General features: G+C 47.6%; 1 long non-coding RNA gene across 1 annotated transcript; it reads left to right on the top strand.

The window, feature by feature from the left end:
* Positions 1–140,556: 140,556 nt before the first annotated feature.
* Positions 140,557–263,577, top strand: LOC146863785 (uncharacterized). The gene is made up of 6 exons (XR_014969239.1): positions 140,557–140,612; positions 185,559–185,693; positions 256,567–258,522; positions 258,568–259,007; positions 259,712–261,112; positions 261,815–263,577. It is a non-coding gene; the product is annotated as an uncharacterized LOC146863785 (long non-coding RNA).
* The last annotated feature ends 24,781 nt before the right edge of the window (positions 263,578–288,358 follow it).

The raw sequence follows: 288,358 nt of genomic DNA, 5'->3' as shown, positions 1-288,358 counted from the left end.
ACACTGCAACATTCAAGAGGGAAACGAAGATCTTCCTAATGAGCAAGTTCCTTCCTTAGGCAAGACTGTTCATCATTAGCATCGTGAGTAATAGCCAATCGTCGCATAGTCCGGTCAGATATGGATACATCCTGCACAGATTAACCACAAAGACACCAAAACTAATCAAAGACTGTTGCCAGCCTGAGCCGATATAGGTGTCACCTATACAGACCAACACTGAATGTAAAGATAAAATCACCAGTTAAGCGGAGAAAACTTCTTTAACTGTACAGTACTACTCGGAAATTGTTTTGATGTAGAACTTATGGAAATGACACATTGGAACCATTTGTATAGGAATACTGTTACACCTGGTACACTAAACAGTTCATAAATTTGTTATTGTTGAAACTGCTATGAAAGACATGTACCTGAATCTTATATATATTAATGCTACTATACCCACTGTACTCTAAACTGTACATCATGTAACTGTGAAGCGCTCTGATACCCATGGGTCATGTCCGCGGTATATAAAGCTCTATAAATAAATAACTAAATAATAAATAAAAAGCAGATCACTCCCAATTCCTATTTCAGGTGGATCCCACTCCCTCATCCTACGAAATGCTTCAAAACACCATGATATTTATTGCCCGCTGGATGGCAACTAAGCAATTGAAGTTCAAAGCAGACAAGACTGAAATAGTCCTGCTGAACAACAGAACCAACATTTGGAACAACCTTTATTGGCCAAGTGAACTCGGCCCAGCACCAACTCCTACAATATGTGCAAAGAGTCTAGGGGTTGTGGTTGGTGGAAACCTTACATTACATTCCCAGGTGGGGTCCAGAGTGCTGAAGTGCTACTTCCTATTAACAAGCATTGGCATAGCCAATAGGTCTCGCTTTTGGGACCTTATAAGTATTTTGTTATGCAACTGTTGCATGGCTAAACACTTATAAGGTCCCAAAGGCAAGATCTATTGGCTATGCCAATGCTTGTTAGAGTAGCAAGGCGCGAGCTGCTGCCCCGGGCAAGAGGGGGAAGGCGGGGCCGACTCCTCCTGGCATGCACCGAAACACAAGCCAGTCCCCTCCAAACCACAGCGTTAACACCGGAGCCAGAATATTTCTAGGCACATGGGGTGATGATAACAGGCGATACATCGAAATGAACGAACACTGCAGACGCACAATTTTAGCCTCATTCTTTCACCCTCTGCGCATCTAAGCAGGATTAGATCGCACAGTGTTGGCATCGCCATGCAAATCTGGCGAGAAGTAGGAGGTGGCAATGCACTACAGTAGGTCACCTAATCTGTGAATCATACGCGTCTAGAGCCAACGAATCCTGAAGGGCCGCGGGAGTTGGGCAGTTAGTGCGAAGTTTACGGTTATCTGGGTTTCTAGGTGCTGCTGGAGGTGGGGTGGGTTGACTCCCCTGCCTCCACTGTTTTGGACCTTCTTAGGGGGCTCCAGGTGAATCGAAGATAAACGAAACCATGCTAATGTCAATGTGCGTGGCAAAACTGAAGCAATCCTCTGATCCATACAAACAACACCAAGTTTTCCATGTAGGTCACACGCCAACCATTCACTGTATCACTGTGTGCTCTAGCTTGCAGCAAAAGAGACAAGTCACGAAAGCGAGCGCACACGAACCATGTTCAGAAAAGGGGGAGGGAGATGTGAGCAGAGCATATGGTGAGCACTTTCGCGGCCGCTTTGATGTTCAGTGGCCGCGCGGCTCACTGAGAACATCAATGCGGCAGCGAAAGTGATCACGCAGGCGGACAAATGGTGCGCGCGCCCGGCGGCGCACATGCACTGTAGCTAGAGGCCTGCAAAAGCCACTAGTTTGCACTTCAAAATCCCGCTTACTAAAGCTCTCGCCAGGGCAGCGCTAAAGCGCTGTCTCAGGCGAGACCTAAAAATGCTGAGAACAATTGCACCTTTGCTATCTGCTGAGGTGAGGAAATTGAAAATCATGCCAAGAGTTGATTATTCTATTCTGTTTATGCAGGACTTCCAAAAGTCACCTGACATAAACATCATGTCATACAAAACGAGGCCACAAGTCTATTTTTTCTTTTCCATCCATTTCCTTGTAAGGAAAACTGCACTGGTTGCCAATAAAGGCATACATTCATTTAAGGTGTGTGTCATGGTGTTGCGTAAAAAGAACGGTCCCTACGTTTGTGGTGGAAAGAATTAAGAAATATACACCCTTGAGAAATTTGCAATCAACAAAGGGGAATGTTGTTCCAAAATGTTGTAAATATAGATCAGGGCCAGACCTACTAATTGGTGGCTGTGGCCACTTGGAATGCCCTGCCAGATAAAATCCAGCAAGAAATGGACTTCGGACATTGTTGCAAATTCTCGCAAAAACCTGGATTTTTAAACAGGGCTCTGACAGCAAGTAATACCCTTCTTTGTGCCTATTCAAAGAAGTGTTGCTGTGCGCCAAGAAACCATTGATGAACGTGTGCTCTATAAATAGCAGTAACATGACCCCTGAAGACTATGGCAGCCCACAGACATTGAGTATAGATTCATTATACAAGAAAAAAAACAACACACCCATTACTATGTATACCAATCCAAAAAAGTGTTGGACAAATACTAATCACAGTCTGAATCAGTATATTTCTAAGCACATCAGGATAATGCAATGAGATAAATGGTATGCAGAGCATTAAGATAGTCCACGAGCGCCATCAGTTGATATTTCTTTTTATTAGTTTCTTAAAGATTACCAGCACACGATTTAGCCGACAAGTGTTTCGTCTGCACTCAGACTTTTTCAAGGCTGCAAGAATACATTTTACACAATCAATGTGCTAAATATATACAAAAATGATTTTTTGATTAAAAACACCTAGTACAAAATGATAAAATACCTCACAACAATCAATGTTATCGAAACCATTTTAATTAGATAGAGAAAGAAAGGACCATACACTACATCACAAAATTAATTTGAATCAGTTACAAAACAGTAAGAATTCTACTGATATGAATCATCGGAAGAAGAGATCAAAAGACAACCAGTGTTTGAATCCTTGAAAGAAAGAGGAAAGAAAAGTGCGACTAGGATCATAGTCTCTAGAAGAAAGAAGAAAGAAAAGTACAACTAGGACCATACTCTTGTGTACATGCAAAACTTAGAAAAGATGGTAACATAATTGAGTGATGTGTCTTTGAAAAAAGAGAGGTTAAACTAAATTGTGTACCCAAACACCATGGACCCAAGTGAAAAAATAAAATAAAACTCCAAAGGAAACCCACCAACATGGGAATAAAGAAGCAGTAACGTCCAATTTGGATCTGTCCAAGTAGCACGTCCGATTGCGTGTTCAAAAGCCCAAAATGTTCATATGATGTACCCGATGGTCTAGTTGCACAAGATAAAAAGATTCAATATATCTTTCCTGGAGACAAACATTTAAAATTAGAGTCAACTGCACTAGGAATAACATATTAGTATTGCCTGGCATATAATGGCAAAAAGGCTTATATATGTGTGCCAAAAATGTCTAAAAGACACATATAAATGGCCTAATAACTAAAAATTGGAGCATGAATATATGCATCCAACCAAAGAAGAATATTAGGGATAGCGCGATAAAGTCTACAGGGCTATTTGGCAATTCTCTAAGTTAGTTAACTAGTAAAGAACAATGTGGGTTGGTCCCTAAGCTCTCTTACTTTGTGAACCTACATGATGACCATTTCGAAAAACCAAGTATGAATAGCTGAGTGATCTAAAAACTACCCAGTGTATACCAGCGTGAACATCCTGTAAATGCTACGAAAGGACCATAGGAAAAATAAGTTGTGAATAATAAAATCCCTATAGTCTCGTGTGCATGTGATAATACTTGGAAAAGATGTCAACACGATGTGAGTAATCATGTTGTCCCTTACAAAAATAGTGGAGGCCAAAGGTACATATGTAGGATAATGAATTGATCCATGTAGTAATAAATGCCTATGCCGGAGATGGAACAGTTTAAGATTGCCACCATTAGATATAAAATCTGTACTGTTATAAACGAGAGGTATCTAGTATTTAAAATGGAGACACTCACCCGAAAGGAACAACTGCAGTGAAGTACACAAAGCAATAATAAGTCCCAAATTCCAAATCATAAGCTGTGCACTGCTATAGTCTCATCCTAAATCCATGAACAAATAAGTATTAGGGATAACTTCACGTGCACCAGGAGAAATAATCCTGAAAGACAAGTAATCACTCACCCATGAGTGTTGTCGTATATGCTTCAAAACAATGAAATTTTAGTTGTGTACACCATGTGAAGCCGTTCATACAGTGCACTGCATCCTTATGGTAAATGGCAAATGCGGGGCACGACCATGGTAAGTATGCAACCTGATAATAGAGTGATAACCCAATGAGTATGGGTACAAAGCGTAAAATTTAACATCAACGCGTAGCTACAAGGCACCTAAATGGACTCACCCTATATACGGAAGTATCTCCACAGCAGTACCACGTGTGTCCGCTCGTAGTGTAAGTAAGAAAATGCTTGTGGCCATCTTGTATTTAGTCCATCTTGCTCGAATGTCACATGACCCAAGAGCACGTCACTAGCGCGTAAACTAAGACTGATCATGTAAATATCACTACGCATATTTGGCTGCCATCTTAAAATGTGCAAGATAATGAAATACAGAATCAAATGAGTATAGGGACAGAATACAAGACCTCACAAAAACGTGTAACAGAGAAGTACTAATAAGGACTCCCCCTGCGATCAGGTGCATCAACGTCAAAGAGATGCATTGAACCACTCACGGTATATGTAAAAGAGTATCCGTGGCAATCTAGTATTTGCCGCTGTGTCTCATCGGTCACATGAACCAAAAACGTTTATCATTGACATCATATGTAGTAGATGTAGACAAGATCATTTAGTAAATGAGGCCTCCTTCTCTAAGTAGGAGTCGGTATACCGTCAAGAAACATGTCAATAGGTACTTTGTGTAAACAAAAATATGATTTTAAGATTATGGGGCATATCATCAAGGACCGGCGATAATTATCGCTAAGCGCACTTAGCGCTAGGATAATTATCGCCGGCTAACGTGGATTTATATCGCTGAGATAGCGCGCTATTAGCAACGCTTATCTCAAAAGCGATAAAAATCCTAGCGCTAACTGCCAAACGTGAGATTATCGCTGGAAACTCAGCGATAATCTCACGAAGTTTGGCGTTAGCTTGATGATAGGGCAAGGCAAACTTAGCCATGATATCCACCTTCCATAGGATATCATGGCTAAGTCATTCCTGAAGCAGGCGTAAGGAAAGGAGCGATAACAGGGGTTATCGCTACTTTTCTTGCCTCTATGCTTCATAGCGTGGGGCTTGATGATAAGAGAAATGTCAGGGCAGGAACGCCCACTTTGCATCTCATTAGGGATGCAAAGCTGGGCATTCAGAATTCAGGCGCTAATGCAAGGTTTCATGCGATAGCGTGACCTTGCTGATTAGGCGATAAAATTATCGCCGCTTTTCGCCCGAAAACGGACGCAAAAGCGACGATAATTTTTTATCGCCTCGTTGCTGATATGCCCCTATGTTCTTTTGCCATGTATTGATAAATGATATATCAACAAAAATATAATTGTAGAGCCAATATATCGATACCTAAAGTGCTAATGCGCACAATATTAAGCTACATTTTAATAAAATTACAATGTAACTTAAACACAAACAAATAATAATATGTAAATCAAAACATCCCTCGATCTCAAGATGGAGAGAGATTGATGTCTTCTGATAATAAGTGGGAAAGGACAAGGTGTAAACCCGGTGGTGCAGGATGTATCCAGATAAAAACTTGTAGAAATATGTCATAAAGGCTACAAGAGTGAAATATTCTATTGATTTAGCCGGTAGGCTATTGATGTCTACTAATCTTCGTTCACAACATTATAAGACTATGTTTAACCTCTATTATACTCCAGCTAGGTTGTTAAAATGGGGAGGGGCAAATGATGGAAGATGTTTTCAATGCGGAACGGAGAACGCAGACATTGTGCACATTTTGTTTACATGTAGGCACCTAAGTAATTTTCTGGAACACCTAGAGAAACTCTTAGCGGAAATCATGGTGGGTCCAGTAAGATTGTCTGCTTCTCATGTGTTGTTGGGTGTGGCTGAGAGAGACAGGTGTGACCAGCTGGTTTATAAATTCCGATATTTGATTTTTTAGCTACAGCCAGAGCCGGATTATGCATTGCTTCTATGTGGCTTCAGAAAGTTGCTCCGACTTTTGAATTATGGAGGGCAAGATTTCTTACCATCTTTAATTTAGAACATAGTCTATACCCTCTAAAAGGCCCTCGAAAAAGGAAATTGGTTATGGAGCTATGGGGACCGGTGATGGCATATATGGAAGAATAATGTTTTTCATCTGGGTGAAACCTCAAAGTATCTAGCATTTGCACTTTGTTATGGATTTTAGATCGGTAATGATGAAGTATGTACTGTATGTGATTGATCAGCTAACCACTGCCTAACCGTTTTTCTTGTTTTTAGGACTGTGTTTTTTTAAAGCTATAGATTGTATATGTGTAATATAATGTAACTATCATGGATTAAAAAATAAATAAAATAAAAATAAATAAAGGCTACAAGAATACGCCTATGGGGAATCACATCAGTAATAATATAAAATGAAGAAAAAAGTGCATGTGTGAAGGTATACATGGGTGGTCTTATGAACTACCCATTACGCAAATGAACACCAAGGTGCCGATTACGATCCGGTAGAAAAAATCCCTGTGCGACTCGTATCCGGTCTTTTTACCGTACGAATCGTACAAGTTCCGTACGAACTGGCAATCACGATTCGCATGGTAAAAAGTCCATACGAACCGCATTTGGAATCATTCCCCACACGTCCTTGGGTCGGAAAATGTGTCCGACACGTCCTCGGACGATTTACCGTACAAACGTGAAAAGTCAAGTCCGACCGAGGAATCACGATCCCACCCGTGCGTTCGAACTCACAACCGTATGGTAAAAACACCGTCCGCACCGAACTCCCATTGCAACCATGGAGATATGTGCCCGCATACGTGCCAAACACTCCCCCCAGCACCCATACGTTCGAGTCGTACTCCCCGTTAATGTACACCCCCCCTGTATGTACACCCGTGTACGTGTCGAACCCCCACCCGTGTATGTACACCTCAGTACGTTCGAGTCGTACCCCCACCCCTGTACGTGTCATACCCCCGTGTACCTACACCCCAGTACGTTCGAGTCGTACCCCCACCCCTGTACGTGTCATACCCCCGTGTACCTACACCCCAGTACGTTCGAGTCGTACCCCCACCCCTGTACGTGTCATACCCCCGTGTACCCACACCCCAGTACGTTCAAGTCGTACCCCCACCCCTGTACGTGTCATACCCCCGTGTACCCACACCCCAGTACGTTCGACTCGTACCCCCACCCCTGTACGTGTCGTACCACTGTGTACCCACACCCCAGTACGTTCGAGTCGTACCCCCACCCCTGTACGTGTCGTACCACCGTGTACCCACACCCCAGTACGTTCGAGTCGTACCCCCACCCCTGTACGTGTCATACCCCCGTGTACCTACACCCCAGTACGTACGAGTGGTACCCCCACCCCTGTACGTGTCATACCACCGTGTACCCACACCCCAGTACGTTCGAGTCACACCCCCACCCCTGTATGTGTCGTACCACCGTGTACCCACACCCCAGTACGTTCGAGTCGTACCCCCACCCCTGTACGTGTCGTACCACCGTGTACCCACACCCCAGTACGTTCGAGTCGTACTCCCACCCCTGTACGTGTCGTACCACCATGTACCCACACCCCAGTACGTTCGAGTCGTACCCCCACCTCTGTACGTGTCACACCCCCGTGTACCTACACCCCAGTACGTTCGAGTCGCACCCCCACCCCTGTACGTGTCGTACCACCGTGTACCCACACCCCAGTACGTTCGAGTCGTACCCCCACCCCTGTACGTGTCACACCCCCGTGTACCTACACCCCAGTACATTCGAGTCGTACCCCCACCCCTGTACGTGTCGTACCACCGTCTAAGTGCACCCCAGTACGTTCGAGTCCTACCCCCACCTCTGTACGTGTCGTACCACCGTCTAAGTACACCCCAGTACGTTCGAGTCGCACCCCCACCCCTGTACGTGTCATACCACCGTGTACCCACACCCCAGTACGTTCGAGTCGTACCCCCACCCCTGTATGTGTCACACCCCCATGTACCTACACCCCAGTACGTTCGAGTCGTACCCCCACCCCTGTACGTGTCGTACCACCGTCTAAGTACACCCCAGTACGTTCGAGTCCTACCCCCACCTATGTATGTGTCGTACCACCGTCTAAGTACACCTCAGTACGTTCGAGTCGCACCCCCACCCCTGTACGTGTCGTACCACCGTGTACCCACACCCCAGTATGTTCGAGTCGTACCCCCACCCCTGTACGTGTCACACCCCCGTGTACCTACACCCCAGTACGTTCGAGTCGTACCCCCACCCCTGTACGTGTCGTACCACCGTCTAAGTACACCCCAGTACGTTCGAGTCCTACCCCCACCTCTGTACGTGTCGTACCACCGTCTAAGTACACCCCAGTACGTTCGAGTCGCACCCCCACCCCTGTACGTGTCGTACCACCGTGTACCCACACCCCAGTACGTTCGAGTCGTACCCCCACCCCTGTACGTGTCACACCCCGTGTACCTACACCCCAGTACGTTCGAGTCGTACCCCCACCCCTGTACGTGTCGTACCACCGTCTAAGTACACCCCAGTACGTTCGAGTCCTACCCCCACCTCTGTACGTGTCGTACCACCATCTAAGTACACCCCAGTACGTTCGAGTCGTACCCCCACCCCTGTACGTGTCGTACCACGTCTAAGTACACCCCAGTACGTTCGAGTCGTACCCCCACCCCTGTACGTGTCGTACCCCCGTGTACCTACACCCCAGTACGTTCCAGTCGCACCCCCACCACAACCTCCTAAGTACGGAGCGCACCCCATGCCCCAACATCACAACCGCATGTACGAGTCGTGCCAAGCCACACACAAGGACAGCACCGTACAACCAAATGGCCCACCTACACACCGTACACACGCTCAAAACGCACGTACACAACCAGGACAAAACAAAACAACACAAGAATACACTATTCGAATGGCACAAAGCCACTAAACATGGCCAACAAACACTCAAAAACACACATTCACTGACCTGCAACTGCCAAAAACAAACAGAGGCCCTAAACACCACCACTCCTTATAACACACCCACCCAAACTTCAAACACAGCCACACCCACCAATGGACCAATAAAAAGGGCCCACACACACAAACCATGAGCCTTTGCAACAGACTCACTGCTGCCAGACACCACAGACAACTTACAGCACCTTACTACAAGCTTCACCACACCTTACACTTGCACATCTCCACACAACCACCTTCACAAACACACCCTCATCACATTCACACACACACCTGCACAACCACACCCACACACCCACAACCATCCACACACCCCCCCACCATCCACACCCCCCCCACCATCCACACCCACACCCCTCACCATGCCCACTACCAAGAATCCAAAGTTCAGTAACCGAGAGTTGGAGGTTCTTGTCGATGAAATCCTCAGAGTCGAGCCACAGCTCTTTGGAACATTGGTCAGAAACACCAGCATGGCAGCTAAAACAGCCATGTGGCAGACCATCGTCGATGCTGTGAATGCTGTTGCGGACACCAGAAGGACCAGGCAGGAATGCCAGAACAGGTGGTACGATCTGCGGAGGAGGGTCCGAGCCAAGAGGCAGGAGGAACACAACCAGGCCAACGCCACAGGAGGAGGGCCCTCCCGCAGACCCGTACACTACCAGCCCTGGGAGGAGAGGGTGATGGCCATACTGCCGGTGGAGGCAGTCGAAGGATTAGAAGGACTCCGAGACCCGGGTGAGTGCACAAACAACGCACCTCACATGGGGGGAACGGCATCCACAACCAAAATCACTAACAGGCACGCAACCACCCCAAGCCATCGCATGACTCAACCACACTCCATGAGCACGCACATGCCACTGCTGCCACCATGCCCCATGCACCCAGCTGGACAATGTCAAGTCACAGGCCACAGAAGACACCAACACATGACACGGTAACCCGGATGGCGGGAGGCTAGGCCCCAAAAATCACATAGTGCAACTCCGAAGCAGACAACAATGCCCTCTGCCCATATGGCCTAGGTCCCAGCCAGACAAACAGTGTGTCCCAACACAGGAATGACTTGCCAGCAAATGGCGGACGCCTTGCATCAACACATGGGGGTGAAGGCACTGTTTTGCACATGACAGCAGCTAATGAACAGCCAACATTGTGAAAGAGTGGCAGCACACACCACCACAGCAGCAGCGCACAGACACACAACACACCCAATGGGTGCCTGGAGATCAGAAACAAACTCACATCAACAAGCCAAGGGCCACTCAAAGATCTGCTAACAGTGTGTGCCCAGGAAGCTGGGCTGAGGTGACAGAGGGTGACACACAGAGGGAGGGAGAGGGGGACAGAGAGGGAGGGAGACGGACAGAGGGAGGAGGCTGACACACAGATGGAGGGAGAGGGGGACAGAGAGGGAGGGAGACACAGAGAGACGGACAGAGGGAGGAGGCTGACACACAGATGGAGGGAGAGGGGGACACAGAGGGAGGGAGACACAGGGAGACGGACAGAGGGAGGAGGCTGACACACGGAGGGAGGGAAAGGGGGACAGAGAGGGAGGGAGACGGACAGAGGGAGGAGGCTGACACACGGAGGGAGGGAGAGGGGGACAGAGAGGGAGGGAGAGGGGGACAGAGAGGGAGGGAGAGGGGGACAGAGAGGGAGGGAGACACAGGGAGACGGACAGAGGGAGGAGGCTGACACACAGATGGAGGGAGAGGGGGACACAGAGGGAGGGAGACACAGGGAGACGGACAGAGGGAGGAGGCTGACGCACGGAGGGAGGGAAAGGGGGACAGAGAGGGAGGGAGACGGACAGAGGGAGGAGGCTGACACACGGAGGGAGGGAGAGGGGGACAGAGAGGGAGGGAGAGGGGGACAGAGAGGGAGGGAGACGGACAGAGGGAGGAGGCTGACACACGGAGGGAGGGAGAGGGGGACAGAGAGGGAGGGAGAGGGGGACAGAGAGGGAGGGAGACACAGGGAGACGGACAGAGGGAGGAGGCTGACACACAGATGGAGGGAGAGGGGGACACAGAGGGAGTGAGACACAGGGAGACGGACAGAGGGTGGAGGCTGACACACGGAGGGAGGGAAAGGGGGACAGAGAGGGAGGGAGACGGACAGAGGGAGGAGGCTGACACACAGATGGAGGGAGAGGGGGACACAGAGGGAGGGAGACACAGGGAGACGGACAGAGGGAGGAGGCTGACACACGGAGGGAGGGAAAGGGGGACAGAGAGGGAGCGAGACACAGGGAGAGCAAATCAGCCGTGTGGCGTGTGCTCATGTCTGCTCGTCAGCAGGTAGACTGCGTGCATGTAGACAAGGGTGGCCAGTCCCAGAACCCCCCCTCTTCCCCATGGCAAAACACAGGGCCATGTCACAACCTGTTCACGAGCACAACGACAGCTACCTGGATCATATAAGTGTGTGGATCCACTCCATGTGCACATGTACAGTGCTACACGGAAGGTGCCAATGCATGGCTCGCCACACCTGCCCACTCCACTGCTGACTGCAGTCACACTTGACGCAGCAAGTAAGACCGTGCCACACATAGTTAAAGGGGCAAAAGTGGTGCCCAAGGGACACACCCATGCACAAGTGCACTGTGAGTGGAATGCAAGACAGATCCCAATTCCAAGAGGAAATGTCCCAACTTTGAAACAGATGAAACATGGATGTTGCATGGACCAAAATTAACATTGTCTCTCTCACACACAGGTCAACGTCGTGGTTCACCCCCCAACACTGGGGGGGAAGACTCACAGGACCCGGATCTGCGGGAGCCCGATCCCACCGGCAGCGACCACTCTCACCACTCTGTGGACGACCCCGACCGACCTGGCCCCTCTGGTGTCCAACCACCTGCAGCACCTGCGTCAGGTACAACTGTGCCAACCACCACCCCCACTCCTGCCCCATCCCAGGAGACACCCAGGATCCCTGCCCCAACACCACAATGCAGCCAGGCTGGCCAGGAGGGACACGGTGTCCCGGGCACCCAGGAGGAGGCAGGCGACAACGCCAATGCCACCCCTCAGGGGTCCCGGAGACCCGATGTACCCACAAGGGCAGGCCAGGTGCAAGTGGGCAGGGGTGGTGGGAGTGGAGGATGGCGGAGGCGCGAGCCTGACCAGTTGGCTGGGGAACCGGTATTTGCCCATGTCCGAAACATCATGGACACATACCGGCAGGACACCACGGGCATGGCCCAGGTTGTGTCCACCCTCAATGAGATCAAGGGGACCCTCGATGAGATAAAGACCCAGCAGGCCCAGCAACATGCGGAGCAACATGCCTGTCTACTGCGACACCAACGGAGGATGGAGGACAGACAGGCTGAGCAAGTGACGGCGTTCCAGGGGATTCACGATACACTCCGTCGGATGGCCGACAACATGGCCGACCCTCCCTGTGCCAGAAGGCGGAGAACATCACCACCCACAGGGAGGGATCAGGAGGAGGAGGAGGAAACATCCGATGGAGCATCCCAGACGTCGTCACGGCCTGCTGCTGAGGGTCCCCGCAGGAGGCCGGGTCGTCCACGGAAAGGACCGTGAGGGTTGGCGCTACATCACCATCTCCCAGGACACCTGGCCTGGCACCTGGCCCACTGGAGCAACAGCATCACAGCATCAAGAGACATTCTCTGCCACATGGCCCTGCTGGTCACTGGCTGACCAATGTTGACAAAGACTGTGGCATGGACTCTGAGGATTTCAAATGGCAAGGACACCAACTCCCCTACTGAACTTTGGATTCCAAAATCCCGGAAAGCCCCTCACTTTGTCCCCCCCCCCCCCCCCAATAATAAATCACACTATGAAGAGTAGATGCCTGCTGGTTGCATTATTACCTAACATGTGTCTTGTAAAGTCTAAACATGCCTGAGTCATCTTTTGTCTTCAACCATCCACACCCTGGGGCCTGAGTCTGGCACAGGACACATGGGTCACAGTGTATTAGGCAAGACAGACATGGAGCACCATACACACCCGTGATGGGCCCAACCAGCTGAGGGGGTGGCCGAACAACCGTGCTGACAGACACATTGAGTACAGCAACAGTCATGCGCAGAGGTCAGGGATCCAGTCCAGTGTCCTGGGGGGCACCCAGGTATGTGTAGACAGGTGGCAGAACCATGTCCTGCAAGCTTGAGTCCGGTGGATGCAGAGAATGGGGTCCTGGACAACGTTGGATGCATGGGGATGGCACATGTCACAATACCCACACAGTCATGGACATCATGCCCAATACACAGTCTCAGCCCACACACACAGCTTGCATCTTGCTACTCGACACATTGACACATAGCCACAATCAGGGAATACCATGCCAGACATGCTGGATGCACCGTGGCAACACACCAGCATTGACTGAGAAGAGGCACCTTGGAGGCATAGGGACACCTTTATTAGTCATGTTTTCGGGATTGCAGAGGCAACTTGAAGTACACATGAACACATCATGTGGAGTAACATGTGGGTCCAACACTGGCACCCCCCTTCTGCAGCACAAATGCGTGTTCGCCATGGAACTGGCACACAAGCGTCGGCTAACAGCTAAACACCCACAGATGCTCACGGAGAGCCTGCCATACACCATAGATCCGCTGATGTGGAAGTCCCACACCATGTCAAGCCAATGCTAACCGTATGTGTCCGAGGGCAGTGTCACACACATTTATGCCATCATCACAATCCCCTATCCCATCACTGATGACTGTCAACCAGGCAGACCATCTATTCAGGTGTACACAGCTGCATGTCGTGTCCCATGGTGATGCTACATGGCTGCAGAGGAACCAAACATCGACAGGGGCAGTGTGCATACATCGTGAACAACTGCCACACCCAATACACCCCAGATGCATCCCTTACCCTATGGAGACTTCCAAACGTGTCCGTGCCTGTAACGCTGAGTCAGCCCACGATGTCATGTCCATGAGGAATAGCAGTGCCACAACAATGCATGCAGCAGATGGCATGCGCAAGTACCTGGGGAAGAGAGACACACAAGAAGTCAGCCACAAAAAGCACAGCCACTTGCATGTGCATTTACTCGACACATGTATGGATGACAACATGATAGGTCACAATTATGACTAGGGAAATACAACCATCACTGGCACCATCACTCCAGTGACACACCCACACACACCTCTGACTCACGTGCCATACATGCAGGTGGAGACACACATCACAACACATGCCACATGGGGACCAATGCGTGCACACTCAGACACTGGTACTCACCACTAAGCAAAGAAGTCGCGTATGAGCCGAGTCCGGATGTCCTCTTGCGGCTCCACATCCTCCACATCACTAGCCCCATTGCCAAGCCCTTCGTCCTCCACGGGTGGATGGTCCTCGTCATGTTGATCCAGGATGAGTGGCACAGCTCTTTCAACTGCCATGTTGTGCAGCATGCAGCAGACCATGAAGATCTTGCAGACCTTCGCCGGGGCATATGGGAGTGCGCCGCCGGTCTTGTGTAGGCACCTGAATCGGCTCTTCAGCAGGCCAAACGTCCTCTCTATCACTCGCCTTGTCCGGCCATGGGCGGTGTTGTAGCGGAGCTGGGCCGGCGTGATGGGGTTGCGGAGAGGTGTGAGCAGCCAAGGCATGTTGGGATAGCCAGCGTCCCCTACATGGGAAGCACATGGACATCGTTAGAAGTGGTGAAGCGGTCGTGCTGGTAGGCTATGCAAAATACAGGACAGACAGACTGTACCCACCAACAACACATGCCCGTTCGTTGCGCAGCTGCATCATCATTTCAGGCATCCTGCTACGCCTCATGATGTAGGCATCGTGTGCTGATCCTGGAAAACGAGCACAGACATGTGAAATCACCATGTTGGACTGACACACCACAAGGGCATTGATGGAGTGGTAGTGCTTTCGGATTGCGGTACGCCATCTCCCGTGCGTGTGGTGGTACCAAAGCTACATGTGTCCCATCTATGGACCCAATGACATGGGGCATCCCTCCCAGGGCATAGAATCCACGCTTGACCGCAGTCATCTGTTCAGGGGTTGGGAACTTGATGAAGTCATCCAGGTGAATCAACATGGCCTCTAAGAAATCATGCAGCACACGGCAGAACATGCTCTGGGACATGCCACCAACATGAGCTATGGTATATTGAAAGGTACCCGTGGCAAGAAAATGTAGGGCAGCCATTACCTTCAGCTGGGGTGTCAGTGCCGTAGGATACCTGTGCTGCGGTTGCAGGTGTGGTGCCAGTCTCGCCGTCAACTCCAGAATCAACGGTTGGGTGAAGCGGTAGAGCCGGATGCTGTCATTCTCCTGCATGGCAGCCAAGTCCGGAATTGGTCGGGCAAGAGGCGGCGCTCTGCAGTAATTTGGAAGTGACAAGGAAGAGTGAGTGCACTACGACAACAAATCATGTGTACTGAGCACATGTTAATCTGTCAATACACATATGCTACATAGGGAGTCAGGTATGTGCTACATGCCCAGGACACGTATGGATGCAAGGTGACACTCCTACCAAGACCCAGCTACACACGGAGATTGAGAACCTCCCCATGCCACGCCATGGGAATAGCTGTGTCCCAGTGCAAGTGAACAGCCAGACGCAAGACAGGAGTGACATACGCCCACACATCAGCAGCAGTAGGATGCCGATTGCAGAGACTGGTAGCGGAACACTGGAGCTACAGGTCACATGCCATTACACTAGGACAGCCCACACACCTTGCCATGAAGGTGCACATGTCATGACTCACCACACATTCCTTGTGAGGATGCTGACATGTCCTTGTCACGCTACTCCGTGTCCCATGCATACATGTGCACCTCACATCCGATACCACATGTGGCATGGTGTGCGGAACAGTGTGCAATGACAATCTACACACAGACACATGTTGGTTGCTGCAACGGCTGCAGCTTTTGAGGGTGCTCCAACATCAACCTGATGGGAAGCCCCCACACATACATGACATAGTCACATTGTGCACCGTGGGTAGTGACAAGTCAGGTGTGATAACCCCTGTACCGGGCATCAGGGGACACTTCCGTGTGTTGGTGTCCATGCCATGCCAGTGACGCTCACCCCAAGTGTGCAGTACGACATGCACACATGTCAAAGGAGTCAAGGGCATGCCTGGCACACATTGCACCATCACACAGTACATCTGTACACATCTCATCATACATCTGGTGCCTTCTCGACTCAGGAGTAATGTTCCACATCACAGGCCGTCACACCTGTGCCCCACACATGTAGTAATGCACAGACGATGCCTTGATGTCAATTAATGGACAAGTATGTCCATTCATGGACAAGTATGTCCATCCATGGACAAGTATGTCCATCCATGGACAAGTATGTCCGCCCTATCCCTACCTGTGTGCCGCCTGTCACCACTGTGATGTGTGAAAACCGCTGTACTGCTGCGAAGAGGGCCTGTGTACGTTCCCATATCACTATGGGAGTGCTGCCGTATGTGTACCCATCGTGATGGCGAGCGTACAGGCATGTGTACGGCCCGTACCACTACGAGTAGGCATACGCAAGAACACCCATAGTGGTACGGGCCGTACACACGCCTGTACGCTCCCTATCACTATGTGTACGCATACGCGAGGCCACCCATAGTGATAGGGAGCGTACAGGCGTGTGTACGGCCCGTACCACTACGTGTACGCATACGCAAGAACACCCATAGTGATAGGGAGCGTACAGGCGTGTGTACGGCCCGTACCACTACGAGTACGCATACGCGAGGCCACCCATAGTGATAGGGAGCGTACAGGCGTGTGTACGGCCCGTACCACTACGAGTACGCATACGCGAGGACACCCATAGTGATAGTGAACGTAGGCACGCGTGTACGGTCCGTTGCAATGCATTTGGGGTGCCCTAGGGCCCCGGAACGCACCGTACCTGTGTGTGGAGCTCCAAATTACATAGGGGACACATGAGGGACAAGTATTAAGGCCTACATGCATGCTGGTTGTCATGGAGACCAAATTCAAAATTTGAATGTGTTCTGGAAGGTGCACAGCAGTAGTCAGTTGGAATTCTTCTACTTTGTTGCAATGTGTTTGTGGGGCTGACATCATGCAGGAGAATGAAACCGATAGAGAACCCACAGACTGCTAGGTTTGAAGGGATTGGAGGAAACATAGGATGCTAATGTGAGTGACCAATCACTCTGTACTCCTGTGCATGAGATGGGCCAGCAAGGCAGATATAAGGCAGCCAGGTCCCATGAGGGAGCACTTGCCTGCACATCTCTGTATTCCACGACCCAGCTGCTGCTACTGATTCCCTGGAACCATGTCAAGGGCTGTGAAGAGGTCACAGCCATTCACCCTGGAGGAGAACATGGCTTTGGTGGATGTGATCCTCCCACGGTACCCCATGCTGTATGGGCGACCAGGTTATCAGGTGAGTTCAGTGTCCACTGGCACAGACTGTGTCCCTTTTTAGTGACTGTGACTTCTGCTATTGTGTCCAGGTGTGACACACATGCTTTGTACTGCAGGGGGGGTGCCAGGGGGGGGGGAATGCCTGATGTCTCCCAGCAGTGTCCTGAGACAGGAGGGGTGGGGGCCTATCACTCCCAGCAGTGCCCTGAGACAGGAGGGGTGGGTGCAGAGTCCTCCCAGCAGTGCCCTGAGACAGGAGGGGTGTGTGCAGAGTCCTCCCAGCAGTGCCCTGAGACAGGAGGGGTGGGTGCAGAGTCCTCCCAGCAGTGCCCTGAGACAGGAGGGGTGTGTGCAGAGTCCTCCCAGCAGTGCCCTGAGACAGGAGGGGTGGGTGCAGAGTCCTCCCAGCAGTGCCCTGAGACAGGAGGGGTGTGTGCAGAGTCCTCCCAGCAGTGCCCTGAGACAGGAGGGGTGGGTGCAGAGTCCTCCCAGCAGTGCCCTGAGACAGGAGGGGTGGGTGTGATACACAGTGTGAGCTAGGATCATTGATTGTGTAGTTGCCCTCATTCCACCTGTGTCCTTCCAATGGCACGTACTGCTTTTGGCCTTCCCCCACAGGATCATGTCCCTATGACAAAGTTGCAATGCGTTGGATGCATACTATGCCTTGTTGTAAACTGCAAATGTGTTCTAATCTGTGTCCCCGTGACATGTGCAAGGTGTATTGATGTAGTGTCACTTGTTCATCCTCACAGGTAGACGCCTCTGCCAAGGAGCAGATATGGCTGGACGCCGTCAGCGCCGTGAGGAGTGCGGATGGTCGGAGGCGGCACCTGTCCCAGGTGAGGAAACGCTGGCAGGATATCCGGTGCTGGACGCGGAGGATCGCACGGCTCCTGCTGGGGGACTCACCTGAGAGCCACAAGAACCGCGGGCGCCGCCGTCTCTCCCACATCCAGAAACGTGTGCTGGCGGTGGTCTTTCCTGACTTGGACAGGCGTCTACAGGACATGCAGCAGCCGGAAGGGGGTAGGTACATGTGTGTTTGTTGTGTTTCACCAGCATTTGTAAGTGCACTGTTCCATGGATACACTTCCAGGGTTTATGGTGTTGTGACGATCCTGTTACCCACAGTGTTGCAGGCCTCACCTGCCTCCCTTCCCAACCTTGCAATGTGTTCCCCGGTCTCTGTGTAGTCACTCCATCACAAAGTAATGTAGCCTGACACCTTCTCCAAGTGTACAATGCCTGCAGCGTCATGTGTGGGGGTGGTGTGTAAGAGGTTTAGTGACCTTGCCTGTGCCCTGTCCAGTTCTGGACTTGTGGGTTCCATGTCAGTTGGCACTAATGCTGATTTCAGACATGGGAGTTAATCTCTTGAGTGCGAGGCCTTCCAGCAGGCATGTCCCATGTGGTGGCCTGTGACATGATGTGCATGAGTGTGCGTTACGCATAGTGCAGGGATGTTAGCGTGTGTTGCAGTCATTTCCATTCAGGAGCATGGAGTTGTGTGGCCACTACTGTCCCCAGGGGCATCTTTTCCTAGGTATCATGTGTGTAATCCGAGAATGTCGACAATCTCTGTGTCTACAGCATCGCTTGTGCTCTGTGCCATTGTCCCCTGGCACCATGTTTATTGACGTGAGATGTATTACAAGTGTCCACTGTCCAGCCTGACATGATTTTCCAAGTTCATACTCACGGTGGCCATTGCCTGTGTGTCTTGTAGCAATCATCTGATGATGGCCATTTGTACATGATTCTTTGGACAGCCGCACCTTGGGTATTTGGTGTGCAATCTTGAATTATTGCATCCCATGTGTATTTCACCCAGACTAAGAGATGTAAGTGCTTCCTGTGTCTCCACAGATGTGTCTCATGTAGGGGGTGGGTGGGGCGGCCATGGCCTACATGTCAAGACCTGTCATCTCCTTGCTCGGACTGGCCAGTGTGTGATGTTTGTCTGGACATACACTCAAGGTGCAGCGTGCCAGTCAGGGTGGGCATGTTCTCAGTATTACCTATGCTGCATGTGCCTCTAGTTCCTGGATTTGGTCCCTGCTCATCCCAATTTCCTGCCACGCTGTGTGGTGCAGATGCAGTGCTGTATTGTCCCCAGGGCCTTGCTCCTCAGTCAGAATGCCATGTCATCTCATTTGCTATTGTGTCATGCTCTCCATAGTTTTTCCATGCCATGGTGGGTCACACAACTGTGTCTTGCAGGGCCTACGTATGTACCTTGTTTTGTAGTTGTAACTCATCCTTTGTTTCAGGCTGTGCACTGTAACCTACGTAGATTGTACTCATGTGACATATGTATACAGGTGTATGATTACTTTCTGTCTCTTCACCCTGCCCACAGCATCGTCGGGGGACACGGTGGGAGACATGGACACAGACGGCGCGGAGGGACCGAGCACCAGTGCCAGCGGTGACATCGGGGCTGGCACTTCGAGTGGGACAGAGGCGGTGGAGAGTGACCCCGGGGACCTGTCGACTGGCACAACAGACTATGAAGCGGACGGGTCCGAGGATGATCACTCCGAGTGGGCGGTGGCTGCACCACCATCTGACAGCAGCCCTACATCTGGCACCGCCCCCTCCATTGGCATCAGCCGCCTCCCACGTGCTCGTGTCCCTTCCCAACGTGCCCGGTCACCACATGTCTCCTTCCTGCCAGGCACCGCACCCCCTGCCCCTGTCTCCACTGCTGCCGCCAATGCTGAGTCTGTGGACATCCAGCGGCAGTTGCAGATTGGTCAGACTGCGATCCTTAATGTCCCCCATGGCCACAGCCAGGTCCTCAACAACATGGAGGCATACTTGGAGGGCATTAATTCATCGCAGGCTGACCAACGCAACTTGCTGAGGTCCATAGACTCCACACTGACTGCAGCAGTGGGTCTCCTGCAGCGCTACGTCCCACCCCCTACCCCTGCTCCTTCCACACTTCCCACTCCCATGCCTGTCCAACATACACCCAGACGTAAGCATGCAACCACCACAACAGACACAGGCACCACACCTGCAGGGAAGGTCCGCCGCACACCTCCTGACACGCACACACAGGGTGCAGTAGGCACACCCACTGGGTCGGGGGGCAAACGTGTGACACGCAGCCAGAGTGGGAGTCCGCATTCCACCCAATCCACTCCCTCCAAATCCCCTCCCCTCAGCTCTCCTGGCCACATCTCCCCCAAAGACTCCTTCATGGCCGCTCTGTCCCTGAGCCCCACAGTGACACCACCCCGCAAGCGGTCAAGGAGGTCCCCGGTCATGGTGCTTGATTCCCCCCCCCTGTCCACACCCTCCCACAGTGGCGCTGCGACCCATCCCTCTGACCCCCCCCTCCTTGGGGCCTGTGGTTCCTTCGGGTGCAGGGGAGTCCCTGGAGGACCTTGCTAAGGTGTGCAGCGAGATCCTGGCCTCCGCCTTTGGCCCTGCCCCACCCCCTGTGGTGGAGTCCTCCATCCCTGCACCCACAACACCTACCCTTCACCCTCCTGTCCCTGCGGTGCCTGTTTCTTCCCCCCCACATGATGCCCTGACCCCTGTGGAAGACGACGGATTGTAACTGTGCAGGCAAGCTAGAGGACACGCATCCCACTGTGTCCCCCATCCAGTTGGGACTCCTGGACTGCCCGATGGCCTTTGTTGAAATTGGACTCACGTCATACTAGTTTTTTTCTCATGCTGAATAAAGCTATTTATTTTTGCCCTTGGAACACTCCTGCATTGCTGGCCTTGCTGTTGGTGGGGCTGCTACATGGTTGTGGGTGTTGGTCATGTGTTGGGTGTGTGGGAAATGTAGTATTGTGCTGCTCATAGGGGGGACCCTGGGATCTGTGTGCCATCACACGGTGTTAGCTACCTTTCTCCATTCATGTATGCAGTTGCTGCATGTTGCAATTGTCCCAAGGTGTATTCCTTCCTCTGTGTACCCTGGCTTCTTCCCTGCAGGGTGTCCCTTGACTTTGGCACAGAGCTGTGGGTCCATTAGCTGGGTGTGTGACGTAGTCCTTCACCTTTGCACATGCATGCTGAGCGATGTCTCCACCTGCGTCATTCGTGGCATCCTTGGTAGTCATTGTACTTGTGTATGTGGCCTATTGACATGACTTCATGTGTACATGTTTTCTTTTCTGCGCTATGCATGCGTATGCTCCCAGCCTCGAACACATGTGGTACATGTACTGCAGGGTCTTTGTGCACCTGACTGACATTTGTGGGCATGGTATCTGTGACTACTCCACCCTTTGCGTTCCATGGGCACTGTTGGGAGTGATAGGCACCCACCCCTCCTGTGTCTGGGCACTGCTGGGAGGACTTTGCACCCACCCCTCCTGTCTCAGGGCACTGCTGGGAGGACTCTGCACACACCCCTCCTGTCTCAGGGCACTGCTGAGAGGACTCTGCACACACCCCTCCTGTGTCTGGGCTCTGCTGGGAGGACTCTGCACCCACCCCTCATGTCTCAGGGCACTGCTGGGAGTGATAGGCACCCACCCCTCCTGTCTCAGGGCACTGCTGGGAGGACTCTGCACCCACCCCTCCTGTCTCAGGGCACTGCTGGGAGGACTCTGCACCCACCCCTCCTGTGTCAGGGCACTGCTGGGAGGACTCTGCACACACCCCTCCTGTCTCAGGGCACTGCTGGGAGGACTCTGCACACACCCCTCCTGTGTCTGGGCACTGCTGGGAGGACTCTGGACCCACCCCTCCTGTCTCAGGGCACTGCTGGGAGTGATAGGCACCCACCCCTCCTTTCTCAGGGCACTGCTGGGAGGACTCTGCACCCACCCCTCCTGTCTCAGGGCACTGCTGGGAGGACTCTGCACCCACCCCTCCTGTGTCAGGGCACTGCTGGGAGGACTCTGCACACACCCCTCCTGTCTCAGGGCACTGCTGGGAGGACTCTGCACACACCCCTCCTGTGTCTGGGCACTGCTGGGAGGACTCTGCACACACCCCTCCTGTCTCAGGGCACTGCTGGGAGGACTCTGCACCCACCCCTCCTATGTCTGGGCACTGCTGGGAGGACTCTGCACCCACCCCTCCTGTCTCAGGGCACTGCTGGGAGGACTCTGCACCCACCCCTCCTGTCTCAGGGCACTGCTGGGAGTGATAGGCACCCACCCCTCCTGTCTCAGGGCACTGCTGGGAGGACTCTGCACACACCCCTCCTGTCTCAGGGCACTGCTGGGAGGACTCTGCACCCACCCCTCCTGTCTCAGGGCACTGCTGGGAGTGATAGGCACCCACCCCTCCTGTCTCAGGGCACTGCTGGGAGGACTCTGCACACACCCCTCCTGTCTCAGGGCACTGCTGGGAGGACTCTGCACCCACCCCTCCTGTGTCTGGGCACTGCTGGGAGTGATAGGCACACACCCCTCCTGTCTCAGGGCACTGCTGGGAGGACTCTGCACACACCCCTCCTGTCTCAGGGCACTGCTGGGAGGACTCTGCACCCACCTCTCCAATTTCACAATATGTACGCTCATGACATACACGGATGTGGGTACGCTCCATGCATTCGAGGTGGGGGTACGTGTCGTACTTACACTGTTGTGGTGGGGCTACGCTCCATGCATTCGAGGTGAGGGTACGTGTCTTACTTACACTGTTGGGGTGGGGCTACGCTCCATGCATTCGAGGTGGGGGTACGTGTCGTACTTACACTGTTGGGGTGGGGCTACGCTCCATGCATTCGAGGTGAGGGTACGTGTCTTACTTACACTGTTGGGGTGGGGCTACGCTCCATGCATTCGAGGTGAGGGTACGTGTCTTACTTACACTGTTGGGGTGGGGGTACGCTCCATACGTACGCGGGTGGGTACGGGTCGTACTTACACTGTTGGGGTGGGAGTACGCTCCATACGTACGCGGGTGTGGGTACGGGTCGTACTTACACTGTTGGGGTGGGGGTACGCTCCATACGTACGCGGGTGTGGGTACGGGTCGTACTTACACTGTTGGGGTGGGGGTACGCTCCATGCATATGGGTGGGGGTAGGGTCCGTACATATCCGTCCCCACGCTATGTGATGCTTGTGCGGGCCGTACCCAGGCCTTTGCCACGTGGGTACGAGCCGTCCCGCCATTGTTGGGGTGACGTGGGTGTGGGCGTGGTTCGACTCGTACCCACGCTCTTCAGGCGTGGGTACGGGACGTACCTGTCTGGTTGTGTTGCCTGTTCGCGTCGTGACTGACTTCCGTTGTGGCGGTCGCTGGCTTATCTGGACACGCCCCCACCCCCTCGTAGTGACCAGGGCATGGGAGTCAGGTATGTCCAGGGCATGTGTGCTGTGTGACTTTGGTGGGGGGTTTGTGGCCTGCCCTGGTCCTGCCACCCCCACCCCACCCCACTTTCCCCCCTCCCTTAGTTGTTCTGACCTTCTGCGGCGTCTGCGTCGGAACCTGTAGAGGAGGTCGACTGCTATGAGGGCCGGGATGACTCGTAGGTTCGGGTCCATGTCTGTCCGTCGCGTACTGGTCCTCCTTGTTCGCGTCATCCTGTCGCGTACTGGTCCTCCTTGTTCGCGTCGTCCTGTCTGTCCGTCGCGTACTGGTACTCCTTGTTCGCGTCGTCCTGTCGCGTACTGGTCCTCCTTGTTCGCGTCGTCCTGTCTGTCCGTCGCGTACTGGTCCTCCTTGTTCGCGTCGTCCTGTCTGTCCGTCGCGTACTGGTAGTCCTTGTTCGCGTCGTCCTGATTTCCCGGCAGTTTTTGGCAGCCGAAAAATATTCACCGTGCGGGATGACGTCGGTGCGAATCGTAATTCCTGGTTCGTGAATGGCAGGCTGCGTGCGTCCCGACGTCAGGTCGGCGCTTTCCCGGTTCGCATTTGTATGTTTATTTTTTTCGGTTGGGGTTTTTTACGATTCGTACGGAAATGGTGTTCCCGTGCGAATCGTAATTCCATGTTTGTATTTTTGTACGACCGGGTACGCGTCGGACGGAGAATATGCTCCGTCCGACGGTTCGTACCCGGTTTTTACAGGATCGTAATCGGCACCCAAAAGTATGTGGATATGTTCTAGCAATAGGAGGGTAAAGTTTGTATAATATCCCATCACCATTGTGTGTTGTTCATAATTTGAATTATGCCACAGGGAAGGAAAAACAGTCAATCACAGTCTAAACAAAGCAATAACAGCCCAATGAATTAGAGCAATAAATGCGTTTTTCAACTTTCCATGCAAAATCTGCAGAAATGAAAAAATCAAAAAATTCAAATAATTTTCCCAGTTGTGCATTTAAAACAAAACACAATTTCATTACTCAATATATACAGTATTAGATTGGTTAAGACAGTATTGGGTCACCACATTACATTGGATATCACAGAATATGGTCTGATGTGTGAAGGAATATTTCTTGATAACAATGCAGTAGTATCATACCTCTAATATTGCAATGTTAGAGAAACCCTGTACAATGCGGAACACCATGATAATATTGATATACAAAATTGTTGTCAGTCTCGTAAAAAAACATGCAATTCTCTATCAGTATTCAGCCCTTGATCAACAGATCTCAATTTGATTAGCCACTTTGATTCCAGTTTTCTGAGTGTAGAGGTTTTATCTCCTCCGCGGGGATCATCTTCCACTATGGCAATACCATGAAATCTGATTCACAGTACTTCTGAAGTTGTATGTGAAGTATTGTAATGTACTGCCAGTGGATAATTGATGTTGCCATTACGAATGGCTCTAATGTGTTCCTGGATCTGCTCTTTCAGCGGTCTGATGGTACTACCAACATTGATTAAGTAACATTGACAGATAATGCAGTACACTATGGTGCCGATCACGATCCGGTAAAAAATTCCCCCGTGCGACTCGTATCGGGTCTTTTTACCGTACGAATCGTACAAGTGCCGTACGAACTGGCAATCACGATTCGCATGGTAAAAAGTCCATACGAACCGCACCGGGAATCATTCCCCACACGTCCTCGGGTCGGAAAACGTGTCCGACACGTCCTCGGACGATTTACTTTACAAACGTAAAAATCCAAGTCCGACCGAGGAATCACGATCCATCCCGTGCGTCCGAGCCTACAACCGTATGGAAAAAACACCGTCCGCACCGAACACCAATAGCAACCATGGAGACATGTGCCCGCATACGCGCCCAACACTCCCCCCAGCCCCCGTACGTCCGACACGTACCCCCGTATATGTATACCCCCACCCGTCTATGTACACCCCAGTACGTTCCAGTCGCACCCCCACCCCAGTACGTGTCGTACCACCGTCAATGTACACCCCCCCACCCCTGTACGTGTCGTACCACCGTCTATGTACACCCCAGTACGTTCCAGTCGCACCCCCACCCCAGTACGTGTCGTACCCCCCGTGTACCTACACCCCAGTACGTTCGAGCCACACCCCCACCCCAGTACGTGTCACAGCCCCGTCTACCTACACCCCAGTACGTTCCAGTCGTACCCCCACCCCAGTACGTGTCGTACCACCGTCAATGTACACCCCCCCACCCCTGTACGTGTCGTACCCCCGTGTACCCCCACCCCTGTACGTGTCGTACCACCGTCAATGTACACCCCCCCACCCCTGTACGTGTCGTACCACCGTCAATGTACACCCCCCCACCCCTGTACGTGTCGTACCACCGTCAATGTACACCCCCCCCTGTACGTGTCGTACCCCCGTGTACCCCCACCCCTGTACGTGTCGTACCACCGTCAATGTACACCCCCCCACCCCTGTACGTGTCGTACCACCGTCAATGTACACCCCCCCACCCCTGTACGTGTCGTACCACCGTCTATGTACACCCCAGTACGTTCCAGTCGCACCCCCACCCCAGTACGTGTCGTACCCCCCGTGTACCTACACCCCAGTACGTTCGAGCCACACCCCCACCCCAGTACGTGTCACAGCCCCGTCTACCTACACCCCAGTACGTTCCAGTCGTACCCCCACCCCAGTACGTGTCGTACCACCGTCAATGTACACCCCCCCACCCCTGTACGTGTCGTACCACCGTCAATGTACACCCCCCCCTGTACGTGTCGTACCCCCGTGTACCCCCACCCCTGTACGTGTCGTACCACCGTCAATGTACACCCCCCCACCCCTGTACGTGTCGTACCACCGTCAATGTACACCCCCCCACCCCTGTACGTGTCGTACCACCGTCTATGTACACCCCAGTACGTTCCAGTCGTACCCCCACCCCAGTACGTTCCTGGCGCACCCCCAACACAACCTCCTAAGTACGGAGCGCACCCCATGCCCCAACATCACAACCGCATGTACGAGTCGTACAAAGCCACACACAAGGACCAAATCGTACAACCAAATGGCCCATGTACACACCGTACACACGCACAAAACGCACGTACACAACAAGGACAAAACAAAACAACTCAACAATACACCATTCGAAAGGCACACAGCCACTAAACATGGCCAACAACCACTAAAATAACACAATCACTGACCTGCAACTGTCAAAAACAAACAGAGGCCCAATACACCACCACTCCTTATAACACACCCACCCAAAATTCAAACACTGCCACACCCACCCATGGACCAATAAAAAGGGCCCACACACACAAACCATGAGCCTTTGCAACAGACCCACTGCTGCCAGAAACCACAGAACCAGACTACAAGCGACACCACATCTTACACTTGCACACCTTCACACGACCACCCTCACAAACACCCTCTCATCACATTCACACACACACACAACCATCCACACCCCCCCCAACATCCACACACCCCCCACACCCACACCATCCCCACCCACACCCCTCACCATGCCCACTACCAAGAATCCAAAGTTCAGTCACCGAGAGTTGGAGGTCCTTGTTGATCAAATCCTCAGAGTCGAGCCACAGATCTTTGGAACATTGGTCAGAAGCACCAGCCAGGCAGCCAAAACAGCCATGTGGCAGACCATCGTCGATGCTGTGAATGCTGTTGCGGACACCAGGAGGACCAAGCAGGATTGCCAGAACAGGTGGTACGATCTGCGGAGGAGGGTCAGAGCCAAGAGACAGGAGGAACACGACCAGGCCAACGCCACCGGAGGAGGGCCCTCCCGCAGACCCGTACAGTACCATCCCTGGGAGGAGAGGGTGATGGCCATACTGCCGGTGGAGGCAGTTGAAGGAGTAGAAGGACTCCGAGACCCGGGTGAGTACACAAACAACGCACCTCACATGGGGGGAACTGCAACCACAACCAAAATTAATAACAGGCACGCAACCACCACAAGCCATCGCATTACTCAACCACACTCCATGAGCAGGCACATGCCACTGCTGCCACCATGCCCCATGCACCCAGCTGGACAATGTCAAGTCACAGGCCACAGAAGACAACAACACATGACACGGTAACCCGGATGGCGGGAGGCTGGGCACCAAAAATCACATAGTGCGACTCCAAAGCAGACAACAATGCCCTCTGCCCATATGGCCTAGGTCACAGCCAGACAAACACTGTGTCCCAACACAGGAATGACTTGCCAGCAAATGGCGGATGCCTTGCATCAACACATGGGGGTGAAGGCACTGTTTTGCACATGCCAGCAGCTAATGAACAGCCAACAGTGTGAAAGAGTGGCAGCACAGACCACCACAGCAGCAGCGCACAGACACACAGCAGACAAAATGGGTGCCTGGAGATCAGAAACAAACTCACATCAACAGGCCAAGGGCCACTCAAAGATCTGCTAACAGTGTGTGCCCAGGAAGCTGGGCCAAGGTGACAGAGGGTGACACACGGAGGGAGGGAGAGGGGGACACAGAGGGAGGGAGACACAGGAAGATGGACAGAGGGAGGAGGCTGACACACAGAGGGAGGGAGAGGGGGACACAGAGGGAGGGAGAGGGGGACACAGAGGGAGGGAGAGGGGGACACAGAGGGAGGGAGAGGGGGACACAGAGGGAGGGAGAGGGGGACAGAGAGGGAGGGAGAGGGGGACAGAGAAGGAGGGAGACACAGGGAGAGCAAATCAGTCCTGTGGTGTGTGGGAATGTCTGCTCGTCAGCAGGTGGACTGCGTGCATGTAGACAAGGGTTGCCAGTGCCAGAACCCCCCCTCTTCATCATGGCAAAACGCAGGGCCATGTCACAACCTGTACACGAGCACAAGGACAGCCACCTGCATCATATGAGTGTGTGGATCCACTCCATGTGCACATGTACAGTGCTACAAGGAAGGCGCAAATGCATAGCTCGGCACACATGCACACTCCACTGCTGACTGCAGTCACACTTGACGCAGCAAGTAAGACTGTGCCACACATAGTTAAAGGGGCCAAATTGGTGCCCAAGGGACACACACATGCACAAGTGCACTGTGAGTGGAATGCAAGACAGATCCTAATTCCAAGAGGAAATGTGCCAACTTTGTAACGGATGAAACATGGATGTTGCATGGATCCAAATTAACATTTTCTCTCTCACACACAGGTCAACGTCGTGCTGCACCCCCCAACACTGGGGGGGAACACTCACAGGACCCGGATCTGCAGGAGACCGATCCCACCGGCAGCGACCACTCTCACCACTCTGCGGACGACCCCGACCGACCTGGCCCCTCTGGTGTCCAACCACCTGCAGCACCTGCGTCAGGTACAACCGTGCCAACCACCACCCCCACTCCTGCCACTTCCCAGGAGACACCCAGGATCCCTGCCCCAACACCACAATGCAGCCAGGCTCGCCAGGAGGGACACGGTGTCCCGGGCACCCAGGAGGAGGCAGGCGACAACGCCAATGCCACCCCTCAGGGGTCCCGGAGACCCGATGTGCCCACAAGTGCAGGCCAGACGCAAGTGGGCAGGGGTGGTGGGAGTGGAGGACGGCGGAGGCGCGAGCCTGACCAGTTGGCTGGGGATCCGGTATTTTCACATGTCCGTAACATCCTGGACTCATACCGGCAGGACACCACGGGCATGGCCCAGGTTGTGTCCGTCCTCGAGGGGATCAAGGTCCAGCAGGCCCAGCAACATGCGGAGCTAATAGCCTGTCTACAGCTACACCAACGGAGGATGGAGGACAGACAGGCTGAGCAAGTGACGGCGTCCCAGGGGATTCACGCTGAACTCCGTCGGATGGCCGACACCATGGCCGACCCTCCCTGTGCCAGAAGGCGGAGAACATCACCACCCACAGGGAGGGATCATGAGGAGGAGGAAGAAACATCCGACGGAGCATCCCAGACGTCGTCACGGCCTGCTGCTGAGGTTCCCCGCAGGAAGCCGGGTCGTCCACGGAAAGGACCGTGAGGGTGGCTGCTACATCACCATCGCCCAGGACACCTGGCCTGGCACCTGGCCCACTGGAGCAACAGCATCACAGCATCAAGAGACATTCTCTGCCACATGGCCCTGCTGGTCACTGGCTGACCAATGTTGACAAAGACTGTGGCATGGACTCTGAGGATTTCCAATGGCAAGGACACCAACTCCCCTACTGAACTTTGGATTCCCTAATCCCGGAAAGCCCCCCACTTTGTCCCCCCCCCCCCCCCTAATAAATCACACTATTAAGAGTAGATGCCTGCTGGTAGCATTATTACCTAACATGTGTCTTGTACAGTCTAAACATGCCTGAGTCATCTGTTCACTTCAACCATCCACACCCTGGGGCCTGAGTCTGGCACAGGACACATGGGTCACAGTTTATTAGGCAAGACAGACATGGAGCACCATACACACCCGTGATGTGCAGAACCAGCTGAGGGGGTGGCCGAACAACCGTGCTGACAGACACATTGAGTACAGCAACAGTCATGCGCAGAGGTCAGGGAACCTGGCCCGTGTCCTGGGGGCACCCAGGTACGTGTAGACAGGTGGCAGAACCATGTCCTGCAAGCTTGAGTCCGGTGGATGCAGAGAATGGGGGCCTGGACAACGTTGGATGCATGGGGATGGCACATGTCACACTACCCACACAGTCATGGACATCATGCCCAATACACAGTCTCAGCACACACACACAGCTTGCATCTTGCCACTCGACACATTGACACATAGCCACAATCTGGGAATACCATGCCAGACATGCAGGATGCACCGTGCCAACACACCAGCATTGACTGAGCAGAGGCACCTTGGAGGCATAGGGACACCTTTAATAGTCATGTTTTTGGGATTGCAGAGGCAACTTGAAGTACACATGAACACATCATGTGGAGTAACATGTGGCTCAAACACTGGCACCCCCCTTCTGCAGCACAAATGCGTGATAGCCATGGTACTGGCACACAAGCGTCGGCTAACAGCTAAATACCCACAGCTGCACACGGAGAGCCTGCCATACACCATAGATCCGCTGATGTGGAAGTCCCACGCCATGTCAAGCCAATGTCAACCGTATGTGTCCGAGGGCAGTGTCACACACATTGATGCCATCATCACAATCCACCATCCCATCACTGATGACTGACAACCAGGCAGCCCATCTATTCTGGTGTACCCAGCTGCATGTCGTGTCCCATGGGGATGCCACATGACTGCAGAGGAACCAAACCCCGACCTGGGCAGTGTGCACACATCGTGAACAACTGCCACACCCAATACACCCCAGATGCATCCCTTACCCCATGGAGACTTCCAAACGTGTCCGTGCCTGTAACGCTGAGTCAGCCCACGATGCCATGTCCATGAGGAATAGCAGTGCCACAACAATGCAACCAGCAGATGGCATGCGCAGGTACCTGGGGAAGAGAGACACACAAGAAGTCAGCCACAAAAAGCACAGCCACTTGCATGTGCATTGACTCGACACATGTATGGATGACAACATGCTAGGTCACAATTATGACTGGGGAAATACTACCATCACTGCCACCATCACTCCAGTGACACACCCACACACACCTCTGACTCACGTGCCATACATGCAGGTGGACACACACATCACAACACATGCCACACAGGGACCAAGGCGTGCACACTCAGACACTGGTACTCACCACTAAGCAAAGAAGTCGCGTATGAGCCGAGTCCGGATGTCCTCTTGCGGCTCCACATCCTCCACATCACTAGCCCCATTGCCAAGCCCTTCGTCCTCCACGGGTGGATGGTCCTCGTCATGTTGATTCAGGATGAGTGGCACAGATCTTTCAACTGCCATGTTGTGCAGCATGCAGCAGACCATGAAGATCTTGCAAACCTTTGCCGGGGCATATGGGAGTGCGCCGCCGGTCTTGTGGAGGCACCGGAATCGGCTCTTCAGCATGCCAAACGTCCTCTCTATCACTCGCCTTGTCCGGCCATGGGCGGTGTTGTAGCGGAGCTGGGCCGGCGTGATGGGGTTGCGGAGAGGTGTCAGCAGCCAAGGCATGTTGGGATAGCCAGCGTCCCCTAAATGGAAAGCACATGGATATCGTTAGAACTGCCGAAGCGGTAGTGCTGCTCGGCCAAACAGAATACAGGACAGACAGACTGTACCCACCAACAACACATGCTCGTTCGTTGCGCAGCTGCATCATCATATCAGGCATCCCGCTACGCCTCATGATGTAGGCATCGTGTGCTGATCCTGGGAAACGAGCACAGACATGTGAAATCACCATGTTGGACAGACACACCACAAGGGCATTGATGGAGTGGTAGTGCTTCCGATTGCGGTACGCCACCTCCCGTGCGTGTGGTGGTACCAAACCTACATGTGTCCCATCTATGGACCCAATGACATGGGGCATCCCTCCCAGGGCATAGAAACCACGCTTGACCTCAGTCATCTGTTCAGGGGTTGGGAACTTGATGAAGTCATCCAGGTGAATCAACATGGCCTCTAAGAAATCATGCAGCACACCGCTGAACATGCTCTGGGACATGCCACCAACATGAGCTATGGTATATTGAAAGGTACCCGTGGCAAGGAAATGTAGGGCAGACATTACCTTCAGCTGGGGTGTCAGTGCCGTGGGATACCTGTGCAGCGGTTGCAGGTGTGGTGCCAGTCTCGCCGTCAGCTCCAGAATCAACGGTTGGGTGAAGCGGTAGAGCCGGATACTGTCATTCTCCTGCATGGTGGCCAAGTCTGGAATTCTTCGGGCAACAGGAGGCGCTCTGCAGTAATTTGGAAGTGACAAGGAAGAGTGAGTGCACTACGATAACAACTCATGTTTACTGAGCACATGTAAATCTGGCAATACACACATGCCACATAGGGAGTCAGGCATGTGCTACATGCCCAGGACACGTATGGATGCAAGGTGACACTCCTTCCAAGACCCAGCTACACACGGTGATTGAGAACCTCCCCATGCCACGCCATGGAAATAGCTGTGTCCCAGTGCAAGTGCACTGCCCGACGCAAGACAGGAGTGACATACACCCACAAATCAGCAGAAGTGTGATGCCGATTGCAGAGACTGGCAGCGGAACACTTGAGCCACAGGTCACATGACATTACACTAGTCCAGCCCACACACCGTGCCATGAAGGTGCACATGTCATGACTCACCACACATTCCTTGTGAGTTTGCTGACATGGCCTTGTCACGCTACTCCGTGTCCCTTGCATACATGTGCACCTCACATCCGAGAACACATGTGGCATGGTGTTGGGAACAGTGTGCAATGACAATCTACACACAGCCACATGTTGGTTGCTGCAACGGCTGCAGCTTTTGAGGGTGCTACAACATCAACCTGATGTAAATCCCGGACACATATATGGCATAGTCACATTGTGCACTGTGGGTAGTGATGAGTCATGTGTCATGACCCCTGTACCTGGCATCATGGGACACTTCCGTGTGTTGGTGTCGGTGCCATGCCAGTGACGCTCACCCCAAGTGCGCAGTCCCACATGCACACATGTCAAAGGAGTCAAGGGCATGCCTGGCACACATTGCACCCTCACACAGTACACATGTACACATCTCATCATACATCTGGTGCCTTCTCCACTCAGGAGGCATGTTCCACATCACAGCCTGTGACACCTGTGCCCCACACATGTGGTAATGCACAGACGATGCCTTGATGTCCATTCCTGGACAAGTATGTCCATCCATGGACAAGTATGTCCGCCCTATTCCTACATGTGTGTCGCCTATCACCACAGTGATGTGTAAAATCCGCCGTACTGCTGCTGAGAGGGCCTGTGCATGTTCCCAAATCACTGTGGGAGTGCTGCCGTATGTGTACCCATCGTGATGGCGAGCGTAGATGCGAGTGTACGGTCCGTGTCACTACGGGTACGCATACGCCTGCACACCCATAGTGATAGTGAGCGTAGATGCGAGTGTACGGTCCGTACCACTACGGGTACGCATACGCGTGCAGACCCATAGTGATAGGGCCGTACACTCGCATCTACGCTCTCTATCACTATGGGTCTGCACGCGTATGCGTACCCGTAGTGGTACGGACCGTACACTCACATCTACGCTCTCTATCACTATGGGTCTGCACGCGTATGCGTACCCGTAGTGGTACGGACCGTACACTCGCATCTACGCTCACTATCACTATGGGTCTGCACGCGTATGCGTACCCGTAGTGGTACGGACCGTACACTCGCATCTACGCTCACTATCACTATGGGTCTGCACGCGTATGCGTACCCGTAGTGACACGGACCGTACACTCGCATCTACGCTCTCTATCACTATGGGTCTGCACGCGTATGCGTACCCGTAGTGGTACGGACCGTACACTCGCATCTACGCTCACTATCACTATGGGTGTGCAGGCGTATGCGTACTCGTAGTGGTACGGACCGTACACTTGCATCTACGTTCACTGTCACTACGAGTACGCATACGCGTGCAGACCCATATTGATGGAGAGCGTAGATGCGAGTGTACGGTCCGTACCACTACGGGTACGCATACGCGTGCAGACCCATAGTGATAGAGAGCGTAGATGCGAGTGTACGGTCCGTACCACTACGGGTACGCATACGCGTGCAGACCCATAGTGATAGAGAGCGTAGATGCGAGTGTACGGTCCGTACCACTACGGGTACGCATACGCGTGCAGACCCATAGTGATGGAGAGGGTAGGCATGCATGTACGGGCCGTTGCCATGCATTTGGGGTGCCCTAGGGCCCCCACACGCACCGTACCTGTGTGTGATGCTCCAAATTACATAGGGGACAAGTATTAAGGCCTACATGCATGCTGGTTGTCATGGAGACCAAGTTCAAAATTCGAAATTGTTCTGGAAGGTGCACAGCAGAAGTCAGTTGGAATTTGTCTACTTTGTTGCAATGTGTTTGTGGGGCTGACATCATGCAGGAGAATGAAACCGATAGAGAACACACAGACTGCTAGGTTTGTAGGGATTGGTGGAAACATAGGATGCAAATGTGAGTGACCAATCTCTCTGTACTCCTGTGCATGAGACTGGGCAGAAGGGCACATATAAGGCAGCCTGGTCCCATGAGGGAGCACTTGCCTGCACATCTTTGCATTCGTCGACCCAGCTGCTGCTACTGATTCCCTGGAACCATGTCAAGGGCTGTGGAGAGGACACAGCCATTCACCCTGGAGGAGAACATGGCTCTGCTGGATGTGATCCTCCCACAGTACCCCATGCTGTATGGGCGACCAGGGTATCAGGTGAGTGCATAGGCCACTGCCACAGACTGTCCCTATGTTGTGACTGTGACTTCGGCCATTGCGTCCAGGTGTAACACACATGCCATGTACTGTCGGGGGGGTCCCAGGGGGGGGGGGGCCTGATGTCTCCCAGCACGGCCCTGAGACAGGAGGGGTGGGGGACTATCACTCACAGCAGTGCCCTGAGACAGGAGGGGTGTGTGCAGAGTCCTCCCAGCAGTGCCCTGAGACAGGAGGGGTGTGTGCCTATCACTCCCAGCAGTTCCCTGAGACAGGAGGGGTGTGTGCCTATCACTCCCAGCAGTGCCCTGAGACAGGAGGGGTGGGTACAGTGTGCTCCCAGCAGTGCCCTGAGACAGGAGGGGTGTGTGCCTATCACTCCCAGCAGTTCCCTGAGACAGGAGGGGTGTGTGCCTATCACTCCCAGCAGTGCCCTGAGACAGGAGGGGTGGGTGTGATGCACAGTGTGAGCCTTGATCACTGATTGTGACATTGCCATCATTCCACCTGTGTACCCACTATGGCACATACAGCTTTTTCCCTCACCAGGGGATGATGTCCCAATGACAAAGGTGCAATGCGTTGGCTGCATGACATGCCTTGTTGTAACCAGCTAATTTGTACCCATATGTCTCTCTGTGACATGTGGCTGGTGTATTGATGTGGTGTCACTTGTTCTACCTCACAGGTGGGCGCCACTGCCAAGGAGCAGATCTGGCTGACCGCCGTCAGTGCCGTGAGGCGTGTGGATGGTCGGAGGCGGCGCCTGGCCCAGGTGAGGAAACGCTGGCAGGATATCCGGTGCTGGACGCGGAGGATTGCACGGCTCCTGCTGGGGGACTCACCTGAGAGCCACAAGAACCGCAACCGCCGCCGTCTGAGCCACCTCCACAGGCGTGTGCTGCCGGTGGTCTTTCCAGACCTGGAGAGGCGCTTACAGGCGATGCAGCAGCCGGAAGGGGGTAGGTACATGTGTGTTTGTTGTGTGTCACCGGCATTTGTAAGGGCACAGTAGCATGAATTCACTGGCAGGGTTTGAAGGTGCTGTGCAGATCCTGTTTGCCCCAGTATAGCGCTGTGCCCCTGCCACCCTTCCCCTCCTTGCAATGTGTTCCCTGGTCTGTGTGTAGTCACTCCTCCACAGGGTAATGTAGGCTGGCGCTTTGTCCACGGGAACAATGTCTGTAGCATCATGTGTGGGGGTGGTGTGTAACAGGTTGTGGGACATTGCCTGTGCACTGTCAAGTTCACTGCATGTGGGTTCCATATCAGTTGGCACTGATGCTGACTCCAGACATGGGAGTTTGTCTCTCATGTGTCATGCCTTACAGCGCGCATGTCCCATGTAGTGGCCTGTGACATGATGTGCATGAGTGTGCGATACACATAGTGCAGGGATGGTGACGTGTGTTGCAGTCATTACCATTCAGTAGCATGTAGTTGCGTGCCCACTACTGTCCCCTGGGGCACCTTTTCCTGAGTGGTGTATGTGTCATCATACACGTGGCCACTGTCAGTGTCTACAGCGTAAGTTGTTCTCTCTGCCATTGTCCCCTGTCACCATGTATATAGACGTGCTATTTTGTACAGGTGTCCACTGTGCAGCCTGACCTGATTGTCCTTCTTCATACTCACAGTTGCCAGTGCCTGTGTGTCTTGCTATACTCATCTGAGGATGGGCACTGGTACCACATTATTTGTACAGGCGCACCTTGGCTGTTTGGCGTTCAATCTCGCTTTTTGCCTGCCCCTGTGTGTATCACCCAGACTATGAGATGTTGGTGCCACCTGTGTCTCAACAATTTGCCTCGTGTAGGGTCTTGTTGGGGCGGGCAATGCCTATGTGTAAAATCCTGATTACCACTTGCTGGGTCTGGGCAGTGTGTGATGTGTCTGGACACACACGCAATGTGCAGTGACAGAGTCATGTTGTGCATGTTTTCAGCATTACCTATGCAGCATGTGTCTCAAGTTCATGGATATGGTCCCTGGTCATCGGTATTTTCGCCAACGCTGTGTGGTGCAGATGCAGTGCTGGATTGTCCCCAGGGCCTGGGTGCTATGTCAGACTCCTTTTCCTGTGTTTAGCTATTGTCTCATGCTCTCCATGGTATTTCAGTGGCATGGTGGCTCAACCAACTGTGTGTTTCATGCCCTACATCGGTACCCTGTTCAGTAGATGTTAGGGATCTTCTTTTTCAGGCCATGCAATGTTACCTATGTGGATTGGACTCATGTGACAGATGTGTACAGATGTCTGATTATTTCTGTCTCTCCACCCTGCCCACAGCATCGTCGGGGGACACAGAGGGAGACATGGACACAGACCAGGCGGAGGGACCGAGCACCAGTGCCAGCCGTGACATCGGGTCTGGCACATCGAGTGGTACAGAGGCGGAGGAGAGTGTGGCCGAGGACCTGTCGACTGGCACATCAGACTACGAAGCTGACAGGTCCGGGGACGATGTCTCCGAGTGGGCGGAGGCTGCACCAGCAGCTGACAGCGGAACAACACCTCGCACCGCCCCCTCAGTTTCCACCAGCCGCCTCCCACTTGCTCGTGTCCCTTCCCAGCGTGCCCGGTCACAGCATGTCTCCTTCCTGCCAGGCACCGCACCCCCTGCCCCTGTCTCCACTGCTGCCGCCAATGCAGAGTCTGTGGACATCCAGCGGCAACTGCAGGTTGGTCAGGCTGCGATCCTTAATGTCCTCCATGCCCACGGCAAAACCCTCACCAACATCGAGGCTTTCTTGGAGGGCATTCATTCATCGCAGGCTGACCAACGCAACTTGCTGAGGTCCATCGACTCCACACTGACTGCAGCAGTGGGTCTCCTGCAGCGCGACCTCCCCCCACCTACCCCTGCCCCATCCACACTTCCCACTCCCATGCCTGTCACACGTACACCCAGACGTCGGCATGCACCCACATCAACAGACACGGGCACCACACCAGCAGGGAAGGTCCACCGCACTCCTCCTGACACGCACACACAGGGTGAGGTAGGCACACCCACTGGGTCGGGGGGCAAACGTGTGACACGCAGCCATAGTGGGAGTCCGCATTCCACCCAGTCCACTCCCTCCAAATCCACTCCCCTCAGCTCTCCTGGCCACATCTCCCCCAAGGACACCTTCATGGCCGCTCTGTCCCTGAGCCCCACAGTTACACCACCACGCAAGCGGTCAAGGAGGTCCCCGGTCAGGGTGGTTGAGTCTCCCCCCCTGTCTCCACCCTCCCCCGGTGGCGCTGCGACCCATCCCTCTGATCCCCCCCCCTCCTTGGGGCCTGAGGTCCCTTCGGGTGCAGGGGACTCCCTGGAGGACCTTGCAAAGGTGTGTAGTGCCATCCTGGCCTCCGCCTTTGGCACTGACCCACCTCCTGTGGTGGAGTCCTCCATCCCTGCACCCACAACGCCTCCCCTTTGCCCTGATGTCCCTGCGGTGCCTGTTGCTTCCCCCCCCCCTGATGCCCTCACCAGTGTGGAAGACGATGCCATTTGACTGTGCAGGCAATGTAGGGGACACGCATCCCACTGTGTCCCCCATCCAGCTGAGAATCATTGACTGCCCTATGGGCTTTGTGTAGATTGAACTGCCTGCGATCCACGGACATTGTGCTCATGCTGAATAAAGCTTAATTTTGTTTTCATTATCACACTACTGCTATGCTGGTATTGGTGTTGGTGGGGCTGCTACATGGTTTTTGGTGGTGTGTAAGGGTTTGGGTGTGTGGGATGTGTAGTAGTGTACTGCTCATTGGTGGGACCCTGTGATCTGTGTGCCATCACAAGGTGTTGGCTAACTTTCTTTGTTCATGTAAGCAGTTACTGCATGGTGCACTTGTCCCAGGGTGTATTCCTTCCTCTGTGTACCCAGCTTTCTTCCCTGCAGGGTGTTCCCAATGTTTAGCGCAGAGCTGTGTCTACATGAGCTGTGTGTGTGACGGAGCCCTTCTACTTTGTCCATGCATGCAGGGCCATGTCTCCACCGGCGACAATCGTGGCATCCTTGGTGATCACTGTACTTGTGTGTGGAGTCTGTTGACATGAGTTCATGGGGACATGTTCCCTTGTAGCCAGTATGCATGTGGATGATTCTGGCCTCACACACATGTGTTACACCCCTCCTGTCTCAGGGCACTGCTGGGAGGACTCCACACCCACCCCTCCTGTCTCAGGGCACTGCTGGGAGGACTCTGCACCCACCCCTCCTGTCTCAGGGCACTGCTGGGAGGACTCCACACCCACCCCTCCTGTCTCTGGGCACTGCTGGGAGGACTCTGCACACACCCCTCCTGGGTCTGGACACTGCTGGGGGGACTCTGCACACACCCCTCCTGGGTCTGGACACTGCTGGGAGGACTCTGCACCCACCCCTCCTGTGTCAGGGCACTGCTGGGAGGACTCTGCACACACCCTCCTGTCTCTGGGCACTGCTGGGAGGACTCTGCACACACCCTCCTGTCTCTGGGCACTGCTGGGAGGACTCTGCACACACCCTCCTGTCTCTGGGCACTGCTGGGAGGACTCTGCACACACACCTCCAATTTCTGGATATGTACGCTTGGGACATACACGGTGTGGGTGCGCTCCATGCATTCGAGGTGAGGGTACGGGTCGTACTTACACTGTTGGGGTGGGGGGTACGCTCCATGCATACGCGGGTGGGGGTACGGGTCGTACTTACACTGGTGGGGGTGGGGGTACGGTCCGTACGTCCGCGGGTGAGGGTTCGAGTCGTACTTACACTGTTGGGGTGGGGGGTACGCTCCATGCATACGCGGGTGGGGGTACGGGTCGTACTTACACTGTTGGGGTGGGGGGTACGCTCCATGCATACGCGGGTGGGGGTACGGGTCGTACTTACACTGTTGGGGTGGGGGGTACGCTCCATGCATACGCGGGTGGGGGTACGGGTCGTACTTACACTGTTGGCATGGGGGTTAAGCTCCATGCATACGCGGGTGGGGGTACGGGTCGTACTTACACTGTTGGGGTGGGGGGGACGCTCCATGCATACGCGGGTGGGGGTACGGGTCGTACTTACACTGTTGGCATGGGGGGGACGCTCCATGCATACGCGGGTGGGGGTACGGGTCGTACTTACACTGTTGGCATGGGGGGGACGCTCCATGCATACGCGGGTGGGGGTACGGGTCGTACTTACACTGTTGGCATGGGGGGTACGCTCCATGCATACGCGGGTGGGGGTAGGGTCCGTACATATCCGTCCCCACGCTATGTGATGCTTGTGCGGGCTGTACCCAGGCCTTTGCCACGTGGGTACGATCCGTCCCGCCATTGTTGGGGTGACGTGTGTGTGGGCGTGGTACGACTCGTACCCACACTCTTGAGGCGTGGGTACGGGACGTACCTGTCTGGTTGTGTTGCCGGTTCGCGTGGTGACGGACTTCCGTTGTGGCGGTCGCTGGCTTATCAGGACACACCCCCACCCCCTCGTGGTGACCAGGGCATGGGAGTCAGGTATGTCCAGGCCATGTGTGACTTATGTGGTTGTTTTGTGGTCTGCCCTGGTCGTGCCACCCCCACCCCACCCCACTTTCCCCCCTCCCTTAGTTATTCTGACCTTCTGCGGCGTCTGCGTCGGTGCCTGTAGAGCAGGTGGACTGCTATGAGGGCAGGGATGACTCGTAGGTTCGGGTCCATGTCTGTCCGTCGCGTACTGGTACTCCAATCGCGTCGTCCTGTCGCGTACGGGTCCTCCTTGGTGGCGTCGTCCTGTGTGTCCGTCACGTACTGGTCCTCCTTGTTCGCGTCGTCGTCTGTCCGTCGCGTACTGGTGGTCCTTGTTCGCGTCGTCCTGATTTCCCGGCAGTTTTTGGCTGCCGCAAAATATTCACCGTGCGGGGTGACGTCGGTGCGAATCGTGATTCCTGGGTCGTGAATGGCTGGCTGCGAGCGTCCCGACGTCAGGTCGGCGCTTTCCCGGATCGCATTGGTAGGTGTTTTTTTGTTCGGTCGGACTTTTTTACGAATCGTACGGTCATGGTGTACCCGTGCGAATCGTAATTCCTTGTTTGTAGAAATTGACGACCGGGTACGCGTCGGACGGAGAATATGCTCCGTCCGACGGTTCGTACCCGGTTTTTACCGGATCGTGATCGGCACCTATGTATTTGGTATTGCAATTCATGAAATGGTGTATCTTATGTGTCTTATGTGTCTGACCGGTGTTGTAGCAAAAACTAGTAATCTTATTGTCAGCAAATTGGCATACACTGCACATTGAGTGGTTCAATGCATCTCTTTGACGTTGATGCACCTGATCTTAGGGGGAGTCCTTACTAGTTATTCTCTGCTACACGTTTTTGTGAGGTCTTGAATTCTGTCCCTATACTCATTTGATTCTCTATTTAATTATCTTGCACATTTTGAGATGACGGCCAAATTCGCTTAGTGACATTTCCATGATCAGTCACGTGCTCTTGGGTCATGTGCCATTCAAGCGAGGTCGACTAAATACAAGATGGCCACTAGCATTTTCTTACTTACACTACAAGCAGACACACGTGCTACTGCTGTGGAGATACTTACGTATATAGGGTGAGTCCATTTAGGTGCCTTGTGGCTACACGTTGATGTTAAATTTTACGCTTTGTACCCATAGTCATTGGGTTATCACTCTATTATCAGGTTGCATACTTACCATGGTCGTGCCCCACGTTTGCCATTTACCATAAGGATGCAGTGGACTGTAAGAATGACTTCACATGGTGTACACAACTAAAATTTCAATGTTTTGAAGCATATACGACAACACTCATGGGTGAGTGATTACTTGTCTTTCAGGATTATTTCTACTGGTGCTCTTGAAGTTATCCCTAATACTTATTTGTTCATGGATTTAGGATGAGACTATAGCAGTGCACAGCTTATGATTTGGAATTTGGGACTTATTATTGCTTCGTGTACATCACTGCAGTTGTTCCTTTCGGGTGAGTGTCTCCATTTTAAATACTGGATACCTCTCGATCTCCTCGTTTATAACAGTACAGATTTTATATCTAATGGTGGCAATCTTAAACTGTTCCATCTTCGGCATAGGCATTTATTACTACATGGATCTTTTCATTATACTACATATGTACCTTTGGCCTCCACTATTTTTGTAAGGGACAACATGATTACTCATATCGTGTTGACATCTTTTCCAAGTATTATCACATGCACATGAGACTATAGGGATTTTAATATTCACAACTTATTTTTCCAATAGTCCTTTCGTAACATTGACAGGATGTTCATGCTGGGATACATTGGGTAGTTTATAGATCACTCAGCTGTTCATACCCAGTTTTTCGAGATGGTCATCATGTACGTTCACGAAGTAAGTGAGCTTAGAGACCAACCACATTATTCTTTACTAGTTAACTAACTTACAGAATTGCCAAATAGCCCTGCAGACTTTATCGTGCTATCCCTAATATTCTTCTTTGTTTGGATGCATATATTCATGCTCCAATGTTTCGTTATTAGGCCATTTTTAATTGTCTTTTAGACATGTTTGGCACACATCTATAAGCCTTTTTGCCATTATATGCCAGGCCCTTCTAATATGTTATTCCTTGTGCAGTTGACTCTAATTTTAAATGTTTGTCTCGAGGAAAGATATATTGAATCTTTTTATCTTGTGCAACTAGACCATCGGGTACATCATATGAACATTTTGGGTTTTTGAACATGCAATCGGACGTGCTACTTGGACAGATCCATATTGGACTTTACTGCTTCATTATTCCCATATTGGTGGGTTTTGGACTTTTTCACTTGGGTCCATGGTGTTTGGGTACACAACTCAGTTTAACCTCTCTTTTTTCAAAGACACATCACTCAATTCTGTTACCATCTTTTCTAAGTTTTGCATGTACACAAGAGTATGGTCCTAGTTGTACTTTTCTTTCTTCTTTCTTCTAGAGACTATAATCCTAGTCACACTTTTCTTTCCTCTTTATTCTAAGGATTCAAACACTGGTTGTCTTTTGATCTCTTCTTCCTATGTATCATATCAGTAGAATTCTTACTGTTTTGTAACTGATTCAAATTTCAAATAGATTTTGTGATGTAGTGTAAGGTCCTTTCTTTCTCTATTTAATTATAATGTTTCAGATAACATTGAATGTTGTGAGGTATTTTATCATTTTGTACTAGGTGTTTTGAATCAAAAAATCATTTTGTATATATTTAGCACATTGATTGTGTAAAATTTATTCTTCCAACCTTGAAAAAGTCTGAGTACAGACGAAACACGTGTCGGCTAAATCGTGTGCTGGGAACCTTTTAGAAACTAATAAAAAGATATATCAACTGATAACACTCGTGGACAATCTTAATGCTCTGCATACCATTTATCTTATTGCATTATCCTCATGTGCTTAGAAATATACTGATTCAGACTGTGATTAGTATTTGTCCAACACTTTTTTGGATTGGTATACATAGTAATGGGTGTGCTGTAATAGCTCTTTTTCTTGTATATTGATATGCAAGTTACCATATAACGTGCTGACAGCACCTCTAGTTAGTAGGTGTTCGAAGCTACTTGAGCACCCCGCTGTAACTATAGCAACAAAATTATTTATGCTCATTATTGTCAGGTATAGACACGTTGTCCTTATTGATGCGCGGTTCTTTCCCTCCTAGAAAACACAACTACCTATCAGTCTTTTTTTGATAATTAGGAGTATAGATTCATGTTGCTACCCCATGGGACAATCTCCCGCATTTACTATTTTCTGACTTTGGCCTGTCCGCTGAGCAAAATAGTGGACATTGTTATTGTACCGAACGGGATGTGACATGATGTGACAACGATCCCGTTGAACCTCTGCCTTGTGGCACCCTCACTGGGCCAGTGGCGATTTAATATGTCCCACTACAACCACTCTTGGATAAACATAAACTTGTGTCCATGTCTCAGATATACCTGCCAGAAAATGAGAACACAGTGCGGTTGGTGCAATTAGTGTGGGAAGCAGAAAAGGCTTCCATATGAGGAGAAATCATGAGAAACCTCACAATATATAAAAAGAAAGTGAAGGGTGCTCTGACCCAACTGGAAGCTCAGGTCAAACTGGCAGACAAGTTTCACACAACCCATCATCTGCCTATGTTACATGAGTTTATTCTGCCGAAACAAAAACTAAACCAATTGTTTACCTCCCAAGCAGAGAAAGCCATGTTCTGCCTCAAGCAACAACACTACCAGAGAGGGAAAAAAGTCAGGAGGCTCCTGGCATTTCAGCACAGAAAGCAAGATGCCCATAGGACCATACCTGTGATACAAAATGGGACAGGACAAATGTCAATCCATCCTGTCCACATTGTAAACATTTTCAGGGATTACTCATCCCATCTCTACATGTCCAGAGACACAGAATTTTTGTCAGATGAGGTAGCTTTAATTTTTCACCTCCCTATACCTAACCACACATAACACCAATGACATGTTAGACCAGGACATCACTAAGGATGAAATGGTTGTATGACATAATTTCGACAGACAGAAAATTGACCTACAAATATATCGCAACAAAAATATCGATGCCAAGAATATCGACATCCTATCTACAACATGGTAAGTACAAAAATATCGAAAATTAAATATCGATGTCAAAAATATCGTTATTATAAATATCGTTTTTTTTTACTTTAAAAATATATGTAAAATAAACCAAATAATACTTAGAAATTAAATAAACATAATTAAATATATTGTATAATATTTAAAATGTATAATTAATATATATAATTTAATAAAACTTTAATTAAACATATACATATAATATATAATATATATACTTACTTAATAATTAATTTTAATAATAATTTCTGTAACGTATAAATTATTAAATGTTTTTAAAAATTACCAATACATCTATACACATAAAACAATAACATTAATAAATATTTAATAATTACATATAGCAAATAATAATCAATATTTTTAATGTGAATAATTTTTATTATTAATGATATATTACAATAGCTAAAATAATACAAAACATATTAAATATCAGACACAATAAAACTACTAGTCCAACTCCAACTAAAACAACAGTAAGGTAAATGTTGGATAGCGTAGGGGTAAAAATTACTATTCCAACTCCAAAGAGTGCAACAGTAGGGAAAGCGTTGGATAGCGTAGGGTTAAAATTACTATTCCAAATCCAGAGAGTGCAATAGTAGGGAAAGTGTTGGATAGCTTAAGGGTAAAAATTACTATTCCCACTCCAGAGAGTGCAACAGTAGGGAAAACATTGGATAGCGTAGGGGTAAAAATTACTATTCCAACTCCAAAGAGTGCAACAGTAGGGAAAGCGTTGGATAGCTTAGGGGTAAAAATTACTATTCCAACTCCATAGAGTGCAATAGTAGGGAAAGCGTTGGATAGCGTAAGGGTAAAAATTACTATTCCCACTCCAGAGACTGCAACAGTAGAGAAAGTGTTGGATAGCGTAGGGAAAAAAATTACTATTCCAACTACAGAGAATGCAACAGTAGGGAAACCACTGGATAGCATAGGGGTAAAAATTAATATTCCCACTCCAGTGAGTCCAACAGTAGGGAAAGCGTTGGATAGTGTAGGGGTAAAAATTACTATTCCCACTCCAGAGAGTGCAACAGTAGTGAAAACGCTGGATAGCTTAGGAGTAAAAATTACTATTCCCACTCCAATGAGTGCAACAGTAGGGAAAACATTGCATAGCGTAGGGGTAAAAATTACTATTCCCACCCCAGAGAGTGCAACAGCAGTGAAATCGCTGGATAGCGTAGGGGTACAAATTACTATTCCCACTCCAGTAAGTGAAACAGTAGGAAAAACGCTGGATAGCGTAGGGGTAAAAATTACTATTCCAACTCCAGAGAGTGCAACAGTAGTGAAAACGCTGGATAGCGTAGGGGTACAAATGACTATTCCCACTCCAGTAAGTGAAACAGTAGGGAAAGCGCTGGATAGCGTAGGGGTAAAAATTACTATTCCAACTCCAAAGAGTGCAACAGTAGGGAAAGCGTTGGATAGCGTAGGGGTAAAAATTACTATTCCAACTCCAGAGAGTGCAATAGTAGGGAAAGCGTTGGATAGCGTAAGGGTAAAAATTACTATTCCCACTCCAGAGAGTGCAACAGTAGGGAAAGTGTTGGATAGGGTAAGAAAAAAAATTACTATTCCAACTACAGAGAATGCAACAGTAGGGAAACCACTGGATAGCATAGGAGTAAAAATTACTATTCCCACTCCAGTGAGTCCAACAGTAGGGAAAGCGTTGGATAGCGTAGGGGTAAAAATTACTATTCCCACTCCAGAGAGTGCAACAGTAGTGAAAACGCTGGATAGCGTAGGGGTACAAATTACTATTCCCACTCCAGTAAGTGAAACAGTAGGGAAAGCGCTGGATAGCGTAGGGGTAAAAATTACTATTCCCACTCCAGAGAGTGCAACAGTAGTGAAAACGCTGGATAGCGTAGGGGTACAAATTACTATTCCCACTCCAGTAAGTGAAACAGTAGGGAAAGCGCTGGATTGCGTAGGGGTAAAAATTACTATTCCAACTCCAGAGAGTGCAACAGTAGGGAAAACGCTGGATAGCGTAGGGGTACAAATTACTATTCCCACTCCAGTAAGTGAAACAGCATGGAAAGCGCTGGATAGCGTAGGGGTAAAAATTACTATTCCAACTCCAGAGAGTGCAACAGTAGGGAAAGCGCTGGATAGGGTAGGGGTAAAAATTACTATTTCCACTCCAGATAGTAAAACAGTTGGGAAAGCACTGGATAGCATAAGGATTCTATAAACATAATAACCAATTAAATAATTAGTTATAAAAAAATAGCATGTTAATAATTAATTTACAAAATAATTATTATTAAATACCTATTATTTAAAATAAATATTTAAATAAATAACTTTAAATGACATCCCACACTATTCCCCCTTTAACACACAACACACTACACATACAAAATACACAATACATTTAAATATCAATTAATCTATTATTTACAATTAATAATACATTCTTTATAATTAATATACTTATTATTCACTAATTTATACATATTAACTACCCAATTACCATTATTCACAAATTAATTATTAATTAACAATACATTAATTAGCAATAACAACAAATAACATGAAATAATAATTTATTTATATTTACTATATTTAACGTACTAATAAAAATTAATTACCAATTAATAATTAATTAACAATTAATTATTATTAATTACAAATAAATAAAAATTGTCATTAATTATTTTAATTTAATTACATCCCACCCTATTCCCCTATAAACCCACAACCCACTACACATACAAATTCACATATTTAATTTAATCATCAATTAATCACTTAATAAAATTAAATCACCAATTAATTAGTAATTAACAATTAATTAATTAACAATACCCCTAAATAAATATTAATATTAAACTAATTATAACTTATATAATTAACCAATTAATAAAATTAATTTACAATTAATAAGTAATTAACAATTAATTAATCAATTAATATATTTAATTTACAATTAATAATTAATTAACAATTAATTAATCATAAATACCAATTAAACAATTCATATTAATTCATTAATTATAATTAAATTACTTCCCACCCTATTTCCCTATAAACCCACAACCCGCTCTGATACTAAAACGCTAAATTAAATTTTGAATAATTATTAATCTCTAAACATTTATTTTTAAATGTATTAAAATAAATTACAATAATCTTTAACATACAAATAAAATACATATTAAAATACATTACACTAATAAAATATCGATATTATTGACATCGAAATTTTTGCTTACGATATTACTTACATCTATATTAATGACTTCGATATTATTAACTTCGTTAATACTTACCTTGGGGTCGATATTCTGTCCATCGATATTCTTGACTTCGATATTCTTTACCTACGATATTAACAACTCGATATACTTGTACGTCGAAATTTAAAACTCGATATTTTGACTAACCACCGGATGAAATACACGAGGTCATTAAGGACCTCCTGTATAACAAAACGGTGGGTCTGGATGGCTATCCAGAGGAATACTACAGAATGAGTCAGCATCGACTAGCCCCATTTCTCCAGACGCTAACAGGGCCAAGATTGTCTCGATACCGAAACCTACAAAGGTCCCCTTGATTGGTCAAACTACAAAACTATCCCTCTGTTAATTTAATGTAATGTAAGGTCTTTGCCTAAGCACTACCTGGAAACCCAACTGCTAATAGAAACGCATGAACTGGATGTGTTGTTCATGACTGAAACTTGAATTTGGAACTGGGCCTGTCCTGTCCACCTGGATGCAAGGCCTTCCATAAGCCTCGTTTAAGTGGCAGAGGAGGTGGGGTGGGGGTCATATACAAAGAAATTTGGGACTTTGCCCCTTTCAACATTGATGAGCCAGGGGGCATTGAACTGTTGGGATTCCGAGTGAAAGAACCCAAAGGACAAATACTTACTAGTATAGTCAGTTATAGACCCCCGAGAACAGCTAGTCCTCTCTTGCAGCAAGGGTTTTATTGAAGTCCTGAGCAATCTGCCATTGACCCATTCCAGACTGCTCGATGTAGGGGATTTTAATCTGTGGCCTAATGGAATTCTGGATCCAGGCTATTATAATATCATTCAAACCTGCGAAACCCAAAACTTGCAACAATGGATCATGGAGTCCACACATAAGGGGGGACATATACTGGACCTAGTGTTTTCTAAAGAACAGATACTAGGACCAGTTGAGACCCTACCGGTGTGTTGGTCGGACCACCACCTGATCATTTTTCAGTTATATAATTTTAGGCTGAATAAACCAAACCCTAAGAATGTCAGGTATTTTCAAAGCAGGGACTGGAAGGGCATTTTGAAAAAGGCAGCGGTTTCTGCGGTGTTTTTAGCTACCAAACGTTGCGATGCAAATAAACTGGTGGAAGAAAATTACGCAACATACTGCGAAGAAATATCCTCCAGACTAGATAGAATTGCCCCAGTCAAAAACCACAAGAAACTAGGCAGACCGTCAGCCCCGTGGTTCAATGAGAAGCTCAGGAATCTAAAGCTGGGCTGCAAGCAGGCGGAAAGGAAATGGCGTAGGGATTATGCAGATGGGGAAACAATTTCCTGGAGGACAGCCATTGAAGAGTACAAGAAACAAGTTTTGCGGGCAAAGACAGAGTTCTTTGTAAATTCTATGCTAAAGGCACAAAACAATACTCGGAATGTGTTCAGGATAGTAGATAATCTGGTCAATCCCAACTACTCAAAGAATGAGATTGTACCCAGTCAGGAACTATGCGATAGATTGGAAAACTATTTTGGGAATAAGATCAGCAATATTATCGATGGGTTCAACTTAGGTTTAACATCTAAGGAGTCACCGTCTGTGAGACGCGCAGGGATGGAAAAATCCTTCTCTTTAGATCACTTCAATGAACGTTCTATGGAAGAATTTAGTACTATGGCCATGGGAGTATCCTCAGGTTCCCCTTTGGATCCATTGCCACACAAAATCTGGAAGGAGCTGGCCCCTGAACTCTTTCAGGCTCTACGACACATCTGTAATCAATCATTGAGGAGTGGGTCAGTACCAACTAGCTGGAAGCAGGCGGTGGTGACGCCTCTCCTGAAGAAAGCGTCACTTGATTCGGCCTGTTTAGAGAATTACAGACCCATCTCTCTTCTGCCATATCCAGTTAAAATCCTGGAATGAGTCGTTAGTAAAACACTATCTCAGTTCTTAGAGATAAACAATATTCTGGATAAGGTGCAGTTTGGTTTTTGTCCAGGACATGGAACGGAGACTGCCTTGGTGACCGTCATGGATGACTTACGGATGCGTGCAGACAGGGGACAGTCTGCCATATTGGTTCTCCTCGACCTGTCTGCTGCATTCAATACGGTAAACCACGGGACTCTCCTGTCCAGGCTTGAAGAGGTGGGGGTGGCGGGCACTGCCTTAAAGTGGTTTCAATCGTATTTAGCCACTCGTCAACAGGCAGTAGCCCTCCCCACCTTTCGATCCTAGTTCTTAAACATCCTGCATGGTGTCCCGCAAGAATCGGCGATTAGCCCTATTTTATTCAACATCTATATGAGCCCCCTATTTGCCATCATACGGTCCTATGGCGTTAATTTAGTGAATTACACAGATGATAACCAGCTCATCCTATCTCTATAGGGTGAGCAATCAGTATCCCTAGAAGCCTTTCATGCCTGTTTGCAGGATATAGAAACTTTGCTTAGGGAGAACTCGCTTCAATTTGATTCCGATAAGATGGAGATCTTCCATTATACAGCAGGAAGAATACCTCTTACCCTTCCGTCCAATTTTTGGCCTACGTCCACTACTAGCTCAGTGGGTCCCAGTGATATGGTACGCAATTTGGGAGTCATGTTCGACAATAAATTGACACTAGAAAAACATGTTATACAACAGTTGGTAGTTGCTTTTCCCTGATTAGAGCGTTTCGGAAAATGTTCCTGATGTTCTCCAAACAGGCAGAATATTAATAGTCCAAAGTACCATTCTTAGTAGATTCGACTATTGTAATGCTCTGTTATTGGAATCACCACAATATCTGATCGAAAGATTGCAGAGAATTCAGACCATGGCGGCCAAACTGGCACTACGGAAACCTCGCCGTTTCTCCGCCTCACAGGCACTCTCTGAGCATCACTGGCTTCCGGTTTCGCAGAGGATACAATTTAAGGCGCTGTGTATAGTGATTAGGGCCTTGCATGGACAAGGCCCCAAAGCCTTGCAGGAATAGTTCCCCGAGTGTTGCGCTCTTCGTCGGCCAATCTGGTGAAGGTGGCTAGAATAAGGAAAGTCAAATCTGGAGGCAGGGCATTTGGTACGGCAGCCTCTCGCCTCTGGAATCAAATTCCATCTGACATTAGACAAATAGATAATATCCTGCAGTTTAGAAAAAGGATAAGAAGCTGGCTCTATCCCCGAGCATGCACCTCCTAATTCCTCTGCAGGCAGTGACACCGTTTACACAATCAGCGAGACACTAATATCATAGCGCCTGTTACCCGTAGGTTGTCAGATGCACTCTGCAAGCATTATTATTAATAATAATAATAATAATAATAAATACAGATGTAAAAATCGTGGTGAAAGTGCTGTCTAATTGCCCCAGACTTTATCTACCCACACTGATACACAGAGATCAAGTGAGTTTTATACCCCACCACTCTTTCACTTTCCACCACAGAACACTGGCCCAAATCCTCTGGTTAGTTTGGGGATGATCGGGACAAGAAGGTAGCCTTTTCCCAAGAGGCAGCTCATTTGGGGTAACAGTAAGATTTGCATAGGAAATCAAGAATCCATCAGCACCCATTTCATATCCAGAAACATCCATATTATCAACCAACGTCTTGTACTTGCCACAGTAAAGGCCTTCGGGGAGGCTCAGGATGAATTCCACCTCCCGGGAAGGCTCACTTGTCCCCGCTCACTAAGCCCATCACTGCTCGGGACTCTACGCTCCTGTCCTTTCCAGGTGGGGAACTTATAGGGGAATGGTGTCAGCCTCTACGAACCGTTCACCGATAAGAGTTTCTCCAGTCCCACATCATATGGATATAAGAATTGGTGAGATGACCGCCTGCATCATAACTACTAGGTCAATGGCTGGATTGACTTAAAGGCCATCCATGATAAAGCCTTGAAGGAGGCGTGCTTTAAATTCAGCCACTTTCACATTTTTAACAGGTGGCACTGGCCCCCAAATGGTTACATGACATGGGGCTCTTACCTGGGACAAAGTGCTGGAGGCAACCAGTCAGGGTGCGATATCGTCCACATTCTTTGTGAATGCTCGGCATTGACATCCATTTGGGGAGCATTCTGTGGGCACATGGCACGTGTCCTGGGACTTCAGGGCCTGTTTACTGATTAGACAATCCTAATATATGATATGGTAGACTTCCCAGAGATTGCACATCACATGACTAGAAGGTTTGCCACTGCCCTGACAACAGATAAGTTCTGCATAATCAGGCCCTGGAGAACTCCACACGACCGGACATACAAACATGGGTCCAAGTGATTTACTAGGTGGACTCATACGAACCGATCATCTATAGGCTGAACGACCTACTCAAGAAATTCGCCTGCAGCTGGGGACACTTTTTGATTGCACGCCTGCTATGGGGGAGCAGCACGGTTACGGGGGACAGCACAGGTACACTGGTTTCACTTTCTCTACCGACTCCCACTAGTACCGCAGGTTTCTCAGGAGAGACTCACTTATATTCAGGAAGGATGAACACAAACAGTGAGTCTGTCAACTGGAGGATGGTGGGTGTTCCTTTCTTACCTCTGTCTTTCCTCTTGTTGAGCAGTAACTGGATAGGGGTGATGTCTTACCATACATTACCTCAGCCTACCCGCTCTCTAATTTGCTCACCCTCCAGTAGTGTGGGTATTCCTTGGAAGGGTACGAGGCTGTTGAAAGTTTCTTTGCACTTTCTGGTTGAGGGTGTGTGTATATGGTATTCTCTGCACCAAGGCAGATGCCATAGGGTAGACACGTTTTGGATTCAGGTGTGCATATGATGGACATATACTTGGATATGCCTGATCATACAGGATACGCCTACTTCCATTTCTTGATACAGCATGTTTCATGTATCATGTTCTTGCGTTATGCACTGAAAATCAATAAAGAATGGGTAACCAGACAAAATAACTTAACTGTTGAATTAAACCAAGGGACTACAATTGTTTCTTGTCTAGATTTTTGTGCCTGGAGTTTTGAGATGAGAAGAGCACTAAAGAGACCCAGAAATCTGGAATAAAGCTCTTTACAAGGCCCATTATGGTTTGACAGCTTCCTCTGCAAATGCCTACAAGCTTTTTCTGGACTGAAGGATTATTACCCTGTGATTGCTTTCCACTTTAGTAGTCCCTATCTCTCAACTCCCACCCACAACCCTAGCCCTTCCACTCCTCCTTGACCCTCTCTACAGTACACCTATGCCTCTGCTGCTGTATCGCTGCTCTCTTCCTTCTCTTGACTGCCCATGGTAGACCCTGATTGTGCAGAACACGCCATTGTTGTGCTGGTAGGTTAGCAGATAGATGTCGCATTAGTTCTGTGATTGTGGGTGAGGATGGTGGCAGGTATAGTGTGTGAGAAAGAGTATTATTTGTTGGGGTGGGTGGTAGACTACCAAAAGCATTAATGGCACATTCCTTGTTAGGTCCAGTAGAGATTTAAACTTGAGCTCAACTCCTGCTAGCTATGGCATAGAGTAGACAGGCTTAACTTATGAAAATGTGTAAAGCATTTAGAAGGACCAAAAAAAAGTCAAAAACACAAAACTAATCAAATCCCACTCCAGTTTATAAAAATAGAGACATTTTACATGAATAGAATTACACAAAAACAACATATATCCACTAAGGGGAACCTTAGATATGAGTTTTTAAAGTTGTAAATAAAAATAATGCCAAAAAGTGCAAAGTGCCAGCTGCAGACAACGGGTCGTTTAAGACTAAGACATAGATAAGGTTTATGGCCAACCTTAATGAAGCACGGGTCAGATACTATGCCCAGGTTGGTCCCAGTCAAATAGTTACCTTCTGACTGAGAAGGTAGAGTCTTCAGCAGTGCAAGACAGCAGGCTGGATCAGAAGATGGTGTTGTTGACGACGTGTTGCCAAAAGATGAGATCTCAGTGGAGCCGTTGATGAAGATAGCAAAAGCTCAGAGCGGGAAATGTTGGGGAATAGCACCCAGGAAGTCTTCGACATGCATCTGATGCTGCTTCGTGTCAGGTCTGGTGAAGATTTCTACCTTCAGACTTGGACTCTTTTGTGCAAGTCTGATTCCTTAAGTGGGGCCAGGCAATTGCCAAAGAGGGTTTGACATCGTCGGATGTGAGTCGGGTCTGCTGTATCAGATTTGCAGCTGTGGAGAAGAGCGTAACAGGGGCTGTGGTGAAGTCAGTCCCACCGGAGATGGACCCTCAGTGGATGGGCTTGACAAGTTGGTCCCAGTCTTCTGTCAGTTCTCTAGACAAAAGTCCTTGAAAAAGTTTCAAAGTCCCAGGTTTTAGGGTTAGGGAGGAGGAGGGCGCTCTTACATCAGCCAAGGGTTCCAGGACCACAAGAACAGCAATTGGGGTCAGTACTCACTCCACAGAAATCATCAGCAGGGTCCAGGGTAGGTGCCGTTGTAACTGGTAATCTAGGCTCTTTCAGGAAAGTGGGCTTCGTGCAACTTTTCTGTCCCTGTGGTTTTTAACAGGCCATCAGCCAACTGACCCTTGGAGTCCACTTCTTTGTCCTGGGGACACGTGGGAGCAGGTGCAGCCCCTACGTTTCCCCTAATAAGTCACAACAGTGGGTGCAGTCTGTATTGTGTCTTCCACAGATCCAGTAGTGTTCTGAAGAGCATGCCCAGGGGTGCCGCATTTATGCCTGGCACTAGCCTGGGGGTAAGGGATGACTATTGGCCTCTCCCAGACCAATAGGGAAAACTTTCCCAGGGGTAACCCTACGCATCTTTGCACCAGTTACGATGTGCCCTACTGCAAACGACCCCACAGTGCCCCTATCAACCAAAAACCCAGATAGCAGAACCTCTCCTCCCTTGTACAGGGTTCCAGTACCCACCCTAGAGGTGTCATGTGTCCCAGTTAGGCCTAGACTCTCACACAATGTCTTTTGCCACACATTTGCAACTGTGACAGGGCAGATTAGTTTCTAGGAGATTATACTTGTTTACAAACTAACGGTGGGCGGTAAACTTCGCTCCTACTCCGCACTCTGCTAGGAGTGCAAAGTTTGGCCAAAACTCCGCCTACCTCCTGAGGAGCTGAATTTACTGCCACGATCGGTGCTCACCCCTAGTGATGCAGGCCCGCCGAGGAGTAACTAGACTTGAGTGCGGGATTGCAGGATCAAAAGGTACAAAAATACTGATTATATGGGTGTTTCAAGTACAAAATGTCAGGGTCCTAAGAGAACCAGAGCGTAGGTCGGATAGGTTTGTAGCGGCCCAAGTTAGAAGCGGAAGTAGAAAGAAGGGCGAGCTCATGCTTCTTGTGCTCGGCATTTAGCTCTGCCTCTCCTTGCAGCCTGCTCTCTCTCTGGCTTCTCCTAAGATCAAAGTTTCCTGCAATACAGACTTTTCTTCCAAACAAAATGTATCCTGGCTGCTTTGTCGGCCCTCCGTGTTGCTGCTCGCAGCAGGGCAGGAGTGTGTCGGATTGCAGCAGGTTTTTTGGATGCTGCAGCGCTTTGTAATTCTGCTCGGATAGAGCAGCAGTTGTTTTCTCGCTGAGCACTGGCAGGTAAAGCAGAGTTTGCCAATGTTATAGACTGGTATCTGCTGTTCCTTATTTGGGAGAGTAGACTAGAGCCCGGGATTGCCCGACTGGAGCTCGGTTTTGGAAACGTTCTTTAAGCTGCATGAACACCTTCTATAAACTTCGGAAACCTAATATATGAGTTAGGGATAACTCTTCGATGTTGATTTCATCCTAAACAATTATTCTAAAGTGCTCATTTGCACAAACCATAGAGTATGTCTGCAAAGACAGTTAGGTGCCGATCACGATCCGGTAAAAAATTCCCCCGTGCGACTCGTATCGGGTCTTTTTACCGTACGAATCGTACAAGTGCCGTACGAACTGGCAATCACGATTCGCATGGTAAAAAGTCCATACGACCCGCACCGGGAATCATTCCCCACACGTCCTCGGGTCGGAAAATGTGTCCGACACGTCCTCGGACGATTTACCTTACAAACGTAAAAATCCAAGTCCGACCGAGGAATCACGATCCATCCCGTGCGTCCGAGCCTACAACCGTATGGAAAAAACACCGTCCGCACCGAACACCAATAGCAACCATGGAGACATGTGCCCGCATACGCGCCCAACACTCCCCCCAGCCCCCGTACGTCCGACACGTACCCCCCGGATATGTATACCCCCACCCGTCTATGTACACCCCAGTACGTTCCAGTCGTACCCCCACCCCAGTACGTGTCGTACCACCGTCAATGTTAACCCCCCCACCCCTGTACGTGTCGTACCACCGTCAATGTACACCCCCCCACCCCTGTACGTGTCGTACCACCGTCTATGTACACCCCAGTACGTTCCAGTCGTACCCCCACCCCAGTACGTGTCGTACCACCGTCAATGTAAACCCCCCCACCCCTGTACGTGTCGTACCACCGTCTATGTACACCCCAGTACGTTCCAGTCGCACCCCCACCCCAGTACGTGTCGTACCCCCCGTGTACCTACACCCCAGTACGTTCGAGCCACACCCCCACCCCAGTACGTGTCACAGCCCCGTCTACCTACACCCCAGTACGTTCCAGTCGTACCCCCACCCCAGTACGTGTCGTACCACCGTCAATGTAAACCCCCCCACCCCTGTACGTGTCGTACCACCGTCTATGTACACCCCAGTACGTTCCAGTCGCACCCCCACCCCAGTACGTGTCGTACCCCCCGTGTACCTACACCCCAGTACGTTCGAGCCACCCCCCCACCCCAGTACGTGTCACAGCCCCGTCTACCTACACCCCAGTACGTTCCAGTCGTACCCCCACCCCAGTACGTGTCGTACCACCGTCAATGTACACCCCCCCACCCCTGTACGTGTCGTACCACCGTCAATGTACACCCCCCCACACCTGTACGTGTCGTACCACCGTCAATGTACACCCCCCCACCCCTGTACGTGTCGTACCACCGTCTATGTACACCCCAGTACGTTCCAGTCATACCCCCACCCCAGTACGTGTCGTACCACCGTCAATGTACACCCCCCCACCCCAGTACGTGTCGTACCACCGTCAATGTACACCCCCCACCCCTGTACGTGTCGTACCACCGTCTATGTACACCCCCCCACCCCTGTACGTGTCGTACCACCGTCTATGTACACCCCAGTACGTTCCAGTGGTACCCCCACCCCAGTACGTGTCGTACCACCGTCAATGTACACCCCCCCACCCCTGTACGTGTCGTACCACCGTCTATGTACACCCCAGTACGTTCCAGTCGTACCCCCACCCCAGTACGTGTCGTACCACCGTCAATGTACACCCCCCCACCCCTGTACGTGTCGTACCACCGTCCATGTACACCCCAGTACGTTCCAGTCGTACCCCCACCCCAGTACGTGTCGTACCACCGTCAATGTACACCCCCCCACCCCTGTACGTGTCGTACCACCGTCTATGTACACCCCAGTACGTTCCAGTCGCACCCCCACCCCAGTACGTGTCGTACCCCCCGTGTACCTACACCCCAGTACGTTCGAGCCACACCCCCACCCCAGTACGTGTCACAGCCCCGTCTACCTACACCCCAGTACGTTCCAGTCGTACCCCCACCCCAGTACGTGTCGTACCACCGTCAATGTACACCCCCCCACCCCTGTACGTGTCGTACCACCGTCTATGTACACCCCAGTACGTTCCAGTCGTACCCCCACCCCAGTACGTTCCTGGCGCACCCCCAACACAACCTCCTAAGTACGGAGCGCACCCCATGCCCCAACATCACAACCGCATGTACGAGTCGTACAAAGCCACACACAAGGACCAAATCGTACAACCAAATGGCCCATGTACACACCGCACACACGCTCAAAACGCACGTACACAACAAGGACAAAACAAAACAACTCAACAATACACCATTCGAAAGGCACACAGCCACTAAACATGGCCAACAACCACTAAAATAACACAATCACTGACCTGCAACTGTCAAAAACAAACAGAGGCCCAATACACCACCACTCCTTATAACACACCCACCCAAAATTCAAACACTGCCACACCCACCCATGGACCAATAAAAAGGGCCCACACACACAAACCATGAGCCTTTGCAACAGACCCACTGCTGCCAGACACCACAGAACCAGACTACAAGCGACACCACATCTTACACTTGCACACCTTCACACGACCACCCTCACAAACACCCTCTCATCACATTCACACACACACACAACCATCCACACCCCCCCCCAACATCCACACACCCCCCACACCCACACCATCCCCACCCACACCCCTCACCATGCCCACTACCAAGAATCCAAAGTTCAGTCACCGAGAGTTGGAGGTCCTTGTTGATCAAATCCTCAGAGTCGAGCCACAGATCTTTGGAACATTGGTCAGAAGCACCAGCCAGGCAGCCAAAACAGCCATGTGGCAGACCATCGTCGATGCTGTGAATGCTGTTGCGGACACCAGGAGGACCAAGCAGGATTGCCAGAACAGGTGGTACGATCTGCGGAGGAGGGTCAGAGCCAAGAGACAGGAGGAACACGACCAGGCCAACGCCACCGGAGGAGGGCCCTCCCGCAGACCCGTACAGTACCATCCCTGGGAGGAGAGGGTGATGGCCATACTGCCGGTGGAGGCAGTTGAAGGAGTAGAAGGACTCCGAGACCCGGGTGAGTACACAAACAACGCACCTCACATGGGGGGAACTGCAACCACAACCAAAATTAATAACAGGCACGCAAACACCACAAGCCATCGCATTACTCAACCACACTCCATGAGCAGGCACATGCCACTGCTGCCACCATGCCCCATGCACCCAGCTGGACAATGTCAAGTCACAGGCCACAGAAGACAACAACACATGACACGGTAACCCGGATGGCGGGAGGGTGGGCACCAAGAATCACATAGTGCGACTCCAAAGCAGACAACAATGCCCTCTGCCCATATGGCCTAGGTCACAGCCAGACAAACACTGTGTCCCAACACAGGAATGACTTGCCAGCAAATGGCGGATGCCTTGCATCAACACATGGGGGTGAAGGCACTGTTTTGCACATGTCAGCAGCTAATGAACAGCCAACAGTGTGAAAGAGTGGCAGCACACACCACCACAGCAGCAGCGCACAGACACACAGCAGACAAAATGGGTGCCTGGAGATCAGAAACAAACTCACATCAACAGGCCAAGGGCCACTCAAAGATCTGCTAACAGTGTGTGCCCAGGAAGCTGGGCCAAGGTGACAGAGGGTGACACACGGAGGGAGGGAGAGGGGGACACAGAGGGAGGGAGAGGGGGACTGAGAGGGAGGGAGACACAGGAAGATGGACAGAGGGAGGAGGCTGACACACAGAGGGAGGGAGAGGGGGACAGAGAGGGAGGGAGAGGGGGACAGAGAGGGAGGGGGACACAGGAAGATGGACAGAGGGAGGAGGCTGACACACAGAGGGAGGGAGAGGGGGACAGAGAGGGAGGGAGAGGGGGACAGAGAGGGAGGGAGAGGGGGACAGAGAAGGAGGGAGACACAGGGAGAGCAAATCAGTCCTTTGGTGTGTGGGAATGTCTGCTCGTCAGCAGGTGGACTGCGTGCATGTAGACAAGGGTGCCCAGTGCCAGAACCCCCCCTCTTCATCATGGCAAAACGCAGGGCCATGTTACAACCTGTACACGAGCACAAGGACAGCCACCTGCATCATATGAGTGTGTGGATCCACTCCATGTGCACATGTACAGTGCTACAAGGAAGGCGCAAACGCATAGCTCGGCACACATGCACACTCCACTGCTGACTGCAGTCACACTTGACGCAGCAAGTAAGACTGTGCCACACATAGTTAAAGGGGCCAAATTGGTGCCCAAGGGACACACACATGCACAAGTGCACTGTGAGTGGAATGCAAGACAGATCCTAATTCCAAGAGGAAATGTGCCAACTTTGTAACGGATGAAACATGGATGTTGCATGGATCAAAAGTAACATTGTCTCTCTCACACACAGGTCAACGTCGTGCTGCACCCCCCAACACTGGGGGGGAACACTCACAGGACCCGGATCTGCAGGAGACCGATCCCACCGGCAGCGACCACTCTCACCACTCTGCGGACGACCCCGACCGACCTGGCCCCTCTGGTGTCCAACCACCTGCAGCACCTGCGTCAGGTACAACCGTGCCAACCACCACCCCCACTCCTGCCACATCCCAGGAGACACCCAGGATCCCTGCCCCAACACCACAATGCAGCCAGGCTCGCCAGGAGGGACACGGTGTCCCGGGCACCCAGGAGGAGGCAGGCGACAACGCCAATGCCACCCCTCAGGGGTCCCGGAGACCCCATGTGCCCACAAGTGCAGGCCAGACGCAAGTGGGCAGGGGTGGTGGGAGTGGAGAGCGGCGGAGGCACGAGCCTGACCAGTTGGCTGGGGATCCGGTATTTTCCCATGTCCGTAACATCCTGGACTCATACCGGCAGGACACCACGGGCATGGCCCAGGTTGTGTCCGTCCTCGAGGGGATCAAGGTCCAGCAGGCCCAGCAACATGCGGAGCTAATAGCCTGTCTACAGCTACACCAACGGAGGATGGAGGACAGACAGGCTGAGCAAGTGACGGCGTCCCAGGGGATTCACGCTGAACTCCGTCGGATGGCCGACACCATGGCCGACCCTCCCTGTGCCAGAAGGCGGAGAACATCACCACCCACAGGGAGGGATCATGAGGAGGAGGAGGAAACATCCGACGGAGCATCCCAGACGTCGTCACGGCCTGCTGCTGAGGTTCCCCGCAGGAAGCCGGGTCGTCCACGGAAAGGACCGTGAGGGTGGCTGCTACATCACCATCTCCCAGGACACCTGGCCTGGCACCTGGCCCACTGGAGCAACAGCATCACAGCATCAAGAGACATTCTCTGCCACATGGCCCTGCTGGTCACTGGCTGACCAATGTTGACAAAGACTGTGGCATGGACTCTGAGGATTTCCAATGGCAAGGACACCAACTCCCCTACTGAACTTTGGATTCCCTAATCCCGGAAAGGCCCTCACTTGGCCCCCCCCCCAATAATAAATCACACTATTAAGAGTAGATGCCTGCTGGTAGCATTATTACCTAACATGTGTCTTGTACAGTCTAAACATGCCTGAGTCATCTGTTCACTTCAACCATCCACACCCTGGGGCCTGAGTCTGGCACAGGACACATGGGTCACAGTTTTCTAGGCAAGACAGACATGGAGCACCATACACACCCGTGATGGTCAGAACCAGCTGAGGGGGTGGCCGAACAACCGTGCTGACAGACACATTGAGTACAGCAACAGTCATGCGCAGAGGTCAGGGATCCTGGCCCGTGTCCTGGGGGGCACCCAGGTACGTGTAGACAGGTGGCAGAACCATGTCCTGCAAGCTTGAGTCCGGTGGATGCAGAGAATGGGGTCATGGACAACGTTGGATGCATGGGGATGGCACATGTCACAATACCCACACAGTCATGGACATCATGCCCATTACACAGTCTCAGCACACACACACAGCTTGCATCTTGCCACTCGACACATTGACACATAGCCACAATCAGGGAATACCATGCCAGACATGCAGGATGCACCGTGCCAACACACCAGCATTGACTGAGAAGAGGCACCTTGGAGGCATAGGGACACCTTTAATAGTCATGTGTTTGGGATTGCAGAGGCAACTTGAAGTACACATGAACACATCATGTGGAGTAACATGTGGCTCCAACACTGGCACCCCCCTTCTGCAGCACAAATGCGTGATAGCCATGGAACTGGCACACAAGTGTCGGATAATAGCTAAATACCCACAGCTGCTCACGGAGAGCCTGCCATACACCATACATCCGCTGATGTGGAAGTCCCACGCCATGTCAAGACAATGTTAACCGTATGTGTCCGAGGGCAGTGTCACACACATTGATGCCTTCATCACAATCCACCATCCCATCACTGATGACTGACAACCAGGCAGCCCATCTATTCAGGTGTACCCAGCTGCATGTCGTGTCCCATGGGGATGCCACATGTCTGCAGAGGACCCAAACCCCGACCGGGGCAGTGTGCACACATCGTGAACAACTGCCACACCCAATACACCCCAGATGCATCCCTTACCCCATGGAGACTTCCAAACGTGTCCGTGCCTGTAACGCTGAGTCAGCCCACGATGCCATGTCCATGAGGAATAGCAGTGCCACAACAATGCAACCAGCAAACGGCATGCGCAGGTACCTGGGGAAGAGAGACACACAAGAAGTCAGCCACAAGAAGCACAGCCACTTGCATGTGCATTTACTCGACACATGTATGTATGACAACATGCTAGGTCACAATTATGCCTGGGGAAATACTACCATCACTGCCACCATCACTCCAGTGACACACCCACACACACCTCTGACCCACGTGCCATACATGCAGGTGGAGACACACATCACAACGCATGCCACACGGGGACCAATGCGTGCACACTCAGACCCTGGTACTCACCACTAAGCAAAGAAGTCGCGTATGAGCCGAGTCCGGATGTCCTCTTGCGGCTCCACATCCTCCACATCACTAGCCCCATTGCCAAGCCCTTCGTCCTCCACGGGTGGATGGTCCTCGTCATCTTGATCCAGGATGAGGGGCACAGCTCTTTCAACTGCCATGTTGTGCAGCATGCAGCAGACCATGAAGATCTTGCAGACCTTCGCCGGGGCATATGGGAGTGCGACGCCGGTCTTGTGGAGGCACCGGAATCGGCTCTTCAGCATGCCAAACGTCCTCTCTATCACTCGCCTTGTCCGGCCATGGGCGGTGTTGTAGCGGAGCTGGGCCGGCGTGATGGGGTTGCGGAGAGGTGTCAGCAGCCAAGGCATGTTGGGATAGCCAGCGTCCCCTAAATGGAAAGCACATGGATATCGTTAGAACTGGCGAAGCGGTAGTGCTGCTCGGCCAAACAGAATACAGGACAGACAGACTGTACCCACCAACAACACATGCACGTTCGTTGCGCAGCTGCATCATCATATCAGGCATCCCGCTACGCCTCATGATGTAGGCATCGTGTGCTGATCCTGGAAAACGAGCACAGACATGTGAAATCACCATGTTGGACAGACACACCACAAGGGCATTGATGGAGTGGTAGTGCTTCCGATTGCGGTACGCCACCTCCCGTGCGTGTGGTGGTACCAAACCTACATGTGTCCCATCTATGGACCCAATGACATGGGGCATCCCTCCCAGGGCATAGAAACCACGTTTGACCTCAGTCATCTGTTCAGGGGTTGGGAACTTGATGAAGTCATCCAGGTGAATCAACATGGCCTCCAAGAAATCATGCAGCACACCGCTGAACATGCTCTGGGACATGCCACCAACATGAGCTATGGTATATTGGAAGGTACCCGTGGCAAGGAAATGTAGGGCAGCCATTACCTTCAGCTGGGGTGTCAGTGCCGTAGGATACCTGTGCTGCGGTTGCAGGTGTGGTGCCAGTCTCGCCGTCAGCTCCAGAATCAACGGTTGGGTGAAGCGGTAGAGCCGGATCCTGTCATTCTCCTGCATGGTGGCCAAGTCTGGAATTCTTCGGGCAACAGGAGGCGCTCTGCAGTAATTTGGAAGTGACAAGGAAGAGTGAGTGCACTACGAGAACAACTCATGTCTACTGAGCACATGTAAATCTGCCAATACACACATGCCACATAGGGAGTCAGGCATGTGCTACATGCCCAGGACACGTATGGATGCAAGGTGACACACCTTCCAAGACCCAGCTACACACGGTGATTGAGAACCTCCCCATGCCACGCCATGGGAATAGCTGTGTCCCAGTGCAAGTGCACTGCCCGACGCAAGACAGGAGTGACATACACCCACACATCAGCAGAAGTGTGATGCTGATTGCAGAGACTGGCAGCGGAACACTTGAGCCACAGGTCACATGACATTACACTAGTCCAGCCCACACACCTTGCCATGAAGGTGCACATGTCATGACTCCCCACACATTCCTTGTGAGTTTGCTGACATGGCCTTGTCACGCTACTCCGTGTCCCTTGCATACATGTGCACCTCACATCCGGTAACACATGTGGCATGGTGTTGGGAACAGTGTGCAATGACAATCTACACACAGCCACATGTCGGTTGCTGCAACGGCTGCAGCTTTTGAGGGTGCAACAACATCAACCCGATGTAAATCCCGGACACATATATGGCATAGTCACATTGTGCACTGTGGGTAGTGATGAGTCATGTGTCATGACCCCTGTACCGGGCATCATGGGACACTTCCGTGTGTTGGTGTCCGTGCCATGCCAGTGACGCTCACCCCAAGTGCGCAGTCCCACATGCACACATGTCAAAGGAGTCAAGGGCATGCCTGGCACACATTGCACCCTCACACAGTACACATGTACACATCTCATCATACATCTGGTGCCTTCTCCACTCAGGAGGCATGTTCCACATCACAGCCTGTGACACCTGTGCCCAACACATGTGGTAATGCACAGACGATGCCTTGGTGTCCATTCCTGGACAAGTATGTCCATCCATGGACAAGTATGTCCGCCCTATTCCGACATGTGTGTCGCCTATCACCACAGTGATGTGTAAAATCCGCCATACTGCTGCTGAGAGGGCCTGTGCATGTTCCCAAATCACTGTGGGAGTGCTGCCGTATGTGTACCCATCGTGATGGCGAGCGTAGATGCGAGTGTACGGTTCGTACCACTACGGGTACGCATACGCGTGCAGACCCATAGTGATAGTGAGCGTAGATGCGAGTGTACGGTCCGTACCACTACGGGTACGCATACGCGTGCAGACCCATAGTGATAGTGAGCGTAGATGCGAGTGTACGGTCCGTACCACTACGGGTACGCATACGCGTGCAGACCCATAGTGATAGTGAGCGTAGATGCGAGTGTACGGTTCGTACCACTACGGGTACGCATACGCGTGCAGACCCATAGTGATAGTGAGCGTAGATGCGAGTGTACGGTCCGTACCACTACGGGTACGCATACGCGTGCAGACCCATAGTGATAGTGAGCGTAGATGCGAGTGTACGGTCCGTACCACTACGGGTACGCATACGCGTGCAGACCCATAGTGATAGTGAGCGTAGATGCGAGTGTACGGTCCGTACCACTATGGGTCTGCACGCGTATGCGTACCCGTAGTGGTACGGACCGTACACTCGCATCTACGCTCACTATCACTATGGGTCTGCACGCGTATGCGTACCCGTAGTGGTACGGACCGTACACTCGCATCTACGCTCACTATCACTATGGGTCTGCACGCGTATGCGTACCCGTAGTGGTACGGACCGTACACTCGCATCTACGCTCACTATCACTATGGGTCTGCACGCGTATGCGTACCCGTAGTGGTACGGACCGTACACTCGCATCTACGCTCTCCATCACTTTTGGTCTGCACGCGTATGCGTACCCGTAGTGGTACGGACCGTACACTCGCATCTACGCTCACTATCACTATGGGTCTGCACGCGTATGCGTACCCGTAGTGGTACGGACCGTACACTCGCATCTACGCTCACTATCACTATGGGTCTGCACGCGTATGCGTACCCGTAGTGGTACGGACCGTACACTCGCATCTACGCTCACTATCACTATGGGTCTGCACGCGTATGCGTACCCGTAGTGGTACGGACCGTACACTCGCATCTACGCTCACTATCACTATGGGTCTGCACGCGTATGCGTACCCGTAGTGGTACGGACCGTACACTCGCATCTACGCTCACTATCACTATGGGTCTGCACGCGTATGCGTACCCGTAGTGGTACGAACCGTACACTCGCATCTACGCTCACTATCACTATGGGTCTGCACGCGTATGCGTACCCGTAGTGATAGTGAGCGTAGATGCGAGTGTTCGGTCCGTACCACTACGAGTACGCATACGCGTGCAGACCAAAAGTGATGGAGAGCGTAGGCATGCATGTACGGGCCGTTGCCATGCATTTGGGGTGCCCTAGGGCCCCCACACGCACCGTACCTGTGTGTTATGCTCCAAATTACATGGGGGACAAGTATTAAGGCCTACATGCATGCTGGTTGTCATGGAGACCAAGTTCAAAATTGGAAATTGTTCTGGAAGGTGCACAGCAGAAGTCAGTTGGGATTTGTCTACTTTGTTGCAATGTGTTTGTGGGGCTGACATCATGCAGGAGAATGAAACCGATAGAGAACCCACAGACTGCTAGGTTTGAAGGGATTGGTGGAAACATAGGATGCAAATGTGAGTGACCAATCTCTCTGTACTCCTGTGCATGAGACTGGGCAGAAGGGCACATATAAGGCAGCCAGGTCCCATGAGGGAGCACTTGCCTGCACATCTTTGCATTCGTCGACCCAGCTGCTGCTACTGATTCCCTGGAACCATGTCAAGGGCTGTGGAGAGGACACAGCCATTCACCCTGGAGGAGAACATGGCTCTGCTGGATGTGATCCTCCCACAGTACTCCATGCTGTATGGGCGACCAGGTTATCAGGTGAGTGCATAGGCCACTGCCACAGACTGTCCCTATGTGGTGACTGTGACTTCTGCCATTGCGTCCAGGTGTAACACACATGCCATGTACTGTCGGGGGGGTCCCAGGGGGGGGGGGTGCCTGATGTCTCCCAGCAGTGCCCTGAGACAGGAGGGGTGGGGGACTATCACTCACAGCAGTGCCCTGAGACAGGAGGGGTGTGTGCAGAGTCCTCCCAGCAGTGCCCTGAGACAGGAGGGGTGGGTGCAGAGTCCTCCCAGCAGTGCCCTGAGACAGGAGGGGTGGGTGTGGAGTCCTCACAGCAGTGCCCTGAGACAGGAGGGGTGGGGGCCTATCACTCCCAGCAGTGCCCTGAGACAGGAGGGGTGGGTGCAGAGTCCTCCCAGCAGTGCCCTGAGACAGGAGGGGTGGGTGCAGAGTCCTCCCAGCAGTGCCCTGAGACAGGAGGGGTGGGTGTGGAGTCCTCACAGCAGTGCCCTGAGCCAGGAGGGGTGGGTGTGATGCACAGTGTGAGCCTAGATCATTGATTGTGACATTGCCATCATTCCACCTGTGTACCCACTGTGGCACGTACTGCTTTTTCCCTCACCAGGGGATGATGTCCCTATGACAAAGCTGCAATGCGTTGGCTGCATGACATGCCTTGTTGTTACCAGCTAATTTGTACCCATATGTCTCTCTGTGACATGTGGCTGGTGTATTGATGTGGTGTCACTTGTTCCTCCTCACAGGTAGGCGCCACTGCCAAGGAGCAGATCTGGCTGACCGCCGTCAGTGCCGTGAGGGGTGTGGATGGTCGGAGGCGGCGCCTGGCCCAGGTGAGGAAACGCTGGCAGGATATCCGGTGCTGGACGCGGAGGATTGCACGGCTCCTGCTGGGGGACTCACCTGAGAGCCACAAGAACCGCGGCCGCCGCCGTCTGAGCCACCTCCACAGGCGTGTGCTGCCGGTGGTCTTTCCAGACCTGGAGAGGCGCTTACAGGCGATGCAGCAGCCGGAAGGGGGTAGGTACATGTGTGTTTGTTGTGTGTCACCGGCATTTGTAAGGGCACAGTAGCATGAATCCACTGGCAGGGTTTAAAGGTGCTGTGCAGATCCTGTTTGGCCCAGTATAGCGCTGTGCCCCTGCCACCCTTCCCCTCCTTGCAATGTGTTCCCTGGTCTGTGTGTAGTCACTCCTTCCCAGGGTAATGTCGGCTGGCGCTTTGTCCACGGGAACAATGTCTGTAGCATCATGTGTGGGGGTGGTGTGTAACAGGTTGTGGGACCTTGCCTGTGCACTGTCAAGTTCACTGCATGTGGGTTCCATGTCAGTTGGCACTGATGCTGACTCCAGACATGGGAGTTGGTCTCTCATGTGTCATGCCTTACAGCGCGCATGTCCTATGTAGTGGCCTGTGACATGATGTGCATGACTGTGCGATACACATAGTGCAGGGATGGTGACGTGTGTTGCTGTCATTACCATTCAGTAGCATGTAGTTGCGTGCCCACTACTGTCCCCTGGGGCACCTTTTCCTCAGTGGTGTATGTGTCATCATGAACGTGGCCACTGTCAGTGTCTACAGCGTAGGTTGTGCTCTGTGCCATTGTCCCCTGTCACCATGTATATAGACGTGCTAATTTGTACAGGTGTCCACTGTGCAGCCTGACCTGATTGTCCTTCTTCATACTCACAGTTGCCAGTGCCTGTGTGTCTTGTTATACTCATCTGAGGATGGGCACTGGTACCTCATTATTTGTACAGGCGCACCTTGGCTGTTTGGCGTCAAATCTTGCTTTTTGCCTGCCCCTGTGTGTATCACCCAGACCATGAGATGTTGGTGCCACCTGTGTCTCCACAATTTGCCTCGTGTAGGGTCTTGTTGGGGCGGGCAATGCCTATGTGTTAAATCCTGATTACCACTTGCTGGGTCTGGGCAGTGTGTGATGTGCCTGGACACACACGCAATGTGCAGTGACCGAGTCATGTTGTGCATGTTTTCAGCATTACCTATGCAGCATGTGTCTCAAGTTCATGGATATGGTCCCTGGTCATCGGTATTTTCGCAAACGCTGTGTGGTGCAGATGCAGTGCTGGATTGTCCCCAGGACCTGGGTGCTATGTCAGACTCCTTTTCCTGTGTTTAGCTATTGTCTCATGCTCTCCATGGTATTTCAGTGGCATGGTGGCTCAACCAACTGTGTGTTGCATGCCCTACATCGGTACCCTGTTCAGTAGATGTTAGGGATCTTCCTTTTCAGGCCATGCAATGTTACCTATGTAGATTGGACTCATGTGACAGATGTGTACAGGTGTCTGACTAATTTCTGTCTCTCCACCCTGCCCACAGCATCGTCGGGGGACACAGAGGGAGACATGGACACAGACCAGGCGGAGGGACCGAGCACCAGTGCCAGCCGTGACATCGGGGCTGGCACATCGAGTGGGACAGAGGCGGAGGAGAGTGTGGCCGAGGACCTGTCGACTGGCACATCAGACTACGAAGCTGACAGGTCCGGGGACGATGTCTCCGAGTGGGCGGAGGCTGCACCAGCAGCTGACAGCGGAACAACACCTCGCACCGCCCCCTCAGTTTCCACCAGCCGCCTCCCACTTGCTCGTGTCCCTTCCCAGCGTGCCCGGTCACAGCATGTCTCCTTCCTGCCAGGCACCGCGCCCCCTGCCCCTGTCTCCACTGCTGCCGCCAATGCAGAGTCTGTGGACATCCAGCGGCAACTGCAGGTTGGTCAGGCTGCGATCCTTAATGTCCTCCATGCCCACGGCAAAACCCTCACCAACATCGAGGCTTTCTTGGAGGGCATTCATTCATCGCAGGCTGACCAACGCAACTTGCTGAGGTCCATCGACTCCACACTGACTGCAGCAGTGGGTCTCCTGCAGCGCGACCTCCCCCCACCTACCCCTGCCCCATCCACACTTCCCACTCCCATGCCTGTCACACGTACACCCAGACGTCGGCATGCACCCACATCAACGGACACGGGCACCACACCAGCAGGGAAGGTCCACCGCACTCCTCCTGACACGCACACACAGGGTGAGGTAGGCACACCCACTGGGTCGGGGGCAAACGTGTGACACGCAGCCATAGTGGGAGTCCGCATTCCACCCAGTCCACTCCCTCCAAATCCCCTCCCCTCAGCTCTCCTGGCCACATCTCCCCCAAGGACTCCTTCATGGCCGCTCTGTCCCTGAGCCCCACAGTTACACCACCACGCAAGCGGTCACGGAGGTCCCCGGTCAGGGTGGTTGAGTCTCCCCCCCTGTCTCCACCCTCCCCCGGTGGCGCTGCGACCCATCCCTCTGACCCCCCCCCCTCCTTGGGGCCTGAGGTCCCTTCGGGTGCAGGGGACTCCCTGGATGACCTTGCAAAGGTGTGTAGTGCCATCCTGGCCTCCGCCTTTGGCACTGACCCACCCCCTGTGGTGGACTCCTCCATCCCTGCACCCACAACGCCGCCCCTTTGCCCTGATGTCCCTGCGGTGCCTGTTGCTCCCCCCCCCCCTGATGCCCTCACCAGTGTGGAAGACGATGCCATTTGACTGTGCAGGCAAGGTAGGGGACACGCATCCCACTGTGTCCCCCATCCATCTGAGAATCATTGACTGCCCTATGGGCTTTGTGAAGATTGAACTGCCTGCGATCCACGGACATTGTGCTCCTGCAGAATAAAGCTTAATTTTGTTTTCATTATCACACTACTGCTATGCTGGTATTGGTGTTGGTGGGGCTGCTACATGGTTTTGGGTGGTGTGTAAGGGTTTGGGTGTGTGGGATATGTAGTAGTGTACTGCTCATTGGTGGGACCCTGTGATCTGTGTGCCATCACAAGGTGTTGGCTAACTTTCTTTGTTCATGTAGGCAGTTACTGCATGGTGCACTTGTCCAAGGGTGTATTCCTTCCTCTGTGTACCCAGCTTTCTTCCCTGCAGGGTGTTCCCAATGTTTAGCGCAGAGCTGTGTCTACATGAGCTGTGTGTGTGACGGAGCCCTTCTACTTTGGCCATGCATGCAGGGCCATGTCTCCACCTGCGACAATCGTGGCATCCTTGGTGATCACTGTACTTGTGTGTGGAGTCTGTTGACATGAGTTCATGGGGACATGTTCCCTTGTAGCCAGTATGCATGTGGATAATTCTGGCCTCACACACATGTGTTACACCCCTCCAGTCTCAGGGCACTGCTGGGAGGACTCTGCACCCACCCCTCCTGTGTCTGGGCACTGCTGGGAGGACTCTGCACCCACCCCTCCTGTGTCAGGGCACTGCTGGGAGGACTCTGCACCCACCCCTCCTGTGTCTGGGCACTGCTGGGAGGACTCTGCACCCACCCCTCCTGTGTCAGGGCACTGCTGGGAGGACTCCACACCCACCCCTCCTGTCTCAGGGCACTGCTGGGAGGACTCCACACCCACCCCTCCTGTGTCTGGGCACTGCTGGGAGGACTCTGCACCCACCCCTCCTGTGTCAGGGCACTGCTGGGAGGACTCCACACCCACCCCTCCTGTCTCAGGGCACTGCTGGGAGGACTCCACACCCACCCCTCCTGTGTCTGGGCACTGCTGGGAGGACTCTGCACCCACCCCTCCTGTGTCAGGGCACTGCTGGGAGGACTCTGCACCCACCCCTCCTGTGTCAGGGCACTGCTGGGAGTGATGGGCACCCACCCCTCCTGTCTCAGGGCACTGCTGGGAGGACTCCACACCCACCACTCCTGTCTCAGGGCACTGCTGGGTGGACTCTGCACACACACCTCCGATTTCTGGATATGTGCGCTTGGCACATACACGGTGGGGTTACGCACACTGCATTAGAGGTGAGGGTACGAGTCTACTGACACTGGTGTGGTGGGGGTACGCTCCGTACGTCCGCGGGTGTGGGTACGGGTCGTACTTACACTGTTGGGCAGGGGGGTACGCTCCTTGCATTCGTGGGTGGGGGTTCGAGTCGTACTTACACTGTTGGCATGGGGGGTACGCTCCATGCATACGCGGGTGGGGGTACGGGTCGTACTTACACTGTTGGGCAGGGGGGTACGCTCCTTGCATTCGCGGGTGGGGGTACGGGTCGTACTTACACTGTTGGGCTGGGGGTACGCTCCGTACGTCCGCGGGTGGGGGTACGGGTCGTACTTACACTGTTGGGCTGGGGGTACGCTCCGTACGTCCGCGGGTGTGGGTACGGGTCGTACTTACACTGTTGGGCAGGGGGGTACGCTCCTTGCATTCGTGGGTGGGGGTTCGAGTCGTACTTACACTGTTGGCATGGGGGGTACGCTCCATGCATACGCGGGTGGGGGTACGGGTCGTACTTACACTGTTGGGCTGGGGGTACGCTCCGTGCGTCCGCGGGTGGGGGTACGGGTCGTACTTACACTGTTGGGCTGGGGGTACGCTCCGTACGTCCGCGGGTGGGGGTACGGGTCGTACTTACACTGTTGGGCTGGGGGTACGCTCCGTACGTCCGCGGGTGGGGGTACGGGTCGTACTTACACTGTTGGGCTGGGGGTACGCTCCGTACGTCCGCGGGTGGGGGTACGGGTCGTACTTACACTGTTGGGCTGGGGGTACGCTCCGTACGTCCGCGGGTGGGGGTACGGGTCGTACTTGCACTGTTGGGCTGGGGGGTACGCTCCTTGCATACGGGGTGGGGGTAGGGTCCGTACATATCCGTCCCCACGCTATGTGATGTTTGTGCGGCCCGTACCCAGGCCTTTGCCACGTGGGTGCGATCCGTCCCGCCATTGTTGGGGTGACGTGTGTGGGCGTGGTCCGACTCGTACCCACGCTCTTCAGGCGTGGGTACGGGACGTACCTGTCTGGTTGTGTTGCCGGTTCGCGTGGTGACGGACTTCCGTTGTGGCGGTCGCTGGATTATCAGGACACGCCCCCACCCCCTCGTGGTGACCAGGGCATGGGAGTCAGGTATGTCCAGGCCATGTGTAGTGTGTCACTCATGTGGTTGTTTTGTTGCCTGCCCTGGTCGTGCCACCCCCACCCCACCCCACTTTCCCCCCTCCCTTAGTTATTCTGACCTTCTGCGGCGTCTGCGTCGTAACCTGTAGAGGAGGTGTACTGCTATGAGGGCAGGGATGACTCGTAGGTTCGGGTCCATGTCTGTCCGTCGCGTACTGGTACTCCTTGCTCGCGTCGTCCTGTCGCGTACGGGTCCTCCTTGATCGCGTCGTCCTGTCGCGTACGGGTCCTCCTTGGTGGCGTCGTCCTGTGTGTCCGTCACGTACTGGTCCTCCTTGTTCGCGTCGCCGTCTGTCCGTCGCGTACTGGTGGTCCTTGTTCGCGTCGTCCTGATTTCCCGGCAGTTTTTGGCTGCCGCAAAATATTCACCGTGCGGGGTGACGTCGGTGCGAATCGTGATTCCTGGGTCGTGAATGGCTGGCTGCGTGCGTCCCGACGTCAGGTCGGCGCTTTCCCGGATCGCATTGGTAGGTTTATTTTGTTCGGTCGGGCTTTTTTACGAATCGTACGGAAATGGTGTTCCCGTGCGATTCGTAATTCCTTGTTTGTAAATTTTGACGACCGGGTACGCGTCGGACGGAGAATATGCTCCGTCCGACGGTTAGTACCCGGTTTTTACCGGATCGTGATCGGCACCTTACTCTATTTTGATGCTAGATATCCTAAGTACACTAGAGTATGTCAGTCTCTCCAACCAAAGGCTGCGTTATTTAACTCGTATCAGGGATGTTAAATATTGTACTAAACAAAATCAGATTGTGCAGTTTTTTAATTGGAAATGAGAGTCAGGCATTTCTAATTTCAATAACTCAGAGATATTGTGAACTCACGGGCGATCCGGGCATTCAAGGCTGTTACATTTAAGGAGCTGACACCAACGGTAGAAGTGCATTTAAAAAGTACTGTAGAGACACAATGCGATCAAGGAAAGTTTGCATCACACTGAGCCCTTCACAGCTGTATGGTCAGTGCCACTTTTCAGCAGAGGCACAGGGTCACGGTGGAGGCCGTGCCTCTCGGATCTCTGTCTATCACAGTCCTCTTTCAGGTGAGTGTTTAAGTGGCTGAGCACACTCTGCCCGGTCACGGAACTCGGGGGAATTCGGTGGAGTTTTCTGGCAACTCCACGGAATTCCACGGAGTGGAACTCCGCAAGCTGTTGCAAACCAACTTCGCAAGAACACTATCACGATACCTTGACACATCATATACAAGCTTAATACATACATTATGAAAATGTGATTATTTGTTTCCTACATATGACGACAGAGCTATCTATAACACATAAACAATGGCCGCCTGACCAAGATCTTTGCCCAAGGCAAGGACGTCTTTTGTTATAAATAAACATCCATTTCGAGGGTGTTGGCAGAGGAGCCCTTTGCTGTCATTTGCGAGGTCTCTACATGCTCATGCTTTGGCCCAGCAGCCTGCTGATATCTCTATGAAGGGTGTCCAGCTCGCGACCACAACGGAGACCTACATTCTTTCCCCTCAGATAATGTGGGTTGAATCATCCAGTACATGGGTTCTTGCCAGAACACACATGCCCTGGACACATACATTAGGGGACGCACAGTAGGAGTACGCCAGATTTCTATATTGTTTTATATGCTTGCATATTTACATTGTTTAGCACGATGATGGAACTTTTAACTCTGTTCACTGTACTATTACTTCTAATAACTTTTATTTGCATAAGCCAATTGATCATTGCAGCGCTTATATTCTCTACAAGAATTGTGCTAGTTCAATAAATATTGAAAATGCCTGAGTGTGTATTCCTTGTAATTTTCTCTGAGAGAAAGAGAGCATGAGTGACTGAGCAAAAGTATTCTAGATCTGTTACCATGATTCCTGGGGGATCATGGTTGTCATGTTTAGTGGTTTCCAGAACCATTTGCTACCTGCATAGGGTTTAGGGGGCTTATGTGGGCACATATCCTAAAGGGGGTGCATTGAATCAGTCTAGCACCATCCCAACGGTTATGCTGTCCACAAACATGCAGTTCCACTGGAGAGTGGGAACTACAGGACAGAGGTGTGGGTGAGGGAATTGAGAAAACCCTCCACTCTGGTCACTCAAAACAGGTTCTGGTGGCAGCTCGACTCCCACTGGGACTGGTCCCTGGTTGGCTAAGAGGACAACAGATGGCAAGTCCAACTGTGAGCTACATCTCCCAGGACCGGACTCTTCTTAGATAATTAAGTCTCTGGGCAGTGCCCAGATGGTCATCCTGTCAGAGAAACAGAATACCTTACCCCACCCAAGCCTTTTGTCTCAACTGTGGGAGACATTTTATACCTAATCAAGTCAGCTCCTGGGTGACACTTGGAAACTCAGGAGAAAAGGCTTCTTGAGGCTTTAGAGAGACTAAAAGTAACTTTCAAAAAGCACCTTTTGTAAACTATTTCTGACAAATCAGACTTGGCCAATGAATTGGATTTGTAAAAAGTATATCTGGTTCTTAGGCGGAGATAACTTTATTACCTTTCGTGAAGCATGCCAATGCTTTCCTATGGAACGGCTAACCCAGCTACAGTGAATATAGTTTTTAACCCTGGGCGTAGTTCGCGAAGTAGCGCTACGCGTAGCTACGCAAAGTGCACTAACTGCAAGGACATGTTTACATTAAATGTTTGAATGTTCTACATTTAAATATCATGCACCCTCTCTTATGGAATTTAAGGCCTGCTTAGGGGTGACTTCATAATATTCAAAAAGAGGGCTCAGGCATGGCCTTAAAGGGGTTATTGTGACAGGTCGAATTTGCAGTTCAAACATGCAAAGCCAAGTTACTGGTGGCAGGCCTCCAGTCACAATTTGCACTGTCACTTAAGCGGAGGCACAATATGTGCTGCAGTTCACCAGTGACATTTACCCTAGTGTCCCTGGATGCACTTTGTGCCATATATTATGGATTTATGGGTAAGTTAAATATCCCAATTAGAAGTACAGCCAATTTTGACACGTTTTGAGGATCAGAGCACATGCATTGGGCACTGAAAACTGTGTCCCAGTGTGCAAAGTCAAAACCAAAGCAACAAAATTTAGCTAAATAATTGTGCCCACACATTAAGGGACATTTTCCTACAATATATATCATCATGGACTGTTAAATGGTAGCGGCAGTTTCAGTCGATAACCTTTCAAGTATTTGCCCGGCGGTAATCGCCTCTCATACCACTCGATAATTTACCAATGAAAGAGGCAGGCGCCGGAGACTGGAAGGCAGGAAACAAAGTTTTATTCCGTCGGAGCAGAACACATCAGATCAGACAGCAAGGTATCGTCACGAGGTGCTCTAACTGCATCTCTGAGACCTGGTCTCTTATACACTGGTTTATTGCTTTATTACACATAGTACATTCTTGAGGTTCCCTTGATGTATGGGAGAATATCCCCTGAAGCCCCGGTTCAGATCCGATCCCACACATAGATACAGTAGAAGTTCCCACCCCACCCACAGTAGGAGATGGCTATTGCGCAGCAGGGTATTCCGCCAATTCCTGGGGGTGTGTGTGACCGGTCGGGTCTCAGGGGGTAGGGGCTTTGATCTACTGTAATCCCTTTGATGTGGGGTGTTTCCCTTACAGTAGGGGCAATAAACTGCATCCGCAGGGCTAGGTGATGGCCTGGGACCAGTTCAGACAATGGGGCGCAGAGGAAGGGGGTTATCAAAGGAGAGGCATGACCATGTATGGGATGTCGGTCGGATGTGGTTCCGTAGCAGGGTCGCGCAGAAAGAGAGGGTTTATGGCCTGTATGAGAGAGCAGGGGTGGCCAGCGCGCGGGGGATGCTCGCAGCGCCAAGGGGAACGCGCTGGCGATTGACAATGAGCGGGGAGAGAGTGGGGTGCCAAAATGGCGGCCGTGCATTCGCTGTGCGTGGCGCTGGGGAGAGGCAAGATGGCGCAGATAATGTTCAGTTTGCAAGCTAAATTTCCACAGTCCTCCCTTTTAACATATCTCGCCAGCTTGCCTGGCCGTCATTTATCTTCGTTAACCTTCAGCCATAATATCGTTAATGTCTTTCGTACATTCCTTAAAGATACAGAGTTTTTAGGGCATGCAGGAGTAATCTGACACATTTGTTTATAGTTACTTACAGGTGATAAAGTAGGCGAGGAGGTAGTACATACAGAGTTACAGTATAGTCGTGTACATGGCTGGTGTTGTATGGATGTTACTATACAAAGTTACATTTTCTTAACTTCTCAGTGTACTGTCGGAAGTGATTGATGCAACATCATGAAAACTTGATAAGAAGATAGTTAGTATAAAAAGGGTGGTTGGGAGAGGATTTTTGACTTTGACATGGGTTCTTCTTTCCAGTGTCCTTTTTATAAAGAGCTATCACTGGTAAGCTCTCATTGTCGTTCTTCTTTCGTTGGCACTGTTGAGCACCGGCGGTGGAGCTAAGGTCCAGCTCAAATCCAATTTCTCACGTTGCAGGGTGTGATCATTCATTGTTCTCCGATCACAGCCCTGTTCCTTAACACAGTTCACCATAGGTACTTTGAGACAGGGTACCTGCCTTTTGTTCTTCTGTGGGTAGGTCAGATTCATAATCCATATAAAAGATGGTGAGAGAGAGAAGGGTGTGACGTGCTTCGGGACGCCGAGGGAAGAGGGGGTGGAGTGGGATCAGATCAAAAATGTGGACCAAGGGGAGCAGAATCTTCCAGCACTGGGCCCATCAATCGGGCCCGACGGGTTGAGACTTCAGGCACGCTGGTCGGTGAGCAGGGGGCCTCGATGTAGCCCTTCGCGCTTATCATCCTGAAAATGGTGTCTCGTCCCACGCCCTTTTTGCTTCGTAGCCTCCCCCTTGGTCGATGTCATAGATGTTCCATGGTCTGCAGCCAGGCTGTACGTCACGTCCGACCCCTCCCTTCCGATGGCAGCACGTTATCTTTAAATGGGTACAAGAAACAAAAGTCTTAGAGAGTTGGCAGGAAAGACATTTACATACTTCATCCTCTCTCCCAACCACCGAGTAGTTGCGGACATGTTCTTATCGGTTGCTGCATGATTGGTGTCTTTTAACTCTGATGTTAGTGTGTGCGTTACTAATCTATTAATTATTGTTGTGGTGCAAGTTTCTGTGGGTGTCCCTGTCCATCGTCTGGCCCCCTAGGTGCCGATTCCTGTGCCCGATACTGGCTGCAGGAAGCCTGACATCTGTCAACCTTCTAGTCTATTAAAAATTCGAACCGGCTTCTCCGGCAGAGGCTCGTTCATCTCAACACAAGTTTTGTTATTACATATTTCCTTCCGAGGACTGCTAAGTTTATAAAAAGAAAGTGCGAGGTGCTACTGTCACGTGTTCACGAGTATCCATTTCGGGGAGGAACATAAGCCAAGCATTATTTTTGCGGGCGACAATAGATAACCCTTTATCAGTTTATGCGATGCATTATTAGTGAATGAGGTCATCTGCTGTTTCGTTCAAAATACTCTGAGGCGGCTAGTATAGGGCTGGGGTTGTCTTGGGAGAACGGGGTGTTTTAGACATTCTATTCCGGGGTAATTGGGCGGGGGTAATTCTGGGCGGTGGAGGTGGTGTTGTTAAAGCTCTGAAAGACGGAAACCACTGACATATAGTCCCCGTGTTGAGGGTCAGATTGGGAAACATCAGCCGTCTTACCTGTCCTTTCTTTCTCAGCCGATTAGGCTCAACATTTGCAAAAAGGAGAGGTAGTAACGTGGTAAAGTATGGTCGTTTTGTTTCTGTCAATTTGTTCGAACACCACCGTGTTCAGGCCAATTATACACTTACCGAAGAGGTAGGTGTCGTTAATTTATTCAAGAAGAAAGAGGGCAAGAAAGAGCCCTTTTGTGAGGGAGGGGGAGAGAGAGAGAGAGAGAGAGAGAGAGAGAGAGAGAGAGAGAGAGAGAGAGAGAGAGAGAGAGAGACGTGTGCATCAAGTAGGCTATTTGGCATACATACGACACAAAACGAGAGAGAGAGAGACATGGGTTGGATAATAGGCCACTTGGTGCACACACAACATGGAGTAACATGGGTTTGTTCCATGTAGGAAAACACAGGCGGGGAAAAGACATAAATTCGGTGATCACGTATACACAAGTGCCGGATAGGGTGTGACAGTACATGCATCAAGACGGAGACTTAAGACGGAGACTCAGGGCTGCGTTGAGCATGGGGACCTCTCCTTTCCTGTCCTCTATTCCTATGCATGCTGCGTACTTTTAGTATTTTGTAGTTTATCTTAGGGGGTGTCTGACCCTTTATTCTCCTCCCTTTGATCGGTGGACGAGCACTTCAATCATACAGTGACGCTCTCTTCAAGTGACCCAAACATGAAATGCATACACATTCATGCCGTATAATCGTAGTACACACGCACAATCATATCATACAGTTTTTCATGTTCCCAATGGTGGTCTGTAATTTTACGCACTATCTCACAACGCTTGTCTATGTTTTCCCTGATATTGAACTCGGTGCGGTCCATGTCCACTCCACTCTTCAGTCGGAACTTCGTCGTGACCTATAGAGGGGAAAAAGAGGGGAGGGGAGGTGCAGTATTCAAAATACCCTAGCGCGTTGTAGACACGAAAAGGTTCTACCTACCATGTACCAGGCTAGCCGCAGGAGTGGGTAATACCACAGACCTATTATTCTTTTTGTTCGAGGCAAAGATGCTCTAGTTCATTCATCTCCTAAATTCGGGTTCCCTGGTCGTACATGTATTTCTCAATCGGTCGTGTATTATGGTGCAAGATACCACACCTTGCATGCGGCATATACCTTAAGCTATGGTTGACCATTGTTTAACAACTCTTAGAAAAGTTAGATGTGGTGGGTACAAATTCCGTTAATCAAAAAGATTCAGGCAAGTGGGGACTGCATTATCTGTTTTCTATTGCTTGGGAGTAACAATCGTTTATTCAAATGAAGAAATCTTTATCAACCTATGTGATTAGTCATGGCACTGATTCCGTAATTTTTTTCAAGAGACCCTTTATTTAAAACAATGTCAGCATACAAGATACGGGCCTACAACCGTTCAGGCCGGCCACGTGGTGGGAGGCGTCGAGTGTCATGAGCAACGCTACTATGGCATAAATTCGGTTCCCTTCCTGCCCCTCCCCGACCATCATGTGTGGAAGCATCGCATATATATATATATATCTTTTTAACACAAATGTTACGTGACTGGGACGCCACAAGGGTGTGTAGGCCTCTCCTACATCGGCGCCATCTTGGGGCGAGGTCGGGCCAGAGTACAGTCTAAGTCTTTCCATGAATTAGCTGTTGGACCAGAATCCCTTTCAGTAGTTTGAGAACTTTCGTTAGCGTCAGTTTTGCGTCAGCATGGCGTCACTGCGACCCCGTAGAAATGCCATGGTTCGTTCTTGGGGCGGGGCAGGAGGCGGGTTCTTCCGCCGACGCTTCGAACCAGTCTTTCTCACTGCACCAAGCGGAGGCAAGGTGGCTGCCGTCCGGGGCAAAGAGCAATGGCGGCGGTTTTGTCCTTACCGGAAGTCCGCGGGAGTCGAGTGTCAAATGACTCCAGCCGATTCTGCAAGGCTGAGGGGAGCATTTTGTCAAGGGTGGGGCCCACGCCCAAGCAGACAAGCTTTCGAGTCCAGAATTGTCTCACGGTGGGCTTTAGGCCTGGATCCGGAGAAGTCGACCGCCGGAGTTCAAGGGCAGCAGTAGCAGCAGCTCTTCGGTACAGTCACCGGAGAGGAGCCAGCAGCAGTAACAGCGGCAGTTCGGATGGTACTGCCACCGGGGTGATTCCAGTAGCAGTGACGACAGCAGTTTGGATGGTATCACCACCGGGGTGGGTCCCCGATTACCTTGCTGCGGGGGCCCACTCCTCACGTCGGGTGCTAGCGGCAGTCCTGGTGAACCCGGTGCTTGGGTGGTTGCCTGGCGGCCGCGTGCAGGGGCGCCGGCTCAGCCGAACGGCGAATGAAGTGGCAGGGCGCAACTCAGCTGACTGACGTGTGAAAGATGCGGTTGGGGTGCCCTCATCTGCTGGCGAGCCTCCACCTGGGGAGGTGGGGGAGGCCCGTCCGCGTCGCTTCCCCCCGCCAGGGCATCAGCCCTTATTGAAGAAAGAAGAGAAAAAGCGGGAAGATCCGCACAGCGTGCCAGGGTGAAATTCAGCAGGCCGATGAAAAAGATGGCTGGGGCGTCCTCATCTGCTGGTGAGCCTCCACCTGGGGAGGTGGGGGAGGCCCGTCTGCGTCGTCTCCCCCCCGCCAGGGCATCAGCCCTCATTAAAGAAAGAAGAAGAGAAAGCGGAAAGGCCCGCACAGCGTGGCGGGCTCCGCCTTGGGGTTGCCAGAACTTCGGCGCTTCGTATAGCCTCCGGCCTATTCGCACAGTCGTCCGCCACTGATGTCAATGGATTTTTGCATGGCTTTTATAGCCCAAAGCCGACTAAAAGAACCGCCCAAAAACAGGCCAATGTTGCAACTTCGAGGAAGGAGAGGCGAGGACGGTGTCACGTGGACGTGAATGCTTCGGGATGCAGATCGCAGCAGACTGTCATGTAAATAGTTGTTTAAAACATGTTCTAACCTGTTCATTTTGCCGGAATGTTGTTATACTTATAAGTTATTAAAAATGTTTGACCATACTATTTTGTTGAAGCGTTGTACGTATCAGTGATCTGGTCAGTGTATTTGAAAAAAAATGGCGTTGTTCGATTGCATGTGATCCTAATCAAGTTTGGTGACGTTGATGGTGGGTATCAACAAACTTCCGGTTGTGTCTATTGGGGTCCCTATTTTTGTTCAGTTCCAAAAGGACCGGGCACTGGGATTTCCAGTGTCCGAACCCTCTACAGAACGCACATTGATTCCCATCTAAGTCTCTCCGTCCGTTGTAGGGTGTAGGGGTATGATCTCTAGGGGGTAGCTTTCTAGGGGCTGTTGGTTGGTAATTCTCTTTCGGGGGTTCCCTTCCTATTGTCACCCCTTGCAACTGTGCTATCATCACCCTCTCCTTTAATTCCTTTTTCTTCTTCTCTGACGCCCTATCGTTTTCGTTCTTCTGGTTTTCGTAGTATTGGGCCATCTGGAGAATTGCTGCGGGTTTGGAGGCTGCCCAACTACTCTCGCTGGTCTGTAGCTTCTGGGAAACTTCTTGTGACAGACCCTTTACGTAATTCTGGACAAAGAGGTGGTGTCCGGTTGCGGTGGTCATGTCTTGGCCACTGTAATCGGAAAACACAGTCTCGAATCGGGAGAAGTATTCAGACACATCTTTCTGGGGTTTCTGGCGGCAAGCCGTCACTATCGACCAGTCTACCTTTCTTTCTGGGATTAGAGTCTTCAGCTTTTGTACAATCTTGTCTGGGAGCTCTAAAATGGCTTTCGGGGGTTTCTGTCCTGGTTCTCGCTGTTTATCTATGGTATCGAGTTGTACCCAGGTATATCCGAACGGCTCAGCGTGGTCAACTTTCCGGATTTGTTTCCACACATCAGCCGGCAGGCAGAGCCCAAAGAACAAGTCGATATCTGCTAACGTCATTATCGTTGAGCCTAAGGCTGTACCCAATTCTGTGTAGAAGGCAGTCGGGTTCTTTCTCAAGTCGGGTAGAGTCTTTCTAAAAGTCAAAATATCTTGCCGGTCCCACGGCTGATAGACCCAGTTATATACAACCCTTCCCTTCGCATCTTGGTGGTTGATGTCGTCGTGTGTTCCCTGACCCCGTGGGGGGACCCAGTAGGGGGCAGCTTCTTTAATGGGCATCATGGCATCAGCCCTTCCTCCCTGGGGTTTAGTTGCTATGGGGGTTTCTGTTTTGGTGGTCTGTCCATGTTCTTTAAGGTGTCGGTAGACCTCGAGTGTACGAGTGAAGAGGTTCGTTACATCGCCCTCTCTTTCTTCCCCAATGTCTACCTTCCTATATAGGGCCGCTAAGCCCTCGGGACCTTTATCGTGGTATCTGTCCTCATATGCATTCAGGGCGTGATAACAGAGCCGTACGACGAAGTGTCGTCTGCGGCTGTCGGCATACGAGTTATACACGTCTGTTATATACTCCTCACTTTCTTTTCGCTCCACCAGCGTCCCTACTATCTTATCAATTCCTGCTCGTTCATCCTTAGTTAATCGATTCATTCTGGTGGAATCTTTCTTTCTCATCTCATGGTCATCTAGCGTTATAGCCGACGTTGGGTTTGGCACAAGAGGCTCAGCCGGCGCGGAGGCCGTGAGGGCCGAGGCCCCGGTACTGCTTTCGCTCGTGTTCGGGGGTTGTGGGTGTTGTACTACTGATTGGGAGGGTGCATACGGAGGGGGCATGTAAATGATCGGGGGACCTAACAGTAATTCGTCATTCGTTCGCTGCTTGGAGGACAACTCAGGGTAGAGAAAAGAAGGGGTCCTAACAGCGTACTGGCCTGAGGTTTCGGGCTCCTGTCTTAGTTTAGTTTCCCTTCTCTCCTTTATGTCTTCTTCTAACCTTCTAGCGGCAAGGTGAGCTGCCTTTCGTAATTCCTTTTCTGCTTTTACTTCTTCCCTCTTTTTCCGTTGCGTTGCTTCTTTGCGCCACATGCCGATACTGTCAAGCATAGTAGGCGTCGTTTTATTGCTACGCAGAGCTATTTCTAGCGCTTCTATCTTATGGTCGTCGAAGGATCCCATCAGTGGCCACTGACTCTCGGGGTCCTTCTTTGTATATTTATGCCATAGCTTGGTATAAGCTACGGCGACTAGTCCATATTTAGTGAACATGTCCTTATTAGGGGTGCCCTCCAGTGGAGCCGGATGGTTCACCTCTAATAAGCGGTCCGGGCAGAACCAACTACCAATCAGTGGGGAGAAGATAGGCATGACGGGTTTCAACGGGGACAAAAGTCAGCACTACCTATCTTTTCACTGCTTGCAAAGACTAGATAGAATATCTCTATTCTTCGTTATTTGTAAGCAGAGAATACCTCCAAAGAACCAATATCGAACAACTAGTGTTCGGACAATCAATCAATCAATCAATCAATGGGAGATAAAGATAGGCACGACGGGTTTCAACGGGGACAAAAGTCTGCGTTACCTACCCTTCACTATTTGCAAAGACTAGACAGAATATTCCTATTCTACATTATTTGCAAACAGAGAATATCTCAAAAAGCACTATTCTCCAAAACAATCAATGTTCGGACAATCAATCAATGGGGAGATAAAGATAGGCACGACGGGTTTCAACGGGGACAAAAGTCTGCGTTACCTACCCTTCACTATCTGCAAAGGGAGAGAGAGAGAGTATTTCTACTCCTCCCCGTTTGTAGACAGCGAATATCTCAAAAAGAACAATCAATGAGCAATACTAGTATTTCCAAAGCTTTAAACAATCAATCAATTATTTTGCAATTTGTCGTGTATCACGACCTTACCCGGACCGCGTGGACAGTTTCTCGTCTTCCGCCTCCAGCGCCCGATCGTCCTCTACTCTCCGTATTTGCCGCGGCACTCCTGATGGTTCCCAGTCAGGACCGTAGATCACTCGAGAGAGGTCTGCTCGGAACCAGTGAAGTTCGGATGATCGGCTGCCAGACGAGGGTCTATTGGGCAGGAGCTCTCCCGATCGTTGCAGTCGTTCACTCTGTCGTCGGGACCTCTCCCACTGGATCCACGTGTCGCTGATGGGCCCCACGTTTGGGACGCCAATTGTTAAATGGTAGCGGCAGTTTCAGTCGATAACCTTTCAAGTATTTGCCCGGCGGTAATCGCCTCTCATACCACTCGATAATTTACCAATGAAAGAGGCAGGCGCCGGAGACTGGAAGGCAGGAAACAAAGTTTTATTCCGTCGGAGCAGAACACATCAGATCAGACAGCAAGGTATCGTCACGAGGTGCTCTAACTGCATCTCTGAGACCTGGTCTCTTATACACTGGTTTATTGCTTTATTACACATAGTACATTCTTGAGGTTCCCTTGATGTATGGGAGAATATCCCCTGAATCCCCGGTTCAGATCCGATCCCACACATAGATACAGTAGAAGTTCCCACCCCACCCACAGTAGGAGATGGCTATTGCGCAGCAGGGTATTCCGCCAATTCCTGGGGGTGTGTGTGACCGGTCGGGTCTCAGGGGGTAGGGGCTTTGATCTACTGTAATCCCTTTGATGTGGGGTGTTTCCCTTACAGTAGGGGCAATAAACTGCATCCGCAGGGCTAGGTGATGGCCTGGGACCAGTTCAGACAATGGGGCGCAGAGGAAGGGGGTTATCAAAGGAGAGGCATGACCATGTATGGGATGTCGGTCGGATGTGGTTCCGTAGCAGGGTCGCGCAGAAAGAGAGGGTTTATGGCCTGTATGAGAGAGCGGGGGTGGCCAGCGCGCGGGGGATGCTCGCAGCGCCAAGGGGAACGCGCTGGCGATTGACAATGAGCGGGGAGAGAGTGGGGTGCCTAAAATGGCGGCCGTGCATTCGCTGTGCGTGGCGCTGGGGAGAGGCAAGATGGCGCAGATAATGTTCAGTTTGCAAGCTAAATTTCCACATGGACAATGAGAGGATCCCATTCACTAACAGCATCTGCAGGGAAACATGCTTTTCATGTGTTACGGCTAGAGTAGCAAGTCCTTCTTTTTCTTACCATAACATGTTATACATTTTATATATGTTGACATGGGCCTAGCTGCTATTGGTGCAGTACGGGTAGCAGCGCTGGCTACTCCATCCCTTTCATGGCTACCTTTTGCCCAATGTCAGGAAAGGAGCCCAGGGTATGACCCAGAGATTATAGATGGGTCAGTCTTTCCATCACATGGGTTATGACAATCCATGTTTATAGACCACATGCTATGAAACAGATTACTCTGCATTTGTAGTTGTATTTGTAGAAAGGCCTAACATTGTTCTAAATGAAGACGGAGGCACAGAAGAGTGTTCAAGAGACTATAGGATTGGAACCCTATGCTGCCCTGTTTTGCAAGCCAGGTATATGAAGATATGTGTTTTTCTGCATAATGTCCAACTAAAGTAAGCTGTAGAACACATAAATGCAAAACATTGACACAAAATCCAAATTGTTGATACTCGTCCTGTGTAATCATACCTGCGGTTCACCACGACCAGCGAAATGATTTTTCCGTGCTTCCGCACGCATTTCAATAAACGCACGTGGTAGATTGGGATCATCATCACTGTTTGTAGATGACGAGCCTCCCCCCATATTTGCTTCTGTGATTTACTGTAGGAAAACATTGTCTTGTTAGCACAGATATTAGGAGAAAGCAAACATTTCATCATTTTTTAAATCATTGAAAATGTTGTCAACAATGCACCATTTAGCAAAACATTAGAAAAAGATACAGTCAAAGTTTTATATATATAATCTTTATTGCTTAATTAATTAAAATCATTGCAATCACAACATCTTATGTCTCCAAGAAAAACACATTTACATTACAAGCAAAACATCATCTCATCACATAATACAAAAAACTGTCCCATAAATACAATTTAAAAACTAATCGATAAGCCCAAATCTAGCCACCTTGCATCGTTAATCACAGAATATTATTGCACATTATCCATTTTAAAGTGACGGTGTGCATTACATACTATTTCCATGGATATAGCCGAGAAATATTCTGACCAATTATCATTCATTTCCCCTTCCTTTCAAAGTGCTACTGTGCAAAAAATGCATCAGTTTGCTGCGATGATAACCCAGCTGTTGTTACGTTTCGAATTATTACCGTCGCAACAAAAATGATTAAGTAATAAAATGTATAAGCCGTTAAAACTAATAGCACCAAGGCCATAAAATTATAGGGGATCTGCCCTATATTAAACATTTTTCAACTGCCATTGAAAATTGTACCAGTTGACATAGTAATGGAACCGATTCACCAGACAATGACATGATTAATGCCTGTCGGGCAGATCTCACACCACTCATTAGAAAATAAGGTCTCAAAACTAAACGTATAAGATTAATCAGCTTCGGGCATACACATATTATATGTACAAGAGTTTCCTGTGGCCATCCGCAAAATCTACAATTAGAATCCGGCCACTGTTTGATCCAAGATCGAGTGCCCTCCTTTGTTGGGTTTATACCCTTACGTAGCCTTAAAAACATTTTTTTAAACTTTACGGAAAAGAAAACATTTAAATACGGCTAAACACGCGGGGATTGGTATGAATTGATCACGTACCATGCATAGTTTTTCTCAGCTAATGCAATTTTATCAAATTTAAACGATTCAACTTTAATATGCTTTTTTAAAATTAATTTATAGTTGGGCATTTTCAAAGCTGGCAGTTCAATTTGCAGGCCAATATCTCGAAAGGCAGTTAAAATATAAGCTCTCCATTTAACCGTGTAAGCAGATTTTTCAATTTCTTCGATACAGTCAAAGTCAAATTAATTTCAATTCGTTTTATACCTAAGAAAAAGTAAAACATTAAAGAAATCAGAAACACCAGAGCTTAAACCATCATATACAAGTCGAATGATAAAAAGGACTCAGACAAAATAGACATAAGAGATAAGAGGAAAAGAGGGAATTTTGATGAAAAGGAATCTTAGAAACAGAGTTATCAACCTACTGAGCCCAGTCAAACCTGAAGAACCACCCAAAATTAAACGCAAACTATATTAAAAGTTCCTTTCTATTCCATCTCGAATACATAAAACAAGCATCACTTTATTAAATAATGCTTCTGTAGTTTTACATACAAATATTTACTACAAAAACAAATTGAGCTGCTGCGGTGGCAATAGTGAGGACAGGGGAATGTGTTCTAGTGTGGTTAAGAGGCCACCTAATGATCTTTGACAACTAGATACAAATATTTATGACTTCAATATTAACCCCTTGTGTGCCCTTGACGGAACCACGCCGTCATGAGCCACGGGCGCCGTGTGCTCATGACGGCGTGGTTCCGTCATGGAGCGGCCGTTGGCTCTAATTCCCCGCCTGTGCGGGCGAATTAGAGAGTGGGCGGAGTCGTGACAGAACCACGCCGTCATGAGTACAGCTCGCCCGTGACTCATGACGGCGTGGTTCCTTCATGAGCACCGCGCCACCGTGCTGCCCCCAAACCCTCCCCAGCGCTGCGGCGGAATTCGCGCCGCAGCGAAGGGGTTAATATAGGTTTGCTGATATCTTCTCATTATTTAGACAACATAGGTCTTAAGGATAATATGTAAATCCTTTCATCACCCTCTCCACTCTCTAAATATATGACAATTCAATGTTTCTCTCGTACTTTAAACAATTCACAATTTACACTGAATGCTCTTGATTTAGAATGCACAAGTACAAAGTCATTTCTCGACCATGTGTGCATTTCTGAGCAATAACTGGGGCATCTCCCTGTGCTTCAGATGTTATATTTTAGCTTTCACAAATTTTCATTTGACTGAAACCTAAATTTACCCATTCTAGAATGACCTAAGAAACACTGGTTACCTTTCGATAATAAAAAAAAAATGATTTTGGAATACAAAATTTCAGATGCATCACATCAAGCATGCATAATCTAGTATAATACTTTTGCGATATTAAAAGATTTTAAAGCATTGGCAATCAGACCCGAAATATGCAAGAACAAAATGGTACCACTATGTGAATTGTTAAAGACTTTCATCAGAAGGTGAAATAGTTTCTGTTCCATAGCACAAGTATATCAAATTTGATTATAGGGACAAGCCTCAGCCAGCGCGCAAGCGCTGCTCTCGGGATCTGTTGCAGGTAGAGTACGGAGGAGAAGCCCCACCCATATTTTTCATTGGCTTGTGTCTTTGTCCTTTATAAATGCTGGCGTTTGATTCCTTAATAGGCTTGCTAGCCCCTCCTTAGTACTGCCATGTCGTCATTTGTATCCTCCCATGGTGACTGGCCCCTTTACTTGGTTGTTACACGGTAGTATACTTTTTCTTTATTGACCCGGGACAATGACGGCTGCTTGTTTGCAATGCCATAGGTCTCGCATTTAAATGCTAGACCTATGGCATTGCAAATATTGTTTTGTTTTTAAACCAGCACAGCACGCCTTATGTCCCGCGCCTTTCTTTATGCCTTACTCATTATATTTAAAAAACCACAATGTCAGTTTTAACTTTAAATATTTTCGGTGTGCTATTTGGCTCGCCTAGATGAACTTTTAAAAAACCTTTTTCTTTTTCCAACAGCGGTAAAATGCAGCGCTTTTGTAGTGAGGTTTGTGGATTGACTGCAGTCATTGCTAAGTTAGCACAATCTTGGCTGCCATGCTGCTGCTTATGCGCATGTTACAACACAACTTTGTTTTCACTAAGACTCTGCTTGTCCCTGTTCACATGAGAACCGTCTGCCTTTCGCGTTCCTTGCTGTTTTCTGTGGTTTTCGTCTGTACATGATGTGCAAGGTCGAAAAACAATGTCCCTTGTTATTCTGCTCTGGACAGTCCCCCCCCCCCCCCGCACCTAGACATAACACGAAGCACAGCTGTACTTCTGAAAATCGAGTGCTTTTAATATTGCAGGCATGCATGTTCGAGGCACTTGGAGAAAAACCTTTCCAGAGAGAAGAGCTGTGCTTGTCCGGAGATGTAAACCTTTGCATCTAGACTTGGAGGTATGGGGTCCCCCTGACAAAGCCCAGAAGTCTTCGATTTTTATAATAAACTAGTTCCTAGCACGGGGAGGGTGGCAAGGCACAGTAGGCCGTTTTCCACCAGCTTTATAAAATGATATCCCCGTTCATATTCTATGGAATTGTAACAATGCTCACTATATTGTGTTTATGCATTCTGATGTTACTAATAGCACGTGTACTGCATTGTAGAGCACGTTAGTTAAAATAAACTTTTTAAACTATACAGTGTATCTGATTACTCATGTTATGGACAAGTATGAGTGAGTGAGCGAAAGAGTGTTCTTGCTCCCGCGATTCCTGAGAGAGTCGGAGTGACATGTTCTGGGTTGTCTAATCATTGGTAGCTTCTCTGTAGTACGGAGAACGAATTAGACACTATAGCTAGTCGGATTGGGATTTTGGGTACTAATATTGTAGTTGGTACACCACTATACACCGAGGTCCTGTTTTCCTGCGCATAGTTCTGTATATGTGCAAAATCCCTGCAACACTTTAACTTTTACAATGATGCCAATGCACTTTAGCAGAGGCCGCCCACGAAGGGGGCCTAATGACTGGGTGCCATAATGACTGCCAGGGACCCATAAAAAATGGTTTGGGCTGCTGCAGTGCACCCATCAAAGAGGGAGGCTACCACTCTCCGTAAAGAACGCGAACCAGAGGTGGCGTGGAAATACCTGGCCAATGGGTGGCCATGGTGATGTTTTTGAACCCTTCCCTCCCCCCCCGGGGGGGATGCAGCCCCAGGCCAGGAGGGGACAATGTGGGGCTGTAAGCGCACCGCCATACCAGCACAAGTTACTGTTGAAAGCTGGGGGTGGTGCACTGAACAACTTTTCGTGACCCACCCACCCACATCGAGCAACTGCATTGTCGCAGTGCTGGATGGCAGGCGAGGCGGCTAAGAAGGGGTACATTTGTGGGTAAGGAGGCACACCGGCAAGGCGGTGTGCAGAAGGAAGGCTACCCAACTAGGAATGCTTCACGGCAGGGTGAGAAGGCCGAAAGGGGGGAGCAAAAGGAAACGGCACTCGTAGACCAGACCCGCCGAATGGCAGAGCACAAAAATGGACAAACAAGGAAGGAAAAACAAGGTAGCGAGTTGGGGCCTAACTCCATGGAGAGGCTATCCCCCCATGCAATCAGCGGGAAAACCAACATGGAACTTTATGACCCCATAAAACGGCATGTATGATGGCCTGAACAAACTATGAGGTGTCACAAGTATGGTAAACAGATAACATAATGTGAATGTGATATGTCAGAATGATGTATGACCTATCAGTCTTTGTGATTTATGACCTGTCACATGATTTACGAGCCTGTAAAAATGATTTATGGCTGCTAAATGGATTGATTAATGAAATGTCATGTCTATGATTTATGAGCTTGTCAAAATGATTTATGACACCATGCGACGTGGGTTCATGGCCTGGTCATAGCTGGTTATGACCATGGTACTGTAACGCAAAAAGTAATTCGTACATGGTATGCAAAATAAACTGTGGCCAACATATACCACAAGAAAAAAGACACACATGTGTTGGCAAACTTTATTGGAAAATATGTGTGAAGAATGTCATGCATGAATTGCAGTTTGGGAGTGGGCCCAGTGCGGAGGTTATTGTCAGCAGTTCGGCAGTTTCTAACATTTTCGCCGCTTTCCCTACGCTGTTGTGTTGACTCGTCGTAGCTCCAAGACTTCTCCCTTCATGTGAACCTTCGCTGAAAGCTTGCACCACGCTCTTTTGGGTGAGTAAAGTCACCGAACTGATAAGTAAAGATCATAAGTAAGGTAAAGCAGGTTGGCTCAGATTTGTAGCTCAGCATGCTTGTAATAAAGCGGTGGTGTTTTTCGGCTCTTCCTTGCCGAGCCTCACGGGGGGCTTGGCTTGGTATTAGCACAGCAGTTCCAGTCTTTCCTCAGATGTGAGCCCCTTCCTGTAACAAACTCCCCGGTGCTCTGCATATCCTTCCCTTTCATGCATGCCTGACTGACTGACTGAGGATATTTATAGAGCGCACTATTGCCGAGGCGTCTTGACGCTGGGTAGTGTGATACCGGGACAACCTTAAAGATTAAATTTGCGTGAAGAGCCAGGTTTTTATACTTTTCCTAACAAGAGTGAGGCAAGACTGGAGTCGCAATTGGACGGAGAGGGAGTTCCATAATTTGGCTGCTTGAAATGAAAAACGTTTCCTCCCCATCTTACTCTTTTTATCTTTGGAAGAAGTACTAATCAAGTGTCAGTGGATCTCAGGCAACGCAGTGGGACGTAACGGGGAAATAAAGATTGTAAGTCTATCGCCCCTCCTCCATAGAGGGCTTTATGCCAGTGAAGTTGTTTTATACTGACTGAAGTGGAATGATGCTTGGGCAAGCCAAGCAGTGCTCGCGCTGCTGCATTTTGCAGTGACTGAAGCTTAGTGAGCTGTTTGACTCCAGCGCCTAAATAGAGGGCATTACAATAGTCTATTCTTGATAGAACTAAGGCTCCTACCACCGTTTTCCTCAAAGAAAACAGAATGAATGGAAGAATCTTACGTAATACCTTCAACTTAAAAAAGCAGGCTGAGGCAACTTGGTTTATTTGGGGGGCAATTGTTAGATCTTTGTCGAGCAAAAAGCCGAGATTTCTAACCTTAGACACCGGAACAGGGCAGGTTACGGCTTCGATGGGCCACCATAGTTGGCTCCAAATGTAAGATTTCTTAACCAAATTCTAAGATCTCGTTTTTTTCAGTGTTGAGTTTCAGGAAATTTGTATTCATCCACGACATCAGTGAGGAAGACAGTTGCAAAACCGTTCAGCTGACATGTCCCCATTTTGTGTGACGGACACCACTAGCTGCGTGTCATCAGCGTAAGACACGAGTACTAGACCATGACTTTTGATTAGTCTGGCTAGCGGGGCCACGTATATGTTGAACATAGTCGGGGACAGGGCCGATCCCTGGGGAACTCCACCCGGGAGAGTGAACCGTTCCAACCTAAGTCCCTCCCAGTGTATTATTCGGTCCCTGGAGGACAAAAATTATGCCTTGCCACTGACCCCGATGGCAAGCAGCCTATTTACTAATACTGCATTATTTACGGTATCAAAGGCTGCCGTGAGGTCTAACAGTATAAAGGCTGCCCTAGCACCCCCGTCCATCACCTTACGAATCCCCTCTGGAGCCATGATCAGAGCTGATTCTGTGGAATGCCGAGCTCTAAAACCATGCTGGGTGCAGTCAAGAATATTATTACAATCTAGATAGGCCATCAACTCCAAGTTTCTGGCTTTCTCCAGGATTTGGGAGGGTAAAGGTAGAGAGGAGATCGGGCAGTAGTTTTTAGCCTTCAGGGGCTCCAACATGTTTTTTTTTAGGATAGGTCGAATACAGGCCAATTTCCAGCCCAAAGGGAAAATCCCTGATCTGATGACTAGATTTAGTAGAGGGGTCAGTGATGTACAGACCTCCTCCGATGCCAGATGTAAAATGTGTGGAGGACAAGGGTCAAGTGGAGACCCTGACTTAGTCTGCAGCAGTAAATCTACCAGTTGCTCTTCGCTTAAGGCGGAGAACTGAGTTAGGCTACACTGGAGGGTCTGCTCATCCTGTACTTCTAGATGGTTCATTCTATTGACTTTGGATGAATTCTAAAGTTCCTCATAGACCGACTGGACGTTGTTGTGGAAAAAGATCGCAAGTTTGTCAACAAAAGTTTGGTCTGGGACAAAGATGGTGTCTCGAGGGCAACGTGACAGGGCGGTTACTGTTTTAAACAGTTCTTTTGAGGAATTTGAGACTCCTGGATTTTGAAAGTGAAATAAGCTGTCTTTGCCAGTGCTATTGCCCCCTTATATTCTTTCACTGCTGAGCAGTAGTCGATCTTATGCGCCAAGCTATAAGTGGATCGCCAAATGCGTTTCTTATGTCTGCATTTGATTTTAATTTGTTTAAGCTCCACTGAGTACCAAGGAGATGATACAAGCCTTCTCCTAGCCTTCTTGGTCACTTCCGGTGCCAGCAGATTTACTGCCTGGTTGATCCAGTTATTGAAGTCAGTTGCTGCCTCATTAGGATCTGAGCTTATTGTAGGTTTCTCGTTCAAGGCAGTAGTCAGTTCTTGTTGACATATTTTCTTTCAAGGACGTAGTTTAACCAGAGGGAGTCTGTTCCTACGACACATGTTGGTGTAAGACCTATTAATTATAAAATGGACAGCATGGTGGTCTGCACACGCATGCTTGAAAGGCTCTTTTTGCCTTGCTGAAGGCACCGTTCACATCCCAGGAAATGCACTTTAATTGTTCCCAGGCATATGCACAAAGAACCGCACTCTTCTCTAAAATCTCGCCCATTTGAACATGTTTATTCAAATGAGGCGCTCGTCTCTCAAGCCTTGCCAATTTGATTATGTTATGTAAATTACGTACTAGTAGATAAAACAGTGAGCTCCTCTAATGAAATCATAAATGTCTCTTGTGGGCGGGGCTGTTCTCATAGGTGTACCTGTCCTTTCCGAAAAATATGTGCCGGTGCCCAAACATGAGTGCGGGTGGCCCCCACCGGCTCAAATTAAGCACTGGCTCCTAGTAAAGTAAGCAAAGAAAAGGACTGGGTTACAAGACAATTGTAATCATCAACATTTCATGTGTTGAGTACATTACTGACCTCTGCCCTGGTCACCCATTGCACTGTACAAAATGCATAGTTTTGATGCATTTCTTTCAGGTGACATTTAGGTGCGGAAGGTGCAGCCATCGAAAGGAGTAAATGAGAGAGAGGGGAGTCGTGTGAACACGTTAGGTGGATAGCATTCATTGCATTAGGTTACTTACATTTAAATGTAGCAAAACATACATATGGGCAGATTCATAAAAATACTAAAATGTACGTATCCGTTAGATGTTTTTTTAACTTGCCCATCACTGCAGTCTTAAAACCAAAGGGAAGCTAAAAAGAGTACCACGTCCTGAAGTGGACAGCTAGTTGCAGAGCTGGCAAGACCCCTGGGTACACCAGCAGTGTTGCTGATCTGCCTCAGAACCACCTTCACTTGAAGTAGCAGAAGCAATAAGCAAGGATGATCACCCTGATGGCTAGGCTGTTCTTTTGGAGCATGCTGGATCCCCTTAGCCACAGGCAGGCTTGGCTAAATCGGTCTGTAGCTCTACAAGGGATTAACCTGTGGTAAGAGGTCTCCCTCAATTGGCTATCTCAAAAAAGACAGCCATGCACTTCCTGAATAAAACAAGTGAGCTGCCAGGACCCTGGATGCACACTAGATACAAAATCCTCGTCTAGCCAGTTGCAAACAAGTGAGAAAAGTCAAAAGGCTTTGACGGAATTAAGGGCCATATGCATGAACACATTTTCCCATAGACACAGAATGGGTAAATCCATTTGATACATCTGGCCCTAAATGAGATGTGCAGGTATTCACAGTTCAGTCTCACTGCACACACGCACATTTCTACTTGGAAGAACGCGACTACTCAGCTTCAGGCAGACAAATCTGAAATCCTCACGAGTAACACATTGTTTAAATATTTGCGACAGCAAAAAAGAAACTACAGGAACGAGGCATTCAATATGCCTTGCTCATTCCAGTGAGACTGTGATTCACACTCTAGGGTAAGGTGCACAGTTTTGCTGATTCTATTCAGGCACACGCTTTTCTAAACAAACATTCAGCACAAGGAGGGGCCCTCCTGTGTCTGGCGAACCGATGGTGGAAGACTCTCACAATGAGGTAGACTAGAGAGAGCCAGCTGTGGATCAGTAACTCTTGGCAAAACTGTAAACATGACAAACACTGACAGGATACCTTGCATCCATTGAGCCTCTTCACTGAGAGTCCCAGAACGTAAACCAGATGTAAGATGTCGCTGTGGCCCATAAGTCATGTGACGCCCCCATGCATCAGTACAATGTAAACTTTCCACCTTCAAATCATGCTTTTAGGTCGATCCTGGGCAGTGCATGTGCTGCTCTGCGAGACATGCTATAACGGAGTATGGACTTGAAGCCCTGCCCACTTTCTGTCCACATTTGTCATTGGCTTGCATCGTCCTTCGTAAATGCTGGCTTCTGATTCATTATTAGGCTTGCTAGTCCCTCCTTAGTACCGCCTAGTCTTCATTTGTAACCTCCTATGAGGACTGGCCCTTTTACTTTGGTTGTTACACGGTATGTCTTATTTCGTCTGAAAGCACTATTTTCTTTAATGAGTTTCACCTACTGCAGTGCACAAGAATTGGTACAGAGTTCCTCTAAAGTCAAAAAGAAGATAAGAAAGATTACTGTCAAGTATGTAGGATTCCATGCGGACCCCACTGGTCGTGCTGTAGAAGGGGAATTCTCTTGTCGGAACTAGGGCTCCCACACACCCAGCAAGCTAGGTGTCATGCTTCATCATTTGAGCCTGCCCCTCATCAGGTCGTCACTGCAATACCTGACGGGCCTCTAAAACGGGGCTCTTTAGCGGGGATCTTTTGTTCCTGCCAGTGGGTGCAGTGGATGTGAGTGTAGGTGAAGTGAATATAAACTAGGTCAGTTAGTGCAGAAATTTACTTTTTATTATGGTGGTAAACAGCCTAATTAAAACAAAGGTGGCTGAGGTGGGTACTGAAGCTAGAAATGATGCATCTAGTTGTGTATACCCTACTCTCAAAAGGATCTACATGTTTCGTGCCATATTAGCCATAGCGGTCAAAGCACTTCCTCAGAATCAGTGATGATACTATCTACAGTAGGTGGATATGCGAAAATTCTACATACCACTCAGGCTGGTTAGGTGACCTAAACTACTAGCAAGGCAAGCTTGCAACAGTTTCAGGAGGGTATAAGGACTCCAATTTGGGTCCAGCGTATACAAACGCTAAAGGTCAAAGACCTACCCTGCCGCCGGAACCGGGATGGTCCACCTAGTGTAGATAGTATCATCATTGATCCTGAGGAAGTGCTTTGACCGCTATGGCTAATATGGCACGAAACATGTAGATCCTTTTGAGAGTAGGGTATACACAACTAGATGCATCATTTCTAGCTCAACCACCTTTGTTTTAATTAGGCTGTTTACCACCATAATAAAAAATAAATTTCTGGACTAACTGACCTATTTTATATTCACTTCACCTACACTCACATCTACACACGCTAGGACCCTTACCCCCCCTGCACCCACTGGCAGGAACAAAAGATCCCCGCTAAAGAGCCCTGTTTTGGGTGCCCATCAGGTATTGCAGCGCCGACCTGACGAGGGGCAGGCTCAAATGATGAAGCATGACACCTAGCTTGCTGGGTCTGTGAGAGCCCTAGTTCCGACAAGGGATGTCCCCTTCTACAGCACGACCAGTGGGGTCCGCATGGAACCCCACACACTTGACAGTCATCTTTCTTATTTTCTTTTTGACTTTAGAGGAACTCTGTACCAATTCTTGTGCACAGCCTTGACGGGCTATGTACATTGGACCTCATTAAACTTACCTCTCTGTCCCCACGTTGTTTGATTTCACCTACTGCAGGCACAACATGTTTTCCTACAACGCGCTTTCACTTTACAAGCAGGCCGGGACAGTGACTTCTTTGAAATGCAATAGGTCTGGCATTTACAAGAGTTTGAGCTATTGACATTGTAAATGACAATGCCTTTTATTTATGTTAATTATCAAAACAGATAAATAAAAGGCATTGTCATTTACAATGCCAATAGCTTAAACTCTCGCAAATGCGAGACCTATTGCATTGCAAATGTTTGTTTTATCTACCAGCTAATAGAGTCTCACAAAACAATATCTGTATTATAGTGTTAGTATAATAGTAATACTAAAGTATTTCAAAGACATGGTTCTATGAGAAAAATGTACTTGATGGAGGTCTTATATCAAAACATCCGTATTTTTCTGCATCTAACATGTAGCTATATCTTGAGCTAAATCGTAAATGAGAGATTCTCCTCTGACTACACAGTTTCTAGTGACCTTGGTGCATAAACAAACACATTATTAGCATGTATTGTAATATCTCACTCATGTGTCATGTGTAAAGAAGGCGAATAAGTGTAGATGATTTCGTTTTCCATTTTGAGAATAATGGACAATAGTTTGGTGGAATACTATTATGAAATACCTGTGTTTTTGTTGTAACAAAAAGAAAGTTAATCACTCACAAAAACCAAGGGGGTAATCCATTCCAAGGCTCACAAATATAAACCTGACTCAAATACATTAGAGATATTGATGAGTTAGTATGAAATGTCTTCTTCTGAGCAGGAATGAAACCCTGTTATGTGAGCTTAACAATATTAGACAGCAGTCTTTGGGAAACATTTTGTATGTATTTGTGTATGTAGTGGTGTTTATATAGGGCAGACCCAGCTGGGAAGTAATGGAGTGCTGAATAAGGGGAAGGACCTAAGCAATACTTGCTGACAGAGAGAGACAGCTGATAATTCTACTGTGTTTCTGGACTAGTGGGCCTCAACAAAATGAGTTTCCAGTTTCTTCCTGAAATGCAGGATGGTTGGAGCCATTTTGATGCCAGTCTGTATATTTTTCCAGATACATGGGGCAAAGATGGAAAAGATTTTTCTTTCTTCTTTGCACGTTCCGGTCTCCAGTCTGGCAGTTTCCTGGATCCTGGCATTGCACTCTCCACCAGGGACTGTAAGTTTGATGGCAAAGTATGTCAAGCTGAAGTCCTTGTAGGTGATGCAGCCAGTCTTGAAGATGAAGCTGACCTAGAGGAGGACCTGATGTAGTTCATCTGGCATTGGAGTGATCTGGTCAAACTTCTTGACACCCTTGCTGCGCTAAATTGATACATTTTAGGGGTGACAAAAAGGTGTCCAGAAAGCCAAAGAGAATTGCTTTGCCTGTATCTAGATAGGAAAGGAATAAGGATTGCACTGTGGATCTTAAATATGTGCCTGGAAAGAAATGTATAACTGCTTCAGGAAGCAGAGCTGGTACCATGCGGTCTTTGGTTTCCTGGTCATGTGTCCTTTAAATGTGAAGTCAATGTCAAAGGTGAATACAAAGAATTTAGCATCAGCTGTGTAAGACATTGGGGTACTAGTCAAAGGGGGTGATGACCCATCTTAAGCAATAACCTCAACCCTTGTTAAGGTGAATCACTGAGGTCACTAAATTAACCTGAGCTCACCCCACTGGTAGTTATGGCATAGAACAGACAGGCCAAACTTAGAGGCAACGTATAAAGTATTAATGCAGTACCATAACAGTAACAAAGTTGAAATGCAAAACAATAATAATTTAGACAAATTGAGTAACATTTAATAAACAAAATTTAAAAAATCCATCAAGGGGAAATGGGTTTGTGAATTTTTCGAGTATTAGGTAGGAATACCATTAAGAAGCATAAAGTGTCATTGATAGTCAATGGTCTCAGTAGATGAACTTAGACGCAATTTGGCGCTGACCATGTTGGAGGACGGGTCGGCTAGACCAACCAGGTTCGTCCCAACGCAGGGACATTAAACTAACCTTGATGAGTTGAGTCTTCATATTCTAAGTGGAAAAATCTGGAGAGTCCATCTGTATTGGCATGGTTACTCCCATGTCTATGTTCCACTGTATAGTCCATCCCCTGTAGGGAAATGGACCACCTGAGCAATTTGGGATTTTCACCCTTCATCTGTTTTAGCCATAAGAGGGGCTTATGGTCTGTCTGAACAATGAAGTGAGTACCAAACAAGTATGGCCTCAACTTCTTCAGAGACCAAAACACAGTAAAGGTCTCCCTCTCAATGGCTGACCAACGTTTCTCTCTGGGGGTCAACCTTCTGCTTATGAAAGCTACTGGTTGATCCAGCCCCTACCCCCAACTCAGATGCATCTGTTTGGACAATTAATTTTTTGGAGTCGTCAGGACTTTGCAGAATGGGAGCAGTGCACATGGCCTGTTTCAGGTCATCAAATGGCTTTTGACAGCTAACTGTCCACTGAACCTTTTTGGGCATTTTCTTAGAGGTTAAGTCACTCAGGGGTGTCACCATTGATCCATACCCTTGGACAAATCTTCTATAGTACCCAGTCAGGCCTAAGAAGGCTCTCACCTGAGTCTGGTTAGTTGGAACAACCCAGTCAATTGTGGTCTGGATTTTGCTCCCACCCACAAGGTGGCCCAGGTATACAACCTTACTCTGCCCTATCTGGCACTTAGTAGCCTTGATAGTTAGGCCTGCTTTTTGCAGGGCCTCCAAAACATTCCTCAGGTGGACCAGGTGATCCTCCCAGGTGGAGTTAAAGACAGCAATATCAGCTAGACATGCTGCACTATAGTCTTTAAGGCCTGTAAGGACTTGATTCACCAACCTTTGGAAAGTGGCAGGTGCATTCTTCAAACCAAAGGGCATTACCACAAATTGATAGTGCTCACTAGGGGTAGAAAATGCTGTCTTTGGCTTTGCATTATCAGCTAGTCTGATCTGCCAGTAGCCAGCTGTCAAGTCATATGTGCTTAGAATCTTGGCTGAGGCCAAAGTATCTATTAGCTCATCTGCCCTGGGGATGGGATGGGCATCAGTCCTAGTGACTGCATTGAGACCCTTGTAATCCACACAAAACCTCATCTCTCTCTTGCCATCTTTGGTGTGAGGTTTAGGTACCAGGACTACTGGACTATACCAAGGGCTATCAGAGGGTTCAATAAATTCCAAATCCAAATCTTCTGGACTTCTGTCCTTATAAAGTCCCTGACATGGTCAGGTTGCCTGTAGATCTTATTCTTCACAGGCAGACTGTCCCCAGTGTCCACTTCATGAGTGCACCGGGGGCTCTGACTTGGAGTCAGAGAAAACATATGTCTGTACTGACTGAGAAGTTTTCTGCAATCAGTTTGCTGCTGGTCAGTGAGGCTGCCTGCCAAGGCTACACCATCAACTGACCCATCATCAGGGTTCTGAGAAAGCAGCTCAGGGAGTGGGTCACTCTCTTCCTCCTGTCCTTCATCAATAGCCATGAGCAAGCCCATGTCTGCCCTGTCAACATATGGTTTTAGTCAGTTGACATGAAGTACCCTGTGGGGACTCCTAGGGGTGCCAAGGTCTACCAAGAAGGTGACCACCCCTTTCTGTTCAACAATTGTATGGGGGCCACTCCATTTGTCCTGGAGGGCTGCTGGGGCAACGGCTGCCAACACCCACACTTTCTGTCCTGGCTGGTAAACAGTCAGTACAGCCTTTTGGCCATGCCAGGCTTTTTGTAATTCCTGGCTAGCCTCAAAGTTTTTAGTAGCCTTTTTCATGTACTCAGCCATCCTGGAGCGGAGACCAAGTACATAGTTCACTATGTCCTGTTTAGTGGGTTTGAGAGGTAACTCCCATCCCTCCTTCATCAGACACAAAGGACCCCTGACAGGATGGCCAAATACAAGTTCAAAAGGGCTGTAACCAACCCCCTTTTGTGGCACCTCCCTGTAGGCAAACAAAAGGCAGGGCAAAAGAATGTCCCATCTCTGCCTAAGCTTCTCTGGGAGACCTTTGATCATGCCCTTTAAGGTTTTGTTGAATCTTTCAACTAAACCATTGCATTGTGGGTGATAGGGTGTGGTGAACTTGTAGTTCACTCCACTCTCCTCCCACATAGCAGTTAAGTAACTTGACATAATTTTTGCATCTCTGTCAAATACTAACTCCTTAGGAAAGCCTTCTCTTGAGAATACACCCAAGAGAGCTCTTGCCACCACAGGTGCTGTAGTGGTCCTTAGGGGAATTGCTTCCGGGTACCTGGTGGCATGGTCCGCCACCACCAGTATAAACCTGTGCCCAGATGCTGTCTGAGGATCCATGGGACCAACAATGTCAATCCCAACCCTCTCAAAGGGAACCCCCACCACTGGTAGTGGTATCAGGGGGGCCTTTGTGGTTCCACCTGCCTTGCCACTGGCTTGGCAGGCCACACAGGAGCGACAAAACTCCTTAGTGTCTTAAGACATGTGGGGCCAATGAAAGTGAGGGACAATTCTGTCCCAAGTCTTGTTCTGGCCCAAGTGTCCTGCTAGGGGAATATCACGGGCTAGTGTCAATAGAAAGCCCCTAAACTTAAGAGGTATAACCAACCTCCTGGATGCACCAGGCTTGGGGTCTCTACTCTCTGAGTAATGGAGTCCATGATACCAATAAATCTTATGGGTGCCACGAGCATTCCCAGCAGCCTCATCAGCAGCTTGCTTTCTGAGGGGTTCAAGAGAGGGGCGGGTTTTCTGCTCCTGGCTCAGATCAGACCTGGAAGGGCCCCCTGTCCCCAATAACTCAACCTGGTCAGGTTCAAGCTCCTCTGGGACAGTTCCTTCTTCAGGCTCAAGATCATCTCCCTGAGGAGACTGATCTGCATTCTGAGTCATGTGGGAAGACACTGCCTTAACCCTACTGCTCCTCCTCTTGTGAGGCACCTGGTCCATTATTCCAAAATCCAGGGCCTGTCCAGTGTTAAACATTTTGGCCTGTGACCTAGTCACAGCAAAGACATGAGCAGGGATCCCTAACATTTCTGCATGAGTCCTGAGCTCCACTTCAGCCCAGGCTGAAGTTTCTAGATCACTGCCAAGCAAGCACTGTACTGGTAGGTCTGCACTTACAACAGCCTTCTTAAGGCAAGTTACCCCTTCCCAGGAGAAGTTAACAACTGCCAGAGAAAGGTCTGTTCGGACATTGCTAGCATTGGTCACTTGGTACATTTCACCAAGTATAACCTGCCCAGGATCCACAAGATCTTTTGTCACCATTGTGACACTTGCTCCCGTGTCCCTGAATGCCAAAGCCTCTATTCCATTTATTAAAGGCTGTTGTCTGTATTTGCCCAAATTACTGGGATTCACAAAGGAGGATATATCCATGCCTCCATCACAGACTAGAACAGCCTGAGTTGCAACTCTGACAAGGCCAGAGTCCATCTCAGAACCCAGGGTCAACCCTACTACACCCTTATTCTGGACATTACCACCACCAATTGTAGCTGTACTGGGGGAACAGTTGCCTTAGGGGCAATGGTGGCTGGAGTAGATTTTTTGGACTTGGTGCAGTCACTGGTCCAGCGAGTTTTCTGCTTACAGATTTTGCACCATGGTTTCTTTTGGCCTTTTCCCTTGTTAGACTGTGAATCCCCACATGAAGAAGACTTTTGGGGGCCTTGTGAAGACGTCTGGTCTTTACCTTTTTCCCCATCCCTTGTCAGAGTTTTTAGGATCTTGCTTCTTGGGTTCACCACCTTGGTTCTGTACCTTCTGCCTCACCCTGGTTCTGACCCACTTGTCTGCCTTCTTTTCCCAATTCTTGGGGAGAGGTCAGATGTGAGTCTACCAGGTACTGGTGCAACAGCTGATTCTGACAATTATTAAGGATCTGCTCCCTCATAATCAAATTGTACAATCCTTGAACGTCATGCACTTTGCTGCCAAGTAACCAACCTTCCAGAGCCTTATTAGCACAATCTACAAAGTCTACCCAGTCTTGATGCTGTACCAAACAGCAAGGCAGTCTATTCTTAATTTCACCTCAATCCTCTTTCATCCACCGTCAGACACTCCCCACTCCTTCATTTAACTCCTGCAGGTCCTTTTCATCCCTGATTTATAACTTGCCGATTGGTTGTTTTCTGTCTTTCTCTTCCCCCTTTGATCCCCCTTTCTGACTTTCTCTCCTGAGCTGGTTCAAAGTATAATGATGAAAAAGTAAGCCCTGTCCCAAAAATGAGTGTGTGGGCTCGACCTGCTGAAATTAAGCACTGCAATCCAGCACATTCCCAGAGGCCGCATGGAACCAATGTCCAACGGAGTATCATGTGCCGCAATTGGGTTCCCTCACCAGGGTACAAAGCGCCCTAGTTTTGAAAATTGTCCCATTTATCTGTGTAAAATCCCTCATCAACTTACCCACCCACATAAATGAAGGGCATGAAGTAGGGCTGCCACCTGGCCAGTATTTTACCAGCCTGGTTTTTATTTTCATTACAAGACAGATGGCACAAATTAGGAAAATCATTAAAAACCTTGGGGCAGATTTATGAGGTTTTGCCGTAGGGAAGTGCAGCAGGCCTTCCTGCTGCGCTTCCCTACGGCAAAAGAAAAGGGCAGGGATGCGCCGTATCTATAAAATGCGGCGCATTCCTGTCCTTTTCCCCTGCGCCGGCGCACAATGGGCTGCCTGCGCCAACGCAGGCACCTCTGCACCATGGTGCAAGGGTGCCTGCGTTGCGGAGATGAATATTTTTGTTCAGGACGGGAAACCTTTCTGTACAAACATAATCACAAGAGGTTTTTCCTCTTTGTATGGGTGCTGCCGAATGAAGCACACATAGAAAAAGGAAAAACGAGGAGAAATAAAGATATTTCTCCCCGTTGCGCCTCCCTTACGCCTCCCCTGGGGAGGTGGAAGCTTTTGGCACTGCCTCAGATTTACGATTTCTCGTAAATCTGGGGCAGTGTCAAAAGGCCATGGATGTTGCTGGGAACGCCCCCAGCAACACCCATTGCACGCCCCTTTAACGCAGAACACTGCGTTAAAGGGACTGATATTTATGAGACAGCATTAAGCCAAAAAAAGTGGCTCAGTGCTGCCTGATAAATATCACGCAGGCTTCAGCGCCACGATGGCGCAACGGGCCTCATAAATCTGCCCCCTTGTATTTTCTCTCCTGTGAGATCTACACACATAATAAAACAAAAAAAATATTTTAAAGCTTCCTAGAATATTTCTAAATAAATTGTATAGGAATAGAGGCAGAATTGCTGTGTTGAAAGGAATACAGAGTTTACAGAAACTGTTATTAAAGTAGTAATTCCTGTCCCTTCCAGAACCCCAAACACTCAGAAATGTCCAGAATGTGTCCCTATGCAGGACAGCAACCCCAGCAAGAAGCCAGTCCAGGTTGCACTTTGCTTGCTCCGACCCCTCCTGAAGCCTAACCCTTCATGTATCTTAAAAGATGCCAGAGGCTCAGTACGTAATGTAATCCGGCCAGGGAGTGATCCTACAGCCCGGGAGTCCTGAAGCAGTGCCTTGTGTTTGGCAGCAGCCCTAGTGCCAGTGCCAAGTCCACTAAGAAGGCTAAAACCTAAAACCTAAGAAATGAAGCTGAGGCAGTCCCACACTGACCCCTGCAGGGGAATCTGTGAATTGTATAGAATCTGAAAAATGATTCAGAGCTGCTTGCTAAATGTCTTGAACTCATTACTACCTACAACACAGGGTGATGTTGATGTTTTTGGGGGTTTCTGTGTAGGTCATTCCCTGCATTAAAAATGTGTCACTTTTAGATACTATTGAATTTATTGACAATTACTCATCACGAGTGTAGGGAGGAATGAGGGAAAGGAGTGAGAAATGAGGAGGGCAGGATGAGGATCAAGGAGTAAGAGATGCAGAGTGATGTATGAGGAGGGGGATGGAAATGCCCTAAACAGGGATGGTGCAGATATTAGGACTTCTGTGTCCATCTCACTCATCACTTGATGTGAGAAAGGGGGTGAGGTATAAGGGATGAGGACGGAGAGAGGAGGAGTGAGGGATAAAGAGTATGAGACATGAGGAGTGAAGGATGAAAAGTGAGGGATGAGGAGTGATGGTTCGTCCATGTGGGATCACAAGATCAGGATAAGGTATGTGGGTGTGGAGAGGGAGTATGTGGGAGGATGAGGAGTAATGAGTGCGGGATCAGCAGAGCAGGCTGAGGAATCTGGACTGTAAGGGGGCATGAGGAGGGAGGATGGAATAGTAAGTGATGTAGAATGACTGATGACAATTGATCGATGAAAACTGATGGATGAGGAGTGAGGGAGGAATACTCTGGAGTGAGGGTGAGTGAAAGATCAGGACTGATGTGTGGGTAGTAAGAGATGAGAGAAAATGTCTGTGGAACGAGGACTGTGGAGGGTGGAGGGCTGTATGAGGCATGAGGAGTATGGAGTGTGGAATGAGGATGAGGGGCGAAGGCCCTGGACACATGGAGTGCACTTTACTAGGGACATATAAGTAAATTAATATATGCCAATTGGGTATGAACCAATGTTACATGTTTATGGTTTAAATCTTTTATTTACATTTCAAAACACACAGAGAAACTCCAACGTAGGAAATTATCAACACCTTGCGTGTCCAAAAAAAGAGTGGGCGGGCCCCTTATCCCTATGCTTAAGATCCAAGCTAGACTTTGCCCACCCCGGAAGTGCCATAAGGAATTCCAATAAGGTGCCATTGAACAAAAAAAGGATCTAAACCCCCCTCCCTCATTCCCCACCCACCCCCCTCCCCACGTTCCACGTCCATCTGTCTCTCCCCACCCGCCACCCATGCAGATCTTGAGCCTGACTCTTCCTTCTGCTCTTCGGATAAACGCAGCAAGCGTACATAGCGAGGACAAGTGACCTCCCAAAATTCGGAGGACAACAGCGCCAAAAAGGGTTTCCACAGCTCCCCATATATGGAGCCCTCCCCCGCCAGCGTTAGTGTGAGCTTTTCCATGCCTAGGACATGTCACAATCGATATAACCAACCCGTGAAAGTTGGAGTGTTAGGAGTGCGCCAGTGAATAAGTATGTTCTGTGTCGCTGAGCCCAGCGCTATGGCTATCTGCCGCCCCCTACACGATTTAAGCGGGTAGGTCAGGGAATTTGGGAGGCCCAACAATGTGTATGCCGGGAAGCGTGGTATCGCAGTGTTAAAGTGCTTATCCACCTCATCAAGCACCTGAGACCAGTATGGCTGGACAAACTCACACTCCCAGAGTAAATGGGTCAAGGTGCCTATCTGCCCACAGCCCCTCCAACAATTTACATCCCTCGTCCGGTCCATAGCGTTTAAGCGCTCCGGAGTGTAGTACCAATAGGTCGCAAACTTTGTGAAAGTGTCGGTGAGTCCCATGTGATGCGCTGAGTGTCAGGCCCTGTAATATATTCCCTCCCACTCCTTGTGAGTCAGAGACCTACCCAACTCCCTCTCCCATCGCGTCCTACCCGAGTTGTAAGTGTGCGCGAATCAAACTTGCAGCATTCTATACAGATCGGAGATTAGCTGTTTGTCTGATGTGCGTGTTACTAACCATCGCTCATACTGTGAAAGCCTTCGATCTGCAAATGGGTGAACCCGCCCGTCGAGCGCCCAGTGCCGAACCTGGAAATACCGGAGCCGTTCCGTTTCCGACAACCCATATTCCTGCCTGAATTGCTGAAACGGACGCACGCCATCTGTGCCATATATATGATAGAGGAAACGGCAGCCAGCCGGCTTCCACCCACTAAAGGCTACCGAATCCATCCCGGGGCCAAACTCCGGATTGGCGAATAGGGGAGTAAGCGGAGAGGGAAAGGAAGTAAAGTCATGAGAGACGTTAGTGCGATCCCATATCTCTAGAGGGATGCGGGTAATGTAGGAGGCATAGAGATTAGGAGGCCTATGCTGTTTACGCAGAAAGGGGATTTCCTGCAGAGGCCGGGCTGCTACTGCTTGGTCCTGAAACAGCCAGTGTTTCTCCGACTCCCAGCGACTCCACTCCACCAGGTGGCGTAGCTGTGTGGCCTGGAAGTAGAACTGAAAGTCAGGAATCCCGAGCCCCCCGTTTTCAGGTGAGAGAGTGGACAACAACTTCTTCATTCGCGGCTTCCGCCCGTTCCAAATAAACTGGACCAGTTCTGATTGTGTCTGTTGTATTCATCCGGTAGGCGGATGTAGGGGAATGGTGCGGAATAGATATAGAATCTGCGGCAGTATGGTCACCTTAACCGCCGCAATCTTGCTCAGCCACAAAAGAGGATAATACTTCCACTGCCCTAGCTCCTTGCGGATCTTCTGACGCAAGGCTGCATAGCTGAGGGCCACCACCCGTGGAAGTGTAGGGGCCAACTGAATCCCCAGGTATGGAATCGAATCCTCAGCCCACTGGAAGGGGAGTGAGCGCTGCAAGTACTCCCGGGTGGGTGTAGACAGGGAGAGGCTAAGGGCTAACGACTTATCGGCATTCACCTTGAACCCCGCCACCTATGCGAAGGTGTCCAGGACCACCATGCAGGCCGGCAGTGCCTCCCGCGGGTTAAATAAAGATAGCAGCACATCGTCCGCGTAGAGGCTGATGGTGTGAACATATCCCCCGAACTTGATTCCTGAGACCTCTGGATTTTGCCTAATCTTCTGGGCAAGGGGTTTCATATAGGCTGCAAAAAGCAGAGGCGATAACGGACTCCCCTGCCTCGTGCCCCGCATTATAGGGAAGCTAGAGGACGTGTGGCCATTTATCCGAACCGACGCCGACAGAAATTTATAGCAGTTAAAAATATGGGTGCAAAATTTCTCTCCCAGACCCATCCTTAGCAACACCTGCTCCAGATAGGGCCAATGGACGCGGTCAAACGCTTTTTCAGCGTTGATCGTGAGCAGTATGTATTCTATGTCGTACGGGAGGCTTTTTCAACTAGATGCAGGACACGTTTCGTGTTGTCAGGGGCTTGACGCTCTGGGATGAACCCCGCCTGATCCGGGTCAATAAGACATAGCATATGGGGTGCTAGCCGACTGGTCAATATTCCCGAATACAGCTTAAGATCGACGTTCAACAGCGAAATGGGACGGTACGCCCCACAGCGGGTCCGATCTTTCCCCGGCTTGGGGATAACTGCTATGAGAGCCCCCAAAAGGTCCAGGGGGATCGCTCCCGCAGCTGAGAAGTAATTAAATAGCTGGGTGAGAAGAGGCGCCAGCAGGGTACAGAACTTCTTATAAAAGATGGCGGTGAAGCCATCCGGTCCAGGGGCTTTCGCCAATTTCAACCGGGAAATAGCAGCAATTACCTCTTCTGGATGAATGTCTCTATCCAGCTGATCCGCCTGAAGCTTGGACAAAGTTGAGAGCGTGACCGAGTCTAGAAAAGCCGCCCCATTGTCGGCGGTCAGTTGGGAGCTGGCATACAGGTTAGCGTAATAATCACTGAATGCCTCTGCTATGTCCCTGTCTTCCATAACTCTCGTGCCATCCTCCTTACAGATCTCGCGGACCCCCTGACGTTTCCGGACCTCCCGGTGTATATGGGCGAGAAGGCGCCCGCACCTATCCCCCCAGTGTAATAGGCATACTTTAATCGCAAGGCAGCGTACTCTGCTCTATCTTGATCGAGAGCCACCAATTGCTGTCGTACTGCTTTGAGTTGGCGCCACACTCTGGGGGCGCCCGTCCTCTGATGTATTTGCTCCAATTCCCTAGTTTTTTGTGTAAGCTCCTCTCGTTTACGTCCACGTTCTAAATTGTCGGCAGCCGAGATAGCAATAAACTCTCCCCTAAGGACTGCCTTCAGAGCTGCCCACTGTGTCGCCAAGGTTGTGTCAGTGTTGGCGTTGTGCAAAAGAAAATCAGCGATAGAACTTCGAATCTGCACTATCACATCTTCCCGGTGTAACAGAGTGTCCCTGAGGGGCCATACCCTGTCCGGCTGCACCACCGGCGGCAGAGTCAAAGTAGTAAACACCGTAGCATGGTCAGAAAGGGAAGCTACTCCTATCTCAGCCTCTGATGCCATTGCCCTGACCGAGGTAGAGGCCAAGAGGTAATCCAGCCGAGCATATGTCTTATGTGCATGAGAATAATAAGAGAATTCCCTGCTCTGAGGATGGAAGCTACGCCACAAGTCACACAACCCCAGGTCCTGTAGGCGGTCAAGTCCTGCTGCAGAGAGCACGCCAGTCTGATGAGTGCGCTGGCAAGATCTGTCTCGTATGTTGTCAAAAACAAGATTGAAATCCCCCCCCAGGAGAATATTGCGATTGCTTGTGGCCATAATGTCCGTGAGGGCGGACTGCAGAAAATGCGCTTGACCCTCGTTAGGGGCATAGAGAGAGCCAATGGTGAAGGTCAGGGCACCCAGAGCAAACCTGTAAACTAATAGCCGACCCCTAATTTCCGCCTCTTTCTGCAGAACTTCCCCCCTGAACCGCTGGGCCACCAAGATCGCCACCCCCGCAGGCTTGGTGGGGCCAGAAGAAAAGAGCTGTGTCGGGAACTTTCGGGATCTGAGCCGGTGACAGTCCTGAGTCAGGAGGTGGGTCTCTTGGAGGAGACAGATATCGGCCTCCGTGTTCTCTAAGCAGGACAGTATGGCTCTGCACTTAACTGGATTGTTAAGACCCCGGACATTAAGAGTTAATACTTGTGTGCGGGGCCATTCACGTGATCCAGAAAACCCAGGGAACGCAAGGTAAGCAGCGCATCACATGCAAGGTGAACATGTCATGGATGAGCGGTGTGTACTCCCCGCGCCGGCGTGTCTGTCGCAGCCCCACCCCTTGATGGACGTGGAACTCCATGCCCCCCCAACCAGTTCCCCCCAACCCCTACCCAAACATCCCAACATGTGAACAAAAAAGTCCAGAACCAGTGTCCTTCACTTTCCGGTGAATGGTAAGTCAGCAACGTGGAATAAGTTACCACAATGGAAAGGCCCCCCTCCCGACGATGGCTTGCACATAAACTAAGAAATCAGGCCAGCTACAAACGTCTCTTAATTCAGCCGAGTGAGGAGTTATTCAGTCCCGCGGAGACAGTTTCTAAAGCTGCTTGCTGGCCCCTGAGGATCTCCGCCGCTGAAGGTTTCTTAGCGCGCCGACGACGGCCCTGTTGGCGCCACCCAGGCCTGGCATCCCTTGTGCCCACAGGGGCCCCATCATCTCCGCTGTCCTCCGTCGGTAGCTCCACCCCCAACAGCTTAGCTGCCTCTCACAAAGAGCGCAATTGGTATAGCGTGTTATCAATATGGAACACCAGGCGAAAGGGATGCCACCAGCTATACGGAATGTTGCGCTGCTGAAGATGTGTTGTGATTGGCTTGAAAAGTCTACGTTTATGGAGGATGAGGGCCGAGAGATCCTGGTAAAGGACCGGCGCATGGTCACGAAACGCCACTGGATGTTTTTGACGAGCTTTACGAAGTATGTCTTCTTTAGTGCGATAATCTTGTACGCACACTAAAATGTCGGACGGGGTGGTGGACGAGGGCCTCGGAGGACCTACTCTATGCGCCCGGCTGATCCACAATTCCGACTCCGGTGGTCGATCCAAGATATGATTAAAGAGTTCTCTTGTGAAGCTAAACAGGTCCCTCGAGTCCTCGGCCATCTGCACTCCGCGGATTCGTATGTTATGGCGCCGAGACCGATTTTCCAGGTCTTCCACGTGCGTCTGGAGGTCAACATGCTGATCATGGATCCGATTGATCTCTTGTTGTAACGCCGCCAGCTCCGTGTCACGCCCATCACTTTTGTCCTTTAGCGCGGCGACTCTTTCCCCAATGCCGTCCACGTCCCTACGAACTTCTTTAAGCTCCGCCGTGAATTCCTTTTGAAGGTTTTGAATGTCTGCTCTCAGGCCAGTGAACATGGATTCTAGAAAGGACTTGGTGATCTGTACAGCTCCATCTGTCTGCGCGAGTTGGGGACAGGGCATCCGGCGTGGGCCCAACCTGTGTTTTTGTGAACAGTTCCCTCAATGTCTTGTCCTTGCGGCCCTTAGGGGGGACCATAACTCACCCCCTGCCCCCGCCACCGGCTCGTCTGATGAGAGACGGGACCCTGCCTGGCGGCTGGCCCGTCGGTCTCAATCAGCACCACCCCCCCCGTCTTCCGGCGCCTCTGATGGCCTGTGATGGCCTGGCGCCGGAACAACCACGGGGACCCAGGCTCATCAATGAGTTCCAGCCCGTTTGACCCAGTAGCCCACTGCCAGCCCCCCTCGGGCCTCCAGTTCCCTCCAAAGGTCAGAAAGTCCCTTCCTCCGGCAGCTCCAGCCCGCTAGCCAGTCTCTGAGATGGCGGCCAGTCCCTTCCACGCTGGAGGCGTCAGCCACCGCCACCTCTGCAGTCACTTCTCCCCACCGAACTGAGGGCGACAGGCAGACCCTCAGGGAAGTCCCAGGTGGCACCCACTAACCTGGTCAGCAGGCCTCCTCCGGCATGCCAAATGCCCGTCTCTGCCGCTCTGACGTCGCGGCCGCCCTCGCTGCTCCGTGGCCTGATCTCTGCCGGTGGGAGGCGTCCGACTTGCCCCCTGGTCTGCCGGCTGGGCTGCTCACCTCGATGAAAGGCGGGGGATCCAGGCCCGCTGCAGACTATCTCGCCCGGTCCACAGCACCGTCGGGCGGCACCAGGCTTCTTCTCCTGTGACTGAGGGACTCAGTCGTCGCCACTCTGACTTCAGGCTCTCCAATGGCAGCACACCATCCCTCTGCAGGCCCCCAGCCCTCCAATCGCCGAGGTTGGGCCCCCTCAGGTGAGGCGCAGCAAGGGTCTCCACAGCTCAGGGCACCCACCTCGCTCTGGGCCCCTCCTCCGCAGCCACGAGGACCACACAGCGTCCGTCAGCCTTCTAGCTCCTGCCCCTGCTCCTGGTTCTGCTCGGCTCCTCCGTTCCCAGGCCTCCGGGCCCCCGCCAGGCACCGCCGAGCCTCCGGGGCCGCTAATCTCGCCTGTGGCCGCCGCTCCCGATAGGCCTCTGCTGCCGCTGCCACCACTCCAGGCCCCTACTGACTAGGCCTAGCTGGGCGCCGGCGCCGCGCACCAGGGCCGCTCCTCCAAGCCGGGCGGGCGGAGGCTCCCCCCGGTCTCACCGCCACTCCGGACTGCCTCCTGTATGTTACGGCACTCCCACGGCCCCCCAGCGGGGGTCGGTGTTCGCTGATACGGCTCGGGCCGATGCTATAGAAGGGCCGCCGGCGGGAGTTCCGAGGCTGCACGTCCGTTCAGACCGCCATCTTGTGCACGCCCCCAATGTTACATGTTTAGAGGAGAAAGCACATGCACTGTGGCAATGATTAGCAGTGGTTAAAGTGCTCAGAGTCCTAAAGCCAACACAAATGAGCAGTTGTGGCTCCTCCGCTAGGGTGGAGTAGTGTCGCATCACTGCTATGCAGCAGTGAAATAAAGGAAAAAGAAAATGATAATAACAATGTTATTATCAATTTATTTTTTCCTGCTGCTGCAGCTTTGCGGGCGGCGCGGGCTGAGTTGCTCACACAGGAGCAGGGGAGGAGTGGTGGGCACACTGTAAGTGCGCATGAATGTTTGGCCAGCCGCCTTGGGCCGGCCAAACATTATTGCGCAATTTACATGTTCTCCACCCAGGCTGCATTATATTCTGGTAGTAGAACATGCCCAGGCTCCCAGCCCCCATATGAGTGCCGACCAATCACGATGCTGCATTGCAGCATTGTGATTGGCTTAGGGAAACCTAGGTGCTTCTTGTTCCGGTCCGAGTACAACGCGGAAGAGAGAAGCGGCGATATGGTATGGTTTTTGCTGCATTTTACACCCCCTTAATCCCACCTCACCACCTCAATCTGTGCCAGCCACCACTGAAATCAAGGTCAGAGAAAGAGCAGGAGGAAGGCAAAAAGTTGGGGTTGACCCTTTAGAGAGGGCCATTTTCAAACAAGAAGGATAAAGAGGGGGACTACACAGTGAGGAATAAGGAGTGACTGATGACAAGGAAGCAAAGAAAACTGAAGGATCAGGTGAGGGATGCAAAATAAGGGATGAACATTGTGGAGTGAGGACTGGCGAGGGAAGGATGAGGTGTAAAGTATGTAGAGTAAGAGATGTGAGAAAGGAGTGTAGTGAAAGAATATTTGTGAAGGAGGAAGAGTAGAGTGGGGAGTGACAGATAAGTGGGGACAAGAAGTGAAGAAACTGAAGACTGGGGGTGAGGGATGCAGAATGAGGGGTGTATCCTTTGCAGTAAGTAGTGAGGGACAATGTAAGAGGAGAAAGAAACTGAGTGTGAGAAGAGGGAGGAATGAGGGCTGAGGAGTGAGGAATGAAGACCGATGGATGACTAGCAAGATTATTAGGAGGCAAAGAGGTGACGTGTTTCACCAAGGTAAACACAAGGGCTGTAGTCCGCTTGGTAGTGGGTGTGTCTGGGGAATGTACTGCAGTCACTCAGTGTCGCAGTGAAGGCGGTATTTATGAAGGACGGTGCAGGCTTTAAGTGGGCCGGGTCCATCCAGGTCTCAGACCCGGTAGTAATTGATCGGTTTCTGAAGAATGAATGTAAATACCGTTCAGGTAATCCATGCCAGATAGTGTGATCAACCGTCTGTAAATTTCACGGACTGTCCATGAGGATCCCTTTTACAGACGCCTTTTGTCCATAATTTTGGGCCTTGCAGGGAACAGCAGTGTTCCCTCAAGAAGCCTCAGCTCCCTGGTGGGGCCGCCTTGCACTCTCCCTCGGAGCACAAGAGCAGCCCCACTCTCCCCTTTGTCATTCTGGCTGATGATTGCCACATACAGAAGGACAATGGGCCAGTCTGGGCTACAAAGCATGTTTTGGGCCACCCTCAGCCTCGGAATAGGGCAGGGAATTCTTTCAGATGGAAGAAATGTGCAAACACGCCAGTGCTGCTACGGAATCCAGTTCATGAAAAGAAGCTGGTGAAAGAAGTTAAAAAGAAGGGGCAAGAGTTCTTTCACAATCTCATCATTTTAGAACTGATGCATTTTCAAAATTATATTCAACGAAGCCACGGTTGCTGTTTTTTATTGTATGCAACTAACAACCATTGACAAAGCCAATAGTTCTGGCTTGTTGTTGGTGTAATGATACTTGCTGTATTATATATCTGGATGCAATGACAGAAACAACATAATACCAGTCGGGCGGAACACTATGCTAAGCACAGGTTTTTAACTTAGGTGTTTTAAGCCACGCCCTTAATTACATCGAACACCCCCTTTGAAGAGACCCCCCAGTTTCTTAAAGCCCTGGAAACAACACCATGTCACAGTCACCTCATGTCCTGGCACTGTGCATCATGCATGACTCATGACTTTCACTGTTTCAGGTTGCCTATGTGCAGGGGCATCGTGAACGCTCCCCCAGTTCACCCCTTGCTTTACGAACTACAGCAAGTGTGAAGTTCTTGATGGGTCTCGTCTGTCTGCATCGCTGCAGACAAACCATTAAAGATAATGGGGTAACCCAGTAACCCTCAGAACCTGGGTAAATACGTAAAACTAAAACAGTGGTTCTGTTGGGAACAACAGAACCACTGTTTTAGTTTTACGTATTCTCTGCAGACAAAGGCTCAGCTGATAATTAATATGAAAAGGTGGACGAGTGAGTAAGTGAAGGAATGGGTGGATGGCTGGATGGATTAGTGAAAGGGTGAATGGATGAAAGAAAGGGTGAATGGATGGATAATGAGAGAAAGGACGGATGGATGCATGAGTGAGTGGAAGAATGGAGAGAAAAGGTAAATAGATAGATGTATGTGTGGAAGGGTAGAAGGATGGGTAAAACGGTAGATAGATGAGTGAAATGGATGGATTAAGGGATTGGTAAGTGAAAGGTTAAATGGATGGATGGATGAGTGAAAGGGTGGATGTAAGGATGGATGAGTGAGTGAGTGAAAGACAGGGTAGATGGACAAATGGATGGATAGATGAGTGAAGGAGTGCAAGAATGAGAGAAGGGATGGATGAGTGGTAGGGAAAATGGATGGATTCATGAGTGGATGAGTAGATGGATGGGTGGGTGGATGATGGAAGGAAGGCTAGCTAAGCGAAAGGGTCGATGGAGAGAGAAAGGGAGGATGGATGGATGACTGAAAGGGTGAATGGGTGGAAGGATGAGTGACTTTGGTGGATGGATGAGTAAGTGAAAGTATGGCTGGATGGGTGAAAAGGTAAACGGCTGGATGTATGAGTGAATGGATGGGTGGCAGAGTGGATGGATAGGGTGAAAGGATGGATGGATAATGGACAGATGAGTGTAAGGGTGGATGGAGCTGCTCCGGCCCATTTTAGTATCTGACAATTATCTACTAGAACCCACTCAGGTCGGATGGAACTTTTTACTTGCCCAATAGCGTGGAGGGAATAAACACAATTAACAGAAAATGCAGTCCGCAATTTGTCATAATCAAGGACTCGAGACTTAATCTCTTGGCTCTCTGGCTTTTATTATCAGCATAAAAATTTGAAGATACAAAGTCCTCAATACGAGGCACAACAAGTACATAGGCACTAACACAAATGCTACTCTACGGAGAATCCGCATACGACTAAAAATAATTAAAAGCAAAATTTCTAAAAGCATGAGGTAGAAAACCACCAAGCCAATGTCGATATTAGGGACACTGGACCATACCATTTCTGTCCCTACTCTGTACTAGATGACATCCCTACTTAGCAATCCCTTGAGACCTTCCTAAGAAGTCTTCACTTAGAGAGCTTGATCTAAGTTGCCCCCTCTAGCTCTTCGCCTAACCTTCCTCTGCTCTGGGCTGCTCTGATCTGCCTCCACCCTCGGGGCGCTTTCCCTAATACAGAACCCCAAGTCCCAGAACACGCCCTCTTGCACCTCCTCTTCTGCGGGGTCGTCTTTCAGTAAATTTCCACAGAGCGCTGTCCAGTTCCATCGTCCATCGCTTGGCCTTGAGTCCCAGACGCCATCCGCACTAGGAGTTACGATTGGCACATTCCAATGCACTCCCATGTCTGGCTTTTACTACATAAGTCAATTTGTGAACAAAGAGCTTCTCTACTAACGAGCAACTGTCCTTGCACCTGGGGTGAGATCATGCAAGGCAGACATACTTCGCATCTTTTAACTTTGCAATTTACTACAGCCTAAAACCTCTACTGGAATAAATCCTTTTTGGCCTATTGCCCTCGGTCAACATAAGAAAATACCAGGCCTTTCGCCTCAACGATATATGCGAATTCTGGCCACTACTTCGGTTACACAAGCATGTCTAAATCACAGTATTGACATTTACGTCTTTCTTTCATGTGTGGTCAAACTAAACAGTCTACAGACACGCATTCTAAGTTACACATTTCTAACACCACATTATTTTCATGTAAGCTAAACTCTATGCATTTCTCTAATACGTTCACAATATGCTTGTACATAGCTAACACTTCTATTGAAATCAATATAGGTTATACGATTCTTAATACATTGCACACAAAATACCTGAGTACACATTTGATTATATGCGGGTGCCAACTTACAGTGAATATAACGCACCCCTACGATTTTCAAACTTTTAAGCGCTACATCAGTTCCCCCCTTTGATGACATCTGTCATCACACCATTACAATCTTCTTCTTTAGAACTGATTTAAACCGCACTGGTCATGACTCTGCCATGTCGAACTCCCTCCATTCTCTTAAGACTCTCATATTGCTGCTACTGAAACTTCGCCATCCTTTTCTCGTTTGCTCTAAGAGCTCTTTCAACTTTGCCTCCTTGATACCACTTCCACGCTTTCACACATCCCCACAAACAAATCACACAAACCGCAGCAATGATAATTGGCTTCAACACTGATCCAAGAAATCCTCTTCCCAAATTCGCAAACCAAGTTCCCACTCTTCCAAATCCTTGTCCAATCTTTTCCCACACATTCTCCTCCGTTAAGTCCATAATCTCCTTGTGAATAGTTGTGATGTTATCTATGTACTTCCCTAACTCCTTCGTGTTGTCTGGAATAGAACCTTCAGTAATTTGCAGACTCCGCCTTCCTTGGCTAATAACACGTCTAACGCAAGGCGATTCTGCATAACCATATTCCGTATCGACAACATCTCTCCAGCCACCAACAATAAAGACCTCGCTGTATTCATAGACAGCTCGTCAACTACAGTCGCCAACCTCCTGATCTTCACATCATTCAACACCACACCCATACTAGGTATCATTGCTCCATATATATCAACAATCACTGCACCTGTATTTACAGCCCTACGTCTTCTAGAATGTTGTCTCGTCTCTAGCAACTCCAAGTCCTCTGTGTGATAAATCTTCGGGAATATGATAGCCAAATAGCATATGCCATACCAATTTGCAGGTAGTCTGACATAAGCATTCTTCCCACATACATAATACACCGTCGGAATTACTTGTACCGGACCTTGCATAAAGTCCTTAACCGAAGCCTCCAGGGTGAAGGTTTGAGAACAGGTGCTATGTCCTACTGCGACCTTCTCCGTAGTGGATTGAGGCCGTCCAATACATAAATTCCCTTTCTGTACTTCATCTAGCGCTATTGGTCCATAGCTTCCCTTGGACTTGTGAACTTTCTCCTCCTCAGTCCAATCTACTGGACTATCTCCGGTGTCTCGTGTCTGGGTCAACTTTCTATACCTGTCTTCTACTTGATCAATGAATTTCTTCTCCGTCTCAGACAACGCACATGTCAGGTTATACCTGTGAGCATGCGCAGTATCCAACTTCACAGTCGGTCTAAAATACTTCAGGAGTCTGTCCTCTTTCTTATAATAGTCGTATTTATTCAAATGCTTAATTGCTGGCACTTCAGGAAGTACCGTGTCAAAATTTGAAAAGAAATACTCGAACTGTCTCCTGTCATAAAATAAACTGAGCAATAAACTACAAGAAATTCCATATGTCAATGGGAGATGATGATACTTGATACCTTCATCCACTGAAGCAGGCAACTGCATACACACATAACAATCCTTCACATCCATCGCATCAACATATTCATACAACAACTTTGCATAAGCATTAAGCTTAAAATCACCCCTCGACAAATCCATGTGGAGTCTGCGATCCTCCCTCAACTTCGATGTTCCCTGTTCTCTGATACTGACACCTCTCTGTCCTGGGGTACGAGGTGTGGGTGCTCCCTGAACCTTTCCCTCCTGCCTGTGAGCCACCATGTACGAACTTATCACTACAGCAAATCAGACCCTCCAGGATTTCGCGATTTCGCGATTTGCAAAAAAATCGCGAAATCGGCAGTTTTGTAAAAATGCCGCGATTTTTACAAAACTGCCCGCGAAATTTCGGAAATGTGGTGAAACGTTTGCCCTGACAGAACTAATTAGGGTTAAAATGTGAAATAATACTGTCACAGAATGTGCTGGATTATGCCACATAATTTGTCTTAAATTTTTTGCATACCTTGACTAAGTAGGTGTGGAAAAACCGCGCTCTGTGGCACTGTAATATCCAGTCAGTGGCGGCAGTCCACCTTCGAAAAGATGTAATGCCTCAGGTGTGCAGAACAATCTTTGCAAAAGTGGCAGAGCTTGTGTTTGTTTACTCATGTGGCTGTCAATCACAGCGGACGCTTTCTGCAAGATGTTGTTAGTGAATCATTGCTGAGCTTCAGACATTTCCTTTCATTCTTTAGTATGTATAAATATATATGGGGGGCTAAATCTTCCATCAATTGGCAGAGTGGATATGCAGGGGCTCTAACAAAGGGTGAAAAACAACAAAGCTTTGTTAACATTTAAATGGTCTTTTAAAGACCTGTGAAGCACTCGGGTGCGGCTGCAATAATACAGACACTTGCCTACAGCAGCTCTAAAACTGTCTGTGTGTTTGCTGGGGAAGCTGTCTTGGCCCGGGCTGCACACACGATGGTGGGGGAAGGGGGGTGGGAGGGACTTTGAGCCCCACATGCTTTTTAACCCTGGAAGGTGCGAATACACGTTGCATAATATGCCTCCCCTTTTAAAATGTGTAATTGCATTATGTTGCCAGGGCATGACAGGGCTCTCTGTGTCTCAATTTCGCCCCCTCCCACACATGGTGAATCTCTGGTAGATGCCGGTAAAGGATTTCGGACAGCCTGTGCATCCTGTGGGGGGAGCAGGTGAAGGAGGTGTGGGGGGAGGGGGGCTGATGTGACCAGCGGCAACTGCGGGCATTTGAATGAAGAACAAACTGCGAGGGACGGAAAGATGTGCAGCGTGGAGAGGCGGGAGCTGCCAATGAGACGTGAGGATGAGGATTGAAAGGGGAGAGAAGTGTGAGATGTGAAGTTAGAGTTAAGGAGCTAGAAAGGGGAAGGTTGGAAAGAAATGGAAGGTGTGAGTTGGAGAGGGTGGGAAGGAAGATAGAGATGGCAAAAGAGAGCTGGGATAGAAGAATTAGGTGTGCGAAAGGAGGCTAAAGAGGGGAGGAAAGGGGCAGAACGAGGTTGAGATGGGGAAAAGAGGAGCGGAAGAGATGGGAGAAGAAGGGAGAAAGAGTACAAGATGTAGAGAGCGGTGGGACAGGAGAACAGAGATGCGAGGAGAATGAAATAGAGGGGGTGGTGAGAGCTTGAGAGCTGAAGTGGGGGAGGGGGGCAAAGAGAAGGAGAAGTGGGGAGATGGAATATAAACCAGAGACAAAGATAGAAGAGATGGGAAGACAAAGGAGAAGTGCGGGAAGTGAATGTGTCAGAGAGGCAGGAAGGACAAACTGAAAGCAGGAGGGAAAGGCATGAAAGGAAGAGCCGTGCACTGAAAAGAACCGAGGCAGAAAATTGGAGTGAAAAAGAGAGAAAAAACAACGAAGAAGAGAACAGAGCAAGTAAGGAGGAAAGAGCATTTGAAAGAGAATGATAAGAAGCACTGGAGTGGGAATTACAGGGATGAGAAGTGATGGAAGCAAGAACAAAACTGAAAACGAGAAAAGAGAAAGGGGAGGTAGGAAATAAAGAGAAGAGAAAGGGAAGGGGCAATGAAAACAGAGTCAAGGAAGAGGAGCGACAAGGATTGAGAAAAATAACAGAACAGCAAGAAAACGAAGAGAGGGAAGGAATGAGTCAACGATTGAAATGGAAATAACAGAATTATTTTAGGTCTGTTGACAGTACAGCTGTCTGCAATGTAGTACGTGTGCCTTATTGGATAGGCCTTTGCAAGCACCAGGGTGTCAATACTCATGCTCACAAAATTCCAAGGAAAGGGAAGACGGGCGGTGGCCATTGAACCTTGTTGCTGCATGACGAAAGGTTTCCTGTCTGTGCAGAATGCACTGTTCAACGTAACCAACAAGAAAACTACAATTATCAGGCAACATGAACTATCAATTTCTTTGGAGATGGCAACCAGTGCTGAAAAGTAGGGGAAACCCACCTGATCTCACTTCCGCCAGCTAATTTCCCTGAGAAAAATGCTGAATTTATCCTGGTGTCTGATAATACAGCAGTGCCTGCAAGCTGTTTGTATTCGGCTGGGTGCAGCAACGTGCAGGCAGTAGGAGGGCTTTCTTATTTCAACATTAAGCTGGGAGCAAAAGTTATCTTATCTTAAAATCCCCTCAAAATTGCAGGGCACACAATAGTCTCTCCAACAGGTATCTTAACCCTGTAAGATATTTTAAAATGCAACCTCTATGTAACCAATTGAGTAACCTAGAAGGGATTTACTGTCACATTTGTCATCTGTTACCAATATCTTTGCAGCAAATAATTAAAAAAAATATTATGTTGCTACCAATGTTGCGGGCATCAGTGGCACCCACAATTGGCAAAAGAGGGTGCCTGAGGAAGAGGTGTCCTGCCTCTCGGATCCGTAGGCAGCGATGCCCGACAGGGGTGCATACATGGGCACTAGAACATCCCAGGGAGAACTACAACACACTCCCACAAGGTTAGGGCTGGAGCTGTGCTTCCGTAGAGCTGCAGACACTTTAAACATGCCTATTTCAAAGTGGAATACTCTGCTAAAACAGCTTCCATTGATTTCAGGCTGAAAATGAATGATTATGAGTAAAATAAAGTGCCGCAAAAATGCCGCTAAATTTCCATATTTGTGCCGCTAAATTTCCATATTTGTGCCGCTAAATTTGCTAATCCATGCCGCTATATCCTGGGGGGTCTGGCAAATATAGTGACTAACACAACTCCTATCAATGTGCCTAATATCAATTTAGCCCTACGATGTGTGTTTGCAGGATCTGCCATCTTCGGAATATACTCAATGTCCAATACAGTCTCTGAAATGGTAAGTCTCTTTCTCATTAATGTCTATTTCGTGAACTTAGGCAAACCCTCCCTAACTTTTCTTCGTTCTATCACGGAAAACTCCCTAATTTTGTTCTTCTTCCGCTCGGATCTAGGTTATCTTCTTCCCTGCTTGCAACCCTCTCAAATCAGTCCAACATAACTGCTGGTCCCAACAGTTCCAGGACCCCCTACAATATCTCGAGCTTAAGGATGATCAGTTCTTGTGGATCTGGCACAGCTGTGAACGTCGGGAACTCTAAATTGTCCAAGATCATACCTCGAATGACACTCAGGAATGGTGGACTCAGAATGCGGATAGTCAGAATTCCTTCGATCTCCAGTCCCGGAACTTTCAGCAACACTTCCACCCTCTGGAGCGGGACACTGTTGACCAATGTCATCGACCTCAATCTTCCCGTGCTCGGTAACCCTGGCATCAGTCACTGGATATGCCCACTCTGGTGAAGCGTACTTCCGACTTGGCACTCTAGTTCTCTTTGACCTTCTCAGAGTACCTTGAGGATGCTCCTCGTCGCCTGATTCTTCTTCTGGCTCCTCCGAAACTGGTGCAAGATCTGTGTCCGGTACCAACCTCAGGTTTACCCGTTTCTGTCTTGCGGGCCAAACCCTTTCTGCTTCTGTGGCACCTCCGGTCTTCCCTTCGATACCCTGTGCACTGGCCTTGTCCTCCTCGGCAGAACTCGATTCCGTACTGACCACTGCACCTCTTGCTCCTTCGCCTGTTTCTGGGTCAGTACTTCTTTCACATCCTTCCTCAGCTCGATTCAGTGCACCATCAGCTGCTTCAGCAACCCTTACAGCTTGACTGGCCCTCTCAGGTGGTTCTGTCGGCTCTGCTGGATTTTCGTTCTCGAGAGGGGCTGTATCTTCTAAGGGTGCTGGAACTCTACGGGTATGGGAAGCATGCACCCAGTTCGGTAAACCTCCACACTTGACGGCTGTGTTCGTAACGAGGATCACTTGAAATGGGCCGCGCCACCTAGCATCCAAGCAACTCTTCCTCACGTGCTTGCGGACTAGGACCCAATCTCCTGGGCATAAGTCGTGGCACAGGTCACTCGCAGCTGGAACCGTTGCTGTCTGCACCTGCTGAGACACAGAACGGACCACGTCAGCAAGGCCTTTACAATAGTCCAGGATCATATCATCAGTGATATTTATCAGGGCAGTAGCAGGTATTGCAGGCAAACGCATCGCTCTTCCCATGAGAATTTCATGGGGTGACAACCCAGTCCTTCTATCAGGCACACTTCGAAGGCTCATAAGGACCAAAGGTAATGCGTCAGGCCATTTCAGAGATGTAGACGAACACACTTTCGCCATCCGAGCCTTCAGAGTTCCATTCACCTGCTCCACTATCCCTGAAGCTTCTGGTCTATAGCTACAGTGTAACCTCTGATCTATATTTAAAGCAGCACAAAGCAACTTCATAACTTCGCTGTGGAAATGAGTTCCTCTGTCCGATTCAAAGGACGTCAGGAACCCGTACCTTGGAATGAGTTCTCTCAATAATAGTTTTGCTACCGTGAGTGTGTCACATCTGCGTGTAGGGTATGCCTCCACCCACCTGGAGAAGACACATACTATCACTAATATGTACCTCAACCCATTACACTTTGGCATTTCAACAAAATCCAGCTGCATCCTATTGAAAGGTCCACCTGACCTCCCTATGTGACTCAACGTCACGGCTGTCCTCCTTCCTACATTCATTTGTTGACAAGTGACACACCTCTGGCACACGGTTTCAGCACGAGTCAAAGCAATGAGTTCAGCCACCTGCGCGGAGTGTACTCCTTCTAAACAAGCGGCTTCAACCACCCCCGTGACGGTACATACAGCAAACGCTGCTCTCAATCGACCGACACTGTCTCTTAAACATGAACCGTCCACAAAGAAAATCTCATCTGACACTGGGAGCGGTTCATCGACAATGTCAGGTCTCGGTTTGGTGCATAGTTCAGTAACGTCGAGACAATCATGGTCCTCACAATCTTCATTATCATCTATATTTGGAATAGGTAACAATGTGGCAGGATTTAAAACAGCACACCTCTTCAATATCACATTATCGGCTGCAAGGATAACTTGCTCATAACGAGTCAGCCTATTATTCGTGAGGTGCTGTGTTTTAGTCCTAGTCATCAACAATTCAACAGAATGTGGCACATGTACAGTAAGAGAATGACCCATCACAATGCTCTCACATCTCTCGATGCTGACACCTGTTGCCGCAACGGATCTGAGACATCCAGGCAACGCAGAAGCTACTGGATCTAAAGTAGCTGAGAAATAGGCAACTGGTCTACGGACACCTCCATGATTCTGAGTTAACACTGCTAATGCGCAACCTTCTCTTTCGCAGCAGAACAATGCAAATGCCTTGTTGTAATCCGGCATTCCCAACGTAGGAGCGCTACATAAGGCTTCTCTCAGCCTCAGAAATGATTTCAAACAGTCGTCGTCCCATGGTACCGGATCACTTACATCCTTTCGCGTCAGCCGCTGTAAAGGCTTCGCTTCAAAGGAAAAGTTTGGGATCCACTGGCGGCAATAACCCACCATTCCCAAAAACATTCTAACTTCCCTCTGTGTCGAGGGAACTGGCATTCTCAGAATCGCATCAATGCGATCTGGAGACACCTTCCTTTTACCCTTCTCAATTCTGTGCCCCAAATACTGTACCTCAGGTAAACAGTATTGCAGCTTGTTTGGGGACACCTTGTGACCATTCTCTCCCAAGAAGTTCAGCAGCGCAATTGAATCAGTCCTGCAAGCGTCTTCTGTTTCGGACGCAACAAGCAGATCATCAATGTATTGCACCAAAACAGAGTTTTGTGGCAACACAAGGCTTTCTAGGTTTTTCTTCAAGAGTTGATTAAAAATCGATGGGCTCTCAGTATACCCCTGTGGGATACGACACCACGTTAATACACGATTTTCTAGCCTAAATGCAAAAAGAAACCTGCTCTCTTCGTGTAGGGGAATCGAAAAGAATGCTTGACACAAGTCAATCACTGTGAACCATTCAGCTTCGCATGGGATCTGAAACAATATCACAGATGGATTCGTTACCACTGGACAACATGGACCAACTATGTCGTTTATTTTCCGCAGATCCTGCACTATCCTGAACTTCCCACTTGGTTTCTGCAGTCCCATAATGGGCGAATTACATGGACTACCCATGATCTCCACCAGTATTCCCTGCCTAATCATAGACTCAATCACAGGTTTAATCCCTGCAATTGTTTCAGGCGACAGTTTATACTGAGGTGTTCTCGGGAATTCCGCGTTTGGCTTAACCTGTATCTTCACCGGTTCCACTCCCCTGACTAAGCCAATCTCCTCTCCGCTTAGGTCCCACACGTCAGTCGATACTGACTCCCTCAAATCCTGTGGAAGCTCCTCCACTGTCAAAGCTGGGTACATTTCCACACACACCCTCTGATTTGCAACCTTAAAGGTCGCGTCATCATCCCTTGTCTGCACTTCTACTCCTTTCGGGGTACAGTAGATTGTGCAATTGAGCTTGCACAATAAGTCTCTTCCCAACAAACAAACAGGACTAGAATCGCACACCACGAACTGATGTTGATCCCTAAAGTTTCCTATCCTGACTGGAATCGGTTCTGTCAAGGGGCTAACTAGCCTCTTGTTTGCCACTCCAACCACTTGTATGCTTTCTCCAGAAAGGGCTACACCCGGAACCACTGCTGATCTTATAGTTGACCTGGTAGCCCCCGTATCTACCAAAAAGGTAGTAGGGTGTCCATCGAGTTCTGCTTCCACAAAGGGTCCTCTCTGATCTACCTCTAAGATGGCCCTAAGTATGCAATCATCATCCTGGCCTAAGCTCAACCGGGCCAACAAGTCTGTATCCCTCTCCTCGCTCACTTCAAACATGGGTATCTGCAAATAAGTTCGAGCTCCCTGTTGTATGTTCTGTATCCTGGGTGGCTGGGGAATCTGCACTTGCGGGATGCCGGTCCCTCCTTGCATCATTCTCGGTGTAGTCACCGTCTGTACCTGTTCCGCCCCAGGGACCTGAACCATTCCTCCCTCCATCTGTTGCTGATTATAGGGGTTCAGGGGACACTCGCGCCTCCAGTGTCCCACATGGTGACACTGGTGACAAGCGGTCGTCTTTTTCAAGATCGCTACATCTATGCCTGTCCTAGGGTCTACGGGCCTCGGCCTTCCTTGACCCTGCACGTTCTGATTCCCTGTCTGATAATTTCCCTGTCTCCTTACCACTGGACCCCCATTCGGCGGTCCCTGAGCAGCCTGCATCTGAATGAGCAATAGGTTATCTTTCATCTTCTTGTGCTTTGACTCAATCTCATCCGTGCAGTACCTGGCGTACCGCAAGATCTCATCCACGGGCTTATTCTGCCAACAGATCAAGTGCTGCTGTATCATGAGACTGACCTCGGGCTTCAAACCCAGCACGAACTTAGACACAAACTGTCCCATATCTTTAGTTTCCAGCTCATCTAGGCCACTGTACTGCTTAAAAGCCTTCAAAAGTCTCTCATAAAACTCATGTACTGTCTCCTTTGGCTCCTGCACCGTCCTGTCTATTTTCACCCAATCAATTTCTTGGGGTGAAACCTTCGATTTCAACCAGGTAATCACTTTCTCATACAGCCTCATCACCGCTGGCGACGGACCATTGGTAATCATATTCCTCTCAGGCTCATAGTCCGGCCAATCAACAGCAATTTTACATGCGTTCCACAGATCCCCCGGAACCACAATATCGAATAAGGTATTTAGGTCTATCCACAACACCTTCGAAATCTTGACAAAACGCTCAACTTGCTTGTACCACTCTGCAGGCTTCTCCCTGAGCCTGGGAAAATCATTCGTAAATGATGCCAAATCCCCCCTGCTCCATGGTACATGCACATATCCTCCATTTGCCACCTCCCTCAGGGGAAATGTCTTTGCTAGTAACAACCCTTCACCCAGAGTTCCTCCTTCCGCTCCCTTAGAGGTCTTTTTCTTAGACCAGTTCTCTTCCCACTTATCAAGCGTCAACCATGGCCGCATGGCTAGAACCAGTTCTCTGGCATGTGACCTCAATCCAACAACCCTCTTCTCCTCCAACTCTCGCTCGGTATAATGCATCCTATGACTTCCTTGCAACACCCTAGTCTTGGTTAAATCTACCTCGTATTCCTTCGCCAATCCCCTCAATTTCTCGTGTGCCATACGTGCTTTCCGAGTCACATCTTTCGCTACAAAAAACAGCTCATCCGGATTGTAGGACACTATTCTCTCAAGAGGTAGACTTCCATATATAATTTCATCTACCTCTGCCTTGAGCCTTACTATATCTATCGTCCCTGCCTTCAAGGCTCCCTTCAACACCTGACAACTTGCTCCATGCCTCTCATAATATTCACATTCTGGTTCCTTCTCTCTCCTCTCTTCTGGTGCTTCTATAGGAGCAGAATAACTCCTAAAGTTATCCCGAGCTCTCTCCGATTGGACCACATTCGGGTTCCGATGCCTCTCTGACGGTACCCATGACCTTAAATCTGACCTTGATTCCATCAGATTTCTCGGCCTTACCGGTCTCTGTTCCTCCTCGCCCCTAGATGTATCTGACACCGCTACCAATGGTGTACTCCATTGTACAGGGCTTGGAGGTCGGGCCATCGCCCCTTCCAACCCACTTTCCTCGCTTTCTCTCCTCGTTCTTTCTGCCACCTGTTCGGACCTCTCTCTTTCCTCCGATTCCGGACTGTATATCGACACAATCGGTCCAATGGTGACCGGTACCCTCAATGCATCCGGTAACCTCATCTCCCTCTCAATCCTCCCACTAACTTCAGACTGACTCCGTGAACTCTCTGTTTCAAACTAAACCAACCCTTCCACTCGAGTCTCGGGTTGAATGGTTACTCTTCTAGTTTCCTCTCTCTCACCCCACCTATCGTCTGCTTCATCTGGATTATAAGGAGGTGGTCTCTCGTCTAACAATCTTTGCAATACTCCGTCATCAGAGTCACTCTCTTCATCCTGTGCTTTCACATGCCTTATCCCCGTCAAGTCTATCAATAAGGGATACAGTTTCTCTTCCTCAATTGTCTGCACTCTCCATCTTTTCTCCGCTGCATCCCACTTGGCATCCTGGAATGCCCTGATCGACTTTCTCATCCTTTCCTGACTTCTTCCCTTTTCCTTATCATGCACTGCTCTAATCCACGCATGTAATGCTTCGAACTGTGCCGGTCTTGGCAAGGGTTTTAAGGACCCCATCACCGACTTCAGCTGGTACAGCACCGCTAGTCTAAATGAGCCATACCTCGGGAAAGCTAGTTCCCCTTCACCTTGAGTAATCTTGTGCCAATTCTCAATCCAAACTATAGTATGTAACCCCACATTCTTTGCCATGTAATGTGCTGGGGTGTCCTCGGGAGGGGCTTCTTCTCCCTCTCGCACAACCACATGCTTATCGCCTCTACACAATTCTCGCAAAACCCTAAGACACTTCATGATGAGCGAATTCGATCTCGCGCTCTGTTTACTTCTTGTTCTTAAATCCTCCAATAACAGCGCGACTCACACCAACCGGCCTATCACAGCGCGACACTCTCTGACGTCACCTTCCTTCGTTCGCAGCAGTTCCCTTCTCCAAACACGCCTCACGCCTACTCTCGTCCCATTTATACACTGAAATAACCGATTAAGTTACTTCTCTGGCTGTCCGTCCACAGCCTCTGACTGTTCGTCCACAGTCTCTCGACCTTGTTGACCTCGATTGGCGCCCGTCTGCCCCCGTCCGGCCAGACAGATCGCCACTGATAGGTTACTAACACTCCGATCCACACACAACAACCCACGACCAGCGTTAAGTTGCCATACACACACACGTTCGCTCCCCCTATCTCGGTCCAGGTGATCAATGGTACCTCACGATCTCCTTTGGGTGGTCAACAAAATCTATCTCAGGTGTCTTCTACACCACAACTCCCGGGCTGCGTGTGCTCACAGCCTGATCTCACAATCACACAACATACACATCAACTCCGCAAGACATCACACAACAAATCAACACCGCAATCTACAACATCTCATTATGTTCATACTCACTCCTGGAACTGCTGCTTTCTGCCGCACTGCTACTCGCCGTCGATGCTTATCTGCTGCCGCCTGCTGCTCGCCATCTGATGATTCACCATCACTTATCGTCTCTGGGCCTCAAGGATCACTTATCCTTATCTAATCTAATCGTCCCTCGCTATCGGAAGTAACCATCCTCTGCTACCAACTGCTCCGGCCCATTTTAGTATCTGACAATTATCTACTAGAACCCACTCAGGTCGGATGGAACTTTTTACTTGCCCAATAGCGTGGAGGGAATAAACACAATTAACAGAAAATGCAGTCCGCAATTTGTCATAATCAAGGACTCGAGACTTAATCTCTTGGCTCTCTGGCTTTTATTATCAGCATAAAAATTTGAAAATACAAAGTCCTCAATACGAGGCACAACAAGTACATAGGCACTAACACAAATGCTACTCTACGGAGAATCCGCATACGACTAAAAATAATTAAAAGCACAATTTCTAAAAGTATGAGGTAGAAAACCACCAAGCCAATGTCGATATTAGGGACACTGGACCATACCATTTCTGTCCCTACTCTGTACTAGATGACATCCCTACTTAGCAATCCCTTGAGACCCTCAATCGAGTAAAAGGTGTCAGAGTGAAACTTCCTAAGAAGTCTTCACTTAGAGAGCTTGATCTAAGTTGCCCCCTCTAGCTCTTCGCCTAGCCTTCCTCTGCTCTGGGCTGCTCTGATCTGCCTCCACCCTCGGGGCGCTTTCCCTAATACAGAACCCCAAGTCCCAGAACACGCCCTCTTGCACCTCCTCTTCTGCGGGGTCGTCTTTCAGTAAATTTCCACAGAGCGCTGTCCAGTTCCATCGTCCATCGCTTGGCCTTGAGTCCCAGACGCCATCCGCACTAGGAGTTACGATTGGCACATTCCAATGCACTCCCATGTCTGGCTTTTACTACATAAGTCAATTTGTGAACAAAGAGCTTCTCTACTAACGAGCAACTGTCCTTGCACCTGGGGTGAGATCATGCAAGGCAGACATACTTCGCATCTTTTAACTTTGCAATTTACTACAGCCTAAAACCTCTACTGGAATAAATCCTTTTTGGCCTATTGCCCTCGGTCAACATAAGAAAATACCAGGCCTTTCGCCTCAACGATATATGCGAATTCTGGCCACTACTTCGGTTACACAAGCATGTCTAAATCACAGTATTGACATTTACGTCTTTCTTTCACGTGTGGTCAAACTAAACAGTCTACAGACACGCATTCTAAGTTACACATTTCTAACACCACATTATTTTCATGTAAGCTAAACTCTATGCATTTCTCTAATACGTTCACAATATGCTTGTACATAGCTAACACTTCTATTGAAATCAATATAGGTTATACGATTCTTAATACATTGCACACAAAATACCTGAGTACACATTTGATTATATGCGGGTGCCAACTAACAGTGAATATAACGCACCCCTACGATTTTCAAACTTTTAAGAGCTACACCAGAGCGATGGATGAGTGCAATGATGGATAGAAAGACACATGATGGATGGAAGGATACATGTTGGATAGGTTTGCAAATGGATGAATATGTGTGGATATGGATGGGCTAACTTATATACTATTGCGCGAGCTCCTCTGATGTGTCTGTAAAACTTACCTTTTGTCCCAAAGTTTTTTCCTGAATTTTGCCCCCCAGTCCTGAATGTTTGTCCTGAATTTTGACCCTTTGTCCTGGATTTTTACACTCACCACCCTGAATATGCACCCATGCCAGTTGGTCACCCTAATGCCAGCGGTTTAGTTCCTGTTTACATTTCACACGTTTTGCTGAATTTTGCATTCCAGAAGAGAGCTAGCTATTTCCAGGAAGTTCTTTTTTTTGTTTTTTTCATGCACTACTCTTGAATAGCGCTTAATCTTAAACATCTAACGATTATTGACAACGTCCTGGCTGGTGTGTGGTGTATCACACTTATTGTGCTATATATCTGGATGGGATGACAGAAAGCACAAAGAGGGGCCGAATACTGGTGGGTACAGACTATGGGAATCACAGAAATGTAGTTGAAGTGACGTCCTTAAATACATAGGCCAAGCCCCTTTCACCCCCCCCCCCCCCACCATAGGCACATGTTTTCATCCCGGTGGACGCGCTGGTGGTAACTCTGTTATCAGGTACAGCAGGGTATCTCACTGCTGCGCGTAGCGCTAGATCGCTACTGCCATGAATGGCGCTACAAACGGCGCTACATGCTGGGAGAAGCATGTTTTAATCCAAGCCCCGTACTCCACCGATCAACCACAGCAGACAGCCCCTTCTTGCGCCCTACTCTGCGCCCTGAAACATTTTATTTAGGTGGGGGTCAACTTATTCTTTTCACAGCACCATTTCCAAAAGGTGCTGTGAAGTCACCCGTACTCTTCAGGGGATGGCGCAATGTCAGAGAGCAATATTCCTCTGCAGCAGCAAATACAGCACGTGGGTGCTGTTGGGGTGAACGGGCACAGTGCCTTCCAGCCCACCCGGCGATTACCCGGTGCCCCCGGGTCCAGTCCAGTCCTGCCGCCCCTCAGTACAGCACTCTGTGCCATGGAATCCCTGCATCACTCCTGTACCAGCTGAGCAGGACACAGCAATAAACCGAATACTTCCAGCACCAGGAAGACGGTCTGCAACTTGTGAGTTCTTAGACACATGTGAAACGGCAATGTGTGCTTTACGGCCCTTTATAAAAACTCCAAATAAGGTAAATACAATTGTTCTTTAAATCTATAAAATACTTTTTTGCATGTTGGCAGAACTCACCGATCCTTGCATCTTGTCAGCAGCGCTTCTCCAGAGCCCAGCTGGGTTATTTATTCTTTACATATATAAAATAAATAAGTATCTTTGTATGATGACAGTACTCACAGATCAGTTCCTGCTTCTCGTCGGCAGCTCGTCCCCTCAGCCCAGCTGCGTTATGTAACGACTGCGGTCTAGTTGTTGTAGCCCCACTGAACACACACCCCTACATCCGCAGGCCAGGCGTGGCCTGCGGGGAACCAATAAAGGGAGGCGGCCCGCTCGGGGGCAGGACTTCCGACTAAAGCACTGCGTGAAGGTAGTTTCTCTTTCCCCCGTCCCATGTGCCCTGGATCCATAGGTCGCGTTAGCCCTATTGCCCCCAGCGATACGGCGATCGGAACACTGGCGACGAGGGTGGGATCCGGTCATATGCCCATCCACCCGACCACGGCAAACTGAGGAGCCCGGGGTGGTATTGGTGATCACCACGACGTTCAACACTGGCGAGAAGCGACCGAGGCCGAAGACCACACGGCCTGACCCCGGTAAGCAGCGGAGGGACCAGAGGCTGCAGGCAAGGCGGGGGGAAGAAGTAACGAAGCGGGAGAGAGCAGAGCCACCGCGTGGAGCAAGGCCCACACGCAAAGGAGCCCTGCGCGCATGCGCAGTAAGAGACGGCCTACCCGTACACGCGCGAGCAGCACGAGCAGGAAGACCAGCCATCACGAGGCAGGGGAAGGCGCAAAAAGAGGAAGAAGTAGCGCGCGACAACGGGGAAACAACCCAGGGCTGCAAGGAGCCAGCAAGCGCCCCAGAGAGTCCACTAACAAGCATTGGCCAACACAAACTGCTGCCACCTCCTGATTTTGCTCAATCACCCCGAACGCAAGAGACACCACATGCAAACACGAGCCGGTGAAAAAGGGGGCCACCCACGCCCCACCCAGAAGGGGCAAAACAACCCTAACCTCGGGCCCCAGAGGAGCAGGGAGCCAAGTGGAAGGAGTACTACAACAATAACCCCAAGAGACTCAGGAGGAAGTCACCGGAGTAATTCAGGGGTAGTCAAGCCATGGCCGACGACGAACCGGCAGCACCTGCCCGCACCCCATACCAGCATGCTGCATCTGGAGTTCTACCACCTTTTAGCGAGGTCGAAGATCCATCAACTGCGTACCCCAGGTGGAAGATCTGGCTGGAGCGCCTAGAAAACTACTTTGTGGCGTCCAGAGAAATGGATGGGGCGATGAAGAGATCCTTGCTACTCCACTATGCAGGGGATGAAATCTTCAAACTATTCAAGCACTTACCCAACACTGGCATGGTGGACGACTATGATGCGGCTGTCCGGGCCATCAATGGTTATTTTGATCCACAGTTGAACTTGGATTTCGAGGTATTCAAGCTGGGGCAGGCACGGCAGCGGGAAGGAGAATCCATGGACCGCTTCTACGCCCGGGTGAGGGAACTCGCAAGTACATGCACCAACGAAGACCAACCCAAAGCTATACGAAGACAGATCATTCAAGGATGTAGGGACAAGACGCTAAGGGGTTTGATCTTGAGAAAGCCAAGCATCTCGCTTGAAGATATACTAATTTTAGCCCGGTCGCATGACCTGTCAGCGGTGAGGGCCACCGTCATGGATCAAGCCCTGAACAAACATTCAGGGAAAGGCGACAACATCAAGGTGGAAAAAGTGGATGCGGTGAAGACGACGCAAAAGAACAGATACCACAAGGACACCAGGAAGGAAGGTTCACGGACCAAATGCGGATATTGTGGATATGAACCGCATGCAGCCAAGGATTGCCCTGCACAAGGGAAAATGTGCACGAATTGTGGGATCCCGAACCTTTTCGCGTCTGTCTGTCGACGGCGAAATCACACAAAAGGGCAGAAGAAATTCCAGTCGTTGCCGAAAGCAGTGCGGCAACTATCTCTAGACGACCCGACGCCCTCGGAAGGGACCAAGGCCGCCCAAGGAAGATACTTACCAACCATGGACGAGTACTCCGACTCCGAGGACGAAGAAGTACATATCATCTCCTTCGCACAGGAACTGAAGCGTAAGAGGCGGCCACAACCTATGTGCACTGTCCAACTGGGAGGAAATGAGGTAAAAGCCATAATTGACACCGAGGCCACAGTGAACGTAATGGGACTACAGCAATTCAATCGACTACGACCCAGGCCACAGATAGTACCATCTAGGACAAGGATTTTTGCGTATGGGGCCCACACCCCCCTCCCACTGAAAGGAAAGATGATTGTGCCTATCAAAGCTGATGAAGTTGAGGTAATAGCAACAGTCCACATCATCGACAGGGAGGCAGAAACACTACTGAGTAGTCACACGGCAGAGGATCTGAAGCTAATAGCCTTTGCACATCGGGTCCGAACACACCAAGTGGATGAACTATTGGCTCAGTTCCCGGAACTCTTCAAGGGCCTGGGGTGCATCAAATGTGACCCGATACGATTGCACATTGACAAGACGATCAAGCCAACTGCGTTGAGGCATCGCAGGATCCCATTCCATTTGAGGCCTCTGGTGGAAAAAGAACTGGAGAACCTGGAAAGCCTGGGGGTCATCGAAAAAGTCTCGGGGCCCACCCCTTGGGTATCCCCCATGGTGATTGTAGAAAAACCGCGCCAACCCGGAGCCATTCGGTTGTGTATCGACATGAGGTTGCCAAATCGAGCCATCAAGAGGGAACGTCACCTGACCCCAACGATGGACGACATCATTGCCGATGTAAACGGATCACGGTGGTTTTCAAAGATTGACTTGAACGCCGGCTATCACCAGCTGCCCCTGGCCGAGGACAGCAGATTCATAACCACATTTAGCACCCACCTAGGGCTCCGGCGGTACAAAAGACTTAACTTTGGGATCTCCTCGGCGGCCGAGGTGTTTCAAAATACCATCAGGGAGCTGTTGTCCGGGTTGCCGGGAGTCATCAATGTCAGCGATGACATCCTCATTCACTCGGCAACGGCGGCCGTTGCCGAACATCACAAACACCTGCGAGACACCCTCGGGAGACTGAGTGCTCATGGTGTGACGTTACACAAAGACAAGTGCCAATTCTTTCAGCCAAAGATCGAGTTCTTCGGCTATGTATTCAGTCAGGAAGGGATTCAGGTGGACCCCCGAAAATCCAAAGCCATCAAGGACGCTCTTGCCCCGACGTTACCCACGGAGGTCAGGAGTTTTCTTGGCACGGCCACCTATTGTGGCCGGTTAATCCCGGGTTTGGCCACGTGGAGCGAACCGCTCCGCGCCCTGACGAGAACAGACACCCCGTGGAAGTGGGGATCGGAAGAGGAAGAAGCGTTCCAGGGGATCAAGACGGCACTACTGGAGAAGGCCACGCTGGCCTACTTCGACCCTAAAAAGCGGACAGAAGTACTAGTCGACGCAAGCCCCGTAGGGCTGGGTGCGGTACTGACCCAAGAACAAGGGCCGGGCCAATGGACTACATTAAGTTTTGCCAGCAAGGCCCTCACCCCAACGAGGCGAGGTACGCCCAAATTGAACGGGAGGCGCTTGACATTAAATGGGTGTGCAGCCATTTCCATTTATACCTACGAGGGCATCCCTTTGTAATGGTCACCGACCACCAGCCACTGGTGCCCCTGTTCAAGGGAACCTCACCCCATCCGCCCCCGCGGATAGAGAGATGGGCAGTCCAGCTGCAGCCGTACGAGATGGAAGTAGTGTATCGCCTGGGGGCCAAGAACCCAGCGGACTTTCTATCCCGTCACCCACCGGTCCCAGATCAGACGGGGACAGATGAAGATTGCGATGAGTTCACTCAGTGGGTTGCCCTCACTGCATGCCCACAAAACATGACGCTGGATGACATTAAAGAGGGGGCGGAGACGGATTCAGTATACGTACAGACCTTGAAAGCGGTTCAAGAAGGATCGTGGACTGGATACCTACACCAAGCAAACTCATGGGCGCAAGGAGACAAAGAAGCACTCACTCAGATGTGGCACATCCGGCACGCATTAAGTGCCACAGAAGATGGCATACTACTACGGGGCCAGCGGTTAGTCCTCCCGTTGACCCTGTGACAGCGGGCGATCCAACTTGCCCACGGGGGACACCAAGGGACCACCAAAATGAAGGCCAGAATCCGAGAGAAAATGTGGTTCCCGGGGCTGGAACAGATGGTGGAGGAACATGCCTGAGGCTGTTTGGCCTGCCAACTCACTGGCGAGCCGGACAGACCCCAGCCCGTCATTACGGAGGATGCCTGCCTAGTACCCTGGGAAAGAGTTAGCGTGGACTTTGGGAGTTTACCCGGCGGGGGACACACTCTAGTAGTGGTAGATGTGTACTCCAAGTACCCCGTGGCAGAGAAAGTGACATCCACGGCTTTTGGACAGGTGGGGCCCGCCCTTGAGAAAATATTCTCCATGTTTGGCTATCCCAAGGAACTCCGCAGCGATAATGGTCCACCGTTTCAGGGCGCTGAATTTGCCACCTACCTCAGCCAAAGAGGGATTCGACACAGGCACATCACACCCCAATGGCCCCAAGCCAACGGAGACGTAGAACGGTTTATGCGTACACTAAACAAGACATTCCGCATAGCCCCGTGCCTGCTGAGACCTAACCACCGACATCATGGGAAAACGCAAGTACCCAAAGACTGTGTAAAATGATTGTTATGCATATTAGGCTGTTATACTTGTTCTAGAATGTTGTTGCTGGAGGAAGAAAAGAAACCCCGGGGTTTTGGAAGGGATGTAACGACTGCGGTCTAGTTGTTGTAGCCCCACTGAACACACACCCCTACATCCGCAGACCAGGCGTGGCCTGCGGGGAACCAATAAAGGGAGGCGGCCCGCTCAGGGGCAGGACTTCCGACTAAAGCACTGCGTGAAGGTGGTTTCTCTTTCCCCCGTCCCATGTGCCCTGGATCCCTAGGTCGCGTTAGCCCTATTGCCCCCAGCGATACGGCGATCGGAACACGTTACTTACTTGCAGCAGATTGTTTATGTGCACTCCAGGGATCGGTGCACACACCCGGGCAGCCAATCACAGGCCGCCGTTCTGCTGCCTCCGGGATGGGTCTGACTTCCTGCGAGCCGGCTGACTTCTTGTAAATCAGACCCGTGCTCCATCGTGTACGGCTGGCTGGCTGTGTGTGGGGGAGGCGGGGGCACGCACAGAGTGCAGGCCTGCACCCCACCCACCCTTTCTATCGTTGTCTATCAATAAACACCAACTAGGCACATCTACAGATCACATACATAGCTCTCCTGCTGCCACAATGTCGTGTGACACACCCATAGCAGACCCGCGCTCATTACATTCTGGGTAGTTTTATTTATTTCTTTTTTGCAGTTTTGTAGCCTGAACTTGACCCAAAGGCGTTGGAGCACTTTATATGAGCACCAGTTGCGTTACAGAAGGACATGTGTAATGTGTTCAGCATGGCTAGAAGCAACTGGTGTGGCGTGGAGTGGAGTGCTGTGAAGGGGAGTGTTACTGAGTGGCACAGTGTAGAGTTGAGTGGAGTGGACTGGAGTGTCATGGAGTGGAGTGGAGTGAAGGGGAGTGTAGAGTTGAGTGGACTGGACTGGAGTGTCATGGAGTGGCGTGGAGTGGAGTGCTGAGAAGTGGAGTGTTATTGAGTGGCGCAGTGTAGAGTTGAGTGGAGTGAACTGGAGTGTCATGGAGTGGAGTGGAGTGCTGTGAAGGGGAGTGTTATTGAGTGGCGTAGTGTAGAGTTGAGTGGAGTGAACTAGAGTGTCCTGGAGTGGCGTGGAGTGGAGTGGAGTGAAGGGGAGTGTTATTGAGCGGCGCAGTGTAGTGTTGAGTGGAGTGAATTGGTGAGTCATGGAGTGGCGTGGAGTGGAGTGCTGTGAAGGGGAGTGTTATTGAGCGGCGCAGTGTAGTGTTGAGTGGAGTGAACTGGAGTGTCATGGAGTGGCGTGGAGTGGAGTGCTGTGAAGGGGAGTGTTATTGAGTGGCGCAGTGTAGAGTTGAGTGGAGTGAACTGGAGTGTCATGGAGTGGCGTGGACTGGAGTGCTGTGAAGGGGAGTGTTACTGAGTGGCGTAGTGTAGAGTTGAGTGGAGTGAACTGGAGTGTCATGGAGTGGCGTGGAGTGGAGTGGAGTGAAGGGGAGTGTTAGTGAGTGGCGCAGTGTAGAGTTTTGTGGAGTGAACTGGAGTGTCATGGAGTAGCGTGGAGTGGAGTGAAGGGGAGTGTTAGTGAGTGGCGCAGTGTAGAGTTGAGTGGAGTGAACTGGAGTGTCATGGAGTGGCGTGGAGTGGAGTGCTGTGGAGTGGAGTGTTATTGAGCGGCGTAGTGTAGAGTTGAGTGGAGTGAACTGGAGTGTCATGGAGTGGCGTGGAGTGGAGTGGAGTGAAGGGGAGTGTTAGTGAGTGGCGCAGTGTAGAGTTGAGTGGAGTGAACTGGAGTGTCCTGGAGTGGCGTGGAGTGGAGTGAAGGGGAGTGTTAGTGAGTGGCGCAGTGTAGAGTTGAGTGGAGTGAACTGGAGTGTCCTGGAGTGGCGTGGAGTGGAGTGGAGTGAAGGGGAGTGTTATTGAGTGGCGCAGTGTAGAGTTGAGTGGAGTGAACTGGAGTGTCATGGATTGGCGTGTAGTGGAGTGCTGTGAAGGGGAGTGTTATTGAGTGGCGCAGTGTAGAGTTGAGTGGAGTGAACTGGAGTGTCATGGAGTGGCGTGGAGTGGAGTGCTGTGAAGGGGAGTGTTAACGAGTGGCGCAGTGTAGAGTGGAGTGAACTGGAGTGGCATGGAGTGGCATGGAGTGGAGTGCTGTGAAGGGGAGTGTTATTGAGTGGCGCAGTGTAGAGTTGAGTGGAGTGAAGTGGAGTGTCATGGAGTGGCGTGGAGTGGAGTGCTGTGAAGGGGAGTGTTATTGAGTGGCGCAGTGTAGAGTTGAGTGGAGTGAACTGGAGTATCATGGAGTGGTGTGGAGTGGAGTGCTGTGAAGGGGAGTGTTATTGAGTGGCGCAGTGTAGAGTTGTGTAGAGTGAACTGCAGTGTCATGGAGTGGCGTGGAGTGGAGTGCTGTGAAGTGGAGTGTTGTTGAGTGACGCAGTGTAGAGTTGAGTGGAGTGAACTGGAGTGTCCTGGAGTGGCATGGAGTGGAGTGCTGTGAAGGGGAGTGTTAGTGAGTGGCGCAGTGTAGAGTTGAGTGGAGTGAACTGGCGTGTCATGGAGTGGCGTGGAGTGGTGTAAATTGTTTTGGAGTGTTGGGGAGGGAGAAGAGGGTCAGAGTTGAGTAGAGTGTCGTAGACTGGAGTGGCATAGAGTGTTGTGGAGTGGTGTAGAGCAAAGTGGAGTGGCATAGAGGGTGTTGCTTTGAGTGGAGTAGAGTGTTGTAGAGTAGAGTGGCGTAGAGCGGAGTAGATTGTCATAGAGTGGAGTAGTGGGGGAGAGTTGATTGGCATACAGTGGAGTGGAGTGCTGCACAGTTGAGTAGCATAGAGCAAAGTGGAGTGGCATAGAAGGGAGTGGCGTAGAGTGGAGTAGTGGAGTGGAATAGAGTGGAGTAGTGTGTGGTAAAATATAGTGGAGTAAAGTGGCATAGAGGGAGGTGCATAGAGCTTTGTACAGTGCAGTGGTGTTATAGTGTGGCATAGAGTATTGTAGAGTTGAGTGGCACAGAGTGGACTTTGACTGTCATAGAGTGGAGTAGAGTTTAATGGAGTAGAGCATCTCAGAGTGGAGTATCGTAGAGTGTAGTGTTGTAGAGTGTAGTGCCATAGAGTGGCCTAGAATGAAGTGGCGCAAAGCACAGTGGTGCAGAGTAGATTGGCAAAGAGTGCAGTGGTATAGAGTTCATTGGTTTTGAGTAAAATGGTGTAGAATGCATTAGCATAAAGTGCAGTGACATAGAGTGCAGTGGCGCAGAGAAGAGTGGTCCAGAGTAGATTGCAGTGGCATAGAGTGCAGTGACATAGAGCGCAGTGGCGCAGAGAAGAGTGGTCCAGAGTAGATTGCAGTGGCATAGAGTGCAGTGACATAAAGCGTAGTGGCGCAGAGAAGAGTGGTCCAGAGTAGATTGCAGTGGCGTAGAGTGCAATGACATAGAGTGCAGTGGCACAGAGATGAGTGGTCCAGAGTAGATTGCAGTGGCGTAGAGTGCAATGACATAGAGTGCAGTGGCGCAGAGAAGAGTGGTCCAGAGTAGATTGCAGTGGCATAGAGTGCAGTGACATAGAGTGCAGTGGCGCAGAGAAGAGTGGTCCAGAGTAGAGTGCAGTGGCATATAGTGCAGTGACATAGAGTGCAGTGGCGCAGAGAAGAGTGGTCCAGAGTAGATTGCAGTGGCATAGAGTGCAGTGACATAGAGCACAGTGGCGCAGAGAAGAGTGGTCCACAGTAGATTGCAGTGGCATAGAGTGCAGTGACATAGAGTGCAGTGGCACAGAGAAGAGTGGTCCAGAGTAGATTGCAGTGGCGTAGAGTGCAGTGACATAGAGTGCAGTGGCGCAGAGAAGAGTGGTCCAGAGTAGATTGCAGTGGCGTAGAGTGCAATGACATAGAGTGCAGTGGCGCAGAGAAGAGTGGTCCAGAGTAGATTGCAGTGGCATAGAGTGCAGGGACATAGAGCGCAGTGGCGCAGAGAAGAGTGGTCCAGAGTAGATTGCAGTGGCATAGAGTGCAGGGACATAGAGCGCAGTGGCGCAGAGAAGAGTGGTCCAGAGTAGATTGCAGTGGCATAGAGTGCAGTGACATAGAGCGCAGTGGCGCAGAGAAGAGTGGTCCAGGGTAGATTGCAGTGGCGTAGAGTACAATGACATAGAGTGCAGTGGCGCAGAGAAGAGTGGTCCAGAGTAGATTGCAGTGGAATAGAGTGCAGTGTCATAGAGTGCAGTGGCGCAGAGAAGAGTGGTCCAGAGTAGATTGCAGTGGCGTAGAGTGCAATGACATAGAGTGCAGTGGCGCAGAGAAGAGTGGTCCAGAGTAGATTGCAGTGGCATAGAGTGCAGTGTCATAGAGTGCAGTGAAGCAGAGAAGAGTGGTCCAGAGTAGATTGCAGTGGCGTAGAGTGCAATGACATAGAGTGCAGTGGCGCAGAGAAGAGTGGTCCAGAGTAGATTGCAGTGGCATAGAGTGCAGTGACATAGAGTGCAGTGGCGCAGAGAAGAGTGGTCCAGAGTAGATTGCAGTGGCATAGAGTGCTGTGACATAGAGTGCAGTGGCACAGAGAAGAGTGGTCCAGAGTAGATTGCAGTGGCATAGAGTGCTGTGACATAGAGTGCAGTGGCACAGAGAAGAGTGGTCCAGAGTAGATTGCAGTGGCATAGAGTGTTGTGACATAGAGTGCAGTGGCACAGAGAAGAGTGGTCCAGAGTAGATTGCAGTGGCGTAGAGTGCAATGACATAGAGTAGATTGCTTCAGAGTAGTGAAGTGGCGTAGAGTGGAGAGCACTGGCATAGAGTAGTGCTGTAGTTGGTGTTTATTGATAGACAACGATAGAAAGGGCGGGTGGGGTGCAGGCCTGCACCCTGTGCGCCCCCGCCTCCCCCACACACAGCCAGCCAGCCGTGCACGATGGAGCACGGGTCTGATTTACAAGAAGTCAGCCGGCTCGCGGGAAGTCAGACCCTTCTCGGTTCCTGGCTCGTGGCCACCGGCACCAGAGGAGGCAGCAGAACGGCGGCCTGTGATTGGCTGCCCGGGTGTGTGCACCGATGACTGGAGTGCACATATACAACCTGCTGCAAGTAAGTAAAGCAGCTGGGCTGAGGGGACGAGCTGCCGACGAGAAGCAGGAACTGATCTGTGAGTACTGTCACCATGCAAAGATACTTATTTATTTTATATATGTAAAGAATAAATAACCCAGCTGGGCTCTGGAGAAGCGCTGCTGACAAGAAGCAAGGATCGGTGAGTTCTGCCAACATGTAAAAAAAGTATTTTATAGATTTAAAGAACAATTGTATTTACTTTATTTGGAGTTTTTATAAAGGGCCGTAAAGCACACATTGCCGTTTCACATGTGTCTAAGAACACACAAGTTGCAGACCGTCTTCCCGTTGCCGGAAGTAGTCGGTGTATTGCTGTGTCCTGCTCAGCTGGTACAGGAGTGATGCAGGGATTCCATGCCACAGAGTGCTGTCCTGAGGGGCGGCAGGACTGGACTGGACCCGGGGGCACCGGGTAATCGCCGGGTGGGCTGGAAGGCACTGTGCCCGTTCACCCCAACAGCACCCACGTGCTGTATTTGCGGCTGCAGAGGAATATTGCTCTCTGACATTGCGCCCTCCCCTGAAGAGCACGGGTGACTCCTGAGGTTCTCTTTAGCGCGACTGTTTCGCCTCTGGATTCATTTCAGCCATTACCTTTTGGGAATGGTGCTGTGAAAAGAATAAGTTGACCCCCACCTAAATAAAATGTTTCAGGGCGCAGAGTAGGGTCAAGAAGGGGCTGTCTGCTGTGGTTGATCGGTGGAGTACGGGGCTTGGATTAAAACATGCTGCTCCCAGCATGTAGCGCCGTTTGTAGCGCCATTCGTGGCAGTAGCGATCTAGCGCTACGCGCAGCAGTGAGATACCCTGCTGTACCTGATAACAGAGTTACCACCAGCGCGTCCACCGGGATGAAAACATGTGCCTATGTGGGGGAGGGGGGGGAGGGGGGTGAAAGGGGCTTAACCTATGCATTTAAGGACGTGACTTCAACTACATTTCTGTGATTCCCATAGTCTGTACCCACCAGTATTCGGTCCCCCTTCGTGCTGTCTGTTATCCCATCCAGATATGTAGCGCAATAACTGTGATACACCACACACCAGCCAGGGCGTTGTCAATAATCGTTGGATGTTTAAGATTAAGCGCTATTCAAGAGTAGTGCATGAGAAAAACAAAAAAAAGAACTTCCTGGAAATAGCTAGCTCTCTTCTGGAATGCAAAATTCAGCAAAACGTGTGAAATGCAAACAGGAACTAAACCGCTGGCATTAGGGTGACCAACTGGCATGGGTGCATATTCAGGGTGGTGAGTGTAAAAATCAAGGACAAAGGGTCAAAATTCAGGACAAACATTCAGGACTGGGGGGCAAAATTCAGGAAAAAACTTTGGGACAAAAGGTAAGTTTTACAGACACATCAGAGGAGCTCGCGCAATAGTATATAAGTTAGCCCATCCATATCCACACATTCATCCATTTGCAAACCTATCCAACATGTGTCCTTCCATCCATCATGTATCTTTCTATCTATCATTGCACTCATCCATCCCTCCATCCACCCTTTCACTCATCTGTCCATTATCCATCCATCCATCCATCCTTTCACCCTATTCATCCACTCTTCCACCCATTCATTCACTCATCCATCCAGCCATTTACCTTTTCACCCATCCAGCCATACTTTCACTTACTCATCCATCCACCAAAGTCACTCATCCTTCCACCCATTCACCCTTTCAGTCATCCATCCATCCTCCCTTTCTCTCTCCATCGACCCTTTCGTTTAGCTAGCCTTCCTTCCATCATCCACCCACCCATCCATCTACTCATCCACTCATGAATCCATCCATTGACCCTATCGCTCATCCATCCCATCTCTCATCCTTTCACTCCTTCACTCATCTTTCCATCCATTTGTCCATCTACCCTCCCTTTCACTCACTCACTCATCCATCCTTACATCCACCCTTTCACTAATCCATCCATCCATTTAACCTTTCACTTATCAATTCATCAATCCATCCATTTCACTCATCTATCCTCACATTCACTTAATCATCATCCAGCCTTTCACTCATCCATCCACCGTTTTACCCATCCTTCTACCCTTCCTCACATACATCCATCTATTTACCTTTTCTCTCCATTCTTCCACTCACTCATGCATCCATCCATCCTTTCTCTCATTATCCATCCATTCACCCTTTCATTCATCCATTCACCCTTTCACTAATCCATCCAGCCATCCACCCATTCCTTCACTTACTCACTCGTCTACCTTTTCATATTAATTATCAGCTGAGCCTTTATCTGCAGAGATGCAGACAGACGAGACCCATCAAGAACTTCACACTTGCTGTAGTTCCTAAAGCAAGGAGTGAACTGGGGGAGGGTTCACGATGCCCCTGCACATAGGCAATCTGAAACAGTGAAAGTCATGAGTCACACCAACAACAAGCCAGAACTATTGGCTTTGTCAATGGGTGTTAGTTGCATAAAATAAAAAACAGCAACCGTGGCTTCGTTGAATATAATTTTGAAAATGCATCAGTTCTAAAATGATGAGATTGTGAAAGAACTCTTGCCCCTTCTTTTTAACTTCTCTCACCAGCTTCTTTTCATGAACTGGATTCTGTAGCAGCACTGGCGTGTTTGCACATTTCTTCCATCTGAAAGAATTCCCTGCCCTGAGGGAGGCCCAAAACATGCTTTGTAGCCCAGACTGGCCCATTGTCCTTCTGTATGTGGCAATCATCAGCCAGAATGACAAAGGGGAGAGTGGGGCTGCTCTTGTGCTCCGAGGGAGAGTGCAAGGCGGCCCCACCAGGGAGCTGAGGCTTCTTGAGGGAACGCTGCTGTTCCCTGCAAGGCCCAAAATTATGGACAAAAGGCATCTGTAAAAGGGATCCTCATGGACAGTCCGTGAAATTTACAGACGGTTGATCACACTATCTGGCATGGATTACCTGAACGGTTTTTACATTCATTCTTCAGAAACCGATCAATTACTACCGGGTCTGAGACCTGGATGGACCCGGCCCACTTAAAGCCTGCACCGTCCTTCATAAATACCGCCTTCACTGCGACACTGAGTGACTGCAGTACATTCCCCAGACACACCCACTACCAAGCGGACTACAGCCCTTGTGTTTACCTTGGTGAAACACGTCACCTCTTTGCCTCCTAATAATCTTGCTAGTCATCCATCGGTCTTCATTCCTCACTCCTCAGCCCTCATTCCTCCCTCTTATCACACTCATTTTCTTTCTCCTCTTACATTGTCCCTCACTCCTTACTGCAAAGGATACACCCCTCATTCTGCATCCCTCACCCCCAGTCTTCAGTTTCTTCACTTCTTGTCCCCACTTATCTGTCACTCCCCACTCTACTCTTCCTCCTTCACAAATATTCTTTCACTACACTCCTTTCTCACATCTCTTACTCTACATACTTTACACCTCATCCTTCCCTCGCCAGCCCTCACTCCACAATGTTCTTCCCTTATTTTGCATCCCTCACCTGATCCTTCAGTTTTCTTTGCTTCCTTGTCATCAGTCACTCCTTATTCCTCACTGTGTAGTCCCTCTCTTTATCCTTCTTGTTTGAAAATGGCACTCTCCAAAGGTTCAACTCAAACTTTTTACCTTCCTCCTGCTCTTTCTCTGACCTCGATTTCAGTGGTGGCTGGCACAGATTGAGGTGGTGAGGTGGGGTTAAGGGGGTGTAAAATGAAGCAAAAACCATACCATATCGCCGCTTCTCTCTTCCGCGTTGTACTCGGGCCGGAACAAGAAGCACCTAGGTTTCCCTAAGCCAGTCACAATGCTGCAATGCAGCATCGTGATTGGTCGGCGCTCATATAGGGGCTGGGAGCCTGGGCATGTTCTACTACCAGAATATAATGCAGCCTGGGTGGAGAACATGTAAATTGCGCATGAATGTTTGGCGGGCCCAAGGCGGCTGGCCAAACATTCATGCGCACTTAAAGTGTGCCCACCACTCCTCCCCTGCTCCTGTGTGAGCAACTAAGCACGCCCCGCCCGCAAAGCTGCAGCAGCAGGAAAAAATAAATTGATAATAACATTGTTAGCATAGCAGTGATGCGACGCTACTCCACCCTAGCAGAGGAGCCACAACTGCTCATTTGTGTTAGCTTTAGGACTCTGAGCACTTTAACCACTGCTAATCATTGCCACAGTGTAACATTGGTTCATACCCAATTGGCATATATTAATTTACTTATAAGTCTCTAGTAAAGTGCACTCCATGTGTCCAGGGCCTTCGCCCCTCCTCCTCATTCCACACTCCATACTCCTCATGCCTCATACAGCCCTCCACCCTCCACAGTCCTCGTTCCTTACTCGATTCACAGTCATTTTATCTCATCTCCTACTCCCCACACATCAGTCCTGATCTTTCACTTACCCTCACTCCAGGGTATTTATCCCTCACTCCTCATCCATCAGTTTTCTTTGATCATTTGTCATCAGTCACTCTACATCACTTACTATTCCATCCTCCCTCCTCATGCCCCCTTACAGTCCAGATTCCTCAGCCTGCTCTGCTGATCCCGCACTCATTACTCCTCATCCTCCCACATACTCCCTCTCCACACCCACATACCTTATCCTGATCTTGTGATCCCACATGGCCGAACCATCACCCCTCATCCCTCACTTTTCATCCTTCACTCCTCATGTCTCATACTCTTTATCCCTCACTCCTCCACTCTCCGTCCTCAACCCTTATACCTCACCCCCCTTCTCACATCAAGTGATGAGTGAGATGGACACAGAAGTCCTAATATCTGCACCATCCCTGTTTAGGGTATTTCCATGCTCACTACGCCACTGGAGTCAAGCTATCCTGGCTGATGACGGCTGATAGCCAGAAACCGGTCCTAGGATGCCTGATTCCGGTCCAGGGAAGACATGGCTTGGCAGTTCGGGCTGGACTGTTCCCATGAGGCACAGGGTCAAGACTGATTTGCATATGGCCATGTCTGAACTGGGGTGGCGTAGTGGGCAAAAGAACGATGGATTTAACCCAGATCTCTTGACTGGGGGAGAATGTCTGCATTGTCAGCATTCCGTCCATCATTTGTTTGTTGTAACGCTTTTCGCCCTAAGTGGGATGGGTATTCCCAGACGTGGGACCCGTGCTCACTACGCCACTGGAGTCAAGCTATCCTGGCTGATGACGGCTGATAGCCAGAAACCGGTCCTAGGATGCTTGATTCCGGTCCAGGGAAGACATGGCTTGGCAGTTCGGGCTGGACTGTTCCCATGAGGCACAGGGTCAAGACTGATTTGCATATGGCCATGTCTGAACTGGGGTGGCGTAGTGGGCAAAAGAACGATGGATTTAACCCAGATCTCTTGACTGGGGGAGAATGTCTGCATTGTCAGCATTCCGTCCATCATTTGTTTGTTGTAACGCTTTTCGCCCTAAGTGGGATGGGTATTCCCAGACGTGGGACCCGTGCTCACTACGCCACTGGAGTCAAGCTATCCTGGCTGATGACGACTGATAGCCAGAAACCGGTCCTAGGATGCTTGATTCCGGTCCAGGGAAGACATGGCTTGGCAGTTCGGGCTGGACTGTTCCCATGAGGCACAGGGTCAAGACTGATTTGCATATGGCCATGTCTGAACTGGGGTGGCGTAGTGGGCAAAAGAACGATGGATTTAACCCAGATCTCTTGACTGGGGGAGAATGTCTGCATTGTCAGCATTCCGTCCATCATTTGTTTGTTGTAACGCTTTTCGCCCTAAGTGGGATGGGTATTCCCAGACGTGGGACCCGTGCTCACTACGCCACTGGAGTCAAGCTATCCTGGCTGATGACGGCTGATAGCCAGAAACCGGTCCTAGGATGCTTGATTCCGGTCCAGGGAAGACATGGCTTGGCAGTTCGGGCTGGACTGTTCCCATGAGGCACAGGGTCAAGACTGATTTGCATATGGCCATGTCTGAACTGGGGTGGCGTAGTGGGCAAAAGAACGATGGATTTAACCCAGATCTCTTGACTGGGGGAGAATGTCTGCATTGTCAGCATTCCGTCCATCATTTGTTTGTTGTAACGCTTTTCGCCCTAAGTGGGATGGGTATTCCCAGACGTGGGACCCGTGCTCACTACGCCACTGGAGTCAAGCTATCCTGGCTGATGACGGCTGATAGCCAGAAACCGGTCCTAGGATGCTTGATTCCGGTCCAGGGAAGACATGGCTTGGCAGTTCGGGCTGGACTGTTCCCATGAGGCACAGGGTCAAGACTGATTTGCATATGGCCATGTCTGAACTGGGGTGGCGTAGTGGGCAAATGAACGATGGATTTAACCCAGATCTCTTGACTGGGGGAGAATGTCTGCATTGTCAGCATTCCGTCCATCATTTGTTTGTTGTAACGCTTTTCGCCCTAAGTGGGATGGGTATTCCCAGACGTGGGACCCGTGCTCACTACGCCACTGGAGTCAAGCTATCCTGGCTGATGACGGCTGATAGCCAGAAACCGGTCCTAGGATGCTTGATTCCGGTCCAGGGAAGACATGGCTTGGCAGTTCGGGCTGGACTGTTCCCATGAGGCACAGGGTCAAGACTGATTTGCATATGGCCATGTCTGAACTGGGGTGGCGTAGTGGGCAAAAGAACGATGGATTTAACCCAGATCTCTTGACTGGGGGAGAATGTCTGCATTGTCAGCATTCCGTCCATCATTTGTTTGTTGTAACGCTTTTCGCCCTAAGTGGGATGGGTATTCCCAGACGTGGGACCCGTGCTCACTACGCCACCGGAGTCAAGCTATCCTGGCTGATGACGGCTGATAGCCAGAAACCGGTCCTAGGATGCTTGATTCCGGTCCAGGGAAGACATGGCTTGGCAGTTCGGGCTGGACTGTTCCCATGAGGCACAGGGTCAAGACTGATTTGCATATGGCCATGTCTGAACTGGGGTGGCGTAGTGGGCAAAAGAACGATGGATTTAACCCAGATCTCTTGACTGGGGGAGAATGTCTGCATTGTCAGCATTCCGTCCATCATTTGTTTGTTGTAACGCTTTTCGCCCTAAGTGGGATGGGTATTCCCAGACGTGGGACCCGTGCTCACTACGCCACTGGAGTCAAGCTATCCTGGCTGATGACGGCTGATAGCCAGAAACCGGTCCTAGGATGCTTGATTCCGGTCCAGGGAAGACATGGCTTGGCAGTTCGGGCTGGACTGTTCCCATGAGGCACAGGGTCAAGACTGATTTGCATATGGCCATGTCTGAACTGGGGTGGCGTAGTGGGCAAAAGAACGATGGATTTAACCCAGATCTCTTGACTGGGGGAGAATGTCTGCATTGTCAGCATTCCGTCCAACATTTGTTTGTTGTAACGCTTTTCGCCCTAAGTGGGATGGGTATTCCCAGACGTGGGACCCGTGCTCACTACGCCACTGGAGTCAAGCTATCCTGGCTGATGACGGCTGATAGCCAGAAACCGGTCCTAGGATGCTTGATTCCGGTCCAGGGAAGACATGGCTTGGCAGTTCGGGCTGGACTGTTCCCATGAGGCACAGGGTCAAGACTGATTTGCATATGGCCATGTCTGAACTGGGGTGGCGTAGTGGGCAAAAGAACGATGGATTTAACCCAGATCTCTTGACTGGGGGAGAATGTCTGCATTGTCAGCATTCCGTCCATCATTTGTTTGTTGTAACGCTTTTCGCCCTAAGTGGGATGGGTATTCCCAGACGTGGGACCCGTGCTCACTACGCCACTGGAGTCAAGCTATCCTGGCTGATGACGGCTGATAGCCAGAAACCGGTCCTAGGATGCTTGATTCCGGTCCAGGGAAGACATGGCTTGGCAGTTCGGGCTGGACTGTTCCCATGAGGCACAGGGTCAAGACTGATTTGCATATGGCCATGTCTGAACTGGGGTGGCGTAGTGGGCAAAAGAACGATGGAATTTACCCAGATCTCTTGACTGGGGGAGAATGTCTGCATTGTCAGCATTCCGTCCATCATTTGTTTGTTGTAACGCTTTTCGCCCTAAGTGGGATGGGTATTCCCAGACGTGGGACCCGTGCTCACTCCGCCACTGGAGTCAAGCTATCCTGGCTGATGACGGCTGATAGCCAGAAACCGGTCCTAGGATGCTTGATTCCGGTCCAGGGAAGACATGGCTTGGCAGTTCGGGCTGGACTGTTCCCATGAGGCACAGGGTCAAGACTGATTTGCATATGGCCATGTCTGAACTGGGGTGGCGTAGTGGGCAAAAGAACGATGGATTTAACCCAGATCTCTTGACTGGGGGAGAATGTCTGCATTGTCAGCATTCCGTCCATCATTTGTTTGTTGTAACGCTTTTCGCCCTAAGTGGGATGGGTATTCCCAGACGTGGGACCCGTGCTCACTACGCCACTGGAGTCAAGCTATCCTGGCTGATGACGGCTGATAGCCAGAAACCGGTCCTAGGATGCTTGATTCCGGTCCAGGGAAGACATGGCTTGGCAGTTCGGGCTGGACTGTTCCCATGAGGCACAGGGTCAAGACTGATTTGCATATGGCCATGTCTGAACTGGGGTGGCGTAGTGGGCAAAAGAACGATGGATTTAACCCAGATCTCTTGACTGGGGGAGAATGTCTGCATTGTCAGCATTCCGTCCATCATTTGTTTGTTGTAACGCTTTTCGCCCTAAGTGGGATGGGTATTCCCAGACGTGGGACCCGTGCTCACTACGCCACTGGAGTCAAGCTATCCTGGCTGATGACGGCTGATAGCCAGAAACCGGTCCTAGGATGCTTGATTCCGGTCCAGGGAAGACATGGCTTGGCAGTTCGGGCTGGACTGTTCCCATGAGGCACAGGGTCAAGACTGATTTGCATATGGCCATGTCTGAACTGGGGTGGCGTAGTGGGCAAAAGAACGATGGATTTAACCCAGATCTCTTGACTGGGGGAGAATGTCTGCATTGTCAGCATTCCGTCCATCATTTGTTTGTTGTAACGCTTTTCGCCCTAAGTGGGATGGGTATTCCCAGACGTGGGACCCGTGCTCACTACGCCACTGGAGTCAAGCTATCCTGGCTGATGGCGGCTGATAGCCAGAAACCGGTCCTAGGATGCTTGATTCCGGTCCAGGGAAGACATGGCTTGGCAGTTCGGGCTGGACTGTTCCCATGAGGCACAGGGTCAAGACTGATTTGCATATGGCCATGTCTGAACTGGGCTGGCGTAGTGGGCAAAAGAACGATGGATTTAACCCAGATCTCTTGACTGGGGGAGAATGTCTGCATTGTCAGCATTCCGTCCATCATTTGTTTGTTGTAACGCTTTTCGCCCTAAGTGGGATGGGTATTCCCAGACGTGGGACCCGAGCTCACTACGCCACTGGAGTCAAGCTATCCTGGCTGATGACGGCTGATAGCCAGAAACCGGTCCTAGGATGCTTGATTCCGGTCCAGGGAAGACATGGCTTGGCAGTTCGGGCTGGACTGTTCCCATGAGGCACAGGGTCAACACTGATTTGCATATGGCCATGTCTGAACTGGGGTGGCGTAGTGGGCAAAAGAACGATGGATTTAACCCAGATCTCTTGACTGGGGGAGAATGTCTGCATTGTCAGCACTCCGTCCATCATTTGTTTGTTGTAACGCTTTTCGCCCTAAGTGGGATGGGTATTCCCAGACGTGGGACCCGTGCTCACTACGCCACTGGAGTCAAGCTATCCTGGCTGATGACGGCTGATAGCCAGAAACCGGTCCTAGGATGCTTGATTCCGGTCCAGGGAAGACATGGCTTGGCAGTTCGGGCTGGACTGTTCCCATGAGGCACAGGGTCAAGACTGATTTGCATATGGCCATGTCTGAACTGGGGTGGCGTAGTGGGCAAAAGAACGATGGATTTAACCCAGATCTCTTGACTGGGGGAGAATGTCTGCATTGTCAGCATTCCGTTCATCATTTGTTTGTTGTAACGCTTTTCGCCCTAAGTGGGATGGGTATTCCCAGACGTGGGACCCGTGCTCACTACGCCACTGGAGTCAAGCTATCCTGGCTGATGACGGCTGATAGCCAGAAACCGGTCCTAGGATGCTTGATTCCGGTCCAGGGAAGACATGGCTTGGCAGTTCGGGCTGGACTGTTCCCATGAGGCACAGGGTCAAGACTGATTTGCATATGGCCATGTCTGAACTGGGGTGGCGTAGTGGGCAAAAGAACGATGGATTTAACCCAGATCTCTTGACTGGGGGAGAATGTCTGCATTGTCAGCATTCCGTCCATCATTTGTTTGTTGTAACGCTGCCAAACACAAGGCACTGCTTCAGGACTCCCGGGCTGTAGGATCACTCCCTGGCCGGATTACATTACGTACTGAGCCTCTGGCATCTTTTAAGATACATGAAGGGTTAGGCTTCAGGAGGGGTCGGAGCAAGCAAAGTGCAACCTGGACTGGCTTCTTGCTGGGGTTGCTGTCCTTCATAGGGACACATTCTGGCCATTTCTGAGTGTTTGGGGTTCTGGAAGGGACAGGAATTACTACTTTAATAACAGTTTCTGTAAACTCTGTATTCTTTTCAACACAGCAATTCTGCCTCTATTCCTATACAATTTATTTAGAAATATTCTAGGCAGCTTTAAAATAATTTTTTTGTTTTATTATGTGTGTAGATATCACAGGAGAAAAAATACAAGGTTTTTAATGATTTTCCTAATTTGTGCCATCTGTCTTGTAATGAAAATAAAAACCAGGCTGGTAAAATACTGGCCAGGTGGCAGCCCTACTTCATGCCCTTCATTTATGTCTGGTCATCTGGGTGGGTAAGTTGATGAGGGATTTTCCACAGATAAATGGGACAATTTTCAAAACTAGGGTGCTTTGTACCCCGGTGAGGGAACCCAATTGTGGCACATGATACTCCGTTGGACATTGGTTCCATGCGGCCTCTGGGAATGTGCTGGATTGCAGTGCTTAATTTCAGCAGATCGAGCCCACACACTCATTTTTGGGACAGGGCTTACTTTTTCATCATTATACTTTGAACCAGCTCAAGAGAGAAAGTCAGAAAGGGGGATCAAAGGGGGAAGAGAAAGACAGAAAACAACCAATCAGCAAGTTATAAATCAGGGATGAAAAGGACCTGCAGGAGTTAAATGAAGGAGTGGGGAGTGTCTGACGGTGGATGAAAGAGGATTGAGGTGAAATTAAGAATAGACTGCCTTGCTGTTTGGTACAGAATCAAGACTGGGTAGACTTTGTAGATTGTGCTACTAAGGCTCTGGAGCGTTGGTTACTTGGCAGCAAAGTGCATGACTTTCAAGGATTGTACAATTTAATTATGAGGGAGCAGATCCTTAATAATTGTCAGAATCAGCTGTTGCACCAGTACCTGGTAGACTCACATCTGACCTCTCCCCAAGAATTGGGAAAAGAAGCAGACAAGTGGGTCAGAACCAGGGTGAGGCAGAAGGTACAGAACCAAGGTGGTGAACCCAAGAAGCAAGATCCTAAAAACTCTGACAAGGGATGGGGAAAAAGGTAAAGACCAGAAGTCTTAAAAAAGGGCCCCAAAAATCATCTTCAGGTGGGGATTCACAGTCTAACAAGGGAAAAGGCCAAAAGAAACCATGGTGCACAATCTGTAAGCAGAAAACTCACTGGACCAGTGACTGCACCAAGTCCAAAGAATCTACTCCAGCCATCATTGCCCCTAAGGCAACTGTTCCCCCTAGTACAGCTACAATTGGTGGTGGTAATTGTCCAGAATAAGGGTGTTGTAGGGTTGACCCTGGGTTCTGAGATGGACTCTGGCCTAGTCAGAGTTCCAACTCAGGCTGTTCTAATCTGTGATGGAGGCATGGATATGTCCTCCTTTGTAAGTCCCAGTAATTTGGACAAATACAGACAACAGCCTTTAATAAATGGAATAGAGGCTTTGGCATTCAGGGACCAGGAGCAAGTGTCACAATGGTGACAAAAGATCTTGTGGATCCTGGTCAGATTATACTTGGTGAAATGTACTAAGGGACCAATGCTAGCAATGTCCGAACAGACCATTCTCTGGCAGTTGTTAAATTCTCCTGGGGAGGGGTAACTGGCCTTAAGAAGGCTGTTGTAAGTGCAGACCTACCAGTACAGTGCTTGCTTGGCAATGATCTAGAAACTTCAGCCTGGGCTGAAGTGTAGCTCAGGACTCATGCAGAAATGTTAGGGATCACTGCTCATGTCTTTGCTGTGACTAGGTCACAGGCCAAAATGTCTAACACTGGACAGGCCCTGGAGTTTGGAATAATGGATCAGGTGCCTCACAAGACGAGGAGCAGTAGGGTTAAGGCAGTGCCTTCCCACCAGACTCAGAATGCAGATCAGTCTCCTCAGGGAGATGATCTTGAGCCTGAAGAAGGAACTGTCCCAGAGAAGCTTGAACCTGACCAGGTTGAGTTATTGGGAACAGGGGGCCCTTCCAGGTCTGATCTGAGCCAGGAGCAGAAAATCTGCCCCTCTCTTGAACCCCTCAGAAAGCAAGCTGCTGATGAGGCTGCTGGGAATGCTAGTGGCACCCATACCATTGGTATCATGGACTCTTTTACTCAGAGAGTAGAGACCCCAAGCCTGGTGCATCCAGGAGGTTGGTTATACCTCTTAAGTTTAAGGGCTTCCTATTGACACTAGCCCATGATATTCCCCTAGCAGGACACCTGGGCCAGAACAAGACTTGGGAAAGAATTATCCCTCACTTTCATTGGCCCCACATGTCTTAAGACACTAAGGAGTTTTGTCGCTCCTGTGTGACCTGCCAAGACAGTGGCAAGGCAGGTGGAACCACAAAGTCCCCCCTGATACCACTACCTGTGGTGGGGGTTCCCTTTGAGAGGGTTGTGATTGACATTGTTGGTCCCATGGATCCTCAGAGAGCATCTGAGCACAGGTTTATACTGGTGGTGGCGGACCATGCCACCAGGTTCCCGGAAGCAATTCCCCTAAGGACCACTACAGTACCTGTGGTGGCAAGAGCTCTCTTGGGTGTATTCTCAAGTGTAGGCTTTCCTAAGGAGGTAGTATCTGACAGAGATGCAAACTTCATGTCAAGTTACTTAACTGCTATGTGGAAGGAGTGTGGAGTGAACTACAAGTTCACCACACCCTATCACCCACAATGCAATGGTTTAGTTGAAAGATTCAACAAAACTTAAAGGGCATGATCAAAGGTCTCCCAGAGAAGCTTAGGCGGAGATGGGACATTCTTTTGCCCTGCTTTTTGTTTGCCTACAGGGAGGTGCCACAAAAGAGGGTTGGTTACAGCCCTTTTGAACTTTTGTTTGGCCATCCTGTCAGGGGTTCTTTGTGTCTGGTGAAGGAGGGATGGGAGTTACCTCTCAAACCCCCTTAACAGGACATAGTGGACTATGTGCTTGGTCTCCGCTCCAGGATGGCTGAGTACATGAAAAAGGCTACTAAAAACTTTGAGGCTAGCCAGGAATTACAAACAGCCTGGCATGACCAAAAGGCTGTACTGACTGTTTACCAGCCAGGACAGAAGTGTGGGTGCTGGCGCCCGTGGCCCCAGCAGTCCTTTAGGACCAATGGAGTGGCCGCCATGCAACTGTTGAACAGAAAGGGGAGGTCACCTTCTTGGTAGACCTTGGAACCCCTAGGAGTCCCCACAGGGTACTTCATGTTAACTGACTAAAACCATATGTTGACAGGGCAGACATGGGCGTGCTCATGGCTACTGATGAAGGACAGGAGGAAGAGAGTGACCCACTCCCTGACCTGCTTTCTCAGAACCCTGATGATGGGTCAGTTGATGGTGTAGCCTTGGCAGGCAGCCTCACTGACCAGCAGCAAACTGATTGCAGAAAACTTCTCAGTCAGTACAGACATATGTTTTCTCTGACTCCAAGTCAGAGCCCCCGGTGCACCCATGAAGTGGACACTGGGGACAGTCTGCCTGTGAAGAATAAGATTTACAGGCAACCTGACCATGTAAGGGACTGTATAAGGACAGAAGTCCAGAAGATTTGGATTTGGGATTTATTGAACCCTCAGATAGCCCTTGGGCTAATCCAGTAGTCCTGGTACCTAAACCTCACACCAAAGCTGGCAAGAGAGAGATGAGGTTTTGTGTGGATTACAGGGGTCTCAATGCAGTCACTAGGACTGATGCCCATCCCATCCCCAGGGCAGATGAGCTAATAGATACTTTGGCCTCAGCCAAGATTCTAAGCACATTTGACTTCACAGCTGGCTACTGGCAGATCAGACTAGCTGATAATGCAAAGCCAAAGACAGAATTTTCTACCCCTAGTGAGCACTAACAATTTGTGGTAATGCTCTTTGGTTTGAAGAATGCACCTGCCACTTTCCAAAGGTTGGTGTATCAAGTCCTTACAGGCCTTGAAGACTATAGTGCAGCATATCTAGCTGATATTGCTGTCTTTAGCTCCACCTGGGAGGATCACCTGGTCCACCTGGGGAATGTTTTGGAGGCCCTGCAAAAAGCAGGCCTAACTATCAGTGCCAGATAGGGCAGAGTCAGGTTGTATACCTGGGCCACCTTGTGGGTGGAGGCCAGGTTCAAGCATTGCAGAGCAAAATCCAGACCATAATTGACTGGGTTGCTCCCACTACCCAGACTCAGGTGAGAGCCTTCTTAGGCCTGACTGGGTACTAATAGAAGATTTGTCCAGGGGTATGGATCAATAGTGACACCCCTGAATGACTTAACCTCTAAGAAAATGCCTAAAAAGCTTCAGTGGACAGTTAGCTGTCAAAAGGCATTTGATGACCTGAAACAGGCCATGTGCACTGCTCCCATTCTCCAAAGTCCTGACTACTCCAAAAAGTTCATTGTCCAAACAGATGCATCTGAGTTGGGGGTAGGGGCTGTACTGTCACAGTTGAATGATGACGGTCAGGATTAACCAGTAGCTTTCATAAGCAGAAGGTTGACCCCCAGAGAGAAACGTTGGTCAGCCATTGAGAGGGAGACCTTTACTGTGGTTTGGGCACTGAAGAAGTTGAGGCCATACTTGTTTGGTACTCACTTCATTGTTCAGACAGACCATAAGCCCCTCTTATGGCTAAAACAGATGAAGGGTGAAAATCCCAAATTGCTCATGTGATCCATTTCCCTACAGGGGATGGACTATACAGTGTCACATAGACCTGGGAGTAACCATGCCAATGCAGATGGACTCTTCAGATTTTTCCACTTAGAATATGAAGACTCAACTGGTCAAGGTTAGTTTAATGTCCCTGCATTGGGGGGGGAGGGAGTTGTGTAGGAGAGTAGGATCTGCTTCATATGTATTCCCCCACTTTTTGCTGGTGTTTCACTGTTTTTCGACTTTAGTCTGGCTGGTACCCTGCTATTCGGGGACCCAGCCTAGCTGCGTCCTCTCTAAATTGATTGCATGTACTTTGGGTACACCATAGATTGGACCCTGAGGTACCCTTGTGAGTCCCTAGTATATGGTACACTATGTACCCAGGGCATAGGTACCCCAGAGGCCTACCAGGGGCTGAAGCATGTATTATGCCACCCCTGGAAAGCCATCCAAAATGACATCACAGGTCTGCTACTGCAGCCTGGGTACGGTGGTGCATGCACACTTTACTGTGATATAGGTTACCTATATCACTATATATATATATACACACATATAAACCTATAAGTCACTCCTATGGCAGGCCTTATCAATCCTGAAGGCAGAGTGCTTGGTTCTTATGTGAGAGGGTGCCCCTGCATGAGCAGAGCCCCCTGCATGTTTCAGAGACCCTTCTCTGATGCTGTTTGTAATGCAGCCTGACCATATACTCTTAAGTGCATTATAACCTCGCGGTAAATGCCTACTTTGGGATGGCTGCACAGAAACATGTTGTGTTTGGTGTCAAACGCTTTGGAATACTACCCCCCTAGAGGGAAAAACATGGTAGTACTGGGTTACCCGGTAGAAACTTAACAGAGCCCAGGCATCACAAAATGGATGCTGCAGCCACAGACGGGGGTCTGTCCTCTGGCAATTTGCCAGTCTGCATTATCAAAGCTCCTGCCGGACTCCGAAGTATTTGCAGCCCAGGAAGAGGATTTCCAGACATCTCAGAGGCCGACACAAGTCCCCAGCAAAGCTGAGACCCACAGCCCTCGTGAGTAGCGTGGAACCGGAACTCCAGGTCACCGTGCATTTCTGCAAGTGCATTGACTTCTCGACGTCTCTTGAAGTCATGCTTGGGTTGACTTGTAGCCCCCACCTCAAGCACTGAATCTACCGAAGAGTGTCGGCCTAGTCACCCCGAGTGACCCGTGGGCCGCCATTTTGTGTTTCGTGTCGAGGTCCCTTCGCGATCCCTGGCCCGTTGACTGGTGGGTCCCTGAGGGGGTAACTTTGAATTTCCGTTGGCTTCGCTGGTTGCTCCAGACGTGCCCTGACTCCCTATTAAGTGGTGAGTCCCACAGACGTTGCTGGTCTGCACCGAAGCATCTTTCTCATTTCTGCGTGGGTTGCTGTTGCCAAGGCTTGGTGAGTCCAATCCGGACCCCGACACCGCAGCAATCGACATCCTTCGTGGGACAGCTCGTATCCAGCTCCTGGTTGTCCTCAATGCCTCCTGGTCCTCGTGGCTGAAGAGTCAAGCTTCACCTTCTTCACCTGACCCCGACACCGCAGCACTCGACATCCTTTGTGGGACAGCTCAAATCCATCTCCTGGTCGTCCTCAACGCCTCCTGGTCCTCGTGGCTGAAGATTCAAGCTTCACCTTCTTCACCTGAAATTACCTGACATCGGTGGGCATCTGCCTATCGCCTTCCTGGTCTCTGGCTAGTGACCGAGACTCTGTCCCCTCTGCTTTCAGCTTCTTCTCATCTTCGATCCAGGCTTGGATCTCTTCGGACACGTCGCAACTTCCCGGCAGCAGCACTTCTTCGCCAGCTCCCACTAAAATCGACGACGCTACCCGACACCAAAAGTCACCTATGCACCCGGCTTCCCTGGGTGAGGTAACACGAGTACTCTGGTGCTCCCGTGGGTGCTAGCCCTAGAACTTCCTAAGTCCAAAAGGGTTTGGTCCTGACTCAATTCTAAGTGTCCCTAATCTTTAAAAATCTAACCGCGACTTTCCCCATAGAAGCTAACGGGAGCTCGCGGCTGTGTTCACACACTGCACACGGCCCCCGTGGGTCCCCTGTGTCACTACCTTGGGTGGTTCCTTGGGGTCCCAGCAATTCTACAGGCTCTAGGCCTTGTGTCTAGTTAAGTTGTGGTTCTTATACCACCATTTTAGTATATGGTTTGGCTCACCCCAGGGCCTGACGTGTATTTGTGCTATTTTACTGTAATATTTGAAGTGTAACTTATGTGTTTTGACCTCTAGTCTCATAAAGAGACTAGGAGGGTGTGTTTAGTAATAAATACATATATTGTATATATATACCTGGTGTGGAAATCTTTCATTTAGGAACTCAAGAGAATATAGACTGGGAAAGCAATCTGCTTTACATTTCTTCAAGACTTAGCCTGAAGGCTGCTCTCCATAGCTACCACTAGGATAGCTTTCAATAAAGGTTGTCTTTAACCTGTAACCAATAGGGGTTGTTTTGACTGGTACAGAGTGCCCACTATAACTAGTGGACAGCATATACCAGGCCAACTTCTCACAATGTTATTCAGAAATCTTTAAGCATCATTATGATTCTTCTACAAACCAGTCTGAATGAATCTCCTTGCACCCTTATCTCTCAGCTTCCCTACACATGCTCCTTTACTCCTCTTACACACTAGCTCCATGTTACTATTCACTTATTGCTCCTGAACCTCCTCCTGCTTCACTCCTGACCTACTGAAGGTACACCAACTCTGTGAGAAGTCCTACTTAAGTATGCAGAAATATTTACACAGTGAAAATATACATTTTTGTGACATCTACTTTGTCTTAAAAATTTTAAAAACTTTTTTAGCTAACATTAATGCCTCTCCTAACTCCTCCCTATAACTCTGTTCAGACGTAACTCCTTCATTAAACAAGTATTGGCAACGCCGATTGGTCTTACTTTGCTAATGCATGTTTTGGTTCTGCCAGAGCTTGTTTGTGGATGCCTAACATGGGACAGAGGCCATACCTGCCAATGATAACAGGCACAGGTAATAGCCTAGATGTATATTGTATCCTTAGAACTGCATTAAAAAGTGCACAAATTCTTCACTTTTGCAGTAACTGGCGACCTCAAATGCAAACCAAATCAGTGATGTAGGTGTGCTGCCAATGAGCTCCACCTGAGTTAGATGTAGGGAAGTGCGGACTGTGTGTATGGGCCACATTGCTGAGGAGGAGAAACCTCTTAAGAGACAGCTCTCTTGTATCTTACTTAAAAACCATCATCATCTTTAAGTGACTATTCCTTCCAACACCTCACTACTGTCCACTTCCATCCTTAGCTGTCAGGTGAATAAAGCCACATAGATTCATGTATCCATCATGAGCCAGCACAGATTTCATGCCCTCTTATACAAGCTAATGCAGTAAGATGTTGGGGAGGATTTTTACACAGGTGAGACTCGGGTGTTCATCCACCTGGGATTTTTGACATTTCAGGTCACTTTTTACGATACTGTTCATTGGAGCTTTTCTTGTGTCAGAGATGGTTGGTTTCAGGAACCCCTAATCTTGAAGTCCGGATCCAACGGGAGTGATGGATGCTTCTATACTTTTCTGAATCCTCATATGAAAGAGGAATGTGTTGGTTAGCTGTAGAACAGGAGAAAGGGGAATGGGATGAGAGAGAAATCAAAAATACTGGCTATCACTCTGACTCACCACTCAGCTGGGCATTGGCATCTGCTGGGCCATAACTGATACCTAAATATAAAGTTAAGATCTTTAGTATCTTAGCAGAGATTTGTAGTAGTTTCTAGTAGAAACAATATACCTTCAGAATATCTCTATTTTCGAGGGATATTTAATTTTCCAGAGATCGCTATCTTCCAGAACATTGCATATCTTCTCTATTGTGGTATCACTCTGACTCACCACTCAGCTGGGCATTGGCATCTGCTGGGCCATAACTGATACCTAAATATAAAGTTAGGATCTTTAGTATCTTAGCAGAGATTTGTAGTAGTTTCTAGTAGAAACAATATACCTTCAGAATATCTCTATTTTCGAGGGATATTTAATTTTCCAGAGATCGCTATCTTCCAGAACATTGCATATCTTCTCTATTGTGGTAGACATCTGGAATATCTGAAAACTGAAACATAAATTGCAGCTATGGAGCTAGGGTCATAAGGGATTGGCATTTTCTCACTCCTTTCACTGATAAGAAAACTATCTCTTGTTTCAAGAAAACACACTTTCTGGATTAAATATATGTTGTTATAAATGGGATTTCTGGTTGGCTAAGGCTTGCGCCAAAGCCAGGCAGAAAGCACCACTCTAGTCAGGGCAAGGGCGCTACACGCCAAAGATAACCCCTGCTCACCCCCTTGGTAGCTTGGCATGAGCAGTCAGGCTTATCCCGGTGGCGATGTGTAAAGCATTTGCACAACACACACAGCAACAACATACTAGGCACACCACAAAAGGAACTCCACACAAGGTTATATCAAAAATAGCCTTTGTATTATCATAAAACACATTAGATGGTAATCACACAATATACACTGTGCCAACTGGCACTGGGCAATATTTATAGGGGATTATATACACATGACAGGGCTACATGGGCCACTGTCAAAATCATCACTTAGTAAAGATAATAAATATAGACATATAATCAACGTAGAACACAACCAGTAATTACTGGCACACTTACTCCGCATCATCCTGTAACATAAATAATATCATGTAAAGTATCATATCAGGCGAGAATTATATTCTGCGCCAACCTCACCATCATAAACACATTATGCAATCATCTCACAAGTCTAAACACATTAGACCCAATAACTCACCTTAGGGGCGTAAATCACACAGTGAAACATAATCTCCTTAGCATAAACCATGATATGCAAAAATAACCTCATAATCATAAACCACATTCAGAGGTATAGCACAGGGTGCGTACTCATACTACATACATCACATTTCCTAGCACCACATCTCATTAGGGCCTGGTGCCCTATAAATCTAACAATCCCCCTGGTCAACTTGCCATCTCAAAAAGGGGCTCAAATGCCCTGTGTCCCAAAAGTCAGTGCGCGCTGCCAAAGCGGCGAAAGTCAAGGGTGCGCCATTGCTTAAGCCTAAATGTAGCAGCTGCCCACTACTTGCTGGGCAGCTTGGAAAATATGGGGCAAAGGAATGCATCTCACTCCTTACTTAAAACATGCCCCCAAAGAACTGTGCGCCTAAACTGTGCAGCTGCCCACTACTTGCTGGGCAGCTGCAAATAATAAAATGAGGCATGGGCTCTCAGTGGCCCTTAAAACACATTATGCCCCCTTTGTTAGAGCCACGCACGGACTCTGAGAATTATCATGTCCCCAACGTTGGAGCCACACGGGGCTCTGTACACAATATGCAAAACGGTGGAGCCATTCAGGCTCTGGAATTAAATATGCGGAGCATTGGAGCCATCTAGGCTCTAAGAATAAACTTGTCCCATGGAGCACACTGGCTCCTGAAATAATTATGCCACAATATGGGATAGTACGGCCCCTCAAGGCCGTCCGTGGGGCCCTTTAAACAAATATGGCCAGGGTAGAGCCACACGGGCTCTTTAAACAAAGAATGCCGCCAAGGGTTGGAGCGGCCCGCTGTCGTTCTGGGCCGCTCTGGGAATGATGCTGCCATGCCCCCTGCCCAGCCCTCACTTACCGGGCTCCTGCGCAGGGGGACTTCTCTTTGTGCCAGTACTCTGCTCATCCTCAATGCGACAGCCCAGCTCTTCACACGCGGTGGGGGCAGGCACCGGCAATGTGCCTCGAGCCCCCTCCACCTTTAATCGGCACTCATTGGCACCTGCGGGGCTCTCCCTCGGCCATGGGAGCCCGCCTCACTTCTACACCAGGCTTCACCCAGTCCCCTGTCCTCGGGACTGGGACTTGTAGATGGAGCCTGCGAGGCTTTGGGTGGATCTCGGGCGGCGAGCGGGACTTCCTTTCCTCAATTGGAAGTCCTGCCCCGCTCCAGGTGTCTGGCCACCTGACTTCCGGTTTTGCCGCGGGCAGCGGCGGTGCCTTCTTTGTCTCCGGGCATGATGAGGAATAGGCTCCCTCTATTAAAAATAGCAAGCGGAGTGGGCAACCGCTTAATTAATAGCCCAAAACGGGATGGGCACCCGTAATTAAAGAAAGATAAGTAGGGTGGCACCAGCAATTCGGGCATGACAGGGGAATCCCTCCCGAGGGGGGCTGCAGCACAGCGCTGCTCAGCCCACGCTTTTCCCTTTCAGGGGAAGTTAGAATAAAGCGCTCCCCAGGCGCTGGAAGGCTCCATCAAGTCTTTACAAAGTAAAAGAAGAAGCCAAAGGTCCAAGAAGTCCTGGGGGAATCAGGGGGGCAATGTGGGGCCCAGGGGCCAGCACACAGGGCCCTCTAACAGGGAGGCAGCCCCCATGGGGGTCCCTCCTGGGCCCCACCAGCAGCAAGCCCCCCTCTGTCAGGATCCAAAAGAGAACATTTTCATGGGGTCACAGCCCCTTCTTTTATACAGCATTTTCCTTTGTCTCAAAGTGTAGGGCATGGGGGAACCAGATACAACTGGTTCAGGGGAGCTGTTGAGCACTTTGTTTTGCTCAGCTCCTCTCTCCCTTTCACAGGACAGGCCAGGGACATTACACGCACCACAGGAGGTGGACCCAGCATTGTGGAGGGAAGGCACAGCCCTATTCAGGTCCCAGGTGCAACTCCTCCCTCCCATCTACATGCAGATCTCCCTATTCACCACCGGGCAGACCCATCCTGGCTCCTGGAATTCCCCTGCCCTCTCAGCTCCTGTCAATCAAAAGCCAGACATGCACTCCACATCAGGCAGGCAGGCACACAGAAATGCCAACTTCTAAAAGTGGCACTTCTCCACCAGTCACCATGAATCTGCGCACACCATTGTGCCGCATTTATTCTCACGAGTCCGCACATACTAAACTCGACCCTGCACTCCTTTCATACCAGGAATTACCATGGTCACACATATCCTCCGTGCATTCCTATGGGAGGGCAGTCCAATCTCACCACACGAACTCAGAGAGCGCACGCACTTTACACTGGTCCACAGTGCTAAAGTGCGCAGAGGCCAAAAATCACTACCACTATGTCAGATGTCAAGGCAAACAGTTCAGGGGTGAACCTGCCAAAAGGGCCAAGTCCAACATATGTTTAATATTGATTTTATACTGTGAAATACAACAAACATTCATCACAATTATAAAGATCAAATGGATAACAAATAATCACTTCCATGATCTCATATTGCTACATTAATCTAATACAGACATCGCGATAAAAATATCAAAGTCTTTAAAAGTGATGAGGATTCTTTCCATTCCTTAAGCTATACAAGCAAAGATGTGCAAAGTACATTTTAATTCACACTCTTTTAAGGATATATCTGTGATACTTTATTACTAGAGTTCATCTTCACAAACCAGTAGCTTCTTAGGAAATGTAATTTTCTAGATTATACTGAGGCACCTCGCATAGTGCAGCCTTTGAAGACATGACACTTCTCTCCATGGAGCCCAGTTCTCCACAAGCACTACCTGTCTTTCCTTCATCTGAATGGTTGCACTTCTTGCCAGTTTGGGGTACTGCTCTCTTGCGCCTCCTGAGCATGAAGAGCTAACCGCAGGCTGCAGATCATAACAGTGGTGTCTTCAAGCTACAATAGTCTGCACCTAGAGGATGTTTCTATAGAAAGAGATAGACTCCATATAGAGTTACAGGAGAGCAAGAAGAACCAAAGGGCAATATATGCAGGCTAGAGGGAAGAAGGGGAGCAAATGGTTTAATAATGAATGTGGAAGAAAAGTTACAGACAGGCAAGTGCTGGGAATGCTGAGGAGGTGTTTGAAGGATGGGGGCTCGCAGGCTAGTCAATTTGGCACACATTCATTCACATTGGTGCAGCAACAGCAGTGTTTGAGGGGGAGTTGAAGTTGAGGAGGATTGAGCGGTGAGTGTTGAGGAATATATGGGGTTACGTTTGTCCTGCGAACTGAGGTGTCTCTCGCATGGTTACTGTTTTTTTTTTTTGGCAGGGTTGCAGCTATTCACTTGTGAGGTGGACTGGCAATTACATGGGGAGGTATGGTTATCTACAGCAACCGCAGCTGGATGAGGGGATGGGAGCTGCATATTTGTATGGTAGAGCTGGCGTGATATAGGGCCAGTTTTAACCCAAGTTGTGGGATTTTGGAGATACCAGACCAAGGCCTGCTCCATTTATCCATTTGGGTGAAAATAATCTAGTGCCGGTTTCTGGCTTGGAATTAAATTGATTAAAAGAGTTTTGAAAGCAGTTCAGGAAAAGTGGGAACGAATGGAACTATAGGATATAGCCGCGTCACAGGAGAGTTTGGTGTGGTGCCAGGATATCAGTGGTGATTCACAGGCACCCAAGGTGGTGAAGAGGGAGATTTTGAGTTCCTAAAAATCCTAGGACAGTGGGGTGTTTAGGCCTGTAGATACAGTGATTAAGCTATTGGTTTTATTGTGGCATGATTGGGTATACCAGTCTCTGTTGGGTAACAGCATGTAGTTAGTGAAAGAGAAATGGGGAACAGAAAGAATTATTAAGCAGAGGAAGTTGTTGTTGGTGGACAGAGAGAGCTCAGATTTGCGAGAGAGTAGTAGGGAAGATCTTCAAACCAGGATAATCAGGGATGAATCTTCTCAAAAGGGGAATGACAGGCAATCCTGGATCTAATGTGGACAGGTTGGATACAAATGTGGGGGGTGTTTTAAGACAATGGATAGAAAAAGAACTAGAAAGGATAGGAAGCTAACATTAGGGAAAGTAAGGTTGAAGTTAAAGGGTAGGGGGGCTTGAGAATGCATTAGTAGGTGGGAGGTGGGTTCGATGGCAATGATAGCGTAATGTCAGAGATGGTTTATATTGTGCTGCAAAAGCCAAAGGATGGTCATTTTATAGGTGAGCTCTGCAGCCTTTTCACCCAAGCACACATGTCAGTCGTCTTTGCTCGACTCCAAATGCAGGCCTTCTCTGGGTCACAGGTCCTCTGCCTTACATTCAAATGCATTACTGGCTCAGCACCCTCTTGCCTGAGCTGCTAAATTGCCCTCTGGCCCCTCAACAGTTCACTGTACTCTGCTCCCCACAGTCTTGTGATCTTCCATTGCAAATGCATCAAGTGTGAAGCCAGTCTTTTCTCCATGCACCCAGAGGTGGGATCAATATCTGTCAAAATGGCCACTCCCCTTAATTTCCCTACTTCAGAAAGGCCTTGAAGACCTTATTGACAACCTTGAAATGTCAATCTCTCACTCTGCATCCTCATTCTTGGCCTGCATTCACACTGGTAGCTACTCAAAGATACAAATAAGTTGTTAATGTGGCTGATGCAAATGCACAGAATACATAGATAGGTATAAATATTCTGACTCCTTTGCTCACCCTTCTTTTTTAAAAGTTTTTTTTCATTCAATGAATGAGCCTGACAACATACATGCGTAGGGTGGAAGCAGAATGCATCAATAAGCTTCTGAAAGAACACGCCCCCTCACAGATAAATCGATAAGTAAATTGTATGTGAGGGTGAAGGTGACCAGATGTTGAATGAACTGAGAAGCACAAGTGATACATAGAGAAAAAGCGAGTACGCTGGGAGAGCAGTGGACCCACTACTTCAAGCAACACAAAGCGTTAGATGAATCAATAAATGGGATTTATATAAATTAATATTTAATTTATGCTGTACACTGTATAGATAAGGATCAAACATTCATTTTTGATATATTTTGTGATTACTGTAGTAAAGTAAATGGTTCAGATTCTTTTCCCAGGTTGATGTGAAATATGCTGAATTGTTTAGCTCTTAAGCCAGATCAGAGCATCCAACAACCAGATAGAAGTGCTAGGACCATTGATTCAGATTCTAGACCCTACATAAGTCATTAATAATGTGTTCTGATGCTATCCCATCTAAAAAGTATAAAACACCTTAACTTGAGGTATATCTTCTTTTCTTACAACCTGTTCACACTGTTTTCTCAAAGAGTAACCTTTGGCAATATGGTCCAACTGTGACTGCAATCCTCAGAAAAGTGAAGCAGATGTGACGTTTAATCAAGTACGTTGATTTCATTATTAAACACTAATTGCAACACATTTGCTAAAGCAGTCATGCCATCAAAGACTGGTAAAAGCCAATCACAGGCCTCTCTGCAGCTCTCTCACCCCAGACGTCACTGCACCAGGGCTGTGATCGGAGTCCAGAACACCCCAGTCATTAGTGCGTCTCAGTCCAACTCCACCTCTTGAAGGCCTCAATGTCAATCCAATGCTGCTCGGCATCGGTCTTTGTGAAGGCCTCTACGTTCAGACTTTGAAACTCTCCCGGACATCAGATCTCCTTACATGAGGCAGGCTGTCGACTTGAGGCTGACCGATGATTCGATGTTGACAGCTATGGCTTTGACAGACACCCAACTTTCTGTTGGTTATCCAGTCAGAAAGTTGGTGAAACGTTTCTAAGCCCCACTTCTTGCAGTTTGGGGACAGGAGTAGTACAGTCTCAGTGCAACCAATGGTCCAGGAACTGGGGGAGCACCACTTGGGAGTTTGAACACTTTCCAAAAGAGGCCGACAGCATGGTCTAGGAGAGGCTCAGTTGGGACTGGTCAGCTGGGTTCTTGCAGGGACAGAGGCCTTTGGAAGCTTGTTGTTTCACTGTGTCAAGGCTGGCTCTCCCATAGGTTAACATTGGTTTAGGCTATCAGATTTAATAAGTGCTAAATTCAGTTTTCTAATACCTAGATAAATACTTCAACCACTAATTCAGAAAAGATAAAACACCCTGGCTAATAATGCTGCTCACTCCAACTCCACCTCTTGAAAACCACCTCTCACAGTGCATCTCTTTGCCCGGCATCATCGACTAAGCGCGCTCTTTGGGCTTTTTGGGCTTTTTGGGGCCTGGGGTTAGAACCTCTGCCTCTCAGGTGAGCCAACAGTCATCTCCATCTCACAGCATCACCCTACTGACCCTTACTCGCAACCTGACCCCTCAAACACAGACACTATTCTTCACATCTCACACCAAAGACATCATAGATATACCATTCAACACAAGACCAATATATCACCAATAGGATAAACACTCCAATGTATGCTTGAAAACTCACTTTCTACAGTTGTACACACATAGACTCACACTTATCGCTGATTTAGCTGGGACACACACACCGCTGATATAGCTGACATTCTCTCTCTACTTAATCTTGAGGCATTCTTCATCACTACAACTTTGTTCTCTCCCAATTCCACACACATCCTAGTAGAACTGATCCCTCCAAGATAGAGCATCTAGACTGCACTCACTGATCATATGGGATGAAACTTGCAGTCCTTCGCAAGTCTGCCTGGCCAGCCACTCAGTAACACAGCAACACCAAACTCATTTGTGCTTCTCAATTGCTGATTCCCTCTCTCAGTATCTCAGACAGCCATTTGGCTCCTGATATACAGAACCCCGGAATCAACAAAAGCATTGTTGAAGAATTGTTCCTGACTGCAACGTTACCATGCTTCCTTCACCATGCAAGTCCTTACGATGACTTGCTTTAGGGCGTACGTTGTTGGAGTGGTGTTGGATTTTAAATCCAACACGTTCCCTAATGTTGCATAGACTGGAGATTGAATAGTAGGTTATAATATAACTTGTAACAACTTGCCTGGTAAAGAAACGTGTGGTAACGTCTCAGTTGGGGTAGAGACTGCGTTGTAAAGGTATGCGGGGTTCCGTCATACATCCCGTCTGCCTCCATTGAGCACACCCACTTTATATTTCTTGGTGACCTCAGCAATAAACAGTGATGTCAGCACACAAATTATGACAGAATCCTTCTATGCCCACCTCAGCAATCTCAAAATCAATTATTACAGCACCAAGCTAACTCACATCAAAGGCTAAAAACTATCACTGCAAGGCCCCATTACCTGTGGACTGGACAGAACATTTTCCCATCCACTTCTCGATCCTGCTCACCACAACCCTACAATGAGGTCAGCTGAAAAATAGAAAAAGTAACTTTCCACTCCAATGAAAACCTCTCAGGCATGCCCTCTACGAAGAAAGCATCAGCCAGCCCAATGTTTGACAGGTTACATCAGATGATCAACAGATTCCTTGACTTCTGCAGTACAACTCAGCCTGAAGAGTTACTGAAACATGGTTGTAGGAAGGTGGATATCTGACTATGGTTACCCCCAATTTTTTGCCTAGTGTCTAGCTGGTTTTTCGACTTAGTTGGCCTGAGATCCTGCCATTCAGGGTCTCAGGCTGTCTGCTCTCTCCTTAAAATAGACTCCATGTACCCTAGGTACATACACAATTGGTAAGGATCACCTTATTGGACCCTGTACCGTGTACCCTAGGTACCCAGGGCATAGGTGTACCCTAGGCCTCCCAGGGGCTGCAGCATGTATTATGCCACCCCTGGTCTGGCCTTTCAATCAGACACAACTGGCTGATCACTCAGCTGGGGCAAGGTCGTGTAATCACCCCTTGCTTAGATATAGTATATCTATATCTACCTTACATATAGACACATGTGTACCTATCAGCCACTCCTATGGCAGGCCTTAACAATCCTGGAGGCAGAGTGCTTGGTAACATGTGAGATGGTGCTCTAGCATGAGCTGAGCCTGTCTGCAGCTTTCGGAACCATGTCCTTATAGCTGTTCTATGATATAGCCTACCATATACTCTTAAAGTGCCTTATAATCTTAAACGGCTATGGTAACTATGGTTTGGCTTTATCAAAACATGTCGTGTAAGGTGTCTAACACTTTGGAATAATACCCCCATACCATTTCTGGTGATGAGGATATTATTCCTCCCTTCTAGAGGGAGAGACATGTTAAAATCCTACTTTGCTGTTTAACTCTAACCAAAGCCTCAGCATCACAAAATGGATGCTGCTGCCACAGACACGAGTCTGACCTCCTGCTGCTGGGAGTGATCCCGGCAAGGGAGGCTTGGACAATAGGTTTCCTGCTTGGGGAGGTGCTAGCACCTCCCCAGACAGACTTTAGTGTATTGGGGCAGGGAGGGCTGAAAGGAATGAGACATGCCTGGGGCACACAAGGTGTCCCATGCATAGTCCAGTTCAAACCGGTGCTGGGGCACTCCAGCCCCAGTCCTGGCGCGAAACTGGACAAAGGGAAGGGGGTGTAACCACCCCCCTCCCAGGTCCCACCCATAAGGCGTGACCTAGCAGGTAACCCAGCCCCCCAGATTAGTATAAGAGTGGTAGCTGGGCCCCAGGAGATTAGATTATCCTGAACCTGCAACTTGAACAGAAACTCTGGACCTTCGACATTCGACGAAAGAAGAAGACTGAAGAATCTCCCTTGTGGCCAAGGAGTAGCTACCCTGTGCAAACAGGCACCATCAAGAGACTACCCTTTGCTTTGCTGAAGTTCTACGAGGGACCGACTGCAGAGCCCGACCAGAGCCTTGACTTCCAGACTTCTCCGACCCTGATCCACATCCACAGCCGAGCTGAGATCCATGGAGGCGACGAGAGACGTGGGACCGGCTACCTGGGAAAAGTGGCGAGTATCTTCCAGCGCAGCTTCTGAGGTACCCTCGAAGTTGTGCACCGGGGATTGAGAAGCCCCAACCCCAAGCACCATCTGCACCGAAGATCAGCCCCCCACACTCCACGAGTCCTGCGTGGGGCCCTTCTGCATTTTCCTGCTTGCCGCGCCTGTCCGGTTGCTTGCCCGTTGGCTAGTGGCCTTGGTGACGACGCATCCAGAAATCTTCACTGCTGGTTTGGCTCCTCCAGACTGGCTCCCGCTTCCTTGCAAAAGAGAAGCACCCCAGACCTTCCTGGTCTGCACCAGAAGCAAGTCCTCCGTTCTTCGTGGGTTCCGCCTGCCAAGGCTTGGTGAGTCCTAGTTCGACTTCGACGCCGCCGACAGCAAGAGCCTTCGTGGGACAGCTCGCCTCCTGGTCCTGGTCATCCTCGACGTTCCCTGGTCCTCGTGGCTGCAGCGACAAGCTTCACCTTCACCTGCAATCTTCACCACATCGCCTGGTTCCTTCCTGGTTCCACGTGGTCACTGGCTAGTGACCTTGACTCTGTCCCTTCTGCTTACAGGTCTCCTCTCTTCTTGATCCCAGCCTTGGGATCCACCGGACACTCTTCACTGACTGCCTGTCAGCAACTTTCCTTCAGGCATCCATAGAAGTCCACGACGAAACACGACGCAAGTTCACACCTATGCACCCGCAGTCCGTGGGCTAGGTAACTTGGGTACTTCGGTGCTCACAAGGGTAGTGACTATCCTAGGGTCTAGTTTCCGAGTCTCGACTCTCTAGCTGCTTCAGAAGTGTCCTTAAACTGTTAATTGCTAACAACTACTATTTCTATCGACTTTTACGCATTAAGCGTGAGTGTTTCCACTCTGCACCTGAATCCCGTGGGCCTCCCACTTCCTAACTGTTGCTAGTGCAGTGTAGCCCCAGCGATTCCCTAAGCCTAGGCCTATCCTATTTCCGTGACAGTGGTCCTTATACCACTTACTTAGTATATGGTTTGCAAGGCCCCTAGGGCCTAACTGTATTACTTACCTGTGTGACTTAATGTATGCTTAAATAAGACTGTGTTGTACTTACCTCTAATCTCATAAAGAGTGCTGAGGGTTTGACTAGAATAAATACACTTTATTTTATATATATATCTGTTGTGGTGTCCTTTCATTTGGTATTCAAAGGATTATATATGGTATCACAGCTGGCTTCACATGCCATTCAGAGTTTAGCCTAAGACTGCTCTTGTCCATGCTACCACTAGGATAGCTGGTCTATAAGGTTGACTTTACAACCAATCACCATAAGGGTTGTTTGGACTGATATAAGGTGTACACTAGAACTAGTGACATCATACATCAGGCCAACTTCTCACAATGGTCCTTCAAAACAAAACCTTATGGGCCTGATTACAAGTAAAGGAGCTATTTATTGCACCAGGTAAATTACGATACCCTAGGGTTTGTTATTTATCGGGCGTGATAAATAGCACCTATTATGAGTTATTGGGGAGTAACATGACGTTTTTTGAGTTTAACACTCCAAAAGCTGCATGGTGCGGTATATACCATACACATTTCTCTTGTTAAATTTTGTAAGGGTTGACCTGCCGAAATGTAATGAGGCATGAGGGATTTCACGCATCAGATAATTATCGGATGCGTTAAATCCTTTATGTTTCCTAATTTTGACCCGTGCATCAAGAGGGATTAACGCAGGGGTTGGACTATAATGAGCAATTGATAATAAGGCCCTATAAGTATACAAGTGCACCATACACATTCAAGAAAAGATATGGTGAATGGCCCAAAACAATCCTATAGACGCCTTAACTTAACGCAAACTACTCTGCTCACATGAAGATCAAGGAAACAACGAACAAGCGTAGCACAGTTTAAATCCATCAAGGGCACCAACAATGCACTAACAGGCCCACCAATCCCTCCATAAGTCGACAAATGCAAAAACAGAAATCACTTTTTTACCAAGAAGTTCAACAGAATTAGCTTTCCTGTTGACACAAATATATATATATATATATATATATATTCACTGAAAAAACCATAGGTTTCACACATGTTATAGTTAGCGGAAATTTTACTGATAAAAAACCAATGAAATTGCCCCGTTATAGTTAGTGCTGGCAACTATAACTCACGCGACCGCAATCCTCTGCTGATGCTAATACTGTATTTAGACACTTATTTGCCCATGTCTTCTTCCATACATTTTTAGCTGTACATATATTACAAATATTTTTTTTTATAAAGACACATATGTCATCAGCAGAAGATTGCGGTCGCGTGAGTTATAGTTGCCAGCACTAACTATAACGGGGCAATTTCATTGGTTTTTTTATCAGTAAAATTTCCGCTAACTATAACATGTGTGAAACCTATGGTTTTTTCAGTGAATTTGCAAGGTTTTTTAAATGCTAATTCCTAACTATAACGTGTGTGAAACCTATGGTTTTTTCAGTGAATTTGTACGGTTTTTTAAATGCTAAGTTACTTTACGCCATTCGAGGCGTGCGCGCCTACTTAACGCAGTGCATTCCGTGCACGGTTTTTATCAACTTTAATAAGCCCTGTACATTTGGTGGCCTATATATATATATATACACTGCCAGCCACCCTCATCCCTTTAGCTTCCAAGTGGACTTCCTACCTTCTCTAATGCAGAACTCCCCAGCATTTTGAACTCACTGAAAGCCACGCCTGATGAAGAGAACACCTATCCCTCAACAATCATCAAACCTCTTAGATCTCTTATAAAGACACCCCAGAAGAGAATTAGAAAATGTCACATGTGGAGACAGTGAAGGATAAAGCAATAGAAACTACAATCAGGGAGGACAGAGGCTTCCTGGGTTGGGTCTAAGACACGTTGCCCAAGTCACTACAGGGTCAGTATTTGACATCCAGGTCATATTAGGGATAGCCCTATAAAGATCCATTTGACCCGTATCTTGAATCATCAGTTCTTTTGCCTTCCTCACTTTTTATAGCAGTTGCACCCATATTTGGTCCCTAATGTCTGTTGTTTTTTGCCCTTGTTGGCTCCAGTTGGTTCACCTGTGCCCCTCTTGTTTAACCAGTATTTGATCTTTTGCTTGGACACCCTTCTGTGTGTATAGCACAGTTCTGCTTCCAGGTGAAGTGGAGTACTTCTCTCCTTCTGTTCTCAGACAATGTTTCAAGTTTGTCCGGGGGTAGTAACACTGCAGCTCCTACCTGCAGTGACCCTTCAGCGATTACTGCTAATCTCTGTATCTAATCTAATCTCTATGTCTTGTGAGATCTTTGTGTGTCATCATTTATTTACTGGGTGGTGTCCTTCCACGTGATAGATATGTTATGATCCTTAGTTCACTTCTGTGACGCTGTGCCATCTTGTAACTTGGAGTGTTCCACCGCCCAGCCTGCTGGAAAGAGTTTCTGTCTGTCTGTCTGTCTCTCTCTATCTCTTTCTCTCTCTCACACGCACACTCCATATCCCCTTTATGTTTTTCAAATAGGTTTTCTCTACAGGAAGTGGGCTAACCTACAGAGAGAGAAGTTGGGATTGACCTCGCTGTCCAACAGCAATAGATCCAAGGGTTGTGATGACAAAGCCTCTCAAAATAGATGCCTTCACATCCCCCTTCATCATCATCAAGGCCCCTTACTTTAAAGGAACCTTCCCTGATGCCTTCAAGAGATGGCAGATTCTCTTCCTGCTGAAGAAACCAACACTGGGCACAGATGATCTCACCAACTTCCATACCAACACCCATTTACTATTCGAAGGAAAGTGCATCCTAAAAGAAGTGTCATTCCTGCCACAGGAGCAGATCAGCATGAACAATTGTCTGCAAGGTAAAAATCCGGTTTCAGACCTTACTGCAGCATGCTGTCTATGGTGCCCTCCTTATCGATAACAGAAATTACCCATGCCTACTGATCATTCTTGACTTCTATGAATCCTACGACACAGCTCTGATCCAAAGCCAAGAAACATGCATGGGCTTCCCTGACACCGTTTTGCAATGGTTCACCTCCTACATTGCCAATTGTCACCAATACATACAGATCGGTACAAGATGCCGAGAACTCCCCACCTCCTGTGGAGTACACAGAGTTCTATTCTCTCCACCATCATCTTCAACCACAACATCGAACTCTTGAGATCGTGACCTCCCAACAATACTATAAAGAGCCATTATTATATTATAAAGAGCCATTCTCAACTCTACATTAAACTCTCCTCAATCAGTGGCATTCAGTAACTCAAATTCTGCCTGAAACTCATGCAGAGCCTTTTGTCAAGCTCAGCCTAATGCTTAACCCGATAGAGACTGAATTCCTCTCCTTCGCCAGCACAGCAAGGCAAAACAACAGCAGATTTAAGCCTGGTTGTCCAAGAAGAACCTTAACAGCTTTACCCTCAGTTGACAGATTGTTGGAAATTACCATCTTTCACGTGGTATACTTCCAGAGTTTTGCCTTAACTGTTTTGCTGGCTGTGGAACTCTGTGCACATTACTATTGCCAATGGTAAAGTGCCTGTGCTCCGCCTTTCAACATGATGAAATTGGTGTCTCTCTAAATGGCATGTTTAACTTACCTATGAGTACCTAGTTTACGGTACAGTGTGAAACCAGGGCCTGTGAGTCAAATGCCTAAAGTGAACTGCAGCACCCGTTGTGCCACCCACTGCCGTGACTATGTAGACATGACTGCAGACCTAGCATTTGTAGCCTGGCTGTTGCAATTTTAAACCGTACATTTGACCTGTCAAAATAACACATTTGAAAGGCCTAGACCTTTCTTTTAAATATTAAAAAAGTCATCCGTAATAGATGGTACTGCCCATATAGCACAGGCATGGACTTTAAAAGTAGGACATGTAAACATTTCATGATATACGTCCTTACAGTGAAAAAGACCCACATGTTGTTTTTGCTGTAGCAAGGCTGGCTGGTCCATAGAAACACACTGTGTTACGTTATTACAATTAATAATGCTAATGTCAGTTGGAAACATTTAGAAATATAATTCACAAACATTTTAAATAGTTATTAAATATCCAATTTAATTGTAACATTGTTTTTTAAATAACTATTAACGAAAAGGTACTTATAAAACGTTACCTTTTCCTGTGGAAAGCCTCTGGAGGCCAATTTGCATGAGCTCCAACTGCCACCTAACAGCTAAATAGACTCTTTGATGAAGAGTGGGAACTGCTCCCAGACCAGGACAAAGGTCTTGGGTGTGGCACGGTGTTCTGTTCCTCTGGCAGGATGACCATTTGGGCTGTGTCCAGTAACTTGATTACCTTCAAAGAGGCCTGCCCTATCGCAGGCAAATATATTTTCTAAAACTTCTTTTTATTAAGCTGTTGATTAACACACAGGTCCTCAAGAGCATAATGATGTACCAATGCAGGGCCGCTCGCGGGGGGCCTTTCGTTGTTGTACATCGCATTGTGCACCCTCCCCCTCTTGGATTAGTCCCTGAAGCACTGGCATTGGTTTAAGGCACTGTCTCCCAATTTGTTATGCAGTGGTGGCCTCTCCTTCTGCATCCCCTATTATGTCAGTCGTGCCCCGATATCGTTTTCATGGGCTCCATATCCTTTCAAATTTGCGTGGACAGCCCCGGGAGCGGTATACTGTCTGTTCGGCTAGCTGGCCCTAGTCTAGGTCTTCCTTCCATTCTTTGGTTTCTGGGGTCCTGCTCGCCCCCCACAGCCTGGCTAGATTGCGTCTGGCCACCCCACCGCCATTTTCAGCCAGATCTCTGTATGTCTGGGCCACTTCTTTTCCATCGACTCTCCCAGCAGTGGACACTTATCCTCAAACGACACAGGAGCACTTTATACCTCCCCCATTATTTCAGATTTCAGTTATTTCGGTCCAACAGCTCTGAACATGAGGGCAGGTCCAGAGTGTATGGGAAAACGTGCCCACCTCACCGCAACCTCTGGGGCACTCGGCCAAATCTGCGTGAACCATTTTAAACACCCTTGACCTTGAGAGGTAGGACCTATGCAGTATTCGCAACTGCACCAGGTGGAATCAAGCCCTTATAGCTATCCCCCTAGGGCTCTGCAACGCCTCACTCCACTCTTCATCATTTAGAGGTCCCACATCGACCATCCAAGCCTCTCTATGTGGGACAAGGCAATCCTGCATATTATTCATAATTTTCCAGTAAGTCAGGTAAACTGCCTTCAAATCAAAGCAAATCAGGAATATTTGTTTAGCGCAAACATATCACCCGAAAGTCTCATGGTGCTTTGTAGAGGTTCAAAAGTATGGTTTAGGTAGAAGCTAGTTAGGCGTCAAATAACCAGGTTCTTAATTACTTATGGAAACTATGATGGTCTGAGATGACACGCAAGTATAAGGGTAGTTTATTCCAGAGGGCAGGTTCAAGAAAAGAGAAAGATCTCCCTCCCATTCTCGTGGCCCGAATTTTGATGGATGTTGGAAGGAATTTGCTGCTAGATCTTAGAGTCCTGCTTGGGAGGTACCAGGTAAGTTTCTTTTTCCAATATCTGGGGCCCTTGCCATGTAAATTCTTATGAGTTAGGCAGAGAATTTTAAAATGGGTCAGTTTCCTGACGGGAAGCTAGGGAAGAAGTCACAAACTGGGGGCTGAAGGGGCCCTTGGAGGTAAATTCAACACCAGTCTGGCGGCAGTATTCTGCAAAACCTGAAGTCGGGTGAGAAGGTCTTTGTTTATTGAAGACAGCAAAGCATTACCATAGTCCATGCGGTTAATAATTAGGCCTTGGACTAGTGGCTTCCTGGCTTCCAATGGAAGCCATTTAAAAACTTTGCTTACATTTCGCATAATGCTAAAACAGGAACCAATTAGGTGGTTAACCTGGTCTTTCATAGACAATTGATTATCTATTAGGATGCCTAGATTGAGAAATGATAGTTTTTGCACTGGACAAAGTCCTAGGGACTGAGGCCACCAGTCATCTGACCAGTTTCATGGGCTTTGCCAAAAAGGACTATTTCGGATTTTCCTCCGTTTAATTGTAGATGATTTAGATTCATCCACCTATCAATGTGGGTCATACAATTCTGGAAGCGTAGCTTGGTGTCTGCTGGATCTGGGCCTAAGGTGATCAAGATCTGAGTATCATCGGCGTATGACACTACATCAAAGCCGTAGGATCTGATCACCTTGGCCAGCGGAATTACGTAAAGATTAAAGAGCGTCGGGCTCAAAATAAAGCCTTGCGGCACTCCCATCTTTACCGACCTGTTTTTTGAGACAGTGTCTTCGATCAGTTAGATAGCTCCTCAGCCATTTAAGGGCGTTCCCTCGGACACCAATCTCCCAAAGTCATCGATCTAAAATACTGTGGGAGACGGTGTAGAAAGCAGCGGATAGGTCTAACAGGACGAGAATAGATGCTAGACCCTATGCCTTGAAGGGAATAGGGTGTAGCATCAGTCTGTCTTCCATAGGGGAGTAGTCTGGAAGGAGTTTCCCCTCCTGCAGGTGGCATTTCAAAGCATGTTGTAGTTTCTACGGAATATTTCACCCTGTGTCAATTTGTATTCCGCTTTCAACACATTGAACGCTACAAGAGTGCCTGCTCTCCAGATGCCACCCAGTCTCCCTATTCCTATTGTGTGCCATTTTGTGTATTCTAGCATTTTTTTTTTTTACCTCACCCTGGCAGTCACTATCCCATAATGGGGTTTCTGCTGTTGGTTTCCATTCCCTGCCCAGGCACCTATTGGATGCTTTCCATGCTCGCACCACCTCCAGTGTGTGGGGTGGGAGTGAGTTCCCCCTGACAGTGCTGTACAGGAGCACCGGGTAGCCCCTGCTTCCCATGGCCAGACCATCCACCCTGTATGCTGGCTCCTTTTGGTCCCGAAATACCCAATCGTTCACCACCGTCAATTATGAAGCCCAGTAATAGGCACGGAAGTCTGGGACTGCCGGCACCCCGTCATAGACACCCCTCTGCAGCTCTGCCAGGGAAATTCGGGCTGCCCCGTCCCACAATAGGGACCTCATGATGACGTTAATTCTGCAGAAATAGGATTCAGGAATCTTGAACGGTGTGTTCTGGAAAATGTAAAGCATAAGTGGGAGAGTCATCATTTTAAAAAGGCCTACCCGCACCATCAAGAAAAGGGGCAGCATGCACCAGTGGCTCACATCTGCCTGAAAACGGTCAGCCTGGGGGAGAACATTACGAGCAAGAAATAGTTTCTCCTCCCTGGTGATATGGATCCCTAGGTACGTGAACCTATCTGCTGATATTGGGGCTGGGCATCGAGATGGTAAAGACAGGAGGCCTGAGGAAAGCGGAAAAATCAACAACTTGTCCCAGTTAATTTGGTAGCCCATATAGCTCCCAAAGAGTTCAAAGATATGCAGACTTTTTAGAATTGAGAAGCGGGGCTTTGTCACATAAAGTAAGATATCATCCGCATAGGGATATCTTTTTCTCCTAGTTGTCTTCCACTTTAATTCCCCAGATTAACGGGTCACCTCAACCCCAGGCCGCCAGGGCAAAGATCATGGGATACAGTGGACAACCCTGCCGCGTGCCACTCCATAGTTCAAACACGCAGGAGGTGCAGTCGTTCACTCGCACCCTGGCCCGTGGTGCTTCATAGAGGAGACGCGCCCAGAAGCTAAGGTCAAATCCCACCGGAGGTAGCACTGCAAAAATATAATTCCACTCCATACTATCGAAGACCATTTGCGCATCGATAGATACAACCACTACCTCAAGTAAAGGTGGTTCTGGGGCCGATCAGCAACACTGCTGGTGTACCCAGGGGTCTAGACAGCTCTGCAACTAGCTGTCCACATCAGGACGTGGTACTCTTTTTAGCTTCCCTTTGGTTTTAAGACTGCAATGATGGGCAAGTTAAAAAAACATCTAACGGATACGTACATTTTAGTATTTTTATGAATCTGCCCATATGTATGTTTTGCTACATTTAAATGTAAGTAACCTAATGCAATGAATGCTATCCACCTAACGTGTTCACACGACTCCCCTCTCTCTCATTTACTCCTTTCGATGGCTGCACCTTCCGCACCTAAATGTCACCTGAAAGAAATGCATCAAAACTATGCATTTTGTACAGTGCAATGGGTGACCAGGACAGAGTACAGTAATGTACTCAACACATGAAATGTTGATGATTACAATTGTCTTGTAGCCTAGTCCTTTTCTTTGCTTACTTTAGTAGGAGTCAGTGCTTAATTTGAGCCGGCGGGGCCACCCGCACTCATGTTTGGGGACCGGCACATATTTTTCGGAAAGAACAGGTACACCTATGAGAACAGCCCCGCCCACAAGAGACATTTATGATTTCATTAGAGGAGCCCACTGTTTTTTCTACTAGTGTGTAATTTACATAACATAATCAAATTGGCAAGGCTTGAGAGACGAGCGCCTCATTTACACAGATGTTGCACAACATAGAAAATAAAATGAGCGCCTCACTTACAGGCATGCTGAAGTCAGCAAGGCTTTAGAGACGAGTGCCTCATTTACACAGATGTTGCACAACATAGAAAATAAAATGAGCGCCTCACTTACAGACATGCTGAAGTCAGCAAGGCTTTATAGACGAGTGCCTCATTTACACAGATGTTGCACAACATAGAAAATAAAATGAGCGCCATGAGCGCCTCACTTACAGACATGCTGAAGTCAGCAAGGCTTTAGAGACGAGTGCCTCATTTACACAGATGTTGCACAACATAGAAAATAAAATGAGCGCCTCACTTACAGGCATGCTGAAGTCAGCAAGGCTTTAGAGACGAGTGCCTCATTTACACAGATGTTGCACAACATAGAAAAATAAAATGAGCGCCTCACTTACAGACATGCTGAAGTCAGCAAGGCTTTATAGACGAGTGCCTCATTTACACAGGTGTTGCACAACATAGAAAATAAAATGAGCGCCATGAGCGCCTCACTTACAGACATGCTGAAGTCAGCAAGGCTTTAGAGACGAGTGCCTCATTTACACAGATGTTGCACAACATATAAAATAAAATGAGCGCCTCACTTACAGACATGCTGAAGTTAGCAAGGCTTGAGAGACGAGTGCCTCATTTACACAGATGTTGCACAACATAGAAAATAAAATGAGCGCCTCACTTACAGGCATGCTGAAGTCAGCAAGGCTTTAGAGACGAGTGCCTCATTTACACAGATGTTGCACAATATAGAAAATAAAATGAGCGCCTCACTTACAGACATGCGGAAGTCAGCAAGGCTTTAGAGACGAGTGCTTCATTTACACAGATGTTGCACAATATAGAAAAATAAAATGAGCGCCTCACTTACAGACATGCTGAAGTCAGCAAGGCTTTAGAGATGAGTGCCTCATTTACACAGATGTTGCACAACATAGAAAATAAAATGAGCGCCATGAGCGCCTCACTTACAGACATGCTGAAGTCAGCAAGGCTTTAGAGACGAGTGCCTCATTTACACAGATGTTGCACAATATAGAAAATAAAATGAGCGCCTCACTTACAGACATGCTGAAGTCAGCAAGGCTTGAGAGACGAGTGCCTCATTTACACAGATGTTGCACAACATAGAAAATAAAATGAGCGCCTCACTTACAGACATGCTGAAGTCAGCAAGGCTTGAGAGACGAGTGCTTCATTTACACAGATGTTGCACAATATAGAAAATAAAATGAGCGCCTCACTTGCAGACATGCTGAAGTCAGCAAGGCTTTAGAGACGAGTGCCTCATTTACACAGATGTTGCACAATATAGAAAAATAAAATGAGCGCCTCACTTACAGGCATGCTGAAGTCAGCAAGGCTTTAGAGATGAGTGCCTCATTTACACAAATGTTGCACAACATAGAAAAATAAAATGAGCGCCTCACTTACAGACATGCTGAAGTCAGCAAGGCTTTATAGACGAGTGCCTCATTTACACAGATGTTGCACAACATAGAAAATAAAATGAGCGCCTCACTTGCAGACATGCTGAAGTCAGCAAGGCTTTAGAGACGAGTGCCTCATTTACACAGATGTTGCACAATATAGAAAAATAAAATGAGCGCCTCACTTACAGACATGCTGAAGTCAGCAAGGCTTTAGAGATGAGTGCCTCATTTACACAGATGTTGCACAACATAGAAAATAAAATGAGCGCCTCACTTACAGACATGCTGAAGTCAGCAAGGCTTGAGAGACGAGTGCCTCATTTAAATAAACATGTTCAAATCGGCGAGATTTTAGAGAAGAGTGCGGTTCTTTGTGCATATGACTGGGAACAATTAAAGTGCATTTCCTGGGATGTCAACGATGCCTTCAGCAAGGCAAAAAGAGCCTTTCAAACATGCATGCATGAAAGGGAAGGATATGCAGACCGCCATGGAGTTTGTTACAGGAAGACTGGAACTGCTGTGCTAATACCAAGCCAAGCCCCCCGTGAGGCTCGGCAATGAAGAGCAGAAAAACACCACCGCTTTATTACAAGCATGCTGAGCTACAAATCTGAGCCAACCTGCGTTACCTTACCAATGATCTTTACTTATCAGTTTGGTGACTTTATTCACCCAAAAGAGCGTGGTGCAAGCTTTCAGCGAGAGGTTCACAGGAAAGGAGAAGTCTTGGAGCTACGACGAGGCAACACAACACCGTAGGGAAAGCTGCAAAAATGTTAGAAACTGCCGAACTGCTGACAATAACCTCCACATTGGGCCCACTCCCAAACTGCCATGCATGACATTCTGCACACATATTTTCCAATAAAGTTTGCCAACACATGTGTGTCTTGTTTCTTGTGGTATATGTTGGCCACAGTTTATTTTGCATAACATGTACGAATTACTTTTTGCGTTAAAGTACCATAGTCATAGCCCGCTATGACCAGGCCATGAACCCACGTCACATGGTGTCATAAATCATTTTGACAAGCTCCTAAATCATAGACATGGCATTTCATTAATCAATCCATTTAGCAGTCATAAATCATTTTCACAGGCTCGTAAATCACGTGACAGGTCATAAATCACAAATACTAACAGGTCATAAATCATTCTGACATATCACAATCACATTCTGTTATCTGTTTACCATACTTGTGACACTTCATAGTTTGTTGAGGCCATCATACATGCCGTTTTATGGGGTCATAAAGTTCCATGTTGGTTTTCACGCTGATTGCGTAGGGGGATAGCCTCTCCGTGGAGTTAGGCCCCAACTCACTACCTTGTTTGTCCTTCCTTGTTTGTCCATTTTTGTGCCCTGCCTTTCGGCGGGTCTGGTCTATGAGTGCCGTCTCCGTTTGCTCCCCCTGTTCGGCCTTCTCACCCTGCCGTGAAGCATTCCGAGATGAGTAGCCTTCCTCCTGCACACCGAAAAGTGTCACGAAAAAGTTGTTCAGCGCACCGCCCCCAGCTTCCAACAGTAACTTGTTCTGGGATGGCGGTGCGCTTAGAGCCCCACTTTGTCCCCTCCTGGCCGGGGGCGGCATCCCCCCCCCCCCGGGGGGGTCAAAATCATCACCCCGGCCACCCATTGGCCAGGTATTTCCATGCCACCTCTGGCACGTGCTCTTTCTGGGGAGGGGTAGCCTCCCTTTTTGATGGGTGCACTGCGGCAGCCCAAACCATTTTATCCGGATCTCTAGCAGCCATTGTGGTGCCCGCCCATTAGGCCCCCTTCGGGGACGGCCTCTGCTAAAGCGCATTGGCACCATTGTAAAAGTGAAAGTGTTGCCGGGATGCTGCACATATACAGGACTATGTGCAGGAAACCAGGCCCTCTGTGTATAGTGGTGTACCAACTACCCACCTTGGTGCCCAAAATCCCAATCCGACTAGCTATAGTGTCTCATTCGTTCTCCGTACTACAGCGAAGCTACCAATGATTTGACAACCCAGAACATGTCACTCCGACTCTCTCAGGAATCGCGGGAGCAAGAACACTCTTTCGCTTACTCACTCATACTTGTCCACAACATGAGTAATCAGAGACACTGTATAGTTTAAAATGTTTATTTTAACTAACGTGCTCTACAATGCAGTACACGTGCTATTACTAACAGCAGAATGCATAAACACAATATAGTGAGCATTGTTCCAATTCATAGAATATGAATGGGGATATCATTTTATAAAGTTGGTGGTTTACGGCCTACTGTGCCTTGCCACCCTCCCCGTGCTAGGAACTAGTTTATTATAAAAATAGAAGACCTCTGGGCTTTGTCGGGGGACCCCATACCTCCGAGTCTAGATGCAAAGGTTTACATCTCCGGACAAGCACAGCTCTTCTCTCTGGAAAGGTTTTTCTCCAAGTGCCTCAAAAATGCATGCATGCAATATTAAAAGCACTCGATTTTCAGCAGTGCAACTGTGCTTCATGTTATGTCTAGGTGCGGGGGACTGACCAGAGCAGAATAACAAGGGACATTATTTTTCGACCTTGCACATCATGTACAGAAGAAAAATACAAAGAACAGCAAGAACCGCGAAAGGCAGACGGTTCTCATGTGAACAGGCACAAGCAGATTCTTAGTAAAAACAAAGTCGTGTAGTAATGTGCGCAAAAGCAGCAGCATGGCAGCCAAGCTTGTGCTAACTTAGCAATATCTGCAGTCAATCCACCAACCTCACTACAAAAGCGCTGCATTTTACCGCTGTTGGAAAAAGAAAAAGGTTTTTTAAAAGTTCATCTAGGCGAGCCGCATAGCACACCGAAAATATTTAAAGTTAAAGCTGACATTGTGGTGCTTTAAATATAATGAGTAAGGCATAAAGAAAGGCGCGGGACATAAGGCGTGCTGTGCTGGTTTAAAAAAAAAATATTTGCAATGCCATAGGTCTCGCATTTAAATGCAAGACCCATGGCATTGCAAGCAAGCAGCCGTGATTGTCCCGGCTCAATAAAGAAAAAGTACACAACCATGGAACAACCAAGTAAAGGGGCCAGTAGCCTTTGAAGGATTCAAATAACGACATGGCAGTACTACGGAGGGGCTAACATGGCTATTAAGGAATCAAACGCCAGCATTTACAAAGGACAAAGACACAAGTCAATAAAAAATATGGGTGGGGCTTCTCCTCCGTACTCTACCTGCAACAGATCGCCAGAGCAGCGCTTGCGCGCTGGCTGAGGCTCGGCCTAATAATCAAATATGATACACTTATACTATGGAACAGAATCTATTTCACTTTCTGATGAAAGTCTTTAACAATTCACATAGTGGTACCATTTTGTTCTTGCATATTTCGGGTATGATTGCCAATGCTTTAAAATCTTTAAATATCACAAATGGATTATACTAGATTATGCTTGCTTGATGTGATGCATCTGAAAGTTCTTATTCCAAAATCTAATTTTTCTTATTATCTGCTTATGGGGAAAGGTAACCAGTGTTTCATAGGTCATTCTAGAATGGGTGAATTTAGGTTTCAGTCAACTGAAAATTTGTGAAAGCTAAAATATAACATCTAAAGCACAGGGAGATGCCCCAGTTATTGCTCAGAAATGCACACATGGTCGAGAAATGACTTTGTACTCGTGCATTCTAAATCAAGAGCATTCAGTGTAAATTGTGAATTGTTTAAAGTATGAGAGAAACATTGAATTGTCATATATTTAGAGAGTGGAGAGGGTGATGAAAGGATTTACATATTATCCTTAAGACCTATGTTGTCTAAATAATGAGAAGATATCAGTAAACCTATATTAATATTGAAGTCATAAATATTTGTATCAAGTTGTCAAAGATCATTAGGTGGCCTCTTAACCACACTAGAACACATTCCCCTGTCCTCACTATTGCCACCGCAGCGGCTCAATTTGTTTTTGTAGTAAATATTTGTATGTAAAACTACAGAAGCATTATTTAATAAAGTGATGCTTGTTTTATGTATTCGAGATGGAAAAGAAAGGAACTTTTAATATAGTTTGCGTTTAATTTTGGGTGGTTCTTCAGGTATGACTGGGCTCAGTAGGTTGATAACTCTGTTTCTAAGATTCCTTTTCATCAAAATCCCCTCTTTTCCTCTTATCTCTTATGTCTATTTTGTCTGAGTCCTTTTTATCATTCGACTTGTATATGATGGTTTAAGCTCTGGTGTTTCTGATTTCTTTAATGTTTTACTTTTTCTTAGGTATAAAACTGATTGAAATTAACTTGACATTGACTGTATCAAAGATATTTATAAATCTGCTTACACGGTTAAATGGAGAGCTTGTATTTGAACTGCCTTTCGAGATATCGGCCTGCAAATTGAACTGCCAGCTTTGAAAATACCCAACTATAAATTAATTTTAAAAAAGCATATTAAAGTTGAATCGTTTAAATTGGATAAAATTGCATTAGCTGAGAAAAACTATGCATGGTACGTGATCAATTCATACCAATCCCGGCGTGTTCAGCCGTATTTAAATGTTTTCTTTTCCGTAAAGTTTAAAAAAATGTTTTTAAGGCTACGTATGGGTATAAACCCAACAAAGGAGGGCACTCGATCTTGGATCAAACAGTGGCCGGATTCTAATTGTAGATTTTGCGGATGGCCACAGGAAACTCTTGTACATATAATATGTGTATGCCCGAAGCTGATTAAATTGAGACGTTTAGTTTTGAGACCTTATTTTCTGATGAGTGGCGTGAGAGCTGCCCGACAGGCATTAATCATGTCATTGTCTGGTGAATCGGTTCCATTACTATGTCAATTGGTAACATTTTTAATGGCAGTTGAAAAATGTTTAATATAGGGCAGATCCCCTCTAATTTTATGGCCTTGGTGCTATTCGTTTTTAACGGCTTATACATTTTATTACTTAATAATTTTTGTTGCGACGGTATTAATTCGAAATGTAACAATATCTGGGTTATCATCGCAGCAAACGGATGCATTTTTTGCACATTAGCACTTTGAAAGGAAGGGGAAATTAATGTTAATTGGTCAGAATATTTCTCTGCTATATCCATGGAAATAGTATGTAATGCACACCGTCACTTTAAAATGGATAATGTGCATAAATATTCTGTGATTAACGATGCAAGGTGGCTAGATTTGGGCTTATCGATTAGTTTTTAAATTGTATTTATGGGACAGTTTTTTGTATTATGTGATGAGATGATGTTTTGTTTGTAATGTAAATGTGTTTTTCTTGGAGACTTAAGATGTTGTGATTGCAATGATTTTAATTAATCAAGCAATAATGATTATATATATAAAACTTTGACTGTATCTTTTTCTAATGTTTTGCCAAATGGTGCATTGTTGACATCATTTTCAATGATTTAAAAAATGATGAAATGTTTGCTTTCTCCTAATATCTGTGCTAACAAGACAATGTTTTTCTACAGTAAATCACAGAAGCAAATATGGGGGGAGGCTCGTCATCTACAAACAGTGATGATGATCCCAGTCTACCACGTCCGTTTATTGAAATGCGTGCGGAGGCACGGAAAAATCATTTCGCTGGTCGTGGTGTACCGCAGGTATGATTACACAGGACGAGTATCACCAATTTGGATTTTATGTCAATGTTTTGCATTTATGTGTTCTACAGTTTATTTTAGTTGGACATTATGCAGAAAAACACATATCTTCATATACCTGGCTTGCAAAACAGGGCAGCATAGGGTTCCAATCCTATAGTCTCTTGAACACTCTTCTGTGTCCCTGATGCCTCCGTCTTCATTTAGAACATTGGTAGGCCTTTCTACAAAAACAACTACAAATGCAGAGGAATCTGTTCCATAGCATGTGGTCTATAAACATGGATTGTCATAACCCATGTGATGGAAAGACTGACCCATCTATAATCTCTGGGACATACCCTGGGCTCCCTTCCTGACATTGGGCAAAAGACAGCCATGAAAGGGATGGAGTAGCCAGCGCTGCTACCCGTACTGCACCAATAGCAGCTAGGCCCATGTCAACATATATAAAATGTATAAGATGTTATGGGAAGAAAAAGAAAGACTTGCTACTCTAGCCGTAACACTTGCAAAGCATGTTTCCCTGCAGATGCTGTTCAGTGAATGGGATCCTCTCATTGTCCATGATGATATATATTGTAGGAAAATACCCCTTAATGTGTGGGCACATTTATTTTGCTAAATTGTGTTGCTGGGGTTTTGACTTTGCACACTGGGACACAGTTTTCAGTGCCCAATGCATGTGCTCTGATCCTCAAAACGTGTCAAAATTGGCTGTACCTCTAATTGGGATATTTAACTTCCCCATAAATCCATAGTATATGGCACAAAGTGCATCCAGGGACACTAGGGTAAATGTCACTGGTGAACTGCAGCACATATTGTGCCTCGGCTTAAGTGACAGTGCAAATCGAGACTGTAGGCCTGCCACCAGTAACTTGGCTTTGCATGTTTGAACTGCAAATTCGACCTGTCAAAATAACCCCTTTAAGGCCATGCCTAAACCCTCTTTTTGAAGATTATGAAGTCACCCCTAAGCAGGCCTTAAATTCCATAAGAGAGGGTGCATGATATTTAAATGTAGAACATTCAAACATTTAATGTAAACATGTCCTTGCAGTTAGTGCACTTTGCGTAGCTACGCGTAGCGCTACTTCGCGAACTACGCCCAGGGTTAAAAACTATATTCACTGTAGCTGGGTTAGCCGTTCCATAGGAAAGCATTGGCATGCTTCACGAAAGTTAATAAAGTTATCTCCGCCTAAGAACCAGATATACTTTTTACAAATCCAATTCATTGGCCAAGTCTGATTTGTCAGTAATAGTTTACAAAAGGTGCTTTTTGAAAGTTACTTTTAGTCTCTCTAAAGCCTCAAGAAGCCTTTTCTCCTGAGTTTCCAAGTGTCACCCAGGAGCTGACTTGATTAGGTATAAAATGTCTCCCACAGTTGAGACAAAAGGCTTGGGTGGGGTAAGGTATTCTGTTTCTCTGACAGGATGACCATCTGGGCACTGCCCAGAGACTTAATTATCTAAGAAGAGTCCGGTCCTGGGAGATGTAGCTCACAGTTGGACTTGCCATCTGTTGTCCTCTTAGCCAACCAGGGACCAGTCCCAGTGGGAGTCGAGCTGCCACCAGAACCCGTTTTGAGTGACCAGAGTGGAGGGTTTTCTCAATTCCCTCACCCACACCTCTGTCCTGTAGTTCCCACTCTCCAGTGGAACTGCATGTTTGTGGACAGCATAACCGTTGGGATGGTGCTAGACTGATTCCATGCACCCCCTTTAGGATATGTGCCCACATAAGCCCCCTAAACCCTATGCAGGTAGCAAATGGTTCTGGAAACCACTAAACATGACAACCATGATCCCCCAGGAATCATGGTAACAGATCTAGAATACTTTTGCTCAGTCACTCATGCTCTCTTTCTCTCAGAGAAAATTACAAGGAATACACACTCAGGCATTTTCAATATTTATTGAACTAGCACAATTCTTGTAGAGAATATAAGCGCTGCAATGATCAATTGGCTTATGCAAATAAAAGTTATTAGAAGTAATAGTACAGTGAACAGAGTTAAAAGTTCCATCATCGTGCTAAACAATGTAAATATGCAAGCATATAAAACAATATAGAAATCTGGCGTACTCCTACTGTGCGTCCCCTAATGTATGTGTCCAGGGCATGTGTGTTCTGGCAAGAACCCATGTACTGGATGATTCAACCCACATTATCTGAGGGGTAAGAATGTAGGTCCCCATCGTGGTCGCGAGCTGGACACCCTTCATAGAGATATCAGCAGGCTGCTGGGCCAAAGCATGAGCATGTAGAGACCTCGCAAATGACAGCAAAGGGCTCCTCTGCCAACACCCTCGAAATGGATGTTTATTTATAACAAAAGACGTCCTTGCCTTGGGCAAAGATCTTGGTCAGGCGGCCATTGTTTATGTGTTATAGATAGCTCTGTCGTCATATGTAGCAAACAAATAATCACATTTTCATAATGTATGTATTAAGCTTGTATATGATGTGTCAAGGTATCGTGATAGTGTTCTTGCGAATTTGGTTTGCAACAGGGATGGGTGGAGCTTGCGGAGTTTCACTCCGTGGAATTCCGTGGAGTTTCCAGAAAACGCCACCGAATTCCACGGAGTTCCGTGACCGGGCAGAGTGTGCTCAGCCACGTAAACACTCACCTGAAAGAGGACTGTGATAGACGGAGATCCGAGAGGCACGGCCTCCACCGTGACCCTGTGCCTCTGCTGAAAAGTGGCACTGACCATGCAGCTGTGAAGGGATCAGTGTGATGCAAACTTTCCTTGATCGCATTGCGTCTCTACAGTACTTTTTAAATGCACTTCTACCGTTGGTGTCAGCTACTTAAATGTAACAGCGTTGAATGCCCGGATCGGCCGTGAGTTCACAATATCTCTGAGTCATTGAAATTAGAAATGCCTAACACTCATTTCCAATCAAAAAACTGCACAATCTGATTTTGTTTAGTACAATAATTAACATCCCTGATACGAGTCAAATAACGCAGCCTTTGGTTGAAGAGACTGACATACTCTAGTGTACTTAGGATATCTAGCATCAAAATAGAGTAACTGTCTTTGCAGACATACTCTATGGTTTGTGCACATGAGCACTTTAGAATAATTGTTTAGGATGAAATCAACATCAAAGAGTTATCCCTAACTCATATATTAGGTTTCCGAAGTTTATAGAATGTGTTCATGCAGCTTAAAGAACGTTTCCAAAACCGAGCTCCAGTCGGGCAATCCCGGGCTCTAGTCTACTCTCCCAAATAAGGAACAGCAGACACCAGTCCATAATGTTGGCAAAGTCTGCTTTACCTGCCAGTGCTCAGCGAGAAAACAACTGCTGCCCTATCCGAGCAGAATTACAAAGCGCCGCAGCATCCAAGAAACCTGCTGCAATCCGACACACTCCTGCCCTGCTGCGAGCAGCAACACGGAGGGCCGACAAAGCAGCCAGGATACATTTTGTTTGGAAGAAAAGCCTGTATTGCAGGAAGCTTTGATCTTAGGAGAAGCCAGAGAGAGAGCAGGCTGCAAGGAGAGGCAGAGCTAAATGCCGAGCACAAGAAGCATGAGCTCGCCTTTCTTTCTACTTCCGCTTCTAACTTGGGCCGCTACAAACCTATCCGACCTACGCTCTGGTTCTCTTAGGACCCTGACATTTTGTACTTTGAACACCCATGTAATCAGTATTTTTGTACCTTTTGAACCTGCAATCCCGCACTCAAGTCTAGTTACTCCTCGGCGGGCCTGCATCACTAGGGGTGAGCACCGATCGCGCCAGTAAATTCAGCTCCGCAGGAGGTAGGCGGAGTTTTGGCCAAACTTTGCACTCCTAGCAGAGTGCGGAGTAGGAGCGAAGTTTACCGCCCACCGTAAGTTTGTAAACAAGTATAATTTCCTAGAAACTAATCTGCCCTGTCACAGTTGCAAATGTGTGGCAAAAGACATTGTGAGAGTCTAGGCCTAATTGGGACACATGACACCTCTAGGGTGGGTACTGGAACTCTGTACAAGGGAGGAGAGGTTCTGCTATCTGGGTTTTGGGTAGGTAGGGGCACTGTGGGGTCGCTTGCAGTAGGGCACATCGTAACTGGTGCAAAGATACGTAGGGTTACCCCTGGGAAAGTTTTCCCTATTGATCAGGGAGAGGCCAATAGTCATCCCTTACCCCAGGCTAGTGCCAGGCATAAATGCGGCACCCCTGGGCACGCTCTCCAGAACACTAATGGATCTGTGGAAGACACAATAAAGACTGCACCCACTGTTGTGACTTATTAGGGGAAACGTAAGGGCTGCACCTGCTCCCACGTGTCCCCAGGACAAAGAAGTGGACTCCAAGGGTCAGTTTGCTGATCTCCTGTTAAAAACCACAGGGACAGAAAAGCTTCAAGAAGCCCACTTTCCTGAAAGAGCCTAGATTACCAGTTACAACGGCACCTACCCTGGACCCTGCTGGGGATTTCTGTGGAGTGAGTACTGACCCCAATTGCTGTTCCTGTGGTCCTGGAACCCTTGGCTGATGTAGGAGTGCCCTCCTCCTCCCTAACCCTAAAACCTGGGACTTTGAAACTTGTTCAAGGACTTTTGTCTAGAGAACTGACAGAAGACTGGGACCAACTTGTCAAGCCCATCCACTGAGGGTCCATCTCCGGTGGGACTGACTTCACCACAGCTCCTGATACGCTCTTCTCCACAGCTGCAAATCTGATACAGCAGACCCGACTCACATCCGATGATGTCAAACCCTCTTTGGCAATTGCCTTGCCCCACTTAAGGAATCAGACTTGCACAAAAGAGTCCAAGTCTGAAGGTAGAAATCTTCACCAGACCTGACACGAAGCAGCATCAGATGCATGTCGAAGACTTCCTGGGTGCTATTCCCCAACTTTTCCCGCTCTGAGCTTTTGCTATCTTCATCAACGGCTCCACTGAGATCTCATCTTTTGGCAACCCGTCGTCAACAACACCATCTTCCGATCCAGCCTGCTGTCTTGCACTGCTGAAGACTCTAACTTCTCAGAAAAATTCTCAGTCAGAAGGTAACTATTTGACTGGGACCAACCTGGGCATAGTATCTGACCCGTGCTTCATTACGGTTGTACTTCCTGAGGCGGAAGCCGGGAAGCGTTCCTTTCAACACTTACTGAAACTGCATTGCGCGATATTCTATCCTTACTGCATGTGATTTGTGCATTTTATTCTGTTTTTTAAAAAATAACACTTGTGTTGTTCTCAGCTACTGCCCTTACCTGCATTTTGTGCCCGCCCCGCATCCATCGCTCGTTGCCTCCCCATACCCGTCGTGCTTTCGCCGGCGGCTGGGCTTGCACCTACCAGCGGGGCCGCCATCTTGTGTGAGGGGGCCAACTCGCGCTCTAGTCGTTTGAGCCTGCTGAGCATAAAACTCCAATGTTAGCGCAAGCGCGCAGCATAGGTTGTACTTCCTGAGGCGGAAGCCGGGAAGCGTTCCTTTCAACACTTACTGAAACTGCATTGCGCGATATTCTATCCTTACTGCATGTGATTTGTGCATTTTATTCTGTTTTTTTAAAAAAATAACACTTGTGTTGTTCTCAGCTACTGCCCTTACCTGCATTTTGTGCCCGCCCCGCATCCATCGCTCGTTGCCTCCCCATACCCGTCGTGCTTTCGCCGGCGGCTGGGCTTGCACCTACCAGCGGGGCCGCCATCTTGTGTGAGGGGCCAACTCGCGCTCTAGTCGTTTGAGCCTGCTGAGCATAAAACTCCAATGTTAGCGCAAGCGCGCAGCATAGGTTGTACTTCCTGAGGCGGAAGCCGGGAAGCGTTCCTTTCAACACTTACTGAAACTGCATTGCGCGATATTCTATCCTTACTGCATGTGATTTGTGCATTTTATTCTGTTTTTTTTTAAAAATAACACTTGTGTTGTTCTCAGCTACTGCCCTTACCTGCATTTTGTGCCCGCCCCGCATCCATCGCTCGTTGCCTCCCCATACCCGTCGTGCTTTCGCCGGCGGCTGGGCTTGCACCTACCAGCGGGGCCGCCATCTTGTGTGAGGGGGCCAACTCGCGCTCTAGTCGTTTGAGCCTGCTGAGCATAAAACTCCAATGTTAGCGCAAGCGCGCAGCGGACGCGCGCAGCGGGCGCGCCAAAGGTGCGCTAAAGGCAAGCCCGTCTGCGCCCGTCCGCGACCGACCGGGACAAGGGCCACGACCCGCTGTTCAGCATTTTAAATACTCCCCAAGTGAATTACGCACTTTCCGCTTCCCTTGGCCCATTAAGCCACGACTAAAGCAAGAGCTTCTTTCTTGCGGAATCCTGTCCCCCGGTTCCTTCTTACCTCTTCCATTGCCTAGCACAGACCCCTCTGTTCTCCTCCCTACCACCCTTAACCCCCCCCACCCTAACAAACAGTTGTTGAATTTTTATTACCTAAACACGCGATCCCTCCCTAAACACCAATCAGAAATTTTCTATCTGCTTGACACTTTAAAACCTGACGTACTCCTTCTTTCCGAAACATGGCTTACGGATGATTCCCTCCCAGATATCTTGGCAGCCAACCCCACAGGCTACTACATACTGCAGACCAACAGACCTGCCGGACGCCACGGCGGTGGTGTGGCTGCAATCATCCACCATCAGCTACAGTTTACCACCTTAAATACCACTGCTATTCCTTCCGTTGAGGCACTCATTATTAAACTTGATTCCTCTTCAGTTTCTTTGACCTGTGCCTTATTCTACCGGCCTCCCCTCTCCATGCCCTCTTTTCCTCAGTTAGCTGGAGACCTCATTTCTCACCTCATAATAAATAATCCCAATCTTCTGATAATAGGCGACTTCAACTACTGGCCCTCTGACCCTAATGAGACCTCCCTCTCCCGAGAATTCACTGACCTCCTCGGGGGCCTCAACTGTACTCAGCACATCCACACTGCTACTCATATCAAAGGACACCACCTCGACCAGTTATGGACAGTCAATATATCCATTTTTTCCCTAGCTATTTCCCCCTGTCCCTGGTCGGACCATTATTCCATCCAATTCTCCTTAGATTTGCCTAGTTTAGCAAAATCCTCCACCCCGGATAAAATTCTAACCAGGAACTGGAGTCGTGCCAACAAAGAGAAGTTCTGTTCCTTACTTTCTACCTCCCTGCCTACGGTGACTGACTGTCTCAAGGACCAAGAAACTGCTATTCACAACTGGCTTTGCGCTGCCAGCAATATCGTCGCCCCTTGCAAGTTCTCCATAGTTAAGCGTCCTCACGACGCCCAGCGGTGGTTTACAGAAGATCTTAAAACTAAGAAACTTTCTCTTAGACAGGCAGAACGCAGGTGGAGACGTAACTATTCTTCTACCACCAAAGATACTTTCATCAAGCTGCTAGCTGACTATAAAAAAGCCATCTTTGCAGCTAAATCTGCCTACTTCTCATATAAAATCACTAATTCATCAACTAAAACCAAAGACATTTTCTCCATTGTCAACGAACTATCCTTACCTGACAGGGTGACCCTCAAACCAGCTCCTACCCAGGCCCTTTGCGATGCCCTTAATAATTTCTTTACTCAGAAAATTATCACTATTAAGCAAAGCATTCCTCTGACCCCCGTTCGTTCGGCTTTGGGGATCTCACCCAAAAACACTCAGTTTCTCGATCTAATCCCCCCGATCTCCAAGGATAATTTCTTCTCACTGTTAAAAAAGGTCAGCTCAGGCTCCCCCCTGGACCCCTGCCCCCCTCCATTTCTCCGAGAAGCTTTTCTCTCATGCCCTGACCTTCCGCTTGCATTTCTCAATAATTCTTTAGAAACAGGGGTTGTCCCTCCCTCGTTTAAAGTAGCAGAGGTCTTACCCATTTTGAAGAAACCTCAGGCAGATCCTACTAACCTAAGTAATTATCGTCCCATTTCTCTCCTCCCTTACCTGAGTAAGATTTTGGAGGCTCATGTCACACAATGCCTCAGTTCTTTCATTGAACGCTCTTTCTTTCTCGATCCCCATCAGGCCGGATTCAGGCCTGCACACTCCACCGAGCAGGTCATACTTGCCGTGATGAACGAGCTCCGTAGGGGTGCGGACCATAATCTCTCCCAAGCCCTTGTTCTTTTAGATCTATCGGCCGCCTTTGACACGGTCGATCATAACCTTCTGATCGACCGTGTCCGTGATGCTGGCATTCAGGGCACGGCCTTAAAATGGATTTCCTCCTTTTTGGGAGACCGTTCGCAGGCTGTTCGTTTGGCCACCTTTTCTGCCATAAAGACCCCTCTAACCTGTGGTGTTCCACAGGGCTCGTCTCTCTCACCCTTACTTTTTAACCTATACATGGTCCCTCTTATCCACTCGCTCCGCAATTTCGAAGTGGTTTGCTTCAACTACGCAGACGACCTTCAACTGGTCTTCAATATTAACTCCTCTACTGCGTCCATTTCCAGCTGTCAAGCTACTCTATGCTTTATCAGGGATTGGATGAATATCAGCCAACTCAAGCTCAACCCTGATAAGACCGAGCTTGTATTGACCGGCCCCTCAAATCCCTGGAACAACAATTTTTGGCACCCCACGCTAGGAAATCCTCCTGTACCTTCTAAATCGGTCAAAAGCCTTGGAGTAATCATCAGCAGCGATCTGTCCATGAAGCCCCAGATTGGAGCAGTTACATCTTCATGCTTCTTTCACTTACGTAGAATTCGTAAGATTGCCAGATTTCTTACCACTGAAGCCCTTACCGTAGTTCTCTTGGCCCTGGTCATTTCACGGATAGACTATGCCAATTCCCTTTATGTTGGCATCCCCCTCTATCAACTTCACCGACTCCAGCTGGTCCAGAATCAGGCTGCCCGCCTCATCACTCACCAATCACGTACCCAACACGTCCGTCCTCTGTTGAAACTTCTTCATTGGCTCCCGGTTGACAAACGTTGTCTGTTTAAACTGGGCTGCACTATCTACAAAACCCTTACCTGCAAGGCGCCTGCTTTCATTTCTTCTCTAATCTCTCGCTATTCTCCCACCCGTGCACTCCGATCGTCACACTCCAACTTTCTCACCCCCTCTCGTTTCAATCGGAAAAAAACACGGCGGACTATCTTTTTCTTTTCTGGCACCGCAGATGTGGAACTCCCTTCCTTTGGATCTCAGACTTGAAACCTCCCTGCCGCACTTCAGATCTCTTCTCAAAACCTTTCTTTTTATCCAAGCTTACCAGTAACCTCCTGATCTAGTGCACCATTGCCATAGCGCCATGAAACCTTTGGGTGTACGTGCGCTTTAGAAATAATTTTAACATAACATAACAAACCTTATCTATGTCTTAGTCTTAAACGACCCGTTGCCTCCAGCTGGCAATTTGCACTTTTTGGCATTATTTTTATTTAAAACTTTAAAAACTCATATCTAAGGTTCCCCTTAGTGGATATATGTTGTTTTGTGTAATTCTGTTCATGTAAAATGTCTCTATTTTTATAAATTTGAGTGGGATTTGATTAGTGTTGTGTTTTTGACTTTTTTGTGGTACTTCTAAATGCTTTACACATTTTCATAAGTTAACCCTGTCTACTCTATGCCATAGCTAGCAGGAGTTGAGCTGAAGTTTAAATCTCTACTGGACCTAACAAGGAATGTGCCATTAATGCTTTTGGTAGTCTACCACCCACCCCAACAAATAATACTCTTTCTCACACACTATACCTGCCACCATCCTCACCCACAATCACAGAACTAATGCGACATCTATCTGCTAACCTACCAGCACAACAGTGGCGTGTTCTGCACAATCAGGGTCTAACATGGGCAGTCAATAGAAGGGAGAGAGCAGCGATACAGCAGCAGAGGCATAGGTGTACTGTAGAGAGGGTCAAGGAAGAGTGGAAGGGCTAGGGTTGTGGGTGGGAGTTGAGAGATAGGGACTACTAAAGTGGAAAGCAATCACAGGGTAATAATCCTTCAGTCCAGAAAAAGCTTGTAGGCATTTGCAGAGGAAGCTCTCAAACCATAATGGGCCTTGTAAAGAGCTTTATTCCAGATTTCTGGGTCTCTTTAGTGCTCTTCTCATCTCAAAACTCCAGGCACAAAAACTAGACAAGAAACAATTGTAGTCCCTTGGTTTAATTCAACAGTTAAGTTATTTTGTCTGGTTACCCATTCTTTATTGATTATCAGTGCATAACACAAGAACATGATACATGAAACATGATGTATCAAGAAATGGAAGTTTGCGTATCCTGTATGATCAGGCATATCCAAGTATATGTCCATCATATGCACACCTGAATCCAAAACGTGTCTACCCTATGGCATCTGCCTTGGTGCAGAGAATACCATATACACACACCCTCAACCAGAAAGTGCAAAGAAACTTTCAACAGCCTCGTACCCTTCCAAGGAATACCCACACTACTGGAGGGTGAGCAAATTAGAGAGCGGGTAGGTTGAGGTAATGTATGGTAAGACATCACCCCTATCCAGTTACTGCTCAACAAGAGGAAAGACAGAGGTAAGAAAGGAACACCCACCATCCTCCAGTTGACAGACTCACTGTTTGTGTTCATCCTTCCTGAATGTAAGTGAGTCCCTCCTGAGAAACCTGCGGTACTAGTGGGAGTGGGTAGAGAAAGTGAAACCAGTGTACCTGTGCTGTCCCCCGTAACCGTGCTGCTCCCCCATAGCAGGCGTGCAATCAAAAAGTGTCCCCAGCTGCAGGCGAATTTCTTGAGATGGTCGTTCAGCCTATAGATGATCGGTTCGTATGAGTCCACCTAGTAAATCACTTGGACCCATGTTTGTATGTCCGGTCGTGTGGAGTTCTTATTTATTTATTTATTTATTTAAAACATTTATATAGCGCAACTGTCACCTGGCAGGTATCCTGGCGCTGAGAGATTACTCCTAAAATGAAAAGAGACGGGAGACTGGGGAGGGGTTGTGAGGGATTTAGGGGAAGAGCCAAGTTTTAATCCACTTTCTGAATGGAAGGAGTTGTGAAATTTGGCGGATGTCGACCGGCAAACTATTCCAGAGTTTAGCGGCGGCCACTCTGAAGGATCTTCCCCCAGTCCTTACCTTGTTGAATCTGGGTACCCTCACAAGGCAGGCTGAGGTGGATCGGAGAGTTCTGGTGGGGGTGTACCAGGAAAACATTTTTTGTAGGGATCTGGGGCCAGTTCCGTGTAGTGCTTTGAAGACAAGGCAGAGTGCTTTAAAGGCTATTCGCTGCTTCAAAGGGAGCCAGTGTAGCTCGGCTAAGGCTGCTGTGGCCGAGGATCTCCTGGTCCATCCGAGGGCTAGTTTGGCTGCGGCCGACTGGACTCTTTGGAGTCTGTCCAGTAGCACAGCTGGGGACTCGAGCAGAAGTGCATTGCAATAGTCAAGGCGACTAAGGATAGTGCACCTGACTATTAGTGCCCGAGCCTGTGCGGGGAGTAGTGGCATGATTTTGCGTAAAGAACGCAGTAGGGCCGAGCAGGTGGCGACTGTTTTGGTTACCTGCGTTTCCATGCTGAGTTTGTTGTTTAGCATAACACCCAGATTGCGGACACTAGTGACCGGCTGTGGTTTTTCTGGGGTTTCCGGGGGCCAGAATTCCGTGGGGAATAGGCGAGGAATCCGGCTCCCAGTGCAGAACAGTACCTCGGTCTTGGAGGAATTGAATTGCAGGGAATTATTGTGCAGCCAGCCGGCTGTGTCTCTTAAGCAGTCGTGGAACGATTCCATAGGAATTGGGTCTTCCCCCTCCCAGGAGAGGATAATCTGGGTGTCGTCCGCGTAGTTTATAGTTTTCAGTCTGTGGGATTTAATCAGGGTGATTAGTGGTTTCAGATAAACGTTAAAAAGGATCGGGCTGATGGACGAACCCTGGGGCACCCCGTGAGGTACTGGGGAAAAGGCGGATTGAAAAGGGGGGAGGGACACCGCCTGTTTCCTATCTCGCAGGTATGAGTGGAACCAGAGCAAGGCGGTGCCGTCGACCCCTGCCTCTCTGAGCCTCTTTAGCAGAATTACATGGTTGACCGTATCGAATGCGGCAGACAGGTCCAATAAGATCAAGGCCACTGCGTGGCCCCTGTCTGCACGCATACGAAGTTCTTCCATGGCTGTAAGCACAGCCGTTTCGGTACCATGGGCTGGGCGAAATCCGAATTGGAAGTCGTCCAGAATGTGATTCTGCTCTAGATGTGTCGATAGACAGGAGCTAACCCAGCGTTCCACAACTTTCGCCGGAAAGGGTAGGAGCGATATAGGCCGAAAGTTAGATAGACACTCGGGGTTCAATGAGGGTTTCTTTAGCAGCGGGGTGATGAGTGCTTGCTTCCAGGGGGTAGGGACAAATCCACAACACAGGGATTGGTTGCAGATCCTATGGAGGGTGCGGAAGAGTTCAGTTCCACACGCTTTCCATGTTTTTGGTGGCAACGGGTCGAGGGGGGACCCAGAGGTGATTCCGTGTGCCATTCTCTCGAAGTCTGCTTCCGAGATAGGGGGGAGAGTCTGCAGACATTCCCTGGGTAGGAGTCCTGGGCTCAACGGATCGAGGTAAGTCGTGGCTGCCCCGGGGGAGTTGAGATTATCTTGCGAAGGGGGAATGGCAAGATTGTGGATGATGGTCTCAATTTTGTCCTTAAAGAACTGTGCGAGATTATCACAGAGGGTCTGTGTGGGGGGGATGTTTTTTTTGGCACAGTCGGGGTGGATAAGGTTGTCGAGGATCTGGAAGATGCTTTTGGAGCTATTTGCGGCATTGACTATGGTGGAGCAGTAGTAGGTGGATTTGCTGTCAGCGATGGCAGATTTATATTCCAGGAGCTTGTTTTTCCAGATAATTTTGTTTGTGTCGCAATAGCCTTGTCTCCACTTCCTCTCAGCCTGTTTACAGGCTAATTTGAGGGTTTTCAGGGAATCATTATACCATGGGGCAGATGCTCTGCCTTTAGGTTTGCATCTTTTTAATGGAGCTATGGAGTCCGTGGTGGATAATATCCTCGTGCAGAAAGCTCTGTAGTTGTCTTCAACCGAGTTGATAGGGGAGAAGCTGTCTTCCACGTTAAAAACGGCGGTGGTAGAACTCAGTTTTTCCAGAGCTTTCCAGTCTCTGTACATAAATTCTGGTAGGGCGCTATGATTCGGCGTTCTAGTTTTTGTGCTGGTAATGTAGAATTTAATAAGAGCGTGATCTGTCCAGCTCATGGGCAGAATGTCGTTCAGATGTATTAGTTCAGAACTGGAAAAGATGAGGTCAAGTCGATGACCTGCTGAGTGGGTAGGTTGCTTAACCAGTTGGTAGAGTCCCACGCTTTCGCAAGAGAGCAGGAGGTTTTCTAGACCAGTGTCTAGACTACCGTTTGGCCAGAGGTTGAAGTCCCCTAGGATGATTAGTTTATTGTGAGAGGATGCCATGTTCGTAAAGGTGGTGAGTAGCGCTTGCTGTTGTTGGGAGGTGAAAGTCCCTGGAGGACGGTAGCAGATAATTGCCGTAAAAATACCTCCGGAGTGGCAGTTTATGGAGAGGCCGAGGATCTCGGTCTCGGGGACTGAGTCCATGTCTATGGTGTTAATGTGCCAGGAGGCTCTGTAGATAATACCTACTCCACCCCCACGGCCTTTGGGTCTGGGAAGGTGCAAAATTTTAAAGTCCTGAGGGCATGCCCATGCTAATTCAATGTCACAATCTGCGTGAGTCCACGTTTCGGTTAAGAAGAGGACATCCAGGTGATGAGATTCGATGAGGGGATGAATTTCGTTAGCATGCTTTGGCAGTGATCTGACATTCAGAAGGCCTCCCAGGAGCAGACCCTTATATGCGAAGTCATGCAGTGGAAAGGCGGAGTCAGCAAAGATGGGCTGACCTTCGTGTGCGAATTCTCGCAGGTTGAGCAGGGTTTCACGGGTATAGCGTGGGGTTTGCGAGCAAATTTGAGCAGAGTTGTCTGCGCTAGTCGCGTCCTCGTCGCGGACGAGCGCAGACGAGCTTGCCTTAAGCGCGCCTTCGGCGCGCCATCGTCGCGCCCGCTGCGCTCGTCCGGTGCGCTTCCGGCATGGATTCATGCTTTATAGTGGGTGCTCTGGGCGTCGGAGGGGGGGGGGGTGGCCAACAGAGGTGGGCGTGGCTCGTGGCTCCCTCGAGCAGGCAATGGCGGCAGAAGCGAGCGTTTTGGCCGGAAAACAGCGATTGGATCTGCTGCTCGGCGTGGTTTGAGGTAGGTGCCAGGGGTTGGTGCAATAGTGCAGCAGTTATTAAAATCACAATATACAGTGTTAAAACAAAGATTTTCTATAGCGCGGCTCCCGGCTTTTCGCCTCAGGAGTGTCTCAGTAAATAGTGCAGCGCTAGCAATCAGCGCGCTCTATTTGTACCTGTGAGGGGGGGCGTGGCCAACAGAGGTGGGCGTGGCTCGTGGCTCCCTCGAGCAGGCAATGGCGGCAGAAGCGAGCGTTTTGGCCGGAAAACAGCGATTAGATCTGCTGCTCGGCGTGGTTTGAGGTAGGTGCCAGGGGTTGGTGCAATAGTGCAGCAGTTATTAAAATCACAATATACAGTGTTAAAACAAAGATTTTCTATAGCGCGGCTCCCGGCTTTCAGCGCTAGCAATCAGCGCGCTCTATTTGTACCTGTGAGGGGGGGTGTGGCCAACAGAGGTGGGCGTGGCTCGTGGCTCCCTCAAGCAGGCAATGGCGGCAGAAGCGAGCGTTTTGGCCGGAAAACAGCGATTAGATCTGCTGCTCGGCGTGGTTTGAGGTAGGTGCCAGGGGTTGGTGCAATAGTGCAGCAGTTATTAAAATCACAATATACAGTGTTAAAACAAAGATTTTCTATAGCGCGGCTCCCGGCTTTTCGCCTCAGGAGTGTCTCAGTAAATAGTGCAGCGCTAGCAATCAGCGCGCTCTATTTGTACCTGTGAGGGGGGGCGTGGTCAACAGAGGTGGGCGTGGCTCGTGGCTCCCTCCAGCAGGCAATGGCGGCAGAAGCGAGCGTTTTGGCCGGAAAACAGCGATTAGATCTGCTGCTCGGCGTGGTTTGAGGTAGGTGCCAGGGGTTGGTGCAATAGTGCAGCAGTTATTAAAATCACAATATACAGTGTTAAAACAAAGATTTTCTATAGCGCGGCTCCCGGCTTTTCGCCTCAGGAGTGTCTCAGTAAATAGTGCAGCGCTAGCAATCAGCGCACTCTATTTGTACCTGTGAGGGGGGGGTGGCCAACAGAGGTGGGCGTTGCTCGTGGCTCCCTCGAGCAGGCAATGGCGGCAGAAGCGAGCGTTTTGGCCAGAAAACAGCGATTAGATCTGCTGCTCGGCGTGGTTTGAGGTAGGTGCCAGGGGTTGGTGCAATAGTGCAGCAGTTATTAAAATCACAATATACAGTGTTAAAACAAAGATTTTCTATAGCGCGGCTCCCGGCTTTTCGCCTCAGGAGTGTCTCAGTAAATAGTGCAGCGCTAGCAATCAGCGCGCTCTATTTGTACCTGTGAGGGGGGGCGTGGCCAACAGAGGTGGGCGTGGCTCGTGGCTCCCTCGAGCAGGCAATGGTGGCAGAAGCGAGCGTTTTGGCCGGAAAACAGCGAGTAGATCTGCTGCTCGGCGTGGTTTGAGGTAGGTGCCAGGGGTTGGTGCAATAGTGCAGCAGTTATTAAAATCACAATATACAGTGTTAAAACAAAGATTTTCTATAGCGCGGCTCCCGGCTTTTCGCCTCAGGAGTGTCTCAGTAAATAGTGCAGCGCTAGCAATCAGCGCACTCTATTTGTACCTGTGAGGGGGGGCGTGGCCAACAGAGGTGGGCATTGCTCGTGGCTCCCTCGAGCAGGCAATGGCGGCAGAAGCGAGCGTTTTGGCCAGAAAACAGTGATTAGATCTGCTGCTCGGCGTGGTTTGAGGTAGGTGCCAGGGGTTGGTGCAATAGTGCAGCAGTTATTAAAATCACAATATACAGTGTTAAAACAAAGATTTTCTATAGCGCGGCTCCCGGCTTTTCGCCTCAGGAGTGTCTCAGTAAATAGTGCAGCGCTAGCAATCAGCGCGCACTATTTGTACCTGTGAGGGGGGGCGTGGCCAACAGAGGTGGGCGTGGCTCGTGGCTCCCTCGAGCAGGCAATGGTGGCAGAAGCGAGCGTTTTGGCCGGAAAACAGCGAGTAGATCTGCTGCTCGGCGTGGTTAGAGGTAGGTGCCAGGGGTTGGTGCAATAGTGCAGCAGTTATTAAAATCACAATATACAGTGTTAAAACAAAGATTTTCTATAGCGCGGCTCCCGGCTTTTCGCCTTAGGAGTGTCTCAGTAAATAGTGTAAAGAGTTCTCCAGGGCCTGATTATGCAGAACTTAGCTGTTGTCGGGGCAGTGGCAAACCTTCTAGTCATGTGATGTGCAATCTCTGGGAAGTCTACCATATCATATATCAGGATTGTCTGGACAGTAAACAGGCCCTGAGGTCCCAGGACACGTGCCATGTGCCCACAGAATGCTCCCCAAATGGATGTCATTGCCGAGCATTCACAAAGAATGTGGGCGATATCGCACCCTGACTGGTTGCCTCCAGCACTTTGTCCCAGGTAAGAGCCCCATGCCGTGTAACCGTTTGGGGGCCAGTGCCACCTGTAAAAAATGTGAAAGTGGCTGAATTTAAAGCACAACTCCCTCAAAGCTTAATCATGGATGGCCTTTAAGTCAATCCAGCCATCGACATAGTGGTTATGATGCAGGCGGTCTTCTCACCATTTCTTAAATCCATATCATGTGAGACTGGAGAAACTCTTATCAGTGAACAATTTGTAGAGGCTGACACCATTCCCCTATAAGTTCCCCACCTGGAAAGGTAGGAAAGGTAAGACAGGAGCGTAGAGTTCCGGGCAGTGATGGGCTTAGTGAGCGGGCACAAGTGAGCCCTCCCGGGAGGTGGAATTCATCCTGAGCCTCCCCAAAGGCCTTTACTGTGCCAAGTACAAGACGTTGGTTGATAATATGGATGTTTCTGGATATGAAATGGGTGCTGATAGATTCTTGATTTCCTATGCAAAACCTACTGTTACCCCAAATGAACTGCCTCTTGGGAAAGGGCTACCTTCTTGTCCAGATCATCCCCAAACTAACCAGAGGATTTGAGCCAGCGTTCTGTGGTGGAACGTGGAAGAGTGGTGGGGTATAAAGCTCACTTGATCTCTATGTATCAGTGTGGGTAGATAAAGTCTGGGGCAATTAGACAGTACTTTCACCAAGATCTTTACATCTGTATTTATTATTATTATTATTATTAATAATGCTTGTAGAGCGCATCTGACACCCTACGGGTAACAGGCGCTATGATATTAGTGTCTTGCTGAGTGTATAAACTGTGTCCCTGCCTGCAGAGGAATTAGGAGTTGCATGCTCGGGCATAGAGCCAGGTTTTTATCCTTTTTCTAAACTGAAGGATATTATCTATTTGTCTAATGTCAGATGGAATTTGATTCCAGAAGCGAGAGGCTGCCGTACCAAATGCCCTGCCTCCAGATCTGACTTTCCTTATTCTAGCCACCTTCACCAGATTGGCCGACGAAGAGCGCAACACTCGGGGAACTATTCATGCAAGGCTTTTGGGCCTTGTCCATGCAAGGCCCTAATCACTATACACATCGCCTTAAATTGTATCCTCTGCGAGACCGGCAGGCAGTGCAGCTCAGAGAGAGCCTGTGAGGCGGAGAAACTGCAAGGTTTCCGTAGTGCCAATTTGGCCGCCATGGTCTGAATTCTCTGCAATCTTTCGATCAGATATTGTGGTGATTCCAATAACAGAGCATTACAGTAGTCCAATCTACTAAGAATGGTACTTTGGACTATTAATATTCTGGCCTGTTTGGAGAACATCGGGAACATTTTCCGAAACGCTCTTATCAGGGAAAAGCAACTACCAACTGTTTTATTTACATGTTTTTCTAGTGTCAATTTATTGTCGAACATGAATCCCAAATTGCATACCATATCACTGTGACCCACTGAGGTAGTAGTGGAAGTAGGCCAAAAATTGGACGGAAGGGTAGGAGGTATACTTCCTCCTGCATAATGCAAGATCTCCGTCTTATCGGAATTAAATTGAAGCGAAGTTGCTATATCCTGCAAACAGGCATGAAAGGCTTCTAGGGATACTGATTGCTCACCCTCTAGAGATAGGATGTGCTGGGTATCATCTGTGTAATTCACTAAATTAACGTCATAGGACCATATGATGGCAAATAGGGGGCTCATATAGGTGTTGAATAAAATAGGGCTAATCGCCGATCCTTGCGGGACACCATGCAGGGTGTTTAAGAACTTGGATCGAAAGGGAGGAGGGCTACTGCCTGTTGACAATTGGCTAAATACGATTGAAACCACTTTAAGGCAGTGCTCGCCACCCCCACCGCTTCAAGCCTGGACAGGAGTGTCCCGTGGTTTACCGTATCGAACGCGGCAGACAGGTCGAGGAGAACCAATATGTCAGACTGTCCCCTGTCTGCACGAATCCGTTGGTCATCCATGATGGTCACCAAGGCAGTCTCCGTCCCATGTCCTGGACGAAAACAAAACTGCACCTTATCCAGAATATTGTTTATCTCTAGGAACTGAGATAGTGTTTTACTAACGACTCGTTCCAGGATGTTAACTGGATATGGCAGAAGAGTGATGGGTCTGTAATTCTTTAAACAGCCCGGATCAAGTGATGCTTTCTTCAGGAGAGGTGTCTGTAGTGAAGAAACCAGGCGATTTAAAGGCTGAGTTGTAGGTTTAATCAGGTAGCACGTCTCGCAATGAAGGGGTACTGGAGCAACTGACCACAATAAGAATGCAGAGCTCCAGTGACTCTATCACATTCCAATTCATAACATTCCATGCCATAGGCTGCACAATACCACACATCTCCCTTTTTATAAAACAGAGTATAATGTCAAGTAAATGTCAAAATGGTCATTACAGTATAATAAAACAAATACCTAAAACAAATCCCTTACAAAACAGATTCAACAGTTACAGAACACTGAACCCATACCCCCCCTCAATAAGAAGAAAAAGAAAAAGAAGAGAAAAAACAGTATCAAGAAAGTTAACGTAGAACAAAGTCATTCCATTTCTTTGGTCGTATAGGAATGCGAACACTTCTTCTGATATTTTGTGTCATTAAATTACTCTTTGAATAAGTCTTAGTTTTGTTAGGCAAAGAAGAAAAACATTTCTTGGTATCATTAGACATAATATCATGAGGAACTAAAGCCACACGAGAAATGCCCCACCAATTTCCATCAGAAAGTTTCACAGAATTCTTGCCTAGTTTACAAATCTGAACAGGATCTCTGAATTTGGATTGACCCTTGCTAACAAGTACTGGATTTTTCACTCGTACCCAGTCACCAATTTTCAATCTACACTCTTTCTTTAAACCTGGATTAGCTTTAACAGTTCTCTTTAAATTGACAAGATTCAAATTAGTCTCAGCTGATTTCCACCAATCATCGACACTCCCAACTTTCTGTGAGATTTTTGTGGTCCAAAAAGGACAACGTTCTGTGGTAGGTTCCCTTCCCCTCATTAGCTCAAAAGGAGATTTCCCTGTCACTGAATGTGGTGTGGTGCGGTGTGCCCAAACTAAATCTTGAATGGATTTGGCAACACAGACATTGCTTCCAATGGAAGACTGAATACATTCTACAAGTACTTTGTTGAAACGTTCAACTTTCCCGTTACTTTGAGGATGATAAAGAGGTGTCCTCAAATGTTTTATAGCACACTTATTTAAAAAGGTTGACATTTCAACTGAAGTAAGTTGAACTCTGTTATCAGTGAGAATTTCACCAGGTAGACCTTCCCTTGAAAATACCTTTTGAAAACATTCAATTGCTTTTTTGGTAGTAGGCTCAGAAATTGCTTCAACTTCGACCCATCTAGAAAGGTGATCCACCATGACAATGAAGTATTTCATGTGATTAGGAAGAATTTGATAAGGACCTAAAAAATCTACCCCAATCCGCTGCCAAGCTCTCTTGGAACAAAAACTGACTGATTCCACTTGAGACTCAGTTAGCAAGACTTTGTCACTCAGCTTGCATTTGACACAGTTGGAGACAAATTCCTCGACCTCAGAATCCATGCGAGGCCACCAACATTTTTCTCTAACCTTTCTCTTGGTCAAGGTGGAACCGAAATGACCACAGTGTGCTAAACTGATTAAACGTTCGCGAAAACACAAAGGTGCCACTAGTTTGTCTCCTCGCACTAAGATGTCACCTTCGAGAGACAGCTCATCTAAAACCTTCCAAAACATCTGAAGTTCATGTTGCAATAGAGTTTCCTTGGGCCAACCTGATTTTACAAAAGTAATGACCTGGCTAAGAATGCAGTCAAACTCAATAGCAGAGACCCAGTCTTTCTCACAAAAAGTGGCATCCCCTATATAGGCAATGAAGCACTCTTCAATCTCTGTTTCCCACTCAAGATTCTCAGGTTCATCAATAGGAAGTCTGGACAAACAGTCAGCACGAGAATTTTTCCCACCAGGAATGTACTCGATGGAAAAAGTAAATTCTAAAAGTTTTGTAGCTAATCTTGAGATTCTGGCTGTAGTGTGTTTAATCTTCTTACCAGACAGTATGTTCACCAAGGGACAATGATCAGTTTTGAGTATGAAAGGTCTGCCCCATACATATGCCTTAAATTTTTCTACACTCCAAACACAAGCTAGAAGTTCCTTTTCGATTACTGAATACTTTCGCTCAGTAGGTCTGAGTGTCCTGGATGCAAAGCCTATGGTAAATTCATGCCCATTGTCAACTTGTGTAAGAACAGCTCCAGGCCCATATTCACAGGCATCAACAGTTACAACGGTGGTTCTATCTTCTAAAAAAGGCTGTAAAGCAGGTACATTCACAATTCTTTCTTTGATAATTTTGAAAAATTGATCACAAGAATCTGACCATAGAAATTCTGCATTCTGTTAAATTGGGACAGTTCTTTAAAAATTTAGCGTAAAATTCACACATACCTAAAAAAGAAAGTAACTGTTCTTTATTTTTAGGTGCAGGTGCATCTATGATACTCTTTACAAGGCAAGGTTTGGGTTTAACTCCCTGAGCAGAAAAAACATGACCTAAATACTCGATCTCCTTGGCCTTGAAAATACACTTGTCTTTCCTCAAAGTAGCACCTCTGAATTTGAGTATGTTCAAAACTTTAGTAATTAAAGCATCATGTTCAGGTTTGCTTTTAGTGAAAAGCAGAATATCATCCTGAAAAACAGCCACCTGTGAAATACCAAAAAACATTTTGGACATTAGTCTTTGAAAGACTGCTGCCGCTGAGGCTATACCAAAAGGCATGCGGCAAACTGAAAGGTTCCATTTGGTGTAACAAATGCAGTGAGGTGGCGAGATGCTTTGTTTAATTCCACCTGGTGGTAAGCTGATCTAAGATCCAATTTCGTAAACCAGTTAGACTGATCAATTTTCATAATGAGATCTTCTATCCTGGGTAAAGGAAAATTGTCTACCCAGATGGCCTCATTGACACTTCTCAAGTCCACACACATCCTCAGTTCACCTGTCTTTTTCTTGGCTAAAAGTATGGGAGTTAGCCATAGAGTGCCCTCCACTTTCTCAATAATACCTTGCACGCACATATCAGATAGCATATCAGATAACTCTTTTCTAACACTAAACGGAATGTTGCGTAGCTTGTGTTTTACAGGTTGTACATCTTGTTTGACTTTCACAGAATAAACAAAATCTGAAATTTTCCCCAAGCCATCTTGAAAGACCTTTGGAATTCCTTTTCCCAGTCGTAATGAACATTAGTTACACATTTAATGTCCTGTTTGTTGTGATCAGAAGTATTAATACTTGATACATCAGGTTTTTCAATAGTAATGGGATTAATTGAACCAGGTCTAATAGTTAAATTAAATTCAGCTTGATGAATAAGACCTAATACATTAATACCCTTACGTGCAACGTAAACTTTTCCATTGATAGAAGAATGTAATAGCTTGATGGATGACCAAAAATAACCAATAAGGTCCACTTTACTGCCTTCAAAAGCCACTGTCATGACATCCGGAGGTAGTAAAGGTTGTGTATTCCAAGACTGTCTGTACTTAATATGATCAATTATAGTGATACGAGCTCCAGTGTCTACCAGAAGCTTGATAGGAGTACCATTGATCCAAACTTCAATTTCTGGGTCAACTACAGATGAAGTTTTATCTTGCTTGACACATCTCACACCTAATGCTAACTCTTTAAGTAAAACATCACTGTTGCTGTCATCAGCACCATTATCTTCACTAACTACGCAGCGAACCTGGTTGTTAAACCTACCCCCTCTGCATGCTTTTGAAAAATGTCCCACTTTACCACATTTCTTGCATTGTTGCCCATGTGCAGGACAATATCTGAAATTGGAAACATGGTTGGTTAATCCACACCTAAAACAAATGATTTTACGATTTTGAGAAAACGATTGCGGATAATGTTGATTTTGTGGACTTTGAGTCGTGCATTTGAAAACACTTTTGAACTTTTTGTTATCAGTTTTATCAGTATTGGAAATAGGTTTGTTGATAACAGCACCAGAAATGGTTGTTTTATTAAGTGACTCTTCTCAAAACTTCACGTCTTGACAAGAGCCCTCAATACTTTTAGCTATGTCAATAGCTTTATCTAAAGATGGATTTTTACAAGTGAGGAGACGTTCTTGAATTTTTTTGGAATTACATCTAACTACAAGCTGATCTCTTATTAGCTGTGAAGTAAACTCTTCAAATTCACAAGTCGCAGCTAGAACCATCAAAGCAGTAACATATGAGTCAATACTCTCTGTGGGTTTTTGCACTCTCGTAAAAATTTAAATCTATGAACTACAAGATTTTTAGATTTGGTAAAATATTTGTCAAGTTGAGCAATAGCGAGTTCAAATTCATCAAGATCAGTTTCATCTATATCAGGATAATCAGGTAAATGGTCAAAAATATTTTGCCCTTCAACTCCTAAGTGGTAATACATCAAACTTTTTTTCGTGTCTGGTTTAAACTTTGTAGCATCAATGGCAATTAAATATGCATTAAAAGAACGAATCCAAAGTTTCCATTCTAGGAGAGGTTCGCCTGGTTCTTGCAAAAAAGGCGCTGGTGGTGAAATACTTTGCATAGACATTGATGAGAAAAGGAAGAGAAGAAAAAAAAATGTGCTTCCTCAAAGCGTGCAAATCGCTGAAGAATTTGCACCTGAAGGAGTAAATCTTTGCTTTAAAATGTGTAAATTGAAATGAAATGAAATGAATGAAATGAAAATAAATTTATAACGCGCATAACTCAGCCCAATGGGCATCAAGGCGCCTAACATAATATATTGAATAACCATGCAATGCTTAATAATAGGCTTTCCCAAAATACCAGGTCTTGAGAGCTCTCTTAAAGAGGGGCAAGGATGAAAGGGCCTTGAGCTCGCAGGGGAGAGCATTCCATAGTCGAGGGGCCACTGATGCAAAGGCTCTACCTCCCCATCTTGTCTTTTTAGTGCGGGGGATAACAAGGAGGTTCTGTTGAGAAGATCTGAGACATCTGCTGAAATAATGAGATGTAGTGAAAGAAAACAGTAGCCGAAATAACTTGAAGTTAAACTTGAAAAAGTGTGCACATCACAAAAAATATACGTGCAAATGCTGACTCCAAAAGTGTGTGCACATCACAGAAATCTAGATATGCACATGTTGGTTTATATTTGGTAATGAGAATGTGTGCACATCACAGAACTGTAAATGTGCAATAATCGAGAAGACCACTGGGGGAGCTGTAGGCTGGAAAAATTAGATGCTGGAAACTCTGTGGTCTTCACAGGGAAAACAAGACACAGACCTGCACAATTACAGGAGCTCAGTGGACTTGCAGAATCTAAAGAGGTGCTAGACTGATATAGTGAAAGGCTTTAAGGCGCTTGATAGACACAATGGAAGAGTCAGAGGTACTCCATTCACGTGGTTGAAGCATCTGAGGCCTCCACTGGACATAGGACCACAGACCCGTGCAATAGGAGGAGCTTAGCGGGCGATGCAGGATCTAAAGAGGCGCTACATGGTCATAGTAGAAGGCTTTAAGACGCTTGCGGGACCAATGGAAGAGTCAGAGGTACTCCATTCACGTGGTTGATGCATATGAGGCCTACACTGGACATAGGCCCACAGACCCGTGCAATAGGAGGAGCTCAGTGAGCGATGCAGACTCTAAAGAGGAGCTACACGGACATAGTGGAAGGCTTTAAGGAGCTGCAGGGAAACAATGAAAGGATCAGTGGTGCTACATTTACATAATTGAAGCATCAGAAGCTCGGGCATAGACCTGCGCAATGAGGGAAGCTCAGCGAGTGCTGCAGAAACGAAAGAGGTGCTACATGGGCATGCTCGAAGGATTTAATCACTGGACAGACACAGTGGAAGAGTCAGGGGGGCTGCATTCGCATAGTTGAAGCACGTAAAGAACGAAACGGGTTTACATTAGAACAAGCGGCCGCGAAAGTGATCGCGATCAAACATCAAAGCGGCTGCAAAAGTGAAAGTAATCATTTCGCGGCCGCTTTGATGTTCTCAGTGGCCGCGCGGCTCACTGAGAACATCAAAGCGGCCGCGAAATGATCATGCAGGCTGCCAAATTGTGCGCACACCCGGCGCACATGCACTGTAGTTGGCGGCCTGAAAGCACTGGTTTGCACTTCCAAATCCCCCTTTTATAAAAGCTCTTGCGAGAGCAGCGCTAAAGCGCTGGCTCAGGCGCGACCTAAAAAACGGAATCAGAGCACTTGGAGCCAACACTGAGGCAGAAGTACACGAAGCACAATGACCTTCATCGCAGGAAAATTGATAGTATTTTGAAGTCCTTAACCGTCGAGATTCACGGGTACGACTCAAGACTGTATTTATTTAATTAAAGATGTGCTCTGAGCTGGTTTTTGAAAACATAGATTAAGAAAAATGAATTTGTTAGCTCAGCCCTTCAATACAGTTAGTGTCTTGGTAACAGATAGTGTCCTGGTAACTGGAGAAGCTTTAAGTAGCTTGCGCTGGACACATACTAAATGAAACAGAGAAAAATAAAATGTTGTTGTGCACTCGCGCTAGGCACTTGAAATTCCAGTAATGTTTGTATTGATGTACTCGAAAACAACTCTGCTGTGAGCTCCGTTGTGAACGGCCAAAACCAAACGTCACTTAGCACTGAACTGATGTCGAAAAATAATGTAGAAGTAAAGAGAATAAATGCTCAGGCCTTTTGTGAATTTTGCGCTCGAGCAGGCTGTTCAAACATTTCCTTGAGCGTGAGCAGTTTTAAAGCGGAGGGCTCGGTTTCACCGATGAACATTACGAAATGAAGGAGAAAAAAAAACTTCATTTTTTCTCTTTTCTCTTTATCAGCATGCAGGGAACAAAGAGAGAGTCTCACCTTCAGTATTCACTTACGAGTGAATACGTTGTCCAAACCGACAGTTAAATAATGAATTGCTCCCTGGCCCCTTCCTTCTTTTTCCAGGATAAAGTCAGCACGGTGATAATTTCTTGTAGGTTCCAACCAGATCGTCGCCAAATTTGTAGTGATTTAAAGGCTGAATTGTAGGTTTAATCAGGTAGTACGTCTCGCAATGAAGGGGCACTGAAGCAACTGACCACAATAAGAATGCAGAGCTCCAATGACTCCATCACATTCCAATTCATAACATTCCATGCCATAGGGTGCACAATACCACAGCGTCACCACCGCCTGCTTCCAGCTAGTTGGTACTGACCCACTCCTCAATGATTGATTACAGATGTGTCGTAGAGCCTGAAAGAGTTCAGGTGCCAGCTCCTTCCAGATTTTGTGTGGCAATGGATCCAAAGGGGAACCTGAGGACACTCCCATGGCCATAGTACTAAATTCTTCCATAGAATGTTCATTGAAGTGATCTAAAGAGAAGGATTTTTCCATCCCTGCGCGTCTCACAGACGGTGACTCCTTAGATGTTAAACCTAAGTTCAACCCATCGATAATATTGCTGATCTTATTCTCAAAATAGTTTGCCAATCTATCGAATAGTTCCTGACTGGGTACAATCTCATTCTTTGAGCAGTTGGGATTGACCAGACTATCTACTATCCTGAACACATTCCGAGTATTGTTTTGTGCCTTTAGCATAGGATTTGCAAACAACTCTGTCTTTGCCCGCAAACCTTGTTTCTTGTACCCGGCAATCGCTGTCCTCCAGGAAATTGCTTCCCCATCTGGATAATCTCTACGCCATTTCCTTTCCGCTTGCTTGCAGCCCAGCTTTAGATTCCTGAGCTTCTCATTGAACCACGGGCCTGACGGTCTGCCTAGTTTCTTGTGGTTTTTGACTGGGGCAATTATATCTAGTATGGAGGATATTTCTTCACAGTATGTTGCATCATTTTCTTCCACTAGTTTATTTGCATCGCAACTTTCGGTAGACAAAAACACAGCAGAAACCGCTGCCTTTTTCAAAAGGCCCTTCCAGTCCCTGCTTTGAAAATACCTGACATTCTTAGGGTTCGGTGTATTGAGCCTAAAATGATATAACTGAAAAATTATCAGGTGGTGGTCCAACCAAAACACCGGTAGGGTCTCAACTGGTCCCATTATCTGTTCTTTAGAAAACACTAGGTCTAGTATATGTCCCCCCTTATGTGTGGGCTCCATGATCCATTGTTGTAAGTTTAGGGTTTCGCAGGATTGAATGATATTATAATATCCTTGATCCAGAATTCCATTAGGCCAAAGATTAAAATCCCCTACAACGAGCAGTCTGAAATGGGTCAATACCAGATTGCTCAGGACTTCAATAAACCCTTGCTGGAAGAGAGGACTAGCTGTTCTCGGGGGTCTATAACTGACTATACTAGTAAGTATTTGTCCTTTGGGTTCTTTCACTCGGAATCCCAACAGTTCAATGCCCTCTGGCTCATCAATGTTGAAAGGGGCAAAGTCCCAAATTTCTTTGTATATGACCCCCACCCCGCCTTCTCTGCCACTTAAACGAGGCTTATGGAAGGCCTTGTATCCAGGCGGACAGGACAGGCCCAGTTCCAAATCTGATCCCGGATGTGTCCAAGTTTCAGTCATGAACAACACATCCAGTTCATGCGTTTCTATTAGCAATTGGGTTTCCAGGTAGTGCGTAGGCAAAGACCTTACATTACATTACAGTTAACAGAGGGATAGTTTTGTAGTTCGACCAATCAAGGGGACCTTTGTAGGTTTCGGTATCGAGATAATCTTGGCCCTGTTAGCGTCTTGATAGGGTGGTATCCCTCCCTGTATATCTTTAAACAAGCTACAGAGAAGTGGGGCTAGTCGATGCAGACTCATTCTGTAGTATTCCTCTGGATAGCCATCCAGACCCGCCGTTTTGTTATACAGGAGATCCTTAATGACCTTGTGAATTTCATCCTTAGTGATGTCCTGGTCTAACATGTCATAGGTGTTATGTGAGGTTGGGTATAGGAAGGTGAGAAATGAAAGCTACCTCATCTGGCAAGAAGTCTGTGTCTCCTGACATGTAGAGATGGGAAGAGTAATCCCTGAAAACGTTTACAATGTGGACAAGATGGATTGACATTTTTCCTCTCCCATTTTGTATCACAGGTATGGTCCTATGGGCATCTTGCTTTCTGAGCTGAAATGCCAGGAGCCTCCTGACTTTTTTCCCTCTCTGGTAGTGTTGTTGCTTGAGGCAGAACGTGGCTTTCTCTGCTTGGGAGGTGAACAATTGGTTTAGTTTTTGTTTCGGCAGAATAAACTCATGTAACATAGGCAGATTATGGGTTGCGTGAAACTTGTCTGCCAGTTTGACCTGAGCTTCCAGTTGGGTCAGAGCACCCTTCACTTTATTTTTATATATTGTGAGGTTTCTCATGATTTCTCCTCATATGAAAGCCTTTTCTGCTTCCCACGCTAATTGCACCAACCATACTGTGTTCTCGGGGGGCGTGGCCTGCTGAGCAGCGAGATGGCCGCTCTCTGAGTGAGCTCCGCCGGCCGGAACGAAATCCTGACTTTATCCTACACACCGGGGTGAGACGAAGCCGCCCAAACCGGCAGTAAACGTGCAGGAGGGTGTGAGGCATCAGCGGAGGTACGCTGTTCCCGCCTCCCATCGGCCTGAGGGGTGTCGGGACCCGTGGAACCTGTAGGCGGTCCTGGCGGCAGCGCCTGCTGGAGCGCGATCGGGGAGAGCCACTACTCAAGCCCGAGGCGGAGGCTGGCGGTGAGGCCTGAGCTGGAACGGTGATGTGCTGCTGGTGGTCCCTAACTGGACGGCGCCTGCTGACGAGTGCCCCCCCCCCCGCGGGTGTTGGAGTGCGGTGGCGGACTAGGGGCTGGCAGCATGATGAGCTGGGGCGTGCTACGAGGATAGATGGCAGATCGGAGCTCGGCGCGCCCATTGCCGTCACTGGCAGCATCAGATAAGTTGGTGGCCCTGGTGAAAGCTAACTGTGGGGCGTTTGCACTGTGCTCTTGAGGGCTGGGGAGCCTATGGGTTGCCGGCGCTGGCCCCGCTGCGAGTACCAGGCTGGCAGACTTTGGACGAGGTGGCCGCCATTTTGTGGACGATAATTACAACCGGCATGTGGAGGTGTGGAGACCTGTGAGCGGCGGGACGCTGACACGTGGCTTAACGGTTGAAGCGAGCGCTATCTGTGAGATGATTGATGCCCTGCTGGCGGGGGTGCGTAAGGGCCAGGAGCTGTGACCGGGCATCTCGATGTTCATTAATTGCTGGGTCGTTGCCCGCATTGCCTGAGTGCCGCGAGTGGCATACTCCGATGTGGCGCTGATGGAGTGTCTGGGGGCCTGGGCGGAGGCACTGCTGTGTAGTTGGAGGTACGTGGGCTGAATAGCTGGAGGTGGCGAGCAAGAGAATAGGCGCTGCTGAGGCCCTGCCAGCTGGTTGACGACTGCGGGAGGGTGCTGTGCGGTTGCCCCCCCCCTGCGCTTCAGGAGGTTCGGCGGAAATCTGCTCGTGACTCGGCTAGAAACTGGGTTCAACATGTGGAGATGCTCTGTGGTGACCTGGAGGAGACACTGGTGCCGAATGTAGGGACCAACAAGTGTAGACCTGCTGTCGTGAGTACTGCGGGGTGGTCGTAGCCTGGGCCTCCAGCCTCCATATTTGGGATCAGTTGGTGCGAGCGCTGGAGGTGGTGTGAGGGTGACCTGCTGTGACGCTTCGGACGAAGAGGCGGTTGGGGGCCTCTGCTGCTGGTTCACGGCAGCATACGGAGGAGCTATCTTCATAATGGGTAAATAGAATTCTAAGCAGCCGAAGCTGAACTTTGACCATAAGCGCTCCACGCGGCAGGTGCAATCAGAGCTGGAGTCCCAGGCGGCGGAAAGGCGCGATCTGGCCGCGGACGACCATGGTGAGGATTTACGCACACTTATGCTTGAGATGCGTTCCAGCCTACGGGATATTGACACTAAACTGGACATTCTCACCAGTCAATTAGACTCTGTGAAAACGCAGGTGGCGACGCATGAGACGCGGTTGGACACGCTTGAGGCTCGTCAATCAGAGTTTCATGAGTTCCAGGTGGAAACGAAGGACCAGCTCCTGCATATGGACAAATTATAGGGCATAATCGGTGCTAAGAACGAGGATTTAGAAGCACGGTCCCGGCGCAATAATCTACGCATCACTGGTATTCCGGAGACCACTGCCATATCTAAAATGGAAACCTATGTAACTGAACTCCTACACGAACTGTTTGACCCAAGCCTATCAGCGTTTTTTGTGGTGGAGAGGGCGCACAGGTCGCTGGGTCAGAAGCCCCCTGTTGGAGTGCCGCCCCGGCCTATAATTGCGAGACTCTTGAACTATCAGGATCGTGATTTAATCCTTAAACTGGCCAGGGAAAGAGGAAACATCACACATAAAGGCAATAATATCTCCTTCTACCCTGACTTCACCCCGGCTGGAATTTTCACTGACGCTAAGGAGTTGATGAAGTTCGTTAAACATGTGGGAAGTAAATCCACAAAACGACCCCGCGGTGCAGCGGGGGCGGTGGATGGCAGGCTCAGTGATAATGATTAAACGTGGGTCCCGACTACTGTATCTAGAGGGAAAATACTCCTGTTTGTCTGCGGCCTCCTGTAAGATCTAGAGGGTTGTGCAACTGTGTGACCTTGTAATTCAATCATTGCTATTTACTATAATATGTTGTATGATTTGTTCCCAATTACTAGGTTTTGGGCGGCTCGTATCCCCTGCAGAGCTTCTGGCCACCCTGTTCCACACAGGGTAGTAGCCGGCACAGCTACACCCCCTCGGGAATGTTCCCTGGTTTACTCAATGTCTTTTTGGGAACAGTATGGGGGAGGGCTATTCTACGACCCGGTTGGGGGGTTGGAGTGGGTGGGGGTTGGATGGTTGGGTTTATTGTTTTATCGTTACCTGCCAGGATTTTTATTGTATGCTATTTGTGTTGTGTTCTCTGCGTACGAAATGGTCATTGTCAAAATGCTTCACTGCACTTTAAATAATGTGAGTGGGAAATGCCCAGGGTAGATAAAACATTGAACTGTCTTACCTGGAATGTTCGGGGGCTAAATGATCATAGGAAGGCAAGGTTGGTGCATGCATACTTGGTGCGGCATTTTGTGGATATCTGCCTATTGCAGGAAACACACCTGAACACCGCCCCTGCCCAAAGACTGCGACACACTAGACGGGGGCAAATTTATTCAGCTATCTATTCCAATTATGCCCGGGGGGTGGCGATACTGATCCGTCGGGGGTTGGACTGGCGGGAGGGCTCTGTTCAGTTTGACCCGGAGGGCAGATATGTTTTGGTTCAGGGCATTGTGTGTGGCATTTCGGTGGTATTTGTGGCTGTGTATGGTCCCAATGCGGATTCCCCAGCTTTTTTCCATAGGATTTGGGGGCATGTGAAAGCCACTGGCTGCAGTACAATTATATGGGGGGGTGATTTCAATGCCATACTTGATGATAAAGCAGACAGAAAGGGGGTGGCTCGTACACTGAACCCGTTGGCAAGTTCCGCGTTGCGGGAAATACTGTTGGACGGCACGCTGGTTGATGTGTGGCGGGGTAGGCATGAGAATCTGAGAGAGGGCACCTGTATATCGGCTCATGGCAGCGCGTGGTCCCGCCTGGACTTCTGGCTGGTGTCGCGAGATGTCGCCCTGTGGACTGTGCAGGTGGAGCATATGCCCCGCTCGTTGTCGGATCATGCCCCCTGCATGTTGAAATTACTAATCCCTGGTGGTCCGTTCCCGGCGTTCTCGTGGCGTCTCCCGCCTCATGCCTTACTTGATGTTGCCTTTAAAGAGGAGATAAGGTCGGATATCACTGACTATTTCGCGCACAATATGGGATCGGTCGACACTGAGGCATCTCTGTGGGAGGCCTTCAAGGTCGTCATTAGAGGCCAGTGCATTGCCCGGCAAGCGGGTGTGCTGAAGGCGATACGGGGTACCCTGGCAACGCTGGAAACCGATATCAAAAAGCTCGAACGAACTTTCTTTGATACTGGTGAGTCGGAGGTGGCGGGACTGATGAAAACTAAATTATTGGCGTACGAAGAAGAGGCGCTGCGGGAGGTTCAATTTCTAGGGAAATATGCGGAGGCAAGGCATTACGGCGAGGGTGGGAGACCGGGGAAGGCCTTGGCCAACATCATAAGACCGCCGCGTCCCGCGACATATATTCATGAACTGCGCACGTCGGCTGGCGAGCTGATTCATGACAGAAGGGAAATTGTAGGAGCATTCTCTGAATTTTACTCCCACTTATATACCAACACACAGGATACGTGTCCGGAGGGGCTTGACTCCTTTCTGTATTCCATTGCATTGGTGTGTTCAATAATAAACACAGAGAATATATGGACCTTCCGATAGACGCTGGAGACGTGGTGCAGGTCATTAAGAGCTTACCGCCTGACAAGGCGCCGGGGCCTGATGGTCTGACAACGGCGTTCTACAAGGAGTACGTGGATGAGCTGTCGCCCAGGTTACTGGCAGTGTATGAGGAAGCCTTAGAAAAGGGGGTGTTGCCTGCTACCATGCGTGAGGAGCTGATCATCACATTGCTGAAGCCGGATAAACCTGCTGACGATCTGAGCTGCTATCGGCCCCTATCTCTGATTAATGTAGATGTTAAGATCCTGGCTAAACTGCTCGCGAACCGGGTGCAGCCCCTGTTGCCATTGATTGCACTCCCCGACCAATCAGGATTTATACCAGGAAGAGCAACCTCCCATAACCTACGTACGATCTTCACCGCATTGGATTATCTACACCCGGAGGTCAGGGCTGCGGTGGTGTTTTTGGATGCCACTAAGGCCTTCGATACACTTGAATGGCCCTATTTATTCAATATATTAGGAAGGATGGGTTTCAGCACACAGCTACTTAAGAAAATCCGCTTGCTCTACACTTTGCCCAAAGCCAGGGTGCGGGTGAATGGCCTGGTGTCTGAACCGTTCTCCATCTTGCGGGGCACTAGGCAGGGGTGTCCTCTTTCCCCGCTACTGTTCGCTATAGCTATGGAACCGTTAGCGGCCAGAATCAGACAACATCATACAGCAAGGGGTATAGGCTTCAGTTCTAGAAATCTTCTCATATCGCTATACGCGGACGATGTGACCCTGTATCTAATAAATCCCGCGGACAACTTGGATCCCGTGTTGCGGGAATTTGTCCGATTTGAGGGCCTCGCGGGCATTTCCATCAATTGGTCTAAGTCGGTCATCTTTCCCCTTGCGGACAGCACCGCAGAGGTGTCTTCCGAATACCCCCTGCGCTGGGAAGCGGAGGAGGTCAAGTACTTGGGGATTTGGATCAGTCGGAGCTTTCAGGAGATCTGGAATCTTAACTATGGCAGGGCGATGATGTGGCTGAGTGAGAAGGTGAAGCTATGGACTTCCCTGCCCCTGTCTCTTACAGGGCGGATTGCGTTGACTAAAATGATTATACCACCCAAATTCCTTTATCTATTTGTCAATATACCTATACCGCTTACGTCGCACTTCTTTGCCACTTTAAGATCACACCTGGTAACGCTGGTATGGGCAGGCGGACATGCTAGGGTAGCTTGGGACATACTAACGCTGCCATTGCGACAGGGAGGCCTGGGAGCCCCGGATATGAAGCTGTATGCCCTCTGTGCTCAGGCTCAGTTTCTGCATTTTTGGACCCACCCGACTCCTTTTCAGCCTCACGTGGCAGTGGAACGAGATGTGATGGCGCCCCTTCCACAGAGTGTGGCGATATGTGCCACGGCGAGACGCCCTAGAGTAGATGTAGACACGGCGGGGACGCTGCAATGGGCATGGGAGGAGTTGCGTAGGAGAGCGAAGGTTCCACTACTGTATGCCCCCTCGCTCCCTCTGTTGAATAACCCGATTGCTGATGGGGTGGCCGGACACCTAGTTGAGAAGCTGCATCTTCGCACCTTTGCAGACCTCTTCCCCAATGGCAAGTTCATGTCCCCCCCGGCGCCGGAGGAGGGAGGTACGGTGCCCTTTTCCGAATTATTTTTGTATCATAAACTACGAGCGGCATGCCGGGTACTCTCTGGAGACTTCCCTAACACGCCGCCAGTCTTTACAGCCTTGGAGGCGGTGGTGAGTTCCCCGTCCCCCCGTAAGCTGGTGACTCGTATATATCGCAATATGCAAACCATGGCACCGGTGGTGGCGCCTAAGTCCATGCTGTATTGGAACGGGGAGCTCCAACCTGTGATATCTGAGGAACAGTGGGAATTCTGTTGTGGGCAGCTTACTGAGCTTTCGCCAAACTACAAGTTACGTCTAATACATTTTAAATACTTGCATAGGTTTATAGAACCCCCATCAGCCAGCACAGAATGGGGCTTAGAGAGACAGATGAGTGTTGGAGATGTGGGTCTGCCTCAGCTTCTTTTTTACATATAGCATGGTCCTGCCCGAAATTGGCAGGCTATTGGCCTCAGGTTTTTACATTGATAAACCAGATTATGGATCGCTCGGATGTCCCTTCCCCTCTGCTTGGGCTACTAGGATATGTTAGAGACACTCCGCCAACATCGCACAAGCTGCATGCGTTGCTTCTATTGTTTGCTAAGCGACAAGTGGCCATCCATTGGGGTAGACGGAGGGTGCCCACAGTGAAAGGCTGGCTGGCGGATGTAACGTATGGGTACACGCAACTGAACACGTTCTGGGAGTTGCTGCCGGCTGCATCCCGGCCTCGCGACATCTGGGATCCATTTGTAAGCTGGGCTCGGGAACATCAGAGCAGGGAATCGGAGGGTGATATCTTGAGTGAATGATCCCTAGGAGGTGGGTGGTGGTAGGGAAACGTCGCATATGGCAAGAAGGCGCATTCTTTCATGATGCCACTGGGGCAATGCCTGTAACACTGTAACAGCTTTGAATATTACCCATGTCTTCCTCCACAGTTGTTCTCTTTGGGCGCTGAAGCCGTGTGATTTGGCCCACTGGTCTCCTGTATCCAGTCTACTTGATTGTAATCCCTATTTTGATATTGACATGATGACTATTGCAATATGTTCTTTTCTGTATGACACCTAGTAGCATACTGTATGTGGCGCTATTATAATGCTGACTGGCAGGTTTTTGTTGGTTGTATTTTTTTGTTAACATTGCAAAAATGCTGAATAAAAAAATACAAAAAACATACTGTGTTCTCATTTTCTGGCAGGTATATCTGTAACATGGACACAAGTTTATGTTTATCCAAGAGTGGGTGTAGTAGGACATGTTAAATCACCACTGGCCCAGTGAGGGTGCCACAAGGCAGAGGTTCAATGGGATCGTTGTCACATCCCATTCGGTACACTAACAATGTCCACTATTTTGCTCAGCGGACAGGCCAAAGTCAGAAAATAGTAAATACAGGAGATTGTCCCATGCGGTAGCAACATGAATCTATACTCCTAATTATCAAAAAAAGACTGATAGGTAGTTATGTTTTCTAGGAGGGAAAGAACCGCGCATCAATAAAGACAACGTGTCTATACCGGACAATAATGAGCGTGAATAATTTTGTTGCTATAGTTACAGTGGGGTGCTCAAGTAACTTCGAACACCTACTACCTAGAGGTGCTGTCAGCACGTTATATGATAACATGCATATCAATATGCAAGAAAAAAAGCTATTACAGCACACCCATTACTATGTATACCAATCCAAAAAAGTGTTGGACAAATACTAATCACAGTCTGAATCAGTATATTTCTAAGCACATGAGGATAATGCAATAAGATAAATGGTATGCATAGCATTAAGATAGTCCACGAGTGTCATCAGTTGATATATCTTTTTATTAGTTTCTTAAAGATTCCCAGCACACGATTTAGCCGACACATGTTTCGTCTGTTCTCAGACTTTTTCAAGGTTGGAAGAATAAATGTTACACAATCAATGTGCTAAGTATATACAAAATGATTTTTTGATTCAAAACACCTAGTACAAAATGATAAAATACCTCACAACATTCAATGTTATCTGAAACATTATAATTAGATAGAGAAAGAAAGGACCTTACACTACATCACAAAATCTATTTGAATCAGTTACAAAACAGTAAGAATTCTACTGATATGAATCATAGGAAGAAGAGATCAAAAGACAACCAGTGTTTGAATCCTTGGAATAAAGAGGAAAGAAAAGTGCGACTAGGATTATAGTCTCTAGAAGAAAGAAGAAAGAAAAGTACAACTAGGACCATACTCTTGTGTACATGCAAAAGTGAGAAAAGATGATAACAGAATTGAGTGATGTGTCTTTGAAAAAAGAGAGGTTAAACTGAATTGTGTACCCAAACACCATGGACCCAAGTGAAAAAGTCCAAAACCCACCAATATGGGAATAATGAAGCAGTAAAGTCCAATATGGATCTGTCCAAGTAGCACGTCCGATTGCATGTTCAAAAGCCCAAAATGTTCATATGATGTACCCGATGGTCTACTTGCATGAGATAAAAAGATTCAATATATCTTTCCTGGAGCCAAACATTTTAAATTAGAGTCAACTGCACAAGGAATAACATATTAGTAGTGCCTGGCATATAATGGCAAAAAGGCTTATAGGTGTGTGCCATACCGGAATAACGGAAAATTGGAGCATGAATATATGCATCCAAACAAAGAAGAATATTAGGGATAGCGCGATAAAGTCTGCAGGGCTATTTGGCAATTCTCTAAGTTAGTTAACTAGTAAAGAATAATGTGGATGGTCTCTAAGCTCACTTACTTCGTGAACGTACATGATGACCATCTCGAAAAACTGAGTGTGAACAGCCGAGTGATCTATAAACTACCCAGTGTCTCCCAGCATGAACATCCTGTCAATGCTACGAAAGGACTATAGGAAAAATAAGTTGCGAATAATAAAATCCCTATAGTCTCATGTGCATGTGATAATACTTGGAAAAGTGGCAACACGATGTGAGTAATCATGTTGTCCCTCACAAAAATAGTGGAGGCCAAAGGTACATATGTAGTATAATGAATTGATCCATGTAGTAATAAATGCCTATGCCGGACATGGAACAGTCTAAGATTGCCATAACTAGATATAAAATCTGTATAAACAAGGAGATCGAGAGGTACCCAGTATTTAAAATGGAGACAGTCACCCAAAACGAACAACTGCAGTGCAGTACATGAAGCAATAATAAGTCCAAAATTCCAAATCATAAGCTGTGCACTGCTATAGTCTCATCCTAAATCCATAAACAAATAAGTATTAGGGATAACTTCACGAGCACCAGTAGAAATAATCCTGAAAGACAAGTAATCACTCACCCATGAGTGTTGTCGTATATATGCTTCAGACCATTGAAATTTTAGTTGTGTACACCATATGAAGTCGTTCTTACAGTCCACTGCATATGGTAAATGGCAAACGCGGGGCACGACCATGGTAAGTATGCAACCTGATAATAGAGTGGTAACCCAATGAGTATGGGTACAAAGCGTAAAATTGAACATCACTGCATAGCCACAAGGCACCTAAATGGACTCACCCTATATACGTAAGTATCTCCACAGCAGTAGCACGTGTGTCCGCTTGTAGTGTAAGTAAGGAAATGCTTGTGGCCATCTTGTATTTAGTCGATCTTGCTCGAATGTCACATGACCCAAGAGCACGTGACTAGCGCGTAAACTAAGACTGATCATGGAAATGTCACTACGCGAATTTGGCCGTCATCTCAAAATGTGCACAATAAATAAATAGAGAATCAAATGAGTATAGGGACAGAATACAAGACCTCACAAAAACGTGTAGCAGAGAAGTTCTAATAAGGACTCCCCCTGAGATCAGGTGCATCAACGTCAAAGAGATGCATTGAACCACTCAATGTGCAGTGTATGCCAATTTGCTGACAATCAAATTACTAGTTTTTGCTACAACACCAGTTAGACTCATAAGACACATAAGATACACCCTTTCATGAATTGCAATACCAAATACATAGTGTACTGCATTATCTGTCAATGTTACTTATTCTATGTTGGTAGTACCATCAGACCGCTGAAAGAGCAGATCCAGGAACACATTAGAGCCATTCGTAATGGCAACATCAATTATCCACTGGCAGTACATTACAATACTTCACATACTACTTCAGAAGTACTGTGAATCAGATTTCATGGTATTGCCATAGTGGAAGATGATCCCCGTGGAGGAGATGAAACCTCTGCACTCAGAAAACTGGAATCAAAGTGGCTCATCAAATTGAGATCTGTTGATCAAGGGCTGAATACTGATAGAGAATTGCATGTTTTTTTACGAGACTGACTACAATTTTGTATATCAATATTGTCATGGTGTTCCGCATTGTACAGGGTTTTGCCAACATTGCAATATTAGAGGTATGATACTACTGCATTGTAATCAAGAAATATTCCTTCACAAATCAGACCATATTTTGTGAGATCCAATGTAATGTAGTGACCCAATACTGTCTTAACCAATCTAATATTGTATATATTGAGTAATGATATTGTGTTTTGTTTTAAATGCACAATTGGGAAAATTATTTGAATTTTTAGATTTTTTTCATTTCTGCAGATTTTGCATGGAAAGTTGAAAAACGCATTTATTGCTCTAATTCATTGGGCTGTTATTGCTTTGTTTAGACTGTGATTGACTGTGTTTCTCCTTCCCCGTGGCATAATTCAAATTATGAACAACACACAATGGTGATGGGATATTATACAAACTTTACCCTCCTATTGCTAGAACAGATCCACATACTTTTGGTGTTCATGTGCGTAATGGGTAGTTCATTAGACCACCCATGTATACCTTCACACATGCACTTTTTTCTTCATTTTATATTATTACCGATGTGATTCCCCATAGGTGTATTCTTGTAGCCTTTATTTATTTATTTTTATTTTATTTATTTTTTAATCTATGACAGTTACATTATATTACACATATACAATCAATAGCTTTAAAAAAAACACAGTCCTAAAAACAAGCAAAATGGTTAGGCAGTGGTTAGCTGATTAATCACATACAGTACATACTTCATCATTACCGATCTAAAATCCATAACAATTCATTAAAGTGCAAATGCTAGATACTTTGAGGTTTCACCCAGATGTAAAACATAATTCTTCCATATATGCCATCACCGGTCTCCATATCTCCATACCCAATTTCCTTTTTAGAGGGCCTTTTAAAGCGTATAGACTATGCTTTAAATTAAAGATGGTAAGAAATCTTGCCCTCCATAATTCAAAACTCGGAGCAACTTTCTAAAGCCACATAGAAGCAATGCATAATCCGGCTATGGCTGTAGCTAAAAAAAATCAAATATCGGAATTTATAAACCAGCTGGTCACACCTGTCACTCTCAGCCACACCCAACAACACATGAGAAGCGGACAATCTTACTGGGTCCCCCATGATTTCTGCTAAGAATTTCTGTAGGTGCACAATGTCTGCGTCCTCCGTTCCGCATCGAAAAAATCTTCTATCATTTGCCCCTCCCCATTTTAACAACCTAGCTGGAGTATAATAGAGGTTAAACATGGTCTTATAATGTTGTGAACGAAGATTAGCAGACATCAATAGCCTACCGGCCAAATCAATAGAATATTTCACTCTTGTAGCCTTTATGACTCATATTTCTACATATTTTTTTCTGGATACATCCTGCACCACCGGGCTTACACCTTGTTCTGTCCCACTTATTATCAAAAGACATCAATCTCTCTCCATCTTGAGATCGAGGGATGTTTTGATTTACATAATATTATTTGTTTGTGTTTAAGTTACATTGTCATTATATTATAATGTAGCTTAATATTGTGCGCATTAGCACTTTAAGTATCGATATATTGGCTCTACAATTATATTTTTGATGATATATCATTTATCAATACATGGCAAAAGAATATAGGGGCATATCAGCAACGAGGCGATAAAAAATTATCGTCGCTTTTACGTCCGTTTTCGGGCGAAAAGCGGCGATAATTTTATCGCCTAATCAGCAAGGTCACACTATCGTGTGAAACCTTGCATTAGCGCCTGAATTCTGAACGCCCAGCTTTGCATCCCTAATGAGATGCAAAGTGGACGTTCCTGCCCTGACATGACTGGAGAAATGTCGCTAAGCGACATTTCTCCGATCATCAAGCCCCACCCTATGCAGCATAGTGGCAAGAAAAGTAGCGATAACCCCTGTTATCGCTCCTTTCCTTACGCCTGCTTCAGGACTGACTTAGCCATGATATCCTATGGAAAGTGGATATCATGGCTAAGTTTGCCTTGCCCTATCATCAAGCTAATGCCAAACTTCGTGAGATTATCGATGGGTTTCCAGTGATAATCTCACGTTTGGCAGTTAGCGCTAGGATTTTTATCGCTTTTGAGATAAGCGTTGCTAATAGCACGCTATCTCAGTGATAAAAATCCACGTTAGCCAGCGATAATTATCCTAGCGCTAAGTGCGCTTAGCAATAATTATTGCCGGTCCTTGATGATATGCCCCATAATCTTAAAATCATATTTTTGTTTACACAAAGTACCTATTGACATGTTTCTTGACGGTGTACCGACTCCTACTTAGAGATGGCGGCCACATTTACTAAATGATCTTGTCTACATCTACTACATGTGATGTCAATGATACGCGTTTTTGGGTCATGTGACCGATGAGACACAGCGGCAAACACTAGATGGCCACGGACACTCTTTTACATATACCGTGAGTGGTTCAATGCATCTCTTTGACGTTGATGCACCTGATCGCTGGGTGAGTCCTTATTAGTACTTCTCTGTTACACGTTTTTGTGAGATCTTGTATTCTGTCCCTATACTCATTTGATTCTGTATTTCATTATCTTGCACATTTTAAGATGGCAGCCAAATTCGCGTAGTGACATTTCCATGATCAGTCTTAGTTTACTCGCTAGTGACGTGCTCTTGGGTCATGTGACATTCGAGCAAGTTGGACTAAATACAAGATGGCCACAAGCATTTTCTTACTTACACTACGAGCGGACACACCTGGTACTGCTGTGGAGATACCTCCGTATATAGGGTGAGTCCATTTAGGTGCCTTGTGGATACACTTTGATGTTCAATTTTACGTTTTGTGCCCATAGTCATTGGGTTATCACTCTATTATCAGGTTGCATACTTACCATGGTCGTGCCCCGCGTTTGCCATTTACCATAAGGATGCAGTGCACTGTATGAGCGGCTTCATATGGTGTACACAACTAAAATTTCATTGTTTTGAAGCATATACGACAACACTCACGGGTGAGTGATTACTTGTCTTTCAGGATTATTTCTCCTGGTGCTCGTGAAGTTATCCCTAATACGTATTTGTTCATGGATTTAGGATGAGACTATAGCAGTGCACAGCTTATGATTTGGAATTTGCTACTTATTATTGCTTCGTGTACTGCACTGCAGTGGTTTCTTTCGGGTGAGTGTCTCCATTTTAAATACAGGATACCTCTCGATCTCCTCGTTTATAACAGTACAGATTTTATATCTACTGGTGGCAATCTTAGACTGTTCCATCTTCGGCATAGGCATTTATGGATCTTTTCATTATACTACATATGTACCTTTGGCCTCCACTATTTTTGTGAGGGACAACATGATTACTCATATCGTGTTGACATCTTTTCCAAGTATTGTCACATGCACATGAGACTATATAGATTTTATTATTCACAACTTATTTTTCCTATGGTCCTTTCGTAGCATTGACAGGATGTTCACGCTGGGATACACTGGGTAGTTTTTAGATCACTGGGCTGTTCATACTTGGTTTCTTCGAAATGGTCATCATGTAGGTTCACGAAGTAAGTGAGCTTAGGGACCAACTCACATTGTTCTTTACTAGTTAACTAACTTAGAGAATTGCCAAATAGCCCTGCGGACTTTATCGCGCTATCCCTAATATTCTTCTTTGGTTGGATGCATATATTCATGCTCCAATTTTTAATTATTAGGCCATTTGTAATTGTCTTTTAGACATGTTTGGCACACATATATATAGATATATATATTTTTTTTGTTTATTAGCATTTTCCAAAATAAACAATTCCAGTCATAAACTTAACAGCTCGGCCTCAGTACAACAACATCCTTCGTCTATTTCCATATCTATGCAGTGTCACCCAATACCCCCCGTTCTCCAGTGCAGTTATTCCATTCAATCAATCCACTTGATGCATTTGTAAATATTCAGTCAGGTATTTCCAATAGTCTCTTGGTTTTGACCTAGTTGGAAGTTCTTCTTCATACGTTTGTAGGTTATCTTTGCAATACGTTAAGTCGCGGATTCATTGTTTGATCTTGGGAACCTGTCTACTATTCCAGCTCAGTGATATTCTCCATTTGGCAAAGAGCAACGAAATTACAATGTTTGGCACACATATGTAAGCCTTTTTGCCATTATATGCCAGGCTATACTGATATGTTATTCCTTGTGCAGTTGACTCTAATTTTAAAAGTTTGTCTCCAGGAAAGATACATTGAATCTTTTTATCTTGTACAACTAGATCATCGGGTACATCATTTGAACATTTTTGGCTTTTGAACACGCAATCGGACGTGCTACTTGGACAGATCCAAATTGGACTTTACTGCTTCATTGTTCCCATATTGGTGGGTTTCCTTTGGAGTTTTTTTTTATTTTTTTACTTGGGACCATGGTGTTTGGGTACACAATTCAGTGTAACCTCTATTTTTTCAAAGACACATCACTTAATTCTGTTGCCATCTTTTCTAAGTTTTGCATGTACACAAGAGTATGGTCCTAGTCGCACTTTTCTTTCCTCTTTCTCTCAGGGATTCAAACACTGGTTGTCTTTTGATCTCTTCTTCCTATGATTCATATCAGTAGAATTCTTTCTGTTTTGTAACTGATTCAAATTGATTTTGTGATGTAGTGTATGGTCCTTTCTTTCTCTATCTAATTATAATAGTTCAGATAACATTGAATGTTGTGAGGTATTTTATCATTTTGTACTAGGTGCTTTTAATCAAAAAATCTTTTTTGTATATATTTAGCACATCGATTGTGTAAAATGTATTCTTGCAGCCTTGAAAAAGTCTGAGTATAGACGAAACACTTGTCGGCTAAATCGTGAGCTGGGAATCTTTAAGAAACTAATAAAAAGAAATATCAACTGATGGCGCACGTAGACTATCTTAATGCTCTGCATAACATTTATCTCATTGCATTATCCTCATGTGCTTAGAAATATACTGATTCAGACTGTGATTAGTATTTGTCTAACACTTTTTTGGATTGGTATTCATAGTAATGGGTGTGCTGTAATAGCTTTTTTTCTTGTATAATAAATCTAAACTCCCTGTCTGTGGGCTGCCATAGCCTTCCGGGGTCATGTTATGTAATGTTACTGCTATTTATAGAGCACACGTTCACCAATGCTTTCTTGGCGCAGAGCAGCACTTCTTTGAATAGGCACAAAGAAGGGTATTACTTGCTGTCGGAGCCCTGTTTAAAAATCCAGGTTTTTGCAAGAATTTGCAACAGTGTCCGAAGTCCATTTCTTGCTGGATTTTATCTGGCAGGGCATTCCAAGTGGTCACAGCCACCAATTAGTAAGTCTGGCCCCGATCTATTTTTACAACATTTTGGAACAACATTCGCCTTTGTTGATTGCAAATTTGTCAAGGGTGTATATTTCTTAATTCTTCCCACCACAAATGTAGGGACCGTTCTATTTACGCAACACCATGACACACATCTTAAATAAATGTATGCCTTTATTGGCAACCAGCGCAGTTTTCCTTACAAGGAAATGGATGGAAAAGAAAAAATAGACTTGCGGCCTCGTTTTGTTGATGATGTTTATGTCAGGCAACGTTTGGAAGTCCTGCACAAACAGAATAGAGAAATCAACTCTTGGCATGATTGTCAATTTCCTCACCTCAGCAGATAGCAAAGGTGCAATTGTTCTCAGCATTTTTAATGGGAAGTAGCACTTCAGCACTCTGGACCCCACCTGGGAATGTAATGTAAGGTTTCCACCAACCACAACCCCTAGACTCTTTGCACATATTGCAGGAGTTGGTGCTGGACCGAGTTCACTTGGCCAATAAAGGTTGTTCCAAATGTTGGTTCTGTTGTTCAGCAGGACTATTTCAGTCTTGTCTGCTTTGAACTTCAATTGCTTAGTTGCCATCCAGCGGGCAATAAATATCATGGTGTTTTGAAGCATTTCGTAGGATGAGGGAGTGGGATCCACCTGAAATAGGAATTGGGAGTGATCTGCTTTTTATTTATTATTTATTTATTTATTTATAAAGTTTTATATTCCGCATACGTGACCCATGGGTATCAGAGCGCTTCACAGTTACATGAGGTACAGGTTAGAGTACAGCGGTTATAGTAGCATTAATATAGATAATATTCAGGTACATGTCTTTCATAGCAGTTTCAACAATAACAATTTTAGGAACTGTTTAGTGTACCAGGTGTAACAGTATTCCTATACAAATGGTTCCGAAGTGTCATTTCCGTAAGTTCTACATCAAAACAATTCCCAAGTAGTACTGTACAGTTAAAGAAGTTTTCTCAGCTTAACTGGTGTTTTATCTTTACATTCGATGTTGGTCTGTATAGGTGACACCTATATCGGCTCAGGCTGGCAACAGTCCTTGGTTAGTTTTGGTGTCTTTGTGGTAAATCTGTGCAGGATGTATCCATATCTGACCGGACTATGCGACGATTGGCTATTACTCACGATGCTAATGATGAACAGTCTTGCCTAAGGAAGGAACTTGCTCATTAGGAAGATCTTCGTTTCCCTCTTGAATGTTGCAGTGTTTGGGATTTTTTTAATGTTTGGAGGGAGTGAGTTCCAGATTCTGGGGCTGCCACGGAGAAAGCTCTGTCATACGTTTTCTTCTTCTGAAAGCTGGGTGGTTTCGGCAACAGCTCTCTGGCACTCCTGGCTGGTCTGCTTCCCCCGATAGCTCAATTTTCTGGGCTAAGTACCTTGGTGTTTTGTAGTGGAGTGCTTTGTGGCTAATACATGCCAGATTAAGTTGAATTCTGGCTTTGTATGGTAGCCAGTTTAATGCTTTCAGGTCTGGGGAGATATGGTTGTATTTTCTAGACCCTGTAATGAGTCTTGCGGCCGCATTGAGACATGCTTTTAGTGGTGCTGTGGACATTTTTGATAGACCTGCTAGAGTTGTACATCCATATTCAATCCTTGAAATAACTAAGGACTGGACTTCCAATTTGAGGTCCGCTGTAGTAATAAGTGGTTTCACTCTTCTAATATAGTTCAGGTGAAACCGGGCACTTTGTGCCATTGATTTGATGTGGGCTTTCTTGTCTAGGTTCTTAGTGATTTAGTTGAGTCAACTAGAGCAGGGGTGCAGTTTAGCGCTGTGATCAGGTTGGTCCATTCCTTCACATCTGTGGGGTTCTTTGGTGGTGATATTAATAGGAATTAAACATTTTTGTGCATTTAGTTTCAAATGATTGCTAGTTAACCATTGCAAAGACATTTCAAAGGCCTCATTCATTATCTTGATGTCTTCCAGTGACACGATCTTGATGTAGATCTGAGTGTCATCTGATAGGAAATGTTTGCGTCTCGGAGAATTTCTGTAAGGGGTTCAACATATAGGTTGAATAGTGATGTAGATAGTGTTGATCCTTGAGGGACTCCAATCGAATTCGGGCATGATAGGGATAGTGTCTGGTTGACCAGGAATCTTTGTGTTCTGTCCTGAAGGAAGGATTCAAACCATTTCAGAACATTTCCAGATAGTCCCATCCTGTCTTGAAGCCTGGCTTGCAATTTTTCATGATTTACCGTGTCAAATGCAGATGACAGGTCAAGGAGGACTAGTAGACATGTTTGGTTGTGATCTAGGGCCTGTAGCGCATCATCCACTATATGTAAGATTGCTGTTTCTGTACTGTGGCCTGGTCTAAATCCTGATTGGCAGTCATCCAGCAGCTTGAAATTAGCGATGTGGTTGCTCAGTTGATTTTACACACATTTCTCAATTAGTTTGGCAAGTAATGGAATATTGGTTACTGGGTGAAAGTTATTTGGCTCAGCCGGGTCCGCTTTAGGTTTTTTGATGATGGGAAGGACTTGACCTGTTTATAGGCATTCTGGTAGGATCCCTTGAGATAGTGAGACATTGATTATTTTTGTCCATATCGGGACAACGACATGGTAGATTCTTTTTAGGCATTTAGAGGGGAGGGGGTCATTGTAGTGGTTATTAGGTTTGATATCCAAGAGAGTTTTGGCAATGGTATTCTGGTTATATAACTTGAAGGTTGCCCATTGTGCATTGTTTTTCGACCTATCATGATTGTGTGTTGTGGTAACATTGTTCGGTGGTGGTAGTTGGCTAGTGAGGTTGTCGGCTGCCATCCTGAGATCTCTTTCTAGCTTGTTGGCCTTGTCAGTGAAGAATGTTGAGAATTCCTCGCAGCTCATATGAGTTTTAGTAGTTTCTTGGGCAGATTTGGCCAACTTATTGGACTGTTGCTTTAACATCTCAAAGAGTTTCTGTGGTCTGTTTTTGGCGTTATCCAGTTCCGATCTTAAAAATTCCTTTTTGGAATTTAGGACCTTTTTAGGTCTCGGCTAGCGATGGCTGCGCTTGCGCAGTCTCGCTCGCGAGAGATAATGACTTTGGAGAAGAGGGGCTTGAACCCGCCCCTCTTCTCCCCTGTTCTCCATTGGCTGGCCTAGTAAATGCTGGACAGCCATTGGAGAAGAGGTCCCGTCACTCCAATCATGCCCCGTCCTTTTCGGATCGGGGGCGTGTTTTTTAAAGAAAGTCTCATTCTCTCCTCCAGCCAATGGCTGGAGGAGAGAAAAGACAAACACGCCCCCGAATCCGAAAAGGACACTGCGTTTCTCCGAGGCATTTCTGCTCTGCCTCGGAGAAAGGCGGTGGTGTCTTCCGGTGCCCTCGGCTTGTCTTTCTAGTAGAAGTAAATATAAATGTATACAGGTAAACCATTCGCGTTGTAAACAACAACTATTTGTTAAACTTCAGTATAAAAGCTTTAAATAATACATCATACTGTATATAATGTATATCAAACAATTCATTTCCCGAACAGTATGAAAACTAAGAAAGCTCCGAATATAGATATATGTTGTCATGTATACATACTTCTTCGTTTCGATTTGGTTAGCTGCCGCCGATGTAATTCTGACCGTATGTGTTTTTCAGGGGGCCAGCAGCTAAGGTTTACTTCATGTTTAAAGCGGCATTGGTTTAAAACTGAAGGCCACAAGTGCCTTCCTTTTCGCTCTACCTCGAGGGAAACAGAAAAGGGACCCAGTTTTCTCTTGAGGGCACCTAGGCGCTTAGCCGTTATAGAATATCAGCCTCTTATATTTTCTCAAAATGAAAAAAATATGGGATAAGTTGCTATAGGGATGCTGACAACGATTGTGATTAAATACGGCGCTGTTGCATTGTACGGTATTGCTTTGAATTTAAATGTATTTGGTCAATGGTACCAACCCGTTTGTGCCTTACATTGATTTTTTGGGTATAGAATTCTCTACTATTTTGAACAAATTGTACTTTTTTTTTTTAACTGATCCTCAGATTGAAACTTAACTTCTCTATTTCAAGATGGCCGCTATGTATAACAAGTCTACCATAGAACATCCTCGTCGTCTGTAAATTCCGTGTTCATTTATTTTATTTTCCACTCCCTTCTGGTCTGCACAAGCCCCTCCTGGCTTGATTGGCGGCTCTGGCTCCCCCCCTACTCCAGGTGGTGGCTGGGAGAGGACCGGCTTGGCAGGAACGAGAGCGTTACTGCTAGTGCAGACGTGGTGTTAGGAGCCGCTGCTGCAGGGTGGGAGGAGGAGGAGCAGGAAGAAAGGAGTCGAAGCACACAGCAGCAGAGGAGCCACCGCTGCCGCCAGGCCCCTGTTAGCAACACCATGGCCATCCGCAAGAAGACCAACAAGAACCCGCCCGTGCTCAGCCATGAGTTTTATTATTCAGAACCACGCAGACATTGTGTCGTGCCTAGCTATGGTCTTTTTGCTTGGGCTCATGTTCGAGGTAAGCCGAGGGGAGACTCTGGACCCACACCCTGGGGTAGGTGGCATGGGCTCACCAGGCAAGTAGTGGCCAAGTACTCTACTTAAATTGGAGATGGATGTTATCCCCGCAGCAGCGTGAGCAAGCTCATCAGGCTTGTGGCAACCGTTTACCGGGGCTAATGCCCCCCTCACAGGGAAACAAATGGAAAACACCCACCCTGGGCTCCCTTTGAATACCAACCCTCCTCTACAGAATGCCGTTCTGAAGGCCAGAATAATGGGGAATTCGACGTGCAATCTGACGCCTCTAACCCCAACATAGGTTATTGGTGGCACCACCATCTGGTAGTAGAACGTCCCCGTTGTCGTTTGTGAGTTCGCAACCCAATACTTGATGTACCGAAGGGGAGGAATGCTCTAATAATGTTTGCTCAGAAATCATTTGTCATTAGTCAGCCCATGAGTTTCTAGTTTATCGTTGGTACAAACGTAGAAGAGCAGTAAAGCCCCAGGTAAAATGCTAACAGTGGCATTGCTTTAAGTGGCAATCAGTGATTACCCGCACTTAAGTAATTTGAAAGGGAGGGTACCATCACTGGTGCAGATAATGGGAGCGTACTAGCAGGCCTCAAAAGCAAGCAAGTACTCTGGAATAGTGAGTGATTGCATTTCTGTACTCGCATGTCGAGCATTGCAAAGTGGCCTTACAGGGTCGGTAGTTGTAGAGAAAGAAGAGAATGTGAAAGAAGGTTGTTGAATGAGCGTGGGGCTGTACGTGGCAGGAAGCCCAGAGCAATGCAATACAGTACTGTCGATAAAGCCTGGTCTCGTGAGTAATTGTATCATACTGCGGAAGAGGATGGGAGACTGACAGATTAACCACCCCAAGACAGTGTGGCGTGTGTGCAGCACATGCTGTTTAGTGGTTCTCGGCAATAGTGCATTTCTGACATGCGCCCAGTGCCCCCTTTAAAAGCCCCTCGCCTGAAAAGAGGCCCACTTATTCCAGCATGAGACCGCTAGGGATTTGGGAGTGGGCACGGCCGTTTCGGATATGGAAGCCTTTGGCTCTGCAGTATTCTGATGGGCAAAGTATCCAATTTACTCGATTGTATGTGAGATGCCACTCTCAGGATGCCATAGGAGGGACTGCAAATCCCAGCAGGAGAGGGGAGGGATTTTAAGAGGGAGAGTGAAGGATGACGTGTACCTGGCGCTTAAGCACTGGCTGGCAAACTGGGCAACTATTTTTTTTTCTTTCACACACACTGACGCGAGATTTTACATCAGTATAGCTCTTTGTCACTACATTTTTTGTGATGTTTACACGCAGTATGTGACCAACAGAAGAAAACCGTTGTGGCATGATATTAGTTGGTAGTCAGGTTTTTAAATCCTTCCTAAATCTAAGTAAATTTGAGTGGAATTTTAACTTTAGAGGAAGGTTATTCTATAGCTTAGTGGTGCAGCCTATAAAACGTCTACCTCCTAGACGGTTAGTTTGAATTTGGAGGGCTTAACATTTTTGGCAAAGGTGGGCCGAAGACTTCTGGGGGGAGTGTACCATTTGAATCCACTCCTAAGATATTCAGGTACCAGCGCTCTGCAGGGCCTCATGAGCAATACAGAGAGCATTAAAGGCATTCCATTTCCTGATTGTTAGCCAGTGTAATCTATGCAGGGCCTGAGAGGCTGACTGCAATTTAGCAGTGCATGGAAGCATACGGGCTACTGCGTTATACAAATTTTTAAGTTTATTCAACAAACGTACTGTTGCATAATTAGGTAAAGGGCATTCTAGCAGTCGATTTTTGACAAGATTAATGTCACAATTGCAGTCTTTTGTAGTTTGTGAGGAATGCGGAGTAGGATTTTTGAAATTATCATCTGAGTGTTAAAAGAAGATAAAGTGAGCACATTGATTTGATCCCCAAATGTTAATTTGTTGTCAAGTGTGGTACCCAAGTTCCTGACTTTCTTGACGGGGGTAAGAAGCGCTTCTTGATTCTGGGGCCACCAGATAGGTGACCAAAATGAAGTCATTCCCAAACAAAAGGACCTTAGTCTTCCCTGAGTTTAGATTCAAACAGTTTCCCTCAAGGAGTGCACTTTCCTTTTGGCTGCAAATTAAAAACACAGAGCCAAACACGGTCAAGGGAAATGTCCGGTAAATCTATACCAGTCATTGCGAGACCAGTACTTCCCAAGTTCCCAAGACAATCCAAACCTAAATCACGTTTAAACATCACACTTGGCATGCTTAAAAGGAATCTGAGAGAAAACTGTACTGCAGTCTTCATGGTTGAAGATCTGCAATTGCCCATAACGCTGATGAGGCACATCACTGAAGGTAAAGTTGACCTCCTGGTTCTAAAGCACTAAACATAATGTAGACCTTATGGTGCTAACGGAAATCTGGTGATGAGACAACTCCCTAACACACATCGATTATCTCATTCTCCTCGGATGATCATAAGACATGCTGGAACTGGCCAAGTAAGTGATAGAGTCAAATTTTTTAAACCCATCTGAAGTGCTCATAAGTAACCCACACTTGTTTGCTCTAAATGTTTACATGTGTATATCCATTTTCTCAAGAGTTGAAAAATTTAATTTCTATTGCCCCCGGGTGACAAAGAAAAAGTAATTGCAGAATGTCTGGAATCCTTGACAAGGCAACTTTAACAACAAAATATACCTGGGGTCATATTCGCTTCAGTGTAAAACATATGGGGTCCAACCTACAAACATGGAGGCAGGTCTCTAGGAGTTCAGGACCTCCAGCTGCAGAATACCTCGAAACGACCCAAGAGCACACCAAGGCAGTGTGAGAACTGAGCTGTTAGCGCCACCCTTTAACTGAGTGATTGCTCAGAAGAGTCTAGCGCCTGAGGAATATCATATATTGACGTCATACCTCCCATCCGGTTGGACTCTAACTGCGATTGAGCAGCTTTCTGAAAAGCTTCTTCATAACGAGTTCCCCAAAGTGACTGCAAATTAACAGTGTAGCACTTTAAATATATGTGTACATTGAAAAGTTAACAAGCATTTACAATGCAACGGTCTCGGCATTGTTAAAGTCAGAGCTATTGGCATTGCTCATGACAATGCCGTTTCTTTAAATGTTTTCAAAACATAAACAAAAATAATGTCATGAGCAATGCCAATAGCTCTAACTTTACCAATGCCGAGACCATTGCATTGTAAATGCTTGTTGTTGTACTCGTTTCTTATTTTTCTGAGAGTTTTCAGCTGGGGGATTAAGGGTGCTGTCTCCATTTTCTTTCTGCAAGTCTCAATTTCCTTCTATCTTCTTTCAATGTTTCATTAAACCATGGATTTTTATCTTTCTCTGAGACTCTTTTCAGCTTTAGTGGCATGGTGGAGTTGACTATATTCGTCATTGATGCAGTGTAGTGATCTGTGAGTTCATTGACGTTCAGTATGTTGTTAGGTGGATTTAGACCCTTCTTGCATCTTGCTACTTGTAGCTCAATATTAGAGTCTTTGGTGTCCCGAGTCCACTATTTAAGTTTGACAGGTTGCGTGGTCTTGTTCTTTTTTATGGTGGGTATCAGGAAGGTTATGGCATGGTGACCCGACCAATCGCAAGGACCAATTGAGTGGATTGTAATATCCTTGATTCTCGAGATTACCCAGTCTAAGGTTGCCCCTTTCGAGTGTGTTGGTTGTGTGCAGGCTTGAGTAAGGTTTAGATCCGTTAAAAAGTCTTTAAGTGTGTTGACCTGTTTGTCATTATTGTCGTCCCAGTGTAAATTAAAGTTGCCTAGGAATATGTTATTAGTGTAGCATTATTTCCTGGTGGATGGTAAAGCGCATGCAATTTGCACCTTTGATTATCTGCAGTTCTTAAACCGAGACTAGGTTTTCACATGATTCGAGAGGGTCTGATTGTAATTGGCTGACCTCTATACCAGATCAGTGTATGCAGGCTATACCGCCATCTGTCTAATCTCATAATGTTATAATGAGGGGGCACCAGTAGATCCATGTATGGGGAAGAGGATTCCATAAGCCATGTTTCTGGTAGGATTGTCACGTCAACTTCCTGGCTAACGATGAGGGCAGCTATGTCTGAGGCATATTTTGCTGCGGACCGACAGTTGAGCAGTAGGCATAGCAGTGGTTTTCCTGAGCTACTAGAGTTCATCTCTTGCGTAGTGGCGGTTAGCTGGACTTGTTCTATTTGCATCAATCGGGACTGATCTAATTTCCTCTCCTCTGCTGCTGGCTTTAGACTCATATGACCGGAGTAGGGTTATGGTTTCATCATCCGATAAACATTTAAGATTTCTGTATGGTCGATTATACCTATTTGTTAATGGCATGGCTGTCTCTCTACTCTTTCCTTGAATATCATGCATACATTTTTGGATGAGCTCAACTTTGGAGTGAGTGCTTACAGTGATTTCTAGTATTTTTTCCATAACTTGCAGTGCGCTTAGAATGTCCTGTGACATATTGCCCGCTTGGGTTTGAAGAGCTTCGTTTTCTCTCTGAGTCTGGGGTGATATATTAGGAGTACGCATCTGCCTATTTCGAGTTTTGTTTGTGTCCCGGTGCTTTAGATCTGTGACTTTTTCATTGTTCCTTATTTTGTTATTAGTTCGGGTGTCTGTGCCTCCTCTTTGTGTGAAGTGAGATGCGCTCCCTTTGTTCTGTGATCTTGATACCAAACTAGGGGGATATGAGTTCCGTAAGGTCACAGGTGCAATTTGTACTGTTGTAGAGGAGGGAAGGAAGAGGTGTTAGCTTCCATATCCTTTATTTCTGGATGGAGGCTCCCATTGAATGGCCTACGTGTGGGAGAAATCAAATCCTAGGGGAGAGGCGCTGATTCTTCCCAATGTAATGGCGCCGGGCGGTATTAGCATATAGTAGATATTCTTCTCCTATAACTGTACCACTCCCGTACAATGTGCCTCCTGTCAAAGTTGAGTCTCCTCTCAACATTGTGGGTTGTGGTTCTTGAGGTTCTCTAGGTATTATGACGTCTGTGGTAGTAGTGTTGGCGGTGGATAGGGTGGCTGCTTGGGTGGTCATGTGTTGTTGAGACCTTGTGTTATCTACACACTCTTTTAAGGTTGAAAGCAGGTTGTCAAACTTTTCTAACTCATTGTTGGCTGCTTGTATAAGCACAATACCGTTCTTGTAGATAGTTATGCATAGATCCGCTCTTAATCTTGGTGACGGGATGATCAATAGTTTGGTACCATGTGGGATATTGCTTATATTTTTATGTTGAGCATCTTTGTAATGACAGCACGCCATTTAGCCGTTTTTCTGGTGGAAAATATCAAGTTATTTACAATAATGCCTTTGTTTAGATTAAAGGAGGGGTCAGAGATCAGCGTGTCTGGGTTTTTTCTAATTAGATTGTGTTTGAATTTTTTGGCTGCATTCTTAGATAGGTTAGTTGGGTACTTTATTACATAAGAGTTAATGCCTGTTGGTTTTAAATTGGTTCCGGCCATATTTACTGATGGTGGTAATAATTCTCCGGGGTGTTCCTGCAGTGGTGACCTCACTTTGATGTATACTCTAGACCATTACCTGTCTCTGGAGGTTTACAGGTCTACTGTCGTTCCTGTAGGTGTCTCTCCTCTCCTTTGTTTCCTTGTGGCCCCCTCTGATGTATCTCTTTGCCCCCTGGGTCTTTCTGTGGTTACTGCTAATGGCTTTGCTATCTTTTAATATCTTAAGTACGTGATCGTTTGGGAATTATCCTCCTCTGGAATATAATTTATTTAATACTATAGCATTTGGTTACGGCGTATGGAAAAAGTGCTATTCCATGTTATTTTACAATCCACATTTCCATTCATTGGAAGCTATAGAGAGTCATTCCAAGATGGCTGCCGTCTTATTGGTCTAAGCTCATCTAGTAGATGTAGGCCCTTGTTAGATTCTATTGCACAGTCCTCTTTCTATTGCCCTTTCCAGGTAGCTACTATTTTGGAGATCGAGTTGAGGCATTAAGAGGGAGCAATCCTTTGCTCAAAATGGCCGGGGCAATAAGGCAAAAGAAGAAAGCAACACGTGTGCAAAAAGAAAGGAAAAGGAGACGAAAGTTGCTGTATACTCTCTGCATTGCATTGCAACACTGCACCTTTAGATCTGATAGTCAGCAGCGGCTGCCATTTTAAAGTCAGGCAGGCTGCATCCAGACTCCTCAACTCAGTGTTTATGACTTTAACCAGCTTTATAACTTTATACCTTTTTTGTTCCTGGGCCCTGCAATCGTCAGCAGGCCTCACGGGAAACCGGAGAATCCATTTTCTCAGCAGGATCCCCAGCAGTGCCAGTCGTCTCTCCTCCTGCTGTATTAAGGGGAGAGTGTAGCGGTGTGCCAGTATTTTAGCGACAATCGGAAGAATGATGCGGTCAATCCCTGCAGAGATGCACCCTTTGGTTGATTTTGCTGACATGAGCATCTGTCGGCCGCTCTTCTTGGGCTCCGCGTGTCGCCTCCGGTGATACGCTGGCACGGCGAAGCTGCCACCTCCAAGACCCGGAACCTGCCGCAGCCAAAAGGCTCTGGGGGACCCGCAATGAACTCGCGGGGCGATGGGGGGCCTCTCGGTTGTGGCCGGATCATGGCAGGTCGTCTGACAGTGTAGTCCCAGGACGGGGAGGCCGGACGAGTTCTCTGGCATGTAGTGTAGTACGGGATGGCGAATTCCAGTCTGATTCTCCACCCGGGGCTCACCTCCTTGTGCGGCAGCAAACCTGCTGCTAGGGCAACATACTTCCCATAACGGAGGACTCCAACGTGATGTAGAGGGTGGAAGTGGAGGAGTGAGCGGGACTGGGCTCCACTCCCAGTCTGATTGTAGCGAAATCGGCGTCCGCCCGACCTGCCTGGGAGAGAGAGCAGCCTCGGAGGGATCCTGCCGATGCAGTCTGTAGTGCTGGTCTGGGGCCGGCAGACAGAGACGGAGCACGGGGGTCGTCGGATCCAGTGACCTCCGTGTTGCAGAAATCCAGGCCATAGGTATAGAGATGTTATACTCCTGCAGTCTGTAGTGCTGGTCCGGGGTCAGCAGACAGAGGCCGGAGCACGGGCGTCGTCGTATCCAGTGACCTCTGTGTTGCAGCAATCCAGGCCCAAGGTACAGAAATGTTAGAATTCCTCTTATATGTTGCTTGGTTCGTTTGTTTGGCTCGAAAGACTGGGTTTAGCAGGGATTAATGCTGATGGCTATCCCTTTCCTCAGGAGCTCACTGGAGGAGCTCCTGCTCCGTCGGCCATCTTACTAGTGCATAATTATGTACACTACAATCTGATGTTCCCAATGCCTTTATCAAAGGATTAATATACAGATTGAATAGGTGAGTCAACAGCAATGAGCCTTAGGGAACCCTACATTCTAATTCAGTCACTTCTGTAAAAAAAGGTCTTAATTCTACAGACTGCAGCCAATTCTCTAGAAAGAATTTGACCCAATTTAAGATGTTGCCCTGCCTTAGTTACCCAGTCGATCAGAATCTTATGATCGACCGTGCTAATCCTCTTCACAGTGCTTAGAAGCCCCCGCCCAGGCTAGACCACAGTGAAGAGACTGCCCAAGGGGACGTGCTAGAAAAATAATCATCAGTTGACCACAAGCCGTGAGGGAAGCGGACGACTTTCGAGCCCAGCAGCAACTCACCCTGCAATTCTTTGGTTGCCACCTTGACCGTGAGGGGAACGGCGGATAGGAACTACATCCCCCAGCAGCCCCGCGGCGCGTGCCTCTGACGCCTACAGGCAGCGCCGGGGGCGAATAAAAACGCTTTCACTACTCCGCAGCGCGGGACACGCTAGAAAAATAATCATCAGTTGACCACAAGCCGTGAGGGAAACGGCCGACTTTCGTGCCCAGCAGCAACTCACCCTGCAATTCTTTGGTTGCCACCTTGACCGTGAGGGGAACGGCGGATAGGAACTACATCCCCCAGCAGCCCCACGGCGCGTGCCTCTGACGCCTACAGGCAGCGCCGGGGGCGAATAAAAACGCTTTCACTACTCCGCAGCGTGGGACGTGCGCAGGCGGCGCCCGGGCGAAGCCCGGGCCAAGGGCGGGCCCGTCCTTGCCCGTCACTGCCAGGAATGGACTGGGCGACCCCCCTAACGACGCATCCCCAGCGTAAGTGTTAAGGTACTGTTGTTCTTCATTTGTATGAGAGTTAATGTTAGGGATATATTGCTGAGGTTGTACAGTTGGATGGTTCTATCTCTCTCCTTTGCTTCGCCCGGTTTCTGCCCGACTTGTGAAGCCCATTGTGCCTAAACTTGTTATCTTGACCTCCCGGCTTCTAATATGCCACCGAAAGATACTAAAGGTAGAGTGGCCAATGTACACCTTACTGGAACTATGGATCAATTCATAACTAAGGTTAATTGTGTCATTGACCAAGAAATTACGCTGCTGGAACGCCGAGTCTCACAGGACCTTGCGGCGGCCAGGAGGTCCTCAATGGGCCATATTGCTAATGCGCGCTCCCCTGTACAACAAGCTTCTAATGGTGCTGCTACTACATGCTTTGATGTTGATTCCTTGGCCCTGGATTTGTTACCCAGTGGAACAGTTGATGTTTCCTTGGGAGAACAGTCCACGGTCTCTGACTCATTGTTGATCTCTCCTTGCTTGTTGCCGTCTGCCTCTAGCACAGTACCAGAGCCTAGCACTAGGCAACTGCGTGAGAGGCATCCTGGGGCAATTCCTAAAAACAAACAAGGGTGTACCTTCATTAATGGTGGGAAGGGCAAGATCGGCAGAAGAAAACAAAAACCTGTGAGCCACACCAGAAACCATAGGATGACCCCTGCTTCCTTGGAGCAGCCCACTTTGGCTGTACTAGCAAATAAAGTTGCATCCCCAGTCCACTCATTACCCACTAGAATGGTGCACCAGGATGTTAGTGGGGGGACAAGTGAAGTAGATAGGGATGAGGGAAGGACTCCTGAGTTATCCAACATATATGATGCAATTAGGCTTCTCCTTCGCCCTGTGGAGGATAGAATACACAAGATCGAACAACAGCTACTTAGGATTGAAAAAGGTCTTGGGGGATTTATTGACTCTTTAAACAACACTGACCAATCTGGGGCTCCGAAAACATCGGATTATACTAGAGTAGAAAAAGTCCCGGTTGCTCCCCAAGATCAGTTAGCAGTGTCCTCAGACCATCAGGCTCTAACTGTAGCTAACAAGCCCACAGCAGTCCTCGATCACATGAAACCCGCCCAGCACAACATAACCCAGCCAAAAGAGGATGCTAGGATCTCTATATCCCAGACCCCAAGGTGGGAAAACATTCCAAACCTGCCACCTGAAGTTTCCCCATTTGTCATAATTCTAACAGGGGTCCCCGAACTGGGTAAATATGAAGTTGAGCCCCCCATAACTCTGAGGAACAGGGTTGTGCATTGGCTCAATAAAAACAGACCATTGCCAATGCACAAAGCCTGTAAGATACTCATGGTTAGGAGGGTCCCATGGGTAGGCCATTTGGTGAAGAACATAAGGGGGGACTGCATTCTAATCAACTTCGACGACCCCAAAATAGTTGAGTACATTTGCAACTGGAGACATCCTAGCTCAGGAGCATCCATTAGTGCCCTTCCTTTGACCTATTTTTATCCCCCTGGCCATTTTGCCACAACATCGGATGGGTGGACACTTGTTCACCGGAATAGGAGGGGATTGCCACAAGGGGGTTGGTCCATACCCCCATCACCCTTAGACTGTATCTTTATGCAAAATCGGTTTAGTAGTCTAGAGGCTGTTGACTGACTGCAGGGCAGAGGAGGTATACCAAGTAGTCCCTCGCCTCCCCCAGGTTGCTGCATACCTGATGCTATTATATTACCAGAGCATCCGGGTGGTCCGGAACTATCTACTTTGGTCATTTCACCTCAGAGGCCTATTAACACTACTGATTATCATCAGGACCATCCCCTAAGCGTTCCAATTCTCCGGGATGGTTCCTCTAGTCACCTTAAGCTTGTTTCTTGGAACGTGGCAGGTCTGCGTAGCAAGCTTTCTCTTCCAGATTGGAATGACTTTATCGAGGGATATGATTTATGCTTGTTCCAGGAAACCTGGAGCCTCGAGCCATTATACAAGCCGGGGTTCTTTTGCTTTTTTGTACCAGCTACCTCGATAGGTCGCGGCCGCCCTTCTGGCGGACTTATGGTATGGGTTAGGGCAGAACTTAACCTTAGGATTATCCTTAATAGCTGTTCTACACCAGATGTAATGAGACTCACCATCAAGTGTACTAAGCGCAACTATACATGGGAATTTTTTAATGTTTATGCCCGAGGAACCCAAGAGGGCGCTAAATCTCCCACTATCACAGCTCTTTCAGATATGCTTTATTCCTGTCCTTCTGACTCCCTTTTCTTTGTTGCCGGCGACCTTAACTGCTCATTCGAACCGCTTGCCACAGATGACATCCTGGGAACACACGATGAGGATGCTAGATGGGGTATTCCCTCACTATTACTTAAACCTGTAAAGAGATGATCACCGGTTGTAATCCAAATAAATGCTCTAGTGATAGAATTTGGGCTAAGAGCTGTTAATGGGCGTACAACCTCTGACCCAGCGGGTGCAAACACTTTTAATAGGGTCTCTTGCCAAAGCAGAATTGATTACATACTGGTTGACAGGAGGGCGTGGAAATTCGTTGTTGATATGACTATCATACCAACAATTAACAGTGACCATAACCCCTTGTCCCTCAATATGCTGGAGATGTGGCACAGGAAAGAGCAAACCCCTCCATCTGGAACGCAAATGTTATCCAAGGCAGTTCTGCCATCTGACTGCAACAGGTTCCTCAAATGGCCCAAATTTATTCTGTGTAACTCAAAATTAACCACTCTTGAAGAAATCCTTGCTGACCAGACTCTCAGGCTTTCCACAGTTTCCAGGGATAAGGTTGGCCCTGCTGCTGTAGTTAAAGTCTTTGAGGAAACTATTGATTCGATCGGCACCTTGTTTCTTGACCATAGCAAAAAATGCAAACCAAGTGCCAAGTCAGAAAATAAGTGGTTTAATAAGGGCTGCAGATTGAAAAAAGATAGCCTGGTCCTTGCTATTAAATCTAATAACCCGGGTGAGGTCCGGCAAGCAAGATTGCAATACAGGCAGGCCCTCGCAGCTGCCAACAAGGAATGGGAAGAGCTGCGCTGGGATAGTTTAAAAACCGCGAGTCACTCAAAGAATGGCGAGCTCTTTTGGTCTATAGTGAGAAGATCCACCAGCCACGAACTGGACCAAATTCCCAACCATATTACGGACAGGGAATGGTTTGACCATTTCAGGAAACTATATGTAGAGGAGGAGCAAATGGGGGACCCTTGCATCCGAGCGGGGACCACAGCCACTCATCCTGATCAGTTCTTATTTTCCAGGATAGAGAAGAGAGAGGTCGAGATAGCTATTAATAAGATTGTACCCGCTAAGGCCCCGGGACCAGATGACATCCCGGGTGACTTATTCAAAGCCAATATTGATGGATGGGCCGCGTATTTCGTGATCTTCATCAACGCTTTGCTGGAAGGCTCACCAGTACCGGAGTCTTGGAAGGGAGCTGAAGTAATCCCCATCTACAAGAGGGGCCCCAGGGGGGACCCAGCCAACTACCGTCCAATTAGTCTTATAGATACTTGACAGAAGTTGGTTGGTAGGGTCCTCCTGGAGAGGATCCACTCTTGGGTGGATGACAATGATATTATTACACAGTTCCAGGCAGGCTTCAGAGCCTGCACAAGCACGATCGACCAGGCATTTAGGCTAGTGCTCCTATACTGGAAGGTGGTCACTATCAGCAAGGGCGCCCTTTACCTGGCGTTCATTGACCTCAAGACCGCCTTTGATCTGGTCCCCCGTGATCGCTTGTGGTTGATTCTGGAGGAGATGGGGATCCCACCATACATCCTGAACCTTCTCATTCGAATGCAAGAAGATAATTTTGCTCGCATTAGATGGGGGTCTCAGGAGCAAAAAACTGATAAAATCCCGGTGAACAGAGGGGTTCGTCAAGGTTGTGTGTTGGCTCCCACACTCTTCACACTCTTTGTGAATGGTGTAGTCTCTTTCCTGCTTGAAGCTAATGCTGACGTCCCTGCTCTGGCGGGTGGCAAAGTTCCCGCTCTACTCTTTGCGGATGACACGCTTCTAATATCAAAAACACCAGCAGGATTGCAGAAGCTATTGGATCGCTTCTCTTTGTTTTGTAAGTTGAGGGGTCTTGTCATCAACACCTCTAAAACTAAACTCCTCTATTTTAACCCAACCAGATCCTTCAGATCCACCTTGACTCTGGATGGGAAACCACTCGAGCGTGTTAAAGAGTTTGACTACTTGGGGATCAGAATCTCTGACAAACTTAAATGGCAGCCTCACATTGATAAAATGGTGTTAAACCATAGGCGGGTAGTAGGAGCTTTAGGAAGGGAACTACGTGCGTCCACTACCAAACCCATTGCCCCAGTCCTGGATATATATGCTGCAAAGGCGGTAGGCTGTGCTCTCTATGGTGCAGAACTATGGGGCTTTTGTTGTGTAGACGCCCTTGTTACCGGAGAAAACAAGTTCTTTAGGGAGCTTGTATCACTCCCAAGGGGAACCCCGACTAAACCACTATTGAGTGATTTTGGTAGGCGCTCCATTAGAGACTTAGCCACCTTACGTCCTCTTTTATATTGGGCGTGGTTGTGGCGCACCCCTGAGCTCTCTAGTTATTCTGACGGCCTAAGAGAGGTCATGAATCTTCAAGGTGCCCACAACATTGGTTGGCTTACTAATATCAAGAAGCTTCTGGTGGCAACAGGCCTCACAACCGATCGGGATTTTGGGGCACCATTATACAAGGAAGAAACCAAAAGAGCTTTTTGGGCATGGGTTGATGCACAGGAGTTGAGAGACCCAAACCCTGGCAGACTGACTGAGGTATTTCGCCAGCATAAGCTTACGCCCCATCTGGAACCCTATCTAGACTTCATTACGAAGCCCAAGGACAGATCACTCTTTATTCAGTTTAGGCTTGGGACTCTTCCCCTTCGCGACCGTGCCAGCAAGTGGAATCCTCAACACAAGACTCCTCTGGATTGCCCAGACTGTTCGGGCGCTATTGAGAATATTTCCCATTTCTTTTTTGTTTGCCCAGCATATGCAAAACCCAGAAAGAAATGGCTTAAGCCCGTTTGTCTGCAGCTAGGAACGAGGGACCACCTTGCTGCATTGAGAATCCTTAAGACTGACGCTAATACTACCATAGTCTGCGGGGTGGCCAAGTTCTTAGGCTGGGCATGGCTGATTAGGCAGAAGATAACTAGATCAAGTTGATTATTTTGTCTTATTCACAAAGCTGTCAAAGTTTAATACATTTTTAATATATTTATTGTATTTAAAAAGACTCTTTTACGACATGTTATTAATATGTATCTTTATGAATTGTGTTCTATGTATAATTGTGCTTTTATGATATTATATGTCGAAATAAAGCTTTGATTGATAATATACAGATTGAATAGGTGAGTCAACAGCAATGAGCCTTGGGGAACCCTACATTCTAATTCAGTCACTTCTGTAAAAAAAGGTCTTAATTCTACGGACTGCAGCCAATTCTCTAGAAAGAATTTGGCCCAATTTAAGGTGTTGACCTGCCTCAGTTACCCAGTCGATCAGAATCTTATGATCGACCGTGTCAAAAGCTGCAGACTGGCCTAACAAAACCAGTTCGACATCTCTGCCTTGAGCCTCTTCCCTTCTTATTTCATCCACAACAGATCTGCTCACAACTCTGTGCTGTGAGAGGGTCTAAATCCAGATTGAACAGAATGTAGACAAACAGTTCTTTGTAGATATCTACATAATACTTGGGCAACATGGGCCTCAAATAAATTAGCTGGAAATGTGAGCAATGGAATTGGACTGTAATATTTCAATACAATTGGGTCCACTCTTGTTTTATCAATAAAGGAATTACTTCATTAGGTTTTAACCGTAGCAATTAGCTCCCTCAATATGTCAGTTCCAGAGAAGCTAGTTAATGTTATACTGTTAGGCTCCGAGAACTCATAATGGATAGATGCAATACTGTCATTGATTACCTTTATTTTGCCTATAAAGATACAGTTAGGTTTGTCACATAGATCCTGAGAGACTCACACCTTTGGGGTTACCTTTTTAGGAGAGGTGAGGTCTTCTAGTATCTTGGAAGTTCCTTTCAGCTTATTTGTTGCTTCCATGATCCTTTTAGTGTAATATCTGGATTTCACCGGGGTTAAGTTAGCTTTATATACTACTAGCCCCTCATTAAATTAAATGTTTCACTCTTCTTGGTACATACTAAACTATTGACATTCAATCTGGAGCAATTCGAGTTTGGTCTCCTTCAGCTCTTTGTTAAAACACTGTGCTAGCTTTGTCTGATTCGTTACTCACTGCTTTTGCAAAGGCACAAATTTGTCAGTCACCCATGAGTTACAAAACAGGTTTTACTTTTCCAGAGGATACAACCCTCTGTGCCCATGTCTTCTTATGTGCTGCTAGAGAGTGGCTGGGGGGGGGGGGGGTACTGTGGGTTGGATGAGGGGTCTGCTTTAAGAAAATGTTAATTGCCTTAATATATAATTGTAAATAAATATGGTGGTGCCCCGAAAGACTGACCCTTGGACTTAATGACTTGACATGACCCCTCTGTATAATATTTAAGATGTCATCTGTACTGATATTGATATGCACTATATGCTGTGTTACATGACTTGTTTGCTACTAAAACTTAAAGAAAAGTCCTTAAAAGCTTTGTGCTGGTTCCTTGTTATCCTTGCTGACTGCGATCTATATGACTCTATTGTCTTGTCGCTAAAGATGGTCTTCCCAACCCGCATCAGTTGATGCAGAGACTGACTGTCTGATGGCTGCAAAGGAACAAGTAGAGAACCTGATTCACAACCTTTGGGTTCAATTGAGCTGCAGCTTTCACTGGAGGCCCTTAGTCAGCATCCAGGTGCAACATCAGAGTCCATGATTGGGAAGCTGATACCCCTCAGAAGCATCATTTGCTCCATGTGCTATTTGAGGGGCTAAAATAGTTTTAGTCCCACCCTGGATGATGTGACCAAGACCACTTTTGAAAACTTGAAAAATATATATTATACTAAACATATTTATGTGTCGCAGCCACATAAATGCAAAATGCAATGAAGGCAAGAGGAGGTCATTTTAGCTATACTGTAACATAAAGGAGGGGGAACAGGGGTCTATTGTATCCAGGTGAGGCAAAGTAGGTGGGAGAGTTAGAGTAGAGATAGTGTAGATGAAGTGGAGAGAACAGGTGGAGCCGTACCAAGGAAGGTCTTCAGATGTCGTTGGTCTAGGTCTAGTATCTTCAGGAAGATTTGAGTGATCCAGAGTCTAGGCCCCTTACAGAAAAGGCGTAGTTTAGAGTTTTGGGTTTACTTACTCTTGGAATCTGCAGCATCAATCAAGATTTGTTCCTACTGCTTCTTTCTCTTCCATTGACAAATGGCTTGTCTTTTAAGATGGTCTATGTGGCTAGCAGTATATTATACACAAGTTATCTTAAATTGTACTCTGCGCTCCAGGGAGAGATAGTGGAGTTCACTCAGTATAGAGGTGATACAGTCTGATTTATTTTCCCCTTAGCAAGCCTTGCAGTTGCATATATCGTAGATATGAGTGGCACTTGGGCGTTGATGGGAAGCCCTAAGTTTAAGGCATTTCTTTGACAATGGTAGAGCAGTGGTCCTAAGATCTTCATGAAGAATGGATGGTTTCACTTTCCTTAGTAGCTGGAAGCGATGAGCAGTTTTGGCCACTTTTTATTTATTTTAACCAGTTAGTGCATACATCTTAGGCCAACCAACATCAGCAGCCATGTGTCCATACATTGGACCAAAGTAATGACATGTCCTGGAGTACAATTTGCAAGGAGCGCCATAATGCTAGGGTACGTTTGTGCAGTTCAGTTATGCTGTACATATTTTCCTAGCCCAGCATTTGCCTCATCATGTGAGTCAGGGGCATATGTATCAAGTTCAGTTTTTGCAATTCTCAAATAGCGATTTTTAGGGAATCGCTATTTGAGAATTGCAAAACGGGATGTAATAAAAAATTCGCAAATGTTTTGCGATTTCTTAGCATTCCTTAATTGTGATTAGCAAATTGCTAATCGCAATTAAGGAATACCTTCCCATTCATTCCTATGGGCCAGGAGGCCCATAGGAATGAATGAGAAGACATTCTCAGTTAGCGAATCGCAATTAGAGAATCGCAAATTGAGAATCATTTCAAGGGTGCAAGGGTGTCATAAGGACACCCTGATGCACCCCTGAAATGAGCATGTGTGCGCATGTGGCGCACATACATGCCCTAAGGGCATGTATGTGCGCCACATGGCACTTTGAAAGATACCAAAAAGTGCATCTTTCAAAGAAATCGCAAATTACCACCAACTTGAAGTTGGTGGTAATTTGCGATTTCTTAAGGAGAAATCGCACAACTTGGATGCTTGTTACATTGCATTTAAGGAATCGCAATTTGCAATTCCTTAAATGCAATCGCAAAATAGAGAATCGCAAATTTGCGATTCTCTAATTTGCGATGCCCTTTTGGGATGATACATCCCAAAAGGCCTTTTCCTGTTCGCAAACGGGCCGATTCTGAGAATCGGCCCGTTTGCGAACGGGAAAAGGGCTTGATACATATGCCCCCAAGTGTCTGGGGGCAATTAAGGAATGTTAAGAAATCGCAAAACATTTGCGAATTTTTTTATTACATCCCGTTTAGCAATTCTCAAATAGCGATTCCCTAAAAATCGCTATTTGAGAATTGCAAAAACAGAACTTGATACATATGGCCCTTGGTATCTGTAGCGGTATTGCAAAAAATGTATATTTCAAAAGTTTAATACGCTGTTGTTGCATATTGTTTATGGAGTCGCGTAGATTCATTAGCGCCTTTGACAAGGACAAAATCAGTATAAGAAGTTATTGTGTGCTTCGGGTAGGACGCCAACTTCCACGACGGTGACCCTGTGGCATATAGCCTTGAAGGAGCTGGGAATGACTAACAAGATAACAAAGGCCACTCCACTCTTAGAAACAGGACAGCTGGGGGTACTAGCGAGATTTCCAGGATTTGACAAATGGGAATTGATTCGACTCAATAGGGTAGGAGAAATGTGGAGGGGGCAAAATCATTCCCTTCAAGGACCTCCAAGGAGACTATGACATGAATCAGGGGGAATGTTTCCGATACCTCCAGATCCAGAGTGTACTATAAAAAGCACACCCTACAGATGCAGAACTCTTGCCCTCTACACCTTTAGAAGATAGACTATTAGATGACTATATACCAAAAAAGGCAATATCTGTAACGTATAGGAAAATATTAAATAATATACATTAAAAGTTGGGCAAAATACGTTTAAAATGGGTGGACGATGTGGGAGATATGAATGATGAGGAATGGCAACAAGTGTTGGCATCCCCTTGAGAAGAGGCGATTCGCTCAAGGTTTAAATTAGTCCAGTTAAAGGTCCTGCACAGATTGTACTATACCAATGTGGTGTTGGCTAAAATGGGTGTGCTGAACTCACCATTATGTCCTAGGAGCTGTGGACAGGAGGGAACATTTATACACCAATGGTGGGAATGTCCACTGAGTAAGCTTTACTGGGGTAACATAACGTCAAAAATGCTTGTTTTGTGTGGGAAGAAAGTGGATGTATCACCCCGTTGGTGTCTCCTTAATATATGGGATGCAACGGACCTAACTGCTAAAGAAACAATATGGGTTTCCCTGGGATGTATGGTCGCAAAGTGTAACATAGCAAGGGCATGGAGAGAGGTGGCTGGTCCGAGATATCAAGACTGGGTTACAGACTTGGACTGGTGTATGCCAGCTGAAAGAGCGGTCTATAAGGGTAGAGGCTGCCCACAAAAATGGTCCAAGATCTGGGGGGCACGGAACAAATACCGAGGGATGATTTGTATGCCAATGGCAGACCATGACCAACAGCGGGACTAGTGAATATGGAGAACTGTTGTCCTTGTGAATACAAAGCTGTAACAACATGCATAACAGTATATTGACGGCAACTGTTGATGTTTTATTTTGGTGTTTAAAAAAAAGATTTATAAAAAAAAGAAGTTCTTGTGAGCACTATATGGTGTTTTTGAATAGCATATCTCATTTGTCTAATACAATGAATAAGCAGATAAAGTATCAGTTGCTTTCATCTTCTTGTTCATCGTCTTCACTTGGTATCTCAGCTGCTGTGTAGAGGGTTCCAAATGTCTTTTTGTCATGAGATTGGTGGCAAATTTTCTTCATATTTTTCCGCAGTATCATTGCAAAATATGACATCGTTCAGCTAGTTTTTAACTGTAGGCAGGGGACCGCTTGTCGTCTTGCCACTTTGCGTATCTCTTCAACATATCTCTTAATGCATTCAATGGTGTTGTGTCAGTTTGATGGGCAATCGTCTTTTCAAACGTCTCAATCACCTGTAACCAAAAGTCAGCTATCAGCGGGCAGGCCCATGCTAGATGTATACAGTCTGCAACTGGGACAGTAAACTTCAACATGTAACTCTATTGTGTATAAATGTGCTGGTGTATAGATTCTTGGATGCAAGAATTTAAAGTGTGTTAATCTGTATCTACTGTTAATTGAAATTTCACTTGTTTGTGCACAGAAGTAATGCCATATAGAGTCTGTTATCACTTTTCCTTAGTCCTCTCCACATTTGGTCAAAGCTCTTCCCTCTGCAGCCTGTTGTATCTCCTGCATTGATCTATTTAGTCTGGTTATGAGGCCTCGTGGAGCAATTAAAGAAGTAATGGCCCCTGGTAGAGGCAATGAAGGTGGCTCATTAGGAAAGTCAGGGAATTAAGTTTGGCTAGAATGTCTCAGTATAAAATACATCTAAAGGCAATGTTCTTTCTTTTTCTTTGAACTGCTGTGGTGTTATTAACTTTTGGTCAACATATAGACTCCTACTGCTCTCAATCCCCAGCCACGTTAGAGATGTGCGTTGGGGTTATGGTGATGTTCTGATGTACTTTAGACGCAAGACACTTTGCAAAGATGACTAAGGCTACATTGAAGTTTAGCTCCCTTTGGGTTAGGAGTGAGTGCTGGACAGGTGATGTATGGTTGTGTTTAAATGTAAGGGTGAATTCATTCATCCAATTTGATGTTTTTTTCAAAAATATGTTTAGGTTCTCAAAAATTGCAGGCTTAGACATTTTAACATGAAGTGGAGTGTTTGGGGCATATTGGTGTATTCATCATGATCATCTTATTAACTTTATTTCGGTTCCATGAACCATACAAATGCACAGTGCAAAGGACATTATACATACATAAAAGGATCCTAAAAAGAGATTGTATCCAAATATCAATATGCATGTAAAAAGAGGCGAAAAAAAATCCAGTCATAAAACAAGAATTGGCAAATACTGCACCTTAGAGACAAAAACCTCAATAAGAGAAACCTTAGAAAAGTGCTCCTATAGGGTCCGCTATGTTACTCAAATTGTATATGTCGTTTACATTCATTCATACATTTGGTCTTTGTTTCGAGTTGTAAAAACCATAAAAACTCATCAAACATTAAAATCACATAAGTCAAATATATACACGTTAAGGTCCGAATTGAATTAAAAAGCAAATTAATTAAAAATAAGTCTTAAGATAGAATTAATTACTAACTTGGACCCCTGCACGTAATATTGAAATCAAATGCCATGTCAGCATAAACCTGTATTCTAATTTCTTCCATGTGTTACATCGGAAAGAGGGGCTCCATGTAAAAGCTGAATGGAAAGGAAGATGATCTTCGTGGTACACCGCAGAACAGCTGATGATTTTGAGATGTAAAGTTGTCTATTTTCCCAAATTCAAAGCTGGGTGTGATTAAGGAACCATTTTAAAAACAAGCCATCTATTCCCATTGAACTAAAAAGAAGGTCCGAATTTCTCATCGTCAGTGGTAACAACTGTTGCTGATAAATCTATTAATACCAGAAAGCATAGATTTGTCGTCCTGCATTCTTAAACCATCATTAAGGATGTGGGTGGTAGCCATCTCTGCTCTGTGATTAGCTTAGAATCCAGAGTGATTTTATCTAGAATTTTAGTTTAGGGCTTGCATTTGATTATTTAAGCATTGAGGTATCTGACTTTGAGTTATAAGGAGAATTAATATCATTTGTTCAATGAGGTTTGAAACAAATCAAAGTTGTAATGTCCTTGGCACAGGATTCTTTCAGAAACACTTGGATAGGAGCATTTACATAATTAGAGTGTTTTATTGCTATTACAATTTTTGTAGGTTTTGTAAGTTGAGTTATTTAAATGTTGTCCATTTAGGTATAAATGTTTCCGGGTTTAGGGGCTCTGTCGAGGTCAGGAATTTCTTAGTTCATTTTGTATTTAGAATCCCTTCCGAGAAAAAATAGGAAAAAATATGCCTGTTCTTTCCATTCAAATTATAAGAATGACTTCCAAAACCCAAAGACCAGGATCTGAGGTCTGGTTCCATATCATTCATATTGCCAGGATTTTTCTAGCTGCAATATATACATCCTGCTGGATGACATGTCCTGTTTCCAGTGACAGCCAAGCCAGAAGCAGCCTTCTTCCGGACTGCACTACTAGTCCACTGCTGGTGCTTGGAGTGGGTGGACAGCAATACGATTCCTTTCTTCTAGGGAGATGCCTAAGATGAATTGATGGGCCCTTAGAGTTGTTGCGTAAACTACGACTCTGGTGGAACCCTACAAGGTTTGTTTTCACACCCACGGTTGACATGAGTGAGCTCAGTTCAATCCACCAGCGGTGAATTTGAAAACCAGGTTATTGTAGCCACGCAGAAACACCCCCCCCCATACATAGTTGAAGTGGTGTCATTGCTTTTGGGTTACTTACAATCCCTAGAGAGGGATATAGGGACACTGTGGTAATTGGAAACAAACTTATTTCTCTATTTACAATATCACACACACAGAGTACCAAGAAGAATAGACACTTTAAATTAAAAGCTTTTATTATAACAAGGTGAACTTGTTCCTTAGCACATCTATATATCTGATAACTACACAGGTTATCGCTACAACAGCACAAATGAGCGTTGCAAACAACCAGAATAAAATTAACATTTCTACCATGGTTAAACTGTCACCTAAAAAACCTAACACCCTAAAACCTACTTCTATGCACTATACAAGGAGAGCATGGAGTAGAATAACTTGCAGCTAGATTTTCTTAGGGCGAATCAATGCAATGCATAGCTGTCTACATCAATAGATGTTGTTATCATAGTCATGGAGGCAGTGTCCCCTGCAACGGGAAAGTTAAAGTTTGTAGATGTATGTAGCGTGGCTTATCATCCATGAGGTTATCCAGACGCTGTCAATGGGCACGAGGAGATTAAGTGATTTGCTCAGAATCACAGGATGTTGAGCTAATGCCGAGACTCAAACCCAGATTCCCAGCTTCAGAGTTGGCAGCTCTGGCCACTGTGCCACATACTCTCGCCACACATCTCAGCAGTTTCTCTCCTCTGTGTTATCAGCATCAAGAGCGTTGCAGCATCTGCTTGGTGCACTGGTAGCAGTCAAGATAGACTCTGTCGGTATTTTATGAAATAATCTGGGTGAAGGATCTCTCCTGACAAGTGGTCAAGTGACAGCCCTAATATACTGTATCTTATCAGAGATTGGTATTTCCGACATATGTTCAGGAAAGTCTGAGATAACTTATGTGCATCAAGGTGCGAGTCTCAAATGCGTCTTTATGGACATATACGATAAATTCACGTCAACTCAGACTATACTCCTTTGGCTATTGACCTTGTTTGCCAGAGTTTGACCGTTAGTTATTAAGAACAAGATACTTCTCCCAGACTGATGTCCTAGACTGATGTCACATCAGGTGTTCCCACCTATATCATTGTCTAAATGACTTGACACTTTCACAGTTCTAGGAATGATAAGTACAGACTACATCTATGTCAACAGAGGACAAGGCAATGAGTCTGCAGAAATATAGCAAAGGCAGCCTGCTTAAAATGTAGTTGGACCTGCTCAAGATGGAATTAGGTCTTTTGGACCTTGTCATTGTGGTGTCTCGAGGTTACATCATCAAGTTTGTATACCCTTCTCCTTTAATGGGAGGGGGCAGAAGAAATGGAATATAGAGAAGTAAATCAATTGAAACCAGGGTTTATACAGGTCTGATGTGATGCAGCACACCTCACACTGAATGTTTCATATGAAGAAGGGATGAGAAAGATAGTAATGGGGACTGCTCTATTTAATCTAACAAACACAGATCAGCTGATTTGGACGTCCTAATAATCCAAATTGCCACAATAGAAGGCACAGGACAGCAATGGTAAACTCTTCACAGTTTTTTAACCATAGGCTGGTTTGTCCCAGTTACTTGGTTTCTGTGGCCTAATGCAATCCAAGCAAGTTTTGCAAATACAATCTAAGCATGTAAGCAAGTAAAACTCCAACAGATGCCCATCGCCCTTCAACAGAAGAGATGTCAGCCACTAACAGCTATGCTAGGGTCCTCACATTGATTTTTACAAAGTTGTAAGATCTCTGCAGAACAGCAGTGGAATGTGTGTCTGAAATAACTTTATATAAATCAATTAATATGCTAGAACTCCTGAAAATACCCAAAACCAAACCTACAGCAATAGGGCAGACGTGAATTAGATGCGGTCAAGTGCCAACAATGTAAATATGTTAGCTAGGTATTAGCAGGGCTTGCAAGACGCAGTTCTTAAAAAAAGTAACATTTAGTGTAAACTGAGATATGTCAAGAAAAAAATGTAACATTCATATTTGACTGAGTTTCTATCAGGGTATGTCACACTCTGTCACTTTTTCGTCCGCCAGTTCATGAATCCTGGGTTATGCTGACTTGACTCCTTCATGGGAACAACTGCCGTCTCCTAAGATGCCAACAATGTAAATATGTTAGCTAGGTATTAGCAGGGCTTGCAAGACGCAGTTCTTAAAAAAAGTAACATTTAGTGTAAACTGAGATATGTCAAGAAAAAAATGTAACATTCATATTTGACTGAGTTTCTATCAGGGTATGTCACACTCTGTCACTCTGTCACTTTTTCGTCCGCCAGTTCATGAATCCTGGGTTATGCTGACTTGACTCCTTCACGGGAACAACTGCCGTCTCCTAAGATGTCTTCTCTCTGTAGCAGACTATAGATATTTACTTTCTCTTGTTTCTCCCTTTGGCAGGTGGCCATGTTGAGATTGGACAATACCGATGGGCAAGTGGGGAATTCATCACGTCGCTTCCATGGTGGAAGTCATACAGAGGCCGACCTTATAATCGATCTTGAACGTGGTCCTTCGGCTTATTTGTTGGACAGAGGGGACTCACATGTGTATCTCTACACTGAGAACTCTCCGTGCGTGAGCAGAAGACGCCCTGAGATCCCCTGCATGCAGCGCTTAATTGATTTTGCATGTAGGCATCCTAACTGTACCATAGATGTCGGCTTCCAGAGGCCCTACGGGAGCCACTGTACGAACGATACCTTCCGAATGAGCAATTTCATTGACCAACTCAAGATCTACAATCACACCAATGGCCTCCCCGAGCCCAATATTCCCAGCAACCTCCATTTCCATCGCGTGAATGTGACGAGTGAAGATACCTACCCTGTTCATGACGAGTTATGAACAGGGACACCACTATTCATCGCACCCTGACCTTCCCAGTATTTTCACCTGCCATCTTCCTGGGCACCACTTCCTAGTCCCCGTGCCCCTTTCCCACCAATGTATTATTTTGGTATCTTGATTGATATGGTTCCAGCCCCTACATTTGACGGATGTCTGTCACTTTGTTTTCCTCTGATTCTCCTCATTCTATCACAGTGGTCTTCTCGCACTGTCCATCACTAACCTTCCCTTTCTCTGCTCTCCACTCCAGTCCTTCTTGCATATCCTTTGTAACCCTTCCTCTTTCCATCCTTCTTACACTCCTCCTTTCCTAGTCCTCCGGCTGTCACTCCTTCTCTTTCACACTGTTATACCTTTCGACTTTCTATAGCTCCTTGCTTCCCTTTTTTCTTCTTCTCTGTCAAGCCAAGTCTATCCTGGTGCTCCCTCCCATAACTTCACAGTTTTGCCTTCTTCTCTGCTTTCTTCTTAAGTAATGTGAAATCAATGTATCTGAATTTTCAAAACTCCATTCTCAATTTCCCCTATTTATCCATCAAACAATTCCTACTTGTGCCCCTTTTCTATTGTCTGAACAATTGCCCTATTTTTGTATTTCATCAGTGGGTTGTCGCAGGACGCCTGCCTGTTTTTTCAACTGTTTTAGTTTCACAGCCGTTTTGGGGAGGGGCAAAGGTACTGAGGAGTCTGACTGGAAAGATGAATTTGCTTAGCCTAGCATTGCCTCCCGAGTCTACTGCCAAAGGGCACAAAACACTGAAATAAAGGTATCCATTTGCCGCTATTGCTTATCAAACAAAGAATAGTTATGGAGTGGAAATCGAAAACTCGCCCTCGTATTGCAGTCTTGGTGACAGAGGGGCAAACATGGGCCACTGCTGACCACTGACCACGTCATGCATTTTGGGGACCGCATACCCACTGGCAGGGAATCATACTGCTTGGACTCTGGTCAGAGTGGCTTTCTTCTGACTTTCTCCTCCTTTGTTCTTCACTATGGGGCATATCAGCAACATCCGGCGATAATTATCGCTAAGCGCACTTAGCGCTAGGATAATTATCGCCGGCTAACGTGGATTTTTATCGCTGATATAGTGTGCTATTAGCAACTCTTATCTCAAAAGCGATAAAAATCCTAACGCTAACTGCCTAACGTGAGATTATCGCTGGAAACCCAGCGATAATCTTACGAAGTGTGGCGTTGGCTTGTTGATAGGGCCTCACAAATTTAGCCATGATATCCACTTTCCATAGGATATCATGGCTAAGTCAGTCCTGAAGCAGGCGTAAGGAAAGTAGCGATAACAGGGGTTATCGCTACTTTTCTTGCCGCTATGCTTCATAGCGTGGGGCTTGATGATAGGAGAAATGTTGTTTAGCGACATTTCTCCTGTCAGGTCAGGTCAGGAACGCCCACTTTGCATCTCATTAGAGATGCAAAGCTGGACGTTAGGAATTCGTTCGCTAACGCAAGGTTTCACGCGTTAGCGTGACCTTGTTAATTAGGCGATAAAATTATCGCCGCTTTTCGGCCGAAAACGGCGGCAAAAGCGGCGATAATTTTCTATCGCTGCCTTGTAGATATGCCCCCTATGTAGGTAACAACTGATGATATATGTGGGTACACCAGTAACAGTTTACTGGTTTTGCCTTTTCTGAAAAGAATAAAATTATCATAAAATACTAAAGCAATAATCTCGCTGTCAGGAACCAGACTTGGTTCAAACATCATACTAGGGTTTAAAAATATATATCCATCAAACTGGATTAACTTCCCCTGCTAGATGGAAAAACCAAAGATGACACTTATCACCAACAGCAATGTATTGAAATGAAGGAGGAAAATGTGAAATATCAGTCTTTGAAAGAGGAACAATGATGCCTTACTTTGCTTTCTGAGTCGAAGAAGGAGATTGCCGAGACTTGGGAGGTGATCCCATGGCACTAGGGTGGCCACCACTGTCCAGGTCATTAGAGACATTGGGCCTCATGTAGGTAGCATACCAGTTACCACTTCTAAAATACCGAAAGATACCGAATCGGTATTTTAGAAGTGGTAACTCGTATGTAGGTAATGAGTCGGTATTTTTTACCGATTCGTTACTATTCGGTAATTACCGAATCGGTATTTACCGATTCGGTAATGAGGCATACCTTCCCATTGATGGGAAGGTATGCCTCATTACCGAATCGGTAAATACCGATTCGGTAATGGGGGGAACACATACAAGGGTGGCAGGGTGTCACATTGACACCCTGTTGCACCCCTGATTCGGCCATGTGTGCACATGTGGCACACATACATGCCCTAAGGGCATGTATGTATGCCACATTGCACACTGCTACGCGCGTAAAAATGCATTAACACATACATTAATTATTTACCACCAACTATAAGTTGGTGGTAAATACCGACTCTTAAACACACACACACACTCCCCCTACATCTCGATTTTGGTTTCGGAATCTACCGAATCGGTAAAATTACCGATTCGGACAAGTTACCGATTCGGTAACATTACCGATTCGGTATTATTACCGAATCGGTAATTTTACCGATTCGGTAAATTCCGAAACCAAAATTCGTCCCCCTACATAACAATAGCCAAAATACCGGTCGGTAACGGTATAATTACCGAAAATCGGCCGTTACCGACCGGTATTTGGCTACCTACATGAGGCCCATTGTCTCCAGCACTGAACTTTTCACCTACAAATCATAGTTTTCAGGTGCCTTAGTCTGATTAGTTCAATGGAAGTAAAAGAGCCGACAACACCAATTGGATTAGATTATTACAAGAAAGTACCAAAGTTGAAACAGTGTCCATAAGGACCTGAAGGGAGGTAGTCACCATACATGAAACAGTCGCAATAATAAATAAAGCCATCACCAAATGCATCAGTGTGGCACCAACCCAGATAAAGACAATCTTTAGCAATTTCCATTAAATATATTAGTCAGAAGAACATATCTGTGCTACCTAACAACATTAAAAAGATATGCTGCTGTTCTTCAAATGAAAAAAACCATACATACATACATCCTATGCTACAGTCTTTGTCTGCTCCTCTCAGACCAGTGTAAGACAAAGGCACAGATTTACAAAGGTGTCACTCAGTGTTGCGTGACAAGGCCAGAGCAGGAGAGCACCATATCTACCGAGATATGGCACTCTCCTCCCCTCTCCTTGGCACAGAATTTTACTGCTGTGGCCACGCACACACCTTTGCGCCCAGGTGCAAGGACATAGGCGTGAGTCTAGCATAGGTTTTGTAGTGGGAGGGGTCCCTTCCAGTACAAAACCCTAAGACTAGACAAGTTTTAAAATGTTTCCTACTTTTGTATGTGTGCTGTACACTGCAGCACACATGCAAATTCAGAAAAGAAAGGAAAAATGAAAACAGCAGCATTGTTTTTTGGCATAAAACCCGGTCTACGGATATAAGTATAAACAGTTTTGTGCCAAAGGGCGTGGGTGGTTGCACAGGAACGCCCATGTACCACCCGTGTAACTTCCCCTTGACTCTAAGCAATGCAAAGCAGTACTTTGCGCTGGTTTGCGTTACGTTTCCTGACAAATCAACGCAAATACCAATTCATGTTGATCTGCAAATCTCTAGAACGGTTTTGCGTTGGGTTTGCATTAAAAACGTAACGCAAACCCGACACAAAATCTTTGCAAATTATGGCCAAAGAGATCACTGGACTAGCCGCAAAGATCAAAGCATCTAATCAACTAGTGGTAGGTTGCACGGCTTCCAGTGTGAAAACCCCCATGCTGCTTTCTCGCAATAAGACAAATATAGGTTGTGCCTCCCATAAGGATCAGTTCTAAGTTGTCTGAAGCAGCCAATCACACCTCTGCTTCTCAAAAGGATGGTTCCAGACACACTAGTGTTTAGGACTCCCAGACCGGCCACCCTTTCATTAGTTCCATTCTAGAAAAAGTGGTTACAGAAGATCAGTGTTTCATTTTGTAGAAATATAAGGCGGCCACTTATGAGGACTATGGGTAGGGCCATGAATGAATGAATGATTACAGTCTTATATAGCGCGTAGCTACCCGGAGGCATCCCAGCGCTTAACTCACTAGGGGCCTCATGTAGGTAGCCAAATACCGGTCGGTAACGGCCGATTTTCGGTAATTATACCGTTACCGACCGGTATTTTGGCTATTGGTATGTAGGGGGACAAGTTTTGGTTTCGGAATTTACCGAATCGGTAAAATTACCGATTCGGTAATAATACCGAATCGGTAATGTTACCGAATCGGTAACTTTTCCGAATCGGTAATTTTACCGATTCGGTAAATTCCGAAACCAAAATCGAGATGTAGGGGGAGTGTGTGGGTGTGTTTCAGAGTCGGTATTTACCACCAACTTATAGTTGGTGGTAAATAATTAATGTATGTGTTTAGGCATTTTTACGCGCGTAGCAGTGTGCAATGTGGCATACATACATGCCCTTAGGGCATGTATGTGTGCCACATGTGCACACATGGCCGAATCAGGGGTGCAACAGGGTGTCAATGTGACACCCTGCCACCCTTGCATGTTCTCCACAATTACCGAATCGGTATTTACCGATTCGGTAATGAGGCATACCTTCCCCTCAATGGGAAAGTATGCCTCATTACCGAATCGGTAAATACCGATTCGGTAATTACCGAATTGTAATGAATCGGTAAAAATTACCGACTCATTACCTACATACGAGTTACCACTTCCTAAATACCGATTCGGTACGGCTCGGTATTTATGAAGTGGTAACTGGTATGCTACCTACATGAGGCCCTAGATCTCAAGGAAATCAGGCAAATAGGAAGGTTTTTAAACTCTTCCTGAACCTGAGATGGTTAGCTTCCATTCTGATGGAGTCGGGGAGTTTGTTCCAAAGGGTGGCGGCTTGGAGGGAGAAGCGCCTGCCCCCCATTCGCACTCTCCTGGTTCTAGGAATTGCAATCAACTTCTTATTTTCAGACCTTAGAGCTCGTCCTGGTAGAAATAAATAGAACATAGATTGGATCAGGGAAGGTCCTATTTTATTAATAGCTTTGTGGACCGTAATCAGTGCTTTAAACTGTACTCTTTGCTGGACAGGCAGCCAATGAAGTTGACGCAGTGCTGGCTTAGCAGAAGTCCGACGAGGGATATTCAGCAACATAGACACATAGCCTCCTCTCCCGATACTTACACTACTCTGATTGGCTGCTCTGTCTTTACGTTTGCTCTCAGCATTGAAAGACATGAATAAGGATGCTTGCCGCTGCTACTGCACCTAACCCTTGACTTATACTTTTGTGATGGAAGTCAGCTATTCCCAAAACTGTAGGCATGAAAGTATCTGAAATATTTGAATAACTTCCTGAAAATTGGACATAGTAAAAGGTCTACTCCAAAAACGTTAACTGATGCTCTGGGTCCAAGCAGTAGGGTTCACAGGTGCGCACTGACACCCCACCCTAGGGTTCACACATGCCCACTGACACCCCATAGTAAGGTTCACACATGCGTACTGACACCCCACCCTAGGGTTCACACATGCCCACTGACACCCCATAGTAAGGTTCACACGTGCGTACTGACACCCCACCCTAGGGTTCAAACATGCACACTGCCATCCCATCATAGGGTTCACAGGTGCACTCATGGTAATGTAATGTATGCGGACAGCCTCTGCACTAACGGTGCACTCTGCAAAAGATGCCTTATGTATGTATGTGTTTGATATTTGTCCAACCCTAGCCGCTTCAACTCTCATCAAAATGTAATCTTGAGTGAATTTGCCACTTGTATATATGTAACTCTAACCACTAGTATCTGTAGTAGTCCTATGTACTTACGACCATTCTTATGTGAATTTACAGTTTATCTGTATGTTTCTTTTCCTTGAGGTAATTTGCAACTTTTATATATGTAACTCTAACAACTAGTATCTGTAGTAGATTTTTGTACTTTCTACCATTCTTATGTAAATTTAGAGTTTTTCAGTTTGAATCTTTTATGTAACTCATGTACTCTGAAGTCCTAATGTACTGCAACTGGTCCTTTTGTAAAGCGCTCTGACACTTTCGGGTAAAGTGTGCGCTATATAAAAACGCATTAAATAAATACATTTAAAAAAATGTTGGATTAGCTTCAACATCTGTCTCAACTGCACATCCGGGCTTCTAGATTGTGTATCAGAGTGAGAGAGTGGTCCCATCAGCTGTCGATTAACACTATTGTGAATGAATTTGGACAAAAGTACGACGTTGTAAGTCATTGATTGATATATGTATTGACTAACTGTGTAAGTACATATGCACTTTTACCCACCTTCTGTTTTTATCTATATTTTATTCTGCTTACATAGCTTCATACTTCTTTGTACACGTGTGATGCTTAATATAATTCAATAAGAAAAACTCTGCAGTGTCAATTATAACTTTGTATAAATACCATCAAAGCATCATGATTATAAAAATATGCTCTGATATTATTAAAGAAGCAGAAACTTAAACAGGAGTTATGGAAGTTTAAAAGCCTTTATTTGCTTGATTAAATCAATTTAGTATTCTGTTTTTGTATCTGAGTGATTTTTTTGACATTGCATGCCTCTGTTACTTAGCTATTGCAAAAAATATATAATTCAGCAGTTGACATTTATTGTGTATTATGGTGTACATGAAGAGCTTACTTAATGCTAATATATGTAAAATATTGAAATAAAATGACAAATCACTTTGTTCTCCTTTCACCGTGTCTCTTCCAATGACATTGCCCCAACGGCAGGGCTGGCACAGAGGAACTTGAACTTGTTGCATGGTTGTGACCATCATGGAGTCAATTCACTTCATTTCATTTCGGGTGTAGAAAACTAAATTCTGTAAAAGCCACTGTAAAACAGAAGATGATCAAAATAATCAAGTGATTATTAAAATGCAAAACTCTAAAAAGAAAAAGAAACAGAAAGGTGTGCAGTACAATCAGAGGAGGTTGTTAAATATCAGAGACAGCAAATAAGTTATGTTCGGAAATTACTTAGAACATGAAGGAAAATGCAAACCATAAGCAACTGAGGTGCAACACATGCTAGGGCTCGAACGTAAAGCCCTAAAAACGTTATTACATTTTAAGAAGAGTGAAACTAGTCAGGGGCGGCTCTAGGCTCATGGTGGCCCTGTGCAGGGAGCGCAGGTAGGGGGCCCCGGAAGAGGGGGTCCGGGCGGGGCGGAGCTCAGGAAGGTGTTTTAATAAAGCGTCCAGAAAAGGCGTTAGATGACCAGTAACATGGTAACAGAAAAACGACGTTTACTTTTTGAGTGCTCATCACTTGGATACTTTGTTTTAGAATCTGGGTCTCTGGAGGGACCCCTTTCAACAAGAAAAACACGTTGCGCGTCCGTAAGAGAGTTCGGCCACAAAGTAGGATCCCTCCAATCATATAAATCATATTCAGAACACGGGTCTGTAACATGGTCTTGCTCTTTGGCTTCCTTTTCAATACCAGCATCATCCGTCTGTAAACTCTGAACCTCCTTCAGAATGCCAGATGTTGATGGACCGATGAATGATGTTTGAGTTTCTCTGTCTGAGGGTCTTTTGTAATAATCCTCATCCTGAGTTGGTAATTGCTGCATGTTTGTATCAATTTCAGAGTCACCTTGTTCATTTTCTTTGGTCTGCTCATGAGTATCATTCTGTTCATGGATATCATCATTTTTTTGTTCTTCTTTATGGTCGTCAGCGCCTGTTTTACCTAGTGCATCAGCAGTACTCTGGCCAGAGGATTCTCCATCTTTAGGTTTCCCTTGGGTGATAAAGTTCAGGATTGCTCCTTCCTGTGACACTACGAAAGCCTGCTGAGCCACCTTTCTCTTTCGTTTCGAATAACCAGATTTGTGTACTCTAATTCTCTTCATTTTGCTTGCAATGCAGCGGGCGAGGCTAGCAGTGGGTAGGAAAAAAAAAAAGATAATCAGCAGTGGCGGCTGCTGAAAGATTTTGATGTGTAATTTTTATTTTCTTGCAAAAACAACAGTTGATGGACAGAATGCAGAACAATGTAATACATTCACCCCAGTACAGAGATCTGGGCCTAAATCCATCGTTTTTTTGCTCACCACACCACCCCAGTTCAGACATGGCCATATGCAAATCAGCCTTGACCCTGTGCCTCAGGGGAACAGTCCAGCCCGAACTGCCAAGCCATGTCTTCCCTGGACTACACAATGAAGGACCAGCATACCTTAATCAACGAGTGAAGTTCCACCAACCTACCAGGAAAATATGTTCCAGAACCATCTCCCTAGCAGCCACCCAATGCAGCCGCTGATAAAACAGTGGAGGCCGCTACTTCTCTCACCTGGCAGTGAAGACCTGAAAACCCTCCCCCTGCACCTCAGAGCCTCACCATCGCTCCAGCAGTTCAGGAAGGACCACAAGACCTCGCTGTTCAACCAACAAGCAGCATGATCCAGCAGCATGAATCCCACACCGCCTCGAGACCCTTATGTGTGAAGAAGCTGAGCTTTACAAACCCTGACTGATTCATAGTAATTACCCTTCCCACTACATGTATGACACATTATGAGGACTAGCCACATATGGAAGGTTTATTTGAAGAGTGTTATAAAACTGTAGGGTAGATCATGTGACTTGGCATACAAGGTCTGTTTTCTCAGTCCACTGAGAACAGTAGATCCTGGAGAATAGTTCATGATCTATTTGGGAAGTGACCTTAGCAGGAAGAGAGTAAGCTACCTTGAAATCATGGCACACAGAGACCTGTCTCAGTATGTCACTAACTGAACCTGAAGACAGCCTACAGGTAACCAAAGACTCGTCCACTTTACCACATTGTCAAAAGGCAAAATACAATATATTTAATTAAGGTTTCTTGTATAGTGCCATATTCCAGCAACCAGTTCTGCTCGCTTTCAGAGCACCTATTAACCAAGGATTAATTACAGTGAGTCCTAAGGCTATGAAAAGGCACTAGAGGTTCACTGAAGCAAAATTAATGTGCAAGGAACATCCAGTCAGGAGACAACTTTCAAGCAGACGTACAAATCACTAGCACAGCGTACCAACGACCCCATGGGCCGTGGCATAAGCAAGGAAAATGGCCCCTTTGGCTGCTGCTCATGAAGTAAAATATAGCAATTATCAGGGTTCAATGGGCCCCTGAGGGTTTTGGGTCTCAGTACCACTGTACTTGCTGAACCAATGGTAACTATGCCCCTAATATGGACAGAGAAGGCTGCTTCACCAATTGCAAACTGGGGACTAGTTAAACTAGTTTTCTCTGCTAGTCACATGACAAGCACTGGAATGTAATTAAAGAAATGATCAAGAAGCCAGTCTCCTACCAAGGTCTCTGCAAAAGGGCATTAGATTGAGTTAACATGGGTAGGCACTGCCATCCTATTCCAGGCGTCCATCCATAGGTGCTTGCATTTCATGTCTGCCTCAACACCATATAAACAGACATATCCAAATGCCAAGTACATTCGAACACTCGATGTTTTAAAAGATTTGTGCAGGCAGATCCACTCATTAGATCACAAGTATCAGCTTCATACTCTGTTTTCATGATTGTTGATAAGTAATTGTAATCATTTTAATGAATCCTTAACATTACGTCTAACACCTCGTACCCTGCTCTCCTCTTCCCCCCAATACGACCGTGCCTCCCAAGTTACACCTCCAAAAGTCACCATGCCTCCCCTCAGCCACAAGTAAACACCGCCCCTGCACTCCTGACTCACTCTTCCCTCAACATACAGCACCGATCTGTACCACTCCCTACCCCTGGCTTACGGAGACCACCTCTCCGACCCGCGCCCTCTCAGAGATGAATCGTGAGAGAGAGGCTCTCTCTCACGATTCATCATGCCCTCCCTTCCCATGACCACCAGAATACCTCCAGCTCGCCACCTCACATCGCTTACCTCCACCCAGACCCAAAGCACACACCATCTACAATAACATCCTCACCCAACCTTCCCCACGCCCCCGGCTCCTCACCCCCACGGGCTGGGATACATTCCTACGCCTGATCTGCCCTCCTCCCCAGGGCTCCCCACACCCTCGTCCAATGGCTCACCTTCCCTCGGGTTCACTCTGCAGTGGCACACGCTGACCTCCTCACCCCCCCTCCCCCTCCCCAGACCCTCGGGCTGCTCACCTCGCTGCTGGCACCAAAGGTTGCACACTGGCATGCTATCCTCTGCAAGGCGGCCTTTCTTGCCCAGGGTCTCTAGGCGCGCCGGTGCATGGCCTTGGCCGGTCTCGGTGCTGCTTGCTGCACGCCGGGCACGGGTGCTGCCACCCCTCCTGCCGCCAGTGATGTGTGGTGCTCCTGTAACCCCTTCGCTGCGGGACTCGCGGGCACTGCGCATGCGCGCGCATGCGAGCCTCCGGAGGTGCCAGATCTGGACTATTAAAACAAGCTCGATTCTCCTGGGAAAAAAGTTCTAAACAAGCACAAGACCTACCAGAAGAGCCCGAAACAAGGCCGACCCCACACAAATACGAGACTGGGTTAGAAAGGAAAAGAGTATAAGAACAACCATTCAGCGTGCATCACATTGGATTTAGCACGCCTCAGTCGTTCATGCGCCAAATCCCTGCCAGGGGCCGCCACGAATATGTATTGTATCCGATTCCTCATGGTGGCCCCTGGGGGGTTTGGTGGCCCTGTGCAGGTGCACAGCTTGCACATGCCTAAGGCCGCCCCTGAACTAGTATTAGAAATGCATGCTAACTGCCATCAAGAAGTAGGATTCAAAACATTCAGCCTGCAAGTGCAAGCACAATGTCCTATTAAACATGATGCTGCTAGGGAGATTCTGTAACAGTTAGAATATCAAGGTGTGGCTGAGCCTTGTGTATCTCCTGTGAATTATCCATTATTTTCTGTAGTCAAACCAGAGCATTCCTATCGCATAGTCTTAGACTATCAACATTTAAACAGTCACACACAGAATTTAGGGCCATATGTAGGTAGGGACACATTTACCACTTCATCAATACCGAATTTTACCGATTCGGTATTTATGAAGTGGTAAATGATATGTAGGTAATTGGTCGGTAAATATTACCGATTCGGAATAATTCGGTAATTACCGAATCGGTATTTACCGATTCGGTAATGAGGCATACCTTCCCATTGATGGGAAGGTATGCCTCATTACCGAATCGGTAAATACCGATTCGGTAATGGGGGGAACACATGCAAGGGTGGCAGGGTGTCACATTGACACCCTGTTGCACCCCTGAAACGGCCATGTGTGCACATGTGGCACACATACATGCCCGAAGGGCATGTATGTCTGCCACATTGCACACTTGTAGGCGCTATAAAATGCATTTCACCATCCATACTTTATTTACCACCAACTATTAGTTGGTGGTAAATACCGACTCCAAACATCACCCACACACTCCCCCTACATCTCATTTCTGTATTCGGAATTTACCGAATCGGTAAAATTACCGAATCGGTAATTTTACCGATTCGGTAAATTCCGAATACAGAAATTGTCCCCCTACATACCAAAAGCCAAAATACCGGTCGGTAACGGTATAATTACCGAAAATCGGACGTTACCGACCGGTATTTGGCTTCCTACATGAGGCCCTTAATGCGCAAAATTCACACAGCACAGGATTCATAAATAACAATGTTTGTAAAAAATACAAAACCACATTGGACATTTCCAATAGCTTTTTATGTCAAAATATATTGTCTGAAAGCCACAATTTGATCTTGTTTACAGTGCTAAGATTCCTAAGATGATTCTGTAGGCTCCCACAAGGGCATAAGTAAAGCCCAGGTCTGTGTGCTACCACAGTAGCGTCAATTTGATAAGAAATTAACGGAGAAGAATTGGCATACATTGATGACATTTACCTCACGGATGATGATTTAAACTCACACTTGGCCAAAGCTGATCGCATAATTCTGGGATTCACTAATTATCGCTATAAATTTCCATAATCTGAAATTGCCTTTTTTCAGTGGCCCGTTTTTGGGCTATGAATTATTGCATGAAGGCATAAGCCTAGGACCACCTTTTTGGGAGAAATGTGCTCTTTTGCAACCATCAAATACCTTAAACAAGCTTCAATCACTTAGGCTTTGGTAGCACATTCACACCAGATTATGTGGAATGGGTGAAATTGTTGTACAATTTAATTTACCCTGACTTTTCTAATGAACATGGCACTACTGAACATTCTTCTATTCTCAGAGACTTACAAACAGAAATGCGGAAGTGCGTTGTGCATCAGTGGAATTGTTTTAAATGCAGTTTAAACAACTGTCCTGAAGGAATGTACTTTGGGGAAACGCATAATTGTGGTGTCTCTTATACCTGCCTTAGATGCTGTCGCCATGGCCAGCTTCCTCACCCGAAAGCCATACATCCAAGTCAGAGACAGTTTCTTAACAGCTACTTTTGTAGACTGTTTTTGACCCTATTTTGGGAACACAGGAATACCTCCTGTGTGAACATGAATACCCCATTGTTGGACTTGGCCCTTTTTTGCAGGGTCATCCCTAAACCTTTTGCCTTTCTTCTAGCCTTTTCTCTGACATGGTGTTGGTGGTTTTAGGCCTCTGGGCACTTTAGCACTGCTGTCCAGTGTAAAGTGCGTGCGCTCTCTGTGTTACTTATGGTAAGATTAGTCTACACCTGTTTTGCCTATTTAATTTACCTGTCAGTACCTTGTAAAGTGGCATCTCATATACCCAGGGTTGGTAAATTAAATGCTACTGGTGGGCTTGCAGCGACGATTGCGCCACCCACCAAAGTTGCCTTGCAAACCTATCTCAGGCCTCTGCCACTGCAGGGCCTGTGCGGGCAGTGTTACTGCCACTGTGACGTGGCACCTAAAGTGTGTGCCATGTCTGTGACCCCACCTTTTACTGCATGTCAGTCACCCCTAAGGTAGGCCCTAGCTAGCTCTATGGGAAGGTTGCATTGTAGGTGAAAGATAGGACATGTACCTTAAGTGTGTGACATGTCCTGGTAGTGACAAACAGCCATTTTGGTTTCCGCCTACTGTGGGGCTGCCCTCACATAGGAATGCATTGGGGATTCCCTGATAAGTGTTTCAGTGGTAATTCCTGATATGAGAGGAGCAGTGTCGTCAAGTTTAGTATATTTGGAATGGTAATAATAAATGCTGTGCAATGGTGTGCGCAGATTTATTATAACTATTTTAGAAATGCCACTTTTAGAAGTTGGCACTTCTGTGTGCTATGTGTCTGCCTGCCTGATGTGAATTGCATGTCTGGCTTTTGAGTGACAGGAGCTGAGAGGTGTTTGTGACTCCAGAGGGGCAAGGTGAGTCAGCACTAGGCTGAATAGGGCATCTACATTTGGAGTAGTGGGGGGAGTAGTCCCCTGACCCTGAATAGGATTGTGCCTGCCCTGTACAATGCTGGCTCCGCCCCCTGTGGTGTGTCTGATCACCGAGCCCCCACCTGACAAAGGAGAAGAGGAGCCTGGTAAACAGAGTGCTCCAATTCCCCCCTGAACCAGTTTTTGCTGGTTCCCCCAAGCCCTGTGCCAGGGCAGATAAAGAAAGTCTAATATAAATATAGGGGCTGCGACCCCATGATGTTGTGCTGCTCTTGGACTTGTTGGGGGCTTGCTGCTGCTGGGGGCCCGGGAGGAGCCGCCAAAAGGGCTTGCCTCCCTGCTGGAGGGCCCTGTGTGCTGGCCTCCCTGGGCCCAGCTATTCCCCATGGACCTAAGGACTTTTGTTGCATCCAGTGCCTCGTGGAGAGGCCCGGTAGGAGTGGGTAGGTCTACAGACTTCACGCGACATGCACCCAATACATGAGGAACCCCTCGTGTTTATTGCCTACAGGGGACTGTGAAGCCTGGTTAGTCCATAGTTCTGGATTGTTCCAGTACTACCATGTATTCGACGAGTTAGTCTTAAGGTTGATGTGAGTGTGCAGCCACAACACCATTGTAGTTTTAGTTGTAGATAGAATATCACTCTCCTTGGTCCTGACGAATCTCCTGCAGACTATTCACTTGGCGAGAAACATGTTGACCTACCATGTATGAGAGCGCCACAACCTGAAACATAACCTCAGCTCAGCGCCTTATACATTTAGCTTTTACTTAGGGTAGGAGACCCCTTGATTAAAGTGGTTTTCGTAGGTACTCCAAACCCTATTTTAGATTTACTTCAAACACACCAATACACACTCATCTACACACACCATGCCCCTCACCCGCACTTCATAATACGGCTGTTGGAAAAAGATCTCCGATAAAGTGTCCCTACTATAGGGAGCCCGTCAGGTATTTGTACCGCCGACCCAACGAGGAGCAGCACAATGATGAAGCATGAAACCCGACAGGGTGTGTGAGGGCATTACGATCCAATAAAATGGATACCCAACTTTGAACTCTTACGGTCAGGTTGGTTTATATTCCCAGGTTACTGACTCTATTCTCAGAGGAACAGCATATTTCTTTGTTAAATAAAGGAGAAGAGGAGCCTGGTAAACAGAGTGCTCCAATTCCCCCAGAACCAGTTTTTGCTGGTTCCCCCAAGCCCTGTGCCAGGGCAGACAACTAATGTGTAATATAAATATAGGGGCTGTGACAAATAATGTCATATATAGCCACAGGGACTTGCCTCCCTGCTGGACGTCCCTGTGTGCTGGCGTCCCTGGGCACAGCTATGCCCCATGGACCTATGAACTTTTGTTGCATCCAGCACCTCGTGAGCGCTGTACTTTACTTGCCCAGAAAGAGGAGAGCGTGAGCTTTGCAGGGCTGAGCTGCCCGTCTTTTTAGAGGAAATCCCCTTTGTAGGGATTCCCCTGTGATGCCCCGTGGAGCGGGTGCCCACCCCGCATTTTTGCATACCGAGCGGGAGCCCACCCCGTTTTATGAATATTTAGGGATCAGGTGCCCACACCGCATTATGGTGACTTTTTGAGCGGGTGCCCATCCCTACTTTATGCAAATGGGTCTGATGGTGCAGGTGTGGTGTCTGGGAGAATGATGGGGGACTGCTGGGGGTGGTGGGTGGGTCTGTGGGTACGGGTTTAGTTTCTGGGGAATACTGAGTTTGTGGGTGGGTCTGTGGGTTCAGGATTGCTGGGTGGTAAAAGAGGTGACTGTCAGGTGAGTGGTTGCGTGCTTCTGTGTTTTTAGGTGTTTATGTTTACAGGTGCTGCGTGGGGCAGTTGAATTGGGTGCAGGCATATGTGTGAGTGTGTTTTGGACAGGCATGGGAATAGTTAATTTGGATGGGGAAGAGGTAGCAGGTGGGGCAGAAGTTTGGGATGGGTGGAAGGCTGCCGTCAGTGAGGAGGCCAAAGCCTGAAAAGATCTCTGTAAGCCAGACATATCACCGTGAATGCCTTCCATGTAGGCCACAATCTGTTGCAGATGGCTGCCTGCCCCTGGTTGGCATTCAGTAGTGCCATCTGCTCTACAGAGAAGTGTCTCAGGAGGTTAATAACCTCCTCACTCAGAGCAGTGGGGGGACAGGGGCTGATGTGCCTGGAGTGAAGGAGACAGCTCCCCACTTATGATAGCGGGCCTGGCCAACTGGGTGTGGAGCAGCGGGGAGGGTGGAGATGCAAGGGAAGTGGCAGACAAGGATGGTGGGGATACTATTCCTGTGTGTTCTGCCACCACTAGGCAGTGTCCACTGGAAGATGACTCTGAGGATGATAATGTTGAGTTTGCATCCTCCATGGCACTTCCCTCACCCTCTGGGCCACTGGCTCCCTCGGTGTCTGTCATGTCACGACCGGAGCCACTGTGGCCAGCTGCTACCCCAATAAGGTTGGCCCTGACTCCTCCAATTGGTTGGGATGATGATGAAATTACATTTAAAATAGGTTGATTGCCTTTGGGAGAACACACTGGACCAAGAGTTTTTACCACAGAACATTACTAAAGTGCACAGAAGAGTCCAGCTACAAGGTCCCCTGTAGTAGCTTCAACATAATCATGAACTCATGCATGTATGCTATATCACCTGTAAACAGCTGCTCACAGTGAAGTAATAACCAGAGACAGCTCCAATTCCTGAATGAAGTTGTCTGAACTCCAACCTCATGTACCTAATAGAATACTTGTTCATCTTGTATAGTTAGGCCCTTGTAGTATACATTAGTAATAGTATGTCATCAAATAAGTTGGGAATGCCAAACTAATTCTTACAGATTCCACCCAAGGCCCTGCAATCCGCAAATGGTCACATACCTAATACCACATTAGGGTAAAATGGCGGTCAAGTGATACAGCTATGATGAGGCAACATGTGCAGTAGCAGAAAGAAGGTGACATGGAAATGCTCGTTTCACACTGTTGACACTTCCTAATAGAAACTTCCTCACATATTCACTGTCAGAATAGTCTCATGAAAGCTTTACTTAAGGAGCTTCTCTATGTATCACATGTAGCATAGAAAAGTAGACAGTAGACAATATGGCTCAAATATCTTGGAGAATTGTCTACAAGCATCCACAGTATAATGATTTACCTAGACCTACAGACATTACAGGGTCCGGATTGGTACTAGTAAGATCACCATTCTTAAAAGTCCATTCCTAAAAGGCAAGAGGCCATTGAAGGCTGCTGAGGCTCAGTGAATCTCCATTACATGAAGAGGTGGTTTAACTGTTATCCTAATTGGAATTTGGAAGGTACACCATAGTACTTTTTTGTCTGGAAAACACATTTTCCATTGTAATACTGAGTGCAGATAATCACATATGATCCCTACATTTCTGTATGTCACTCCCTGATGCATGTCACCAGCCAGTAAATGACACTTGCTAAATCAACATGTGCAGTTCACATAACTGAATACTCCCACGTCAATGGCATAGAAATTCACATTGTGACAAATCAATGTAAGTCTAACTGTCATGTCCATCATTGCTTCATCAATTCGACCTGACTAATGACATTGAGTAAAGGCTTAGGGTACGTGTGACCCACCCACTAATGTGTACACACTTCTGTCTGTGGTAACACATGAACTGTATACCCATCAAAAATAACTATTTTCAAATACAGATTGGCCTTCACACACATTTGTGATGTAATCAGACATCAACCTATGAAGACATGTAGATTATATATGAAACAGCAGTGCAGATGACACTACAACAGAGCAAGGTACACATGCCAACATGTAGGCACTAATACTGATGGCACAGTGATGTTTGCTATCTCATGTGTTATGCAGCTGCCCCACTTACCAAGGGGAAGTAGTGATCAGCGACAGCATCCAAAGTGCACTGTATGCTATGTCACATGTAAGAGAGCCACCATCATGAGACACAGTGGTGAGGGAGCTTCAATCCTGACTCAATAAAGACAAGTGGCCTCTTTGGGACAACTGTGACCCATAGTAGTAAGCAAGACTTGGTTGATGGGTACCTCTGTGTGAGTGGCCACAGTGGCCTCACTCAGCAGGCCCACAGTAACCCTCCCACGACCCCTCCCCCACAAGCCTTTGCCTTTGGCCAAGGGTGCCCTCTCCCACTAGGTCCAGGGTCCTCTGTAGCTGGGGTGGTTATTGGCACCTCAGGGTCCAGGACTGGGGGTCACAAGATGATTGAAACTGTGCTGGGTACACAGGTTGGGTGGACTGTGGTTGGCTGAGGTGTGCCAGCTGGTTTGGGAGCTGTTACCGTCTTCACAGACAGACCAGATGGACCTGCACCATCCTCCATGACCCAATCTTCAGGAGCATTGTCATCACTGAGGGCTTGATCCTGGGATGGAGTGGGAGTCTCTTCATTGGCCAAGCTCTGGCCAGGTGCTTTGCCAAATACACCTGCTGAGAAATTGAGAGCATTGTTATTGGTATAAGTGTGGGATCTACATACAAATGTTTTGTGACACAGCAAGTAGAGAACACTATTGTGATATATTTCACTGGTATTGAACTTGTTAACAAGACATTTGGAGACAATACATACATGCACCTGAATTAAGCAGCTCATTAGATATCCTGAGATGTTGCATTTTGGATTAAAGAATGAACATGACATATCACAAACATTTAGGGCAAAACAGTGGACAGGTAACATTTCTATTTACCCATTCCAAGGCCTAGTTGTGTACAAAACAGGCGACCACGCAACTTGGCTGTTTTATTCTTCATCATGTGAGCAGTGCAGAGTCAATGGGTCATCTGCCACTTCTAATCGGCTGAGTTACCTTCATACCCTACAAATATTTGAGCTAAACACTTGGTATGGTGTCACTCATGCCATCAATACTTTCAGTTTAGGAGACCAAGACATCACAAAGCCCAGTAGGCAGAAATGTCTCTGAGTAGGGCATTGTATGCAGATTGCTGACTGCATGAGACATGAACATCAGTTGTAATCTGTCAAACAAGTGAGAATGGGCAAAATCACAATTACATCTTGTTTTGAATTACAGAAACAGAACATCATGGTAGTTGTGGCCATTTCAATCGCTAACATTTGAAATATGTTCAGTGTGACATACCTGTTGTCAAAATGCAGTTGGAATGGACCATACATTTACATATTAACACATATCATGGGTCCTGGGCTAATATTCTAATAGTAATACACTTACGGACACCATTACAACATGTGGCATGTAATGGAGATTGATAGATGCAACCCTATATGGAACAGTACATATTTACACAGACAAACCAACATCTCTGGTACTGTGAGGATTGCATGTAGGGAAACTAGGTACACAACACAATGGCAGAAGCTGAGTTGAGACCAAACAGGACATTGTAGTTTTGTATACAGTTAGTGAGTGTAACTTACCAGACTGCATTCTCCCAGATATTCCTGTCAAGCCCTCAGAATGTAGGATGACCAAGACCTTCTCCTCCCAGGGACACACATGTAATGGGGCACTGGGAGGACCACCGCCAGCCTTCTGGGCCTCGACGTGTTGTTTGGAGGCCAGAGGACGCACTTTACCCCTCAGGTTGTTCCACCTCTTCCTACTTTTCTCCTATGCCCGTATGGTGCTACTAACAGCGTTCACCTTGTTTACAATTCTGGACAACATTTCCCTTTTCCTACTGAGAGCAGTATGTTGGACTTGGGCTCCAAACAATTGTGGCTCTACTCTTACTGTATCATCCACCATGACTTTCAACCTTTGAAAAACGTGATTTTTTATGGGCGTAACATAACTCTAAATTATAGTGAGTGACAGTAACAAAACTGAAAAACTCCAAGGGATGTAAAAATAAATGTGCAACAAAAGTGTGTGGAGAGTGATAACAGGGATGGGGAAAGAAAGGGCTGCCTATCCTCACCAAAAGCTTGGTCTCTGCTTTGCTGTGCTGCTGTAGAGTGGCAAAGGATCATGATCTGAAATGGGGTGTGTTTTATAGTTTGATTTGCAGGTGTGTCCACTTGGCCAATGAACATTGTTCTGCTCTGCTGAAAGCGTACCACGGCGGCCTACCACCATCGGCGAACCGCTGCTAGGTGACTACGAGTACATCTGTGTTTTCGTACTCTGCTCGGCAGGGCCTCCCTAACATTGCATTCCAGTGTGGCTCATGCGGTACATACTCCGTCGACGAGGTCAGCGGTTCAGTCTGCATGCATCAAAATTGGGCTGGCGGAAGATGTCGTACTTTAATATTCGGGACCGCGTAGGGGACAGGGCCCTACCCCTGTCTATCTTGGTATTAGCGAACCGCAAATGGTAAATGCGGCATGTACGAGTGCTTTATATACCGTTCTAGCTATGAATGCACTGTGTACACGTCATTCTGCTTCACTACGCGGGTTCCATTTTGGAAGCAGTGGCCATCTTGTCATTGCCCTCACATAGGCTATAATGGAGCAAACACGGGCCTCACAGTACATGTGCTTTCCCGTGACTTCTCTGTGACCTGGGCAGCTGGCTCTGCTGCCCTGGGTCAAACCGGTCTCACGAGCTCCCCTTCCTCCGTCCACCTGTGATTAGCATCAGGGCTTGACCCATCATAAAACCCTCTCATTCTACACAAACCTCCGGCTAATCTCTTCCACACCTGCTTGTTCCTGCTTTATGACTTGTTTCCCAAAACAGGAGATGCTCATGTTTATTGGGGGGTCTGCCAACATCAAATGTGGGATCTGAACCTTACTGTGTAAATCATTGTGGGCTGGCCGAACTGGAATGTGGGATGGTCATCATGACTCTGCCTTTTCTTTGTAATATATACTTGTATATGACCGTATCATAAAACCTAGGAATGTATGCTTGAGGCCAGAAAAGACCTATTTAAAGTGAAGTCCGTTTCTATGATTTTCAGCAGTCTCCTGAGAACATACACGCTGTTGTACTTCTAGGATACCTGTCATTGGTCTGCAGCCAATAAACGATTCTTTGACTTCACCCAGAAGACTCTGTGTTTCTGTAGGTCCGGAACAGGGTGAAACCCAGAAGTCATAGGGTGTGTGCCCCTGCACCGCTGGGACTAAAATACCCAGTACTTCAAAGACCGCCGGCTCATCTGGCTTCTTGGGACTGCCACCACAGAGTTAAGGCATTAAGACCGCCAAACTCACAATCGGGCCCTGAGTTTTGAATACTGTGTTTTGTGGGTGGGTTTTCTTCTTTACTTTACAGCTTCTTTTTACAAAACTGTTTAATGGGCATAGAGAGTTTACACTTTTTTTTAAAGAAAATCCCTTTTGGTTTATAACAAGCCAGTGCTTTTTACTGTGAGTTCATTTAGTTTCCTGTGGCATTTCTATTTGTAAAACACTTTTTTAGTTCCTAGATACTTTGAATTGCTTTGAGGGATCCTTATTGGAGGAGAGGGTATGTTGTAATGACCTGAGCTGCCGACTTCGGTGCTGGTGGAACAAGGTTTGTGCCTCGGCGTCTGCATCAACATCCTGTGATTCTGGGCAAATCACTTATTCTCCTCATGCCTACACTTCAGCACCTTGAAACCATCATGGGTGATTTGTCATGCTTTACAAATCCTGTATTTATTTATTTTTTGGATTCATTGTATTTTTTTATTTTTTGGGGTCTTTTTGGACAATATGTTTCCCATTCTTGGTGTATTATTATTTTTGAATACATGGATATAGAGAAAGATCTGCAGCTAGAGAGCAGTAAGTCTTATTTATTTTGCTTATTTTGGGTGGGAAATGTTATATTTTATTGTTTATGTAAATAAAATGTGATTGTTATTTGGAAATGTGTACTTTATGTGTTGTTTTTATTTTGTGATGGATTGAGTTCTTTTTTTTGTTTTGTAGTTGATGAGGGTTACATGTTTTGTTTAATTAATGTATATATTTATTCATTATCTCAGTCTTAATTAACATTGGAGTTGTATTTTGTAGACTGATGTAATAAAATATTATTTTTATTACTTATATAAAAATGATTGGTCATTTTGGTTTAGATTTTTGGGGACTTTGGTAGGTTACTATTTATGTAATAATATGCTTTTGGCTATTATTTCTAAGTAATCTATTCAACTTTGTTATTTACGAACAGTTTGATTTTAAATTATAGCATATCATACATTCTTTTGGTTTCTTTGCTATATTTAGGGCCAATTTGGCTAACTGATTGCTCCATTGGTAGATCTTGTTAGCACTGTTTTTTTTGTAATGCGTCTATAAATTTATAGAGTGTAGTTTCGCTTCTGCTAATCAAAACATAACCTAGATTTGTTTTCATCGGAAACTTGTGTAGGTAGAAGCAAATGTTCAGGGTCGAAATTAAACTGGTTGAGGCACTATCCCAACCATGTCTAGCAGCATTTGTGTAGTGGCGATTGTATAGCTGTTGATGGTGGAATGTGTGTCTGTTGGCTGATGGAATGTGTGGTTGCTGGCTGGCAGAATATGTGTATTGGTTTGCTAAAGTCGTGATTCTATAATAAGTTGACTGATGAGTGATTGACTGGCAGTGTGATTGGTGTCCTGGTGGTGTATGAATGTAATGGGCCCTTGAATGGCAACAGTTTGCTGATGTGAGTGTTGTGTGTATTGATTTTGTGGCAGGTTGCATAAATGGCTTTGTGTGGCATGTGAGTGATCCTTCAAGTGGTTGGTGCCTTGGTGTAGTTCCATGGCTCACTACCTAACACTAAGTGATGGGTTCAATAATCCGATACTGTCATTAGTATTGATGCTTTGGCCCTATTATTACTGGTAGTGCCCAAACCAACCATTATTAATTTGATCTGAAGTTGTGGATAGACTTAGAAGTAACATTTACATCACCTCACATATTTGAAAACTGAACACCCAGAAGTGTTTAGAGCGGTGTAGCACATATTAATTTATCCACAATGCCCTCCAAATTTCCAACTTTACCCAATGGTTGAAATAACATGTTACTCACATTTCTGTGGTGAACACTTTTAGAATCTCTATCTAGCCACAAATGTTCTACTATTTAGTGTGTCCACCCTTCTCCTCATAAACATGCGAACCTCCTTGTGAGCCTTGGCCTAGCACCTGTGACACAAACTGTCCCTAAATGCAAAGTGGAACCACTGGCAATAGAGGTTGCCTCGATTGGGGCGAGCCGCTTGGTGGCCTCCCAGGGAAAGCTACCAAACCCACATATTTCTGAAAACTAGACTCCCAGGGAGTCCAGGATGTTGTGCCTCCTACAGATCCCACTATGTTTTCTTATCCCTAAAGCCCTACAAACTGCAAGCATTGGCTAAAAACACACATTGTACTTACATTTCTGTGATGCAAACTTTCAAAATCAGCAGGACTCCTCAAATTCATACCACTCAGTGTTACGGCACTTGTCCTGATGAAAATGGCGTCGTACTTGTGTGGTTGGGCCTGGTACCCGTGACAGGAATGGATCAAACCAAGCTCAATGGTAGTCATGACTGGGTTGTAGGAATTCTGTGGATTCCAGCTGATTCCGGAAGTTTCTCTTACAGAAATGTAAGGATAATGTGCAGTTTTAGGCAAAGTTTGAGCTTTGCAGGACATTGTGCAGAATAAAATGTTGTAGGATCAACAGAATGCACTTCTCCCTGGAATCCCGTCGGTGCTTATTTTTCAAAAACATCTATGGCTGGTAGGTTTCCATGGGTGGCCTCAAATACTGCGGCTACTCCATCGTCAATCTCTTCACATAGCGCTGAGGGCCTTACATGTTTTTTTAGCTAAAGCTTAAGATTTGCAAGTGCTTCTGGGTATAATTACTTGGTGAGAGCCAAGCACGCCACACCACCCTGGAATCATGTGCAGGTTTGGCATGTTTCCCTATGTGCTGACTGAGCTAGGGCCTAAAATCCACATCTGCCCAAATCTCAAAAAAGGGTCTGTTTTCAGTGGAAAAAGGTAATATGTTTAAGTTGCATTTCGGGCCCTTTCCTGTCACAGGAATTAGGCCCACCCACACAAGTGAGGTATCATTTGGGTCTTGGGTAAGCGCTGGGTGATAGGAAATTTGTGACTCCCCACAGATTCCAGTACTTTCCAGCACAAAAATGTAAGGAAATTATGTGTTTTTAGCCAAAGTTTGAGGTTTGCAAAGGCTTCTTGGGGAAATTATCTGGTGAGAGCCACATATGTTATGCTATCCTGCACTCTCCAAAGTGTCTGGTTGTCAGAAATGTGCAGATTTGGTAGGTTTTCACAGGTGATGGCTAAGCTAGGGCCCCAAATCCACAGCTACTCATATTACAAAGAAAGTTGATTTTCCTTGTTAAAGGTGATGTATCTTTGTTTTGTTTTGGGCCTTTTCCTGTTGCTTGGCTAGGCCCGCCCACACAAGTGATGTGCCATTTATATCGGGTGACTTGCGGGTATGCTAGGTGGTAGGAAATTATGGACTCCCCACAGATTCTGGAACTCTCCGTCACAGAAATGTGAGGAAAATGTGTATTTTAACCAGAGTATGAGGTTTGCAAGGTCATCTGGGTAGAATTATCTGGTCTCAACCACACAAGTCATGCCACCCTGTACTCTCCTGAATGTCTAGTATTCAGAAAGGTGCCGATTTAGTCTGTTTCCCTTAGTGCTGGCTGAACAAATTACAAAAAAAAGGGTATGTTTATAGTGGAAAAAGGTAACATGTCCATGTTACGTTGTGGGCACTTTCCTGTTGCGGGGCAAGGCCCACCCATACCATTTTTATATGGAGACCTGGGGAAATGCTGGGTGATTATAAAGTTGTCACTCCACACATGTTCAAGAACCTTCCCTCACAGAAATGAGAGAAACACACGTTTTAGGCACAGTTTGAGATCTGCAAGGGCTTCTGGGTAAAAACACCTTTTTTGAACTCACATGTCACACCACCCAGGACACTCCTGGGTGTCTAGGTTTAAGAAATGTCTAGGTTTGGTAGGTTTTCCTGGGTGACGGCTGAACTAGGGCCTAAAATCCACAGCTACTCAAATTGCAAAAAAAGGGTTGATTTTCCTTGGAAAAAGATGATGTGTCTTTGCTCTGTTTTGAGGATTTTCCTGTTGCTTGGCTAGGCCCTCCCACACAAGTGAGGTGCCGTTTTCTCTGAAGACTTGCGGGGATGCTAGGTGGTAGAAAATTTGTGGCTCCCCACAGATTCTGCAACTCTCCGTCACAGAAATGTGAGGAAAATGTGTATTTTAACCAGAGTATGAGCTTTGCAAGGTCCTCTGAGTAGAATTATCTGGTCACAACCACACAAGGCATGCCAACCTGGACTCTACTGAGTGTCTATTATTCAGAAAGGTGCAGGTTTGGTAGGTTTCCCTCAGTGTTGGCTGAGCAAATTGCAAAAAAAGGGTATGTTTTTAGTGGAAAAAGGTGACGTGTCCATGTTGCCTTCTGGGCACTTTCCTGTTGCGGGGCGAGGCCCACCTATACCATTTTTATATGGAGACCTGGGGAAATGCTGGGTGATTAGAAAGTTGTCACTCCACACAGGTTCCAGAACCTTCCCTCACAGAAATGAGAGAAACTCATGTTTTAGGCACAGTTTGAAATCTTCAAGGGTTTCTGGGTAACAATACCTTGTTGGAACTCAGATGTCACACCACCCAGGACACTCTAGTTTTTAGAAACATCTATGTTTGGTAGGTTTTCCTAGGTGACGGCTGAACTAGGGCCCAAAATCAGCAGCAACCCTCGTTGCAAAAGTAGCATGGAGTCTACAAACCCAGGGCACTTTTAGAATCCCTATGAAGCTGTGAAAAAAGTCACAAGATTCACTCTTTTCCAAAGTATGGGGAAGCTAAAATGTTATTGCAGAGATTTTAAGTGTGATGTCACTGCTGTATGAAAATTAATAAAATAGAAATATAAGGGGCAACCCGGTATTCTAAAGAACCTAGGCACTTAGGGCGAAATAAACACAATAATTCCTCTGAAATCTTTCAAAAAAGATTTTCACAATGTACGTAGAAATTCAACGCTTCACGCACGGACATTAATAGGGAAAACACAGTAGGTATAAGTGAGAAAACTCAAAATTTGCACATTGAACATACACTTTTCAAGGGAAGGAAAGATTTTGGTAATCACAAAAATACATTTATTGCATATTGCTATAGTTCATGAACTTTAGCGCATTTCACATGTTAAGGAAGTGAGAAGCAATTAGTTTTAAAAATAAAAAAAAAACAATCATGACATTTGGGCTGTCCAGGAGACCATTTAGAGGAGGAGCAGTGAGTGATGGTCCTCAAAGCTCCTCAATCATATTAAATCACAGCAGTCCATCTCCATCACATCTCTTCCCATCTCCTCCATCAGTCATGAATCCCTCCCCCTCTCTTCCTGAATTCCTCAGATTCCCTGTAGCAATGTGAACAGAGTTTTTCTGGTTTCGTCATTGCCCTTTTGTCTATTTTCCTTCCCCTTTGCTAGTAATCGGAATGTTACTTCTGGATAATCTTAGTCTGCGATCCCCCAAAGCACTCAAATTTCCCAAATTCTTGTGTAAGGAGCTCATCCAATCATGGGATTGATAGGACAATTGGATACACAGGACTGCAAGTCCCAGAATTCACAGTGAAGACCACCAAGCTACTCACTTATGGACCTGAGCTGCTTGAGAGCTCTGCTACCCAAGCATGCTATTTTGTATGTGTTTCATGCATCTATTTTATATTATTGTATGTATGCTGGCTGTAGCTGTGTATTTTAAACCAAGGGCCATTGGAATTATGCCGCAGGGGATCACCAAATTATGGGGCAAGCGTGACTAAATTATTCGGCAAGAAAAAGCAGATTGTGCGGCACTACACGGCACTTTGTTCTATAGTATTACGTCATTCTTTTGGGATTTTCACACATGATAATACTGTCTGGGAAAATATTTCAAATCATTAGTACCAGTTTGACAACCAAATACAGAACTAAGCAACTAAACTATGACCATTTAACATCTGCAATGGGCCTTCCACTGTGTGCAAACGCATTGCAACATTTGTTATAACTCTTGATCTGTTTGAGCTAGAAACAATTGTTTTTGGCTACAATCTGCAGATGACGCAGCAGATGATGGAGTAATAGGCAAATGTGGAAAATGTATATTAATGCAAAAAAAGCTGTGGCCACCTAATGGCATAATTCCAGTGGCCCAGTTTATACCTGTATTTTGCTTTTACACCTATTTCTAGGCTCGGGTTGGCCAAACTGTCATGCCCACTATGCATGTTCTCCACCCAGCCTGCATTACAGCCTGCGTGGAGAACCTGCCCAGCCTCTCAGTCCCTGTCAAAGCACTAAACCACAGCGCTCAGACCAATCACAACGCTGCTGTTGGCTGGGAGAGACTTGGAGCCTGGATGCTTCCTGCTGCAGAGAGGAGAACAGAGAAGAGGCAGCGGCCGATGGTCGGCAGTATTAAGATAAGTGCTTTTTAAAAATGTTTTAGTTCTCCACCGCCCACCCTACCATCTCTATTTGGTAGCAACTGCTACTGCATAGCTGAGAGCCGAGCTCTTGTTTTAGGAGTCTGTAGGCCGCTAAATGAAATAATTTAACCTGATACTTCTCTGAGACAGCAAGTTATTTTAGACACAGCTCAGAAAAAGGCCAGCCTTGCTCACTGTTTCTGAGCAGTACTATCTGAAAAGAAAGCACTCACTCATAAAGCGGATGGGACTTAGTGGGTGATTACGATGGCGGATGGACTTCAGTTCGTCTGCCATCGTGGATCAATCCATCAATCAATCATGGGTTTGTTGAGCACGACTACTCACCCGTAAGGGTCTCAAGGTATCCGGGGGGGAGGCACAGGGTCCTGTCCATGTCGCAGCCTTGGATCCTCAGGGTCGTATGTTGCTCGTTATGGTCCACCTCTCGATACCACCACGGTCTGATTTAGCACACAGACTCCATGGAGTGATCAAGCGGGGGAAGGGAAGGATGGGGACAGCGGGTAGGGAGACCTGTAAGGAAACATCAAGTAACACACTGATATAACTCACTGCCTGAAGTCAACTACAATCCCACAGTAGCTCCTCTCTTGGTCTATCTACCTGGAAAGTAAAATGCTTTGGGTTTCCTAGTCAGCACATTGAGGTTATCGGGGCGCAGTTCATATCTAAGGATATGGAAGAAATAGGTTAACTCCTGTATTATCCAGTCACCTGTTATTCTCTGTCCCTCTTTGTTACCTACCCGTAGATATGCTGCTCTGAACTTTACAGAGGTGCAGAGCTGACTTTAGGAATCTCGGTTCCCCTGTAGTAAAACAACACAAGAAGGCCCCCCAGGCATGGGCGCGTGAACATACTGTGCATATGAATACGATACTCTTTAAGGTCTGGACAAACACATATTCCAACTCGACATTGTTCAGGCGTTTGAAAAAGAATGCCAGGTTCTGATACGTCTCAGAACATAGAATACCAACAGCTAGTGTGGCGCAGTCTCACAAGTCACGTAAGCACCATACACCACTGAAGGTCAGTACCACTGTTATATGTCTTACTCTCTCCAGAAAAAGACCAGGGGTAGCGTAACAAGGGCAACACCCTCTTTCTCTGCGATTCAATGAAGCATTCAGTGCGTCCCTTTGTTCACCGTAAAGCCAGGTGGGAGTATTCACTTCAAACCCCCCCCGTCCGCTTGGTGAGCACAAAAACGGGGCTTTTCCCGCTCTCCCGCAAGGACCCTGTACCGGGTTTCCAGCCAACGGGATTAGCGGTATGATTATCAAAGGCTCAGGAGTATGCCGCTTCTGCTGAGCGTACAAAGAATGACTGAAACTCAAAGGCGGTGCTTCTGCACCCTTACCAGACCATCAGGGACTCAGCGTCTCAGCAGGCGAAGTAACCGGCACCCTCTGCTTCCTCCTCCGCGCCTAAGAACGTTCTTCCAGGTGCCCGATGACGTCATTGACGCGATCGTCGTATGGAACCATGGGAGCTGTAGTTCCGTTCCGTACACCAGCTTCGTCATTGTCTTCCCTGGTGGCGTCTGACAGTCCATCAAGGAGGAGGTCTATCGAAGAGCCATGTCTTGAGGTCCCTCTGAAATGGGGGAGTGAAGTCGTCTGTCTGAGGTGGAGCGGGAGGGCATTCCAGGCTCTGGCCGCGAGAAGAAGCGGCCTCCCTATCTGGACTTCCTGGTGCAAGGGACCACAGCGTGGGAGAGCTGGGCTGATCATAGGGTCCTTTGAGGTGTGTGGAATGTGAGTCGGCTATTCAGGTATGTTGGTCCGGTGTTGTGGAGGTTTTTGTGTGTGTGGGTGAGAATGTTTAAGGAAGGTGATTCTTGCCTTGATGGGGAGCCAGTGTGTGCAGGTGCTGGGTGATGTGGCAGTGTCATGGCAGGTTGAGGATTAGTCTGGCGGCGGCATTTTGGATGATTTGAAGTTTCGGGTGAGGTTTTTGTTGATTCCGGCATAGAGTGTGTTGCCGTAGTCAAGTCTGCTGGTGACGAGGGCATGTGTGACGGTCTTTCTGTGTTTGAGGGGGATCCATTTGAAGGTCTCGCGTAGGAGGCAGAGGGAGTGGAAGCAGGAGGATGCGGCGGGGTTGATTTGGCAGGCCATTTTTAGTTCGGAGTCCAGGATGATTCCGAGGTTGCATGCTTGGTCCGTGGGGTTGGGCGGGCTTCCGAGGGCAGGGGGCCACCAGGTGTCATTCCAGGTGTTGGGGTGTGTGCCCATGATGAATACTTCTGTTTTGTCCATGTTGAGTTCGAGACAGCTGCTTTTCATACATTTGGCGAGTGCTTCCATGCCTTCTTGAAAGTTGTGTTTGGCTCCGTTGGGTTCGTTGCATAGGGAGAGGATGAGTTGGGTGTCGTCTGCGTATGAAAAAATGTTGAGTCTGTGGGTTCTGACGATGGGGGTGAGCGGAGCCATGTAGATGTTGAACAACCTGGGGCTGAGGGAGGATCCTTGGGGGACTCTGTAGTTGGTCAGTGTGGGGTCCGAGAGAAAAGGAGGGAGTCTGACCCGCTGCGTTCTGCCAGAGAGAAATGAGTGGATCCAGTCGAGGGCCTTGTCCCAGATCCCTGCGTCGTGAAGTCTGTGTGTTAGGGTGCTGTGAGAGACTGTGTCGAAGGCCGCTGAAAGGTCAAGGAGGACGAGGGCTACTGTCTCTCCTCTGTCCAGGAGGGAGCGGATGTCGTCTGTTGCTGCAAGGAGGGCAGTTTCCATGCTGTGATTTTTTCTGAAGCCGGATTGGGAGCAGTCAAGAATGTTGTGCTCTTCGATGAAGGTGGCGAGTTGGTTGTTGATGGCTTTCTCAATGACTTTCGCTGGGAATGAGAGCAGAGAGATGGGTCTGTCGTTCTTGAGGTCAGTGGGGTCCGCGGAGGGTTTCTTCAGGAGGGGGTTGATCTCAGCATGCTTCCAGTGATGGGTGAAGGAGGCATTCGCGAGGGAGTGGTTGATGGTGTTGCAAAGCATGGGGGCGATGGTGTCGGCAGCTCTGTTGAAGATGTGGTGGAGGCAGGGGTCCGTGGGGGCCCCTGAGTGGATTCAATTCATCGTCTTCAGTGTGTTTTCGGTGGTGAGGGCTGTCCAGCTGTCAATCGTTGGCTTCAAGGTGTTGGGGTGGTTGGTGAGGGTACAGTGTGTTGGCGGTCTTCGTCGAAATTGTCATAAATGTTCTTGATTTTGTGGTGGAAGAAGGTGCTGAGTTTGTCGCAGAGGACTTGTGAGGGAGGGATGTCTGTAGATTCGCTGATGGGTTGGGCAAACTTCTTGATGATGTTGAAGAGTTCTTTGCTGTTGTGCGCGTGTGTGGAGATTCTGTCTTGGATCACTTTCTTTCTTGTAATTCTGATGAGTTGGTGGTGGGTGTTGGTGCAGGCTCTTAAGTTGTTGTGGGCTTCTGTAGACTTGGAGTTCCTCCGGGCCTTTTGAGGCGGCGGCATGTGCGTCTGGACTCTCAGAATTCAGTGGTGAACCAGCTGGCTTTCCTGGCGTGTGTGTTGTTGTTATTCTTAAGGGGGGCTGTGGTGTAGGCGCAGTCGGAGATCCATCTGTGTAAGGTTCGGGCTGCGGTGGTCGGGTTGTCGTTGTCCGTGTTACAGGTAAACATTCCCTTTGGCTCCCTCTTACAATACGTATCCCACAATACACCAGAATAGCGGTCCACTTGTGTGCCTTCCCAGACTGCAATGGGAAATCAGATGACTAGCACGGTTTATAAGCCTGTAACACCCGCCCCTATGTGCTTGGCTTTGTTTCCTGTTGGAGCCACACCCTGTTCCTGAGTGAAGTAACCTGCTTCTGGACATCTCCTCCTGACACACCGTTGTGTGTTTAGTTCTACCTGTTTATGGACTCTTGGACCCTTGGAAAATCCCTAAACACTGTACGAGTCGGTGAGACTCCCAGGGGTAGCAGCGCGAGAAAGTGCTGTTTGGTGATTCCCCTTATCCCGCCACACGAGTAACGGACACAAGCGAGATCGCGCTTCGTGTTACAGTGACAATACCTGTGAGCAGCAGCGTGTGGAAGCGTTGCTTGAAGACGGGTCACTCCCTGCTCCAATACTCCTATTGAGTAATCTGAGACCCTGGTTTAGTGGTATCTGGGCGCCGTTACGCTAGGAAGCGCTAACGACCTTGAGGTACGCTGTACCTTTAAGACGCGCGGAGAGCACGTGCAAGACTTCCTTTTTTTTTTGTTCGTTTGTTTGTTTTATCGATTTGGTACAAGCCTCTGAAGTCACCGTCATGAGCAGCGACACGCTTGTCTCCTGAGAGTCGGGGAGTGGACGCATTTGGATATTACCCTCCGTTTTTCGTCATATCCTGATCGTGAGCAATCTAATGAAAAGGTTCTCGTTGCCTCTGACTGCCCGCACAAGACAAAGTAAGTGAGCTATTGCACGTTGAGGCTTCTGTGACTTTGGGGCTCACTGTATACATTCCCATTCCTGTTCAGTAGCCTGG

The sequence above is a fragment of the Triturus cristatus genome, chromosome 2_1, assembly GCF_964204655.1.
Source record: "Triturus cristatus chromosome 2_1, aTriCri1.1, whole genome shotgun sequence".
In the NCBI taxonomy this organism is placed as follows: Eukaryota; Metazoa; Chordata; class Amphibia; order Caudata; family Salamandridae; genus Triturus; species Triturus cristatus.
Note: the sequence above shows the minus strand (reverse complement) of the source record. Positions and strands in the feature narration are given on the sequence as shown.